Source organism: Pygocentrus nattereri, chromosome 2 (genome assembly GCF_015220715.1).
Source record: "Pygocentrus nattereri isolate fPygNat1 chromosome 2, fPygNat1.pri, whole genome shotgun sequence".
In the NCBI taxonomy this organism is placed as follows: domain Eukaryota; kingdom Metazoa; phylum Chordata; class Actinopteri; order Characiformes; family Serrasalmidae; genus Pygocentrus; species Pygocentrus nattereri.
Window position 1 is genome coordinate 48814897 of NC_051212.1, and position 288358 is coordinate 49103254.

The following is a 288358-nucleotide window of genomic DNA, read 5'->3' on the forward strand; positions in this document are numbered from 1 at the left end:
TAAAATGTGATGTAATAAGATTTATTGAAATAAGCGTTCAAAAGGCTGTTTAGATTTCATCAGCTCCGCTAAACCATATAAATGCACTTTGTGGTTCTACAGTTACAGACTCTCTGCATACTTTGTTTGTCCACTCTTACTTCACTTCAATGTACTTCAATGGTCAGGACCCTCATGGACCACCACACAGCAGGCATGACTTGACTGGTGGATCATTCTAGCACTGCAGTGATACTGACGTGATGGTGTGTTAGTGTGTGTTGCACTGTTAAGATTTTATATAATGCACCCACCCAAATCGTTGAATTCTGGTGTTCCAATCACTTCTATGGCCACAGGTGTATAAAGCCGAGCCCCTAGTCCTGCAGACTGCTTCTACAGACATTAGTGAAAGAATGGGTCGCTCTCAGGAGCTCAGTGAATTCCAGCGTGGTACCGTGATCGGACGCCACCTGTGCAACAAGTCCAGTTGTGAAATTTCCTCACTACTCAGTCAGTGTCAGTGGTATTATAACAAAGTGGAAGCGATTGGGAACGACAGCAACTCAGCCACAAAGTGGTCAGCCACAAAATGATGCTGAGGCACATAGTGCGCAGAGGTCGCCAACTTTCTTCAGTCAGTCAATCGCTACAGACCTCCAAACTTCATGTGGCCTTCAGATCAGCTCAAGAACAGCATAGAGAGCTCGTTGGAATGAGTTTCCATGGCTGAACAGCTGCATCCAAAGAGTGGGCCGACACCATATTAAATATTATGGATTTAACTCGTTCATATGTGTGTGAAGGCAGATGACCGAAAACTTTTGGCAATATATTGTTTGTCGGCTCAAAAGAAGACGCTAACAACATTGAAGATAACACCTTCAGAGATGTTAAGGCCTGGACTCTGGGGTGGTCAATATATTATTCTGAGAAGCTGAGAACACTGATTTAACTCTTTTTCTCAGTGAGGGCTTCTTGTCAGCTGCACATCCTTTCAGACCCATAGTGCTAAGTTGTCTTCTCACAGTGGAAGGATGGACAGAAACACCTGTGGATGTTTTCAGATCTGAGCAGCTTTCTCCTCTCTCTCAAAGATGAAAGCTTTAAGTACTGATTATCTGGTGGGGACAGTTTTGCTTGTCTACTAGGTCCACTACGCATGATTGTTAGGAGTTCCACATTGTCTGTAACTTTTAAACATATCTTTGAAGCTTTATTGTAGCTGTATAACATATTTCTAGTTTTGGAAAGTCCTGTTTATTGGTAATGAATAACTTGCACTTGATTGCTGTTTTTTTTTTTATTTTTTTTTTTTTTTATTGGTACCCAAAAAATTCCCCCAAAACACAAACACAAGGGTGGTCTATGGTGGCTCAAAGACGCTAAAAACATAAGAGTGGCCCAAATCTGATTTTCTTACCAAATCCATACCAATTTCCTTTAAATGTGATCTTTATACGACATAGGGGTGGGAATCTCTAGGCACCTCGATTACGATTCAGAGGGCTGCAATGCGATTATGAAACAATTATCAAAATCTGCAATGAGAGACTGTCAAACACTAAAAAGTTGCAAAGATTAAGTCAGATTATCTTCAAACGAGAAGCTGGAGAATTAGAAGTGATTTCAGCTTTGTAAAACAGTGGAACGTTGGGTTGCGACTCCTGACCGATCCTAGCTTTTAATGCAGAGCATACCGGTTGTATTTCTCACTCATCCAGTTTTGTTGTTACATGTACATCATAGAGTGCGCTGCACTTCTGTACTTCCAAGCATCTAAGAATCAATTTTCCCCCCACCCCTAATGTGACATCAGTCTGAATAGATCTTGCTCCTAATCTGACCCACACGCACAAAAGAACAAAGTGTCATGTTACTTCCCGCGGTGCGTCATTCAGAGGTAAACAATCATGACTGCCAACAAGCGCCAGTCGCTCCCGGAGGTTTTGGTTTTATCTTCACCAGCATCACATCATTATAGAGTCATTATAGAGCTTTCACGACTGGCAGCTCGGCTTATCACCTAGACTGTGTTCGAGCTCGCCATAAAAAGGGTACGTTATTCAACCATGGTCACTTTTTGGTTTGCGTCCTTGGATTCTTTAAACTTTGCTTTCAGACTTTGACTCTGCACACACACACACACACACACACACACACATGTTCTAAGCTGCTTCTTCTTCTGGGTCACGGGGGGTGCTGGAGCCTATCCCTGCTGTCATCAGGCGGAAGGCAGGATACACCCTGGACAGGTCGCCAGGGCAGACAGACGCACACAGTCACTCACAACTAGGAGCAATTTATCATGTTCAATTGGCCTGGCTGCATGTCTTTGGACTGTGGGGGGAAACCGGAGAACCCGGAGGAAACCCATGCAGACACGGGGAGAACATGCAAAGTCCACACAGAAAGGACCCTGGTCACCCAGCTGCGTTCAGCCCTTTATTTCAAAATCTTATCGAACATGGAGCAGCTGCAATAAGTGTCTTCTAATTTTCTGGTACAGAAACATCAGCCTAAATGTTCATTTCAGCAGTGCAAAAGTAAGACAAATGTCGAGTAGAACTGACGTAAAAGTTGCATGAATTCTAACCAGGCTGTTCAGACTGAGTTGCATTGCCACACCAAAGATCGGATTTGGGCCTCTTTCACCTGTTGTTTGAACAAAGCCTAAGTGACTGCTTAGACTACTTATAGCTAAAAAGGGCCATGCTAGGCTGCTCAGAGCATCTGCTGAGGCTTAAATAACCTGAAAAGAACTTTTTTTCCAAATAATTAGTTTTATGACAAAAAACATCTTCACAAAGTTGTGTTTCTGTGGCCCGCTTTAGCATTGTCTTGAATGCCAGGGGTCTGTAACGCAGCACAGGCTGAAACCCAAAGAAAAGTTAAGCTCTTACATCTGTGCTGGGCTTCCACAACAGCATCAGTCAGCACAAGCCTCTCCTTAACTCCAGCCATGACCAGATGCAGAATTGTGAGCCACAACAAGGCCAGGATGTGGCACAGCATTTCTGGGCTGCACAATAAAGAGAAGGGCGTCGTGAACGGTCTTCACTTTTTCATTCAGCAACCCTACTCTTTTAAGATCACTCCCCAGCTGCCGAGAGCATCTGTGGAGGCTTAGCCAAAATCCAGACCTCCGAAGTGCACCAGCCGGGGAGGAATCTCTCTGGAGTCCGTAATGTAAGACATCCTTGCCAAGCACAAAAACAGCTCCATGGAACGGGCAAATCCAATCAAGCGTAATCTGAGCCACATGGAGGGAGCAGTAATGGTATATAGTTCCTTTACGGACATCATGTGGTTGATGAAGGCGATGACGAATAAAAGAATAAAGGTTCAGTACTGTTCATATTAGAGAGGCATTGTCCAAAAGGTTCCCCAAGGGAGACAGTGCAGGAAAAACTGTCTAAGAGCAGGAGGAAGAAACACTCAGAGGAACCAAGACTCAACCTCAGAATCTCTATAGAGTGTTAGGAAGAAGCACTTAGAGGAACCAGAAATATTGAAAAAAAAAACAGGATGAAGAAACATTGAGAGGAGTGAAGATACATCCTGTTCTGGGCCACAACTCAGAGCGGACTTGATGATGAAGTAGGACAAGTTTAAACAGAGACCATGAGATCATAAAGAGGAACAATTTGAGAGATACATAGTCTATGTAGTACACAGTACATAGAGGCTCAGCCTTTCTTGCTGTCTGATCTTGAGTTTGTGAAAACATCAGTCCTCATCAGACTGCTGAGGAGCACTAATCCCACTTCTGTCACCAGTGTACAATCAGCCTAGAATAAGATACATGAAAGGCCATGAATTCCACCATCTTTATTAAACACCAGACATAAATGCAGATACAAGGCACTGAACTTGCGGGGGCGGTCACCACTGGCTACAGGATTCAACCTGATGGTGGACCTGCTAATATATACACTATTTTTCCAAAAGTATTCACTCACCCATCCAAATCATTGAATTCAGGTGTTCAAATCACTTCCATGGCCACAGGTGTATAAAACCAAGATCCCAGGCCTGCAGACTGCTTCTACAGACATTAGTGAAAGAAAGGGTCGCTCTCAGGAGCTCAGTGAATTCCAGCATGGTACTGTGATAGGATGGTACCTGTGAAACAAGTCCGGTCGTGAAATTTCCTCACTACTAAATATTCCATAGTCAACTCTCAGTGGTATTATAACAAAGTGGAAGCGATTGGGAACGACAGCAACTCAGTCATGAAGTGGTCGGCCACGTAAAATGACAGAGCAGGGTCAGCGGATGCTGAGGGGCATAGTGCACAGAGGTCACCAACTTTCTGCAGAGTAAATCGCTACAGACCTCCAAACTTCATGTGGTGTTCAGATTAACTCAAGAACAGCGTAGAGAGCTTCATAGAATGGGTTTCCATGGCAGCTGCATCCAAGCCTTACATCACCAAGTATTCAATTCAATTCAATTCAACTTTGTCATTATACAATACAGGGTAGTACAGTATAATGAATCACTATTGGGCTACTTCTCCAGTGCAGTAATAAAAGATGAATAGCAAACAGTGCAAAGACAAAAGATAGTAAAAGACAGACAAAATGTGCATAGTCAGTAAGTACAAGTATCAAACGTAGACTAAATGTACATAGGCAAAGGTTATAACAGGTATATTGGACATATAGACATGTGCATAGTCAGATATGTGTAAGATAAGTGTATCAGATATAGACAGAAATGTGCTGGTGAATTGCAGGACAGTACAGTAAATGCAGAAGTACTAGTGGTGCAAAAAGAGGTGTAAACAGTGATCTGTATATAAAGTGTACAGCGCAGGTACAGAGTAGCAGCATAATGTCCAGGTAACATCTTAAATAAACAGCTTCAGTATAAATATATAAATATACTTGAAATAAGGCTTAGCCAGAGATGAAGTGCACAGCATACAGTCCTCTGAGCTAGTGGACCTCAGTGTGTAGTGTGCTGGGTGCTGCCGGTGTGATCAGTTTGACAGCTCAAGGATAGGAACTGTTCTTGAACCTGGTGGTTCTGGCTCGGATGTTCCGGTACCTCTTTCCGGATGGCAGAGGTTGGAACAAGGGGTGGCTGGGATGTGTGGGGTCCGAGTATATGTTGATGGCTTTCCTCTCACATCACTTGTCATATATGTCCTCTATGGGTGGGAGGACAGCTGCGGTGATGTGTTGAGCAGTTTTGACCATCCTCTGCACGGCCTTGCATTCAGCAGCAGTGGTGCTGCCATACCAGGCGGTGATGCAGCTGGTCAAGATGCTTTCCACTGTGGCTCTGTAGAAGTTGTAGAGGAGCTGTTGTGGCAGGTTGACTTTTTTTAACCTTCTGAGGAAGTGAAGGCATTGTTGGCTTTTCCTGACGATGTGGGATGTGTTGAGTGTCCAGGTGAGATCCTGGGATGTGTAGACACCAAGAAACTTGAAGCTGTTCACCCTTTCCACCATTGATGCTCAGTGGTGCATGCTCTCTACTTCCCCTCCTGAAGTCAACAATGAGTTCTTTGGTTTTGCTGACATTGAGGGAGAGGTTGCTGGCAGCCCACCACTCTGTGAGGAGCTTGACTTCCTTTCTGTACGGTCCTTCATCATTATTGGTATTGGTATCAGTACTGGAATTGTGTTTTGGAGTGCAGTCGTAGGTGTACAGTGTGTACAGCATTGGTGAAAGGACATAGCTATGTGGACAGCCTGTGCTGAGTGTGAGGGAGGGGGAGGTGTGTTCACCCATCGTAACACACTGGGGTCTGCAGGTGAGGAAGTCCATACTCCAGCTTCACAGAGTGTGACTTATTCCAAGTGTGTTGAGCTTGGAGACGAGTCTGGAGGGGATGATGGTGTTAAAGGCGGAGCTGAAGTCGATGAAGAGCATTCTTACATAGGTGTTTGTTCCTTCCAGGTGGTTAAGTGCAGTGTGCATTGCCAGGGAGACTGTGTCCTCAGTAGATCTGTTCGCCCAGTAGGGCAAGTCCAGGGTGCTGGGAAGACTCCTCTTTATGTGAGTGAGGATCAGTCTCTCAAAGCACTTCATGACTATGGGTGTGAGAGCAATGGGGCGGTAGTCATTCATGCTTGACATGGTGGTTTTCTTTGGGATGGGGATGGTGGTTGTGGCTTTGAAGAAGGCAGGAACAACAGACTGTGCCAGGGAAATGTTGAAAATGTCCGTGAAGGTGGCAGCCAGCTGATTGGCACACGTTTTCAGGACCCACCCTGGAACACCATCAGGGCCTGCTGCTTTCCGAGTAGAGACCTGTGTCAGTGCTCTCCTCACCTCTTCAGTAGTCAGTGTGAGTGGTGCAGGTGGGGGCTCCTCTGTGGAGAGGGGCAAGGCAGTGTTAGCATGTTGAGACTGAGCAATGGTCTCAAAGCATGCATAAAGGTTATTCAGTTCAGCAGGGAGGGAGGCATCTGTGGTTAATGGAGCACTGACTTTGTTCTTGTGGTCCACAATTGCTTGAATCCCTTGCCACATCTGTCGGGGGTCCGAGTTAGTGTTGAAGCGGGTTGCAATTTTTGGGCTGTACTTGTGCTTTGCAGCCCTGATGCCAGCATTAAGATTGTGTCTGGCAGCTTTGAGCTCCTTGCTGTTGCCTGATTTAAAGGCTGCATCACGCTCTTTCAGCAGACCTCAGACTTTACTGTTCATCCATGATTTTGGTTTGGAAGTGTGCGGATACGTCTAATTTGAGTCACGTCATCTACACTTCTTGATGAATCCAGTGACAGATGTTGCATATTCATTTACATCAACCAGAGACTCTGTGGTTGCTGCAGTGTTGAACTTGTTCCAGTCAGTACACTGAAAGCAGTCCCGTAAGACTGACTCTGCTTCGTCAGGCCACATGCGCACTGCTCTCACTGTCGCTTTAACCCGTCTCAGCATCGGCTTCATCAGCAGAGAACTGTGATCACTCATACTGAACGGAGGCAGCAGGGTGGTGCTGTACGCCTCTTCCACATTTGTGTACACGTGATCCAGTGTGTTTTCTCCAAGTGTTGTGCAGGAGACGTGCTGATGGAGCTTGGAAAGCACTGTTCTGAGATCAGTTTGATTGAAGCCCCCCGCGACGATGAGTGCAGCTTCTGGGTGTCGAGACTGCTGCTTGCTGATAGCATTAGCTAGTGTAATTAGCACTAGCTTAGCATCGCTTTGCGGAGGAAATTCACAAGGGAGATAATAGGGTCTGCATCTCACCACCATGTACTCCAGATCAGGTGAGCAGAAGTGTCCGACAACAATTGAGTTGGTGCACCATCGGTCATTCACAAACACACACAGCCCCCCTCCCCTTGTTTTGAGGGAATCGGCCATGTGGTCCGCATGGTGCGCTGTGAGCCCACGAAGCGTGATAGTCCAATATGCTGCTGTGAAGTCAGGTTTCAGTAAAAACAAAAACTCAATAGTTCCTGGTTTGGTGATCTGATATGAGCCTGAGTTACAGTTCGTCCAGCTTGTTTTCCAGTGACCGGACGTTTGCTAGAAGTAGGCTCTGGAGTGGAATCTGAGTTAGCTTAGCTAGCCTAGCCCGGACACCCCTGTGTTTGCCCCGTTTGTGTTTATGTTCGATGCCTGACCACAACGTCTTCCGGTCGGAGGCGAAGCAGCGTTCACCTCGGGGGCTCTGGAGCGAACAATAGGCAGCATGGGGTCGACGTACACCGTTTTCCAATATCCAGTAATGTTTGCTGATCGTACACAATGTTAGTCTGGCGAAACGTACAAATTACTCAAAAAAAAAACTAAAAATACAAAAAACTGCACATTAGCAGAGAGCTAGCCTGGCTGCTGCCATTGCCAGTGCTGCCGGAAGTACAGTGCAAAGCGTCAAATGCAGTGGTGTAAAGTGCCGGCACTGGACTCTAGAGCAGAGAAATGTGTTCTCTGGAGTGATGAATCATGCCTCTCCATCTGCCAATCCTGTGGACAAGTCTGGGTTTGGTGGATGCCAGGGGAATGGCACTTGTCTGACTGCATTGTGCCAAGTGTAAAGTTTGGTGGAGGGGGGATTATGGTGTGGTATTGTTTTTCAGCAGTAGGGCTCGGCCCCTTAGTTCCAGTGAAAGTAATTTTAATGCTTCAGCAGATCAAGAGATTTTGGACAATTTCATGCTCCCAACTTTGTGGGAACAGTTTGGGGATGGCCCCTTCCTGTTCTAACATGACTGCACACCAGTGCACAAAGCAGGTCCATAAAGACGTGGATGACCGAGTTTTGTGTAGCAAAACTTGACTGGCCTGCACAGAGTCCAGACCTTAAGCCAATAGAACACCTTTGGAATGAATTAGAGCGGAGACTGTGAGCCAGGCCTTCTCATCCAACATCATCAAATGCACTTCTCACAAATGCACTTCTGGAAGATCGGTCAAAATATTTCCATAAACATTTGCCTAAACTTTGTGGAAAGCATTCCCAGAAGAGTTGAAGCTGTTGTAGCTGCAAAGGGTGGGCCGACATCATATTAAACCCTATGGATTAAGAATGGGATGTCACTCAATTTTATATGCGTGTAAAGGCAGACAAGCGAATACTTTTGGAAATATAGCGTACAGACAGACAGACAGACAGACAGACAGACAGACAGATAGATAGATAGAAAAGCTAACAATTTACCCTTACTCTAAATTACCCTATAACATCAGAAGTTTACCTTTTTATTCTTGCACTGGAGCTACAAAGCTAATACAGCTAAAATAAATAAATAAATAAAGGAAACCAATACCCCACCAATTAACATTGTGCAAACTGCAAACTAGTTAAGACAGTTTAAGATGAGCAGACTCCAAGCATACGATTTAGGCGTGCAGTTAGCATGGTGCTAATAAATGAAAGTATTAGTGTCCATTACTTGTTACCTACATTTGCTTTGTAGTTCCAGTGCAAAACTAAAGAAGCAATCTTTGGACACCAAAAACGTCATGGCAGATACACGACATTTAGTATAAAGGGAAAACAATGGAAATTTGACTTTAAAGAAAATAAATAAGAAAACCAACAGAACAAAGTTCTGGTGAACTACAGACTGTGTTAGATATAGACGTAGGGATGGACAGGGATCGATGTGTTTATGTAAGTGCTTCTCTCTCGGAGGCTGAAGTGTAATAATTTGAGGCCTACACACTGCATTGGGTCGCATGGGTCAGTGCGCTGTGATCAGAGCAGGCCTGACCGGACTCAGGCACGTAATGCAATTTCGAGCTTCCCAAACCAAACGAGGAAACTTTTGCTAATGAAAAGTTTACGGCAGGAAATTGCTTTGATAGACAAATCTTTCTCCCATGAGAAATGAAAAGCGTTCCAATGGAAAACAAGCAAGACTCAGATGAAGCAGAGATGTATTTGATTAAAGAAGCCAGGCACGCCACGAAAAAACAAGCTTAACAGAGCAGGAGATTCAGAAAGGCTCGTGCTGTTTAAGACCATGTTTTTAGTACTTTGTGGGGACCAGATGTCTCCTGGATGAAACAGGAAAATGTATGACGTTGTGGGGACTTTTGTTTGATGGTCATCAAGATGAGAACGAGGATCATGTTTCATTTGTTTACCTTCATTTTACTGCATTATTAATTGTGATTAATTCAAAACAAATATTTGGCCAGTTCTTTTAAACCGTCTGTGTATAAACTGAATTATTGCATTCCCTTTTAATTATAAACATGGCAACAATATCCATGCAACAGCAGATGCATGGTTATAGCAACATCATAACAAAATCAGGAAATACAGAGCTTTCACAAACACATTCGGAATGTTGACTTTGAGCGAATCTTAGAAAACGTGGACTCATTTGGCTGCTGACCACTGAAAAAGACATCTGTCAAAATGCTGTTCTGCCGCTTTCACCCACGAAACAATGAAGATGAGATTAACAAAACATGCCACCTTAGCAAGCAGGTCGTTAACGAAGAGGAGAAACGTGGAGGAGTGGGTAAGGAAGCTGGTGGAGGGAGAAGTGGAATAGAGGCGGACAAATGCAGAGAAGGGAAAGAAGTGATTCAGGACTTCAGTCCAGTTTGGCTTGCGTCTATTATTTCTCTGTTGTTCTACAGTACTTCAATGATCATATGTTGAATGTTTGAAGATGCTCATATTTCATGATGCTCTAAATTTCACTGGTTCTCTGGACCTCTGCTGTGGGCAGGAATCTTGGCAAGGCAGCCTATGGTGCGCCTAAATCGGATACATTTACAATATTACGCTACTAGACTATAAGCATTTGCCTATTTATCTAAAAGACTTACTGTCCTCCTCCAGGTATATTTCATTGACATGTGACCTACTGTGGCTGTCTCTGGTCCTGATGTGGCTTTAATAAAATAGCGAAATGCTGAACAGGATAAGGAGGATGTTTCTGAATGGTGAGGGTTTATGTTAACGTTCACAGCCTAGCTTCACTTTGTGAGTGTGTTGTCATTATTGACGATGCTATCTTGCTGACTAGGCCAGGGTAAACACACATTAATCTAGATCCGCTGCAGACGTCTAGGCAATGTTTGCTTACCTTACTTCGTACATGCATCAATTTGGTGTCAGTACTTTGATAAAGATGAAAAAACTCAGTGCTCCAAGATGAAATGTCACCCATGTAGCCTAATACCTGCATTATTTATCAAGCGCTTAGCCAAGAACTGACGTCTTTATTGGCAAAATTCATGTTATTTGCCTATACAATGTAGGGCTTGAAAATATGAATCCCTGGAAACCTGCCATCCCACGACGGCACATTTTTCTTGTTTATGTCTGAAGTGCAGTTCACTGTGAAATCACGTTGTACACAGGAGAGGTGAAAGTGGGGTTGGGGGGTGGTCATTCTAGTGGAGGGCGAAGCACTACTTTACTGTAATGTAAACTTAAGAAAATACTCCAAAACAGCAGAAATGTCACATGTCACAATTTTTAGGAATGCCGTATACATTCACAAGTAAGGTAAATGTGAACTGGCAAGGAAAATGCATGTTTACTTACTTGGTCACCTCCTCTTAACATTTAAAAGAACATTTAAAAAAACTTTAAAGCCTGTAATGACCTGGCAAAGTGCTCTATAACATTAGTGTCTTTATAATGTTTTTATGAACAGATATTATAATGCTTCACATTATGCATTTCGTTATGATGTCATATATTCTTGCTATTTAAAGTGTTATTATGTATGCCATAAAACACACTATTAATGCACTATTATTACAGGATTTATAGGAAGTCTTACTAGATTATCTTATACTTGCCTATGAGGTAAGAGTAGATGTTATCCACTGATATGACCGTTTTATTGTACCAAAAACTTTGGTTCTGAAAATCCTGTTTTTCTAAAGCTCCTCGTTACTTTGTTACTTTATTACTTTGCTACTTACTCTTTTACTTTGTTCATTTCTTCTGTATCAGTCTGGATCTCTTCACTCTCCAGCAAGTTGTGTAAGTTTGCAGATATAAACACACTCAGACAATGATACTGTACACAAAGCCTGCATTATACAGTATAACAATATTGTCGGAAGAAAACCTCGCATCTCCAAAATGGTAACTTTACAGGAGAAGCAAAAAACCTACTTTATTTTGAATGTAAGTCAATGGAGCCCGAATTTTTCCCAAGTCATTTCTGGCCATTTCCTTTAGTCCATTCATCATAAAATTTACACACAGTGTAAAGGCCAACAGGGATTTTCAAATTATGTCAAAAACTGAAATACAAGGTTTTCAACTGACAACGATCTACAAAATATCCCATCACCATAATTGAACACCTACACCATAGAGTCTCTATATACACAGAAAGACAGTCCAGAGATAATTCCTACAGCTCTAAAGAGTCTTTATATGAAACAAATCAGATCAGCCTCACCAATCTGTAGCACAGGGAGTGACCAGCCTGCAACACAAGAGTTGAAGGGGAGAAGATGGAGGTAGCTGAGGGAGGTAGTTGAAGCCAGTAGATGATGGTAGCAGATGATGGAGGTAGTCCTTTCAGAGTCTGCTCCAGCAGCATTCCCTATTGCAATCGGTTCCCACAGTAAATCCCACATCTGGAATTTCATTCAATTCAGGAATCATGAAGACAGAAAGTTCATCTAGATAAGAGAAACGAAAAATACCATAGTCCACAATCACCCTCTCAATCTAGGCCTTCAGACATTAGACCAACCCTCAGAAATACACATGAAATGACATACCATACCCTTTTTATTAGAAGGAAAAGAGAGAACATACATACATCAAAACCTTCAAGGCTGCTTACATTGGGCTTCCCATGAAGGACTTTGTATGGGCAGTGAAATCTTGCACCATTAGCTTGTTTGCATGCTACCAATGACTGTGTTCTTACCCATTTATCCTCTAATCCAGTCTTTGACAACCCATTACTGCCATTAGTGGCTGGAGCTAGTACTACAACTTAATGGACACGGAACTGGAGGGTGACATTTCGTAACTTTGATCTATTGCTACTTCACCATTTTGTTACTTAAATACTTCATTACTTTCTAACTTTTCATTCCTTACTTCATTCCTTCATAACTTTACTTCAATACTTCATTACTTTCTTGCTTTCATACTTCATTACTTTCTTACTTTCATGCTTCATTACTTTCTTACTTTTCATTTCTTACTTCATTCCTTCATAACTTTACTTCAATACTTCATTACTTTCTTACTTTCATACTTCATTACTTTCTTACTTTCTTACTTTTCATGTCTTACTTCATTCCTTCAAAACTTTACTTCAATACTTCATTACTTTCTTACTTTCATACTTCATTACTTTCTTACTTTCTTACTTTTCATGTCTTACTTCATTCCTTCAAAACTTTACTTCAATACTTCATTACTTTCTTACTTTCATACTTCATTACTTTCTTACTTTCATGCTTCATTACTTTCTTACTTTCATACTTCATTACTTTCTTACTTTCATGCTTCATTACTTTCTTACTTTCATACTTCATTACTTTCTTACTTTTCATGTCTTACTTCATTCCTTCATAACTTTACTTCAATACTTCATTACTTTCTTACTTTCATGCTTCATTACTTTCTTACTTTTCATTTCTTACTTCATTCCTTCATAGCTTTACTTCAATACTTCATTACTTTCTTACTTTCATACTTCATTACTTTCTTACTTTCATACTTCATTACTTTCTTACTTTTCATTCCTTACTTCATTCCTTCATAGCTTTACTTCAATACTTCATTACTTTCTTACTTTCATACTTCATTACTTTCTTACTTTCATACTTCATTACTTTCTTACTTTCATACTTCATTACTTTCTTACTTTCATACTTCATTACTTTCTTACTTTTCATTCCTTCATAACTTTACTTCAATACTTCATTACTTTCTTACTTTTAATTTCTTACTTCATTCCTTTATAACTTGTTCATTTTTACTGTTACTTGTTACTTTGTTACTTTATTGCTTTGATACGATTATTTTCTTTGATACTTCATTACTTTGCTACTTTTAATTTCTTCATAAATTTTACTTCATTACTTACTTTATTACTTTGATACTTTGTTCCTTCATTCCTTCATAACTTTGTTGCTTTGTCAACTTATTCCTTCATAACTTTGTTACTCCATTCCTTCATTGCTGTGTTACATAGTGCTGCACTGCATGTAACTAAGAGATTCATCACAAGTTCAAAGTCATACAATTCACAAACAACAGTTTAAATGCACTTGACACAGAACTTATCCCAGTTCACGTTCATGTTCAACTCATCCCACAGGATGAAAAGAAACAGAAACTTAAAATACTAACTTTTTTTCTCAAATTTCTGATTATGATGTCAAAGTTATGTCTTATTTAATTATGGGAGAAATGGGCTTTCATATGAAAATCGCATGGTTGTCTTATGCTGCTCATTATAGGCTAATTACACACTTGCACTTGGATTCATTTGCATTAAAGCTCTTTCGAAGATAACTTGCTAAATTTGTGCAAAGTGTCAGTAAACTAGTCAGTGATTAGCACCATGTTTAGCTACATTCAAAAGTATTTTTAAATGTATCAAAAAAAACTTTCTCTTTGTTCAGCTTGTTTCCACCAAACCAACCAGTGACCCTTGAGCTATTTCTGGTTTGGTCAAGCCTGTGGCCACTTTTCTTTGTGTTCTTTGTGCTGAGCAGGAATGGCTGTTGTTTTAGCCGAAAGCCCCTTTTCAGGCCAGGGGTCATTTTCCTCACTGACCAGAGGCCTCAGGGTGGAGGTAATTTAGGATCTATAGGTGGCCGAGTGCAGGCCAGCTCCTGTGTTATTTTAATGCCTGCTGCACTCACATTAAGAGACACCCAAACCACTGCCTGACAGCATGAGTGAAAGGGGTAATTACACCACACACCCTCGAGACCCCCGCCACTACAAGTGCGTGTGTGCGTGTACTCTCCACACACACTTTTTCGCCCCATCAATCACACATGGCCCTCCGAGTCTTTAGCCACCGGACCGCGTAACCTTTTTCGAATTATGTCAATGTGCATTTTAAAAGGGATCAATACAGTACAGTAGGCCACAGTCCACATCTGCTGTGATCCATAACAGCCCCTAATTTGGCCCATGATAAAATGCCACATCATCGCGAGGTGATCCATCATGTCCTCCTAAGTGACAGCCGGTCATTTGGTTCGGACCCGCTCTGCGGCATCCAGGGTGTCATATGATTGCTTATTATGGTGGACATGACACAGAGAGATTGAGTAGGATTGCATTCGGGGCAGATGACCTGCCCCAAAGTCCTAAAGCCCAGCCCTCGTAGGTCAATCCTTTTCTTTTAAAGTAGTGTCTTAATTAAATGATGTGCATCTGTCAAAGTGCAGGGATATGGAATATCAAAGTTTACTCAATTCATAAGTTTAGACTTGCTTTTTAAGAGTCTGAAGTTATTATTTTCATTAAAAAAAAAACAATATCACGCAAAATCATTTAGAACGATTTGGCTCCTTAAATGGCCAGGGCCTTCCAGCAGGCCCAAAGTTTCAATACACACTTCTATAACCTACGATGCTTCATTTTAATATTATTTTCACAAACACGCATGTGAAATAATTCCTTTTCAGCATTAAACAACATGGAACTGGGATGCATGCTAGAACACAGGCTTGCAAAATAAGTAGTTTGCTGTCAACATCATGATGCTCAGTGTGTTGTCAAATTCCCTTTCAGCTAGCATGAATAATACTTATAGCTAACTGAATTAATGCCTTTGCTTTAGTGCTCTAACATATTTCTGGTAGGTTATATGGTTATATAGTGGCTCTAGCCAAATCATATAGATCTGAGCTTATAATAACTGTGTGACTAACTTTCCTTTAAATATTTGAGTATGTCCATTACTCTATGTGAAAAGAAAAAGGCTCTGACCTGGGCATTATGGGAAATGTAGTGCCTGTTGTGAATTTGCATGGCGTGTCCTATGGTTCTTATAAGTAATCCAGGATAAAACGGAAAGCTTTATGGTTTTCTTATTAACTTTTAACTGCTGGGATTTAGGTGGTGCACTGCAACATTTTACTTGGGCACGTATCCAAGTCAATTGGGTCTGATTTCAATTATACTTTCAACTGAATAAACTGACACTGAACTCAATAGTCGACAATCACTTAATAGGACCGTATTACCCCAACATATAAATACATTTTGAGCTCATTCTTAAGCTTGTGTACACATGATGTGTATCTATTTCCTATGACGATATTAATTGCTTGCTAACACTTCAGTAATTGTTAAGGAGCAGAGCTTAAAATAAAGTGTCACCAATGAATCTAATGCTGTAAGTCCTGCTTCAAATAACTGATTAAGTTGTTCATACAGCTTTTCTTTCACACACATTCCACCAATTCACTTTTAAGAAGAAACACAAAGTGATTAGGTTTACAGGATGATTGTTGCTGACTCTACACTGTCCGCCTCAGCAGTTAAGGATAGGGTTAAGATTAGGGCCAGGATGAGAGGTAGGTTTTGCTTAAGGTTGGTAAGGTTAGGTTTTGCATAATGGAAGTAACATATTAACCACACATCTACTTAATATAAGCAATGTATCAACAGAACATACTCAAAGTATTTACTTCAGTGTATTCAGATGCTTCACTACTGATAATCTGTTAAGTGTTTATTGATCATCAGCAAAGGACCACTCCAAATAAAGTGTTATCCAGTTTTAATGGTTGTATTTGTCTTATTAGTCTCTTACATTTGAAACAGCTTTTCTTACATAACCTTAACAAGTAAGCAGATGCGTTCAAACTATTGAGCGGCGGTGTGGGGGGTGGAAAATGATGTGTAGGAAACTGGAGGACAATCAAACTTGCTTGAGATCTGAATGAAGATGTCAAGACGCTGTTACTGAGCAAAACAGAAAAGACAAAAAGGAAGAAAATTAGCAAATCAAACCTTGGAGGTGTAGAAAAATATTCCTGAAAATGTCTTTGAAGCAAGTCAAGTTACGGTCTCTAATGGTGGAGCTACAACATTGGAAGGGGTAGCTGAGTGTATTTCATACTATTGCACATTTCTTAAACACGCATTTACAGAAATAACTGTATAGTTTGGCAGCAGGACATTATTGGCTTCCAACTCCAAGCAATTGGCTCCCTGTCTATTGGCTCCCATACAAAACAATCCAGCTCTTTGCGTGTGTCTGCTGGAATATGAGCTCCGGGCGGAGGGGGTGGGGGGGAGAGGGGGGTAATTTCAGCCCTCAAAAAGGATCTTCACGTTTTAACTCGATTAGACCGACAGTCGTCCTAATCCGCTTCAGCTGAAACACATCTGCTGGGACGGCGCGCTCCTAAACAATGGCGACCTGAGCCGGTGGGGCCTTATTGGGCGAGGTTTATTTAGGCCACTGAAAGTTTTGTGGATGTTTCTTTGAATAAATTGTCAAAAAGTGTTAGTTGGCCAAAGAGGTCTGTCTGTTAAATTCATTGTGAGTGATATAAAACAAGTGGTATCACTTTATTTGAAGGCTACCTGCATAAGGACTTTATAACACATGAACGGGTATTGAATTATGTACTTATAAAGCAATAGTTGTATATTAATGAACAGCTTATGCCATTAATCCCAAGATGACATAGGATGTTTTTTGAAGTAAATGAAGTGAGCCTGGCATTATAAGGTGTTTATATATATATGTATATATATATATATATATATATATATATATATATATATATATATATATATATTACACACACACCCATAAAACTCACATAGTATTTTATCTAGGCTTTTGCATAGCTTTGTATAAGCTTCATCATATAATAAGGACATAGTTATAACTGTGTTATAAATAAAGCAAACTGCACATCACTTCAGTTTAAGGTAAAATGTTATTTACTTCATAAAACATGTCATCTTGCGATTAATGACGTAAGCTGTCTATAAATACTCAAGTATTGCTTTATAAATACATTATTCAATGTTTATTCACGTGTAATAAAGCCCCTATGTAGGTAGTGTTACCAAAGAAGCTACAATACAGAGTGAAAGGATGGAAGCAAGTAATAACGATTGTTGGTGATGGTACCACTTTTATGAAAACCCTATAAGAAACTATAAACACATTTGTAACACATTATTATATGCTCATAAGGCATTATAAAGGCATGTCATAGCATTCCGCCTTTGCCAACAGTCAGGTCATGAAATCGGACTGGACATGCCCTTCAGAGATGTTTTGTCCTCCATCACTTCCCTAACGCGCTGCTCCTTTCCTACGTTGTCGGTCACATCCACCATCTCCCTCATCTCTGAGCTCCTCCATCATCTTCACTCCCTCATTCACAGCCACTCTCTCCATCTTGACCTCCTCTTTCTCCATCCTACCACACTCCTTAACTCACCTCCTGCTCCTCTTCCACCTTCACCTCCATTACTCCCACCTCCTCCACCATCTTCTTTGCCATATCTACAAAGGTTCTTGAAATGTTCTTTAGTAAAGAAAACGGTTCTGTATAGAACCATGGACACTCAAGGAACTCTTTGCCTGATTAAAGGCTTCTTTGCATCATGAAATTTTCTTCAGATTGATGAAAAATGTCTTATAGTTAATGTGCTATAGATGATTCTGCATAGAACCTTTTTGAAACGGGTTCTATATGGCACCCACAAACTTGACACTGTAAAAAAAAGAATCCTTTTTGGGGTGTTATTTAGAACAATTTCCAAAAAAGTACTATATAGATATCATAATTTCATGATGCTAAGAACCGTTTAATAATGCAAAGAGTTCTATGGTTCTACACAGAACCAGATCCTTTACTAAAGAACGTTTGAAGCACTGTTTTAAGAATGTATATTTATCTGAATCTCTCCCACCAGCTTCCTAACCTGCTCTTCCACGTTTCTCCACTTGTTTTTCTTTCTTTGTGATCTTCTATTTCACACGCTTTGTCTTTTAAAGGTAGTATGTCTTCATTCATCTCATCCTCACTGGTTTGCAGACTAAAGCAGCAAAGCAGCATTTTGGCTGCAGTCTTGTTCAGTGGTCAGCAGCCAAATGACCAGTTTTGGTCTGTCTGAGTTTTGGAAGCTTCAGTCAGTGCCAAGATTTCAGAATGTGCAGCTGTAGAGACAATTTTGCCAGGAAGACTCATTCATTCCTTCATTTATTACTCCTGACCAATCAGAGGCTACACCTGTCCCCGTCCCTGCCGTCCCTGTCCAGCGTCTCAACGCTCCAAGTCCTCGACTGAGGATGGGGCCTCCGCCAAAGACTCTTAATTTCTACTCATCTTTCAACTTAAAAATCTCATCAAGGATATAAAATTTTTCCTCCTTTGTTCTTGCCTCCTGAGTTTTCCTGGCAGAACTGATTTACCTGATTCTGTTATGATGTTGCTATAAGAGGGCATTTTTTGCTGTTTGGTTACTGTTGCTATGTTTATGATTAAATTAGAATGCAATATTCATCTTCATCTACTTCCTATATGTATATTATTTTTTAAAAGTAAAAGTATTCAAATCAGAAGTCTCTCTATAACAGAGCCACTCACACCTAACTACCTAGAACGGCTTAGTTTACATCTAAAGGGCCGATGTCCTATATTTTTCTTATCGTTACTTTGTTTCTGTCTTCACTGATGTCGATTTCTGACATTTCCGTGAATTATGCACCAAAATCAGTCCTACGTTTTAAAAATAAATTTCCATTAACCCGTTTACACCTGACATCAAACTCTTTCACTTTAAATCGTTTTTGTTCATGAAATGAGAATCTAAGTATATAAAAACCACAAATTTCCTCTTTAAACACTACTTTTAAATGGCTTATTACTGCTTATTATTTCATAATCTCTCTTCTCAACCTCAATTCCACAGGCGCTTCCAGCCAATTCAAATTCATCCGGCTGTCCAGCTTACGATGAATGAAAAATGGCCTTGTGCTACATGTGATGTGCGCATAAATGGGGGCAGTAAAGACAGAGGAGATAGAGACAGGGTGGAGATTGGGGATAATGGATCTTACATTGAGTGACAGTGGAGGCGGGAGTGCTTTCTGCGGACGAGACAGGGCACGTGGGTCAGTGACCCCACTCTCTCTCCCTGGAGAACAGGCTGGCTGGCGCTAAGGGAATATTCCATTACACTGCTGAGGGGTCAAAGGCCCTGTCTGCTTAAGATCTGGAGTGGGGAAAAAAAGGAAAAGCAGACTTGTTTGCAGGTCTTATTAAGATGCACTGCAGAATGTGTTTGTTTCATACTTACCTGTATTTTATTCCACGTTAGAATTTTTTATCTTGAAGAGACCCTCTTTAGTTCACTGCTCTTTGGTATCTCAGTCATTGTTCTGCACTTTTCCTTGGAATCACTTTTTCAAGAAGAAAAACAATTTTTGCAGATTTATGTCTAAAATAAGTTGTAATATGTTGCTGTTACTGCACAGAACTCCATCCACTATATGACCAAAAGGAGGTGAAAACACCTGATAATCAACCCCATATAAACATGTTAGACATCCTGTTCCAAAACCACGGGCATTAACATGGTGTTGACCCCACTTTGTGGCTATAATGGTCTCCACTCTTGTGGGAAGGCTTTTCACAAGAGTCTGGGTGTGGCTGTGGGAATTTGTATCAATTCAGACGAATGTGCGTAGCCTAAAGCCTAAATCCCACTCCAGAAAAACTCTACCAAACTTGCCATCCAGCAAACCCAGATATGTCCATCAGACTGCCAGAGAGTGAAGCTGCTCCAGAGCCCATCAGCAGTGTGCTTTACACCACTCCAGTCCATGTTTGACATTGCGCAATGAGCTCTTAGGCTTGTGTGCAGCTACTCAGCTATTCAAACCTATTTAATGAATCTCTTAATGCACAGGTCTTTTGCTGACTTTGATCCCGCAGGCAGTTTAAAGAGAGTGATGCAACAGAGAAGAGGACAACACTCAACACCTTACACCCAACACTCTCTAACTGGACATTAAATAAACTAAGTGGCTTCACTCTGTGAAGCATTGTGCTCCTGGACACTTCCATTTGACAATATTAGCACTTACAGTTGTCTGGGGCAGATCTAGCAGGACAGAAATTTCACAAACTGACTTGTGGCCAGGGCATCCTATGATAGCATCATGTTTAAAGTCACTGAGCTCATGAGTATGACCCATTCTACTGCCAGTGTTTGTGGAGATTGCATGGATATGTGCTTGGTTATATACATCTGTTAGCAATGGGTATAGCTGAAACACCTGAACTCAATATTTAGGAAGTGTACTTTTGGCCACATTGCATAGTTTCAGATAATTAGTAGCAAGACATGTTTGATGTGTTCAGAATGATCAACAGCTGTGGATGATTTTGAAATGATTTGGAATGCCGCTACATGGAAAATGATGTTCTCATAAAATTAACATCCAGAATGCCTTATATCTAAAATGTGCAGATCAAATCTTGTGGCAGATAACTCAAAAATTTACAGTAAATTACCTTTAATCGCTTCTTGTTGTGTCCAAAATACTAGAAATGTATTAAAATGTTAATTCTACATTCTTATTTTTGTAACTGAATTTAGGTAATTCACAGAAGGCTTCTATGTCAGTTCTAAATTACAAAAAATATACAATTTGATAACTTCTTGTTCCCCCAAAACTAATAAAATATCTAAAACGACCTTTTAAGCTGGTTCAGTCTACAGTAATAAATACAGTCTTCGCATATAAGTCTCAGATTATGAGATACTATAGGAAACAATACTAATTCAGGTGATTCCAAACTTTTGAATCCACCTGATAAGTGATTCTGAACACAAACTTTTTCAGGAGACTTTCATTTTTTTTTTTTAAGAAATCTGCTGGGATGTTTGCACCTTCCGTTCTCATGATCCAGGTAATAAAACTCTTTCAGAGATGTTGATGTCTGGACTCTGAGGTGGTCAGTCTGAAATGATGATTCTGAGGTCATCAGCAGCTTCTTTTGTTTCTTCTTCAAGTTTCTTGCTTTTTGTCTATGCCCTTTTCTCAGTGAGGCTTCTTGACAGCTACACATCCTTTCAGACCTATAGTGTTTGGTTGTCTTCTCACAGTGGAAGGGTGGACAGAAACACCTGTGGAGGTGTTTTCAGGTCTAAAGCAAGAGTTTGACTGATCTCCTGAAAAATATCTCCAGAATCTACTGTATTACAGACAGTTGTATCTGTTAAAATACTATTTGTTTTAGATTTGTAGTCATAAACTTGAATTAAGCCGAATGGAACAAAACACAGTATTTATCTCATATAATTTTATACATATAAGCAATATATTGGCATGGCAGATGGTCAAACATGAGTGAGAGGCCAAGGCTTGTGGTGTGAAATAAAAAATATCAGCATATTTATTACAGCAACATGAAGAGGCTCAGGGGACACACCCTTGCAGCAAGCTGGATAGAGAGCTGAGGAAAGCTGCAATGATGAAAGGACATTTACATAGAGAACAGAGACCGTCTCACAAAAGACCAGCCAAAACACATTCACAGATACAGGTCCAGAAGGGACATGCCCGTCCGTTTTAGAGCCGATTTATGGACAATTCCAAAACATGATTCATCTACTTTACATCACAATTACCATTTTCAGCATCCTGACTAACACAGTTTAGTCAAACATTCATGTTGATGCGTTTTTTTTTTTCTTTAATCACATTTGGAAATCTATCGGTGTGGTCACTCTTTTTACAATGCGTTGCAGTGGAAGCCTAATGAAAGTTTATCACATTTTCACCTCAGTTCCAAAAATGTTATGTGAAATAATGTAAATGGAAAGCAGTGATTAATAAATTCTGTTCGACCCTGTTTGTATTCAATGTTTGAATTCAATTGAAAGTGTGTAAAACACAATATATCGCTGCTGTCACAAGAAAACTATCTCCATTTTTATCATTTTTTTGTTTGATTTTGACATAATTTAAAAAAGGACTGTTGCCCTTTACATTGTGTATAAATTTATTGAATAGACCAAAAGAAATGCCCCAAAATGACTTGGAAAATTGTGGTTCCATTGACTTTTTTCCTTCTCCTGTAGTTATCAATTTGGAGATACTAGGTTTGGTTCCGACAACAGTGATATGAATTTTTGAACTGTTTGTTTTTTTTGTAAATATACACTCATTCCGAACTTGATGCATGCAACATGTTCCAAAGATGGAACAGGAGCTTCTATTATTTACTATTGTGAAATGTCACCTTTCCCTTCAATTGGTCTGAGGACTGAAGACACCAAGTGATCCAGTTGTGAAAGCAGAATTTGCTATTCTAATGTTATATAAGTTTTCAGATGGGCGATCATACAAGGCCTTTGTTGTCTCGACACATACATTTTTTGTAAGGCATGCAGAATGTAGCTTCTGATATACGAGTTTCCCAGGCCACGGGCCTTCATACAGGCCAATACCCTGACACAGAGCGACTTTTGAACTTTACACTGGTAACAAGTGTTCTTTTCTTCTTCGGCCCAGAGAACATGACATGCATTATTTCCAAAAACAATCTAAAATATTGACTCATTAGAACCCTGACGGAGAAGCGGCTTAGAAAATGGATGGATGGATGGATGGATAGAACACAATACACCTTTCCACAGTTTATCAGTCTGGTCGTAACAACAAATGGCGCTTACTCACAACAGCTCATGTGATCATATCCATCACAAAAGCACACCAGTTTATAATGCAGTGCCATCAACAATCAGTTGTGGTTTTTGGCCTGTGCCTTTATGCACAGAGAGTTCTCTGGATTCCCTGAATCTTGTGATATTTTGCACTGTACCGGGTGAAGTACCTACAATCTTTGGAACTGGTCACTGAGAAACACTGTTCTGATGCATTTTGCCAGTGAATTGTTAAGCCTCGTCTCAAGCTTGCTCAGACCTTTCCTAGATGCTCCATTTATACACAAGCAACACCTGTTTGAGATGTTTTTAACATTTCACAAGGTTCCTGGTCTTAAACTGCTCTGGTCCCAAACATGCTGGAGAAATTCATTTCAGAATGAGCACATATTTGCAAAAATAAAAATGAAGTTCATAATATAAAACCTTTAACATATTGTCTTTGTACTTTTTTTTTTGAGTGTGATGAGGGTCAACAGTGCGTCTACAGCTGTCCATTTTTCAGAACGTTCACATCATAATCCATGCGAGAGAATCTGAAGCAGTAATGTTCCGCTGCAGAGGTGTGAAACAAGTATTAAAAATGAACCTGCTGAGTTTTGAAAGATGAATATTGCATTTTGTGTCTTGCTGTGTCGCAGAAACAGTTAATACAATTCATTAAGAGATTTAGAGCTGGAACAGATGAACTTATATCAGAATATTAATATAACTTTACAATACGTGTACACTTTGTGTTAATCTGTGCATGGGCAAAACACATGAGAACAAACGAAAGAAATTATTTCATATATATCAGAGTGAATCCTTTGTTGCCGTTAACAAATAAGATCAGTACTAGAAGTTGAACTAAAAGTTGCCCTAATCATCAATATTATGTGCTACTTCCAAGAATTCAATTGCTTTATGTTAATGTTCCAGCAAAATACACACAACGTCAGTAATCTCATAAAATCAGGTGATAATGAACATTCAATGAACCGGAAAACAGTAATTATGAACATTAGTGCAGGAGAACAATAATGCTTTGAATCATATATAGAATATATGGATCTATATTGAACTACAATGCACCAAATATGGAATAACTACCCTGCTGGAGAAACAAGCTGGTCAGGCTGGTTGACCAGCATGTGGTATGTTTTCGTTTAGGTTTAAGGTTTAAACAACATAACCAGCTTGACCAAGCAAAACAGCTTAACCAGTTGAACAGCATGTGGTATGTTTTCACCTTGTCCAAGTGGATGTTGAGCTTGTTAGCCTCTCAGATCAGGAAGAACCCAGCTAATGACCATCAAAAATCAGCTTAGATCATCTGAAAGCAGATACTACCAAAAGTTAGTCACAGCTGGATTTTTCCAAAGCCGTTAGAAAGCAATGGTAAATGGGAAAAGGTTCAATATGTGCTGAAGGCTGAAGGACTTTGCGAATAATCGAAGAAATCTACCTTTGATTTCTGTATTCTGCTTAAATGAAACAAACCTACCACACAGAACGACTGGTACAAAAATAGTAGTGTAGCAACTGACTTGCAGCAAAATTAGCATGAGGAATTTTATTCAGCATTGTAGGTTTTATCAATTGAATCGCTCTTCATCCCAAAGCCACATGCACCAACACAAGCTTGCTGGATGAATACTGTGGTTAAAAGTACAGCTTACACGACGGTAAACGTGTTGAGCCAGGCTTTACTACTGAGCAATAGTCTTCAGTGACGCCATGATAAATACTATGTACAATAATATCTCATGATACTGCCTCTACCGGGAAGAAGGGAAGAGAAGAGAAAGAAACAGCACAGTTAATAAGGCATCTAAAGTCAAGCAGCTACAGCCACCACTTGAGTGAATTAGAAAGAACTGCAGTCACTTTCACTTGTCAGTCAAAGACGAAGCTTGAGTTATCCATGCTACATTCCAGAGGTTCGCCTGCTATCCCCCACCCCGCTGAGCGCTACGCCTTGCGTCTTCTTTTGTCTCTTCAAAAACTAAATAAAAGTACATTGTTACAAACATCCTAGAGGTTCTTCTTTAACCTTTGATCATTCGAAATCAATACTGTACACTTTTTTACACTATAGTACAATAGTATGTGTTGCGTTTGTCTTTCCGGGATTAGCGTGTTAGCACGGTTGTAAACATAAAGGTGACGGAGACATGGTGGGCAACGTCTATTCTATTCCTTTTTACAGTCTTCTGCATAATGCTAACATCACACTCCCCTACTTCTTGTCTACAGATTTGCTCACGTAAACGTAGCCATGCATTAGTTAGATGCTAGCCATGAAGCTACAGGTGTGGGCTAGCTTGCTAGCCAGAGGACCTTCACTAAAAATGTCGCTTCTAACTCATGGAAACAGCTAGTTATTAGCATATTTAGGCAAATAATGGAGAATTTCTTAGTATCCATCATGCACACATTCTGCTTCACTGCAGCCAAAATAAATGAAATGGGGGGAAAAAAACAAGAAATAGTCTCTGTTTATAGATCCAAGCACTTCCTCATGATGTTAAAAAAGCAATAATGGAGGTACTTCAGAACCATGGCCAAGATATCACCAAGAGAACCAAAAACAACAACAAAAAAACAAAACAAACAAACATGATTGCGCTGCTGCCGTGAGAGCAAAAACAGCCATTACTCAGCTAACTAAATATAATACAGCAGTGTGGCTCTCATTGTGCCCTCATATGCCCTCCTAACACGGCCTTGTGTCATTTCTCCATCATCTCGGACGCGACTGCATTTCAAGTCGAGTGCTAGCTCTATTTCCGCTGGTGAAACACAAGCTCCTATTGCTGCTAGACAGGAAACCCAAATAGAAAGCTCATCTGTTTGCTGTTGGGGATTTGGGGAGTGATATAGAATCATCACTGTACAAAAATGAAATGGCCAGTTTCAGCAAACATCATACCTCCACCAAACTGACAACTAATGCTGTAGGTCACTCCCTCTGATCCACTTCCGTCATTTTCTAGAAGAATGGCTGGCATACCCATAACTGAGGTAGGCTCCGACTGCACCAACCTTAGGTCCAAATCCACTCCAGCTATTATCAGGCACCTCTTTATGCACTTCACAAGCTAAATCAAGCCTCGAACAGGTAGCGAACGACAACACAAAGAATGCAAAAGACGATGCAAAATGACTGTACACTTCACAAAACAGTGGTTGTTAAATCACATATGCGTTTTTAAAGTTAGTATCCTCTGCATTTGGTGAGCGTCCATTCTGTCTGCGTTGCCCACTGCAGGTCAGTCTCTGCACCGCAGGCTGGAGCGGCGCTCCAATCGTCCAAAAATGGGGGTTGATATGGTGAAGCTGCTGATCGGGGACTGTTCTGAGAGCAGCTGTCCTGGCTTTAGCTCTCTTGCTCTCTCTTTTTCTCTCTCCTTCTCTGTCTGTCAGTCAGTCTGTCCACTCTGGGGCTGTGTTATACCTGCACATGGCTGCCCTGGGCGTGCAGACCCTGGACGCTGGAGAGGATTTTCTTCTGGTGTCCCACGAGAGTCACGCCCATTTTACTCAACTCGCTGCAGGAGGGAACGTGTGGAGAGGGTTTGGGAGAAAGACAGAGAATGAGAGAAATTAGGCTTTAAAATGTTGTGACTGGTCATATAGCATCATGCAAAGCACTGATAAACTCACTGTATATACAGCAACAGCGTTAATGCTTTTCAAGATTAAACTGTGTAGTTTACGTGGCTTACTAATATCTGATTTCTCAATAACAGTCAACAATCATGGTCCATACTCCTTGAGTAGGATAGCTGATCTATAATCTCTTCCTGTCAGACAAATCCTCAGAAATGGGCCCTTCTGACATGAGGCAAAAACAGCCTCATCTCAGTTTCAGTGATGATGAGCAGAAGAAAAAAGGTTTGTGTAATTAACAATGTCATAACAATAGTCATATGGAGGAAAAGAACCTCTGTGTCAGCATCTCACCGCTGTGGACTAAGATTACACAGAGTGTAGTTTGTGCTTTAAAGTTGCTGCTGCAGCCAGTGGAACAGTTTTTATTTCCTCCCTCAAACGATAAGATAAGATGATCCTTTATTAGTCCCAAAACGGAGAAATTCTCAGTGTTACAAGGCACTCAAGAAAAAGAAAAGGAATAATAAGAGAAACAAGCAAGTAGTTAACTTCATTAAGCAGTTAACATAGTAGTTATATATATATATATATATATATATATATATATATATATATATATATATATATAAAATACTAAAAGTTTTTCAAAGAAATCTGCAGGGATATTTTCCACCCCTCCAAAGTTCAGTCTTAGACATTTGTTGCGTTTTCCACTTCTCAGACCTTCATCAGACCTCAGAACCTTACTCTACATCTCCGACGTCCAGTTGCGGTGCTCTAAAGCAAACTTGCCTATTTTTTGTCTATGTTCATTTCTCAGTAACAGCTTCTTGGCTGCTACACATCCTTTCAGACCCACGGTGTTGAGCTTTAGATCTGAAGTGGGGCTTGATTTTCTCTCAAACATGAAAGCTTTAAATACTGTTTATCTGATGGTTTTGGTCTTATATCTCTTAACATTGTTGGAAACTCCCATTTTTTTTTTTACTTACTTTCCTTTCTGTATTTCTTTCCTTAGCGGTTATTTTCCTTATACCTACTTTCCCTACCCGTATGATTACCTTATACTATAATATACTCTAATCTCTCACGAAGCCATTATAGATGTATGTCAGAAGTACATTTGAAGACAGCTGAGGTGAGTCTGAGTAACTGCTCGTGTGAAATACTGATAGTTTTGATGTTATATTTAGTTGTTCAAGCTTCTATGTTATTTTCCATTGTATGCATGTTTCCAGTAGTTAATAGCTGTGTTGACTGGAAATGAAATAAATGTGCATGTCGAACACACTAGCGTGGATTTAATAACATGTGATCCTGAAACAACAGGGCATCACATTTGTTCTGCACCTTAGGCTGATGTAGAGTACTGAATCTAACGTGACGTATCCAGAGGAGGAGAAGTTGTCCTTGTATTGGCCCATCTTGATAGCATCTAGCCACTCATCCACAGAACTGACGCTGAACTCTGGAGTCGTTGGATCTTCCCTGGAAAAGAATTTCATGATTTAGGCCATGAGTCTTTGTACATCACTCAAAACGCAAAGTCTGTGAAATGTGTCCAATCTATCCAGCTCAGTGCTGCGTGTAGTACTACTGAGGAATTTCATATACAGGTGTGGCGTATAGAGCTGATTATGCTAAATGCATGTCAGTCTAAAACCTGATCTTTCTTCGAGAGGAGCTGTCAAGCTGCAGCTGGCAGCAATGTGTATATTCATCTTGGTAAAATATATACAAAGCACATCATCCCACACCTGCTTTAAAACGGCCTATTTTGACAATTTTCATACACAGATACCTCATGAATAACATTGTGATTACATGAAAGGGAATTACACCAATTTTTCTAAATTTCTGTACAATGAAATCATGAAGTCTTTCAGAATGCTCCATTCCAGAGAAATTTACCAAATCAGAATTGCTCACAATTAGAACCTGACGTTAGAAGAGTTTAAGGCTACCACATATGAAAAGGTTACAAATATGCTGCCTGATTCCTGAAGTGCTTATTTACAATAGTTTTGACCTACAATATAAAATGTTTAATCAATTCACAGTAGAAAAGCACATGCAAGATGGTACAAGGCAAAGTAGTACCCACAGAAAACCCATTTTCCCTTTTTTCATTTTAATTCACCATTAACAGCATTAGATATTACAACTCAGAAGACACATGTAGGTTCACTTTTGGCTTGGATAGTAAATAAGATGGCTATTTTCACAAACTGGTTCCTATGACCACCACCACTGTAAAGAAATCTGAGTCTAAGTTTCTACGAGTTTGGTTGGAGTCCCTGTAGTTACTGAATAACACGCCTTTGTATGTACCAAGACAAAACAAAAGAAGTAAGCTTTAAATATCAAATAAATCTTGCTTATTTTACTACACTTGGGGTAAAATTGTGTAAATCACTTATACTGACAAACATAGTACAAATATTCATTGTACTCGTTTGCTTTTCTATGCTGTTCAGGGGTCCTGAAGGAAAACTCTAAAGGTCAATTGCCCACACAGTGATTAAGCCTAGTGCAGGACTACATCTTCATTACAATAGAAAGAGTGCTGTGTAGTCCAGGACTGGTCTTATTCCCTGTCCAGAAAACCCACTAATATTTTAACAGTAAAATAAGGAAAGCTTCATTCTTTCAGAATGACAGCAGCGGGTGAAAACGGAGAATAACCTTCACCCTAGTGGTAGTAGCCATTTCACTCTTTGCTAATCCTCTCCTCTCTGCGAATGCTGGGGACAGCAGAATCAAATGGCAGCTCTGGCTGGCCTTGGATACGACTCTGATGGGGTTGGACTGTGCATGAAGGCTTATGGAGGTAATCTGGGCTTTTTCTCCTTCCCACACACTCCTGATTGACACCACAGCAATAAGGAGTCAACCTGCAGTCTAGCTTACAGATATAACACAGTTCCTGGCTCTGCTGGGATTCTGACTACAAGCTTTACACATAAGCGGAGTGCACTAACAAAGACCTATTATCAATGCCAGCTCAAAGAGGTACACTTAAAAAAGATGATTTTCAGCTTAAAGGGAAATTACACTGCTTTTTCAAAATGCTTGAGATGTAAACAAATCATTCAGAGTGGCATGCTGTGAAATGGTCTGTTCTAAAGAAACTGCAGGAGTCAGAATTGTTCACCATGGTGGTGATAGGAACCGGACATCTTGAGCGTTTAAAGCCTCTAAAAGCTATATCACGGGAAGTTATTACATGAATCGGGTATGGGCAAGCTGCCTGATGCCTGAAACATCGTTTTATGATCGATCTGGAATAAAGCTTTGGCACAAAGCATATTTCTCTTTCAAGACTATCCAAAGAAAACGTGTTTGTTTAGATTGACCACTATCGACCTGTGTAGATTCATTTGTTGTTTGAGATGGTAAATAAATGCCTGATGTCGTAGGTCCCGATTCCTATCACCACCACTGTAAAGAAATCAGAAATCTGCACTGGTAAGTTTCTCTACAGTGAGCCATTTCACACCAAACCACTCTAAATGATCTAAATGTTTATATCTCAACTCATCTATGCAGAAGTTTTGAAAAATCAGTCAAATTTCCCTTTAATGGAACCGTTTGGAGGAAAAAAAAAAAACAAACCTACGCAATTTAATCTGAGCTATAGGCTTATTAATAAGATTTAGAAGATAAGGTACTAGCTTTATAGTAGCCTCAGTCCAAAACTAAAGAAGCTAACTTCTTTAACTTCATTTACATTAAATATGTCTCGGCTGAACCGCTACGATTGGGATAATAGAGAAATGACATAAATTCGATTTTTTACTGCACTATATAAACAACGGAAACATCAACAAGAACAACAGAGAGGAACATTTCTTATTTTCCCTAAGCTTATTTAACGATAACTGCTCCTTTTTTCCAAACCATTGCTGAACTTATCATTATACTGCCACATAAATGAGACTACAGTTTTTCAGAGGCGGCTCAGTCACTGGTGAGGAGCTTGTCTAAGTGGTGGTTTACCATATGGAGCTATTGGCCAGCTCCTTCAAGCTGTTGGGGTTGCGGATCAGCTTGTCCAGGGTGTTGACAATCTGGCCAAATTTGGGCCTCTCACTGCGGCTCTTCTCCCAGCAGTCCAGCATCAGCTGATGGAGCACCACGGGGCAGTCCATGGGAGCCGGCAGCCTGTAGCCTTCATCTATTGCCTTTATCACCTGACAAAGACAGAGATAGAGGAAAAAAGGAATTTACACTGGGACTAAAAATGAGAACTACTTGATCTGACCATGCTGGTAACCCCACCAAACAGAATTTTTAAAGATGTGTTCTTCAGTTTTTTCTTTAACTTCATTCCAAGTTTGTTTAGCAGATTACATGTAATTGGAGCTAGCTATCTAGTCGGCTTGGTATGTGTATAGTGAGGGCCAGGGGTCTCACAGGTCTTCTACAAGAGGGGCCGAATGCAGGGAAAAAAGTGCTCCATATTTTTTTTTTAAAACGTAACATTTAACTACATACATATACACTCATTTAAGTGCATCTTTGTCAGTGTTTATTAGTAATTCTTCAGTCACCAAACACCATAACTATTATTACTCCCTACTATTATTACTACTACTACTTCTACTATTTCTACTACTACTACTATTTCTACTATTTCTACTACTACTACTTTTACTATTTCTACTACTACTACTACTTTTACTATTTCTACTACTACTACTACTTTTACTATTTCTACTACTACTACTACTTTTACTATTTCTACTACTACTACTACTATTTCTACTACTACTACTACTTTTACTATTTCTACTACTACTACTACTTTTACTATTTCTACTACTACTACTACTACTACTTTTACTATTTCTACTACTACTTCTACTATTTCTACTACTACTACTTCTACTATTTCTACTACTACTACTATTTCTACTACTACTACTACTTTTACTATTTCTACTACTACTACTACTACTACTTTTACTATTTCTACTACTACTTCTACTATTTCTACTACTACTACTTCTACTATTTCTACTACTACTACTATTTCTACTACTACTACTACTTTTACTATTTCTACTACTACTACTACTATTTCTACTACTACTACTACTTCTACTATTTCTACTACTACTACTACTACTACTTTTACTATTTCTACTACTACTACTTTTACTATTTCTACTACCACTACTACTACTACTACTTTTACTACTTCTACTACTACTACTTTTACTATTTCTACTACTACTACTACTTTTACTATTTCTACTACTACCACTACTTTTACTATTTCTACTACTACTACTACTACTACTACTACAACTAATTAACAGTAGATTTATATGGGACTCTAATTTTGATAGCATTACTAGTCCTGCTGAATGTGCTATTGCGAGTGAAGTGCTGGCAAAAGAGAGCGGTTTATTCTGTGTTGTCAGTTGATTCGTTTGATAATTCCATTCATTTCTTAATTCTAAATGCTGTAGAATCTACCACTCTCAACGAATCCACAAAGGCAGAATTAACTTTCAGTCTAAAGCACAATTGTGTTAGCTATGGATGAATAACAGCCATGCCTGCTCAGTGTGCAGCATCCACGCTGTGTTAGACTTTTGTTTGAATGGTTCCTTTTGCATGTAGCACTCTATATTTGCCAAGCTGATTTTATGGAGCTTATGGTGGGTAACCAGCCACATCTAAATTGGTAAAGCAAATTTGCCCATCAGATGTAAATATTTGGCCACAGAAAAATATGACATGTACTTATATCCCCAAATTTCATCTCCAGCAAAGTAACCCTGCTCATTCTGCCTACAGCAGTTTAGCCCCAGCCATTAATGCTGAGGTTATAAGTAGTGTTTCAGCTTGGATACAGGGCAGCCACTTGACTCACATCTTGATTGGACATCTCCCAGTACGGCCGCTCTCCATATGACATCACCTCCCACATGACGATGCCGTAGCTCCACACGTCTGAGGCCGAGGTAAACTTCCTGTAGGCGATGGCTTCTGGTGCCGTCCACCGGATTGGGATTTTACCACCCTACAGCAATGAAAAGAAAGAAAACAGGGCTTCAGTCAAAGTCTCCTTGTACAAACAGCACCCACCCTTTAAACGCTATCCATATTCTCCTCTGCCTTCCCGTTTGTGTCTTTGGCTTTGTTGTTGATAAGCGGAATCAGGATCAAAGAACGAGGAGGTTTTTTTCTTCCTCTCCGTAGCAGCGCTAGTCCACACACCGCTAAAAACACAGCGGTCCTCTGTGGCTAATCTCCGCACTCAAAGTCAAACAAAAGGCAAACTGGTTCCACTCTATGTAGATGGACGTGAGGGGAGAGCCAAAGAGCAGGCTGGGGGGCCGGTGCGGGTGAAGCTCTTCAAAAAGGCTTTTAAAAAGCCATCTTTACAGTTATTTAATTATATTCCCTATCAAAGTCACGGCACATAAATGTGGCTTGGCCGGAACCGTGTTTCCATGACTTCAGAGCTTGAAGCGATGGAAAACTGGGGAGCAGAACATGGGAGCCACTTAGGGTCCCTACACATAACACTACACTACACTACACACCCCACATTAAAGCTTGAAATATTCCTCAGAACACAACAGGAACCAACTACTCGCTTGACTTTGGACATTATTTGGACTTTGGATCATTTTGATGTCCATTAAGACTAGCATTAGAACAAAATAATACATACATTTATGCAGACTGAAAAGTTTGAGATGCTGTTGTTAGGCAGTAGTGGAGGTGATTTTTTTGGAGAGCCAATAATTAAATAATTTATTTTTTGAGTTTTGTTTATTAATGACTTGAACACACCTATGACTGCCACTAGGAAACTTACTATTGTTGCCAAGTTAAATTTGCAGGGGTTATCGTAAAATTTCTCCAAATGGTGTTAGGTTAAGATGGAATTTTTTTAGGCTACAGTCCGATTAGACAGAATTTTTTCAGGTTGTGGTCAGATTTAGTCAGAATTTTGACAAGCTACAGTCAAATTTTGAACATTTTTTTAGGTTTTAGTAATATTTAGTTGGAATTTTGTCAAGCTACAGTCAGATTTAGGACTGAATTTTTTCAGGCTATAGGCAGATTCAGCCACTATTTTGTCAGCCTACAGTCAGATTAGTGAGCATTTTGTAGTCAGATTTAAACTGAGTTTCGATGGAATTTTAATGAGCTACAGATGGCTGAAGACTTTGTCTAGTCAGACTTGTCAGGTTCAGATTTTGTATTGTAGTTGGCTACAGTCTGTTTCAGTCAGAGTGCTGATGGGCTACAGTGGGGTTCAGAGAGAATTGTGCTGGGTTACAGTCAGTTTAGTAGTTGGTGTAGTGGAGTGGGTAACATCTCTGCCTTCTATGCTGTAGACTAGGGTTCAATCCCCCTCCTGGGTAAGCACCCTACACTATACCTATAAAAGTCCTTGGGCAAGACTCCTAACAATACCTTCACCTACCTGTGTAAAATGATCAAATTGTAAGTCACTCTGGATAAAAGTGTCAGGCAAATACCATAAATCTAAGTTCTGATAGAATTCTGATCATCAGGGAGAATTTTGTTGGACTACATTTGCATACAGATAGAATTTTGTTGGGCAACAGTGGATTAGTGAGAGTTTTGTCAGGTTGGGTTAGTCAGGTTCAGACAGAATTGTGCTGGGTTACATTCTAGTTCAGACAGAATTCTGATCATCTACTGTCTGGTTCAGATAGAGATTTGTTGGTCTACAGAGTTCAGACAGAACGGTGTCAGGCAGATGAATTCATACAAAATTCTGTCAGGCAACAAGTGAGTTAAGACGGAATTCTGTCCGGCTTTGGAAAGGATCAGACAAAAAATTTACACACACACACACACACACAGCCTATATGCTGTTGGGTCTTTTCAGTCCAGGGGGAAGCACTTTCCTCCCTGCTCAGCAGTGTAATTGGCTCTCCTTCTGATCGATGCTTTGCACACCTGAGTGTACATGGCCTTGTCTACAGCAGGCCTACGGGATGCCCAGCTAATGATGGGAGAGAGAGAAAGGGAGAGGGAGAGCGCAAGAGAAAGGACTGGAGGATACGTCAGAGATATGAAGTGGTACAGCAAGGGGCACGGAGGGGCATCTTCCTCTCACACAAAGATGTAATTAACACACAACCGGAGGAGAAGAACGCTGACCCCCGAGCAAGAAAAAGCTAACTGCATGCTTGTCCAGCAGCATGCCTTCTCACTCTCAACCTCACACACAGCCACACACACTCTCCTTTCATCATTCAATCTCTTTCCATTCTTTACGCAAACCTTCACTCTCTATCTCTATTTTTTTTCTCTAGATTATACTGTTTATGTGGTGACACACTGCTATTTATAAAAGCTGGAAGGAGCACAGACAAAAGTCAGGCTTCAAGGTGGATAATACTAACTATGCAATGTACTTTTATGCATTTTTTGCAGGGTATAAGCTTGTTAGCTACATTAGCCTCAATAAATTTCAGATACCAAACATGTCTTGGCTGACTGACTTCGACTGGGGTCAGGGGGACACTGTATACATTAGATTTCGCCAAATAATCTCTTAAATTTGCAGAACAATAAAAAAAAACATGCAGAACTTCTTTTGATGTAATTAGTAAACCTTTGCTACATGCTGCCTTCTAAAGTGGGCATATGGTCCAGGTGGCCTACCCGTGTAGTGTAGGCAGCTTCAGGGTCATCCTCCAGCACCCGTGACAGGCCGAAATCTGACACCTTACACACAAGGTTGCTGTTGACCAGGATGTTGCGAGCGGCCAGGTCGCGGTGGACGTAGTTCATGTCCGACAAGTACTTCATCCCCGATGCAATTCCTCGCATCATCCCCACCAGCTGGATTATGGTGAACTGCCCGTCATGTTTCTGTAGGAAATAAGGACAAACACTGGTGTATCATCTTATCATCTGTCCCATCGACTGGCTCTCATGAGGCAAATATTATTACATTATTTATCAAATCTGGGAGCCGCTCCAATTCAGCCACCAAAGCGATTGCACAACCTGACAAGATGTTTATGTTTATCCAGCCCTGGGAAAACAATTCTATGGCTATTTTTGCACATCAGTCTGTTTGTTTAACTTGAATTTGTGAAAGATACATTACGGGCCAAATGTATGGTAGCAAACATTGCTTCTTATAGGTTTCAATAAAAATATTTTGCCAACAACCATCAGTAGTTTAACCAAACAAGTGTCTCTAGAATATTCCAGTGGTTTGCAGTGCAGTACTCTTACAGTACATGTGAATCCATTACCCAAAACATGCAAATATTGTGGGTTCGTGAGTAACTGGTGAGAAAATCATAGCTGGTTTCAACTTTATGCACATTCTGAGTGGCTGGCCAACCAACTGGGCAGAAGCAACTTCCTACTGTCCATACCCAACAAATGTGTCTGTACACTCCTATGAATAATAGTGCCATAAAACTTTCTTTAAGATATTTTATAGAAGAACCACTTTTGGTTCCCTAAACAACCATGTCTGAAGTCATGAGTGTGAAGAACCTTTTATGAAGGTTTAAAGAAGCTACACATAATGTAAAGGTTCTTGGATGAACCATTAAATTGGTACAAAACCTCTATAGAACCTTCACGTACTATAGCAATTTAACAGGTCTTCCAAGAACCTTTACAATATTTAAATATTTTAAAAAAGGTTCTTCAATGAACACGTCTCATTTTCCTACAGACCAAAGGTGTTTTTTCTATGACACTGCAGAAAATAAAATCTGGACAAAAGCTCTTATTACACTATGGAACTCCTCATGCTTCTTGAAGTATTGCTTATTTAGGCATTTCATACCCGAATTTAACACAATTTAAAAATTAGCAATTTAAAAAAATGTTTTATTAACAGCAATAAATGTCTTTGGATGCCATTGTAAAGCAAAGAAATGAGGGATAATTTGACTACACACATCATGCTTCACAGAAATATTAAATTCAAAACACCTGGTTTTAGAACCAAGTTCAGGAGAGTGGTCTACATGGATAGGAGGCAAATTTCTTTGAAATCCATGATTTCTTGCATTGACAGTAGACAGACACATGCCTCAAGCGATGAGGCACTCGCAAAGGCAGAAGCAGATATTCACGCTGCATGCAGTAGACATGTACCATTACTCATACATGGGAAAAATACTGTATGACAGCTGCTTTTCATCTTTTCACAATGTCTTTGCGTCCAATGACACTGAGCCCATGAAGCTTTTGTGATAATATGAATGGAGGATTTAAAAGGATCTAACTGAAGCTGCAGTCAAACTGCATTAGAATCACCAACAACATGAAGGTAAATTCCACTGGTTTGTCAAAATGTGGACAGTTCAATCCTTTAGACGTACATAGTTATTCAGAGTGGTTAGATGTGAAATGTTTAATTGTAGAGAAACTAGGATTTCCCTGGTGATGCGATGTCTACATCACAAATATATTTTATTTACTATGCAAAACAGCCACTAAACATACAACAAGTCTTCTGAGTGTTTATGTTTTTAAACAGATGATAACCAAGTACCAATAATACATAATAACAGTTAGAAAAACATTATAAACATTTAAAATGACATCACTATCTGCTTCAAGTGATCAATGTTTTAGTTATAACAATAAGTATCATAAGTGCTTTATAATTATAGGTTATTATCCATTTAAAAGGCATTACAAATGAACAGACATTTGACACGACTTATAAGCGTGACTACTACAAATAATCGATGTTAGGACCTTAGGAAGCATTATTAGAGTTTATAAACATGCTTACAAAGCATTGTTACCACATTACACAGCATTATATGTGCATTCATAATGGCTTGAATACTATTGCTACCCATCTTTACACAAACCCTTGTGTTTGTTAATGAACATACTACTGTCTGTTGTCTATCGAATAAAATAACTTTAAGTCTGTCTACTATTTGTACAGGATGATGGCTAAACTGGACACTGACGTTGCTGTTTATTATGCAAAAGACTTGGATCTAAGACGGTCCTGTTGTAATGCCTGCAGTTCTTATAGGAGTTTATTGATGTAAAAGCATCTGTTTTTGGTGCTTTTGTATGGAAACACAAAGGGGTCCAGACATTGCCTTTAGCACTAAAACAACCCAAGCTACGAGCAATTAGCCTGATGTCTCAATCTGCATATCACGCTAGTGAACTCATCTTGTTAAAACGCCTCTTTTGTTCCTCTGAGCAATATCAATCCCAACCGCGGACTTGTATTTCGCATGCTCTGTGGGAGGAGAGTTAATTATGCCTCGTTTTATGAAAAGCAGCTTGCTGATTGATTGCTCGGCCGGATCAACCGGCAGAGTTTGGTTATCAATCTAGCCGCAGTGCTTACTGTAAGAATGGAGAGCGAGCGACAGTGTGGGGGGCTTGTTTTTGCTAAATTGATCCACGCTCTAATTAAACACATGTAGCCCAGGCGGAGGGGCTATGAGATATTAGCCGTAAAAATCAACTCATAATTATGTTAGCTTTTTTTATGTGGGCTAAAGGGGTACTTATGGCATTCATTACCCTGAGGAAAGATCGAAAAAATTTCAGACAGGCCTTTTTTTGGGCCAAATTTCATTTTCATTTGCTCAAAGGGTGAGCAATTAAAGCGAGCGTCCACTTAGAGGCAAAACGTATCTGTCCAGCGCGTAATAAAATTACGAGCCTCATCCGTCCGAGGTGACAAAGGCGCTAATAAATCCAAGCCCAAAGCGCGTGAGATGTTTGGACAGATTTGTGGAGAGTGTGCTAGCTTCGCTACAAATCTGCAGACTTCATTCACTCTCTAGCCCTCCGCTGGGCTGTAGTCTTCATATTATCTCTCTGGCGCACGCACTCGAAACAGGAAAGGAGCTGCCCTCGAGGGCCATGAGGCGAATGAAGCTGTGTCGTCTCCTGCAGGCATCTATTCTCTGCTTAATTTCCTCACAGTAACAGACTTTCAGGGCAAGTGTCCCGGGTCATCCCCTTGAGCAATGTTCGCTCGCGTGCTCTGGAATTTCCCTAAGGCAATTAAAGCCTGAGAAGAGTATCTTTGCTCCAGCTCTGGGCCAGACGGAAGCTTTGGGTTTCGAAATCAAACACTACTCACCTTTAAGAAGGTATCCAAGGATCCGTTCTCCATGTACTCCGTTATTATCATCACTGGCTTGCCTGTGGACAGTAAAAGAGAAGAGGAAAAAACAACTCGGTTACCGCTATGGGTTAAATAATGCTGCGATACATTAAGGCATTTTACCCTGTTCTTCAGTGGTCAGGACCCCCATGGACCCTCACAGAGCGGGTACTATTTGGGTGGCTGGATCATTCTCAGCATGGCAGTAACAATGACGTGGTGGTGGTGTGTTAGTGTGTGTTGTGCTGGTACGAGTGGATCAGACACAGCGGTGCTGCTTGAGTTTTTAAACACCGTGTCCACTCATTGTCCACACTTGGTCAACCTCTAGTCCTTCATCAGTGGTCACAGGATGCTGCCCACAGGAAGCTGATGGCTGGATATTTTTGGTTGGTGGACTATTCTCAGTCCAGCAGTAACACTGAGGTGTTAAAAACTCCAGCAGCACTGCTGTGTCGGATCCACTCGTACCAACAAAACACACACTAACACGCCACCACCATCACATCAGTGTAACTGCAGTGCTGAGAATGATCTACCACCAAAACAGTACCTGCTCTGTGAGGGTCCATGGGGGTCCTGATCATTGAAGAACAGGGTGAAAGGGGACTAACAAAGTATCAGAGAAGCAGATGGACTACAGTCTGTAACTGTAGAACTACAAAGTGCAGCTATACAGTAAGTGGAGCTGATAAAATGGACAATGAGCTTAGAAAAAGGAGGTGGTCTTAATGCTATGCCTGATCAGTGTACATGATCTAGCATCAATCAGTTATTAGTGCAGTTTATGTAGTAAGGGCTGACCAATGTGAGAACATTTATCATTATCGTGATAAATTATGCCTTTCTCAGTATATAGTGGACATTTTCAGCATACAAAAACTCAAAGACTACAAAGAGACTTTAATTAGACCTGATTAGATTAATCAGATTTAGTGTAGCAATGTGTGAAATGTTGACTAATTTGGCACTACTTTGTCTGTTCCAACTTATCGGACGTCTGAGAAGTAAATATTGTGCGTTGTAAAACCTTTGTCATATCGTGATATTACATTTTTGCCATATTAGCCAAATCTATTATGTAGTTGTTTTAGACTGGTTGTTGTTTATAGGCTTCAATGTTGAAATGTATTTTTATGATACATGTAGTTGTTCAAGAAATACTGACAGTACTTATGATAGATTTGGAAAAGTGTATCATTTATATTATATGCAAAATAACGTGTTATTTAAAATACGTTAAAAATAATTTATGTGCTATAAGCAAAAATCAGAGACCGCTCTCCATTTAATACATTTCAAGTCAAAATGGTCATTAAGCATAAAAATGGTCATTTCAGCTTTAGGAAAAATATATTATCAAAGAATTCTGCAGGGATATTTTTCCACACCTCCCAAGTTCAGTCTTAGAAGTTGGCTTTATAGTCTGCTTCTCATGATCCGAGTAATCCCAAACGCATTCATTGATGTTGATGTCTGGACTGGGGTGACTAGTATATGCTCTGGAAACACCAGGAGCTTGCAATTTTTCCAATACTTACTTTTCTCAGCAAAGGTTTCTTGACAGCTACACATCCTTTCAGACCCCCAGCGATGAGTCCTCACACAGAAAAACGCCTTCAAGCAAGAGTGGAGTTTGAATTTCTACCTCATAAAGACGGAAACATTATCGGATATTGCCACTGACCCATTATTCCCGTATCAGTGTTTGCCTTACTATGCCGAAAACACTATCAGATCGCCTACCAGAATTACAGTGTTTCCCGATCTGGGTGCTGGAGAAGCCTCTTATCCTGCATATATTAGAGTTTTCCCCGCTCTAATACACCCACTTCATTTCACAAAGGGCTTGTTAATGTGTTAATTAGCTAATTAGTTGTATCTAAAGGAAAGAGAAAATAACAAAAATACGGGTACACCAGGGCCAGGACTAGGAACGACTTCACTATAACACTGTCTAGCGAAAAACAAAAAAAGGTTACTCCTCCAGGAAGCCACACAGATATAAATCACAGTAATGGCATCATTAATCCTGCACCAGTGGGATACTACGGAAAAGGGGGAAGGGGGCTCTAAAGCCCGGACCCCGCTCCTCCCACTCCAGGACAACCCCATTATTCACTATGACAGATCCTCATCAGAGCCCTCCAGCTGGAGCAGCAGTGCTTAATTAGCCAAGGCCAAACTGTATTGAGCTGATGGACGCTAACGGTGCTGATTGACAGCTAACATGGCCCACAAGTCCTAGTGGGTGGGGCTTACACATGGAGAAAGGTGACAGGTGACAGGTGCTGAATGGAACTTCACCTGTAATCTCGACACACTTGCCGTGCTTTCCCACGAGGCACCTGGTTTGTGTTACAAATGACTACAGCTGTGCCTCGGGCCCTAGTCGAGGAAACAAGGCGTCAATCAGTCGATGGTGCGTGCGGTACACACAGGCCGAGTGTTAATCTACTGATTAACCCGAGAAGCACACGCACACACACACACGCAAACACCCCCTCCTGAGACAGCAACATTACTACATTATTCTCACTGCTAATCACAAGATGGAAGCCAGGCGTGAAGCACAGTCTATGTTTCAGAGGCCTTAGAGACCCACGGGTCCCTCCCGAGACAGCAACATCACGCTGTTCTCGCAGCTAATCATGGGATGGAAGCCTTAGAGACGTCAGCTTTTCACACATCCACACACACAGCCACGCAATTAAATTAAGATGCAACACCTCAACCTGCATTTACAGCAAGATACACACAAAAGTGACACTTTATTAGAAACCCAGATGCTGCTTGTTTATCTGACAGCCTACACTTCTTCCAAACTGTACTCAATTTCTACCATTAAATCTGCTCTTATCTGTTAATAGCATCAGTAATTAGTGCTGTTAATTAGTGTTTTACAACTATTTTAAAGGTTAAGAACGTGTTCTAACAAAGCTCAAAATACCTAAATATTTATTTAGTTCAACTACCCTTCTGAACAGGAAAACACATTAGTAGGAACATGTCCAGCCACATGACTTGCTTTGTTGATTTTCTAAGTGAAAATGAGTTACAAACATGTCCAAGGAACAAACCTGTGGCAAATAAGGAACAAACGTTTTTGTTTGTTTTTTATTGTTTTTTGTTTGTCTTTTAATGTAAGTCAGTGGAACCATAATTTTGGTCCATTCATCATGAAATCTACCAACACTGACAAGGGCAGCAAGCACTTCAATTCAAAAACTGAAAAAACGGAATGGAAACAAAAATGGACATACAAGGTTTTGATCCAACAACAGCGACATGATAACAGGTTGTAACTTAGAGCTGAACAGGTTAACTCCTTAAATGGAGAGGGTCCACTGGTGTTTCATTACACTTCTATTACCTAAGAATAGCTGCTCCAGTTTACACTGAATTCCCTGTAGTTACTGTAAAAGAAGCCTTAGTTTGTAACAAGCCTGAGATTTTATAGGGTCAACAGGTTACCTACTGTCCTTCATGTTAAAAACCTCATTTGTTAAAGGCAACATGCATATGTTAAAGCAGGATGTAGTTTACCAAACGGTTCTTGGTGTTCAGAAGATCATAACTGGTAGAGATGTTCACTGTGATGCTTGCTCCACCACTGGAGAACTACCTTTACGCTAAGATGCTTTTGGGCATCCTGGCCAGATCAGTACTCTCTTATTTAATTCAAGGTTTCATAATCGATGCACTCCCTGGCCAATTTATCAGAAGCCCCAAGCTTTTTGTATGGTTATGACCATGTAGGTCTTCTGTGGGGACTTGTGTACTGCCATCCTCTAGTACTTTATCAGCAGTTTCTGACCACAGAGCCATTCATGGCTATTTTAACTCATTATTCATACTGATTCTTCCTACCTCCTCATTGCTTTAGAGGTCTTTAGGGATGGAATGATTTTTATTTGACGTTTCACATACGGCACCACACTTAACCCAATTAAACAGGACTAATCATGCTCTCAGTAATAAAACATGCAACTGGTCAGTATTCAATTTACACAATGTGCTCAGAAAAGCGTATTGTGACATAATGTCACAGTAAAATATTGTTATATTGACAACTCCTAGTAACTGTGACTAACACACTGCCATCACCCACTCACTCCCCAGCAGCTTTAATCTAATTTAATCTCACTCTGAGGTCGAGGAAGCAAAGCTTCCTCATCCACAATTTTTTGCATCTGACATGAGTTGCTATAGCTCGATCTGACACAACGAATCCAAACATGACCGCTGGGGCTGTATGTGTGTCTAATGTGGCAGCTCATATGTTCAAATGTCTGATTCTCGTGGCACGCTACGCCTGCCCTGGTTAAGCAGTGGCAGTGGAGTGTGGAAAACAGTGCCATGATGAATCAGTACACTAGGACAGGCAGGCGTAAAAAGCCAGGCCTGTGAGCTCGATGAGTAGAGACAGCATGGCACTTGAAGGCCAACATGACAGGAAAAGACGGCCAATCTACTGGAGGCTGGACTCTGTAAACAGGCATCACCCCACTACAATTATGGTTCAGCGAAAGTCAAATGTACGCTTACCACAAATGTAGCCAAGACATGTTTTTTTTAGATCGGCACTGGAGCTAACATAGCTAACTGAAGCTTAAATCCCACTATCATACAGCGTCAGAAACCTGTTTATTTGAGATTCCTCAACAACTCGATGTGTTTTAACCCAAGTGTGTGGAAATGTAGGCCTGCAGTTTGCGCAGTGCTCACTGGTTGGGTCTAAGCTTTCATTAACTGGGTTAAATTACATTAACCTTGTAGCTCCAGAGCAAGACTTCACATAACAAATCAGGCTTGATGACAGTGAACTGATATTGTGAATCAACATGGTTGCCAATCAAGTTGGATGGTTTAAATTCTCTCTGGCGTAGTGCTGCAGTACTCGAATCTGGTCTTGGTCCTGAGATTGGTCTCGAGACCATAAATTAATGCTTAAGATCATTTTGACTCTGCCTTGTTTCAGTCACTGGGTAAGGTGGTCTTTTCACAATGAAATATCAACAAAATCTTAAAATCATCTAATCGGTGCTTTTTATGAGGCTTAACTCAGTTTTATTTGCTTGTAGATGTTCAGTGGTTCCAAAATTCAAACACTCCCTGAGGGGAAAAAGGAATGTTCTTACTACTATTTGAAAACAAAAAGGGATGCATGTTGGTTGGTTTATATTCAGTTGACTTTAGGTGGTGAACAAGTTTTAGAGAAAAGGGGGGACAGAGCATAACTTTACAGTAATTTACTTCCAAAAGTAACAATGTAAAGACTACAATGTTACTATAATCACATTTTTAGGCTTAATGTTATTTATAAATTTAACGTATTGTAAAATATATACTATCGCAGTTGGAACAAAACCTTGTATCTAAATTTTTTTTTGACATTTTTCACTTTTTGTTTGGCATAATTTGAAAATGCCTATTGCCCTTGACATTGTATGTAAATTTCATGGTTTTCTTCCGACATTTTGTAAAATACACAGTATATTGTAAAAGTTTACAATATATTGTAAAATAGATGTTCCATCCATCCATCCATCCATTTTCTAAACCGCTTCTCCGTCAGGGTCGCTAATATATGATAATGAATGTACAATCAAATACATTTTTTTATATTCTGAAAAAACCTTAATCTGAAAAATTAATTTCAGTGTCAACTCCGACTCGACTACTTGACAGGATGCGTCCAGGTGTCAGTCTTGACTCAAACTTGCCTCTAATGGTTCTGAATACAACACTACTATGGAGTTTACCATGTTACTGTGCTGAAAAGGTTAGTGGAGAAAGGAGTCACAGATAGCGATTAAGAGGACCTGCAGTCTGCAGTCAGTATTCCTGGCTCTTTCCTTGGCTTGGCTCTTTTTTCTTTCTTTTGAAAAGTGGTCTGCCACCCCTCCCCAACCTACTATTGTTAACTGCTGATGGCTACGGGTCGGGATGATATTATATTGCACACAATCTCACAAGCCTATACCAAACATGTCTTGGCTGATCAGTTACTTCTGGCATTTTCGCTGAACCACTGCTTTAAGCAGACATACAGATACAGTGGATGGTGCCTGCAGCTCTGTCTCGTATGTGTTTAGCAGAGATGCCACAGCTGAGTTGTAAACTATTGTCCATGTCTCTTGCTCAGGGACGTGTAAATACTGCCTATGCCGAAGCTGATGAATAGCTCGAATCTGCTCTGTCTCCGCTCTGGAATGCTGGGATATGTGCTGTGGAGATGGAGGTCGGGTTTGTACGTACGTGTGTGTGTATGTCTGTGTTGAGGGGAGGTCAATAGCCCTGCCAGAGCATCTCCACAGCGGCCAGCCTAGTTGTACATCAGCCCAAATTAAATCACTATCTCACCATGATAAATGTCTTGCCAGACACCCCCCACCTCCCCTTTCAAGCTAAGAAGGAGGAAAAAAATCCAATTCCCTTTTACTTTTCGGCGGCAGAGTAATGTAGCTGTCAGCTGACCCGAAGTGCCGCACGCGCAGCTCCCAGGACGAAACGGCAGCGGGCGGCCATTTGATGTCACCTTGTGTGTGTGTGTGTGTGTGTTTGTGTGTGCATGTGTGTGTGGTTGCTTTATCACAGAGAGGCATGAGATGCCTCTGACTGACATTGATCCTGAGAGAGCGGGTGGCTGGACCGGTCTCAGATTGGACGGCCTCCCAAGACGCTGACTTCAGTCACGCTGGCTACAGACTTTTTACCCAGCTGCACCTCTGGGATCACAGAGGAGACGGTTTCATTCGAATCTAAAAGGTATCAGGCTTTCTCACCAAAAAAAGAAAGAAAAAAAAAAGAAAAACAATGTTTGAAAATAAAAAATAAATATCAGTACAAAAATCTCAAAAGTCAAAAAGTCAGTCAGCTTTATTTTCCCTTCTTTTTGACTGAGGAATGATGTACGATGCAGTTTCTCCAGGACAGAAAAATATTTGTAAACGTTTACAAATTACAGAATAAAATGTCAAAAATTTACTTTATGTACATAAAAATGTAAATTATGCACTGAATGGCTTGGCCCTGAAATTTATCCAGGCATATTTTAATAGTTACAAAAAAGTCCCATTTCAATTTGAAGTCATTTTCCTTTCGTACACTGACGTATTTATGAGTGAAACTCAGCATCAAGGAAGGCCTTGTTTAGAACTAGCTGAGCATTTTCTCTCTGTGGGTGGGGTGGCTTGTGGGTGCAGGGTTTTCTGGACTCTACGTCGACTCTTGACTCCTGCTGCTCAAATCAATGGTGCTGACACCTCGATTCCACTGGATCTTAACCAGGACAGCACCAGAATCGGCAGACAAAGGGAAACAAGCAGAGACGAAACCATCCTCAATGTAGTTTACTAATTTTTTCGAGTCAGATATTCTAGTGATATCATGAAAATTCAGTTATCGGATAGCTTGACGAATGATTAGCAGCTGACTAATGTTCCAGCGCACTTTACCCTCAGCTCTATTTATTTCACAAAATAATGGGTGAGAGAAAACTCAGTGAGATATACTTAGAAAATCATGACTGCAGTCATAATTCTTTGAAAAGAAACCATTTTCAGTTTCTTTTTCAATTCTCTCAAAAGGAACCAAGCTTTCAATCCAGAACAGTTGGATGTTATCCTGTTCCTCTTTTCATGAGGCTGGTTGGCTTTGTATTCGCCAGCTTCTTATTCGACTCTGCCATTCCGCCTTAAATGATGCAGCACTTACATTAATAGGGCACCAGCGACAGAATGTAACTACAGCAGCATGTAGGTGGAATGGAAGTTTGAATAAGAAGGTGGCAAATAAAAAGGCCACATCGGCTCTATCCCCCTTTTTCACAATGTTCTGTGAAAAATATAGCTTGTTTTTGGTTTTCTATTTAGTTCATTGTATGTTTTTTACTCATTGGAACCTTAAACACGGAGAAAACAAAGAAGCAGAGGGGTGCAGCAAATAATGAAAAAGCTGCGGCTGGTGGTTTAAAACCTGGTAATTCAACAAACTCACGCTACTCTTTTGGATTCAACTGCCTTTTTAAAGTGGAAAGTGAAAACTCGGCTGCTACTTGTAACCTCTGCAGTGCCCGTGTTTTGACTGCAGCAAAGATATCCGTCTTTCATCTAAACACAGTGTAATGAACAACACTTCCATGCCCCAACCAGATATTTCAGCCATAATCTCGAAACAGTGGTTATGTGAAAAATAAGGTGGATACATTACAAAATGGTAATTAAAAAAAAGTGGTAACACTTTCTACGACAGTCACATTTGTAAGCATCTATAAACAAATTCATGACATGTTATAATGCATTCTTAAGGCATCATAAACACAGCCATAAATATTTAGACAAACACTTTTACTGAAACTATAAAACATCCACAATAAAGCTCATTACAGGCTTCAAATGTCAGAGTTTAAACTAGAGCTGCCATCAGTGTTTTACTCAGTGTGGGAAAGTCCATGTACACAACTGTTAATGTACACCACCGTTAGCCTGGCACTGACTCAACACTGCATATCCAATAGAATGCTAGCAGAAATCAGCATTACTCTACTGTAGTGTAGGGATGTCCTCTCTGTGTGGAGATTGCATGTTCTCCCCGTGTCTGTGTGGGTTTCCTCCGGGTTCTCCGGTTCCCCCCACAGTCCAAAGACATGCAGTCAGGCTGCTTGGACATGCTAAATTGCCCCTGGGTGTGAGTGTGTGAGTGTCTGTCTGTCTGCCCTGCGATGGACTGGCGACCTGTCCAGGGCGTATCCTGCCTCCCGCCCGATGACCGCTGGGATAGGCTCCAGCATCCCCCCACGACCCTGAGGGAGAAGCGGCTTAGAAAATGGATGGATGGATAATAAATGTAGCTAGAAAGTGTAATTCAGTGTAATTCATTTTTATAAATATTTATAACCATGTTAATAATGCTTTATGAATAAAGTATAACATGTTATATATGTGTTTACAGATGCTATAAACACATATTTGATAAAAACGTGACATTCATAGAAAGCGTTACCAACAATGTCTCATATCAGCTCAGAGTGTGTCACTTTAGTGATTGAACAGCACTGTAAAGCAATTTTGCATATTTTGCTAACATTCGATTTGCTAACATTTATTTGAAATGTGCACTGCCTGCAATACTAGAATGGACACACAATCGGGGGCAAAAACTCGTGACACTCGTACTTCACACAGACTTGCTCTGGGTTTTTAATCAAGCTTCAGCTCTGTCTTTCAAAGAGATGTTTCATTTTAAATCTGAGAAAGCTATCAGGCTTTCTCGTGAAAATGGCATTGATTTTTAAAACCTCTTTATCAAAAACACTCAGCTAAGTGGTTCGAAAGGGCACCGGTGGTTCGCGGTTGCGTGCGGGGAGTCGCGCACGGCCAATAAACCTGTTTAACTCTGCGTTAGACACTGATTAAACATCTCAGCCCCTCTGCTCTGCAGCTCAAAAACTCTTGACATACAAAAAAAGAAACCTCTGAATGTGAGAGGGTACGCTTCACTGTTGACATTAATCTCTGGCATCCTTGAGGGGGATTGTTAATTTCCCCTTTAGTTCACGTTGCAATCAAACAGCTGTCATCCTGACGTCTCACATGGCAAATTACCCAATGAGATCCAAAAGGCTGAGATAAGCACAAGCGCACATTTATGCACACACACTCACAGAAAAACCCTCTGTATCTGATCCACACATATCAGCTCAACACACACTAACGCCGTAACCACATCAGTGTCACTGCTGGGCTGAGAATGACCCACCAGCCAAGTGGGGATCCTGACCAGCATAACAAAGTATCAGAGAAACAGATGGACTACAGTCTGTAACTGTAGAACTGCAAACTGCACCTATACAGTAAGTGGAGGTGGTAAAATGGGCAAAGAGTGTAGAAACAAAGAGGTGCACTTAAGGAAGTGGCTGATCAGCTTTTTTTCATATACAGTCAATAGTTTCATATTTCATATATGCACTGGTTCTCATTCATACAGCCAGTGGATTCTTGTTACAGTGAAGGCTCTAGAGGGGTACTCTACATATTCATTTACATTTACGGCATTTGGCTGACGCTCTTATCCAGAGCGACTTACAATTTGATCATTTTACACAGGTAGGCCAAGGTGGTGTTAGGAGTCTGGCCCAAGGACCCTTATTGGTATAGTGTAGGGTGCTTGCCCTGGTTGGGGATTGAACCCCAGTCTACAGTGTAGAAGGCAAAGGTGTTAACCACTACACTAACCAACCACCGTACTGTTGCTCTAGAACTGTCCAGCCTAGTCACCGAGGGTCCTGAAAGCATCACTTTAAAAGCCACTTAAAAGCTGTATTTGAACAAGAGGGCTACAATCGCGGATCCAATCATTTTAACACACATTGTGCTGCAGCTGGGCTTCAGTTGCGTGAGCGGCAGTTTGAAAAGTTGTGGTGGCACATCACAGGTCTCGGAGGAAGCCTGTGCTAGCATTTGCCCTCCTAGCACTGGTAGTATCGTGTGATTGGGAGAGTCCTAACTAGTGGAATTGGATAGGACTAAATTAGGGAGAAAATTGGGGAAATAAGGTGTTAAAAAAGTGATTTTTCATTAGCGTGTTTTTAATGTGTTCACTTTGACAGCCCTAGTCCATGAGTACACTTGTACGTAAATGTAATTCATTACATAAATAAATAGTCATTTATGTAATGAATTACATTTACATTCAATTTACAAAAACAAAGGCACAAATACAAAGAATGTATTTGTCCACAAATCTATACACAGCAACAACATTTAATGACTTCAAATTCAAATCATAGTAAAATATCCTGTAAGTGTGAAACTGGTTTTTTTCAGTATTTCTCTGCCTTATTCACTTTGTCTTTCTTATATTACAGTAAGCAGTACTTTTACAGTTATGTAAAAATACAGATTTCTATATTTTGAAAAACAGCTTATTACTGTAAGTACACAGCAGCATCTTGTGATGTCAGGTGAAGTGATGTCACAGTACAGTTGCTGTTCTCTTATGTACTGTTAATGTGGTTCAGTAATGTACTGTAAAGGTCAATTTTACAGTTATTTTCTTCTCAGTGTATTTTTCAGTGTTTTTGACATGGTTTGATATGATGCTATTTTGTGAGCCACTTTTGTGCTTTGTTGAAAGGCAACTGGCGCTGCTGATAGTACAGTTGGCTATAGGGCTGTTTACCACTTTAAAAATAGAGTAATCTTCTGAAAACGTCCCTCACTGCTTAACAAATGTTAAAATATGCTTTTAGATCAGATGGGGCATCGCTGTAGACTGTACTAACAATCCTACACTGCAGGAACTGCCTTAAACAGAAGTCACTCTCACTTACAGCTTGAGCCAGGATGGTCTGAAGTACAGCCCCTCAATAGGCGTAGGATCCAGGCCCTGACACAGAGGAAATGACATACACCGCACTGCAGGGCAGTAATAAACGCTGCACACTGAATCAGGCTATATGATTACACGTGAAAGGTTCTATATGATTGAGTTATGGGATACATGTATTTCATGCTGGAACACGTCGCTGCCTTGGCCGTTGTAAAAGTGAAATTCCCTTCATGAAAAAAAGCACACTTTCCACTTTTCATCGCCGCTTCTGACTCGAGAAATGGTAACCGAGGATGGTGGGTCTGAGCGAATTGCAGGCTGAGAATATTGAGCTGTCGCTTGCTCTGCTGGAAGGAGTTGTAATTCCAGGTGTGCTGGTGTATTGATATCTGCAGCAGTGGCTCAGAATCATACGCACTTTAACAAAGTTGTCGCAGCGAAGCTTTGTCAAAGATGCAGGGAGGCGCTCGGAATGTGTACGTAGCTGCGGGTGGAAATTGCTCAATAAATGCGCTCCCGCCAGAGTCGTTCTGACCCAGATATTTGTTACACCTAAGTGCAGCGGAAAATGAGTACCTGACAGGAACACTGGGCCCACTGTAATCAAAGGCAAATGATGCCTGGCTCCCGAATCGCTGCAACACAATACCGCACGCCACCTGAGCCTGCGGCGAGCTTCACAGCAAAGATTATCTTACTGTATGGACAGCTAGAGAGAGACGAGAGAGGCAGCACGGTCAGAGATCTCCTCTGTATTTCAGTGTTTGTTTTTGTACGCTGCAAAGAAAGTGACAGCAAAAACTACAGTAATCTACTGTTATCCTGTTATGTTTCACATTTCTGTAAATGCAGATGCAGGTCAGGCTTCTTTTCATACGAGGTAAAACATCAAATGTTACAGTAATTAGCTGCTATGGAACAATAACAGTGGAAATGTTAGATTTAGGTGCAGTATTAAGCAGCCGCTGTCTGAATATTGGAGATGAAGCATTTCAGCATTTCTTGTGGTCAGGCAAATTTCACAATACTTGAATAGTAATTTTATATACCTTTTGACTATGAAATGAACTAATCTTGATATTTTCTGTAATAACACAGCAAATGACTGAGGAGAATTAGGGAATATGACAGGGACTTCTATATAAAAAAGTGTGAACATTTAAATTAAAAAAGTGTTTTTATTGTGATTATTTTATGCTATTGTTTAAATTTTGTTACACTGTTGACAAAAACAAAACAAAACAAAAATATGTTTAGTTGTATCACCAGATGTGAGGCTTTGCCATTATTTGTGCAAATTCTAAGCAAAGTTCAACTGTTTTCTGTCATATATTCTCTGCAGGTACAGTGCAAAACAGTGACATTTTATGTAAAAAAAACTATTTGGTAGAATTAAAAGTTTTTTCTTACATTACAGTAAATTATTGGCTAATGAGCACCACATAGTTTTTACAGTACAGTTATGCAAAAATGTTCCATATTTTAAAATACAGCTTACTGTTGTAAGTGTACAGCAGTATGCATACAAGGTGTCACAGTAGCTGCTGTTCTATTTACTGTTAATATGGTTACTAAATCTCTTTGAAAGTAAAGTGAAAGTAATTGTAATTTTACAGTAATTTACTTAACAACTTTAACAGTAAATAACAGCACAATAGCAGCAGAATCAGTGTTGCCAATTTAGCGACTTCAGTTACTGTCCTCAGCAAGCAGCGGGTGCTGCCGTGAGCCCCGTCCCACAACTCACAGTGCTCAGTCTCACAGTCAGAGCAGAGCCACACCGCTCCACGGCCACACTGCACATGAACTGCGCATGCCCAACGCCGCCGATGACCCCGCCCCCTATTTACAGAGCGGGATGTAAATATAAATAAAAATATATATTAAAAAATTGAAGAAAAAAAGAGAAAGAAACCAAAAAAAAACTAAGTACCTCTGCCAAAATGTCTCTTTTAAGGTCACTTTGCCGTACCAAGCCTAGATAAAGGAGGAGGGTTGAGGGTAGAGCAGCAGTTCCACCCCATAACAGTCTTTTGATTAAATGTTATATGCTAACATTTAACAACACAGGACAAAACTGATTTATGTAATTTACATAAAAATGATTTATGTAATGTGGGTCTAGACAAAGCACTAAAAACAGTTATTTGGAGAAGTGACGGCCTGTTTCAAAGGCGAAAAAAGAAAAGAATCAACAGAAGAAGTTCATTTCTTCAGAGTTCATTTGTAGTTCTAACATATTTAGGGTGGTTTTTACTCACTTTTTTCTCTCCCACAACGTTATTCCTTTATTCTACGGCTTCAAATACTAAAATAATCATAAATAATGGTCTATTATGCAAATTAGGCGATGACATCATTTAGCTACTTCTAGCGACTTTTAGGACCGCCGATAGCTACTTTCCTTACTGAGGAGTTGGCAACACTGAGAATGCATCTACATCACAGTTGGTGTCAGGTGACATGATGTGAGAGTAAATTTGCTGTTCTACTGTTCTTTACTGTTAATACGGTACAGGAAATCATTGTGAAAGTGAAAGTAACTGACTGTAATTTTACAGTGATTTTTTTTCTCTGTGTTTTTTCAGTTAAGTAGTAAATCTGGTAATGTTAAAATGAATACGCATTTGTTACTCCAAGCTTTGCATTTTTACTGGTTTAAGTGCATGTAACTGCACACGTGATGCTTACCTTGTCATTTCTGCCTACATATTTATGCATTCTATTAAGTAATGTAGCCAAAGTGAGGTCCCTCAGATATAGACCACATATAATTTGCATAATTTGAAATACAGAAGTGTGGGGAAAACAACACAATATTTACAAATACAGTGAAGCAGTGTCATTTTATTACACTGTACAAGTACTGTAAATAGTCCTTTTTTACAGTATATATGTATTAGAAACCCCTTCTCATCTGCGGCTTTATGAGCTCCACCTATTATGCAGGTGCACAATATAGGTGTACGCATGCATTCATCACTGGTTTCTGCAACGTGGGGCTTGCAATAAAGTAGCCAGGAAATGTATGTGTGCATATGTGCATGCCTCAGCAGCAGGACCCCATTAACCAGCTAAACCAACATAGGCATCTTCTCTCATCGTCCAGCAAGATGACCGCTCTTGCAGATGGACTATTGATTTTACAACAGGCGTTAAAGTCATGGTCCAGAAAATAGCCACCTTGTACACCCTATTTTCTCTTTCAGCAGCAGCCTCCCTGTTAACAGCGACCCCTAAAAAGGAATTCATTTTCATGTCCAATGACTTATTTTATTTCTGGCTTCAGGAGATGTGATTTATAGGGAAGTAACTCATAGGATTAAAGAGATATCGAACAGGCTGCCGCCCTAGCAGCCTTTCCCACGTCCTGCTTGTAAGACAAGCAACCCAGGAAGAAAAGGGACTGTTATTTAACTCCAATGTCCTATCGATTCTTCTTTTTTTTATAGCTTTTTAACAGAACGACATATAATGTACTTAGCAGTGATTCGGTGCTCAAGCTATGGCCTATGGAGGTAGAGAAGGCCTACATTGCTGGACCTTTGACTCCTGGTCCAGGTTTTTTGTCCTGGCCTCTATTTGAGTCCTTTAATACTGAGTATTTGACCATATCAATATTAGCATTTGCAGATAATGCAGATTCCACTTCCAGATTAGGTCAGATAAACTAGGCTGCTAGTTCTAATGATTGTTATGTTTAGGATGTATTCTTTTATTACACATCTGACATCTTAAAGATGTGATTATTGTGATCTGCCCGTGTTTGCTTCCGGTTTTGGGGTGGCTATGTGGGATGCCGGCTTATTTGTGCCTTGCGACTGGTCATTGACCATGCTGTCATGCTGAAAAAGCCTTGACCAATGAGCAATGATGTGCTAGTCTAGTAACAGACACCACATGACCACATGACCATAGCAGTTTGGGTTTTTTAAATGCTTCTTATTCTCTTTGATAGATTTACCCCTTAAATGCCCACAGGCAGGCCCAAAGTTTTATTACACACTTCTACAGTCAAAGAATAGCTCAGCCAGTGTGCATTGAAGTCCCTGTAGTTTCTGAGTACTAAGTCTTATAATGTAATAGGCCTGAGATTTGAAAGGGTTACTAGCCTTGTAGTCTGTTTAATCACTGTTTTCAGACAAATATAGTTATGAACTATATGCTTCGTGGCCCAGGTACTCAGTAATTATATAATCTTAACTAAGCCTTGCAGTTGCTGTAGGTGTGGGTGTCATTTATTTTGATATCTATTTTTGTCCTGTTTTATGTCAAAGAATTGAGTGAAGAGGTCTTAGCTTAACGTCAGAGTTAGTGCTCCTGCTATGTGGACTAATTTATGTCCATGTAAACTACAAAACCAACATAACAGTATATAATCTAAAGGAGAAAAAGAGAATATAAGAGAATATAAACTTTGGCTTCAATCTCACTTTGCTGTGATAGCCATTATTTTATGTTATAATGTGCTAAGTAATGATTTTGCTTCACAAACATGGTGACTGTAACAAGCTACATTACAATTACTTCACTTGTGTCTTGAATATGTTACGTCTGTACTTCAAGATGCTCTGACATGCACTGAATGAGCCATTAAATGCAGAGTAACTCCCATTTTTAGTGTGGATACTTTAACCATGTTGTGATGCTTAACCACAGCAGAAACACTGCCGCTCTAGATATTACAGACCTATATTAAATACTAATGGAAAATGGAAAGACAATTATATCTATATAGACAATTATATTGATATCTACAATTATCAATAATTCAATCAATAAGTGGCCACTACTCTAGCGGGCTGGCTGTCTATGCTGCTTCTACAGCAGTGGTAGAAATAGCAATAACCAATGGTGCAAATCTGCCTGTACAAAAGATTGGAATTGAATCTGGGTTAATATACTTGGTCCTAATCCATTAACATGTGCCCACATGGGCTCCAGTACCGATGTTTCAGATCTACTCTGAAGCCTTCTCAAGGTCTGCCTGCTGCTCAAGCTTCCGTTTTTGCCATCTCAGACAAAGCACTAATGACAAAGTGCCCAAAATAGTGCCACTAAGAACGTTATTGACCGGAGCGCGGTGCATGCAGGCTGCCTCCAAATTGAATGTTGCCGGATTAGTTGACTCTTGGGTGTACATATAAAAAGATGGAGGCTAAAACAGGGCTCAGCAGGGCTTTTTTGTTGCTTTTTCTCTCTTTCTGACAAGTGACAAGAGGAGCAAATGAAAGGGCCATCCTCAAGCCTTTCTTTCAGTGTCGCAGCAATCTGCATAAGAATGGGGCAATCAAAGCCCGAGTGAGGGTTTAAAACATTATTCGGATAAAAGAGTCATGATTGGGGCTGCGCAATACACAGTTTTGTGAGTGAAACACACACACACACACACACACACACACACACACACACACACACACACACACACACACACACACACACACACACACAATTACGCCTCCATGCCTATGCTTAAAAAACCCTCCTTCTAATATATTAGCATAGTTTCTACTCCTTGAAGGAGCCCTAAAATGATTACTGGAGATATGCTCCATAAGCTAAAACTGACCATCGAGATCTTACTGCTTAACCGTCCTTAGTCCTATGTGCCTTAAAACGTGACTTCTTTAAGTCTAGTGGAGACGTTCTATTGAAACTGTAGATGTAGTTTCTAAAATTGAAACAAACAGAAAAAAGGTCAGAAGTGTTGATGCCGAATATCGAATGTATGTTATTTAATGTAACACTATGTAATCAATTACGTAATGTTTTCATGTAGGCCGTTGGATTAAATTAGAATTTTTCTCGAGATCAGCTGACCACACTGCATAGGGAACCTCTTGGTGTGACGGTGAGGTGTAAACTGAGTAGCTACTCCCATCTCTAGAATTTAGAAAGAGTGCCAGTTGGTCATTAAATAGAAGACAAACACAAACTGAGCAAAGACCAAACAGAGTTTTGTGAAGGACCTGTTCATTTCCTTAAGGAGAAAAGTTATCCAACACTAACAGGCCCTATTTTAAAAGTAACTGCTCCCTCAGTCACTCAGTCAATATTTCAAGATAAGCCTACATCATTTATCTTTTGTTATTGTGCAATTGTGCAAAACAGCCTCGATATATTTGTGCCTTACTGTGTTATGTGCTTCATTTTGTCACAGTATGTATAAGCTTACGACATTCAAATGAATAAAGAGCATTTGAAGTTAACCAAATGTAGCTGACAATTGGGATCAACTAACTAGCTAGAAAACAGGCTTGACTGCACCTTAATAGAACCTTAAACTGACATTAAATGCGCAGCTTGTGCTAAAAAGCCCCCCAGTGTGGCTGAATATAAGTGAAGACAAGTGGGACAAAATTCTTCCACAGCGATGTGAAAGACTGGTCCCTCCAAGTTTAAGGGGGCAAGTACTTGCTCACAAGGGTGATGCACATCTTTGAATCATTTAAAAACTGTAGTTTATGTTCGTTCTCCTTGCCATGGGTAACATTTTGTATGAGGATGCGAAACCATTTAGTGTGACAAACATGCAACAATGGAAGAAATCGGAGGCGGGGGCAAATACTTTTTCACAGCATTGTACATTACCCCACCTCCTCATATAAAACTAATCCCGTCCCAACAGTTCTGTGGACTTTAAAGGGTTCATTTTCACGCTGCCGCTTTTAAACCGAGCTGAAACTGTTACAGATGGGTGAACAGGAAAAGCCTATTGCGCTGATGCTCTTTTCTCATCTGCTCTCTCTCTCGCGCTCTGTCCTCAGTCCTCCAGCCACTGACCTAATGGGTTGTCATGTGTGAAATTGCATCTGCTCTGTATCACGCGTGCGTTCATGCCCCCGCACACCCCAGCCACATATAGATGCACTGACACGTCTGCTTTTCTACACATCGACCTCCGCACTGCTCTCTCTCTCTGCACCTTCCTCTTCCAGTCCCCCCATTATGCTCCTTTTTTTCAGCGTTTCAACACCTGTGGTAGCAGTAGGAGTTTCATCATAGCGGTAATACCAGTACCCCAGATACAAGCACAGACCACATTAACGAAACCACATTAACGTTATCCCTTTTAACTGAATGTCTGAGTCAGGGATGTTTGTCATGCTTCATATAAATAAAAACGAGACAGACCCCCCAACACCTCCTACTGTCTAATCTGTTGCATCTGAAGCAGTCTGCTTTATTTTCAAGACAGTGGAAATAAAGGAACGGATATATATATTTTTTTAAGTTAGCCTTAACCTAACATGGACACCAGAATGATGGATAGGCCATGAATAAGCTTCCAAATTCCAGCGTCTGATGCACGAGAAAACCATATATAAAAAAAGATCTGAAACTGAAGCTGCAGCCGAGCTTGGCTTCTTCTCCAAGTTTCCCATTCCACCTTAAATGGTACAGCAGTTACATTTTAGGCACCTGCTCTACTTAAGGTGGAACTGAAAATTGAAACAAAAAGCTGCCAAAGAAGTCAACCTCAGCTTTGTAGAAATGGGTGTGAAACAACATTTACCTGTAAGGCTCATGTTAGAAAGCACGACTGTCATAATGTTACCTGTATATACGTTTAAGATTTGTTTTTTACTATTTTGCACAATAAAATATTTCAGATTCAGTTTGGTTGTTAAAAATATTTCTTTTTAATTGTAAAGGAACATCCCAGTATAATAAGCCACTGTTAACCTACAACAATAGCTTAAGTATATAAAATAGATTTATGTGTGTCATGATATTTCACAGTTTTACATCATTGCAACACTGCAGTATTTCTCTTGCAATGTTAGCAATTCCACCGTTTTTTTTGGGTAATGATCTCAGGGCCTGTCCAACTTCATCTTGTAGCACTGTAGGGTCTTCTGTGCAACATGTATCTTTTTTATTTTCGGTCGATCTGTTATGATTTGTCTATTGACGACTTGCAGTATAACCACTCAAGGCTGAAACTTATTTTTATTCTGGAAAATTCCTTTTTTTCTGTTTCTTTCAGAGATGTTGTTGCAGCGTTGGTTCTCCTCCTTTCTGGCTGCTCTCTGGAACTCACTAGCTGCATTCCAAAGCCTAGGCTGGAGCTGAGGAAGTGCAAGTTCTCAGTAAGACAAGTTCTCTATTAAGACTCCTTCATAGTAGCTTATTGGTTGGACAAAGGGAACAGTCCTAACGAAGCTGCGTTGTGATGTCACCAGAATGGCGTGAAACTCATGAGGGAACTGGTGAGAGAAAATGAAGCCCGTTGCATTGTGTTTGTTGCTCTTTGTTTTCTTTGAAGAAATGGAGATGTTCTTATGTAGTTTGATGAACTACATATATACACGATATATGGACAAACGCTTTAATTAATCAGTCATTTTACATTGTACAAGACAACATAGACGAATTCAAGGATGTGAAGATCTTTATTTTCGGCCTTTTTTATAGTGTTTTTTTTTTTTTTCTCCCACAGCTCGATTGCGAAGTGTGCAGAGAACTGTGGGTAACCAAAGGCCTGGAAGGATACATGTGATGTGTCCTTGAAATCACTCCAAATGTAGTCTGCATTTTTAGACAGTATATGAAGGACTGCACACTTTGGAAGGCTCTGCTATGACACAGCGGTCGAGAAATGCAGCCTCCCTGAGCTGCATCCTAGGCTTTGGAACTACTGTTTAGATCTCTTAGAAGACTTTCATTATTCTAGCTTTCGCCTTTCTCCTTCCTTTTTGCATTTTTTCCCATTTTTTTTGTTTTGCATTGTATCACTGGCCATTCTTATCTTTCTCCTTTTCGTTCTTCAGTTTTTCTCCAATTCTTTTTGATGACCTCTTTAGGTACCATCAGTTAAGTCCAACATATGAATTGGATTCCTCATGTTTTCTTTGAAGACAGGCGGTATGTTCTCCAGGTTTTATTTTGGAAGTGTGATGGTCTCATGTTCCACAATCAGCTCCAGATCATCTCTTTGTAATGCTAATGGAGCTCTTCCATCTCCTGGTCCACTGAATGGAATCTGTTTATCTCCACCTGGTGATGTCCAGTTGTACAGATGTCGCTGTGGTTGCTTGAAGAGTGGATATTTAGGCACATAGAGGCTGAACTTCCTCACACAAAACACCAATTACGTAAGCACTATACATGCTGCTGTAATTCTGTGGTCTTTTATATATGATTCACTGCAAAGTAGCAAATAAAATATACTCAACTGTATTAAAGACATTCTGAAAAAAGTGTCTCCAAAAATTTGATAAGTAATCCTTGTTAGAATAGTTTATCGTTAGCGTTCACAATCTCACATCTCGCAGCCTCAGACTCCTAGGATCATGACAAAACACCACACTTTCACCACGGGTTGCAGGTCCACAGGAGCCGTTAGCCTTCATTACTAGCAATTAAACTTCTCCTTCACATCTTTTCTGCGTTTTAAAGCAGCCCGTACTGCGTTCCTCACTATCCTTAATGCATTAAAAACACCACTTACTTGTGAAAGGGTGGCAATTAGGCAGCATCTGCCTATTTGAAATGGAAAGCAAGCTTGATTTACACGGGTAATAGTTCTACAAACCATATGAACCAGTGCTAACAAAAGGTCAGAATTAGCATTCAGCATTAGGGAGGGGAACGAAAGAGTGTGAAAGAAAGGAAAAAAGAATTAAGGAATGGTGCGAGACTGTGGCACTGATATGCATTCCACTGAATATTTATGATGCTAAAACACATCCAATTAACTATTTAAATTATTAATATTAATGGGTCATACATATGCATGGGGGCTTTTGTTGCCTTTTGTTGGGCTCCATAGGTAAAAACCAGGATCAGGAAATGTGCTTTATGTGCCAGGAAAAGCTCGGAGTTCTCATAAGCTCTCTCTTTCCCTTTGGAAATAACATAATCCTTTCATGAGCCTTCATTGGCCACTAATGAGCTGGAAAAGCCAGATCATGGTTGGAGACAAAGATTTTCCATTTAGAATCTGCAGAAACAAGCAACACATAAATATGCCATGGCCGCTGCAGATAAGCTGACAAACAATTGGAAAAAAAATGAAAAGGGGATGAAAAAATGTGAACAAAACAGGTGCGCATAAACAATTCAAAAGACAGATAACACTGCATGTGCATTGTAATTTGGAGCTGAAAGGCTTGATTCTTAAAGTCTGAGTTGGAAAGTCTAGGTGTTCTCTCCTGACTAGATTTACGTTAACGGACATATGACAAAGCCCAGCCCAGTCTTCTGCAAGGCCAAACACATCAGCCAGCAGAGCAGACCTTTAACCACACTGCTTTGTGTCCAGCAGACCTGAACAAACGCACTTGGATAAAAGAGCCTGTTTCGCAAAGGACACAATGCTTGAGCTTGCTGAAGATGTGGTTATAATACACAGGTGCTGACAATATGCCTTCAGCTTTGTTTACTCACACAGTTCTATATGTACCATACGTGGTGCACTGATTAATCACTATATTTACTGTATCAGCCAAGCCACATGTCTGATATAAATAGCACATAGACAAAACAATACACATTTATAGCAAATGCAATTATTTTAAACTATAACTGACTTAATTAGAGAATTGCAGATACATATATAACTGTGGTCTTCCACCCGAAGACTGCTGGGATAGGCTCCAGCACCCCCCCGTGACCCTGATGGAGAAGCGGCTTAGAAAATGGATGGATGGATGGATGGATGGATATATAACTATGCAAAAAAAAAAAAAAAAGAGACCAACTTTCATTTAGTAAATTTCCAGTCAAAACATCCATTAAGCCCACATTATCTATTTTTCAGGAGATATTTCTGAGGAGGTAAGATATAAGACAACTGAAAATAAGTGGGCTTCCTAACAACTACCTGGAAGACCTGGTAGACCAGAAGAACTGTCACCATTAGGTCATGAGCACTTAAAGCTTTCATCCTTGAGAGATCAAGCTCCACTTTGAATGAACCAAGAATAGTCGTAATTCATGTGTATATGACCACTTTCTAACATCTATTCAGCCCTTAAAATTAAACAGGCTGTTTGTGTTACTAGGAGATTAAACCTGCTATATGTAAATGCCCTTAGTTCTGATTGTCTATCTTGTATTGTTAATGCTCCACATAACTTCAAGGTGAATGGGCAGGGTTTAAAGCTTTCGTCTTTGAGAGACAGAAGACAATAAAGCTCCACTCTTGCTTCACTGTAAACAAATACGAAGGTGTTTCTGTCCATCCTTCCACTGTGAGAAGACAACTCAATACTATGGGTCTGAAAGGATGCATAACTTCCCAGAAGCCTTTACTGAGAAAAGGAAATTGGCAAAAATGAAGAACTTCTGCAAATCAAACAAAGAGGATGCTGGCCCGAAAGAAATCAGAGTAAGAGTTCACATGCACTGAGAAACCTGATTACTGAGCTAAAATTGATCTGATTTCTTAATCAGAATTCTAGAGCTTACTCCAGTCTAAGAAATCTGAATGTGCTGTTTACATGACCATATGAATAACTGCATGAATCCAAATATGATATGATTATTGAGTGCATGTAAATACACTCGTTGAGAACTAGTTAACCCCACAACCAGGCATGAAATCAATCAGTTAACATACTTCTACTTACTGCTGGTTTTCTCAGGACAATGGACTGTCCACCCCAGAGTACAGTCCCTAACATCACTGAATGTGTCTGTAATCACTTAGATTGTGAGAAACAGAAAATGCAACAATATAATTTCTGAGTGTGAACGTGTGAAACAATGGTCCTGCAAACTATGAGAAAGTTTCTCAAAAAGATTGGAAGCTGTAAAGCTTGCTGTGGAGTCTGTGTAACTTTCTGTCAAATACGTTTTCTTTCCTGACACTGAAAAATGAATAACTAGAATTCAACGAATAAATTTTAAATATAAACTGTTTTATAGTGCCAACTACAATCGATCTTTGGTGCTAAAGAACTACTTGAGTTTTACTTTAGTTGTTATGTCATGTCCCCCGCCTACACATGATTTCAGTCACTCACATCTGGTGACCACTCCCTCCAGCCGGATGATGTTGGGGTGGTCAAACTGGCCCATGATGCTGGCCTCGCTCAGAAAGTCCCGCCTCTGTTTCTCGGAGTAGCCTGCTTTCAGACTCTTGATGGCAACGTAGATCTCACGTTTGCTGGGCAGCTTCAGGCGGCCGCTGCACACCTCCCCAAACTCTCCTGAGGAATACAGGCATTATGGTAAGGTCAGGTTATGTTAATCCACCCAATTACTTAAGGTTCCTGGAAACGTAGGGACTATGTACACATAAGCTGTGGCTCAGATTCAGAGCCACTGTTAATTTCAATTTGTTGTGCTGGTATAAAAAGCCTAAACAGCAAAAAATCCACTGCCAGATTAAGCTGAGTGAGATCTAGTAGGCTGACTGAAGGGAGCTGTTCAGTGCTGATCTCCAACAGTGAGCCAGGAGGCAAAACATGCTCAATATTTCACAAAGCAGAGTTGGGCTTTTGTGTGTGAAGATAAGAGGATACAGACACCGTGTAATTAAAAACTCTTCAGCATACATTAGTAGTGTAATGACTACATTGGTTCAGAGCTTTGAGAAGGAGCTTCAGTTCTGAGAGAAAGTCCTTGAGAGCGCTGCAGTAACACAGATAATCTTTTAAAACGACTTGCCCAGGTTAACACATTGTAACACATACATTATCAGCCTCTTAGAACTGAATGAGTTGAAAGCTTTAGTCAACAGGAACAGCCAAAGCAGCAGAGCAGCTCTTCTACCAACAGAAAACATACTAATTATATGTTTAGTACAGTCATGGTTCCTGTTCAAAAGCCATCGCCGTTAGTGCTGCAAAACCATATGTTACATTGTTCTTGTATTTTATTTCCATGAGGTCCACTTATGACATTTCTGAGGGCTTATGAACCAAAAATAGTTATAATTCATGTGTATATGACCACTTTCTAACATCTCCTTTCCCCTTTAAATAAAACAGGCTGTTTGTGTTTCTGTGCCATTAGCCCTGCTACGTGTAAATGACCTTAGTTCTGATTGTCTGTCCTGTATTGTGTCTCATTATAAAAACAGTCCAGGCTCAAACACTGCTTATAACTTCAAGGTGAATGGGCGGGGCTAAACTCCTGTAGGATGAACTAACTGTTTGTCTTAATTTCTATAAACAGACCATATTAATTGGACAGTAAATGGTATATTTTGAGACATTAAAATAAAAGAAAATGTGGAAATATTTTTCCTTGATATGGGTCCTATACAGATAGCAGCAATTCCTTACTGAATGTATTTGCATGCATTTAATAATTTGATAACTGCAGAAAATCTGACTTTGTCAGTAATCCGATCAACGCATTCACATGTACTTGACTAATCAGATAACGTGGAAACTCCGGGTTTACATGAGTCTGTCTGCTTTGCAACCAGCCAATAAACTCGCAGAAGACGACGAACACTGCGCAACTTTACCTGAACCTATGAACACACATCATCTAGAAGATGAAGAATAATTAACGCCTTCATTTCATCAAGCATGTAGTTGTTTTCAGCCTTGCTTCAAAAGTGTTTTGCTGTGTCTCACAGCAACTCTGCTTGCTTATTTCCGTTTAGTCTGTCTCTGCACATGTGCAGACTGAGAGTTCATATGCACTGAGAAATCTGATTACTGAGCTAAAATCCAGCCTCTTCATCGGATTTCTTGTTTAGATTTCTAGACCTTACTCCAATCTAAGAAATCTGAGTAAGTTGTTTACTTGACCATTTGAATAGATGAATCAGATAACTGCAGAAATCTGATTATGAACAGAGTATTGAGTGCATGCAAACACATTCACTGAGGAAAACCAGGCACAAAATCCATCAGTCAGTATGTTCTTACTTGCTGATGCACTGTTGACCATATTACCACCTTTGGCCCTGGCTCACATGCTGGTCAGTTAAGCCCTACATGCACATGGCGAGCCACTATCACCCCTTTGAGCCAGACAGCATGTTTTGTTGTCATTGAATAAAACACCTTATCCTTAAATGTGTTTTTATTAAACACTGAAAGACATAAATGACAATAAATCCTCAGAATTTTAATATGTACTGCTTATATCATTAAAACAATCAGTTAGGCCTTGCAGTAAATGGCTGAACATTTCATTTCACTCACCAGCGCCAATGACTCTCTCTATTCGGATGCTGGAAGCATCTATTTCCTTAGCGAAATCACGCACAGCTTGGTTGGGGTCCTCATAGGTGTGTGGGTGGATGTAGGTCCTGCTTCCTGGGAGTTTGACTGCAATCATAAGCAGAGGCTCTCAATCATCTGACAGGCACTTTTACCTTTCTGTTTATTCTTGGACACACTTGCGTCATAAATGCAAACAGTCTCCTAAAAATTGCAGTAAAAAACAAAACAACTCGTTTTCCAGCAAGAGCCTGTTTTTTATGTTTATGCCACCTCTAAACAAGATCATTTTCTTGACAGACCATAAAGGGAATGTGTGGCTGAATCGACATTCATACCTCTTCCATGCTGAAACTGCATCTTCTCTTCGTCTGGGTCCTGCTTGGCTTTGATGTAGCCGCAGTGTCTGCAACACGTAAAAGTGGAAACCATTAGTGATAACATAAAAATTTTGGAGATGCCTTCACTGCAGGAGGCTATAAAGCATGATAATGCTCTGAGGGCTTTGATTTTAGATGCTCAGGGGCTTTTGGGAGATCCTTCACAAGTCACAGGTGTCACTGGTAATGAACTAAGTATTATATCTCACTTTTAGCTCTTACAAACAAGCAGAGAGAGAGTGTATCAAAAGCCAGTCTAAACTTTTTAAACTTTAGGATTTCACACTTGTAATTACAAGAGCATATCGCTGCTGTCAGTACAAAACCTCATATCCCCATTATTGTTCTTATTTTTCAGTTTTTGTCATAATTTGAAAATGCACGTTGCCCTTCAACATTGCCTGTAAATTTGATAACGAACAGACAAAAAGAAAACGGCCCAAAACAACTGTTTTCACTGACTTACATTAAAAGTAAAGTAGGTTTTTGTTTCTTCTCCTGTAAAGTTTCTGTTTTGGACATCCGAGGTTTTGTTCCAACAGCAGCGATATATGTCGTAATGACTGAAACTGATATGCATACAGTCACAATTAACTGCGAATGCAGGATTAGAAAATCCTTTTCATTTACAAAACAGAAAAAAGTAGGAAGTGCAGAATCAAACTTTCCGATACAAACTTAAATTAATTAATTAATGTAAATTAATGTACATTTCTGACATTACTAAATGTAGCACTATATTCATTACATAACTAACTGTAATTATGCATTTAAATAGCACAGCAAAACAACAGTAATAGCTCTACACTTCTATGGCATAAAGCAGAATGTCCTTGTGTTTTCACAAGTGGGTATATGCTGTGAACATACGCAGGGATTTGTGGGAGTATGTATTCTTCTGGCTTATTGAAATGAGTAAAAATACTCTCGGCTTTCCTGGGACTGGTTGCACCAGCTATGCATTAGTTCAAACACAGGCTAGTTATATTGGAAGTGTTTATGAAGTTCAAGTTTAAGCACTACAAAAACAAAAAGCATTGCATCACACAAACCACTGGGAACCACACACATTGCATAAAGTCAACCTAAAACATGAGCTGACATTATTGGTTAGGCTAAAAAGGCTATATGCCGTGATTTTACTTACATCTTTAAATATGAGCCTGGTTTAAACTCCACATGGAACTCAAATTCACTCCCACTCCCGTTTAGTGAGATTCAGCAGCAGGCGAAAAGTCTAAACTAATGCAGCCGTTGTGTTGGATGACCAGAAACAGATGTTCAAAAAGCAGCACATCTTGCTGTTGCAAGGAAAATTTGAAAAGTAAACAAAATGGGCTATAAATATTCATATAAATATCCACAGCAAGCGGCTCCCAGCAAGCTACAGATTCACTGTTTATACAAATTCAGTACAACAGAAAAGGTGGGATGGTGGTGCTGTGGGTAGCGCTGTCGCCTCACATTAAAAACGACCTGGGTTCAATTCCCTGGCTGGGCAACCAGGGTCCTTTCTGTGTGGAGTTTGCATGTTTTCCCCATGTCTGTATGGGTTTCCTCCCAGAGCCCAGAGACATGCAGTCAGGTCAACTCAACATGCTAAACTGCCCCTAGGTGTGAGTGTATATGTCTGTCTGTCTGTCTGCCTTCCGCCCAATGACTGCTGAGACAGGCTCCAGCTCCAAACGACCTGGAGGGAAAGGTGGCTTAGAACATGTGTGAGAGGAAAAGGTGTAGCTCTCTCTTGATTTATGGGTCTTTAGTTCTGAACTAAAAGCTCAACACGCTTGGAGGACAATGTCAACTGTTAATTCTGTTCCGCTGTATATCACTGCAATAATTCATGGGGGAAGAGTGAGGGTCATCCTAACCACCCACAGAGAGGGAGGCCAGTTTCACTCTCTTGGACTCTCAGCCATGGAAGGCTGACGCATAAGATCGAACCTGAAGACAGGGCCAAAGCTTAAACCAAATGTTTAATTATGAACCTTAGTTTGAATTCCATGAACATGAAAAAAACAGCAAGGTAGCTGTAAAAGTTTGCACATGGCCAAATATTGTATCCAACTGGATACAACTGAACGGGTTTGAGGAACAGAGCAGCATTTCATTTCGATTTCAATAATTACCATAATCGTTCCATCGTCCACGTCTATTATCTCAGCAATCATGTGTTCATCACGTTGTGTCCTTCTACGCTTGTCTCTTCATGAGCTTTTACACTTTTGGCAGACAACAATGTAGATGTAATGAAGGCCTGGCTCAGGGATTCCCACTTCATATCTGGTCACCCCCCCCAAAAAAAACCCTCCTTCTCTCCTTGTCTCTCATTACTAATCAAAGTGGGAATTATTAATGACAGCTCGTCGGAGGAGAAAGAGTAAAACCCTCTCATTACAATCAAGTGCGAGTGCATTTTAAAATCATCTGCTGATTGTAATTGGCTAGAGGTGAGTTCCAAGGGTTTCTGATCTGGAAAGAGAGGGACTGGCCAAGTGCATGATAGGTGTGGGCGGCAGAAGGGAGAAATGAGCCGGGGGCTTTTGGATGTTAATTTGGCAGTAATGAGGAGAAGGGTGGGGGGTAGAGAACAGGCTTTGCCAGGGTTAGAGAGTGGGCAGGCCAGGGCTAGTTGGCCAGCACTAGCTGTAGGTTGGAGAGCTGAGAGGGGAGAGATGTGTGCATGGCAGCACTACTCCAGTTTGATGCTGATTTTATTTGGCTGAATTAAATGGAGGCTTGAAATCGTGTAAACACTGCTAATTGGCTAGCCTGACGGATCCTCTTTTGTGTGTGTGTGTGTGTGTGTGTGTATGAAGAGGAGAGTGGGGTACAGAAAATAAGAGCTCTCTCTGGAAGACTGCGTTAGTTGAGCACCTTAAGTTGCCTGCTTTTGGGCTCAGACGCCAGTTCTTCCCAACTAAATAACTTACATATTACTTTCACAATGGTCACCCTATAATTCACCGTAGTTACTGATTTATACTAAATAAAAGTAACTAGAGGTTGATTTGGAATGTGAACTCTTAACTGTGAGCAGAGACAAAGGCTATGAGTTAAAAGAAGGGCTAAACTAGCCACAAGTAAGCTCATGCACATTAGCAGAGACATTATAAAGGAGGAGGAGACAGTTCACTGATTAAAAAATGACAGGGAAGGTTTTTTCTGTTCTTAAGGAAAAAGCTAGCTAGATATTTGGCTTTGTATGTGCATGAAGAGCAGAAGCTAGGTAACCATTTGCCTTTGCCTGTGTGTGGTGAGAAGCAGCTAGCTAGCTATTTCACTTGGTATGTCCTTCAGGAAGCATAGTTAGCTAACCATGTGGCTTGGAATGCGCATGTGAAACTTTATTTGTTTCTGTAATGCAGTAACAGCAAATCTGTTTAACCCCATAAACCTGGCAAAAAAGACAGACAAACCAGAGGCGTTACGTCATGTGTGTGCCTCCCTGTCCAACACTAACGCTGGTTTAGAAAGTTTAACAAGCTTTGTTTGTTTGCTACTGGATTTTTATTACTCTATGAAAGATGGATGAGGCCTTCCTTTCTTTCTGGATGCAGCGTTTTGTTCCTTCATTCAGAGCACAGTTTGGAATGGTAAGAGCTTTCTGTTGGTCTGTTTAATCAGAGAAACAATAAAACACGACTTATATGTGTCTTGTATTCTCAATCATGTGTTTTCGAAATAGAAATCTCAGAATGTTTGGATCATGCTCCTTACACATCAAACTAAGCGCAATAGTAGCACTATAATCAGATTAAACCGCATCAGCTAGAATAGATTAATAGTAGGTAGTGCTGGGCGATAAAATGATAATGACAATTATCACAATATACCTTTTCCTCAATAGTGCGATAAGAAAGATCTGAAATATTTTCAATATAATACACCGTTCTCACACTTCCACGTTCTAACGAAAGCCCTGGTGGCATTTTCTATTGCAAAAACAGCGACACAACATTGCGAGGGCCCACTTCCGAGATTTGACATGATTAGAGGGGGAGGGGCCGATGACTGAAATGAGTCTTTAGCGTGGAGTTATACATTCCCTGTTTGAGTGAAGCGAGCGGCGATCTGTTCTGATCTGATCACGTCAGCTCCTCTCAACTAAAGCGTTGTTACAGTGCTCAGACAGTCATATTTTAGTATTAGTGCATTCCCATGTAACGAAAGTGAAAGAAAGAAGTGGGTTCATGGAAGTCACAGCCCTGATTTAAACGAAAGTAAACTGAGGAAGCTGTGAGGCATTGGAAAGTGGGAGAGTGCTATCTTTCCAGGTTAGCTGTTTTAAGCAGCTGGTGTATTGATGGTACTGTAGATCAAACAGGACACAAAAGCACTGCTTTCAGTTTAAATGTACCTAAAAGGAGGACTCTGTTTGTCTGGGGTTGATATATTGTGTTTCACCTCTTAAACTAGCATGATAGATTAGAGAAATCCAGTCGTCTACTAGCTGGTGTGGTAGGACTGAAGGCAGTGAGGCGGTGTGATCCATCACTGACATACCGAGCCAGCTAATGTTTGCTGTTCATACTAACGTTGACACTGTTGAGAAACTAAATAGTTTAGCACAGTTTTTGACCACTTCTTTAACATAGCCGAGCACTCATCACCAGCCAGCTAAAAATAATCAGTTTTCTTTCTTAAAATAATGGCGATCACAAAAACTGCAGCCGTGCTTTTCCAACTGGTAAAAACAGCTAACTGCACACTTTCTCCTACTGTCCCATGAAAGACTTGTAAAATGGTCCATTGTTTAGTGAGTGTTTTTCACGTTCTTACCATAAAGAACAGTTTAAAACAACGATTAACCACCCAGGAGCAAAAATCTGCCTTCAAACTGGAATGAAATAATGATTTGACATTTATCCTGATATGTATCGATATTGAATGATATTAATTTTTTTTTTTTAAAGATAACGTTTTTGGCCATATCGCCCAGCTCTAACAGTAGATATGTATTTGTATTTAGGTTTCTGTGTAGAAGATGCAAAGGAACCTCTTTTAAATCTGAATAATAACCATAAAAGTCACAAATATCTAAATAAAAAAACATTCGCAACATATTTTTACTATCCAGTCAACAAAAAACCTGGCTATGAATGGACACAATGGACTCATCACACACACACACACACACACACACACACACACACACGCGTATTGCATGTTAAAGAGGAAACATTCAGAGTAACGTGTGCGGGTGAGTGAACATTTCCATGCATTTGTGCGTCCGCATGTTTTTCATTGTGGCTGAATATATTTACATAATAATTATAAACGGTCTGATTTCACACTGCTAGTAAACAATGTCATGATTAATTTCATACCCATCTTGGAAATGATCATCTCTGATTCTCTCATGTTAGGTTTTTTTTTCTCCTTTCTTTCTTGTTCTCCTTCATCCATGAGTGGTTTAAATGCATTGTGCAGTGAACATATGCTTAGAGGAACACTTCGAGTTGGACAAATAGAATCGGAGAAAAATAAAGCAGAGAATCATCTTTTAAATCTGAGAAGACGTCAGACAACACCACAAAGAGTCTGTTCATAATACAAGACAAGCGTTTTAGATCTTTCATTTTACTCCAATAAAGTTCACATTATATAAACCTGAATTTCAGTCCTTACAGAATCTCTTATTATCTTTATGCACACATGAATACACATTACACTTAGCATATTTTCATGGAGAGCACAACCAGCTTCTCATTAGGGATGAGGGGGTTATTCAAATATACAGATACTCAATCCATGTCAGTATTTGTTGAATTAACTGGGTATCTGAATAATGCCTCGTTAAAGAATGAAATACATCTTTTATTGGTCTTGCACCTTTTTAACATTTTTTGGTTTAGAATGATTTGACTGGCCATGTGACGGAGAACTGTAGTGTATGCTGGGAAAGATGGAGCTGATCTAAGAAGCTAAAACATATTTACTTGCTGCCATTATTTTCCATTACACATGATTAACATACCTACATGAAGATGCATTCCCATCCCCACTTCACAACAGGGCTGCATGGTAGTAATTGGAACACCTGAATTCAGTGATTTGATGTGAGCACTTTTGTCAATACAGTGTATGTATATATTGACTTTGACTAAAATTCTGTACCTTAGTTACATTTACTCTTCTTGCTTTCTTCCTAACACAGCCTACGTCCCATATTCAAGCTCAGGAACGTTCTGTACTCTGCTATCCTGCCGACAGATCTGGAATGGTCAGCTCACCCAAGTCTGATGTAGAGCGCCAAAAAGAAAAAAAAAAGAGCCATTACCAACCCTCGGCAGCTCCAGTGCAATTCACATTCATATTAACTCCTTCTCTCTCTCTCTCTCTCTCTCTCTGGCTCCATTTCTCTTCCCTCGACAGACTTGTGGACTCAATTTGCATATCAATTTAGTCTCTCTCTCTAACACGCTGTCAATCGCGAGTCATTTTTCACACAGTCACTGTGGCTTTCCTCTCTTGGGGCTCTCATCCCTACTGTTAAAAACCTCAGCACACTACCGTCTCTCTGTGTGTCTCTCTCTGTCTCTGTCTCTCTCTCCCCCTCTCTCACTGTCTCTCTCTCTCTCTCTCCTCAGTTTTTTTATGTCCTCATCTCAGTCTCCATATTTCCCTTGCTCTGTCTCTGTTTGTCCTCTGCCGTTTTCACGTTTCACTCTTTTCTAAACTTCTACCTCCTTTCTTACTCCTCTCTCCATCCTGCTTCCTCCTATCTAAATATCTGGGTCTTGGATGCTCTCCGACACCTGAGCTGCATGGTGCTGACAGCGAGGCTTTGTGCTTTCTGTACGCAGGCTGGCTGTAGAATACCAACGCTATTGAAATGAGCGAGAAAGGAGGGAGGAGGACAGAAGCAGAGAAGCAGATCACTAACACTATAAGGCTGAAGTTCGCTTCTTATTCAAATTTCCATTCCACCTTAAATGGGGCAGCTGTTCCACTCTGACACATTTAGGCACCAGATTGTAACCACTGCACCGTTGAGTAGATGAGTAGGATGCCAACTTCAGCCTCGTACCAACGTTATACACGGAGCAGGCAGAACATTATGACCACCTCCTGCTGTGTCTGATCCACTCGTACCAGCACAACACACCACCACCACACCAGTGTTATTGCAGTGCTGAGAATGATCCATGGGAGTCCTGACCACTGAAGAACAGGGTAAAATGGGGGCTAACAAAGTATGCAAAGAAACAGATGGACGACAGTCTGTAACTGTAGAACTACAAAGTGACCCTATAGACCATGTCAGATTCTCTCTTTTGACCACTGAGAGCTTCTTACCTTATTTAATTTACCACCCATTCAATTCTGAAGCAGCTGGTGTCAGTAGCCTACTTTCAATGTAGGCCTTGTTAAGGCTGCTCATCTCTGTAAAAGAAAACTGCTCCACCAAACGAGCGTCATCTTTTGTGGAAAAGGCAGGTAAAGTGCTAAATAAGGATGTAAAACTGTGAATCATCTTCGGTCTCATTTGCAAACAGCACTGCTGCAATACTCCTTTTACTCTGGTGAATTTCACTGCATTAAACACAGAGGTGTGAAAAGCGTCTCTCTACCTTTTACCCCAAATGTGACGAATCAGTTTTCTGTCCAATGTTTGCTTCTTTAGTCCTGCACTGGAGGTATGAGGCTAAGACAGTCAACAAGTAATGGAAGCTTATTCCTCATTAGTCTTACAAGCCAGACTTCTGTCTATCCTTAGAGAGTCTGGAGGCTTTCATAGCTTACTGTGGGCAAAAACCACCTCTTTTGGGTCATTTGATTGATGGAAAACATCCCACCACAGACCACTGTTTTTTTGTTTAAAGTGCAGATGAGTCAAGAGTCAAGCAGGGAGCAGGGAAATGACAAATTGGACACTCACCCTCCAGTACTGTAATTGATGACTCCTGCTCTGCAACGTGAGCAGTAACTCATATCATGTGTCTTTTAGGAAGCATGTGGTTACCTTCCAGACTGACAGAGGACGTTCAGACAACAAGCGGGGAGTCAACGGTAACATCTCCTCTCCCGAAAGCTCCACTTGTTACTAGAAAACATTAGCAAGCTAGACGCTGGGCAAGACTCAGCAATTTGATTCCGTGATCTCTGACAAGGTCGAGTGAAAAAGCATTTTCCTTTCAAACATTAAAAAAAAAAGACTCTTTAGGGTCAACACCAAGGCGGAGACAAAAAGAACCAGGCAGAGACGAAGAGAGACAGAGATCAAAATGCTGGAATAGTCCTCCTGTGCTTTTTTTTTCCGGGGATGGCAGGGCCTTGACGTATGGCGGAGAACAGAGCGAGATACCTTTAAAAGTGCGCTGGGAGCTCGATAAATATGGATGGAGAGGGAGCTTTTTGAAAGCGACCGCCGCAGCAGGCTCGAATATGGATCTAATGGAAGTTCAAAGGCACACAGAGTGGAGTTTCAAAGCCGAAAGGAGCCGATCAACCTTGGCTAGAGAAACCGGTGCTGACGAGAAAAAAATGACGTGATAGAACAAGTTGTATCGTTCAGTATATTTCATGGGACGCGCAGGGGTTTTATTAGATTAATAAAAGAATGCTGACCGTGGAAGCAGAATTTGATATAGTGTGGAGTGTGTGTGTATGTTCGGGGCAGAGGGGGTGTGGGCAGGGGGGGTGTGTGTAAAAGTGGATTGCGGAAACAGGAGGGAGGGTCAAGGCTTCCCTCCCTTCTCCTGCTGGCACTGCATTCATCTCCATTAAAAGCTCCCCAGCTTAATGTCCTTGCCAACTGTCTCGAACTCACTCTCAATTAGGCCCAGAAAACTGCCCGAATAGTCCCATGACTAGGGCTGCCCTTTCCACTTTGTGATGTATGCGGAGCTGGCTGCACCAGGACCACCTCTTGTAAGACTTAATGGATCTCTTTTTACAAATATTTAACACGGTGGACATCCATCAGAACCGGAAACTGCACTGGCATCAAATGCTCCCCTAATAACACATAATCAGCGAGGATCTGATGACATGTAGACAGTTAACTTAATAATGGAGGAATAACAGGCCCCCTGGGAGACCTCACCATTTCCTCCTCGTTCTTAGAGTAAAGGACGAATATAAAATGGTTCACTAATTAATGGCGGACAGTGACAAATGTCATACTTCAAGACATTTTCGCGATACACCACATCCAAATATTTTATTTTTCTGGGCTTTTATAAGTTTAAACAGACAAACCTGACGAACCAGACGAACCTGTAGTGCCACAAGTAAAACATACTATAATTATATTATTATTATTATTATTACTACTAATAATAAAAACTCCAACTACAATAATTTGTATTCAATATTTTACAATCTGCGCTGCACTGAATCTAATTAAACAGGCCTAATTATGCTCACTTTTTAATAAAATGTGAACTTAGTTTCTTTAATCACTCATGATATCCGTGATGAATAAGCTTATTGTGATGTAATAAATCATTATAACAATAAAATACAGTGATAACTCTATATGAGCTGTGAAATGCAAAATTCTTTAAAACAATGTGGCACTGAAATTATGACTATTACCAAATAATATATATGGTAAATATGCTGAGATTAAACAGAATCAGATCTGGAAAATGTAACATCATGTGTTCCATTGATACAATTTTAAATATTATTACTATACTAAAGACTCAAACACACGAATCTTTATACAACTTGTCCATCATCTTTATCCTAACCTATCGTACTTATTTATTAACAACAACAAAAAAGTAGCATATGGTTTTTCAGTTTGACAATTTATTGCCATTATTTTACAATTTCATTACAGATCAGTTAAGGCTACATATACTTACTTATTATTTATTAACAACCAGAAAATGATGATGATGTCATTTTGATGTAACTTTAGAACATCATTATTTTACCATTTCCATTTTAACACACTGATAATCTGTAAAGTGCCACCTGTAATCTTGACAAATAAAACTACTCTGTAACTCTGTGTAATGGTAATTCAGGTGGATCGAGTCTCAATTTCTACAGATCATAAATACGTATTTACTGGCATCAGTATGAGCATTCAGCAGATTTGTACATCAATATTATCAAATATTGACCCACAGTTCCCATATTGGGGCATGCTTAACTAATAATGAATGAAAAAGACAAAAACAAAACAATATGGATAAGTGGCCCCCACTAGCTTTCATTCAGTATTAATCCACAATAGCATTAAAACTCATTCCAAGGTACCACCATCATGCTGTCTCAAAGGCATGGCTTCCATTTTCTTGTGTTGCTTAAAATCTGGCTGTGTTCAACGTTTACTTCCTCTCCTGTGCGCCCTCCAGGCATTTTATGTGAGGGGAAGCTGAAAGGCATGAAAGATGAGAAGCTGGAAGGGCACGGTGCATTGGCCATTTCCGCCGATAATGCTTAATTGCCCGTTTTGATTACCTCGTGTTTTGCACGGTCTTAAAATGCGACGTAGCCAACCTTAGGCTTTCATTTGGCAATAAACATGTGACCTTGAGATAAACGTCGGCTAGGGCTAAACAAAACAACCATGAGCTCAGCGGATGTGCACGGCTTTTTATTATCATTTCATTTATGTGGACACAGCAAAGACGTGGGGGGCAGAGAGAACGAATCCAAGTTTTCCTCAGACTTTCGTCTGACCAAATGCTCTCCGGACGCAGAAAGAAAACCAAATCTGAAGAGGTCTGAAATGTCAGAAGTAAAAAAAGATGCTTTTATGTCCCCAAAATAGTACGTTTACCTTTAATGTACGTGATGAGATTTTATTCCAAGTCAGGAATCGTTTCCACTGGCTAAAGCATCATGAAAGGTCCCAATAACCTTTATATATACTACTATTGGTACACTGGCAATGCTGGTTAAACAGAGAAGCACACTGAGTGGCAGACAGTTATAGCTACGCTGTGTTAAAGAGCACCGTGTGAGATCTTTCTTACCCACTGCTATAAGGCTCTACAATGAGTCTCCTAACTGCAGAGACGGTACTGATGCTCTGCTGTCTGAACTGTGCTGAACCACATCATGTACCGCGGAGCGAGGTAGCGGACGCAGGCGCAGAGGTAAGCGAGATTTATTAGGGGCCAATCCAGGGTCGTGGTCAAGACGGTCCAGGGTCATAGAGCCAATACGGACAGATTCAGGTACAAACGTGACAAGCAATACAAACGGTTCTAACAACAGACCAAAAACCGAAACAAACTACACAGGGACAGGTGGAAAACAGGTGGAGACAATCAAGGGAGGAGTTACAAAATGAGGGGCAGGACTACAGATACCAAAACAAACGCACATGGACTAAACCAAAACACGAACACATGGACAGGACAGGGAGGGGCCAATCGTGACACATCACTGTATCTCCTCTCTGGTTAATAGACACTGTGCAATACATCACAACTATTACTGTAACGACACTTTCACTTTCACTATACACTTTAGACTGTAATACTGATGCTGAAGTCTGAGTTAGTTATGTCTACACCTCAAACCACTTTTCTCCATAGTTTATGTAGGTTTATATGCAATTATGTGTCTTGCAAATGAAACTTGAAAATTTATAATTTTCAATTTATAATAAATAAATAAAGTAAAAATCTTGTATAAAATATTAAAGTCACATTATGTAAGATTTGGGGATTTGGAGACCTCTCTGGAGGAAATGTGCAATTGCACGCAACAAGCGGCAATCATTTTGTTACTGCTGGTTGTGCTGCAGACCCCTAAGTAGGTGAATCTCAACTCTGGCGAAGGACGTTTTCCAAGGAGGTGAGTGAATTATCTACCATAGCCAATGTATCTTTATCTATAATGTTGGTTTTGCATTTGAGACCTAAACACTGAGTCAGATATTCTTTTGGACTCTGAATGTATGTAGTATGTTAATACTTAAAGGTGTATGACGTGATCCCCTGATAACTCCAACCAATCACTTTAGACTTTTAAATGACTATTTCAGGCTTTACATGGTGACTTGCAGTAAAGCATGGACACACTACTTTAGCATGTTTTTCTTCCTCCACTCCATAATGCTTTCTTATCTAGTGTAGCTTCAATATGTTTAATACATGAGCATCTTTCTTTACCTTTATATATATAATTAGATTACAGTTTAGATTTGTATTTATGTAGATCAAACTACAGTAAAACTTCATGTAAATGTAAACTAAATTGCTTAAAAAGGATGAGCCAGTTGAGCTTGAGTGTAAACTGGAATAAGCTCTGCGAATGTTGCCATGGAGCATTAACAATCAAGCTAAACTGTCTGGTCAGTGCCTAATAATCTAATCTAATGACCAAACGACAGTTATATATCCCTTGTTGAACACAGGATGAACACAGCATCTGAAGGCAATTACTACTGTGCAGGGAGAGAGAGAGAGAGAGAGAGAGAGAGAGAGAGAGAGAGAGAGAGAGAGAGAAAGAGAGAGAGAGAGAGAGAGAGAGAGAGAGAGAGAGAGAGAGAGAGAGAGAGAGAGAGAAAGAGAAAAAGAGAAAGGTCCAGAGAGGAAGAGAGGGGATGTGACATTGCAGGAATGAGCCTATCTCTGCCTGCACATTTTCAAGCTGTAATGCTTTGGTCACAGTGGCCGGGGGAGAGCGCAGATTTGCATTGCTTTAGGCAGATCAGCTGATTCCAAGAGCTCTCCTGAGTGATCGGCGCCGCTAATAGGATGGAGCTGGACACGAGGAACTTCTGCTCCCCCTTGCTCTAATCACCCAGAGTGGCTCTTCACATTAATGGCAAAAAATGACTGGCCACTGACGCTGAAACGCCGCAGGGGCTTAAGCCCTATCGCTTCCTTATCGTGTAATAACAGCTCGGGCAAATGAATGTGAAATCTAATGTCCATGCCTTGTCTTTTCTCTTTTTCATTTACTTCCAGCCTTTCATCTCTCTCTCGCTCGTAACACAGACCTGGACTCTATCCAGTGCACATCAAAAATTAAAGTTTATTCCAGCCAAAGTCATTATTAGTGAAGCAAGGGAGATTAAATGGAGACATTGGTACGAACGGCTGACTGTGTCTCTGAGGGGTTGTGGTGGGGGGACATTCAATTTGGAGGCGATTCATTAGGGTAATTGTGGACGCTGAAGGCGATAATGAGATAGGGAGGCCGACCTGTGAGGGCAGGTTTTTTATCGATTTGATTCACTGCTGGCCAATTAATATGCTACATTCAGGCATAAACAACTAACTCTCTCACCCTGATGTACAAGGAAACGGGTAGCAATGAAAAACTCATTTGCTAAAGTCTTCCAGAAGAGCGATTGGAGTGGGTCACCCAAAAGCAAACTAACAGAGAGAGTTCTTCTGTAAATGACCATGAAAATCGAAGTGAATGCAAAGACAGGTCACTTTCTGCCATCTAAATGGATCAGTAGACAAACACTGTGGATGAGAGTAGAAGATTACAATGAGATGAGAATACTTCATTCTGACCCACCCTGCTGAAGACAGCTTATGAAATGCTCTCATTTTCTGGTACAGGTTAATCATAACATTCTCGTGATTGCAGCCTGACAAAAATATGCCTAAACTCATCTGTAGTCCAACAAAATTTCACCAAACCTGACCATCGTATTTCAAAATTCCCTCCAAACCTGACAGCAGCCTGATAAAATTCCCTTCAATCCTGATCACAGCAAGACAAAATTCTCTCCAAACCTGACAGCAGCCTGATAAAATTCCCTTCAATCCTGATCACAGCATAACAAAATTCTCTCCAAACCTGACAGCAACCTGATAAAATTCTCTCCAAACCTGACCTGAGATTACAAAATTCTCTCCAAACCTGATGGTAGCCCAACAAAATTCTCTCCAAATTTGACAGCAACCCAACAAATCTCTCTCCAAACCGGACAGTATCCTGGAAAACTTCTGTCCCAACCAAACTATACCTTGACAAAATTCTGTCCGAACCCGATTGTAGACCAACAAAATTCTCTCCAAATTTAACACCAGCCTGACAAAACTCTCCAAACCTGACAGTAGCCTGACAAAATTCTGTCCCAACTGACTGTAACCCAAGAAATTCTGTTTGAACCCGATTGTACCCTGGAAAAATTCTGTCCCAAACAAACTGTACCTTGACAAAATTCTGTCCGAACCTGATTGTAGCCCAACGGAATTCTCACTGTAGCTCTACAAATTCTTTCCTGACCCAGTCACCAGAACCAGGATGAATACATTTGAACAATCCTAAAGATCATGCTAAACGCTCGGTTACTCTGTAGCAACACTGACAACCATCATCACATCAGTGATCTGATGAAAAAAGGTCTCACTATAATCAATCCAAACTTAAGTTTCATTTAAAATTCAACTTTGGCAAATGGATTTATTTACCCATGCACAACCTCAAAAGGTTTTAATCTTGTCTCAAAGACCTCACTGACAAGTAACGAGTGACTCCTGCAAGCCAGTTGAAAAATATAGAAAAAAAAAAAGGTTATACAAGAAGGGAGTGAGAATAAAGCAGGGAAAAATAAACTAAAGCCAGACTAAATGCAAGCCAAAACCCATTTAGCATGGTAGACTGAGAGAAACCCCATCATGAAATCTTAACCTAACATATTATTAGAAGCTTATTGTTTATAGTCAGGTCCTGTCAAGTTCAGACAAATTTCTACTTCCAGCCTGGATTACATCAAACCTTTCAAGCAGAAACAGCACTATCTGGCTGCTGCTATAGATTAAAGCCAGGCCTTTGAAACAGTGTGGAACCACAAACAGTGCTCTGCCTGTGCTTTCCTTGCTGTTTGAGAGGGAGCCTGTTTGTCTGTAATTGCACTTGACTGGTAGAAGCTTGCTGTGTGTTCATGCTTTTTGTCGGCTGAGCGGCTCTTCATGTCCTGGCTGCACCTAAAGGCTCAGTTCTGGCTGAGCTACAGCACCAGCCGTGCTACAGATACAATTACAATGTGGATCCAGTGCCAGAGGGTTGCTTTCGCACACAGCTACTATAATCCAGGTGATAGGCCACTTCATCACATTAAGAGGATGGGGAATCCATTATACCATTAGCATGCTCACGCTAAATGTGAGAATAGTGGATGTGTGTTGGCAACAGACTCTGGAAGCTCTTGAAACTGAGCTTGCGTAAAGAGCTAGACTAGTACGATACTGCTCAAACGCCCCCCCCCAAAAAAAGAAAAAAACAATACAAAAGCAAAACCCATCCAATTTGCAAAATCATTTGGCAGAGTCTCATTCCATCCATTGTGCTAGGAATGCAACACGTCTCGCACTGCAGCCCTGGCATCACTCCCTTCATCACGAACAAAGTGCCATACTAGCATTGTGATAATGCTGGCTCAAGCTAGATGCTAACATGCTGTTCAAAGTTTTTCAGACAGTGGAAGTGCTGTATGCGCAAAGCTCCGCTGCTGAAGCCAGATTCATTACCAACAAGCACAGCAGGGCAAACTCACCTAGTTCGCACAGCAGCTACAAGTGGTCCAAATCCAGTCTTTTTCTCCGTATGTGACACAGATGTGTGTCTCTGTGTCAGTGGAAACAGCAAAAAAACGCACGGAATCGCATTTTCAATTCCGATTTGAGACGCTTTCATATGTGGTACTGAAATCTGATACGTATCCAATCGGCGGCAACGTCACTCAGTCTCAACAGATCGGAATGCTTCTTGCTGCTGAGACTCACAAACATTTAGGCTGAAGCACTTCGTTTGCGCATGCGGGTCGGTTTAAGAGCCGATCTGTTCAGACTAACGTCACATACAGACCACATTTAAAAGATGTGAACAGGCAAACAAACAAAAAAAGTTTTCTTGAGAAAATCAGATTTGGGCCAATTTACCTGCTGTGTAAACTTAGCCTTAGAGTATGACCAAAATGCTAAGAGTGTAAAAGCCACCCAGCACACTGACGTTTTCTTTTTCTTTGCTTCAGCAGACAGCGGTGTGCATGTGTGTGTATTACGTACACCTCTTCTCATCATCATTAAATTTTAAGAATAACCTAGGGTGTGCACCAGATGCTCCCTCTCCTTAATGATGTTGCACTGACAAAGGGCTTTTTCTTCCTGCTGATTAGCCAGACTCAATCGTCTTCCCGAGCACTTCGCCCTTTATTACCAAGACATGTTCATCTCTGCCACGCTTCACCATAAAGGTGCCGTTCATTCTCCTCATAGCTTTGAGCCTGGAAAAGCCAAATTACTGCCGAGATTTTGCAGATAACACAGATCTGATCTAAAGAAGAGCCGAAGAGCTTGTTGGCTTGTAATTTGAAAGCATCGTTTAATAATGGAATCATTAGGTTATGCAGGGTTGAAGAGAAAAAGCACTGAAAAACACTGGAAAACTCATTTATGGAAGGCAGTGAGGCATTTATAAATAATAATAATAATAATAATAATAATAATAATAATAATAACAACAATAATAAAAATAATCCTAAAAGCATGCAAGGGAAGGAAATAATTTCCCTTAACTTTCTAATTAGTCACAAACGAAGAGAGTTAGCTTGAATCTGGTGAAGTGAGAAAACAAGGGAAACGGTTGAAATGGCAGTAGGCTTTTTGGCAAGCCCACTGGGTGAACTCGCAGGAGTTAGCCACACTCTCCCCCGTCATTAGCATTCAACTGGCAGATTTTAATTGCTTCTCTGGGAAATAGAACCAAAGAAAGAGAGGAAGAAACAGTTTGATGCGTGTTGGCCATCTGGTGGCTTCAACACAGGCCAAATTCGCCTATTGTTCAAATGCAGCTCTACCTGCCAATACGCAACACAAGCTAAACAAGCAGATTAAAGCTGCGAGTGTTCTCGCTATGTGGGATGCTGGTCCATGGGGGTGTTCGTCTGAGGTGTGAGATGGGCTTGTTAGTAAATGCTTGAGAGCATTTGCATATCTAAACTGGCTATCCATCTACAGCCCTGGTGCTGGCACACCCAAGAAAGTTCTAACTCAGTATTTCAGCAAGAAATACATGATTACTTATTTCAAATGTAGCAGACCAGTCAAGACATGCTGGTGATTGAAGTTTGCTTCTTTAGCACTGGCGCTGCAAGGCTATGCTAAGCAGCTCTCTTTCAAATGAACAAAACTGAGGCTTCAAAATGGCTATGACTGGCTAGGCTATACTGTAAGAGCACGTCATATATTGTTAGAAATCACATAAGCAAGTCTGTTTCAGATTACTTAACGACTTGATCTTACGAGGCAAGCGTATGTTGATTTAGCCTGCGGTATCCACAATGCTAATTGGTGTGGAAGTCTTGGCTTATTGACAGAATTTGGGGTTAAGTGGAAAAATGTGTAGGAGTGAATTCTTTATGTCCAAGCCTATTATTTTACGATTAAATAATTCAATAAATGTACTACGTATCACATTCTTGTATAATACCACCTTTATGTGAATACACTTTCTGAGCAACAGAACATTAGAATTATCAGGCTGTACAACTGACATAAAAGGGCTTTACATGTCAGTTGGTATTTTTATTATTATGTTTGTTTATTTTGAAAAAAAAGTATGTATAAACTTGAGTTCAAGGACAAAGATTTGTATAAGTGTCCAAGTACAAAGACTAATTTATACATGTTATCATTTAAATACCTTTTGGCATTTATGGGATGTAAAATGAATTATGCCATTTGAAAATGACGACTAGGACTGCTGGACTGCTGGTTACCATAGCAACACAGACAAAATCTCACCTACCTAGTAGTTAACAAAAAGGTAAAAAAGGGAGAGATTTAAGTCAAACACAGATAACTTGGTGACGAATGGACTCTAGCTGGTTTGCTGATGCGTTTAATCTGCAGTGAGAAACTGTCAAATGCTAAAAAGTCCCGAAGCCTGTGTCATCTTCTCTTTTGCCAGCTTCTCATTTGAATTTTCCCGTTGTAACGGAAAAATCTGAACAAATAGCTGGTGGATGAGAAGCTGATTTCAGCCTCATGAAAAGCCGAATGCTGAGAGACATTTTACAAGAAGTTTTCCTACTTTTAAAGACAAGTTTCCTGCTGGAGATGCGAGAAAAGCTTAAAGCAGAGCAAAGTAAGTGCGTTTTTAAAACATTTTTAGCCTATACTAGGACAAAATGGCTCTTCTTTACATTTGGGTTGCCGACCCGAAGCAATGAAGCCAAATGTGTTGGCGAAGAATTGAACTGAATGGTTGAGGTACAGGAGCATGGCTGAGCAGCCTTATGCATAATTAAGTAGAGTGGACGTCTTAAATAATTGCATATGGCAGTTTCACACATGCCTACCATCCGTCTTCTTTTTTGTAAATATACTCATTGGGGAAAAGGAGTGCACACTGTTAAAAAAACATCATCTCTGGTGATACGACCCTTAGATCTCCACTGCATCTGGAGCTACAGTATCAGCAGAGAGGAAAACATTTGTATTTTACAGAAACGTCAAGGTGGAGTTTCTTTAGCTCACAGTGCTGAAAAATTCCCAAAGGAATTAAAGAGGAAGATTTATTAAAACAAAAAACAATCCTAAGTATTTAATGATTTATACAGTTTTCTCCCAACAATGATAATGCTGTAAATTATGCATGAGCCATATGTATCTCCAGTATGGAAATGCCATTACAGTCTTACAGTGTAGACTAGGACGAAGGCTGGAAAAAAGCAAGCGGGAATGGCTGTCAGGCAGTGAAAGAGGGGAACAGAACAATGGAACGATGGAGAAGGATGCTAAATAGTGCTTTGGATGAAAGAGGCACTGGATATGTGAGTATGGGAGCTAAGAGCTGGAGCTGCTACACCAAGCCCCGTCTTTCAGTCTTCAAAGACGGTTCTGTCAGCGCCATTATTCTCCCTCTCTCTACTTCGGCTTCTTTCCCCTCATTCAAGCTTTTGAACCTCTTTAAAGAGATGGCACTGATCCAATACCCTGTATCAGTATCGGCCTGATAGCAGTAGAAAACACTGGACTGGTTACCAGAGGATGAAAAAGAAAAAAATCCAATGTGAGTTGATAACAAATCTAGACTGAAATATCGCAGATTTGCTTGTAGTGCGACATTACAGTAGCCACATAAAGCCTAACATTACCATAAGAACAAGAAAGTAGCGAAGCATTATAGCAGAATTGTAATTGCTTTCATTGAAATAGTGTAATGTACTAGGACACACAATTCCACCAATATATATTCCATCAAAATTTTTGGGAAGAAAAAATGCATTGTTCAATTGAGGGACCTCCTCCAAAACATGCAGAAATGGCCATTTTTGGCAACGAGGGAGAAAAAGGTTTTCAGGTTCTTGAATTCATAGTAGTGCAGGCTGAAGCCCAGCTGCAGCATACTGTATGCTGCTACAATATAAACTGTGACTGTGACCTCGTTCAAATAGAGCTTGAATTAGCTTTTAAAGCCATGCTTTTCGGCATCTTCAGCAGACTATGCAGAACAGTGATCTTGGAAGAGCTACAGATAAATTAATGAGCAGCAAACCGACAAAAGCAACAGTATGTGGAAAACTCAAGTTCACCTCAACAGCCTCGAGGGTAACAAGAATCCACAAGCCATACAAACAAGAAAGAGTGAGAACCCAGAGTTGGAACCACAGACTGCATATGCAGTATTTAAGTTAATTGGTTGAACAATAACCTGCTGTAATTTTCCAAACTCATTCAGTAACAGTAGCTCCTTCAGTAATAGTATTCCTGTCTGAATCAGCATCACAGTGATGTAAAAACATATTCCACTTTTCGATAAACACAGACTAGGATGTATGACTATCTGCTAAATTGGGGCTTGACTTGGTGAAGTTCAACACGACTACTATAATCTACATTTTTGGTAATGGGATAATTAGAATAGGAGGAAAATGAAATATCTGAAGGCATCTCTGACAAGGCAGAGAATTTCTATCCTTATGGGTGCTATCTGTCTGGTAAATGAGTCTAGTTTATTATCGTAATGCTATTTTTTATTAACATTTTTTTTTGTTTGTTTTGAGCCGCTTAATTCTAAACTCTGAACTGAACGTATGGGCGATTATGTATCTGAGATAATTTAGGGACATTACAAAGACACTTTCGCCAGTACTTATCGGCCCCTTTGTACCAATGTTACCCCAAACACTGAGCATCTGTCATCAGTATCAGTATCAGCATCAGAAAAGAAAGATGAATTCTTCACTGTCTTGGTCATTTCGCCAGTCTGCCATTCTCTACTGAACAGCTTTCAGCTCTCCCCTCTGTCTCCATCCCTCCTCACCTCTTCTTCTCTCCTTTCTGCCCCTTAAGTGGCCGCTTTCATCTTCTGAGAGTAAGGCAGACACTGTACACGCACACATACGCAATTTTACCTTGTAGATAGTCTTCACTGGACAAAAAACCCTTTGACACCTCCCCCCAGCCCAACCACCCCCACCCCTTCTTTACCACCTTTCAATTTGGCCAGAGCTGAGAGCAGGAATGCGTAATTCATGAAGACGTATCGACGCGTGTGTAAACCCTGCTTAGCGCCTTATTTGCTCGGCACCTGGCCAGCCGGGCGTAATTGCCGATTCTTCTGGCCGTTTCATCCCCCGTTTCTCTCTCTCTGTCTTCTCTCTCTCTCTCTCCCGCTAATGAGAGCAGCCTCCGTGCCTGATTATGCTGTGGTCAAGCAAGAGGCTGAGGCATGCGAGGGAATAAACACTGTTTGATGATTTTTTTTTTTTTGGTTGAATTATGAGTTAAGTGCTTCGCGTTTGTAGTTTTGGAGGTTTGTTATCTCTGAATCAATATGAGCCCAGGTAGTAAAGTCTTTTGTGTGTGTGTGCGTGTGTGTGTGTGTGTGCTCCTCTTCTCAGGAGGCCACGGTGGGTCTGATTAGGTCCCAGCCCAGTCAATCCCGAATAGAGCACTCAACGTGATAGGCAATCACCTCGGATCAATACTAATGTTTTTAGAGACTTCAATACAAGCTCTGTTCAGGAGCGCAACAGCAATTTAATTCAGTCTGAGCGTATTCCTTATGAGCTTTTATTTATAGGCCCAGTGACTCCCGGCTCAGCCTGTTCGCCTTTAACGCTGGGCGCTTACAGTCCTTGTGCAAAAAGAGCACAAGAAATCCAAATTTCAAATGCAAGAACAGACTAGCATTCTTAAAATATCATATGAAAAAGTATTACTCTTAACAAAAGCAACTGTGTTTTGTCATTGGTTATGGATGATGCAATACCCCCAGCTCAGCACTTAGACTGCAGTTGATTACATAAATTTATATCATGTAAATATCACTTTATAGTATTAAGTATGCCTGAGGTTACTATTGAAACCATTCAAAATCTGTTGTTTAATATTTTTATGTATTGTTGTTCAGTGCAGGAAACTCCTAGGAGCATCCCCAAACCTGAAAACACATTAAGAATGTGAAGATTTATGAATATGCACAATTATGCAAATTACAAAGGCCCATTGCCTTCTGGTTCCCAATCCCTCCCTTTCTCTTCACCAGCAGGCAGGCTGTGCTTCTTTTCAGAGTCAGAACTTGGCAGCTCCTTGAATCCTGTGTAGAAAAGCAGCTTCTGTAACTCGTGTCCGCTCTTCTCTTGGGTAATTGAGACATTTGGGTGATATCTTCCTAAATGAGTTAGCATATCTGAGGTATAAGCACGGGTATTTGATCCTCGTGTGATGCTGCCACACTGTCACAGTTCAGTCTAGCACTCTTTGCCTATCACTACTGCACTCAGCTGTGAAAGCGAAGTGTTCTGAGATAAATGCGAGGACGGCTTTCCTTGCTCCAGCTAAAGCTTGCTCTTTCCTCTCACAGCTTGGCTGATCAACCATCCAAGGTAGATGAAGCTGAAGTTGGTGCCAGAGTGTAACTGCTGCACCCTTTAAGTCAGAAAGGAAAGTATAGAAATCTTACTTTGTTTAGGCTCTGTTCAAGGTAGGCCAACTGTCCACACATTCCTAATTAGAATTGCCTTTAGCATCACACATCCGTCCGGATTAGCTCTATCTCAGAACCCCAACTCCCAGAACTCCCTTGGGGATCAAGTGACTGATGACGCTCATTTCACAACCTATTATTGTTCCGCTTTACCAGAATACTGATATCTTGCACCTGTCTTCCTTGTTAATGTGACCAATGGTAGTTAGTATTTAAAGCCCAGGCTTTAGGTAGATCTTCGCGAGGTATTGCTTTCTTGTGAGCTGCTGAGCGTTTTCTCTTGTACTGCATACTTGTTTTTGTGGATTTTCGACCCTGCTTTTCTGTCTCTGCCCTTTTGGATTTTGTCTGCCTTCTGGTTATGTTTGTCTTTTTGTGTTTTTGGACTGTTTTGGATCTGACCATCGCCTGTGTTTTGACGGTGAGTTTGGAAAGTGTTTCTATCTGTAAAGCCTCTTTTTCTAATTTCATCTGCGAGTGTCTGATCAGTTCTGGAGTGTTACATTTAGAAAAAGTTATATCACAGCAGCAAAGAACTTCTTTTCGAGCAGACAACGGCAGGTACACTGCACTGCGACAACATGGTTTTATGTTTTTTATAAAACCATAACTTTGCAACTTTTGCGTGACCAAATTTTGTATTTCATATAAATCACTACCCACTCATTCACTGCAGGGCATAATAAAGAAACATTCACTTTGTAAAGGTATTTTCCCACAACACAAACACAAACAACTGACCCAATCATGAACCAGTTCATTCCTCAACTGCTCAAGACACAAGAGATTCCTAGCAAGGATTCGGACTTGAGAGTCCTCTGGGAGATCACATGACTTCTACACTTACTTCGATCTCAGAAAATCACATGGACTCTATCTTCCAGAATGCTCTCGTACGTATCTCCATTCTGACATAATTTGTTGCCCTTTACATTGCGTGTAAATTTCAAGATGAATGCACCAAAAGAAAAGGACTCAAAATTGCTTGTAAACAATTCTGGTTCCATTGACTTACATTAAAGAAAAGCAGGTTTTTGCCTTCTCCTGCAAAGTTAACATTGTGGAGATATGATGTTTTGTTCCGACAGCAGCGACATACAGATGCATCTGTAGAACCTTCATATTGGCCTGAAAGAGACTGAAGGACGGAGGGATAGTAGACACTTTCAAGGAGACCAGGGTCCTACCTTCCACTCACTACGAAGCAGGCCACCAAGAAGATGAGCAGCACCACGCCACCTGCTATTGACACGGCCAGAATGGTGGACTGGTTGGGATCTCCAATAGCCAACATATCTGAGAGAGAAGAGTAAGATGAATTAGAGTACTGTGTGGCAGCTAACCATATCATGAGATACCAGGTCCCATAGAGAATGCAGCGCCGACATTCTATTGCTCCACACCGACAGCAAGACGCCAAAATCAATTTGGCCTTCCCACGTGCAGCCCAAACGGTTCCCGTTCCTAGAGGCGGTGCGGGATTGGACGTTTTCTTCTCTAGCGTATGGATTTTGCGCTGCCTTGATCGAGCCATTACTCAAAACAAATACATCATTTATCAAGCCGAGCGACGCATGAGTAAGTGCCCCTCTCAGGGAAATGAAATGAATATCCTCAGCAACATGAATTGATTTCGAATTACATTCGCTAACATTCAGCACTCGGAGAGTTATACACTAGATACTACGACTGTGTGGAGCATGAGGACTTGGCAGGAAAGGCAACTCTGCACAAATTTATTGAAACACCTCAGCGGTGGAGATAATGTCAACAGTGTGGCTCTCTGGGACAGCTGGTACTTCGATAGTGTTAATATTGACTTTGCTGCAATGAATGAAAGACAGAGAAGAGTCATTGTGTTCAGATAAAAGGGCTCTGGCTTCTACCCCTTCAGTATTTCATCTGAGCTGTACAGGTGGGCTGTGATTTTCACATTCAGTACTACTCAAAGCTTGGAATTGGCCAACGGATGTAAGTGATGACTGGTGAAAAATTCTTCTTTTAATTAAAAAAAAAATTAAGGACAAGTCTGAGTCAAGTCGCGTGTCATTTAATGGCAAGTCAGAGTCGAGGCACGAAACAGTTAAGGGCAAGCTGTTGCCAAGTCTGAGTAATGAGTTAGTTACAGGTGAGGTCGAGGCGTGAGTCAGTTAAGGGCAAGTCCGAGTTGAGTCGCAAGTCTGTTAAGGGTGAATCTGAGTCGAGAGGCAGTTACGGGTGAGTCCGAGAAGAGTTTCAAGTGAGTCAAGGTCAAGTGTGAGTTGAGTGATGAGCCAGAGGGTGAGTGTTAGTTAAGGGCGAGTCCAAGGTTGAATCATGAGTCCATCAAGCGGGAGTCCAAGTTGAGTTAACGGCAGGCTTGAATCGCAAATCAGTTAAGGGCAAGTATGAGTTGAGCTGTAAGTCAGTTAAGGAAGAGTCTGCATCAAGTTAAAGACAGTTAAGGGCATGTCCAAGTTGTGAGTCAGTTAAGGGCAATATTGAGTTAAGTCAGTTCAGGGCGAGTCCAAGGTGGAATCACGAGTCAGTTAAAGGGGAGTCCAAGTCGAGTTACAGGTCAGTTAACGGCAAGCTGGAGTTGCAAATCAGTTAAGGACAGGTCCAAGTCGTGTTGAAGGAAAGTCTGAGTTGAGTTGTGAGTCAGTTAAGGGCAAATTTGGATTGAGATGCAATTCAGCTAAGGGTGAGTCTGAAACAAGTTCAAGCCAGTTAAGGGAGAGGCCAAGTCACGAGTCAGTTAAGGACTAATACTGAGCTGAACCACAAGTTAGTTAATGGGGGAGTCTGAAGTTGAGTCGTGAGTCAGTTAAGGGGGAGTCCAAGTCGAGTTATGATTCAGTTAATGGCAAGCTTGAGTCGCAAATCAGTTTAGGACAAGTCCGAGTCGAGTTACAAATCCCTTAAGGGCAAGTCTGAGTCGAATCATGAGTCAGTTAAGGGTGAGTTTGAGTTGAGCTGCAAATCAGTTAAGGCTGAGTCTGAATTAAGTTAAAGTCTGTTAAGGGCGTGTCCAAGTCATGAGTGAGTCAAGGGCAATATTGAGTCAAGTCGCAAGTCAGTTAAGGGCAATATTGTGTGAATTCACATGACAGTTAAGCACAAGTTAAATGCCCGTAAAAGAAAAGCTGCAGCTGTGTTGTGAGTCAATGAAGGAGAGCCCGAGTTGAGTCGTGAGTCAGTCAATATGGTCCCTAACAATTTCAAATACTTCAATTTCAAAACAATTTCAAAAGCATTATTAATATATTAATAACAACATAAGTTACACCAAACTGGGTTCACACCACACCATGCATGCTATACAACATAAGATGTATGAACAATGGGATTTATGGCTTTTATTAATATAGCCCAGTGAGGCATGAGCTTAAGCACCTCGCCTCTAATTAAAAGAGTAATTAACATGATTGATATGTGGAATTAGAAATGTAACCTTGGCTGCGGAGGGGCAGGTCTAATGGACCAGAGGTGTTTGGTGGGCCATGACGGGGCTCCAATTAGTCACATGTAACCCGGCCCCTCTATAGAGGCCTGAAATTGTGCCTCGATTGCCTGCTCCACATCAGACAAACAGGTTAGCGCAACACGGCTTTCTGTGTCTTCTGAGGCTTTGAGACATGTATGCTTCCTCCCGGGGGGCCGGCAGAGGGAAGGAGGTAAATAAGTCACACTCTACTTCACGACATTAGAATAAAAATCCCGCAGCAAGTCCCTCAGCAGCTGCTCGATGGAACCCACATACACAGGAGGAGGGTGAAGAGAGAGAGAAAGAGATGGTTAAAGGATCGTTTCATTCTGAAAAGCTAACGTCATGAACTGCTCCCAGACCCATACAATACAATGAGTGGCAAAATAGCAGACACAGAACACAAACAGCACACACGGCCTGTGATAAATAAAAATAAAGAAAAGGCAAAGACACGTACACGCAGGAGGGAGCTCACCTTCATGGCTGGTCTCCAGCTCGATCTCACCACCGTAGCTGCCGTAGCCTCCGTCGGTGCGAGCGCGGACTCTGAACACATAGGTAGTCCCAGGTTTCAGGCCTTCCACCGTCATCACATTAGACTTGGTCTTCAGCACTGTGTAGTTCTGGTCCCGCTGGTTCTGAAAGCCCAGATCACACAACACCACTGAAAAGTAACACTGACAGAGCCTTATGTATCAACATTAAAAGAATCCCTGGAGATATAGCAACACCTATCATGTTAAACGTAAGTATAATGTGATGATGTACATACGCTATACAGACATCAACCTTCATTTCTTCATTCATTTCTAGTCAAAACTACCATGAGGTTACTCATTTTTTAGCATCAGAAAACACTATTTCACAGAAAATTACACTGAAGCCTCAACAACTAAATACAATATTTTTTATTTTCAGCATTTAGTGTGTCCATCCTTTCCCCGTGTTACACCTTTCATTCTTTTTCGAAGGTCTGCCTTCAGTTTTTCAAAGACATCTGCAGGGATATTTTTCCACACAAGTTCAGTCTTAGAAGCTGGTTGCACTGTTCGCTTCTTGCGATCCAGATAATTTCACATTCAATGATGCCGTGGGCTCTGGGGTGGTCAGTACATTGTTTTGAGAACTCCACAAGCTTCTTGTTTGATTTGCAAATGTTCCTTTTTTGTCAGTAACAGCTTCATGATGACAGAGGTGGCCTACAATCACTTTTTGAAGCCAATTTTTTTTTTCTCATTTATTGTTCTTTGACTTTCAGCTTCAAAAATATCTCCAGAAAAATGTACATCTTGCACTTAAAACATTTTGGCTGGAAAATGAAGTAAATCGAGAGGTCTATGAATGCTGCATGTTTACATAGTTATGTAAATAATTACATTTATATTCTGTACCTACAAGTTTGATGTTCTGATGTTTTTCTTTGATTTTGTTCCATTCGACGACAAAAAAGTGGTATAAATGTACAAAGAAACAAGTTTTCACCAGATATAAATCATAAATTTAAAAATAAAATTTAAAAATAAATTTCAAACATTTAACAGAAAGACGTATAAAATAGCTGTTTTCAAATCTCACCCTCATTTTGTTATCACCAATGACATTTGCAATATCTAAGGGTTAAGGGTAGACCAACAGTGATGGGTGGGTACTTAAAGATTTCCTGGAATGAAAAAACCTTAAATATTTGATTTGACTCTGAAGGGCTGTATTAATTCAAAGCTATTACACACAGTACTCCATATGAGGACTTTATTAAAGAAATAGCTTTTCAGCAATGTTCTGGTGGTCTGAGTTATTGAATAGGCCTGTTTAAATAAACGGAAATGGCCTTAGCAGTGAAAAAGAAGACACCTGTAAAGAGGCCTGCTTTAATAAGGCTTCTCACTGTAGAATGGGGATTAGAGGAATTAATACTGAATATTATTGCGCAGCCATGTGAGTGTACAGATCCGAAGTGTGGATTAACAGCAGGCCCCTTTTCAGGACATCAATGAGTGTGTGCTCATTAGATATTAGACTCAGAGATTTTACCCCTTGCCCCTACCACTCCTATTCACGTTTAGGTGTCCCAAATATTGTTGACTTCAGTTTCATTTCCCTGAAGAATTAGAGGGGGCACGATAATAAATAACCCCCCCCCCCGCCACAGCAGACTGGCAGGGTTTCCTGCAGAGCAGCACTTGTAGCTGTTAATGAAGCCATATTATTTTTATTTGAGGGTCCCATTTCATAGGGAAGATTTCAACCACCACCCCCGTAACTTCCAAGGACTGTAACACTCGAAAACAAGGGGTAGAAGTAAACATAAAAAATTGGGATTGGGCCTAAGTCAGCATCTGGCTCTCATCATGATGCTGTGGTACTTGTAGGGTTTGTTTTCATGTTTTCAATACAAGCCCTGACTTTGACAGGGAAAACCAAAGGAAATCATATTTTATTGAGATACTTTTAACTTAAGAACATTCAAAGATGAGGTTTTGTTGCAGTAGCATTGCAAATAGGGCATAGGCTATAAAGCACTGTGTAAAAGTCAGATATTACACTCCATTTAATTCATTTCCAGGCAAAAAAAAGGCCATGAAGTGCAAGATCTTAATTTTTCAGGAGATTTTTTTGCAGAGATTAGATCTGTGATAATCTACTTGCACAAGTAAGGGATTAAATACACATAATGGAATAACAGGACTTTACAACACTGGAGTTCAAAGAATTATTGACAGATATTGAGAAAAGGGGATTCCTAACAACCGCCTGGAAGACCTGGTAAACACCAACACTGTTCCCATCATATTAAGAGTTCTTAAAGCTTTTATCTTTGAGAGAGAGAGGAGAAAATCAAGATGCTTCACATCTGAAAACCTCCACAGCCGTTTCTGTCCATCCTTCCGCTGTGAGAAGCGATATGAGCATGAAAGAGCGTGTAACTGCTAAGAAGCACTTGCTGAGAAAAGGAAATAAACAAAAAAGAAGAACTAAAGAAGCTGCTGGTGCTCCGAGAACAACAGATTGCCCACCCCATTGAAATCCAGACCTCAGCATCACTCAATGTGTCTTGGATTTGTCGGCTCATGAGAAGCAGAAAAAAGACTTTGAACTTTGGAAAAACAACCAAACGCAAGGCACCTAAAAAGAATGGACAGGCGTAATAAAAGCAGAGTGGACACTGAAAAACACTTAATAATATGATATTCTATGTAGTTGTCGAGGCTTCTGTCTAATTTCCTGTTAAATATGTTTCCTGATGTCGACAAATGAATAAGTTGTACTTAATGGCTGTTTCGAGTTGGACAAAAATAAACTGTGTTCTTTGACATCAGGTGTGTATGTGTGGGAGAGAAAACGAGGCGATGTTTTCATTCATATATAATAAACAAGTCATTAAAGATATGCCCTAAAGCACCGGGATGCCAACCTACCACCCTGCCTCTGTCAACACACCAACTGATGAATGTCTGATGCACTGCGTGTGCGTGTGTATGCTTAACACCTCTGCTGAGAAGAAGTGTATGAGCTAATCATACAAGCGTAATAAGAGGCAATCTTCCTCCAAGAAATTAGAATGCCACCCACTGTCACTCAAGTTAGAGCTGTACAACTTTCATCAGCGTCTGATCGATCTCTTCTCCAAGCCAATTAGAAAAAGGCCATTCCGTCGCCTAATGAGCTCTGGAGTGACTGGGCCCTGCGTTAACAATTGTGTGTGTGGCTTCTGACTGACACACACACACACACACAGCATCTGCCACAGACTCCTCTTGTGCCAGACACCCATCTGTGTATTCAATATAAGATCATAACCCATAATCATGCTAAATCTGGCCTGTGTTCCAGCCTCTGCGCAAGACACACACTCGCTCAAAGTAGTGCAAGCTGTGAAGGATGTGGAGTAACTGAACAAACTGGGTTTATTTACTTTATGAATGCATGGCTCTCAAGGATAAGACACTGCGAGGATAAGGGAACACAATGCCAGCATGTTTTATTCGTTTGCTTTAGTCCACTTAGAACATTTCGTGTGGTTTTATGCACCAAAAATTCAGTTTTCCAACCATCCATCCATCCATCCATCCATCATCTTCCGCTTCTACGGGGTTCGGGTCGCGGGGGCAGCATCCTGAGCAATGAAGCCCAGACCTCCCTTTCCCCAGCCACTTCCACTAGCTCCCTGGGAGGGATTCCGAGGCGCTCCCAGGCCAGCTGGGCGATATAGTCACGCCAGCGTGTCCTGGGTCTTCCCCGGGGTCTCCTCCCCGGTGGACTTGCCTGTGACACCTCCCAAGGGAGGCGTCCAGGAGGCATCCTAACAAGATGCCCGAACCACCTCAACTGGCTCCTCTCGACGTGAAGCAGCAGCGGCTCTACTCCGAGTCCCTCTCGGATGACCGAACTTCTCACCCTATCTCTAAGGGAGAGTCCAGCCACCCTGCGGAGGAAACTCATTTCAGCCGCTTGTATTCGCGATCTCGTTCTTTCGGTCATTACCCAAAGCTCATGACCATAGGTGAGGGTGGGAACATCGATCGACCAGTAAATCGAGAGCCTTGCCTTATGGCTGAAGCTCACGGCCTGATGTCCCCAATAGGACCACATCATCTGCGAACAGCAGCGATGTGACCCTGAGGTCACCAAACCGGACACCCTCCATCCCCTGACTGCGCCTAGAAATTCTATCCATAAAAATTATGAATAGAATCGGTGACAAAGGGCAGCCCTGACGGAGTCCAACTCTCACTGGGAAAAAGTCTGACTTACTGCCGGCCATGCGAACCAAGCTCCTGCTTTGTTTGTACAGGGCCTGAATGGCTCGTAGCAAAGAGCCATGTACCCCGTACTCCCGAAGCACCTCCCACAGAATACCCCGGGGAACACAGTCGAATGCCTTCTCCAAATCCACAAAGCACATGTGGACTGGTTGGGCAAACTCCCATGAACCCTCGAGAATCCTGGAGAGGGTAAAGAGTTGGTCCAGTGTTCCACGACCAGGGCGGAACCCGCACTGCTCCTCCTGGATCCGAGGTTCGACTATAAGCCGGACTCTCTTCTCCAGTACCCTTGCATAGACCTTACCAGGGAGGCTGAGGAGTGTGATTCCCCTGTAGTTGGAACACACCCTCCGGTCCCCCTTTTTAAAAAGAGGCACCACCACCCCAGTCTGCCAATCAAGTGGCACCCCCCCCGATGTCCACGCAATGTTGAAAAGGCGTGTCAGCCAAGACAGCCCCACAACATCCAGAGCCTTGAGGAACTCGGGACGGATCTCATCCACCCCTGCAGCCCTGCCGCCAAGGAGCTTTTTAACTACCTTAGCGACTTCGGCCTCAGTAATGGACAAGCCTATTCCCGTGTCCCCAGACTCTGCCTCCTCACTGGAGAACGTGTCGGTGGGATTGAGAAGGTCCTCAAAGTATTCCTTCCACCGCCCAATGACGTCTTCAGTCGAAGTCAGCAGCACACCATCTCCACTATATACAGTGCTAGTGGCACACTGCTTTCCCCTTCTGAGTCGCCTGACGGTTTGCCAGAATCTTTTCGGAGCCGACTTAAAGTCACTTTCCAAGGCCTCACCGAACTCTTCCCACACCCGGGTTTTTGCCTTGGCAACGACTGAAGCCGCAGATCGCTTGGCCTGTCGATACCTGCCAGCTGCCTCTGGTGTCCTACAGGCCAACCATGTCCGGTAGGATTCCTTCTTCAGCTTGACGGCATCTCTCACCTGGGGTGTCCACCACCGGGTTCGAGGATTACCGCCCCGACAGGCACCAACTACCTTGCGACCACAGCTACAGTCAGCCGCTTCAACAATGGAGGAGCGGAACATGGCCCATTCTGAGTCAATGTCCCCCACCTCCCCCGATATCTGGTCAAAGTTCTGACGGAGGTGTGAGTTGAAGATCAATCTGACAGGTTCTTCTGCCAGACGTTCCCAGCAAACCCTCACTATACGTTTGGGTTTGCCTGGTCTGACTGGCATCTTCCCCCACCACCTGATCCAACTCACCACCAGGTGGTGATCAGTTGACAGCTCAGCTCCTCTCTTTACCCGAGTGTCCAGTACACATGGCCGCAAGTCCGCTGACACGACTACAAAGTCAATCATTGAACTGCGGCCTAGGGTGTCCTGGTGCCATGTGCACTTATGGACATCCTTGTGTTCAAACATGGTGTTCGTTATGGACAAACTGTGGTTTGCACAGAAGTCCAAAAACTGAACACCACTCGGGTTCAGATCAGAGAGGCCATTCCTCCCAATCACACCCCTCCAGGTCTTACTGTCATTGCCCACATGAGCGTTGAAGTCCCCCAGTAGGACAATCGAGTCTCCAGGAGGAGCACTTTCAAGCACCCCTTCCAAGGACTCTATGAAGGCTGGGTATTCTGAACTGCTGTTCGGTGCATAAGCACAGACAACAGTCAGGACCCGTTCCCCAACCCGAAGGCGTAGGGAAGCTACCCTCTCGTCCACCGGGGAAAACCCCAACATACAGGCGCCGAGTCGAGGGGCTATGAGAAAGCCCACACCTGCCCGCCGCCTCTCACCATGGGCAACTCCAGAAAAGAAAAAAGTCCAGCCCCTCTCAAGGAGATTGGACCCAGAGCCCAAGCTGTGTGTTGAGGTGAGCCCGACTATATCTAGTCGGTATCTCTCGACCTCGCGCACCAACTCGGGCTCCTTCCCCGCCAGTGAGGTAACGTTCCAAGTTCCAAAAGCCAGTTTCAGCAACCGAGGATCAGAACGCCAAGGCCCACGCCTTCGGACACTGCCCGATCCACAATGCACCGCACCCCTACTACTGCCCCTCCCATCGGTGGTGGGTCGATGGGAGGGGGGACTCATGTAGCTCCTTCGGGCTGGGCCCGGCCAGGCACCATGAGTGAATGCCCGGCCACCAGACGCTCGCTGGCGAGCCCCTCCCCCAGGCCTGGCTCCAGGGTGGGGCCCCGGTAACCCTGATCCGGGCAGGGTACACGAGTCCTGCTTTGTTGTCCTCATAGGGGTGGTTATGGATCACACTTTGTCTGGCCTGTCACCTAGGACCAGTTTGCCATGGGAGACCCTACCAGGAGCTTTTGCTCCAGACAACATAGCTCCTAGGGTCCTTCAAGCACACAAACCTCTCCACCACGATAAGGTGGTGATCCATGGAGAGGAGTTTTCCAACCAATCAAGCCGATTTTGATATTTTGCCTCTAAAGGCCCAGCCTCATTAGCATTTTCCCAACAAAACTGCCTTCCTGTAAGTGGAATTTGTCATATTTGCATGCAAACTCACTGTTTATGACCCACGCACTATAATGCTGGTAGCACACCGGCACTGCCACTATTCCATTCCTGTGCAAGGTTGGAAAACGTTCTTTTACATAGATTTTCATATCAAATTATTTCAGATCACAACTAGAATAAGGATTTGCACTTACAAATCTTATAAGATCAAATCCATCTATATAAATGTTTAACAAATAAGACAACAAAAGTGAGTTGGTCAGCTAGCCAATTTGGTAAATGATAGGTTAGCTCAGGTGTTGACAACATACGACTCTGGGGGGCATGCGGCTTCTGTTTTTAGGTAAAAATAACAAACGTCCTTTGTAGTAAAATAAAGCTCTGCTGATCGTTCTAACAGTTTTAACAATAAATGGTCTAAAAAGCTGGAGTTAATATAAAACTGCTAATTCATCCTTTAACCCTAAAGATTGGTACGCAGACAGCTGGTCAACACAACAGTCTAACAAAAAAAAACACAAAACAAAAAACAGAACAATTTAAGACAACAGATGGACTTATCTGCGTGTATAAGTCCAGCAGGTTTTAATCTCTACCAAGAAACTGTCAAACACAAAACAGTCAAGAAGCTGAAGTCAGATTCTCATTCTCCAGCTTCTTGTTTGAATCTTCCCATTCCACCTTAAACGGTGCAGCAGTTACATTCTTACATCCTTTTAAGGTGGAATGGGAAAGTGAAGCTAGCGAATGAGAAGCTGACTTCGGCCTCGTAAAGTCGAACATTGAGAGACGTTTTAAAACGACTTACACCTTTGCAAAAGTATCCTGCCAGAGATGTGAAGCCAAGTGGCTACAGGTGAGCTAAAGCTTCAAGCAGAGCAAACAAAAAAAAGTCTGCATTTTTGTTTAGGAAAAAATGGCTCTTCTTAACATTTGGGTTGCCGACTCAAGACTAAAGACTACATAGTCCAGGAGAAATATCACTTGAAAAATGTCCTTGCATTAGATTTTATTTTAAGTTACAATATACAGTCTAAACAATAGGGCCAATATCAATACAACAATAGGTTGCATTGGGGCTCAGAACCGGCCTATAACTGCACACACTTCCCCTCTTTGCACCTCAACCTGCTTGTGTTTCAGTGATGTGCTACCAAAGTGGCCAACAGTTGAGGGAAGCAATTTGGCTGATTGTAATGAAAATAAAGTGTATATGTGTCTTTATGTGTATAATATATGTGTATAAAGCATCTATATATGTAAATCACAAGTGCTCTGAATGGCAGCGTAAACTTTTCGGATGTAAGCTCCAGCAACTCTGCAACAACACAGTGTGCAGTAAACACACTCTTTACGTCACTGTGAATAGGTGATTAAACTGGTGTAGGTTGGGGGGATGGTCACTTGTAAATGTGTTCATGGTCATGACATCACAGCCATAATGAACTCAACACAGACTGTATGAACTGGAGAGTGAAAGCTGCATTTTGACTTGAAGCAATTTTTGCACAGCATATCGAACTGTCAAAAAGCTAGGAAAATACAGCTGCTCATCATATGGCACCTTTATGCACTATACGTTATCCCTGTCAAGACTGACCACGAAGCATGCTATGCCAAAAGAAAAGCTCCGGTCTCTGCAGATGCAGAGTTTCAGGTAATGAATGAGTGCATCAGTGTGACTCATATGGGCCTGCTCTGGACTATCACGTTGGACCATACAGACATATTCGCTCTGCTGCTGTGTTAAGATGAAGTTAAGGTAGATATTGTGAGACTGTGATGTCAGGCTTCTCTCGCTGGAGCTAATTATCAGGGGAAAGCCTTGTACATGCGGTCAGTGGCACATGAGCCACAGATTACTTTCACTCTCAAGAGTGAGATGATGCTCTAGCCTTTGATTAGCCGCCTGCCTGACAGCCTGTAATCGTTAGGAGCTCTAATGGGGGTCAGAGAGGAGCAAGTGTGATCTTGGTGTGGAAAAGAGAGAAAGATCTGCTGGTGATGAGGAGGGGGACGTGTCAAGAGAAGAGAAGAGAAGAGAAGAGGAGAGAAGAGAAGAGAAGAGAAGAGGAGAGAAGAGAAGAGGAGAGAAGAGAAGAAAAGAGAAGAGGAGAGAAGAGAAGAGAAGAGAAGACAGCTGTCTTTACCTTTTCATAATAAATGACTTCGTATTCGACGATGGCTCCGTTTGGTCTGTCAGGCCCCTGCCACGCCAGAGTGATGCTGTCCTTACTCTTTCTCTCTTTCAGAATAACACTCACTGCAGAGAGAGAGACAGAGAGAGAGAGAGACAGAGACAGAGAGAGAGAGAGAGAGAGAGAGAGAGAGAGAGAGAGTGTAATTGAAACTGATTGCAGTTATTTCTAAATGAGAAGTTACAGAGAGAGAGATAAACAGCACAGCATGAAGGTGTTGATGCATTTGGGAACTCGAGCACAGACAATAATATTCAAAATGAACTCTGTGTGAGTGTGTGTGGTGGGAAGTGTTTGTGTGTGTGTGTGTGTGTGTGTTTGTGTGTTCGTGTGTACGCAGTCCAAACAAACTGTGTCATTCTTTTCATTAATTACAGGTTCTCTGATATCCTGGCGTAGAAAATACGGATGCACCGAAAAAAGGGGCCTCTGATAAAGTATCAAAATATAAGAATACAAAAAACTGAATAGTAAATAAACTGAAAAATAGTTCTTAAAAAAAAAAAAAAAACGTTTTTGTCTTCTTTGCCTTTCTTCACTACTCAAACAGTTAGAGCAGCAGACGGTCATCAGTGAAAAAGCCCACCATGTAAATGGAACTGTTTCACTGTGGCTAGAAGGGATGGGAGACAAGAGATTTGTAACTGAGGGTCCTCGACTGAGAACATCTCCACTGCAAGTCTGATTACAACAAACGAAGCAATACAACAGAAACAGTAAGTCTGTCGCTGTGGTTTTGGAACTGAGAAACGAATCTCAAACAACTGGCAAAATGCAAAGTTTCACTAAAAGTAAAACTAATGATTTTATGGTTTATTTTATTTGATCTTATTCATAGTCAGTTTTGGGCTCAGGGTGTTGGGAAATTTGATTTCGGTTACGGATGAGCTTTTAAAATTTTAGTGCATCATAACCACAGAAGCTTCACTTCACTCATTCTCACACACACACACACACACACACACACACACACACACACACACACACACACACACACACACTTTGCTGCATGAGTGTGTTCTGTAGAGAGGGTCTCACTCCAGCAAGTAATTACACTCCTACACCACAACCTGCCTGATAAAGTCTAACACCTCTCTCTACCCCTCTCTCTCCACCTCCCTCTATCTCTCATACTGCCATTCTCTCTCTACCTTTCTCTACTCCACTTCTCTTCCTCTTTCTCTCTCTCCACCTTCCTCTACCCATCACTCTTTTTCTCTCTCCATCTTCCGCTACCCCCCCTCCATCTCTCTCTCCACCTTTCTCTACCTCATCTCTCTCCACCTTGCTCTACTTAGATCTCTCACTCTTTCTCTACCCTATCTATCTCTCTCTCTCTCTCTCCAAAACATTTCTTTACCGCTATCTCTCACTCTGCACCTTTCTCTGATCATATCTCTCCACCTTTCTCCCTCTCTTTACCCCACCTCTCTCCGCTCTCTCTGCCTTTCTATACCTCTATCACTTACTCTATCTACCTTTCTTCACTCCTAATGCACTCCCTTTCTCTCTCCACCTTTCTCTACTTCTATCTCTCCCTTTCTCTACCTCATCACTCTCCCTCTTTCTCTACCTGTTTCTCACTCTCTACATCTTTCACTACCCCTCTACCTTTATCTTTACCTTTCTCTACCCTTCTTCCTTTCTCTATCTCTGTCTCTCATTCTCTGTACTTTTTCCTACCCCCATCTATCTCCTTAACATTCACTCCCAGCGCTTTTCTCCCCAATCAGGTATCGGCGTGTCTTTCTCCATCTTTTCTTTGTCATTGACTCTGTTCCTTGTCCTCTCTCTCTCTCTTTCTTTCACTCACTCTTCCCAGTCTCTCTCTATATCTCTCTCTCGCTTACTTTTTTCTCTTTCTCTCTCTTACCTCTCAGCAAGTCTCAAAGCATGTTTCTCCTCTTTTCACTCGTCTGTCACTCTTTTTCTCTCTTTTGCTTGACATGGTGCGAAAGAAAGCGGATCTACCACATGGTCAGGTGTTTGGAGGTAAAGATCTCAGAAGTCAGGAGGTAACGATGTCCTTGTTCCTCATACAACCCCTCTTCAAATCCCCTCTTCTATCGCAAAAGAACTCTAAATGGTTCGAGCACAACATCTGTGGTAATCCTCTACATCCAGTTCACGGCTGGAATGCAGATTGCAGAAAACATTCCCTACAAATATTTACATTACTCACAGTGTTTAATCAAATCAGATTAGTGCGTCTGAAGATGTCGAAATGCCTCTGCGTAGTTCTGCGCGTGTTTATTTCAGAAAGCTGAGCTGATAAATATTCAGTGTGAATCGTTCACATTCCTGAGGCTGTGTTTGACCCTTGGCTCGAGCTCATTCCTCTCAGAAAACTCCCCTCATCGCTTGCAGAAAAGACTCATGCATATTTACAGCCCGGGTCAGAGAGTTACGGGGGGGGGCTCGGTGTCCCTCGCACACATAGCAGTGAGTGAAGAGAAGCGTCAGGCTTTTGACACCGGTCTGACTGAGCATGGTATCCTTGATCTTATGTTTTATTTAGCGGCTCTGAACTTTTGAACTTTTACAAGAGCAGGCCTCTCAGAGTGACTGTGGTCTGTGAAAGTGGTGTCCATAGAATATGCCTTATCGTATATACACCCTCCCAGATCCCACGCTGGGTGAACTGCGTGAGTATGTGGTACAAACTCCACCACACCACGAAACTATTCTGGGTCAGAAGTACCAGGTAGTTATATGACAATAAAGGATTGTACACTAAAGAGTCATGACGAGCCTTACGATGTATTACGACGGACCGATTTACTACCTATGACACCTGTGATATAAATCATTGGGCTAACGGTCATTTTACACTATATAACTTAGCAGGTACTTGGAGGTGTTTCTGATTTACTTTTATGCTTACATGTGTGAAATCACACTGAGCTAGTGCATATTTGCTTTTATCACCTTGTAACTCCAAACAATACAAGATATGTGTAAGATATTTTACTGTATCTGATGCAATTGCGGAGAAAACAAACGACCACAGACGTCACATGGAGGCTTTGTTCACTGTGTAGCTGTGGGTAGCTGAGCGAACTCTGTGGATGAAAACACTACTCAGCAACATCTGTGACTGGTCGGTGAAAAAGAAGTGTGCCATGAAACGAAGATGGACGACTTTGAGGAGCTTCGTTTCGGAAGAAGTATGATGAGCGCTTTGGCAGAGACACCAATATTTCTCCGTTAAACAAAGAATACCTCCTAAATGTAAGATGTTAAGACAGTTATTTGGTAGTACTAACTAGTAGTGAGCACTAAAGCATATAGGTTATTTTCTATTTCGGTTTACAGCATGAGGTTAAATGGTGGCAGTATTCATGAATCGCATGTCCCTATTGTGAGACTGTGATAGCACAGTTTTCCAGCAGCCATGGAACTTATCCAAAATGTCATGCCTGCATTAGTGGAGCATCCCCGACAGGCAAAACGAAACCCCAGAAAGTATGCAAGCTTGTAAGCTCTCAAAGGCGCTTTCAGCTTCGAACCACCCTCGAGAATTTTGTTTCGCAAGGAGCAAGCTGAGGTCTTAACTGAGGTCTGAACTAGTGTTTGCTTGCTTCTGACTGGTCTAACTTATTTATAGCCAGTTCACAAGTTCAGTATTATTAGCTTAATTTTTCCCAACTTAAGACCTAAGACTGCATTGCTGATAACACACACCAGGACTGACTTCATTGAGTTACAGAAGACAAAGTCAAAATCTCTAAATCAATCACTGACAAGGTAAAAAAAATCATGAATATGATTATCAAGGTGTTACCGCAAAACCCAAACCCTGAACTCTGCAGCTTTCAAGACTCACTATGTATAATATAACAAGGCATTAATAATGTAATAATAGCCCTTAGAGCTGAGTAACATTGCTGAATGGAATTTGACAGGTGGGATTTTCCAAACCATGCCAACCACACACACACACTAGAGTTTAGAAAGTTACGTCCTTGAATGAAACCATAACCTTCCCTGTCAGCACAAACGCTCTGAATATGTAATGATTTCTGAATAAGCAAATTTGACTAGCATGGGAAAGAAAATCCCCCCACCCCCTCAACTCTCATAAAAGATACAATTGAGAGAATAAACATGCTTGGGAAGCCTTTAAAACTCTAGTTTCTACATGAATAGTCCCTACAAAGTGATCTGAACATCTGATTCAGATGAATAAATAAGGACCGTCTTAATAAACCACACAAAGGACATTGATGGAGAAAGTATGTGAACTCATATTTAGTAACTAGAGGAACCTCCTTCGTTTCAGCTCATTTCATGTTTTGCTTCATACCATGTCACAGAATCTCGGTGCGGTCAGGACTCTGACTAGGTCACTGCATGTTCACTACTGAGAAAACAACAAATAACAAAACAAATAAGCAAACAAATAGCGAAAGTCACCTCACTCAATTTTGTTGCTTAACCATTAACCATTTTTGCTGGTATGCACTACAACACACAGCTTTGTGGAAATTAATTAGGCAACATGACATTTTTTCTCATCTCAGCCTTTCAGTGCTTACAGAAAAAACATTTGACATGAAACCTCAAATCCACATATTATGCTGTAACAACTCCTAATTTATTTTGGTCCTGAATGACTGCATAATTGTGGCCCTGATGCAACGAAGAAGGTCTACACCATTATACCGTTATACTCCCACCACCATGCTTCACAATCATTTGAATGACGTTTGGGTTACAGTTACAATTAGAAATAGCTTTATACAACATACAAAGAAAATTCATGCCTATATATATTGTTATATGCCCTCCACTGAGCTTCACAGCTGGCTTTTACAACTGGTGTTTTACCGCACATAATGCTGTGTACATTTAGCAAAAAGTTCAACTTCTGTCTCATCTTTCTATTGTTCCATTCAGCAATGGTTTTCTTCACGGAAACCTCCACTAACAACTCTCTAGTTCAAGTTTTGTTTTTTGTGTTTTTCAGCAGAACTCAAACACATTCATATGGCAGTGCCTTGTACTGGCTGTACTCCTAATTAAGCATCAACAGTGCTTTTTTCCTTCCATTTGCAAACTAGCAGTCTGCCTGCAGACTGGTGGAGGTCCAACTCGTCACTTATCCTTTTGTGGTTCTTCTCCAATACTGAGCTTCAACTAACTCTCTTTTAAGCTCCTCTGAGGTCTCTATTGATTGGGCCATATTGAACTTGAACGGTGCAAGAAACCATAATGGTGTTGTCTTAAAAGCAAGGTACACACCTGAATTGACTGGACCACCAGATTCCAATTACCTCCTTTCTCTAGAGGTTTACATAATTTACCTTAATTGGTGAAACCATTTGCTAAGCAAAGTTACGGCAACGTGTAGTTTGTTGTTTTTTACTATTATGACATAGAAGATCAGCTGACATTTCAAGAGCTATTCATATAGAAATGCAGATCCATTCTAAAAGGCCCACAAACCTTTTCTTGCAACTGCACTTGCCAGCAAGTTCTCACTTCAGGGTCAATCAAAACCAACAGGGTAGCTGTGGCTAGTGCAAAGCTAAAGCATATCTCTTCAAAGTAAGCTTTGCCTGAGGCACTATTTTACTCTGATGGGGAAAAGCAAGCCTAATGAAATATGTTTAGAGGGCTGTGCAGATTTGTGTGCGTGTATAATTGCACTCTGCCTGACAGCATGAAAGATTCTGCATTACTGAGATACACTGGATGTGGGGAAAACAAAAAAAGCAGTAAAAGGAAAGCATATTTGCTTATTCAGAGTGATTTAAGTGAGTTATAAATAAATAATTAATCATGTAATAGTAATAAAACTATAATATAAAACTATACACTAGTACAGTTTTATAGTAAAATACAAATGAGTTAACTGTGCCATCAGTATAATCTGCATCATTGGAGCGTACAGGCTAATGCATAGTTATTTTTACCTGTCTGGCCAGTGGTGATATTGACAGTCACTTGTTGTTTCAGGGTCGGGCTCAGGTCAGATACCCCGTTGACCGCCTCGATGCTGAAGGTGTAGTTGGTGTTAGACAGCAGGTCTGAGACCAGCACTTTGGCCATAGAGAGTCCAAATTGACGGGGAAGAAAATGGACACCGCTGCCACAGGGGCTGCACTTCCTGCCATCCCCTGGACACTTTCTGCAGTGGATGTTGTAGGTAACATCACCACGTCCACCACTGTCCCGTGGGGGGCTCCACTCCAGGGTGACGGAGGTGTCATTCAGAGTGGAGATGGGGTTTTCTGGAACTGAAGGGGGCCCTGAAGCAAAGAGAGTCAGTGTGTTAGAGTGTATGTATTAAGGATTATTACGGTAATGGCACATCATATTGTGCTAACACTCCCGTATGATTTTATCTGTAAAGTATCTGACTGGGTCAAAGGGTAGCCCTGATACTCAGTTATTACTGTCAGACTGTAAATATTACACACTATAGATTCATACCGGATTAAACTAATTCCACAGTTATTACTGTCAGACTGTAAATATTACACACTATAGATTCATATTGGATTAAAATAATTCCACAGTTATTACTGTCAGACTGTAAATATTACACACTATAGATTCATACCGGATTAAACTAATTCCACAGTTATTACTGTCAGACTGTAAATATTACACACTATAGATTCATATTGGATTAAAATAATTCCACAGTTATTACTGTCAGACTGTAAATATTACACACTATACATTCATACTGGATTAAACTAATTCCACAGTTATTACTGTCAGACTGTAAATATTACACACTATACATTCATACTGGATTAAACTAATTCCACAGTTATTACTGTCAGACTGTAAATATTACACACTATAGATTCATACCGGATTAAACTAATTCCACAGTTATTACTGTCAGACTGTAAATATTACACACTATAGATTCATACTGGATTAAACTAATTCCACAGTTATTACTGTCAGACTGTAAATATTACACACTATACATTCATACTGGATTAAAATAATTCCACAGTTATTACTGTCAGACTGTAAATATTACACACTATACATTCACACTGGATTAAACTAATTCCACAGTTATTACTGTCAGACTGTAAATATTACACACTATAGATTCATACTGGATTAAACTAATTCCACAGTTATTACTGTCAGACTGTAAATATTACACACTATACATTCATACTGGATTAAAATAATTCCACAGTTATTACTGTCAGACTGCAAATATTACAAACTATAGATTCATACCGGATTAAACTAATTCCACAGTTATTACTGTCAGACTGTAAATATTACACACTATACATTCATACTGGATTAAACTAATTCCACAGTTATTACTGTCAGACTGTAAATATTACACACTATAGATTCATACTGGATTAAACTAATTCCACAGTTATTACTGTCAGACTGTAAATATTACACACTATAGATTCATACCGGATTAAACTAATTCCACAGTTATTACTGTCAGACTGTAAATATTACACACTATAGATTCATACTGGATTAAACTAATTCCACAGTTATTACTGTCAGACTGTAAATATTACACACTATACATTCATACTGGATTAAACTAATTCCACAGTTATTACTGTCAGACTGTAAATATTACACACTATACATTCATACTGGATTAAACTAATTCCACAGTTATTACTGTCAGACTGTAAATATTACACACTATACATTCATACTGGATTAAACTAATTCCACAGTTATTACTGTCAGACTGTAAAAACAACATTCTGCAGATTCATTCTGGACTAAAATCTCTCCACATCTTTTACTTTCAAACTGAAAAACTACATAAACTGCCAATTCATACTGGATTAAAATCATTCTGCAGATTTACTGTCAGACTGTAAAGAGTCACACACTACAGATGCACAATGGATCGAAACCCCTCCCCAGGTAGAAGTATTCTAGCCCCAATAACTTTCTTTTCATGTTAATGTTCATAATTTTTTGCCATACTGTTATTTCTGTGCCTGGCAACATTTTAAACAGTCAGTAAAGCCTCTAAACGGTGTTGAATTTAGAGACAGTAAGAGGAATCGGGGGTAAGTGAGAGAGAGAGAGAGAGAGAGAGAGAGAGAGAGAGTAACGAGTGCTTGTTACTGATAGAAAACCTCGAAGGCAAACTCTCCGTGCATGAAAATCTTTCTCTTCTTCTTTTTCGGTGAAGACTAGAAGACAGAAAGAATCCCAGAGCACAATGCTAGCACAATCTAATCCCAAGCAGAGAGCAAACTCTAACGGCAGGCGAGCAGAAGAAAACAAACAAAAACACAAACAATCCCACAAACTAAAACCTACGCTATAGCGCGGCTATTTTTAATGCTGAAGCAGCGGACGGGCCATGCTGGCAGTGGATGAGTTCAGCAGGAATCCGTAAACACAAATGAATGCGTGTCAGACAGAAAGAAAGAGAAAAGAGGGCAGTGCGGCATAGAGGCGCTGTCTTGGTAGGGGGTATGACATACAGAGGGCTGCTTGTGTATTCTCACTGGCTCAGCAGTTTTTCAGCAGATTGCTGCCTGTGTTACTTTCTACTATCACAATGAGACAGTTAGCTGACTAAACAGTAAGACAAGAGAACAGCGTGGTAGAATATGTTAAACTACAGTTTTAACTAAACCTGCATTATGTATCATTTGTTAATCATGACTGCAACACAGATCACTGTGAAATGGATATTGCTGCAATACATAAGTGAACTCTCTGACCAATCACAGTGTTTTGTAGTGGGCTGTGTATATTTATAAAATGTATTTTTGTATGTATGTATAGTAATACATAGCAATATAATTACAAGAGTCAGGGCTGGTTACAGCTGTTTGGGGGCTCTAAGCGAACTGTTTGAGACCTCAACTTGCTTTTGCTGATGTACTGTAAAAATAAGTTAACCACAAATAATGCCTACCACAAGCTTTCTAAGTAATGCAGACATATAACTGCCTAATTCGTGTATTTCTAATTATCAGTCCAGATTAACCAATTAACCCAAATGTTATGAAGAGTCATTTTGTCCTTCCAACAAAAATCAAACCACCTTGGGATCATAGCTGTAAACATGTCTCAGTGTGTGCTGATGTACTAGTATAGGATAAAAAATATAAATAAAAACCCAGACTTACTTTGCTCTGCTTTAAGCTTTGGCTCTGCTTTTCTCACATCTCTGGCAGGAAACTTTTCCTCAAAAGCAGAACAGTTTCTTGTAAAATGTCTCTCAATGCTCAGCTTTTTACGTGGCTGAAGTCGCTTCTCATTCTCCGGCTTCTTGTTGGAATTTTGCCGTTCCACCTTAAATGGTGCCCGAGGTGCCAGAATCTAACTGCTGCACCATTTAAGGTGGAACAAGAGAATCTGACTTCAGCTTCATGACTTTTGACAGTTTTTCGCTGCAGGTTAAATGTATCAGGGAACCAGAGAGTTTATAAATACAAACAAGTGCATTTGTCTCCAAATTACTGATGTTCGTCTTAAATCTTTCTCTTTGCCTTTTTGTTAACTACTAGCTAGGCGAGATTGTTGTTGCTATGGTGACCAGCAGTCTGCAGGCCAACCATCAGCATTAAAGGGCGAATGAGCAGTTATACATGAACTCCAGCGTTTAAGATCATTTATTGTTAAAACTGTGTTGAACGATCAGCAGAGCTTTATTTTCCTTTATTTTTACCTAAAAATCGAATTCTGCTGTGGAGCCACAACAGAACAGTAAAAGAGCCGAATACCGAGCCCTGGACTAGATGCTCGTTTTAGTGTTCTAGTTTAAATTACAGAAAACTATCAGCTTTCTGGGTCCAGGGGTCTGTTCTTGCTCACCTCACTAACTTTAAGCATACATCAATCCAAATCTGGTGAAAGTTCTGTTACAAATGTTTTACTCACTACATATACGGTAGTATGATTTGTGGTTCAGTATTTTTTGTTGTTGTTTTTTTACTATTTTGCACAATAAAAACAGTTTAAGGTTGTTTAAGGTTCTAATTAAAATATTTCAGACATTCCAGAATAATAAGCCACTGTTAACCTAAAAAACAGTTTGTTTAAGCATCTTAGATGGTTGCATTTGAAAATATATGTATACTGTGATATTTACCAAAACTGTCAGAAACCTGACACTGTGATAACATTTTGGCCATTAAATATTAATATAGAATTCAATATCATGGGTGTGCTTTGAATGTGACTCAGCCAGTCAGATTTCAGGACTATTCATTTTATAACAGTATTTTGTCTATTTTGTCTGTGAAGCCCCAGTTTCAATACTTGAAATTTACATATCACAAGCAAGAATTATAACTTAACTTTGCTTTAGCAAAATTGTTCCTGACTCTGTTCAATGTCATGTCACTGAAGCTTCAGTGCAACACACACAAACAGAAAATGTGGAGAGAAAAGAAAAAAGAAAGAGACAGAAGCACAGTGTGATCCTTCAGTCCCATCAAACCAGCTCACTATTTTTGCTCTCCACTTAAGGGTTAAGAGAACTGATGATAGGTGGATGGACAGACTACATGAAGGAGAGAATGGAGGTAAGGGGGGAGGAGACGGAAGGGTTTTAACAGGCTGCGGTGATGACATTTCATCAGATTTACAGGCTGGAAGAATGAAGAGTGCTCCCCTGAGACCTACCGGTCACACAGACTTCCCAACACCAAATCCTCCCCCAAACTGTGTGTGAGAGAGAACGTGTGTGGGCATTTGTGTTCCTGTACATGTCTTTTACTGGTCATGAAGTAGATGTAAGCGCAGTGAGCACATCTGTATGCTTGAGTATTTTAAATATGCAAGTGATGCTCAATCAAGTCCTATAAAAGTTGGCACAGTATGCGGAACGCAGATGAATACAGAAAGCAGGGATTTAGAAATCGTAATAAAAAGTGATTTAAAATTTTTTGGAAAAATATACATTTTCATTCTGAAACTGATGCCTGCAAGATGTTCCAAAAACAGTAGGGGGCAGGGCAGTTGAAGACTAGGAACACTGTAAAACATCTCGAAAGCATCTTAAACAGGTGATGTGATCATGCCTGGGTATTAATGAAGCATCCAGGAAGGCTTAGCAATATCTTGACAAACCATCTGTCACTGCACCCACAAACGCCAGTTAAGACTGTGTTATACACAGCTGAATCATATGTCAACAAAGTCCAGAAAAGCTCCAGACTTCTCTGGACTCAAGCCCATCTAAAATGGACTGATGCACGGTGGGAACATGTAATGTGGTCTGATAAAAATGGATGTTGAGTTCTACAGGATAAAGGAGAAGATGACCATTCGGACTGTTACCAGTGTGAAGTTCAAATGCGACGGTCTGGATTGAATGGAGGGCCTTAACTGGTAACTTGCTCATCTGTGAAAGCACCACTAAAGCTGAAAACACTTTGAGCAACACATTCGAGATGCCCCTAGACGACGTCATTTTCAGAGGCACCAATGCTTATTTGAACATGACAATTTCAAGCCACATTCTATATTCTAGTTTTACAGCATTGTAGTGTAAGAGAGAGCGAGTGCAGGCGCTAGACGGACGGGCCAGCAGTCCAAATGCGCTGAAAAAGAATGCAAAACATAACAGATCCACTGAAAACACAAGCAAAACGATGGACCCATGAAGCTGCACAGCAGGAAGTGGATCAGCTTGTGTTCACTTTACGGAATTGGTTAAGATCCACTTTGGACTTTCAAATTACTTGGACTTTACACTAAAACATTTTTGCTTTGAGTGCCCTGCATCTTAATTATGTTCATTTTATGAAAACAAATGACTGACCATTCCATTTTGTCACTACCAAAACAATCCTAACACTTACAAAACTTTACTAAATGTTTCAGTAGTAACAATTTTGAGCAGAACTCAGAACCACTAGCCAGTACATGACTACCAAACACACATAAAATCATAATATCTGTCATTAAAACACACAAAAAAATATGTGCCCATTCTTAATGTTACACACTGACTTTGGGACACATTTACCACTCCATGTGTCCATGAGGGACAGGGATACAGTCTCAGGGTGTGGCTAAAATAAGACTTCACCTACAGATTAAAATGCATTGTGTTTTGGTAGTGACACAAAAACGTGAGACAGCATTTTTCAGAATAAATTTTTTTGTTTTTTAAATGAAACCACTTAAAAATGAAAACTACTTTTTTTAAGCAGCATTAAAAAAAAATGTTAAAAGCATGAAGTGTTACTTCCACAAGTGTAAATTTAGGGCTTAGAGTCCAGGATAGAGACCTCCCAATGGAAAGAACCCTTTAAATGATGACTTTGTACATCTTTATCTTATTACCAATAATATCTTGGGTTTACATCGGTCATAACATAATCATTGTAAATATCTAAGGTCTAGACATTTCTTGCTTTTTTATAGTTTTTTACTGATTCCAGCTTTGAGTTGAAGGAGGTCAAGTCTTGTGAAAACAATGCATATTTTTAAGTATTAAAACTAAAAGCGTGTTCATCAGCAGTCATGATGCGCCAGCGTGCCCTGGTGTGATTCATGATGGAAATGGCAGTGACTCGTTGAGCACATTATTGCTGCTTCCTGCTGCACAATTTCCATCTATAAACTAATACTCGTATCTTTTCCACAAGCCTAATTCACCAGTTTATTGCCTCAGAGATCCAGAGCCAGTGATAGAGCCCTCACTCCAACGCGTGTCTATATGAGGTTTTTGATATGCACTGTGTTCCAGCTGAAGGTCATTATGAACATACATACAGAGGTTGGTATGCATGGCTACTCTTATCAATTCAGCAGATCTGTTAATTGAGTTTCGCTTCGTTCACAAGGATAAAGGAAACAATAGAAAAACTGCAGAGGCTGAATTTAAAGCATTGATATCTGTCTTTCCTGTTTAATTACTCAGCATCAGACCACACACACACACACACACACACACACACACACACACACACACACACACACACACACACACACACACACCCCTAGCCTATTCGCTCTTCTTATGTCAATAGAGTGACCTCACCACCCTTGTAAATGTTCTGAGAAATGTTCGACTGAGGCTGGCTGACATTATGAGGCAATGATGTAAGTGGAAATACACCATACTCACTTAGTAATAACCCCCCACAATAAATCAGAGAAATCCATCCATCCATCCATCCATCTATCCATCCATCCATCCATCCATCCATCCATCCATCCATCATCTTTGAATCTATCCATCCCTCCCTGTCCTGCCCTAAATGTCTGCCTACTGGATGTGTGCTGGGAATTGTTTATATTGCACTGATTCAATAAAAAAATTGGAAAAATCTTTCCACTTGACACCTTTCCTTCCATCCATTCATTCAACCTTTTATCCATCCGTCTCTCTATCCATCCATCAATCTTTCAGTCCATCCATGCCCAGCATCTCCTCCATATTTGCCATATCTGCCTACTGAATGTACTTGTATGCTGGAAGGTCTTTGTCTTGCTCTACCTCTATAAACAAAACTCCCACTTGGTCATAAACAATTTCATAGAACTGCATTAATTCAATCATTCATTCAAATCCTGTATTATCTACTGTATTTCCACCCACTAGAGTCAAATCCCTAATACTGTTTTAAATGCTGTGTACGTTCAGCACATATCATGTTAACATTAATATTTTGCTGACTATATTCAATCATTCACTTCAAAATTCATGCAAATTCATCCAATCCTTGCAAGGACTCACAATTTCGTCCACTTTGTTTTGCCATGTACGGAACCTCGGTGGTGACATCCCATATAAATAAAAAGAATGCGTGGCCACATCTTATAAACGTGTGGGAATGAGATCCTAATGCATGGACATGACTTAATAAGGCATAGGAATGAGATAATTAAGTTGTGGCGATTTAAGTTATGGCTAATTTGTTTAAAATAAGAAAAGAGTGTGCTAATTGTTTTATGATCTTGGTTTCAGAGTCACAGTGCAACTGGATGTTCTATCAAATAAAATCTGAGTGGACCTTATTTTTCCATTTTTTTCTCACCTTTCTGGCATATTTGACTGTAGAAATATTGCATGTTTCGTATAGAAGTAGTTTCATTACATACATTCAATATGGAAAATATGTTTCTTTTAGAATTTTTAAAACTGTTTACAGTTTTCAGTGATACACTAAATAGGGAATTTGCTTTTCCCTTATTTTTATCATGAACTAACTAGGCTACATTCAAAACAGGGTGAAGAAATATGCAGTCATATGCAGAAGTACTAATTCTAGGTGTAAATAAGTCACTTCTACAGAGAACAAGCTTAACATTTTCTGCAGATTTTACATTTGCATTCATTAGTTGGGTTTAAAAACAAAGCACATGTATTGCCACAAATACTGAGAAAAGTAGCTGTAAAATCAACCATTTCAGCACAGAACAATCACAAAAGACGCTGCATGATCCGGGTGAGACTACTCTGTTTATTTAAATATTACTTGTTTACTATTTGCATTCTGTATGTCCATGTATGTATGTAAACATCTCCATTGAATTGGACTGATTTTAAAATACATGCTTTTATTCATCCATCCATCAGTGTTTCTCTCCACCAACTCATCCTCAACACCACTATGTTTGCTTATTGTTATAGTTGTTTATCTTTCTCTAACTCTATAAACAAAACTCATGTTTCCACTTTTCCTAGGATCTGTTCATTTAATCTTCCATCCATCCATCCATCCATCCATCCATCCATCCATCCATCCATGCATCCATCCATCCATCCATGCATCCATCCATCCATCCATCCATCCATCCATCCATCCATCCATCCATCCACCCAGTTTATTTTGCTTTAATCTTTCCAATCCTCTCATTCATTCCACATCTGTTGGACTCACTGGTGCAGGCCATGGATCGGGGGTCCATGTCGGCACGGTAGAAGCCCTTCTCACACTCGCACTCAGAGGCTTTCTCCTGGTGAGAGTAGCTGTGAGGTGGACACTTGCTGCAGTAGCCGTCCATTGACGAAGCCTTGTAGGTGCCCGGTCTGCAAGCTGCAAAGCACAGAACAAAGAAACATGAGCACAAGCTTCTACCCTCACGTTTCTATTTGGGACTTTCAAAATCAGCTGATATTAAGCTTCCATGGAATTACCAGAATCATTCCTTTAAGCTTTATATAAAAAAAAATCACTCAAAACATGTAAAAAATGTCTAGAAAAAAGTTAGAAACTAAAAGAAAAAATAAGAAAAATTAGATATATTGACTAGATTTAAGATATTTTCACTTGTTAAGAGATCATTCCTTGCAGTGAAACCGATATCAATACTGGTGACAAAATATCAGTCAAACTTTACTGTCCATCTTTCTCCTTGCTGTCTTTTCCTGGACTTCTTCAGAGATATTACAACACCCCATCTTCAGAAGGAATATAGGTCAGGCAACTTGTACTTAAATAAGCAAAAGGAAGAAAAACGACTCCGAGTACACGAGTTCCTAATAGCTTCCCGAAGCAGAGGGTCCCTCAAGGACTCCATGGACCAGAATGTCCCCGGATCTTCGATTTGCATGCAGCCATTTTCCTCTTTCAGGATGCACACCCCCAGCATGTTTACAAAACTCAGCATGTCTACACAGCTGTCTTTTTTTAGTCTACGAGTCATTTTAATGGAAAAGGAGCAGAACCGTCGTAGCACCCTAAGATTCTCACTTTTTTCTGTTTTATTCCTCTCCTCCCACCCCCAGTCTCCTTCGCCCAGAGCCCTGTTGGATGACCCAGTTTCAACAACTCTCCAAGGAGCCATGTTCAACTACACGAGAGCAAATTTCCTCTTTTTTCCACCCTCACTTGCAAAACGGGAACTCGTTGACCAAACATTTAAAAGGAAGCAGTGAGCATTTGCGAAACGCTCCCAGTGCTAGCATATTTGCTAATACTCTGGGAATATTTTGCAACTCAGCTTCATGTTCATCAAAGTCTCTTCCTTAGTATGAAGAGCACGTTTTCCATAAATAATGACTTGACAGCTTTACTTTACAAACTACTGTTGTCAGCCCAAAGTTGGTTTACACACCTGAAAGGTCTGACTGCTGATGAAAGCTGAGAACCACCACACTGACCTAGGCTGGCCTAGGTGCTGCAAAAATGTTGGGGGCCCTGAGGACCAGGTTGGGAACCACTATGTCTAACAGTATCCAGACACCCCTTCTAATTAAAGAATTCAGCTACTTTAAGGTGTTGAGATAAGTGCTCCACTGTGTGCACAATACTTGTATAATCTCCAGAGAAGCTTTGCCAGTAGAATGGGACGCTCTGGAGCAGCTGCATATGAGCCTAAGTTCACCATGTCCAATGCCAAGTGTCAGCAAGAGGGGTATAAAGCCCCCCAGCATTAGGCTTTGGAGCTGTGGAACTGCATTATATGAAGTGATGGAGCTCCATCCAATACCTTTGGGAAGAGCTGAAGTGATGTTTGTGATCCAGAACTAATAGTTACGGTCAGTACCTGACCTCACTAATGGCTGCTCCTGGAAGCTCAGCCTGACTAGTCCAAGAGCTGATTATTATTCAACTCCATAAACTTAACCTGCTTGAAGCATTTCAGTTGTGAAGCTGCTGTCAGATCCAAACCTCATATGTCCATTGCTGTTGAATGAATGGACATGAATGGACCAAAAGATGTAGTCTGACCACATTCATTTACATTAAAAGTGAAGTACGTTGTTGTCTTCTTGTGTAATAATTTAAGAGATACAAGGTTTTATTCTAACAGCGCCGATAAGTTGCCTTGGTGATGTAGCCTGGTAAAAAAAACCACAATCCACCAATGTGAAACAAAAAAATCCAGCATTACATCAGACTAATCTTAAAGTAAGCTGGCTAAGCAAGACATCCGGCTTTACGCGACAGTCCCCTGCTTAGTCTTTAAGATATTAAAGCAGTAAGGAAAGCTGCTCATTTGTTCCTCGTTTTGTTCCCCAAACTTTTGATGGGCAGTGTATGCAAATGCAGAGGCGTGGAGGAATGCTAATGAAACAGGAGGGCAAGTTTATTTGATTGCCAAGCCGCTCGACACAAGAAGAGGGATAAGGCTGGTGGGACGGTGGGAGGGGTGTCTCAGGGGTATGGCCGTAAATTCACAGAGCAGTTAAGGTGCGAGTGCGGCGCGCAATCTGCACGGTGAGCAAATTGGACGATCCCGGCCGGCCGGCGAGGTCAAGCCATCGGTGGTGTCGGAAACGCAATTCAATTGATGGATCAATGCCATGATGAATTTACCCTCGCCGTGATTGTGCGTGCGAAGCGGTGAAGGTCACGGATTTAATCAAGGCCTGCGCTCGTAAATCTGCACACATATGTACGCATACACACACACACCCACACACACACGTGCTGGAGGCCACAAGTTAACACCATGATCGCGGCGCCTCCTCCCTTTATTTCTCATGCCCACGCATCCCTTTCCGCTGCTACGCAGGGCCCAACGTTCACCACCAAAAAACAATTATTACAGTATAATGCTAAAAGAAAATGTCATCTTCAAATTCAATTACACGGTGACTGCAGGGGTTTGCTTGAGTAGAAATTTATTAACTAATAAGGTCTGGGATTGTGAGGTCACTGACGCACAAAAAAAGAAGAAATTGTTAATTAAAAGGAGACAGACTTCTAAAGTACCACTACATTTCAGAGAAAAAGCAAACACTGATGTGGGTAAGACTGAATGAACACTGGAGACAAAGTACTTCACAATGCAAAGGCACTAATGCTAACAGCCCCCCTCCCACTGTAGCTGAGATGCACTGGTAGCAACGTTGCCTTGCTAAGTATTAGCATAAAATAAGCCAATAAGCATCCTCGTTCCCCAATCTAGGCCGTGAATTGGCTGTCTAAGCTATATTAGGATCGATATTATGAGTTTGAGTGTGTACATACACCCACCATCCGTTTGTGATTTAGAATAAGGTGTGGAAGAGAGAATCATATTGGGATCTGAAATGTACAACGATACCCAGACTTTCTCACAACACACCATAAAATATTTAGGCACGATCCCATTTCACACTTTGCCCCATACCACTTAGCCCTTAGCCCTCTGTTCTGCATGTTCACGTCTAGGGGTAGGGTGTCCAGATTCTCTTGAGATAGAGGGATAGGGTGAAGTGTTAGGGCTACATGGCCCTTCAAACTGAGACTCACTCCAAATAGAGTGTTAGCAGAAAAAAGAAAAACCGGCAAGATGGATATTATGGTCATTTTCTTCATAACAAGAACAAAAAAAATCGATAATAGCATGCTAATGTCTTGGTAGCTAGCTAGCTAACTTTCCTGTTCCACCTTAAATATCCCAGCAGTGTTGACGTCTGAAGCGCCAGAAAGTAACTGCTCACAGTGAAATGGGAAAATTCAAAGAAGAAGCTGGTGAATATCTGACTTCAGCTTCATATCACCAAAGAATTAGTGGTGGGCCATAATAAATAATTGTCTTATAGCCCCTCTATGAAAGCATTTGATGCCCTAAATGTAACTAAAGCCCCACAGCGAGGAGCTGAACTTTTCCCTTCTATGCCATCACTGAAGACGAGCCGGGTCGCCTACAGAGTAGCGCTAGTAGCTGTTAATAAAGCAACATTTTTTTTTTTTTTATTTGAGGGTTGTCCCATTTTGTAGGGCAAGATTTCAACCACTACTCCTTGTAACTCAGTTCCAATGGGTTAAGGTGAAAATCGACAACAAGGGGTAGTGGTAAAAAGGATTGGGCCAAAGTGTCCTGTAAATGTTTCACATAGGACATCCTTCAGCATACGGCAATTAGCGAATTAAGTACTCAAATGAAGTAGGGAAAATGATGAAGAGTGGAGTGCAGCTGGAGAGAGAGAGAGAGAGAGAAAGAGAAAGAGAGAGAAAGAAAGACTGAGTGAATGAAGGTCTAATCACTGGTTAAGTGTCTGGGCACTGTGCCCCTGTTGGACTCCTGCTGGGGGTTGCCTGGCTGCTCCTCAATGGCACAAATCCATGCCCTGGCCACACACACACACACACACACACACACACACACACACACACACACACACACACAAACGGGACCTCACTGGTGAAAGAAATCCCCTTCTGTATGACTAACTATCTCTGAGTTTTCCTAAGCACCACTGAGAACAGCAGTGACCTCCAGCACAAAGCAGTGACCTCAAGTACCAAAACAGAAACACACTGCAGCTGCCTCCTCTATTCTCTCGAGCGACATGAACACATAAACAGACCACATAAACATACAAAATCCCTCATTAGAACAGATTAGCCATGCACTGGCAGTTTCTTTTGACTGGTAACCGACTGCCAAAGGTCACTGATTAATCATTGGTTGACAAGGCTAAAGTCAACGTCCATGACCCATGAAAATATCAACAATAAAACTGACCAACTGAAACTGAAAAACTGAAATCTGAGCTTCATCCAAAGCCAAAGTAAAATATCTGATATACACATATGACACAATTTAATGACACTGTACTTTCTGTACAACTATTGTTTATTTTCTGATATTAATATAAAAAAAAAAACACAAAGACTCACGAAACTGATCAGTGAAATATATATCAATGAAATAATTCAATAACAATAATAATATCATTAATAACACAATGCCCGTTAAATCTACCAATCTAAACTTCTGCTCCAGAGATCTTACAACAGCAGCTGGAAAGTTTGTCTTGATGGTCAGTCCAAAGGATTGTGTCATGTTATGAATCATCATAATTAGATCATAACCCAGCCATGCCTCACATCACACAGGCTGTAAAACACATTGGTAAGCCTCATGTACGAATGAGCCAATGTGTTACTGCCACAATATTCGGTCTTAACATCATGAGTGTTTTATGAAGCACAAAACGTGGCCTGCTCAAATATTACTGCACATTTTAAGTTTCATTTTCTTTCCAATATGTTAAAATCAGCAAATAACCAGACACTGTACACTACGTCTTGCAGGTAATGGCCATATCTAAGTTATCGGTAACTCTACAGAAGAAGGCAGAAATGTTCACTCACACAAAAGAGATATCTGTAATATCTTTTGCAGATGTTTGTTTTTCCATATAGTCCATTGTTGTAGTGACATATTTGCATCCTCACATCTACAATTTCAAAAACAGCCCTCAACTTGAATGACAAACCCACCTATTTAAATAGGTACGGTTGCTTATGTGGAATAAAATCAAATCAAATGATTGTGTTCTCAACCAGTAGTATTGGTCAAAGAACTGGTCATTTGCTGTTTAATCATTTACATCCCTAAAACAACCCTCCTGCATCTTTCAAAGAACACTGCATTCGCACACTGGCCTTCCTGCTCTTTTCTAAGTACAGAGAAAGAAGGATGATAATACAGATGCAGCACACAGAGATTAGGATGCTGTATTCCTTTAATAAAGCTCCTTTAATTGCTTCATTTCACATCAAATGAGATAACGGAGCAGGTTAGAATATCTCGAGGAGCATGAAGAAAATGTTTGCGCCTATATACACTCAACTTGCCTCTAGGATGTCCTGTGGACAAGATTTCCACTCAGGCCCATGAGAATACATCTAAATTGGCAGAACACCCTGCGAAAGCTAGTTTCTGGGGTATACGAGGGTGTATATGTGTGTGTGTCGCACTGCCTGTAAGCCTCAGGGACTGTAAGGACCCCAAAGGGAACAAGCCTGTCTCAGTACAGCCGCAGCAGACGCACTGCAGAGAGCTTCTAATATGAAGCCTGATTTAGAAGAAAGAATGTCCTCTAAGTGCTGAGGCAAAGACTTGTACTGGAAACTCAAGACAACTTTTAGCCAGGAGGGCTAGAAAATGTACTTTCCTCCCACTTAACTGTTTTAGACCCACATAAGGGCCTTTACGCTTTCGCGTTGCTTGGTGTGGAGCATTTTTGAAGAGGTACACCAGATCTGACCTCCAGCACCAGTGCACTAGTCTGATAGTATCTGATACCAATACTGGCTTTATTAATAGGAATGGGTGTGCATCCGAGTACTCGTCCAACATGATCCTGGTTAGCTCTGTTAGCCTTTGAGTTCTTCTGAAGAGGCAGCTCCTATTAGTCATCTAACATGAAAACACTGATTTCTTCAGGCTATTGAATAATCAAACATGTTTTCAAGTGTATTCCTCTGCATGCGGCTATATTTTTCTGCAACAGCAGTTCAGTCAGTTAAACAGGTAAGCCTACATTATTTTTGGCCAATGTTTATTTTTTGTGCTGTTTATTCAAAAACAAACATCTGCTCAGAACCTCTCATAACACTCAAATAGTAAATATAAAATGAATCATCATGCCCATGCCTACTTATTCAATACACTGACCTTCTTAAATAAATCATGGATTTTGGTCAGACATGACTGATCCACACTCTTACACCGTAGCGCTTCACTGCTCCTCGCAACTCCACATTTCTCTATAACTGCATAATATAAAATCCACAAAGAGACCACAGAAAATCAATTATAGGTGCCATGTGGCTACACTTCTAAAATCTTTCAGGTAAACAAACGTCCGCAGGGTGTGTCCTGTGTCACAACTGTTTTGTAAACCTTGGCATATGATCGACTCTACTATGGTGGAATTTAGTTTATCAGCCTCTTGACTTTGAAACACGAGTGCCATAACTGAGCCTGTACCAGATCTGTACTCACTATTGCCCATTGCCCAAGTTTAAGCATTGAAATCGGTAACAGGAGAGAAATACATGGATCACACAAGTAACTTGTAACATCCACAGCCTATAGAGGTCCCTCTTACCAGATCATGCTTGTGTACGTACAGACCTCAGATTTATTATCTTCCTTGCCTCTGTCTTCTACTGATCATATCACGCAATTCTCAGTTCTTACTGCTGCTCTGCTTCCGTGGTTCTGACACTTTGCTGAACTTTGGTTTTTGAGTAATGGATGGTGTTACTGGCTTCAATACACAGAAGGTTTACAAACCTGTTTGTCTCCTGCTCCAAAGGTCGAACATGAGCTTGTTTCAATAAACTTAAATACACCAAACTAAAGTTGTAAGTGCCAGACTGACATAACGAGATACGTCCTACACGCTACAGTAGGAGATATCAGTCTATAAACAGACAACAAATCTTACATTCTTACATATTTTCTTTACCCCCGAGAGCAAGACATCACCCATAAAGACACAGGATGAAAAATGCTGAAAAAATGCCTACAAATTACCTTAAAAAACAAAAAAAAAGACAAAATGCAACTCTATGACCTGTTATACTGGCGGTACGGCTAATCTAGTTAATGTCAAATTAAATTTTAAACATTAAAATCAAATTTAGTTTCTCCTTCACCCCAAATGTAGTCGATCAGCCAAGACGTTTGATATCTGTTTAATTCAGTCAAAACAAGGTGAAGGACGTGTCTACTGAGGATGCAAGACAATTATTTACTACTGACTTCATCAGTATAACACTGATCTTGCATTTGAGACATAAACTGTAAGCCAAACGAAACTTGCACGGAATCTGACCCAACACCTTCTGACGCTATAATGCTAATAAACTTTATGTAGATTCAGACGCTGTAAGATAGACTGTTATCTATAAAATTGAGCAAAAGTGACATTGTTAGAAAAATAAGCCTCCTTGTTCCAGTGCAAGACTAAAAATTTCAGATAAAAAAAGGTCTTTGCTGATTCATTTTATCTGAAATGAGCAGAAAATTGCATAACATGGCCAATCCAACACTTTAAATTACACACATTAGGGGGATACGTCTGCTTCTTTCTCTCGACCAGTATTCTCCGAAGCATCCAGAGCTAAAGAAGATGTCCATGCCCGCTGTGCTCTGGACTAAATAAGCACTTACTCAGATAGCAAATCATGAGAGAGAGAGAGAGAGGAAACGGGCTCCTACAGAAAGCTCCATCTCTGATGTCTTCGGCAGGCCTGTGTGATTAAAAATTCATACCACTCTCAGAATCCGCTCCTTTTGTTTATGGCAATCGATAGCTTTTAGATATGATGTCTGTGGAGGGAAGGCTCGCTCGGGGGGAGAAGCGGCGGCAGGCAGAAACGATCCCACTGACAACACGCCGTTGTTGACAAAGTCGATCCCCGTTTTAATTCGCTCGGGTGCTGCTGGAGAGCGCGGCTTGACGACACAATTGGCAGCGGTTTCGACAAAGAAGTTTAAGAAAGGGCCTTTCCTCATTGCGTCTGTGTTGAAGCCTGTCCAGGTAATACAAGGAGGAGAGGAATGCTTGTGCTCACATTCATTTAACCAGTTCTAAACTCCAATCTATACTACGTTTGTGCGTATAAGCAAAAGAGCAGAATCTTATTATGGTGTGAATTTCATAATAAGATTGTGTGTCCGGTTTTGTTTTGGTCATTGAAACTAATGTAATGTTGGTTCAAACTTGTCGATAAGAATGTAAATCGAATGTAAATGCAATTAATTATATAACCATACGTTTATGATGTAAGTATTTAAATAATCACGTTACGTGAACATCAAAGTGTTAATGAAGGCCGTGAATTACAACGGAACGAATAAGGAGTTCATTTGCTCTGGAATTGCTCCAGATTTTGCTTCATTCGTCTTCCAAACAAAGGCCAAGCCCTGCCCCAGTGAAGTGTGGCCTAAGTGCGAACAGTCCAACTGGAACCATCCATGCGCCTTCAGCCTTAATATATGCGCCCATGGCTGTGTTAATTGGCTGTTGTGGGAAGAATACATTACCGAAACTGTGACTTGTTATCCAACTGGCGGAGAAGAGAAGAGCGTTTTTCAATTACTGCCCTTTGTTCTTTAGCGGAAAACAACTTAAGAAGATAAGTAGGCCCTGCATTATGCAGCAGCCAGCGTCCTTTAAAGGAACGATGCTAAGTAAACAGCAGTCACACCAAAGTCAGTGTAGCACCAAAATCAATGAACAGCAGACGGTGTTTGTGTAGAAAACACATCCACTTATTCAAAGAGGACATGCATTCTCTGATTTTGCAGCTCGACTTCATAACAGCTAATTTCCTAATTGGTTTACTTTTCCAGCGACATTGAAACATGGGGATGTGTAAGACTTCAATGAGTATTTCATTACAGGCCTATGCAAGCACAAACAGTTATAGCTCTCATGAAAGAGGATAGCTGGGAAAGCAGGCCCCAGCTCAAGACTGGGCGATAACGATGAAATGATATTTGAAGGCAATTTAAAAGCAGTTGTCTATAAAAGCCTATAAAAAAAAAGTACAGGCAGATGCAGGTCAAGGTCCCAAATTATACAGTCATTTATTTATCTCTAATCCAAATGCTTGCTTAAGCAATAAATGAATCATTTTTCAGTGGATATTTCTGAGGAGATCAGAAATGACAGCTCATTTGCATAAGTTCCAAAACCACAGCTCAAAAATGATTAAAAATGATCAAGAAAATGCGACTGCTAGCAAATAACAACACCTAGCAAGACCAGATAGAGCACTTAAAGCTTTCATCTTTGAGAGAGTGGAGAAAATCAAGCTGCTTCAAGTGTGAAAACATCCACAGGGGCTTCTGTCCATCCTTCCACTGTGAGAAGACGACTCAGCACTATGGGTCTGAAAGGATGTGTAGCTGATTTTCAGCCCAAATATAACTTTCTCTAACTTGGTCAATCCTGGGAGCCGATCAGTGACTTAAAACATATGAAGCATATTTTGCCTGAGTCACCAGAATGCACCATTTAAGGTGGAACTGGAAAATTTCAACTTGAAGCTGGAGATTAGGCAGTCAACGTCAGCTTTGAGTAGAGGAAACATTTTTCCTGAAGGATATATCATTACATATCTGGCTCTTAATGCTCTAAACATGCTGTGTTTGTCATCAAAGCTTTGAGGATTCATTTCTGCTAGCACATTAGCATCCAAGCACTAATTTTAGTTTACTGGACTCGCTTCACAACCTATGGCTTTGGCAGGGGCTGACAATTAAAAAAAAAAAAGGCATAACTACAAAAATGATCATATGTCAGCCTTTTTCATCGCATATTTAAAACCCTATCCTTAAAGCAGGAGGACTGATTTGTGCTGTTAGCTGTGCCAGTTCTATAGGCTTCAGTTATTTCATGGCTATACTAGCCTGAGGCACCAGAGTGTGAATGTGGCACCATTTAAGGTGGAACGGGAAAATCTGAACAAATTGAAAACAAAACTGACCCCAGCTTTCTCAAGGGATTAAAGGCATGAAAACGGATGAGGAGGTTGCTCCGCTTCCGTTTGACAGGTGGGGATCATTAACTTACTAAGTGCTGTTTCACAGAAACAATAGGTCAGTATTGTTTTGTCCCATTTGCTCATGTATCTGATAGCAACTGGTTAGCTTCTCAGCAGCGAACCCACAACTGAGCTAACGTTAGTTCCATTATTTGCTTTGTCATTGTTCGCTTTAATGTTATATCACAGTATTTGTCCGTACAACGTTTGCAAAGTGTTTTTTGGTCATGAAAATCTAAAAATGTGTCGTCCATAAATTTGGGGATGGAGCTTCAGAATGAGCACTGAAGCGAGGAGTGTATTTGTTTGAAGATCAACAACAGTTCTCCAGAATCTCTAACGGCTATCGGCCGATTTTGCTGAACGGTGATCTTGATCATTAACAGCGCAAAAAACAATGATCAGTCCATCTCCAGCAAAGGATGAACACAAAAAAATCTCTGATACTATATTTAGGACTGCGTAATTTCCTGTTAAATAAATGAAGGGTGGTCCCTGACTTCTGCACAGTTCTGAATAAACACAAAAAATATCACATTTCCGACAATTCCCATATGGATGCGTTCTAAAAAGAACGGAAGTGTATAACAGGATGCCAACTTCTTTTGTGGAGCACTTCGTGTTGTTTGCAGGCTCTCTGTAATTGGTCTAAATATCTTTTTTATGACACATGTAATAAGTCATTGTTTTGCAAGTGTTATAAAGATAAACATGATTAACAATAACGATCATATTTTATTTAATCACTCTCCCACTCCTATCACACCTTATTACAAACTATATAGCAGACAGATGTGTCTCACAGCCAGTGGACAGAGGCTTCCTCTAACAAGTGTGAAATCTGTACGAAATGTAATCATGGCCAAAGAGTGTAATACCTCGTCCTGAGGCAAAAAACAGGGGTGTGAAAAAAGAGGACAAGGGAGGAGGGAGGGAAGGGAGAGGGAGAGAGAGGGAGACAGAGAGAGCGAGAGAGAGAGAGAGAGAGAGAGAGTGCTCCCACAGCCAGGGAAAATAGGAATCACACACTAGATAACTGTGCATTACATCCTGGAGGATGACATCATTACTGGAGCATGAGCCTCACACAGAGGTAGCTAGCTAATCGCCGGGGGGCCTGCTGCTTTCTGCATTGTGTGATAAGACCCTGAGTCCCTAAGAACATACATGCACACACAGAGCAAGCACACACGTAGCCAAGAGGTTCTATTCCTGCATCATATGATATCTGAGCTGCCTAGATATTCGCTACCCAAACCGTTATTATCATTATTCAGTGCCATTAAGTTGAGTCCGACTCCTGATGACCGTCTGGACAGTTTCTCCAGAATATCCTGTCTCCTGTTTGGGTCTTCAGGCTTCTGAATGGCTGGTTCATGATTCCTCCTATTGAATCCATTCGCCTTGCAGCGGATCGTTCTCTTCCTCTTTTACCGTCAACTCTTCCAAGCATCATGGTCTTTTCCAATTAACTGGCTCTTGTTTGAATAAGTCCAAAATAAGAGCTTCAGTTTGCTTAACTGGGCTTTAAGTGAGAGAGAAGGCTTGATTTCATTGAGGTTAGTCCTTTTAAAAGTCCTCGCCAACACTAACATTCAAAGGCATATATTTTTCCTAGCCCGCTTGTTTATTGTCTGGCTTTTACATTCATAAAGAAACACAAGGAAGATTATAGTCTTGGGTTTTCGAAAAAAGGGGTTTCAGGCTGGGTTTAGCTCAAAGTGTCTTGCAGCATCAGGCTCAAGTTTATTTGTTTTTGGTTTTCATAATGAATGTAGATGTTATGTAGTAGATTTCATGCACTCTCATGTCTGAGCTCTCTCTCTCTCCCTCTCCCTCTCCCTCTCCCTCTCCCTCTCCCTCCCTCTTTCCATTTGCTGCATTCAGAACAGCTCAAGAGTTTAAGGACTGCCCCTGAATAGAGGTGGGCAATATGTCAATATTTTACTGTCATAAAACTTGTCACAATCATAAAATTTTAGCTGACAATTAATTTCTGTTCATTGCATTTCTCTGTTAAAGTCTTATGCAGTCTTCCTTCCTAGCTGTCGTTCCTTAGCAGCACCCTGACCACAAGTGACCACAGACAGCTCACCGTCAAATAAAATAAACAATACTCACTTCTGCCCTCTAAACTTGTCCTAGCACTGGGTCAGACGTTAGAATGTGTTGTTTTTGTGAGATCTACATGTCTCAATGTTTGCATTTCTGCTTTCTTTCATTTACATGTATTTCCCTCAACCCAGTGGATAAAAACAGACAAATAACAACATAATTACTGTGATGGAAAGAAACCATTGTGAAATCTGACTCTGTAAAATAACTGTAGTCAGCTTAAATAATAACTGTGTATTATTTAGTAATAACTGTGATAGGACTAGTGTTTTTGTGATAAGCAGTGCACTTCTCTGAGCATATTGTGGATTTTGGTAGCACTCAAAAAAAATCTTGATCGACTGCATGTGTCATTACAAAAAGTGTGTAATTAAAATCATTTTTAATAGCAGTTTTTAAACGTTGCGCTACTAGTGCTCTGCGCCCGATTGCTAAGATATTGTAATACATATTGTGCATCATTAAAACGTCTTTAAATATAGTGATATGATCAAATATAGTGATATGACACTGATGGCGAGGGGGAAGTGTTGAGCTGGAGAAAAGTCAGAGCAGATCTTTCTCCTTGCTTGTTAAGCTCACATGAAGTGTATTGAGCATTTCTGCAGCAGAAGCGGTAGCGTGAGGAACGTTAGTGCAGTGTGGCTAACAGTCGTTTCACAAATAAATACTGATTAGTTCATTACAGATGAGCAAAATACCCGTTTTCCGTTGTTCATCTCAAGCTCTTTGCACTGTATAGCATACGATATCCCAGCAGGTTCAGGTCAGGGTCATGTTTGAGTCAAAGTAAATGTGTGCGGTAGTCATTTTTACTACAGCACACATTCCTACTTTCACAAAATCCAAACCAATGTGGTCACTGGAAATGGATTCTCCTTTTGAGGCTTGGCTACTCGCAGTCTTTCTTATTTTTTCAGGTCTCCCTAACACCATCAGGATGAGTAGCACTCACGCGTGGGCTGCTCCTGCATTTCTGGAAAGATGATTTGGGGCAAAGTCTGTCGGGAAAAGTGCTATTTAAATAAAACTGATTTTAATTGAACTGAACAGCTTAACTGCTTGTGAAGCCAAGCCATGACTAAGTCAACTTCCTTTATGCTTTATGTCTTGACATCGCCCTTGATCATCGTACCTCGTTGTTTGATCAGAAATATATTTGTAGGTCAAAATACTCAGGAAATTTTAAATGGGGAAGGACATTCAATCTCTTTTTTAATCCTGTTCTTTAGTGCTGACTTCAAAGTGGCACAGTTTTGACAATCGATCAGACCAAGAGAAAAAAAGCCTCTTCTTCATATATTAAAGTTGTCCATAAAATAATATTATTAAAATGTTGCTGATGATATTTTTGTGCCATGCAGTGATGCATTGATTCTCTTAAGATGAAGAAAATACATCAGATTTTGCCTTTCGCTAATTGCGTTTGGGACTTATTTTCATGGAGAATTCTTTTTCCGGCTCGAGGCCCAGTCAAACTCCGCTACCACGGAGAAAAATCTCCCAGTTTGCAGCCCAGTCAAACTCCGCTAACGAGGCGAAAGTCTCCCAGCTCATGGCCCAGTCAGTCCCCACCACTACAATGCAAAGCCTCCCAATCTGCAGCCCAGTCACTCTGCGCTATCATGGTAAAAAGTGTCCCAGCCCTGGAAGCTGAGGTACATGCAGAGATCGGTGGTATGTGGTGTTGTCACTGGCTCTCTCTCTCTCTCCCTCTCTCTCTCTCTCTCCCTCCCTCTCTCTCTCTCCCTCTCTCTCTCTCTCTCTCTCTCTCTCTTTCTCACACATACATGCACAGAAAGCACACAAACAACTAAAGCTTTTCAGCAGCTGACATGTTAATTAATATGCGTAGCAATGCATTCACTTATGCTTTTAGCAAAGGTCTGCAGGTCTTAGTATGCAGAAAAAAACAGGAACTCCACCGCATTTCTCTCTCCATTACAAACCCCAGAAGCGTTCATGGCAGCTGACGGAACCTTCCAGAAAAAAGGACACTCACTCATGCAGAAGCGAGAGGTGAGTGTCCTTGCAGTCGCCTTGGCAACGTCATTACCAGGTAACCCACTCTATCTCTCTCGCTCTTGGCCTTCCCCATGAGCAGTGTCGTTCCACTGGCTAACCGCTGGCATCCTACTGGCCTGTCCCTTTCAACACAGCATCAAAAATGCTAACATCGGTAATAACCACTTCACAATAGAAATATAAACAAACACTTATGACTTCCTTCCACCTTACAGGTCAACTACATAGGCAATTGTGCTCATTAGTGAATATTTACAGTATGGCTGAAACTGTGCATCAACAGATGGGCTACAGTCTCAAACTGTACACAGCAGGCTGGAGCTACAAGGTAGGGGTTTCTAATAAAGTGGCCTGTGAGTTTACAGAGTCTCACAACCATAAAAGCAGAAACACTAAAAACCTACACAGAACAAATATCTACGTCAACACACAATAGCACGACTGTTCCCACTGATTATGAGGAGCTGGATGAGTATGAAAGTTTGGTACAACGATATTTGAGTAACATCTTCCCTAGATTAACGTAATAAAAGCAATAATACAGTCTGAAAGTAAGCAATCTTGATTCAAAATGCCAGACTCTGGCACAAATCACATTGCGAATCCTAGAATAAGAAAAACGTGGCAGACAATTGTACCTGCATGCCATAAAGCCTCGCATCGAACAATGCCATCTGGAAGATATAGGGATTCAATTACAGCGGTTTGCTTCATGGATTTCTGGAAACTCTTGAGGTCATTTGCTGGCAGTTGTCGGCTGCCTTTAGCGCAGGCCGTCTACCTGCGCCCTCCATTTGCTCTTTATGATTTCATAAAGTTGTTCCCTGAACGTATTACAGTTGGACATTGACATAAGGAGCCGTTCCTAAAGAGCCTGAAACAGTGACAGCAGCCGTTCGTCACGGGAGAGGAGTCAGAGACTGGCAGACAGTAGGCAAGATGGAAGTAAAGGCACAGTATGGACAAATAAAGGCAACCCAGCTGTGTGATAATATGAGTAAACTGTGGATTTTATCTGGAGAGGGAAAGTGGAATCATTTGATGCAGGTTAAATTTAGGGGTGGGCCGTAAGTTGATATCTTTATCACAGTACACATTCATGAGCACACTGCTGGTATCCGTATCTGATATTGTGTATCATAAAGTATTAGATTTATGCCACATTGTATGTATTCATTATTATTCAAATATACAGATATCCATATTTGTTTGTATCTGAATATGTAGTCAAACTGAAATAAACTATGTATTAACTTTTTTTTTTTCTTCTTCAAAGCTCTGGCGATGCCACAGCCATCCACGGCTGATATTCCAAGACAGTATACCTGGCCTTGTTCACTCTAGGTGGATATGAGGGTCTTCCCTCGCCCCCTATCACTTACCGTAATGCTAGGCAACATGGGAGTCTGTTACCTGACTGCGTTTTCCCCCAAGAATTGTTCAGCTGTCCAAAGACGTTGCGCTAGTAGCAGTTTGAAAAGATGAAGCGTCTGTTTTTCAATCAACTCAGAGGATGCATGTGTTAGCCTTCACTATCCTAGCTTGGTAGCATCGTGTGAAGGGACCAGACCTAACTAGCAGATGGAACTGATCATGACAAAATTGGGGAGAAAACTGGTAAAATACTCACCTCTAAAATCAAATAAGCCTAAATATGTGTAACATAAAATTGCAGAGTATGAGAAGAAACAAGCAGCTGATACTGGCATTCAAATTAAGCAAAATGTAAGTCAAATCTTAGCAAAAAATGACATTTAAACACCATAAACTGTGCATTTTTCATTTTGTAGGTCAAGTGGTAGAGTTCTTAATCACAAAGATACATCACATCACCTAACCTACTATCCGCTAGTCCTATAAAACGCAGATTTTATAATATAAGAACCATAAAACAGTTCAGATCTCTAGAAAACAGCAGCATGTATATATGGATGGATGATGAGGGAGAGAGGAAAACGCAAAAAGAGGACATGAAATGAAGAAAAGAAGTGGAAGGAGAGTGTGTGAACAAAGCCAAACAAATGACTTCATAAAATGTGGGTTACAGCAGAGCTTCCCTGCTGAGACTCTTTGAATATTTTTGGGCTAATTAATTACTGTTTAATGTTCCCCTTGTACAAAAAAGAAAAAAGGGAGTAGAAGAGAGAGGGGAAGCAAGGGTTTGGGAAAAAATGAAACAAAACGGAAAAATAAATGACAGAAGAATAGGAAAGTGGAAAGAAGTGAGGCTGAATCAGGTGTAATATGAGTCCTAGAGGCTCCAGATGTGATTAATTTTGCTGAACAATGTCCCTCGCCGGCTCTACAGGTACGGCAGCCCTAGGCATGGCTACAAGGCACCCGCTTGTACTCTTGTACTCCTCTGCTGTCAAAGCTTTGGAGTCCACTTCAGTTCACCCAGTAAACTGCTCTGAGGTTACATGCTTAACCAGGTTAAACTACATTACAGTGGATGCTTGGTGTCCTGCTGTAGTGGTAACTGTGCAAAATTGCTATATACTGTTTGTATTCATTCATTCAAATCATTTTCCTTATATGTCTTGTATAAATTGGTGCTTGGTATAGTGTGGTAGGTAACACCTCGGCTTTCTTCGCTGCAGACTGGGGTTCAATCCCCTGCCTGGATAAGCACCCTTCACTACACTTGTTGACACTTAAGTTTAATTTTCTTTTAAATATTTGCTTTTTGGTGTTTTTGGTTTTTATTTTTTCCGTTTTTATCAACACATCACATGATTGACCACTTCCAATAATTACAGCCCTTCTTAACCCCATGAACCCGAAGGGCCTGGTACAACAACCAAAAAAGAAAGCTCCTTTCAATCTGCCAAAAAAAGTGCAATGTGCTCCTCGGTATATAGAGCCCCTGCGTTGGAGGGGTGAGGTAGGCGCCGGACAGCCGTTGTGACATTTAACGTCTTTAATGCTTGCCGATACATTCAGGAACATGGAGCATTGTATCCAAATGTGTCTGGCAGAAAACGGAGGTCACTTCAAGCATCGCAGGTATTTTTTTTGGTTCAGATTTCTTCATCCTAACAGGAATTACAGTAGAATATTCAGGGTCTCTTTCAAGTGAATCTCCCTGTAAAACAGCAGAAACTTTTTGAGGCGAGTTAAATTCTAATTCTACTCTGCACAATCAATACTCAGCTATTACACATGATCCAGGCTATCAACTCCTGCACACTGTGGAGAGCATCTGAGCAGCAGGTCTGCACATGTTATTTTTATGCATCTTTTTTTGCAGCGGAGTCAGCGCTCCTGAAAGAGCACGTTCACACAGCGCTGTGCTCACTTTAGCTGCCGTTAACTCTGAAGCTCAGGAGGCCGCATGAAGACGCTCCTGTGCCCGCTAAATCCAGCCCGAGTGGCTTTTCTCATCGCAAGAGGGGCTAAATCCTAATAAGCACTGGAGCACACCAAATCCCTTCACCCCGAGAGAGAGAGAGTGAGCGAGAGAGTGAGCGAGAGAGAGAGAGAGAGAGAGAGAGAGAGAGTCTATATATCAGCCGTGAAGAGGACATGACTCATATAATGTTCGATGAGAAGGCCATGCTCTAGCTAGCAAACACAAACACAGGAGCAGACAGATTTTCACTGGGGGGACCACAGTCACAGAACGCCATAATGACACAACTATTTCTTGTAACGGAATAAGAATGCAAAAAAAACCCAAAAGGCAAGTGGACTTGGACCACACTCTCTGCTTTTTAGTGGCCAAAATGTGAAATGCTGTAGGCCTCAGTAGTATCTAAATATCTTTATGTTCCTGGAAAGGAAAGGTGGAAATATATAACTCATAATTTTAACAAAATGCCGATACATTTTCATGTCAATATGACACATCAGCCTTGAACGCACCCACAAAAGACCAACTTCAGGTGACAAGGCAGCTTCTTAAGTCTTAGAGAACCTCTCAGAGAACTCTGAAGGTTCAAAGCAGTAAGTAACTTCTAGCCTTCATGACTTCAGAATGGTTTAAGCTACAGACATGATACATACTGTATATGAGACCATTCAGCAGACCCAGCCCAAACTAGCTAACGTGACATAAGCATCAGTAAGTAATTCAGAAAATCGAGATTCACTCGAAAGAGGTCCCGAATATTCTGTAATAACTCTTGCTAGGATGTAGCAATCTGACCGAAATAGTGTGCAATGTGCTCCCCAGTATATGGAGCTCCGAACAAGCCGGGATCCCTCTGCGTCGTAGTGATGAGGTAGGCGCTCGAAAGCCGCCACGACGTTTAACCTCCGTTTGTTCCCGAGTGCAGACCCCCATACCTCTTCACTCAGTCACTCGACTTCTCAACAGGATGGTGGTGTACAGTATGCAGTATGCAAGGAGCGTGGCAGAAATGAGGTCCTTTATTGGCAACAGGGTAATTTCAAAGGGGCTTTGGCCACCACAGTCGCTGGTTCTGACACCACCAGACTTCTTCCTTCGTGGTATGCTCCATAGGAAAAGCCTAACAGAACAAGTCTCACACTGTGGAAGATATGAAGGAAAACATCCAACGTGAAACTGCTGCTATTCCCCCCAATATGCTTGCCAATAACGCCAATAACATGGAGCACTGCGTTAAAATGTGTCTGACAGAAAACGGAGGTCACTTCCAGCATCACATGTAATGCAATCGATCACACATACATCAAGATATGTAGTGTATTTCTTTTGGTTCAGACAGCTTCATCCTAACAGGAGTTACAACAGAATATTCAGGGCCTCTTTCAACTGAATCTCCCTTTACATCTTTTAGCCTTCATAATATAAGCAAAGGGTTCAAAATGATTCACACACATGGTCACTCAAAGGAACCTGCTATCACTAGCCAGGAATACAGCACAAAATCACAGCCAGATCACTGTAAAACCTGTTATTAGCCTTCATATGGCAGCAAAAGGGTTAACAAACCTCTCTTTTACTCATAAACGGAAAAAAACAGACTACTGAGGCACGATCTGACACACTTCTTAAAGAAACATGAGGAACACATTTAGAAAGCTATTATATGGTCAATTAGTTCACCCCTCTGGTTCCCTGTCAGCCCAACACAGCAGTTATCACCTTTTAGGCATCATCATTTGGTTCCTTGTAATCATCAACGATATCTGATTATATTGCCTGTTGCTCAGGCCTCTGTTGTATCCAGGAGCACCAAGCAATACACAATCTTTACACCTGCACAAGTCTCAGCACCAGATGCTCTGCCCACACGTGAACTCAGAGTCTGATATCTACTGCATGTTAAGCTGACCACAACACTCTGTCTGTTCCTGAATTTTCACTGGATTGAGAAAAGGTGTGCGACGTATTCAGCATTACACGTCTCAAAGCTGTTCAAGAGTTTTCTACAAAGCGTTTTGTAGTTTTTAAGCAAGCTATCTACATTTGTTTCCTGTGGGTTTGTTTTGGTTGCACCCCTATTTTGACCATGGTGAGACTGGTTGGTCATTTGCATGTTTAACCGTCCTGTTAAAGTAGGGGGCTTTTGGCCATGTTAAGCAACGAAATGCACCAGATTCTTTACAAAGTCTGGCAGAAGTCTGGCTTGTACACATACAGAGACTCAACTATGCTCTCAGGACTTGGTGCCCCTCCGAAAAAATCATTAAACCGTTTGTAAGGATCTATAATTATACTAATGATTAATTCTTTTGAAGGCAGTGATTATAAAGATAATGATGATGGTGGTGATGATGAAAACGTTGAAGGTGATGATAAAATTCCCAGGACAGTCTTCAGTTAATTATCGCCTTGAGCATCACTAATCAGACATTATAACCCCCACACTTCACCATTCATTTCCAAGTGATAGGGCTGATATGGACAAAACATATTAATGCAATACAGTACGTCCTCTAGGACAGGGGGGCACAACTCCGGTCCTGGAGGGCCAGTGTCCAGCCACAGTTTGGAGGTTTCCCTGCTCAAACACACCTACTTAAACTGGTAATTAACAGTTGAGTATAATCAGGTAAATCACTAAGCTTTGCTGGACACCTGAACTCCAGGACCGGAGTTGTGCACCCCTGCTCTAGGATATATTTCAGTAGCGGTGGCAGGCCCACACTCCAACCCCCACCCCTGACCCCTCCAACCGCAGTTCACTGACATCACTGTATTTACCTCTTTCACACTCTCAGTTTTCATTGGCAGTTGATGGTACTAGATTATGCTCAGAGTCGGGTCAAAAAATGAAACCCATTTAATACTCCGGACCTTTTGGCCTGAAACACCATCAGGAGGGAAAAAACCGAAGGCCTGGTTGGGTGATGCAGTGTGTCTCCAATTCCTGTATCAGCTGTTTCAAATTAAAAGCCCTCTGCAAAGCTTTATAATTGAAATGAAAACATGCACTTAATAATCTGATAACTGTAGAAAATCTGATGTCGTCAGTAATCCGATCCACTCGTTTATATGCACTTGAGTAATCAGATAATGGGAAAATTCCAGGTCCACATGAGTCAGACAGTAATCAGACTTCTGATTTGTAACCAGCCTAAACTCACAGAAGAAGACGTGTCATGAACGTAACATAAAACTCAAACTTCATGCCGCGAAGACACCCTTGACCTTTAATATAAGTTAATGCAATGAGATGTTATTTCAGTTGATTTTGAGGCATTTCTATTGGCCCAGTCATCATGAAACGCGGTGTTCAAATTATGTAGCAAAATGAAAATCGACAAAAATGGAGATACAGCGACTATATATAAGTGGGAGACAGAGGCACAGCTCATACCAGTTCACTACGGAAACTACATTACAGAGAAATTTAATCATTTTAACAATAAAGCAAGTAATCAGAGATTACATAACAGGCCAATCGCTACAAACAGTCAAAGATGACTTTCAAAGATTCCAAAGTACTTTGCCTTTAAAAAGACTTCAATTCGTGGCAAAATGAGTGGTGAAAATGAATATAAATGGGCCCATCATGCTGTTCCTAACTATAAGAGTTCAGCATAAGCATTATCATCATTAAATGATAACCCAATCACTGCTATTTAACTTTTAATTGAGTAATCGAGTTTAACTGATTGATCATGACAGTCTTAATCTTAGTAGGATGTTGGCTCATTATGAGCTACAATTCAACCTGAAACCTGCTGACTATCATCACTTCTCTCTCTCTCTCTTTCTCTCTCTCTCTCTTTTCTGTCCATTCCCTCCTTTTTCATCTGCCCGAGTGGCAGTGGGATGAGCCGGTCCACTGCTAACTATCGATTTCCTGTCCCGCTCGGGGTGGGCAGACTTTCTGAAATCATCGTCCATCTCTCTCTCTCTCTCTCTCTCTCTCTCTCTCTCTCTCTCTCTCTCTCTCTCTCTCTCTCTCTCTCTCTCTCTCTCTCTCTCTCCTGTATAACGTGCTCTCCGCAGCAGCACACTGATAGAAAATAAACATGCAGCTATTCCCGCCTGTACCTAGCCCGAGACCAGCTGAACTAAGCTTTTCTTCCCTCTCTCTCTCTAATAGCTCTGGGCAGGCTGCAGTCATGCATGGCCCTTAGAAAGCCATGGGAGGAAGCGCCGCAACAAAACGCATTTGCTGGGCTTTTCTGCCCCGAACTAAATAAATAAATAAACGTCAGGTCATTGAATAATCGTCACTGCCAATGGAAATGTGGGAGGTAAAAAAAAAAGAAAACAAAGCAGCCGTCCTGCCTGAGGAACAAAGTGTGTCGACTGCGAAAAATCAATAGCTGGATAGAATAATGACAGTGTTTTTTGGGAAAGCGATGTAAAACGTGCAAAGGGCTCATTATCTCTTATCTCTTCAAGAAGAAAGGGAGCTGTTGATGGAGAAGATTGCTGCTTTTCTTCTGGGGGGTCTCCAGGCACTGTACAGCCCACTTATAGACTAAAGCCAGTCACACTAGCTTTTTTAAGCAATACTTCACAAGCAGTAGTTTTATCATGACACAGTTTTATCACCACATTTAAATGACGTGAGGTAAGCTAAGTATTATGGTGTCATACACTGTGATTCTTCCTATTTTTCCAAAACAACACGGTCTGTTTTATCGAAAGCTTAAGGTTTTCATCTTCACTGTTTATACTGAAGTGAAACAGAATTAAGAAACAGATAAATTAACATTCAACGAAATTTGGCTTTATATGTTTAGCAGATGCTTATATGTGTGAAGTAGACAAACAATTCTCATAACAAGCTTCATGCTTCCATATATATCAATTGTTTCTGTACATTCATAATGTAATGATGGAAATCTTGCCCAGTGGCTCTTATTGGTATATTTTATAACGAATCCTGCCTCATTAGCCTGCATCAAAGGCAAATGAGTTATCCACTAGGCTATCTAACTAAAAAGGAAAGAGTGAGGTGAAGCAGCTTTTATAAAGCCAACACAAAATTTAAAACACACCATTTTTCAGAAAATACTTTAACTTATTATTATTATTAATTGGGATAAACATGTATTCTGCAAAAAAAATTAGTTCCTTTAGAGTTTGGTATCATTGCCAAGCAACTATGAACCACTGAATGAGGAGAAGGTTTGGTTGCCCATTGCTCTATACTGTGGCCATTTCACTTTTTGTCATGTAACAGTGAACATTTGATAACAGAGCACTTTTTAATGCAAAAACTTTTGCTTTATAAGTACTTTTTAGTCACCAAATTACTACTGTGAGTCTTGTTTAGCATCAATCCAGCAGTGCCCTCTTTTCGTGCCAGGGCTGAATCTCAAATGGCTCCCTGCTCCCTATATAGTGCACTATGCAGGAATTTAACTACTGGATCTTGCAGCCCAATGGTGCAAAATGTAGCTAGGAAGTCATTTGGGACTTAAACACACCTATACTCTATAAACGACGCACTATTGTTGACCAAAAGGACGACTGCTTTTGGCTACTTTAAGGAAGATTTAGGAAGTGCTAACTTTTGCCGTGTCTCAACACGAGACTTCATACATCCTTTCTTGCATGGCTATAAATGAAACATTAATAAAAATATGGTATGCAGTCGAGAGGCTAAACAAGATGGCATATCTGTCTTTCTGTGTTTTACCACTCATGATTAGCACATTCGCTAGCTTGCTAATAGCAGTAATATTTTTCTTGCCAGTTTTAATCCATGTTTATTTCACAAGGTAATGCAAACTGCATTTTTCAGCTTTAGGCCTCCTTAGTCTGCTGCCCTACATGGGTGTCACACCTTGATGTGCTGATTATCTCCCTAATCCAGCCAAAAACACTCCAATTTAGGGTCTGGAGGCCTCAGGCCCCGGAGCCTGACCACCTCTGACCTCAGGAGTTAACACTTTCACTGGCGCCAGTGATGTAACAAACACACTACACTGGGGCCTCGAATAATTAAGTGATGAGTAAAACCAGACATGTTAGCACACACAGCCACAAGGACACATCTGGATGTTATTATATGCCATCAGGATGAGAGGAATAGATATGGCCCATATATGTTATTTGCCTGTTCAATAGAAGACGAGACGCAGTGTGTTATTCACGATAACACAACTTTGGGTGCTCTATTGCTTTCATACAGTTCTGCTAAATAAAAAAATTAAGGCTGTGGCATTTCAAACAGTCTAGAAGGTTTTTTTTTACAGAATTTGACCAAGTCTTATAGTACAGAAACTACTTAATGTGTCCATTTGCTCTTTTTGTATGTGCTAAAATAAAGACTTGGTCAGCTTTTTCACAAGGTTTTTAAAAAATGAAAAACCAAAGAAAATGCAGCTAAGAGGTTTCCTATGAACAGTGTGGCATGTAAGGCTCTATAGGCAATAAGACTGGTTTAGAATCAGAATCAGAATCCTTTATTGATCCCAGAGGGAAATTGCAGTTGTTACAGTTGCAACCTTTTATGTAAAAGAATAAACACTTAAACACATAATTTAAAACAAAGATAAAGAGAAAAATTGCAATAAGTACACGAGATTTAAGTACTTATGAATATAGTAAAGTGGCGGTGACTGTGACTAAACCTAAGCCTAAACCTCACCCTGACTCTAACACCAGCATTTTCAATTCGGAGCGTTTTTTAAAAAGAGCTTTATAAAGTCAGGATCAGTGTACTAGTTCTGTAGGTTAGTGGTGTTTTTAAGGAGACTAAAATTGTTTAAATACAAATACAAACACACACTCACACACAGGCCACAGGGTCTGAGGAGGTCCCATTACTGAGTTCAGTGGTCAAGAACTGTGGGTAACTGCTGTCCTCAGCACTACTAGACCATCACCCCCCCTCCCCCAAGGCACCCCACCCTATGCTTCAGAGCAAACAGCTCTTAAACTACACCTACCAACATTCACTAAAGCAGCAGAGACAGAGAGAGAGAGAGAGAGAGAGAGAGAGAGAGAGAGAGTGTAAAGAACAAAAGAAAGAAAGAAAGCAAGAAAGAAAATAACAGAAAATGTAAAGAAGAAACTGAAAAAGTGAAAGAGGCAGAGAGAAAGAAAGGCGACAGACGGAAAAAAAGACAGAGCTAGAGAGAGAAAGTTAGAGAGAGAGAGCGGGAGAGAGAGAGAGAGAGAGAGAGAGCAACCATACGATCCTTCTGGACATCCTCACCAACCTCGGAATCACTGGTTATGCTATCTGGAGGATCGCTCTTATCAGGTAACATGGAGAGGGTTCACATCCTCTCCATGCAGGCTCTCCACTGGCGTCCCCCAAGGCTCGGTCCTGGGCCCCCTTCTCTTTTCTCTTTACACTAGCTCTCTTGGTGATGTAATATCTTCTCATGGCTTCTCTCATCATTGTTATGCTGATGACACTCAACTAATGTTTTCTTTCTCTCCCTCTGACACACAGGTTTCCAGTCGTATCTCGGCATGTCTGTCTGACATCTCTACATGGATGGCAGCTCACCACCTGAAGCTCAATCCCAGCAAGACTGAGCTGATATTCATCCCTGTGACTACAGGTCCTCATCATGATCTTGCCATCTCATTCGAGAACTCCCTGACTGTTCCATCTGTAGAGGCAAGAAGTCTTGGTGTGACCCTGGATGGCCAGTTATCGTTCTCGACTCACATTGTGAACCTAACTCGGTCATGCAGGTTTCTCCTGTACAACATCCGGAGGATCCGACCCTTCCTCACCCGAGAGGCCACCCAGGTGCTAGTGCAGTCTCTGGTCATCTCAAGGCTTGACAACTGCAACTCGCACTTGGCTGGTCTTCCCATGCAGACCATCAAGCCTCTGCAACTCATCCAGAATGCAGCAGCACGACTCGTCTTCAATCTGCCCAAGTTCAGCCACGTCACCCCATTGCTGCGCTCCCTTCACTGGCTTCCTGTAGCTGCACGCATCAGATTTAAAACCCTAATGCTGGCCTACAAAGCCAAAAATGGACCAGGCCCTACCGACTTGATGGCAATGGTGAAATCTCCAAATGTACCACGAGCCCTTCGAGCTTCGAGTACAGCTCGGCTTGACCCGCCATCCTTCAAGGTGCACGGAAGACAAGCGTCGAGAATGGTCTCTGTACTGGGACCCAGGTGGTGGAATGAACTCCCACTGGCTGTCCGAACAGCAGAGTCTCTTGCTGTCTTCAAACGCAGACTGAAGACCGTCTCTTCACACAGCACTTAAATGAGCACTGAGTTATAAGCTGCACTTATTTTATTGTACTGCACTGTGTATTGTAGTTTATTGTATTGTATCTTATTGTTATTGTATTGCATTGAATGGCACAGAGTTCTGCGTTCAACTCTGGTTCTTTTTCTCTCAGGGTCCGCAGTGACATCTTGTTTCTAGCAGTATCTGAGCTCAGGACTGTCTTTTTCTCTAAGCTATTGGTAAATAGCAAAGATACTTTCTCTAGATTGACAAAGCACTTCTTGTAAGTCGCTCTGAATAAGAGCGTCTGCTAAATGCTGTAAATGTAATGTAAATGGAGAGAGGCAGACAGACGAGGAAAGGCAGGGCGAGAGAGAGAGAGAGAGAGAGACAAAGCAAGAGAGAGAAAGACAGGGAGAGAAAGGGAGAAAGTGAGACAGACAGAGAAAGAAAAAGAGAGAGAGACAGTGAGAGACAGAGCTGCTGTATTATGAATCAGTGAAGTCCAGTTCGGTCTGAAACAGCAGAGACGCAGCAGAAGCAGCAGAGCTGTGTTTGTGCAGTCAGACACATTTCAGCAGTGAGGAAACTCCTGCAGTCTGAACAGTGAACAGTGCGGCGTATCACACAGCATCAGAGTTTACATCCTCCACCTAAAACACACAGCTTAACAGCTCACAGTGCACAGTTAACAGAGCAAACCTCATGATTCTGTTCAACTGAGGCTCTTTAGGTAACATGACTCAACGCATCATCAAATTTCACACTTCATGCCATTCCATTTGTTTGTTTTGGTCAGATTCAGAATTTTAAAAAATGTACTGAATACAGAAAAGTGTGGTGGAAAAAAATCTGCTTATCTTTCAGATGCACCTTTTCTACCTCAGTGGACAGACAGACAGACAGACAGACCGCACCAGGGCGGTATTAAAGTTCACAGACAGGCAGGCATTGTCCACTTCCACATCGTGCTGAGACAGACAGACAGACAGACAGGCGGACAGATGGACGGAGCTTTTCTCTGATTGTTATTCCACACTGCCCTCTGTGCGCTGAGCCCGCTGTGTGGAATTAAATAAATATTAGTGCAGGAGCACCGCAAGAAGGTCAGGGTCAAACTCTGACAGACAGGCGCAGAGGGGGGCCACCAACACACACACACACACACACACACACAGAATCACACACAAACATAGTTCTACTCTCAAACTCACGGTGTGAATACTAAACGCCTGAGAGAAAGCTTTACCCCTCAAGACTCTACGAGAAAGCGAGAGAGCGAGGGGGAGAGGGAAGCTGTACTAAACACTTTGTTTCAGGTTTCTGGTGCAGACAGGATGCACTGTAACTGTAAAAAGCACTAGTCTTATGTATGAATCTGGCATTCAAGCCTAAGCACACTGTTCACGGTTATGTATTTTTCTTCATTAAAAGCTCTGTTAATGTTAACCTCATGCTAAAGAGGTTTGGACACATTTTACATGCACTGTTACTGTAACCACGATGGTGCTCTGTGTTCAGTCGGTGTCGCTGTGGTACATTTAAACAGAGGGCCTGTTTATCTGAAGGTCACCGCACATTGGACACGCTGTGCCATGCAGCGTCACGAAGCATCACACTGCAGTTAGTCTAAAGCCCAGCTACACCACATAGAACACATCACAGTGAGAGCACCAATAAACATCAAGCATTGAGAAACATCAATAAACCTCATTTAGTACATTTATCAGGTTCATTTTCAGATAATTAACTTTTCACAAACTCCCTGTTTTCCAGCTGTTAAGGTCATATGGTCAAATTGTTGATTTTCATTGTAAAATAAGTAAGTCTTCTACGGAGAACTCAGACAATATCTGCTCATTTTAGTGCTCTTTCCAGATAATTAGGGAAAAAACATCAAATATAAAATGTGCCATGGCTTTTGCACAGTCCATATTTCTATTTTATTTTATTAATATTCTTTTCAATATGTTAAATTCAGCAAAGAGGCTAATCAGCTGCTGACCATAGGTCTAAAAGCCTGTGATACAGCCACCAACAATTCAGCGCTTATCAGCATGTTATCAGTGATATTTTCACCAATGCTGATAAAATGTCAGGTTGTCAATATCAGACAATATTACTGTTAAACCAATATACCAATATACCACTTCAGACTTCTTCCTGTTTGTTTCAATGTAAGCAAAGGATAAATATGTGACAAAAGTAAATAAAACAAGAGTCAACACACAACAACCTTTCAGGAAACTCAGATGATAATACAATCTTTCCGACAAATGCGGTACTGATTGAAAGTAAAGAACTCAGAATTCCTCTGCTTGTTCTAGTGAGAAGTAATTAGCACTGAATTAGAACAGGCTTGTATGGGTTTTCTCAACATCTTTTGTCCCATGCTAGTCGATGCCATGAGAGCGCACTGTGAGCTAAAGGGAGATGGTGGATGTTGGGATGGAGCGGGGAAGAGAGGGGGGTGTTCATTTGGGTAAAAATCCCAGCTGGGGCGGCTGTGTCTCTGCGCTCAGTACAATTACAGATCACAGAAGAGCAACCCAAGCTGATCGCTCACTAATTTCATGCATTCCTAAAGGGGCTATAATCACCCAGGCACACTCGAAACCCAAATTGATCCCAGCTGCATTCGGGCGCTTTGTGCGCAGAGCTGGAGTGAGCGAGCCTTTCCTGACATGGACTGGGAATAGAGAGAGAGAGCGAGAGCGAGAGAGAGAGAAAGAGAGAGAGATAAAGAGACTGGGAAGTAAAGGAGGCTTAACGTGGCCAGCTCTTTGTGAACGAAAGCTGGCTAGTCTGGCATTTGTACAGTGCTAAATTTCTATTTAGCTGAAAAACATTAGGAGTCACCCACATATAATTCCTCTATAAGCTGGCGATATGATATGATTTAACATTAAACGACCCAAATCTTACACTTTTCCCAGATTTTCTTAGTCTTTAATACTGATATATGTAAATGAGCACTGTTCTGACTGGCTGCCCTGCATTGTGCCTCACCCAAATGGCAGGCCAGGCCCAAACACGGCTGATATAGGCCGATGTAGGTGGATGTATTCTTTGCTGTTCACGACGTCACAAAAGCAACGAGCTCAAAACAAGTGGAAAAGCGGAAAAGTGGAAAAACTCGGAATTTTCCATATTTTCCATATTGATTCCATATTTTCAATCCATACTGCTCCTGTGTTTGCAAGTAGAAGCTGAAATATTTATATGATTATTAAAAAAAAAAAAGCCTTACATGTTTAACTTTTTTTTCTTGACAAATGGAAAAAAGACTCAAACTTTGAAATCTAATCTAAATTCAACTCATGTGACTAAGTATATAATTAATTCCCTCATTACTAAATGCCTTTTAAATTGTATAGCAAAATGACAGACTACTAATGGCTAAATAGTGACTGAGAGTTATAATTCTATGGTAGCAGTTTGTTTACTGTGGATACAAATAGAGAGAAAGATAAAGAGACACACAAACAGAAGGCGAGAGAGAGAGAGAGAGAGAGAGAGAGATAGAGACATGGAGAGCAGTGAGAAGCCTATGGACAAAAAATGTAGGGAACAGCATGAAGCTCTGGAGAATAAAAGCAAGATGAGGGGATGGAAGTGAGAAGAGAGGGACAAGTGAAGGAGTGAGAGATGAGCAGTGAGAGGTAGAGAGAGAGTGATGGGGGTTTGCTGTGTGATGTGTGGAGTCATGTGAGAGGCCGAGTGGTAAATATTTAACACTGCAGACTGCAGATCACGTTTCTTCAGCAGGTGCTACACTCCTCTGCCCGCTGTCTAGGGACGGACCCCGCACACACACACACACACACACACACACACACACACACACACACACACACACACACACAACTATTTTGCTCAATATTGATATAATGGCTATTTAAAGCACTTGACCACTCATTAAAGTCCATCTGAAATCTAAATCTTTTATACCTTGTTATTTCATGTATCTGGTCAGAACACTATATCATATCATTTAATCATCAAAAGCCTTGTTTTTTTCTGTAAAAAAAAGCTCTAAAATGCATTCTGATTTTTGATTACATCATCTTTCACCACAAGCAGGGAACAATAACATTAACCAATAAGATCATGTTTCACGTCCCCCTCCCTCCACCCTCTATTATCAAGAGCTCAGCCAGCTCAAAGATCCTCCCTGATAGTGTGATTTCACTTATAAATATATCATAATAAAAGATCCTCCCTGATAGTGTGATTTCACGTATAAATATATCATAATAAAAGATCCTCCCTGATAGTGTGATTTCCCTTATAAATATATCATAATAAAAGATCCTCCCTGATAGTGTGATTTCACTTATAAATATATCATAATAAAAGATCCTCCCTGATAGTGTGATTTCACTTATAAATATATCATAATAAAAGATCCTCCCTGATAGTGTGATTTCACTTATAAATATATCATAATAAAAGATCCTCCCTGATAGTGTGATTTCACGTATAAATATATCATAATAAAAGATCCTCCCTGATAGTGTGATTTCCCTTATAAATATATCATAATAAAAGATCCTCCCTGATAGTGTGATTTCACTTATAAATATATCATAATAAAAGATCCTCCCTGATAGTGTGATTTCACGTATAAATATATCATAATAAAAGATCCTCCCTGATAGTGTGATTTCCCTTATAAATATATCATAATAAAAGATCCTCCCTGATAGTGTGATTTCACTTATAAATATATCATAATAAAAGATCCTCCCTGATAGTGTGATTTCACTTATAAATATATCATAATAAAAGATCCTCCCTGATAGTGTGATTTCACGTATAAATATATCATAATAAAAGATCCTCCCTGATAGTGTGATTTCCCTTATAAATATATCATAATAAAAGATCCTCCCTGATAGTGTGATTTCACTTATAAATATATCATAATAAAAGATCCTCCCTGATAGTGTGATTTCACTTATAAATATATCATAATAAAAGATCCTCCCTGATAGTGTGATTTCCCTTATAAATATATCATAATAAAAGATCCTCCCTGATAGTGTGATTTCACGTATAAATATATCATAATAAAAGATCCTCCCTGATAGTGTGATTTCACTTATAAATATATCATAATAAAAGATCCTCCCTGATAGTGTGATTTCACTTATAAATATATCATAATAAAAGATCCTCCCTGATAGTGTGATTTCCCTTATAAATATATCATAATAAAAGATCCTCCCTGATAGTGTGATTTCCCTTATAAATATATCATAATAAAAGATCCTCCCTGATAGTGTGATTTCCCTTATAAATATATCATAATAAAAGATCCTCCCTGATAGTGTGATTTCACTTATAAATATATCATAATAAAAGATCCTCCCTGATAGTGTGATTTCCCTTATAAATATATCATAATAAAAGACAGTCATGATTAAAATAACAAAGATTGTTAAAATGTCAAATGTATCCAAACCTCACCTTTAACAATGGAATAATATAACACGTTTTTTGTATAATAGAGTCTAAGAAAATGAAGAGTAAATGAACAGAAACCAAAACTGCAAAAACGTCTGCCAAGCTCCTCCAGCACTACAAGTTCTTTCCACTTTTACCCAGTCTGTTCTGGAAATTTCACTTAGAAATGTGTATAAAAATGTAAAACTGAAAGTTATATGATATATATATATATATATGAGTAAAGCACTTAAATTTCCATCCATCCATCCATCCATTATCTTCCGCTTCTCCGGGGTTCGGGTCGCGGGGGCAGCATCCTAAGCAATGAAGCCCAGACCTCCCTTTCCCCAGCCACTTCCACAAGCTCTCCAAGGGGGATTCCGAGGCGCTCCCAGGCCAGCTGGGCGATATAGTCGCGCCAGCGTGTCCTGGGTCTTCCCCGGGGTCTCCTCCCAGGTGGACTCGCCTGTGACACCTCCCGAGGGAGGCGTCCAGGAGGCATCCTAACCAGATGCCCGAACCACCTCAGCTGGCTCCTCTCGACGTGAAGAAGCAGCGGCTCTACTCCGAGTCCCTCCCGGATGACTGAACTTCTCACCCTATCTCTCAGGGAGAGTCCAGACACCCTGCGGAGGAAACTCATTTCGGCCGCTTGTATTCGCGATCTTATTCTTTCGGTCATTACCCAAAGCTCATGACCATAGGTGAGGGTGGGAACGTAGATCGACCAGTAAATCGAGAGCCTTGCCTTATGGCTCAGCTCTTTCTTTACCACAACAGACCGGTAAAGAGCCCGCATCACTGCTGACCCAGCACCAATCCGCCTGTCAATCTCCCGCTCCCTTGTACCATCACTCGTGAACAAGACCCCGAGATACTTGAACTCCTCCACTTGAGGCAAGAGCCTATCCCCGACCCAGAGAGGGCTCTCCACCCTTTTCCGCCTGAGAACCATGGTCTCGGATTTAGAGGTACTGATTCTCATCCCAGCCGCTTCACACTCGGCTGCAAACCGATCCAGCGAAAGCTGAAGTTCGCGGCCTGATGTCCCCAATAGGACCACATCATCTGCAAACAGCAGCGATGTGACCCTGAGGTCACCAAACCGGACACCCTCCATCCCTTGACTGCGCCTAGAAATTCTATCCATAAAAATTATGAATAGAATCGGTGACAAAGGGCAGCCCTGACGGAGTCCAACTCTCACTGGGAACGAGTCTGACTTACTGCCGGCCATGCGAACCAAACTCCTGCTTTGTTTGTACAGGGCCTGAATGGCTCGTAGCAAAGAGCCATGTACCCCGTACTCCCGAAGCACCTCCCACAGAATACCCCGGGGAACACAGTCGAATGCCTTCTCCAGATCCACAAAGCACATGTGGACTGGTTGGGCAAACTCCCATGAACCCTCCAGAATCCTGGAGAGGGTGAAGAGTTGGTCCAGTGTTCCACGACCAGGGCGGAACCCGCACTGTTCCTCCTGGATCCGAGGTTCGACTATAAGCCGGACTCTCTTCTCCAGTACCCCTGCATAGACCTTGCCAGGGAGGCTGAGGAGTGTGATTCCCCTGTAGTTGGAACACACCCTCCGGTCCCCTTTTTTAAAAAGAGGCACCACCACCCCAGTCTGCCAATCCAGTGGCACCGCCCCCGATGTCCACGCAATGTTGAAAAGGCGTGTCAGCCAAGACAGCCCCACAACATCCAGAGCCTTGAGGAACTCAGGGCGGATCTCATCCACCCCTGGAGCCTTGCCATCAAGGAGCTTCTTAACTACCTTAGCGACTTCGGCCTCAGTAATGGACAAGCCTATTCCCATGTCCCCAGACTCAGCCTCCTCACTGGAGAACGTGTCGGTGGGATTGAGAAGGTCCTCAAAGTACTCCTTCCACCGCCCAATGACGTCTTCAGTCGAAGTCAGCAGCACACCATCTCCACTATATACAGTGCTAGTGGCACACTGCTTTCCCCTTCTGAGTCGCCTGACGGTTTGCCAGAATCTTTTCGGAGCCGACTTAAAGTCACTTTCCAAGGCCTCACCAAACTCCTCCCATACACGGGTTTTTGCCTTGGCGACAACTGAAGCCGCAGATCGCTTGGCCTGTCGATACCTGCCAGCTGCCTCTGGTGTCCCACAGGCCAACCATGCCCGGTAGGACTCCTTCTTCAGCTTGATGGCATCTCTCACCTGGGGTGTCCACCACCGGGTTCGAGGATTACCGCCCCGACAGGCACCAACTACCTTACGGCCACAGCTACAGTCAGCCGCTTCAGCAATGGAGGAACGGAACATGGCCCATTCTGAGTCAATGTCCCCCACCTCCCCCGATATCTGGTCAAAGTTCTGACGGAGGTGTGAGTTGAAGATCAATCTGACAGGTTCTTCTGCTAGACGTTCCCAGCAAACCCTCACTATACGTTTGGGCTTGCCTGGTCTGACCGGCATCTTCCCCCACCACCTGATCCAACTCACCACCAGGTGGTGATCAGTTGACAGCTCAGCTCCTCTCTTTACCCGAGTGTCCAAAACACATGGCCGCAAGTCCGATGACACGACTACAAAGTCAATCATTGAACTGCGGCCTAGGGTGTCCTGGTGCCATGTGCACTTATGGACATCCTTGTGTTCAAACATGGTGTTCGTGATGGACAAACTGTGGTTTGCGCAGAAGTCCAAAAACTGAACACCACTCGGGTTCAGATCAGAGAGGCCATTCCTCCCAATCACACCCCTCCAGGTCTCACTGTCATTGCCCACGTGAGCATTGAAGTCCCCCAGTAGGACAATAGAGTCTCCAGGAGGAGCACCTTCAAGCACCCTTCCCAAGGACTCTAAGAAGGCTGGGTACTCTGAACTGCTGTTCGGTGCATAAGCACAGACAACAGTCAGGACCCGTTCCCCAACCCGAAGGCGTAGGGAAGCTACCCTCTCGTCCACCGGAGAAAACCCCAACATACAGGCACCGAGTCGAGGGGCTATGAGAAAGCCCACACCTGCCCGCCGCCTCTCACCATGGGCAACTCCAGAAAAGAATAAAGTCCAGCCCCTCTCAAGGAGATTGGACCCAGATCCCAAGCTGTGTGTTGAGGTGAGCCCGACTATATCTAGCCGGTATCTCTCAACCTCGCGCACCAACTCAGGCTCTTTCCCCGCCAGTGAGGTAACGTTCCAAGTTCCAAAAGCCAATTTCAGCAACCGAGGATCAGAACGCCAAGGCCCACGCCTTTGGACACTGCCCGATCCACAACGCACCGAACCCCTACTACTGCCCCTCCCATTGGTGGTGGGTCGATGGGAGGCACTTAAATTTATAAAGTATATATACTATATAAATATATATATAAAATATATATAATTTATAAAGCACTTACAATTATAATCTACGTCCAGCCCCACAGCACAGCTTTGTCATCTAACTCTGAGCCTGGAGGAGAGCCAGCAGCCAGCTCCCACTCTATGTCATTTACAGACTTAAGCTTGTTTAAATAAAGGCCAATAAAAACTGAGGCCCTGCTTAGCTAAACCACTCTTAACCCCCTCCTGAGCTCTCTCGGGCATTAAATTTCAGAGATACAAACAAAGCCGTCACCCCAAGCTTCACGTCTGTGTGCAATTGAGAGTGAGTGAGACGAGGGGCTCAGAAATGTGCACCAAGTACCGTCGTCCCATTTCACTGGCAAAATACAGACAAGGACAGGAAGTGACCTGCAGATCCCTACAGAATGGCCAGGACCACTGTAGGAAAAATTCTCTTCACCATAAGCACAACGTCCCGACACCAGGAGCAACCTTTCGTTTAATTTCATACAGTGCCGAGCAGTTAGTAAGACCAGCTGTGTGTACACCTACTAGACCAGGGGTCACAACCCAAATCCTATGAAGAGCCATTTTGTCCTTTCAAAAACAAATCAAACCACCTGGGAGCCACACTTCACGTCCATTTCACCGTCTCGCTTGTAAATATGTCTCAGTTTGTGCTTATGTACTAGTTTAGGCTAAAACATATAATATTACTGAAAACACACTGACTTTGCTCTGCTTTGAGCTTCAGCTCAGCTAGAGCTGCTTTGCTTGCATCTCCAGCAGGAAACAAAAATAGAATGGTTTCTTGTAAAATGTCTTGCTCAAATTTTCCCGATCCACCTTAAATGGTGCCTGAGGCACCAGAATTTAACTGCTGCACCATGTAAGGTGGAACGGGAGAATTCGAAAGAGAATCTTCAACTCGGTGACTTTTTATGGTTTGACAGTTTCTCGTTGCAGATTAAACATTATATGATTATAAACGCAAATAAGTCTGTTTGTCACCAAATTATCTTAAATCTTTCTTCTTAATTTTTCATGAACTACTAGCTAGGTGAGAGTGTTTTGTGCATTTCAGGGTTAAACGCTGGTGAATTTTAGACCGATTTTGTTTTGACGGTGATGCTGTGCATATTCCTTCATGAAACAACAATTATCCTACATAGAAAAATCACTGATTGGAAAAATCCAAACCTGAGCCCATCTCAAGCCTGAAAGCACGTGAATAGTCAGTCTCAGCCCAAACCCTATTTTCTCACTCATCAGGCTCAGGCTGGGTAGCAGATCTCCAATCTTAGTTACTAATACAGCTGGCAGAATAGCATGGCAGGTATTAGCTAATTAACCAGAGACCCACCTTTAACAACACTAGGGGTCCAACGTTCTCTTTGCTTTTCACAGCATTAAACCTGGTGTGTTTTACTACGTTCAACTACTACAGCTTGCTAGTGTAATATGTAGCCTATAGGAAGTAACACAGCTTAGCTAAGTTCTCACCACCAGGAGTAACAGTAGAGCAGACACAGCGTTCACAAAAACATGTGAGACTTTTCAATTCTATGAAGACAACGTGGAATTTTTTTCTTGCCAGTAGTAGTTTTATGGTTGAGTGATGGGAATAGTATATATATATATTTATTATAGTTCTGTATGACTAAAGAAAATCCCAGGGTAACAGGGAATAGCAGGGATGGGACGTTTTGCACAAGCAAACATAACCTGGTCCCCATCCCAGTCCTCTCCCGCTCTATTTCTTTTCCTCTTTCTCCCTCGTTGCCTTTTCTTCAATCCCATGTTTGCATCCAGTTAAACTCCAGATCAGTTATTCAGGGGAATTTGTTCCTGGCTTCCAGCTGGTCCTGGAATTTCATTTCAGGAATATGAATCACTGACCCACAATGCGCACCACAGGCAAAGCTTCGCCTCGAACCAGCAGGCCTATGAGTGTGCAAGTTGCCGCAGCATTGCTGCTCCTGTTCTTGGCAACGATAACAGGCTCTTTCTGCAATCTCTGTATCTTCACATCTCTACTTTTGTCTCACGTACATGTCGATTCAGAAGCTGACAGCTTTCCCTCTGCCATTGTTCCTCCACTCTTTTTGCCGAGAGGCTTTCTGTGCGGCAATAAAGACGATGAAACATGATGAAACACGAATTCTTACCCTCCTTTCTTGTCCAGAATTAATAGGAAGCCCTTGTTCCTTCCCAGCACACTGATAACGCTCTACGTGTCAGGGATTCTTTGAAAGGACAAATGAACAGTGATGAGCTCTTCCTCATCGATAAGAGCACTAATATCCGTGCTCCACCTCACATTTTCAACCGCAGTGGATTGATTTTGCCCCCGCTGAATGTTTGACTCTTTTCGAGACAGGACTTTGTATGAGGTCAAGGCAACAGTGAGATGCCCCACTGTAGGAGCGCCACTAAAGATTAGTTCTGTAATCGATAAACCTATCAGCTTTTATTTGATTAATGGACTAACCATTATGCTTTCTTTGCCTGCACTGCCGTCATCATTCAAAGTTCTATCTGAAGTGCTATCTTCTTTCATGGTGAAGCCCCCTACACTGCAATTTACTGTAATCAATGGCAATGTTCTCTAATATGAAAATTATAGACCATTATAGACTTCACGGCAAGAGTAAAAATCTAAATGGACAATTTTCACAACCAGTGTTGTCCTGTAATTATCTATTTACTGGATATTTTCTGTCAAGCTATTTGCCATGAGATGGACTCTCGGCATTTTGGATATAAATTCACTTCATGTAGCCGCTCTGGAATCAGCTACAGCCCTGTTCATCATTCCTGACACATCTTTTTTATTCACTTACTTTTTCCTACTAATTATTTGTCAGTGAGTGTGTTTATACACACTAAATAATCCGATAACTGCAGAAAATCAGATTTTGCCAGTGATCCGATCAACATGTTTACATGCACTTGCGCAATCAGGCGAAGAGGAAACTCCGGGTCTACATGAGTCTGACAGATTTCTGCTTTTCAACCAGCCAATAAACTCTCAGAGGACGATTTGATGTAAACATAACGTAAAACTCAAACTTAATTTTACCAGAAAATATGAACATACATCATCTAGAAAATAAAGATCATTAAAGTCCCTCATTTCTTCAAGAATATAGTTTGAGAGTCGCTATAAAAGTGTTTTGCTGCCAACTCGCAGTGATACTGCTTGCTTATTTCCAGACTGAGAATTCTAAAAGAAATCAGAGTAACAGTCACATGCATTGAGAAATCTAATTACTGAGCTAAAATCTAGCCTGTAATTGGATTTCTAGATTGGAGTATGCGGTTTACGTGATCATTTGAATAATCTGCAGAAATCCAATTATGATTGGATTATTGAGTGCATGTAAACGTTAAGTCGCAAAGGACTTGTATACTAAAATAATTTTATACATTTATTTGTGAACAAGCTGGTTATATATTATTGCAAACATCAGGGACGCATCATGATTTTTTCTTGGTCAAGTCCTTACGCCTATAAACTCTAGAATTGCAGCCTAATTGGCTTATTGATTTATTTTTTTGGTCAATTTTTATTAGCCTTTTTATAACAACACTACCATATATCCAATATGCTATATTAGCCACAATATACATAACAATTTGCTTTTGAATAAACACAAGCGTTCAAGTGTAGCAGATTGTCCAAGCTAAAAAATAATAAATTGGCTGAGAAATGAGTCATATTCAATAAAGGAAGTTTAATCTAAACATTTCAGTATCTGAAGAGTCCATGTCAAGTCATCTAATCAAACACCGAACTTTTGGATTTTGGTATTTTCTGTACTGAATTCATGGCGGTAGATCACAAATCTGATGATAGATATGATAAAACCTGGTAATCTAATTTTTATCTGTAGAGGTTTAAACCTTCAATAAACCACTTGACATCACAGTACTCGAGCGATTATTATAGCTTTTAATCCATAGAGCAAAACTACAGCTTTTCTCCACTATAATACACTAGTACATATTGAAGGTTTGTTAAGGGTCCCTTTTAACCCTGCTAACTGGAGCCCATTAATCAAGATAAACACGCAAAGCCGGGGCTTTTTCCTCCTAAAGACTATTATTATGAGACAGTGTCGCGCTCACTCCAGACGCCTGAAACCAGGTCATTCAGGAATTCACAGCTGCTAAAACATTAACTGCCTTCGCCAACACACTGCGCTCACTTAACTCTCGTCTAATTGGCTTACCATAATATACTTTGTAGGAGCGGAGCCTTCAAAGGCCGAGTTGGCGGCTTTGCCTTTGTCTCAATTAAGGCCGGCCTGAGGGGATCTAATGGAGTGGCAGGACTTGGGGTTTACACGCTGTTTTTCTGATGCATGCCCACAGCATGAATTGCAGGTTATTGTAAATCACTTACTTGATGAATAATCAGCAGTTCCAAGGCATGGTGGGTAATGTGTTTGGGTTGTATAGGGAGCATATAGTAGTCAACATGAATGGAACAGATATAGAAGTGGGCAATGTATTCTAAAGATCAATTTAAGGGCCCAACCAATGTATAAGTTTTAGCAGTATTACTATTAGCAACGTTTTTAATCGCAAAACCCAAAGGAAACCATGCCGTCTTCAAATAGGTGACAGCAAAGCAATACAGGAGGAATAGAGTTGTAACGTGGAGCGAGGAGGCGGGCGCATACGCTGAGATAAGCGACTTTTATTAAGGGTAAATCCAGGGTTGTGGTCAAAACAGTTCAGGTTCAAATAGCTGATACGGAGAGCAGGAGGGACAGACATGACAAAATGAACACAGAACCTCAAACAAGAACCAAACACCACGGGAATACAGTACACCCAACAAGATCAAACATCCAAACAACAACAAAGACCAGCAAGACATCTAACGACAAACACAGGGCTTAAATACAACAGGGATGATGAGGGACAGGCAGAAAACAGGTGGCGACGATTAGGGGCGGAGTCACAAAACAAGGGGCCGGACTAGGAAACCAAAACAAAGAAAACATGACTTGACCAAAACAAAACACGAACACATGGACAGAACCGGGAGGGGCCAATGGTGACAAGAGTCATGTTTAGTATTACAAATTTACATAAAAAGTATCCTGACCTAACCAAAATAACGTTATAACCAGACATAAAACTCAAGTTCAGAAACCAGTCCACTGGGGATCAGTGGCATCATTCCTAGGAGAAAATTTTGGTTCAGCAATTATACAAATGCAAGTCATGCCCCAATATTTTACTGTTTTCTAGGTTTTTCGATTTATTTGTTAAAATCTGATGCTTACCATAGCAATGTCAAAACATCAATGTGTGCAAAATCTCCCTTTGAAAACCCACATCTATAATGAATAAAGTTCATTCCATAAACCCATCATTTGTGTTCTACTGGCGCTGTAAGGCACATCATGCTTGAACCCCGGTGACTGCCACTGGCAATATAGTCAGTTGTTCAGCTCTTATGACAGTCCACACATATAAAGGTGTTCTACATACATTTCAGATGGAAGCTGCCTGTCTGGTTGCTAACATTCATAACCGTTATTCTGTTAACTTTTTTAGGCCACCGTTTGAAAGAAATTTTGAAAAAATATCTTAGTTCTGATTCACCAAAGAAAATTTTACATCATATCTTTAGGATGGCCAAATAATGACAACGTATATAAAATAATTCATTCCCTCTGGCATCAGACAACCCACCCCCCCCAAAAAAAGGTGACAAGTTTGCATGGACATCTAACACAAAAAACAAAAACACATTACGGATGGGAACTAATGTAAAATAAGAAAAAGGCATTCAACACAAATAAAGAATTCTGGATTAGCTCTACCTCCAGTACCTCAATGTTTTATTAGCACTGTGAGTTTTTGTTGTTTATTGGACTTTAAGTGAAGAGACAACTGAAACTGATCAAACTTTCAGAACAGCACTGTCTAACCGTGCAACTACTAGAATTAAATTACTTTAAATTAGGAAACGCAAATATAGAATTATTGTTATAATAAGATGGCAGGAATCCAAGGCAGCATTACTGGCCTCTCTTTTACGGGACAAGCAGGATGACCCATCCTTTCCCTCATCACTCAGTGAAATGCCAACATATGCATCGTTGGTTACGATCACAAAATTGGCGGAATAGTGTTCCCCTCCCAGCTCATTGAGTTTCTCAAGGACACTGTAATAACAGCCGTTCAAAATGATGTGATGTCTGGCTTCACGTGAGTCAGGGGAAGCTCATACTAGCCTTTACCCTCCTAGAGTTGGTAGTATAATGTGACTGGGGAGTGACCTCACTATCACATGGAGCTGGACATGACTAAACTGTGGACAAGGTGGGAAAAAAAGATTACAAATTTGTGAATGTACTTTACTTTGAAAAGCAAACCACACAGCTATATTGCCCTTACAGGAAATCCTCCCCATATATCACAAGTGACATGAAATACATCATAAAACAGCTGTACAATAGCGCCAAGCCTTATTTTGTAAGGTAGATAATATGGGGCGATGAGCTTGGCCTGTGCGGCTGTATGTTCCTGCAGCCTGAGTTATGAATTATTTAGAGAGATGAACTGAAAATAAAAAAAGAAGATGGACCGGCAGCGCACTCACCAGACTCTTTATTCTGTCTTCCTCTCTGCCCTATGCCCATCTCCATCTCTATTCTGAGGACAGTTCTTCCATCAATCCCTTCCGCTTAGTCATCTCAGTCAATCTCGATATCACTGACCTATTCACCTACTTTTAGAGCCAGTAAGAGGCTGTACATCTACTGCATTGGGGACTCATGCACAGAGTAACCAAAGCCTGATTATGAAGTCTAAAACTGGACCCGCACTGCCGCACACAGAAATGGCTTAAGTTTTACCAGCAAAATGATCAAAGACAGACGCACACAAAAGAGCTCTCTCTATAATTAGCACAGAAACCTGTAGCTGATTTTTAATGAAGCTAGTGTGTGGCCGTGGCCAAGTCCACTCCCTCGGCTTGTCCGAAGCCCAGAAGTGAAGCGAAATGGTGATTAGCAGTGATTAGCTCACTGCCTCTCAAATGCCATGTGCTAATAACCGTTAACGCTAACTCCTGCGGTTTCGAACAGACATTGATCTGGAGGAACTCGGTAGCGCGTGTGGGAAGGGATTAAAACCACCCGGTGACATTATCAAAAAGTAAGCTTCCGTTAACGACGCAAAGGCCATGCCGGCATTGGGGCGGCGAAAGCCGTTGAACTTGCAGCTGCTGGCCCGTGATATTTCCAGAAGGATTTGCGAATTGATTTGTTTTTCTTCTGTCCTCCCCTGCCATGATTTCAACAGCCATTTTACCAATAGCCTGCCTTTCCACACCTAGTTATTACAGTACCATTGTATCTGTATCATTGATCACTGGGGTCTTTTGCACCAATGAACACATTGCATTCAGTGCAAAACATCCTTGCTCCAAACTCCAAACACTGGAGTAGCCTGATTTTCTGTTATCTGTCAATTTGTTCAGCCTAGACCAAATTTACAATTGCAAACATTTAATTTTACTTCACATAGATGCAATTTGTAATGGTAATTCATGGGATTCATGAGATCCTGCTGGTGTGGGTTTCCTCTTTTTCAGTGAAAATGACTTTATAATGACATGAGCACACCCAGTGTACGATCCAAACTGCAAACTAATCACTAAGACAACTGATTGGGAACGGACATTTCAACTGAATTTGTTTTTCCCAAATCAAGCAGTCAGACAGTGCTGAACAATTCAGTATTCTAGCCTTTGATACTTTCCGTTCTTTATTTAAATGGGCTAACACTACGTTGTTGTTGTAACCAAATCAAATCACACATATTAATTTGACTTCAATCTAGAGTGACTTAACAACTTAACTTGAAGAGGGCAGCAATGCATTTACAGTGTTGCACCTGCACAAGCAGAAGGCAAAAGAAAAGGGACCAAAAGTTCTGGAGCATTATTTTAAAATGAAGGATAAAGTAGTCCCATACAACTTTTTGTCACTGTTGGGACGAAATCTTGTCGTTTTTCACATTTTAATATAATTTGAACAAACAAATTTTGTAGGTTTCCCCTTTCGTGATAAACACAAAAGTGAATTAAGCCCCCTTGTGGAGAATCTTCAGTTTTCCAAAGACGGGTTTATAATGAATTGTGGACAGTTTATCACTAAGTGAACTGATCAAGAATGGACATGGATTTTTATATTTTTTAAATCTGAAGAATTCAGCATTTTAGCCTTGTTTACTTTCAGTTCTTTATATAAGTGGGATAACACTACATTCTCAAAAACAGACTGAATAGAAAAAAAAACAGATGATAATTACGTTGTAACAATTTAAATATTCTAGATTAGACTTAATTCTTAATCTAATAAACAGTGCATGTTCAAACAATGACTAGTGCTTTTAATTCTGTGATATTGTATCTTTTTGCATTTGAGTATTTTGTTACTACTCTTTTATCAGCATCAAAGTCAACCATCTGATATCTTGCAAACCCTACTATGTATGACGGCTGGTGTAAACAGGTTAGTGCAGTCTTACATGCATAATGCTTGGTTTGCACTGCCCTTGTAAGCATGAATACAGTATTTTTCTAAGCTGAGCAAATGTCATGTGGATCTATACCCAGTGCTTAAGCTGGGATGATGGCCAGCGCAACCTGTTCAATAACAGCCCTGTTGGCCACTTTCTAAGCTGTTGGGTTTCCCACTTAGCGCCAGACAGAGCCAAAGTCCAGTTAAAATACCATGCAGGACTCACAGATAGACTACTGAGGGGACATTCACAACAAAAAAAATAACATACTATCAGAGCGGAACTGAGTCAGACGTAACCTTTCATTTCATGAAGCTTGGAGACCCCAGCTTTAGTGACATGTCGCTGGACGACAGGCAGCAGCACTTCTGAGAGGACAAAACTCTTCAAGCAGACAGAGAAAGAGAGCCTGAGGTACAATCTGAGTAACAGGCAGAGTCTGAAATTAACACCCACCACCTGCCAAATGTAGGTAAATCGCAGGGTGTAGAGAGTGAAATCGTCAACCTTGGCAGACAGGCTCTTTGTAGGACATTGACAAATAGAATGTCGACTCAAATGGCTGAAATTTGAATGATGCAATGACCTAAAATGAGTTCTGGTGGCTGTGCTGACACTTTGATAGACTGTCCAGGCAAGAGCTTCACAATATGGGCAAAACAGTCACATTGCTACATATTGCAACTACGATATGCTTAGAAATACTTTAAAAATGCAGTAGTCAATCAATAATGTGACATGAATAATGTGTTTTGATGGACTACATGAACACCATGGGAAAAAAACCACCCACAGAGACACTCACCTGGGCATGTGACTGGTCAGATACTGCCCACAGCATACAGTAAAGAACACTGTGCTTGGTTAGAGGGCCCATTTATATACCACAGCCTACTGCAATAATCACTACTGTGAAAGGCAATGAAGCAATATTTATAATTTCTCAAAATCCCAGGTTTGTTACATACTAAAGCTTATTACTCAGTAACTACAGGGACTTCAGCGCAAACTGGCTGAGCTATTCTTAGGTTATAAGAGTGTGTAATAAAACCCTGACCATTTAAGGTGTTAATAAATGTTGTTGACTTCTGAGCTCTTGACATATCCATGCTTAAAATCTAACCATGTCTATAACGCTAGATGTCACTGCTTTAGTGCAGTTGCTCCTCAGCGGTGGAAAAAACTTGCCCCTAAACTCTGCACTACACTCAGTATCTTCTAGCATGGTATGAGGACTCACCTCATCAGGCAATACTTTACTCATTCCCACTTCATTTCCTCAAATGTTCTTCACTTTTCCTCTGTGTTACATTGCTTAACTTACAAAGATGCACTTTAAAATTCTTGTAGTATCTCTATGTACTAGAGCTGAAACATTATCAATAACGTCAACAACAAATATTATTCTAATGTCAATTTTAATTAACTTTTTTAAAGTAACACCCAACCTAGAGTAAATGAATGACTTAACCCGAAGAAAGCAGCAATTCATTTCTATTGTTGTCCCTATGTGAGCAGATGTTTTTAATGAAACATTTGGAATAGGAAGCTGGTGAATTGGAAGCTGAAGTGCTGAAGTTGCTCGTCCTGGAGACCTGCTCACACAGGGCTGTTTAGTGGCCTATCATTTCAAACTGTTAAACTGGTTAAATGATACTCCAACCTTAAGAACTACAAGGACAATCTACATATCTGTTATTATATCACTTATCATTAGCTAAAATTATGAGCACGCTTAAACAAAGCACCATTTCTTTTTCAGCAAAATATTTTCACTCTTCATTAACAGGCTATACTGAAGCTGCTTAACTGATTATTAGTCAATTCGTTAACTTTAATAACTGAATATCAAAGTATTTTGTTGTTTGCATTTTGTTTTGTACCATTTGCACATTTTGTAAGTCACTCTTAATAAGAGCAACTGCTAAATGATTCAATTTAAATATAATAAATAAAATATATCGTGCAGCCCAATCCTGACTGGCAATGCTCATCCCAAAGCCTCTGCATTATTGATAGTCAGAGTGCCTTTCTCATTCAGGCCTTTTCTTCCTTCTCTTAGCACTGCTATTGTTATTTCAGTACAGGGGTCAACAGGGACACGAGTGCAACATCTGTGCACGTCTGGAAGCAATCGACCCCGCATCAGTGTGGCATCTGTGGATGCACTGCCTATGCTGGACGCATGCTTGAGTGCCTCTACACATAGACCCTCCTGCATCTTAGACCCAATTCATATATTATACTGCACAATATGTGTGTTAATCATTACTGCCATTTGCAATACTGATAGAATACAAACGAGCCAATCAGAACGTTCTTCACTGTCTGCTGTTGTGACACTCTTGACCAAAATACTGCAGGCCAATCTTCAATCATCCACCAATTCATCTTTAGTATTTTTCAAGCCACATTGCCAATGCAGGTCGCAGGAATATAAGACTACTACTCTGCTCGTATACTGCTTTCTTTACAGTCCCACCTTCCTCTTTCATCATCTTTTCCCCTCCTCTCCTCTCCTCCCTTTGGCTATCATCACTTTTTTCAATCTCTTTCGCTCCCAGACCACTAAACACTGTCCTTTCTAAGCTCGTCCTTTTTCATCCACCCCATTTCTCCCTTCTCCACCTCTTCAGTTCAGTAACCACGCATTAAATCACATCATTATTTAACTGGATAAAAAACGCAAAGCGCCGAGCAGCCGTCCTCATCGCGTTCCGACGTGTCTAATTAAAGTAAAATATGTACTAAACCTTCCGCGTAGCCATGTGCTCTCGCCACTCTCTCTCTCCTGCCTCTATTCGCCCGTGGGGAATAGAGGGTCTATATTTGGCTGTGAGGTGTTTCAACAGAAAATCCATTTACTTATTTGGCCTTGTTTCCATTTTTTTCTTGAAATAGTTGGGGAGTAAAATTCATCCATTTTGTGCACAAGAAAAAAAGAGGGAAATGAGCGAGGGGTGGAGGTGGAGGGGAAGCGGATAGGAGAAAGCGGAGAAGGGTGATGTGGGCTGAAATGAGGAACAGCTGGGTGGCTGCAGGGAGAGGAACACTGACGCTTTGTGAAAGGATGGTAGGGTTAGCGAGAGGAGTTAAAGGCGCTAGATTGATATTCAGGGAGTTTGTTCACGTTTTTCCGTAAAGAACCCCTACGGAAACATCTGCTGCTGGACACAAACAGCCTGCTGCTCCGACGGCACCGGAACAGCTACCCTGCTGTCTTCAGTCAGACAGAGTGAGAGAGAGAGGGAAATGAGGAAAAAAGACACAGAGAATAAGGGAGAGACAGAGGGAGGGAGAAAGAAAGACAGAAAGGCCTGAGAATGAGATAATGAAGTTGTGGCCAGGACTTACGAAGGCGTGGGAACAAGATCTTAAAGCATGGCCACAATGAGACAGTCAAGTTGTGGGCACGACTTAGTAAAGTGTGGGAATCAGATAATAAAGCTGTGGCCACAACTTAGTAAGGCATGGGAATGAGGAAAATTAAGCCTTGGCCTTAGCATAATAAGGCATAACCCCGTTCCCACCCCTTACTGAGTTTTGTTCACAGATTAGGATCTTGTTCCCATGTTTTAATATGGCAAGGCACAACATCAGTTTTATTTATACTGGATGTCACCAGCAGGGCTCAGTAAGAAAGAGATACGGAGAGAGAGAGAAAGAGGAGGCGGGGGGGGGGGGGGGAGAGAGGTACTGGTAAGATGCCCTTACTTTGGGATCACTTGACCTTCAAAAAGTCCTTTTGTCTTTATTTTGTTTTTTTTGTAGATGGACTCAAAACTGACTGACTGACTGACTGCTTGGCTAGCTGTCACTGAGCTCCAAAACACACACACACACACACACACACACACACACACACACACACACACACACACACACCTCCATATGTCCACCTTCTGTTGATATATGGCTTGTGAGGTTTGTGCAGAGGGAAGACGGGGCATCTGAGCTGCTGTAAAACAGACATGATTTCCCAAAAGAAAAGTTAAAAGAGCTCCTAAATGAGGAAAATGTCTTTTGCAGGTTTGATGATTAACCTCCTCTCACATCTGTTTCAGCTTCTGATACGTCCATACATCACTAGATCACAAAGCGCCTCTTTTAAAGAAGGACCTTCTGTTTTACTTAGAGCTGCAGAGAGATCAATCATCTCAGTCAAACACTGAAGGGACTGAATATTGGAAATAGAGAGTTCAGTAAATTTATTACTAAGAAGGGAGCAACATAAACGTGTACAGTTTGAAAGCACACTGTTAATAATGCCAGTTCAGCTCAGCTACGATACAGTAACTGATTACATGGCTTTTCTTGAGTTGACTCAACTTGAGGACCCAACTCAAACTTCTTACTGGAATTAAATGTCTTCTTTATTTAATTCTGCATCTCAGGTAAACAAAAGGAACTTGTTTTTTATACAGTAAGATCATTTTCCTTGACAAGACACCAATGTTTGCAGTGCATTTCCTATAGATCAACAAAAAACAGCCATGTAATCAAAATTGGAACAATTTATTTTCAAGATTATAAGAATTCATTTTAGTCTGTTTCATAGAGATCATCCAACAGATTTATATCTTTGTTCATTGATGTGAAGCACTTTCTGCCTTAGAACAGAAAATAACTCTATTATCCCATCAAAGCAGGAGAATCATCTTTGGTTTCTCCAGTAAAAAGTAAACAATACATAAAATATACAGCACATCGCTCTGCACTAGGAAGAAAAGACCCTTTATAGATCTGTTTATTTATCAGGGGCACTCTGTAGCGCCGTCCAAAGGGGAGCAGCTCAAACTCAGAGTTCAGAGGACGCTTTGGGTCATTAATAATAATCACTGCCTTCCCGAGCAGAGCTCTGTTATAGAGATCCCCTAATGATTTTTGCTGGCAGTCGACTATTCTCCCTGCCATTCTGATCACTCGCTCCCTCTCTCGATTACATATCTTCCCAAAATACTGAATTATTCTTTAAAATGTACTTAATATCTCTAATAATGACTTATTTTCTTTAAATACTGAGCTAGAGTCTGAAAATAGTGATGTACTTACGGTAAGTGTTGACTTAGAAAGTGGAACTAATTATCTCTTTTTTTAAAATACTGACTATGTTGAATTAATGACTTACCTTTTCAAAATGACTTTCTCTCATAATCATGACTTATAATCCAATTATTTTGACATTATCTCAATCTTTATCACTTATTATATCCTATTAAGTCAATATTTCGATAAAGCAAGTAATTCTTTTGAGAAACTGCATCAATATATCAAGATATAAAGTTTTATAAAGATATCAAATTTTGACAAACTACTGCCAGAAAAAGAGAACGGAAGAGAAGGAAAAAAGGTGGGAAAAAAAACACTTATTTTTTTCTGCTATATTTGACTGGAACAGGCTTCCATAACTAAAACTTCAGTGGCACTATGACTGTCAAACCATGCTACTTACATGATGATAGCTTAGTCAGACTAATATCAAACCACTGGTGCATGTAAACATAGTTAATGACACTGTGTGCCCTTTTTCAAATATTTATGCGATTCAGAACCTGCTTTTCAATCACACCTCAGTTTTGAGACCAAGTCAGCTTGTAAAACAGCTGAGAAGCAAATGTCTCTCTTCGCCGTCAAAAAAGTGCGAACAGCGGCAGCTCTCAGCCAGAAATGCTAAAGAAAAATATGTTCCTTGCAGTTGCTGTCAAAGCGCCCAGAAACACACTTCACAGTAAGGACAGAGTGGCATGAATGGCAGGAGAACAGAGCCAGCATTACACTGTCCAATACACTCCTATTCACTATAACACACACACACACACACACACACACACACACAACGCACACACCCCATTCAGCTTCAGCAGCTATTAGAGTCACTGTTAAAGTGATTCGCTGGAGCTCTAATCTGATAAGTGGGTTTCAGCACGGGCCGCATTTAGCCCAGCGTGCCGCCTCGCAGACCTGCAGTGGAGATGACGGGCCGCTAAAGGCTCGGCGCGGGCTGCGGGCCACTGATAGCCGTGACCCACTTCTCCCTCCTGCGAAATCAAATCAGCCTGCTCTCCGACACCGCTGAGCAGGACCGGCGGGCGGCCGGCCCGTCTGCACGCTCATTGGAGCAGCCAACACTCTCCTGCTGTCGCTTATGACCAACCCTTACCAGGAAGGACTCACACTGTCTGTACCGATTAGGGCTGCAAAAGTATTTTAATAATTTCCATTGTTCATGTGAATGAATCGACTAAAAATCACCCATAATTCCAAGCTACAGTAAGTAACTAGAAGAGGAAAGTTTGTGAACCAACTGCTATGAAATACCAGTTGCTAAGGTGTTGCTATGTGATTCCAGGTGGTTGCTGAGATGTTGTTAACCCAGCGCAACAAATTCCAGTGTGGATTTTAAAGTGTTGTTAGGCCATTGCTGTGGTATCCCAGGTGGTTGTTAACTATTTAAACAAAACCGTTTCTGTAACCAGCCACCTTAACTAACCCTCTAATTATTTTAGACTGCTGTTTAAACGGCTGCTTGTGGCACCATTTATCCTTCTTTAGCCTGCTGTTTTTGCGATCTACATATCTACATATCTAGGATTATTGTTTTCATGTTTTGACACCTCATAATTCTACACAGACCTCAGGTTCCTTTAAATCCAAAGGATGAATGTTATTACAGAAAATGAGATGCACTCCTGAATGAATCTGCAGTTCCTCTTGTATAGGACAAGTAAGGCACCAGGTATGCTGTAAAAGTAACAGCTACTTAAGCACTAATTTTAAAAAACAAATATACACATATAGAAAAAGAGAACAGTAATAACAGATGGAACAAATGTTTGACTTTATAGCGAGAATTATACGGAGTATCAAAAATATGCAAAGAGCTCCTAATTTGTTTAACTAGTGAGGTGACTGAATGTGTTGCATGCAACTGCTTTGTGTAATTATCAAGTTGCACAGAAATGATACTGTATGCACCTCAAAAGATGGAACTCGCTGCGTAAAAGTTTCACAGTGTTAAGTCAGCCTTACAGAGTTGGTTGAAATAAAGACGATGTCTTCAGTACAACAAATCAGCTCATCTCTAGCCAGTCCTGCCCTCAGCGTTTTGTGGATCAGTCTTGGCTGGACCAAGTCACATAATACATAACTGTAAGACACAATCATAACATGGAACAGTAATAACAGTAACCGTACGAATCGTTTCCATACTCCATGCCGTGGCCCAAATCACTTGCATTAAATATGATAGGAAGAATGACAGAGGAGCAAGAGATGCTGAGAAAGTGAGAGAGACTTGAGAGGCTGAGGGAGTTGGAGAAGAAAGGTTGCGGATGAAGAGGAAGTGAAATACAGGATCAGAGTGGGAGTCAACATGAGAGAGAGGGGGAGGGATGAAGGCAGGATTGGGTTTCAGGGCAGAAGAGTATGACAGGTGTGTCTGTGCCGGGGCTGTAATTGGTCGTGGCAGACGCAGACAGCATGAATGGCCTGTTTCAGCCTCCTGGGGTGGGGAGGGGGTGGTGGGAGCAAGGTTTGAGATGCGTGGAGAAATGAAAGAAAAAATAAAACACCAAAAACTCAACTGAGACAGAGAGAGACGGAAAAAGAGAGAGAGAGAGAGAGAGAGAGAGAGAGAGAGAGAGAGAGAGAGAGACACCTGATATAGAGAAGTGGAGAGAATGCACACAGATGAAAAGGCGGTGGGACAGAGCTCTCTCCAGCAGCGGGAGACGTGTATGTCTGTGTTATGACAGCGGAGCGTGGTTTAACGGTTACATAATCCCTCTGACGGTGCATATCAGGGCTGGAGTGGTGATCGTATAGGATTAGTCAGGCAGAGGCGACGCCGCGAGGGGCTGTAAATGATCACCACTCACTGCCCTTCTTTCAACATCACTCACGCTGATTATATTTATGTTCACTCTGGTTCTAAAACAGGGAGGCTTTTTGTGGACCAGCCACTTCTTTCATACCTTCAAATAGTTTCTAAATACTACTCGATACACAGCATTGCTTGGTTGGTTTACCTGGTCACCAAAACAAGTGAACACAGCGCATGATTTTCAGACCATCATTAAACACTTGCTAAATGTGCTCCCACGAGAGACAAGCTGGTTGGCATTAGCTTAGCTTGCATGATAACAGCCCTGGCTAACTAAAGTGCCGACACAAGTTTAGATTATAATGATTCAAATCTAAAACAGTCAATTTGAGCAACTGGTCATGAAGGTACAGAAAGGCAAAATGTTCTAGTGGTGTCTGGATCTGTAGCCTGACCAGCTAACTTGATAATAACATATTTACACATAATACGAATTCAGGTACACTTAGTCCCAATTTCAAATATTCATAAATGTTTAGGTGTCATCATCTGCAGGCAGAATATTGTACATCAACCCCGGCACAATTCCAATATTAGTGCATCACTAATATGAACATCCACACCACCAAACATCGTACCATCAACCAAATCCCACAAAATTCAGGGTAAAATATGTAACTTTGTCCAAATAACAGAATAACAGAAAATCTGTGTTTTTCCACAAAATACTAGAAAGCATTAGTATGGAACTAAACTATTGCCTGTAACAATCATGTACAACCATCAGCTTCTGCTGATTTTCCTGCTACTTCAGTATTTCAACTCAACCAACACCAGCTAAATAAACTTCACATTATTTCTGCTAAAGCCACAAGATAAATATTGCTTTTTACGTGGGGTCTTTTGGCAAGGCAGCCAGACTTATGATGTCAGTTAAATACACAATAGTGTTAGTTTGCATGCAGTAATATTTGTATATCAGCTTCTTAATGATCTTGAAATTACTTGAAAAAATGTATGAAGGACAAAATGTGTGCAGTACAATGCAACACAAGTGTTTTCCATTCATTTCTCCTATACAGAAAACCTAAAGCTTCTTATATGAGCATGTTGCCAAACACAAAACGACAACACACATTTAGAACACTTTCTGTTAGGAGAGCATTAAGTTGAGCATTAAGCTTAATATATGGGCCTGTCTTCAATAAGAAGGCTTGGAAGGAGTGCAGCACTGTAGAACAATACAACAAAAACCATCTGTGGTTAAACTACTTAATGATTGGCAAATTGAATTAAATAAAAAATCTATTTTAAAATGTACTGCTTGCTTTGACACTTCTGGTATGAAGTGTAACAGCACATCACTCCCATTTTAACTAGTGACCACTTAGTGCTGAGAGCCCATCTTTCTGAAGGAGTAGCCAGAGGGAGGGAGAGAGCTGCACAAAGAGAGAGGGAGAGAGAGAGAGCAGCTTGCTCCTTTCTGCAATGACCTGTGGACAGCAACTTCTTATCAGATGGTGCCACACTGCCAGGCTGAAAAGGGCCTGCGTTAATGAGCGCTCCCCTGAGACAGGTAGACAGCTGGAGAATGCTAATCTTCAGGCCTCGGTTTGAAGTTCCTCCGATCTGGCCTGAGGTCGCATTTTGGAGACGGTAATTATAATCTCGAGAGGGCGAGGAAGCAGAACGTCCTGGGAAGAGCAGTCACGGGCCACTTCCAGCTCCATCGCGCTTGGAAAATTCAGCAGAAAGGAGTCCAAAGAACACACCAGCTACATGGAGCCATATGGTAGACACGCCTGAGATGGTTTCTGATCGTCCAGAATGCGCATAAGTGATAAATAATGAAAACAGCAGATACACATCACTAGATTTTCACCACGTCTGTTGTGTTGGCTTCAGGTTTGACATCAGTATGGAAAATGTGGACAAATTTGGAACAACAGCCATTACTCAACAGTGCAGAAGTGCAGACCTGAACATGGAAAAGCTACATGCAGTATGCAATAAGCAAATATGGCTTAATACCACTTTTTCTTTTCTGATATTCATACTGAAACTTTGAGTATCAGGTAATACAAAATGTGATCACTGAATTTGTACAGCATTATTTGAAAAAAGGCACACAGAAGCCACCCCACACCAGACCCATCAGGCAGACAACACGTAGCATCTTACTAGTATTGTATTACTAAATCCAGACCACAAATCCATTGCAGATGACGCTGTTTTAAACCTATATTCAGAAAGGATTCATCCAAAGTCTTAAAGATATACAGACTCACTTTTAGATGAAACCTTGTACGTCCAACTTTTCAGGAGATACAACTTTCATAACGTTCAGTGGATAAAATAGATTTTATCCAATAAAATAGATTTTATTCCAGTAAACTCTGTAGCATTTCTATTGGCCTATTCATCATGAACTTTAAAATAATGTAAAGGGCAGCTGGTATTAATATAATACCAATAAATAATAAAATAAAATAAAGATACAAAGTTTGTTCTGACAGCGACAAAATGCTAAGCGTGTCTTTTCACCTTCAGCTAACATTAGTAGTCTAGCCACATCGTAACTTTCTACACCTCAAAAGTTTTACTGCCACAAATCTATATGAGTAGAGTGTAAAATGAGCTTGAATCTGATGTTTACGCTTCCTATGTGGCATAGCTGTGCCGTTGTGGCACGTCTAGTTCAGTGGGCAGTAACGTTTACACAGCTGCAGTCTTATACGCAATATATAGGCTCTACAATGCCCTCTGGTGGAGCATCGAGTTCCGACATTTTATAGTATTATAAAATATGATTAAATATGATTAACACTAATTCCAATTGCCTCTTTTTTACACTTTAAAATCCTTTTAAATTTAGAACTTGAAAACTCTGAATAACCAACAAAAGCCTGTTTTTTTCCTATAAAAATAAATCACTTCATTAAAGAACGGGCATCTGAAGATTCACACAGCAAGTTCAAACAGCAAGAACATGACATTTATTCAGTGGAACTCTTTCACTGCACAGTGTTTAACATTACATTGTTTAAAATTGTAATTGTAGTAAAATACGTTCCAAATATAATAAGCTCAATCCTAGAATTCTTAAAATGATCAGATGTGCTGTTTATCTACCAAAATCCCAAAGCTTTTGCAGGTATTTGCTAGGGAGCTATTTTTGAGTATCCACAGGAGTCCTGGGATGAATATCCAGTTAACTACAGAGAAGAAAAATGTCAACGGGCAAAGAAAGGGCTGAAAATGACAAAGGGCTGTAGGCTTACCATTTTAGCCGACAGCTAAGAAAATCACCCAGAGCATTACACTGAAACACACTTCATAACTCAAAAAGGTGAGGGACGACAGAGGCTCTTGAAGTAAGCTAAAGGGACAACAGAGCTAACCGGTGCTACGTTGTATGCTGACGAGGACTCGTCCTCATTTTATTTGTTAGAGAAATATATTTATTCATCATTTCCAGACCTACCAAACATCAGCTAGAGTAGCTGGCCTAGAAAGCAATAATACCAAAGTATCTCTGCCTTGTCAGCCACCTCTTTAACAATTTGTCATGCTCTCGTGTTTTGGAGTGGCAAAGTATATTCATATAAGTATATAATACACTACTTCCATCTTCCCGCAAAGAAACATAACAAATACCCAATTTCAGTGATAACCAACTAATCGAACACCGTGAATGGTTTTAAGTAGAGATCTAATCTGATTCCCAGTATTGGCCAAAAACTGATACCAGGAATCAGCTTAGCACTATCGCTACATAAAACCATTCAAAGAAGGTTCCATAAGCTTCGTTAGCTTTTATTCAGCGTGATTAAACTTTCATTCCTCAATAAAAGAAGCTACGGCTGGAATCAATAAGACTGTCATTCGTACAGAAAACCTCTACAAGGGAGTCTGACACGCTGCAGAGATTGGCTCACTGCTCACTGTGTCATTTAGAAAGCCAAATTGAGTTCTAGCTAAAACAAAGTGCCCAAAAAAGTAAGGGTACAAACGATGTGGCTCTGCCGATATGAATATTTCATACGCAGGACGATGGCATACGTGTCAGAGACATTGGGGAACGCTCCCCAAGGAGCTTCTGCCAGACTCACTGCCCTGGCACACGTTCACACACCCATACACACACACACACACACACACACACACACACACTGCTTACTCAAACACATTTATGCAAACCTGTCTGAACACACACACACACTGCTCAGCATTCTAATGCCCAGACTCGCTGACTTCATGATGAGCAGCGGGGACATGCGGCGAGTGGCCAAGCCTAATTGAATTTCATCATTTTCCATTATTTGTTTGCCTTTTTTAATGAAAGCACTTAGCCTTTTTTAGCCACGTCTCTCCAAGACAGGAGATCCATGAGGCTTTATGAATATTTAAAGGAAAGCCTGGCCGACTCGTCTCCCAAGCCATTCCAGAGAGCGCGGCCAGGCCCCACCGGAGAACGGAAGGTGACCATTACCGAAAACCAGCCACAAAGAAACGGGGGGAAAAAACAACAATGGTAATGTTACAAAAACTCAGCATGGTGGAAAATGTCACCAATTAGAGCAGGCAGCCATTTCAGTCTGACTAATGAGTCCATTAGCAGATATGCTGTATAAGGAAAGCTAGTGAGGCAGCTTTAAATACATTAGCGCCCTAACTATTACACAGCGAGGCCACCGGGTGATGGCACTCTCACCTTTTGCTTTCTGCATCCATCCCCTGCCCACAAATGCATTCCTAAATGGCAAAGATTGGATAAGGTTTACATTAAACTTAATAAGAAACTGTAGCAAACAGCTCAGTTTTGACAAAGTACATTAATTTAGCCTTATTAATTTTGTGTTTTTTATGCTTGTGTAAGGTAACATTTTTAAGAAAGATCAGATGTGGTTTATTTAGCCATGCCAACGTTCGCATGCTGGCATATGTGTCAGTTTTGTTTCCGATATCAACGGAAAAACGCACTTTCAAATGTAGGAAATATCCAATCAAACCTGCGGCAGCACTGACCGTATCCCTGGCCAGGAGCCAGAACTGTCATCACCATACAGACATTAATGACTGTAAATAAACAAAACAACAATCTAATTTGGTTTTAACAACAACTCTGTAGCAACTCAGTTCAACAATGAGTTTGCTTTATGAAATAAATCATCTAAGGGATGGATGTACCTTCATAACAACCATCTTGTGACTTCTGGGTCGAGAACCCTTCATTTATAGTACAGTGAGCTTTCAAGGACATTTGATACACTTGGCACTGCATTTATTGCAGTTATGCATCCTACTTATTTTCTTTGAATCTAGAAAAAAAAATCTATGCACATTTTTATATATATATTTCGCAAACGAACAAGGTTAAAATTCAAGTTCAATTCCAAGTCCTAGTTTTCAACCTGCTACAAAACCATAGTCCAGTTCGCAAAAAGTTTTGTGAAGTCTGTCCAACCTAGAAATATTTGTCATGAAAGTAAATTGTGGCTGAAGCTTTTTAACCTCAGAGAAATATGATAATTAATGATAATAAAAACTAAAAAAATTATTTTTACTTTTATTCTGAGATTTCTGTCCATATTTTTGATGCTACATTAGAATTTGCCTCATTTTCAGTAAAATCTAATGCATTTTTTCTCAGCCAACTTTTGCGTTTTTAATAAAATAAACCTTTCACCAGCACAACGTCATGGTCCTTCACCTTCCCTCCTCATTCCCTGCACACCTGTCCTTCAACGAAAATCTCTTTTGCCACTGAACACCTTGTTTACTCTCTCTCTTCCTATCTCTGCTATGATGAGTTGGAATTTAAGTCCAACGTTGGGGATTTATCAGTCCAATAATCTTTCCCCAGCTCTGTGAGGCCTTGAGCACCTCTAATTTTTCCCAGGCCAGTTGGCCACAAGCGGCTTTCGAATACCTGCAAAGATGCCAGAGGAACGTAGTGTGACGGCACTGGTTATTCTACCCAAAGAATCCCTTTCTAAAGCGTGTGGTGGTTCAGCAGAGCGGCAGACAGGGATTGTGGGGATTGTTTGTACACACTTTTTATTTGAGGAGCTTATGGGATCATTCATGCGCTGGCATTTAGAGCACATGTGAAGCCTGGTGAATGAGGAATGGCAGAGATGAATGAAAGAACAGGTACAGGATTCTGCAAATAATGTTTAGTGTACACAGCAAAGCAAACCATTGTAAATGTAAGACTGTATTAGGAAGGAAGAACTGAAGGGTTGTTTCTTTCTAGGAGTGACATGAGCAGTTAGACCTGGGCAATGTGACAATATTTTTCATTATTGTCATGAATTTCAATGCAGTATGTCTCAATATGCTTTTCTGAGCATATCATGTATACAGACAATACTTTAAAAACACTTACCAAGTGCATGTTTGATAGTTGAATTCTTAGTGGTATTTTTAAAATGTGGCATTACTTTATCCGTTCTAACTTATGAGACAGCACAAAAAAATTCTGTGACATATCATGTATTGTAAAAATATTTTTGGGGGGCATTTTGTCACACCGTCCACCTCTATATACAGTCACCTGGGGTCCCTGAGCCACAAAGGGCTGTTAGCGTTTTCACAGCAGGGGGTTTTGACCCCTCATTCCTCATTAGCAGCTCAACACACACTAACAACTAACAGTGCTCTAGTTAACCCCTTAACAAGCCATGGGCCCATTAGTTTGCAATGAAATCACTTTAATTAATGAATAATAAGCCTTAGTATGTAATAACCCTGGAATGTTAAAGGGTTAATCTGATGACAAAATTACAGGGAAAATATTTTATTTGATAATACAAATTCAAAATAGTACATTTCCATTCCATGGGCAGAATGGTGGAATTATACTAATCTCATGCCTGTGCAGACCTCTACAAAGCACACAATGAAACTAATTTGGATTTGTTAAGAATGTCTAAATTATCATTTCAAAACAGATCTGCTACTACAAGCTGCGGTTGAAGTAGTTGCAAAACACTCAAGATGCACACATTCAGAATCGTGACACCGTTCATGGATACTAGGTTGCATGGCAGCTATAGTCTACTGTTAACAAACTGCAATGAATGGCAGAAGAGCTGCCTGTTGCTATTATTAGGCCTAATTAGAGAGGGATGATATGGAAAAAATATATCATCTATGAATCTACTTCAAGAAATCTTCAATATACATGACGTGTCTCAGTATTTACTTTTTCTGACATCTGATAAGCTGGAATGGAAAAAAGTGCCAATGATGCGATTAGGAATATATATATAGTTTTTTTTTATTTCGTATACTGTCCTGCATTAAATCCAATTAAACAGGATTAACGCTAAATAATGTGTAGAAGCACTGACATTGTCCACAATATACTCAGAAAAGCAAATTGTGATGACATTTATCATAATAATGATGAATATATGTCATATTGCCATGCCCCAGACCTAATAGTGAATCACGTATAGAAAACAGTTGTATTTCATCACAGCTTTAGCAGCGTTTTGTCTGCTTTGTGTCAACACTGCATTTTTACCTCTTGAACGTTCCTTCTGATTTTATCACCCCAAATCTTTTAAGCTTATGGATTCTATTTCGGATAACGTCATTCAGATTTCTGGCACAGCTGCTTTGACTGAAAATCCATGACAAAAACACACACACACACACACACACACACACACACACACACACACACACACACACAAACTCACACACAGGAAAAAGGAGTCTACAGTTGAAAATGTCACCAAAACAGCGTGGGGCCAGCTGGCATCTCGTCATGGAGCTGCTGTCATTAGCTCCTCGGTAGGGCCCTCTGTGTGTCTCCACCCGGGCCATTATCAAACAACATGAAGCCACTCAGCAGCCATTAGAGAACAGGCATCCAAATGCACAAAGAGAAAGAACATTTCACGCAGCTAGAGCACTATTATATTGTCTCTGCAACTCTCTCCACTCTTTCTATGTCTCAGAACTCTGTTGGAAAGGTATAAATTGCTACCTATACAAGCTGCATCCTATAAGCAGATTTAAGTATGGAGGAAACAGGGGGTTGGAGAAGACTGCATTCACAATGTGTTCAAAATCCAGCCAGAAAAAGTCAAAGAGATGTGAGTAGGTTGGGGGGGGTTCTTTACTCAAGCTAATTCAGCTGCGTTTCCCAACTACAAGGAAAGTAAAACCTGATCTATGGGGGTGAGATAATTAGGATGGTTCGAGGCTCTGTTTTAGACGATAACATAACACTATCAAAGAGCTACTTACTGCAGTAATGACAGCGTTCAGTGGGGCAAAGTGAGACATGGGAAAATGCAGACTGAGAACATCTGCATTCACTCCCAACAGCTGCATTTGGACTAACGCTGGAAGAAAAAAAAACTGCCCAGAAGTGAGAGTCACATACTGCTGCAGACGTCTGGGTTTTCAGACGGTGAAAAAAACAGAAAGTTACATTTCAATAACTTGCATCCTGAGGCACAGCCACCATCCTACTCAGCAGGATTCAGACCCAGAATGAACAGGTGTGACTCACCGTAGCCTTAAGCTATGCTCAGTGCACATTCAGACAAGTGCACATGCACAAAATGCTAAAACACACTCAGGAAAAGTCTCGGCTAGAACAAACTTACAGGCAATTTCACAGAAATCCTCTGTTCTGCTGAACATCCTGCCAGTGTTATAAATCTTTACGAACCGCATAGATTGAAAACAACAGCGCAACCTTAATCGTACATTCAGTCCTAAAGCCTGGCAGCAAAACCATAAGGTATGAAAACTCAGTGTTGTGGGACACTGTGGTATTTATAAGATGACATAACTATAACAAATTGAACATTTTATTCAATATATATGAATTTGAAATGTTTTCAATAAAACAACAGTCTCACTTTATTTGGATAGTCCACTAGGATGAGGGTTGGGTTTAGGCTTTGGATTGAGGTTAAGGATAGGGTTAGGATTAGAGCCAGGTTTAAAATAAGGTCAATTTAGTACATATGTAGTTGAATGTAACTTGAAAGTAAATGAAGTATCGACAAAGCACCTAAAGTGGACTATCCAAATGTATTGTTACCACGGCTGCATTAGTCAATCAACCAACCAATTATTAATAACAGCAAAAGCTTGAACTGTGACTAGCTGCTGCATTTGTACACTAGGTACCCAGAAATAACAATACACATTATGATTACTGATTACTGATACTGAACGATATGGACATTTACGGTACTGTAGAAAAACCAGCAACCACTCATTTAATTTCCAGTCAAAACGGAATTTTTCATTAAGTACAAGCTATTCATTTTTTAAGATATTTCTGAGAAATTTAGATGATATGATGATAAGATACATTGCAGGAATATCCTGCAGGTTGATTTAAACATAGGACTGTATAACCCAACAGACCACCAATCAGATAAAGAGCACTTAAAGCTTTTTGTCTTTGAGACACAGGAGAACATCAAGCTCCACTCTTGCTTAAGATCTGTAAATATCCTGTGTTTCCACTGTGAGAAGACAACTCAACGCCATGAGTCTGAAAGGATGTTTGGCTGTGAAGAAGCCCTCACTGAGAAAAGAGAATAGATGGAAAAAAAAGAGCAGCGCACAGGCCACCCCAGAGTCCAGACTTCAGCATCAATCAGTGTGTTTGCTTTATGAGAAGAAGAAAATGCAACTAACTTCTAAGACTGAACTTTAGAAATGTGGAAAAATATCCCCAGCAGAAAAAAGAAAAAAGTTTTAATATAGGTGGACACACTAAATACTGAAAAAACTATTTTCTGTTAAATATATACCTTTTCTGCTTTCTTCAACGAAAAAATAAATAACTTGTATTTAATGGACATTTTGATTTGTTAAATAAATGATTGGTGGTCTCACATTTACATATAATGCTAGCCATGACCAATCGTCCTACAGACGCCTAGTTTTAAACATACACTGAGCACACTGTACACGTCCTAGCCTTTAGCAACCATACTCTAGCAATCATACGCAATGATGCATTCCTTTGCAGAATTTGCCCTTTTTATCCCTGAAGGGCAAGAGTACAGCAGTGTTCCCTGCTCAAGCACACCCTAATCAACTCATCACGTAAACCAGGTTACCTGGTTTAGTCGGGGTGTTTGAGCAAGAAAAACACCACACGGTGCCAGACACCAGAACTGATCTAATCTGTAAGCCACTGGTCACTCACGTTGGCAGTAGTCTTTGCTCTCCTCAAACCCCGGCTTGCAGACACAGCGCCCGATGGGGACCAGCCACCCTCCGTCAGCGCTGCAATACATCCTGGGTGCTTCAAACTCTTCCGAGTCATTGACACAGGAGCCCCGCACCTCAACCAGTGCAGAGTCACCTCCGGTCACCGTGTCAGGGAACTGCGCAAGGTTCAGCACGGCTGTGGGGCACTTCTTGTAGAAGACTCGCAGGGACACCAGAGCGATGCATGCTCCTACATCCTGGAAGGCCAGGTAGAAGCCCTTCTTGCTGAGGTTGCTGATGTCGCGCACCTCCGTGTTGAGTTTCATGACGCGGTCACCAACGTCGGTCTGTGTGAAGCTTTCATCAGCTGCTATGGTATCGATCTTGACGTACTGGCTCTCCTTGATAAACCACAGGTTGGGGTTGTTGGACTCATAGTAATACATGTTGAAGGTTTCCTTACATGTTCCTGGGACCCCAGGCAAACTGTTGCAGTCGCGTAGCGTGAACTTGATCTCGATGTAGACACGTTGGGCGCCGTCACGTGGGATGTGGCGTGTCCGCAGCCAGTTGTTCTGGTTGGCCTCCATCACGTTGCACACTTGGTAGGAGCGCATGGGCGTGTTGCGCTCATCCATCACGCTGATCTCCTCCCACTACAAGGAAACGAGAATTAGGTATACGCTTATATTCAAGGTATAACTTTTCACACAAAACACACTTGATAGAGCTTTGTTTGTTTATAAGCTTTGGTGTACATTTGCAGTCATTTGCGGCCTAAAGCCCAGCAAACTGAATGTTATGGTCTAGAAATATTAAGCATTTTAAATGTATTCATTGTTATGGCTTAAAAACAGTTTTGTCTTCTATTTATTGAGTTTGAAAATGGAAATGAATGTAGGGCACGAGTGGAGTCATTTGTATGTTTGTCTTTCTACCTTTATAGAGGTTTTCCATAGTCTTATGTCTCACTGTAGCCAAATTCTATTATGCTTCAACTACAACCCAAGCCTAATGTGAACATCTGCAATCAAAAAGAAATCTTTTAGGCCTTTACGTTTTTCCAGAAGAAACCTGTTTTTGTGGAAACAGACATTTTTCAAAATGTCCCAAAAATGTCAGATCGTTCATGTCATGCTAACATTAAAGAGACGCTCCCACAACAAAAGTAAAATGGTGTCAATACGTGTGACTGAAGGGGGTATGTGTGCATCTGTGGAAGCCTATTATGATCTAATTATGCATGCATACATGTGCGTGTGTGTGCATGGCCAATATTAGGCAAGACAAAGTGACTTTGTCCTCCGTCGTCATGAACCATCTGCTTCCACTTGTGTGAGGTTCTGTAATTGAGGACACTTCTTGCATGAGTAAGAAAACATTTCTATTCCTTAAAGAGAAAGAAAACAAACCAGGCAGGCAGTCATGCTGGTGCAATCCTTCAAATGTCTGATTCCAAAAAAGATTTCGATTTAGCCAAATATAACCCAGAACCCCAAGCGTATGGATCTAATTTGTAGTGAAGATAGGCTCGCGGACCACCTTCTCAGTTTAGAGCTGGAGTGATTTGAGGCTCCCTTTGAGCTACTGAGAAATGAGCAAATGCCTGGTTAGATGTCAAGCTCTAACCAAACAGAAAACCTTGAGGTCTGTTTCTCAAATGCCTAGAACTGCCTACCCTCAATTTCCCTTGGTCCAGATGCAAAGGCCTCAACAATGGGATGATTTATAAAGTGGAGGCATTACAGGCCCAAACAGAAATCAATTCTCCTAGGAGCCCCAGTGTTTAGTACTACAAAACAGGCTGTCAGTGGACAATGACACAACAATCCACTAAAACCTGTATGTACACATGGCCCAAAAGGCATCTGAATGAAGTGTAAAGCATTGATTCCCTTTTACCAGTGGTAACCGTTAATTATGTAATTTAAGTTGCATCATAAAATGCTTGACATTTTCTTTAGAGAAAAACACTTTTGGCACAACGTAGACTCTGCGTGGAGAACTACGCCAACCAGACTGCACTAAGGTACAGTAAAGCGCAGACGTGAGGCTGTGTTTCTGACAATAGTGTCAGCGAGCTCGTGTTAATTAAAAGGATCATGAGCTCAGAAGTGTACAAAGACATTTTGGATGCAAATACTGCAGAAGACTACAAAGACATAACAGCAGCCTTTGAATACATGAATTTGCCGAAAAGAAAAAAGGTCTGTTAAACTATGGACAAATGTCCAAATACTTTTTGGGTCCACTGTATGTGTTCAGTGAGTGCTTATTGGTCTACTTTCAGATAGAAGTAACTGTAAGGCCATGCTCGGTCATATCACCAAATCATAACTACTAGCTGTTTGAGTCTGGGTATTTTTTCTTTAAAATAATTCAATTCATTCTTGTTTAACAATAATTGAACAATACAGCCACTGACATACATACATCCTATAAGCACCACTGTAAAAACATCTGTATGTGTCAATGTCAAGTCAAAGTTTCTTTATACAGTGCTTTTTACAGGTAGCAGCTTTACAGAAAAATCCATGAGCATCACCAGTGGCCACAGTGGCAAGGAAAAACACCCTAGGAGCAAGAGGAAGAAACCTTGATAGGAACCAAGACTCAAAAGGGGAATACATCTTCTTCTGGTCAGCACCGGACAGCAAACAGCATTACTATAAAATATTAGAATACAAAATGGGAAAACAGGTGGAGCAACGGTTAATTAGATAGCTTAAGTTTATTCAGCAGCAGCAGCAGCAGCAGGAGGGTCAGTTCATGCAGGTGAGTTGCAGATCAGCCAACAGAGATGGAGCTCTGGTGACTCTAGCAGCTCTGAATTACTATGTTTACATCAAACTGAGAATCTGTGAAATTCTCTTCTAAAAATACAATTCATAGGTGTGAAGATGTGAACACATCTAGACGAGATCAAAATCGACCGGTCTGGAACAGATTAGCTCTTCTCATCTGAGCCAGACTGCTGCACAATTCCTTGCCACTCTCGTCGGTTTTGTGCACAGGCTGGTAAGGCTGTTACTGCAACTTGCCATGATGTCACAAGCTATAACAGCATGATTGTCTTGAGACCCGTTGGCAACAGCACACAGCTAAAAAAAATCAACTTAGGCACAAGGGTCAATTACAACTACAGGCTGGCTTTAAACAGATCCATGTGTGCATGTGCATTCAGTTCACTGGACAGCCTGGGGCGAACATCGCAGATCAAAGTGACATATCTATGGAAAGACGTTCTGAAAGGAAAGCTACGCTCTTTCCCTGGAGTGCAGTAATTATGACATTTGGAGGAATATTTACGTAGCAATAAAGGCAGGTTTATGAGCTGCTGTTTATTTATTCTCAAAAGTTAGCCCTGCGTTCGGGTGCGACAGAACTGTTCCCATTGGGGAGCCATTGTCTGGAGTCAGAAAGTATTTTACCGTTAAGAAGTGGTCTCACAAAGTTTTCAGAAAAATGTATAACGCAGTGATTGTTGTGCCATATGGGCCACTGACTTTGAATAGAAACTGAATGCAATTTCCATAAATGTTCGCGTGCGCGTGCTGTTTGGACAGGAGGTAGAGTTTAGCCATTCTCAATCAACACCGCAGATGACGTGGGTGTCTGGTTCATTAGCTTTTCCAACAAGACCTGGTTCTTAGCTTTTTGTCTGAAAAAGTTTAGCTCCATTCAACAGTCACCTATGCAGAGCCGGGCGGCTTTGAAGCAGTGCAAACCCGTCAGATCAGGGCTTCTGCCGAGTCTGTCACTGGCTTAACTTAATTCCCAGCCCGCAATCATCTGGTAGTTTAAGATACTTATGGTGTAATTGGCTTTAAATCCCCCAAAGAACGTCTGGTTTTGAAGGGGTTCCTTTATGAAAGACACAAGACTCGATTTACCTGTTTTCTATCACCCCACATGAACTGTGCCTGTTGTGCTTTAGACGGGTACACATGCATACACTAAATTTGATGCTGAGCAACAAACCAAAGCAAAGCCTCTACATCTGGCTCAGGGCTGAGGGTATTAGCTGTGGCCTGTCAGGGTCAAGTGGCAGACGATTGAGTCACTAAAGTAAATATCCAGTGGTACAGAGCGGGGAACCATGGGAACAAGTCGTTTTTCCTCCAAGCCCTCGGAATGGAGCTCCGGCTGCCACTTCCCCAGGGTAAAGGTCAGCATGCTAATCTCCACGAATGCAACCCAATAGTCCCAAACCTCAGCACCTTTAAATAATCACTGTGATGGGATAACAAGCTCTATCAGTACGATCAGGGCTAGCCAGTCAGGCCAGCTGGGAACACTGAGGAAGGTTCACTGGGTTGATACCTCAGCAATGATCTGGCTCAAAACAGAAAGGACAACCAGAGCAATGCTCTAAAACCATAAACACTAGCCTGACTTTAGTATCTCTGCTTTAAAAAACTTTGAAAAAGTTGATGCAGCCTCTTTATGACTCTACAATAGCATATCATCACTGTCAGGACAAAACCTTGTATCTCCATTGTTGATGTTTTTATATAATTTGAAATCACTGGCTGCTCTTTACACTCTGCAAATAATTCATAATGAATGGAGCAAAATCATTAAATTTTTTAAAAATGTTTTATATTAATTTCACCTGTAAGTTAAGAATATTTTCTCCTAAATAGATACATTTTGTTCCAACAGCAACGTTACACAGCACATATGATACACAGGCATGCATCTGATTTAGGACCACAAATAAAAGTGGCTGATCTGATCTGAAAAGATCAAATGTGTTTGTCCACACAGCTCTGAAAAGTTTGATTTCTCAGAGCTTTTTTGATTTGTGCCACCTCAACTTGTCAAATCCAAATATCATAATTACTGGACCAACTGAAACGATCCAAAATTACCCAGGGAAAAAAAATCCTCTTCCATTAACTCCAAATCAAAGTTCAACTGTAAAGTTACCCTTTTACAGATTCTCTTATTACTCAAAGTCTTAACCTGGTAGCAAGTCTGGAGTTATCAAGTCTGTAATTATCAGCTTTTTTTTTTTTTTTTGCTAAATTCAACATGTTTACATATGTTGCATATATTTAGTTTCCCAACACTCAGCACAGAGAGGTAGTGGCACATTTTCCATTCTTACGCACTGCACCACAGCACATGCTACTCACTGCTGTATGTTCTTTGTTTCAGTTTATGCTTGGTTTTATTATTTTTCTCAATCTGAGTTTCGGTGGCTGCTTCATTTGTAGATCTAACAGCGTCAGGATCTTTCTTTCTGAAAGACTAGTTTAACCATTTATTCATGATGGAGTTTCATATGATTGAAAAGTGAAGTGTTTTACTTTGATTTGCTCTGAAAAGATGATAATTAGCTAGAACTGTCACTAAGCCACATTGCTATAGTTTATAAAAGGCCATGTCTAAAACCTAAGAATACCTCAACGATTTTGCATTGGAGTCCCTGTAGTTATGCAATAATTCTGCAATAAGCATGGGATTTTAAGGGGTTAACATAACTGTTGGCCGGCGACACCCCCCGTACCACCATGACCCACCAAGGGGCTGTGGCCTCTAGGTCAAAAACCACTGACGTAGAGGCTGTCAATCAATCAGTCGTCATTAAAGTGCAATATGTTGAGGCTCATGATCACACAGCAAAATGGAAAAAGGTGACAGTGAAATTATGAGACACTTCTTTTAAAGCCATTTTTTGGGACAAACTTTGGAAAATGATTGAAATGTATGACACTGTTTGCTGAAATTAATATCCATTTTTTGATAGATAATAAAAAGCAATTGGGCTCACTCACCCATGTGTTTGTAGACAGACAGACTAAACATCCCTTTGAAAAGGATAACTTTACCCAGCAGCAATGCTATCAAGCATCGCCAGCTTTCATTCACTGATAGGCACTTTATCTTCACTTGGTCTTGGCCTTTAAGACAAAGAACATGAGACATGTGAAATTGTCTCAGCTCTGTGTAGACCAGCCTGACCTACTCCTGCGCTGAGTCCCCCATCATCTGCCCCAAGCAGACCTCCACAGAGTAATCTCCACTCTCCCAGACTATCACACCCTCTAATCTCATTAATGTACATGGAGGGAGCTTACTAGCGGCAATGTAAACACTAAAACCCTCTTATCCATTCTCACATCTTCTGCCTAGCATCTCTCTGTAGCCCTGCACCGTCGAGTTCTGAAAGCGGGCAGGCTGACTCAAACATGCTGTGTGGTAAATGTCACTGTGTAGCTCCCAGCCACTTTTGAGGAGAGGTGGCAGAATCGAATTCGCACCTAAATATTGGCCAGTTGCGTAACATAACACGGCATTATGTAAGCCCAGCATTTCTCTATCTGAGAGGAAAAGAGCTCTGCCTGCCACAAAAAATTTCAGGGCTGTAGAAAAAGATTCACAGGGGTTCTTCACATTTAGTCGCCACAAAAAAACAGGCCTGCGTTTGTGTGTACATTTGAGTATGTGTGTGTGTGTTTGTTAATGTTCAGTACAAAAACATCCTGGACAGTACTGCTTTTTCTCAGACTGGTGCCCTGTGACAGTTAACTGAGTTACCGTGGTAACAGCCCTCAGTGATGGTGAAGACTCACTGTGAGTCACTACATTTTTGGTGGTCCTAAGACCACAGCGGTTTTGGGTCTCACGAAGAACAATGTGATGTTCTCAGCTCTTGTACAGTTGGATGGTGAATATCAGGCAGGAATTCAACAGCCTCAAACAAACGGCCTTGGACGGTAAAGTCTGTGTGGAATTGACAATTCCCTTCATCATTACTAGACTAATTACAACTTCATGGCCAATTTCAAGATGACGATGTACAACTAACTACACTATGTGCACAATTATTAGGCAAGTGAGTATTTTGACCATATTATCATTTTTAGGCATATTTTCTAACTCCAAGCTGGATAAACTTGAATGCTTAATGGATTTAAGCATAGCAGGTGATGTGTATCTGTGTAATGAGGGAGGGTGTGGCCTAAGGAGGTCAACACCCTATATCAAGGTGTGCATAATTATTAGGCAGCTTTTTTCTTTAGGCAAAATGGGCCAAAAGAAAAGTTATTGAAGTTATTAAAGAGATTGAACTGACTCTGAAAAGTTAAAAATTACAAAAAGTTTCTCAGAGGGATGCAGAACTCTTGAAATTGCTAAGATATTGGGGTGCGATCACAGAACCATCAAATGTTTTGTTGCAAATAGTCAACAGGTTCGCAAGAAACGTGCTGAGAAAAAAAGACGCAAATTAACTGCCAAGGATTTGAGAAGAATCAAGGAACCAGGAACCCATTATCTCCCAGTTCTGTCATATTCCAGAACTGCAACCTAGCTGGAGTATCAAGAAGTACAAGATGTTCAGCGCTCAGAGACGTGGCCAAGGTAAGGAAGGCTGAAACCCGACCACCACTGAACAAGACACATAAGCTGAAGTGTCTAGACTGGACCAAGAAGAATCTGAAGACAGATTTTTCAAAGGTTTTATGGACTGATTAAATGAGAGTGGCTCTTGACGGACCAGATGGATGGGCCTGTGGCTGGATCAGTAACGGGACAGAGCTCCACTTCGAGTCAGACGCCAGCAAGGTGGAGGTGGGGTACTGGTATGGGCTGGTATTATTAAAGATGAGCTGGACCTTTTCGGGTTGAAGATGGGCTCAAAATCAACTCCCAAGCCTACTGCCAGTTTTTAGAAGACACTTTCTTTAAGCAGTGGTCCAGGAAGAATCTGCATCTTTCAAAAAGACGATGATTTTTATGCAGGACATGCTCCATCACATGCATCCAAGTACTCCTCTGCATGGCTCGCCACTAAAGGCGTTAAAGATGAAAAACTTATGACGTGGCCCCCTTCCTCACCTGACCTGAACCCAACTGAGATCTTGTGGGCAATTCTTAAACGGGAGATTTAGAGTGAAGGAAAACAGGACACCTCTCTGAACAGAGTCTGGGAGGCTGTGGCTGCTGCTGCACAAAAAGTTGATCGTCAACAGATCAAGAAACTGACCGACTCCATGAATGGAAGGCTGTTCACTGTTATTGAAAAGAAGGGTGGCTCTATTGGTCACTATTTTTTTTTTTATTTCTCAGAAATGTTCACTGGAAAGCTTTGAGTTGTTTGTTTATAATTCTCACTTGAACAGATGAAAATAAAGTGAGATGGGAAAATGTGTGTTTTTCATTTAGCTGCGTAATAATTCTGCACCATTATAGTTTCCCAATAAATGTGCACATATAGATATTCTCCTTAGAAAGACAAAACCTCACTTTTACTTTCTTAAACATTCATATTTGAGGTTTATTAACATTTTGGATTAACCGAGAGCTCTGTAGTTGGTCATTAATAAAAATAATCCTCAAAAATAAGACTTGCCTAATAATTGTGCACACAGTGTAAAACTCTAACTGTACCATTATTCTGTTCTTTTATGTGACAAAAGTTCAGCTTCAGCTCACATGCTATCACTGTATTAGCGTCTGCTTCAGTGTTCAGTGAAAAACGTCCACTTGGTTCTCCGAATAAGGTTCTTTTCATCACACAGGCTTTCTTTTGTTGTGTTTTGTGGTTTTGTTTAATTTTTCCTTGCATCACAACAGTTACCTTTAGCATAAATCAGATATCTCACATATTCATATTTTCATCTCATATTATTCATAAAATATTTCAACATTTAACAGCTTTCTCATGTTTCTCGCGTTTCACTCTGGAGCCAGTTAAGTTAAAGCTTCCTTCTGGAGTCCCACGTCCCACAACTGCAATGTAAAAATGTAGCTCAGAATTAGGCTTTAAAAATTCTTATAACACATAGAAATTTACACATATCGATATAAAGCCAGATTTCAAAACACATTTCGGACTTGGACTTTAAAGTAAAATAATTTTGACTTCTAATAAAATCTATAACTTCACCAAATGTTTCAGGAGTGATATTTTAGCTCACTTTGAACAGAACGGAATGACTAGCACTAGCTAAGCTTTCAGCAGTAATTTTCCATTAAAACACTAAAACTGTGTCTCGGTAGTGACAGTTCATAATGTTCCACACTGATTTTCAGACTCTGGGATACATCTGCTTCAAAACAATGGGATATAACTGCTTACCATGTGGCTAAGAGGGACAGGGATGTAGTCTCCTGCTCTAAAGTGCAGGGGTGTGGCTAAAATAAGGCTCCACCTACAGGTTAAAACACTTTGTGTTTTGGTATTGACAGGGAAATGTATTTAAAAACTCACAACAAATCTAAACCTTTCCACTTCACTTTAAAAGAAATCAAACAGATCTTGAAAATACTCAGGCCTTAATTGTTTTTTTACTAGATTATTTATATTATACAGATTATTATTAATATTGATTATTATATGTACAGCAGTTTTAGCTCATTCATTAGAATGGTCCATATATAATATAATATGGCACGATCTCACTTTTCTTTTTTGGAAACTGAAACTGAAACCTAGTCTTGTTTGATACCAAATATCTGCTGAAATATTTGCTGTAAAAACTACAAAGCTATTTTAATTGACTTTAAATGTATTTATCTGGTCGGTAAGAATTTATTCATTATAAAAAACATTAACATTACATTATCTACAAATAAACAAAACACTCTGATTTGAAGTTTGTGTTCTAATCCATTTCCAAAACTCTCCTCAAGGAGGTCCAGTAGGTAACAGTTACCATCTCATACCTAGTGTATGGAATAAATCATTCTTTAAATTAAATCTGGTGTGCTGCTGATGGAATGCATGAAAATTCATGTGATGCCTGAAGTAGGAAACTAAACTTGTGTCATCTCCTAATTTTTCTAAGATATGAATAACTTTAATAGCAATAAAAGTCTTGTTCTGTTTTACTTTATATGTTGGTTTGTATTTATTGTAATGACATGTTGTGTTTTTATAGGCAGAAATATACTTACTGCAATTTTAAAACCTAAGGCTAAGACTTCAGCCCAGTACTCTAAGTCCTTTAGGTACACATAAACCATACAGAACATCTGTATGGCTCGTACATTATTTAAAACCAACGTGGTGTGTGGGTATGAGATATGTTCCAGTCTCTGATCGCTCTATTAAATCATTAAAAAGGCAGCTGAGAAATCCTGGAGATGATTTTCTTTAAAGCTTGGCTTGACTTTCGCTAACTTGATTATTTTAAGGCTGCAGCGGGTGCATCTCTCTTTCTCTCTCAGGAAGGTCCACTTTGCCATGAGGGATTGGGATCTTAATCTCACTTCCTCTTTAAATAAGCAGGAAAACATGTCCCGGCTTTGGCTGTTCCACTAAACCTGTGCTGCTCTTTGCTGGAAACAAAACTGAGCTCTTTAATTCCAGCTGCCTGTGAAAACCTCAGGGATGACCTTGACTCTGCTTCACAAACACATGCGCACACACATAATGGACAGATCTGAACTAGAGAACACACTTTCCGCGCAGTGCGCTCCGATCCATGTTCATAAATATTCATGAGCAGGTGGAGTTGGGACCTCCCGCTGCTATTCTAAGGAAAGAATGCGTTTTCCATCACAATTACTGGCACAAAAAACGTGTAAGTCTTGGACAAAGGTTCACAAAGTTGTCTGGGTCCAGGGGAAGTGAGTCGTTTGGATATAATGACACACAGTGGTTTTCTGGCCAGCTTGCAAAAGCTTAAGTACATGACTAGAATAAACCCCGACAAACGCACGGATAGAAGCCTTCAGCACCTACTGAAATGAGGACAACTGCTTTTTACAGCAGGGCTCGACTGATATACTGGCTTGGCCGATAAATAAAGTCTTATGGACTTGTTATCAAAAATAGCATCAATAAAGAAATGATATTGCTTTGAAATTGTTTTTTCTACTCATCAGAGGCTTGTGGAGTCCATGCCAGAAAAAGGGGGCATAGCAACTACTAAGAAATTCTGAAATTAATGTGAATATTTTAAAGATTCCTCTTTTACTTGTGCTTAACTTGTTTTGCTGATAATGCAGTTTGTAATAAAAAAGAAATATTGCATTAAATTACAATAAAACGTAAAATAGAGGTGTTTTCACCCAGGACACCAACATGTATCAGTGATTTTATCAGAAATTAGAATTTTTACCTTAAAATCATCATCATATCATTTGGTACCTATTATAAAGTGCATGAGCATGTGTTGCATATTAAAGGCTGTGGACAATCATGATTTGCTGCTACTTACCCCTTCTGCTGGATAGGCCTCCCAACCCAGGTCCCCCAGTGCAGACATAGAGTCCAATAGTGTAACTAGAGAAGGGAAGACAGAGAGAGAGAGAGAGAGAGAGAGAGAGAGAGAGAGAGAGTCGGAGTGAATGATTCAGCGTAACTTAGCCAACCTTGTGACACTTGGTTAAGAAAACCAGGCAGTTTTGTTCATATGAATATCCAATTGCTTTTGCCTGGTGATAAATTAGTGCTCGGTGGAAGATAATCAGGACAGCAGCCTCTGTTTTAGTCTAGCCTCACAGTCTAAATCATTCCCAGAAGCCCCAAAGTCGCAACCCTGGGGAAAAGCATGCTGATGTGACCCTCACAACAGAAACAATGGTTTGTGAGTCAGAGCAATCAATAACAGACAAATGACATGCAGCATGCAGAAAGAAAGCCTGTGTACACTCACTTCATCAGCGACAGTGTTATGGTTACTAAGTCTAGGGCTAGAGGTTAGGGAACCGGCCCTGTGACCAGAAGGTCCCTGGTTCAATCCCCAGTGTCAACAGTATGTGATTGACATGCCCTTGAGCAAGGCACCTAGCCCCCAACTGCTCGCTGGGCGCTGCGGATAGGGCTGCCCACTGCTCCAGGCAAGTGTGCTTACTGCCCCTAGTTGGTGTGTGCTCACTAGTGCGTATGTGGTGTTTCACTTCACAGATGGGTTAAATGCGGAGGTGAAATTTCCCCATTGTGGGACTAATAAAGGTCACTTAATCTAAACTCTACTGCAGTTCATGTAGGGATACATGTTGTCTGTGGATAGATTATGGACACCTTGCTTGCCTTTGAGTATTTTCATTGTTTTACACTGTTTCTTTTCTTTTCTTAGGTAAAAAAAAGCCTGCAAAGACTAGATCAACCCATACATAAACGCTGTACACCCTACACACCCTACTTGATAGGATTAGGAGCTCAGCCATCCGGGAGGAGCTCAGAATAGAGCCGCTACTCATCCACATTGACAAGATCCAGTAGAGGTGGTTCAGGCATCTGATTAGGACTACGGTATTGGCCATGTATCCTCAGGCAGGACACCAGATACGTACTTTAACCGAGGCTGCATCTGGTTAGTCTGTAATTTAAGTTATTGCAAACAGACAAAGAAAACTATTGGAAAAGCTAACGCTCCTCAACGTCTGACAGGCAATTTACATTAAGGAATAAGAACACAGGAATGTGCCCGTATAAAAGCTGGTTTAAAGCCCCTGTCCTGAGCCTCTGAACTGTGTTTTCCCAGTCTGTGCTCTATTCCAGGGTAATTAAGGTCTCGGCATTGCGAGGCATTAATTTTTAATTAGGGCCCATCTGCAGATGTTGTCTTTTCACCCTACAGCGCAGACTCAAGCTCCAGATAAGTCATACAGGCAGACGCACTTACGTTCACTGACATAAGATGCAGAAACAGACAAAAATAAAACCCAGATCTGATTTTCAAATAGTGGCTCCATCTGCTTTCAAAAAGAGGCCATGTTCTGTAGGAATGTGGGTGAATGTAACTGAGAAAAATCTATTCAGACTGAGCTTCATGGACATGTACAACAGTCAGAGACCACCCTTCATTTATTTTCACTCAAAATGCTCTTTAAGTTCCATTATTTGCATCTCATGATCCAACGATGTTGAGGCCTGGGCTCTGGGGTGGTCAGTCTATTGTATGGAGAACAACAGCAGCTGTTTTGCTTTATTTGCAAACCTTCTTTTTATACCTTTTCTACATAACGACTTCACAACTATGCCTCCTTTCAGACCCTGAGCATTGAGTTGTCGTCCTACAGAGGAAGAACAGCTCTGAAGCTTGATTTTCTCCTCTCTCAGAGATGAATACGTTTAAGTGTTGTTAATCAGATGAGGGACAGTTTTGGTGTCTACCAGGTCTTTCATGGTTGTTAAAACTCATTTCCTCTACATACTTCAAAACATCATTTTATTTACTCATGCTTTGACTTTCCACTTTCATATGCGCACAGATTATCTTATACCTCCTCAAAAATATCTCCTGACAATGAAGAACTTCTACTTAATGGCTATTTTGACTGGAAATTACCTAAAAGAAAGGTGGTCTCTGACTTTTGCACAGGACCGTATTTAATTCTATCAAGCCACTTAGTGAAATATGAGACATATATTAGTGTACAGTAGTTCTGATGCAAGAAAAGTGCACACATGGATGCACAGACAAAAACACCTTTACAGTCAATATTCTAGGAAATCAACACAAAGATATTGCTGAGCTCAGGCTGGCTTCGCTTAAATCACTTCACTGTAGCCTACAGGTCACATTACTGGCTTCTAATGCTTAATTGATTTTGTTGGATTGTTTAGTGTTTTACTGTAATGTCAGGACAGGTCAATACAGGAAACAAATACTGAATACACTTCAAAACAGGTAAAGGGAGACTGACAGAAACGGAAAGAGAGACAGAGAGAGGAAAAAATCAAAGATCACAGAAAGCAGATGAGATGCTGATGACAAGACAGAGATTTACTCTGCAATGCACTGATGTACTGCGGTGTGTATGTATGCATTAGTGTGTGTGGTGCGCTGGTTTGATTTATAAAGACAGTGGCGTGTTTGTAAAAGATTAATGAATGGTGATTCATGTTTCATAAATAGTTTCCTGCATGCCCAGTGTAATTCTTCACCGAGCGAGAGCTGCATTCATCCTGCCTCTCTATTGAACGCACTGTGAAGAGCTAGAAAAAAGCACGGAGGGAGAATTCCATTCCACACAAGAGTCTTCAGACTGTCTGCAGAGCTGCCATGCTCAGATGATTTCATGATGACGGGTCACGACTACATACTCATCACTGAGTGTTCATTTTTGCCATAGCTGACCTCTATCACTCCAAAGTAAAATTCCAGGGGCTTAAAAGCCGTCACGTACTAAAACCTGAACCAAAGTCAGGTTTAAAAGAGTAATGTGTGTTTGAATTAATGTCCCTTTGGAAGCAGGTGTATTATTCTTAAGCATGTCTTGTTAAGACCCACTTCTTAGTGGTAAACTGCACCTAGCCTATATGAACTGCATGCATCAGTTTTTTGAAAGTCACTTGCTACTAACAAAACAAACTAATACAAAGCGATATTTTCCTCCGACTTCACTCCCTTAAAGAGAGTATGTGACTCAGGCAGCATTGGATGTGAATCAATGAGAAAACACAGCACAAGAGATTTTCAAGCCAGTGCTCAGGCACTGCTGACCTTAAATCAACCAACCTGCATCTATCTGAAGTGTTTGTAATCAGACATTCTACATGTGAATGCCCTGTAGAGGACTTGACTAATAATCCCATAATGCTGATACATAATAAAAGGTAGTGGCTGTTCAACACCAGTCAGAGACTTTTTTGCTTTAACTTCCTTGCCAGTCACTCTGTTTTCACTTATATAGCATCATATTGTAGATAAGGCTGAAGAGTGAAGCAAGAGATGCTCCAAAGAGCCAAATGAAACTCTAAACTACTTAGAAAAATACACCGCGTGCGGGCTCTACTACACTTGAAATCATTAGAGTTTAGGCATTGTAATGTTTCCTCTGAAATAATCACTATGTGACCACATCATTTTAATTATCCAATATTTTGCGTGAATAGATTTTCTATTTTTTATGATATCTCTGACTTGTGTGTATCATAGCAATCAACATTTAGACATATCTGGTACACACACACACACAAACACCTCTGTCTATTTTTATATTATATTTATACTGTTGGTAAAGTCAGTAGTATAAATATAGTACAATATACACTGATCCTTGTTTCTATACTCATTGTCCATTTTATCAGCTCCACTTACTGTATAGCTGCACTCTGTAGTTCTACAGTTACAGACTCTAGTCCATCTGCTTCTCTGATGCTCTGTTAGCCCCCATTTACCTTGTTCTTCAGTGATCCGGACCCCCATGGACCCTCACAGAGTAGGTACTATTTGGGTGGTGGATTGTTCTCAGCACTGCACTAATACTGAGTGGATCCGACACAGCAGTGCTGCTGGAGCTTTTAAACACCTCAGCATCACTGCTGGACTGAGAACAGTCCACCAACCAAAAATATCCAGCCTATGACCATTGATGAAGGACGAAAGGGTGACCGACACAAACTGTGCAGCAGCAGATGAGCTGTCGTCTCTGACATCTACAAGGTGGACTGACAAGGCAGGAGTGTCTAATAGAGTGGACAGTGAGTGGACACAGTGTTTAAAAACTCCAGCAGCACTGCTGTGTCTGATTCACTCGTACCAGCGTAACACACACTAGCACACCACGTCAGAGTTACTTCAGTGCTGAGAACGATCCACCGCCTGAATATTACCTACTCTGTGAGGGTCACTGAAGAACAGGGTAAATGGGGACTAACAAAGTGTCAGAGAAGCAGATGGACTACAGTCTGTAACTATAGAACTACAAAGTGCTCCTATACAGTAAGTGGAGCTGATAAAATGGACAATGAGAATAGAAACAAAGAGGTGGTGAGGAAAAAATGCTACTTTATTATTTTAATGTTATTTTAATCAGTCAGTGAAACCAGAGTTATTTCCAAGTGATTGTGAGTGGTTTCTTTTAGTCCATTCATCAAGAAATTTACACACAACGTAAAGGGCAACTCAAATCATGTCAAAAACTGAAAAATGGCAAAAATGGAGATACAAGGTTTTCTTAAACATAAGAAAACATTTATTAAACATGTCTAAATCTGATTAAACAGTATCCAGGTCTTCATTCAGGTCACTCAGGACAGTATGACCTACTGTGCGCTATGAAAATGAACCACGGACAACCCCTTAAACAACAGCACCTCGGGTGCAAATGCTGATCTAGAATCATTTGTGAAAATGACCATTCATACATACAGAGGAATTCATACATACAGAGGAAACTGACCCAAGATCAGTCCTGATTTGTGAATACCAGCCCTTAAATTGTTCAAATGACATTTTTCCTTGAACTATACCTTTAACTGACTCAGTTTTGGCCTGAGAAATATAATGGGAAGTGTTTCAGCTAATTATAACACATGAATATTTTTAATACATTATAATAAATCTTACAGGTGCTTAAATGAATTGGATTAAATCATTGAATCAAACTGCCAAATCTAATTGCTGAGTACTAAATCAAATTGAAACATTCTCGCTATACAAAAAACATTTTTCAGTCAAATAAAAAAACTCAGCCCTATTTCTTAAACTTACGGAATGTCTGCATATTCAAGGTGAAAATGCCCAACAGCTCTGGATTGTGTGTGAGTGGAATTTGAAATCAGGATTAATAACACAGGTATTTACAATTGATACTCAATGATCTCACTTGTAAAAGATAAAAAATACCTGCCATTGTTAAATATCACCCACACAGACTTACTCCAAGTTCCTGTGACTTACAAGCACCAACTTCATTACTGCCTTTGCCTCCAGATATTCAATATAGGAACTTGTTTGTCTTATAATTGGAATGAATTTGGCCCACAGATAGGCTGGGGTTTGTCCTAATGCACTTCCATTATGTTAACAGCCTGAAACTCATGACACAGAGTTTCAGGAACATTCCTACCCTGTGCTGTTGATTAGACTTATAATAAACAAATGTGAGTAAGGAAATCTCTGCACGAGTGGCATGGAAGTCATAAATAAGGCTGTAATGGTTTCAATACTGTCAATGTTTGAAAATGCTTAAAATACTTGCCCAGTAAATACAAGACAATACAAAATGTGTGTTATATGATTTCACTGTCTTCCCTGTTGCTATTAGATGAAGATCTGATCACATTCTAGAAGACATTTATACAGAAATTCCAGACTACTATTCTTACTATCGCATATTTATGGATAATAGGGTGGGAATTCTGACTGATTTTGATATTTAATCCAAATCAGAATTGCTTTATTTCAGCAAGTATGTTACACATACAAGGAATTTGTTTTGGTGAGGGCACACATGTATGTCATGTACCATATTAAACAGACCAGACGGCACACAGACTATTAAGAAGTACTAAGCAAAGGGAAAATTACAATAAAATACAATAAACAGAACTGTACCATTAAATAGGTAATAGTTAATAGTTAAAAAGTAATAATAAAAAAACAGCCAATGTGACAGGAGCTCAGGAGATGTACATATAAGATGTATGAACATCTGTATATACGCAAATATGAATGTACATATGAGACACTGAGTATGCTCTTAATGGTACAGCCGTAAAAGTTCAACAGTATCCCGAAACACAGGTGAGCTTTCTTGAGGTTCCATAGGAAGTAAAGAAGCTGTTGCGCCTTTTTGACCATGACAGAGGAGTTTAGGGACCAGGTGAGATCATCAGAGATGTGGATGCCAAGGAACTTGAATTTAGACACATGCTCTACCCCAGCTCTGCTGATGTAGATTGGGACTGTGCCTGGCTTCTAACCCTCCTAAAGTCCACTATGATCTCCTCGGTTTTCTGGGTGTTGAGTGCCAGGCTGGTGTAATCACACATCATACGAACGTTAGTAAACATTTAAATGTACAAGCAGTGTAAATATGCATTATGCAACAGAAGGAGTTATAATTTAATACTGTAAGGAGGTTTTGTTGGTTTGGTTTAAGTTTGACGTGTGAAGTGTCCACTGTGGTTGATGAGCGCTACAGCTCAGGGGAAGAAGGTATTAGAACATCTGGTTGTGCTGGTTTTGATGGTAATACATGCAAAGGTAATGAAAGGACATCTGGTTAGAAAAAAAGGGCTTTGTTTGGTATTAACATTGTGTAGTTCTTACTCATCATACACAAACGCCATTTAAGCTGGTGTACTGGTGCTAGCCGGCCAAAAAAAGCACAAAAGGAAGTTTAGCAGTAAGCAGAAGCGGAGGTCTATTATTTAAAATAGCGTGTTATTTAAAATGGTCAAGGGAAAACATTTCATCACTGTGGGTTTGTGTCAGATAAGGCCTGAATAATAGAGGCGTCCCCTTCAAATAAGCTAACACTAAAACTACAATGTTTTTTCTCCTGAACGGATGACCTGAAACATATATTTGTTTTTAGCTCTTACTAACAGCAGCTACAAGACATCTTCACATAATAGCGAAGCAAAACATCTTCATCTCTGGATAAAAGAAAAACTGTAGCACTTTCCAGTCCTGTTCAAACTCTGTTTCACTGAATTACTCGCATGTATTCTTTCTCCCACATCAGTAAAACAAATACCCAAACGGAAATTTCACTGAACACTGCCAGTTAACTGAGCTCTTAAGAACCACTACACTCAAGCTTTATGTACAGTTTTGAAGTTACAGCTCTCTTTCTCTCACCTCTCCTTTCCTCCTCCTCTCCAGCCTGTGAATGGATGAGGAACATTTTCTCAAAGATGCCTGTCGTGAGACATTGTGTTCCTGCCTCGGCATCATTTCTAAATAAATGAAATAATGAGGAACGAGTGGCCAAAGATTTGCGGAGGCCATTCAGCAGGAGAAAACGCTGATTTATGCTACACAGGCTCACTTTGGAGATGTGCTCAATGCACTGAGGGCCACTTTTGCCTGTATGAGCTGGGCTCTGTTTAGGCTGGCAAAATGATGTTGATTTGATTAAACGCACACGCATGCAATGATGGAATGAAGAAGAGTCTCAAAAAAAATACGTAATACAGACAATGAATGAATAAATGAATGAACTCAATTCCGCTTCATAAAGCATTCAGTTCACATCGTTTTTAGAATTACCCACAAGGCTGTTTGTTAATTATTATCATAGCATTAATTTCACCTCCACATTTTAACCCATTCATGCAGTGAAATACCCACATACACACTAGTGAATGCACACACACTAGGGGACGTGAGCATTGGGCATCCCTAGCCACGGCACCCGGGGAGCAGTCGGGGGTTAGGTGCTTTGCTCAGTGCACTTCAGTCACATACTGTCAGCTCAGGGGATCAAGCTGACGACCTTCCAGTGACAAGGCTGGTTCCCTAACCTCCAGCCCACTACTGCCCCCATACTGTGGTGCCAAATACTGACATCACAGAAGGCGCCTCTGTGCTTCCTACACATTTGTCCTTAAATGGACAGAGCCCACCAGCAGGCCCATAGTTTTATCGCACACTTCTATCATCTAAGAACAGCTCAGCCAGTTTGCACTGAAGTCCCTGTAGTTACTGAATAATAAGGATAAGAAAAGCTGCCAAATTATCCCAATTCAGCCAGTTTCTCAGGTCAGTGGTATTACTGCATGTTGCCAGGTATCTAGCTCAGTTTAAGCAGACCAGTCATTCACCAATGCATTTTACTACACTGCCCTACATATCACAATCACAACATGCAGCAATATAATCATAATGCTAGTATTTTCACCATATAATGCAGCCCTACAAAGAGGGCAAGGTCAATATTCAACATATCAAAAGCTGGTAGTAGATAAGATCCGTGAACTCGAAGGCAAAGCAACAGATAGAGTCCATCCTGGTGAACGGCATTCACAAACAGAATTACTTTTTTATTTAAATGCCTGAATTTGTTGAATCGATAATGAATCCATTTCCTCTGTCATGCCAACTGTCAGTTCTCTTCACTCTCTCATCGCAAATCCACTCTTTTCATCTATCCCTTTATTCCTCTGTGTTGTGCCTGAAGCATGTGTGGGAAACGTTCCCAGGGGAAGAAATGAAAAAATATCCACTCTCTCTCTCTCTCTCTCTCTCTCTCTCTCTCTCTCTCTCTCCTCGTGTCTCCCTCTCTCCCTCTCTCTCTCTCTCTCTCTCTTGCTCCCTATTCTGTTTCCCTCTCCCCATGTGTTGCTCCATTCTCTTTTCCAATCTTCCTCTGTCTCTCTCTCTCTCTCTCTCTCTCTCTCTCTCTCTCTCTCTCTCTCTCTCTCCTCGAGTCTCCCTCTCTCCCCCTTTCTGTTTCCCTCTCCCCATGTGTTGCTCCATTCTCTTTCCCGATCTTCCTCTGTCTCTCTCTCTCTCTCTCTCTCTCTCTCTCTCTCTCTCTCTCTCTCTCTCTCTCTCTCTCTCTCTCTCTCTCTCTCTCTCCTCGTGTCACCCTCTCTCCCTCTCTCTCCCTTTCTGTTTCCCTCTCCCCATGTGTTGCTCCATTCTCTTTCCCGATCTTCCTCTGTCTCTCTCTCTCTCTCTCTCTCTCTCTCTCTCTCTCTCTCTCTCCACCATCCCTCACTCCCTGAGGAGCACGCTGAATCCTCAGCCAGTGTAACTCTAACTGGCGCTGCACTGCACTCCATATCTCGGTGCTAAAAGACCTGTCCCCATTACTCCCTCATCACCCGGCTCCTGTTCTACATTATCTAATAAAGCCCTCAGCAAACCCCATCAGCAGCTCAGAACTCAATGCAAAGCCAATCAGACCCAGCCAACACTTTACAACAAAGAATCTGTCTCCTTCGTGCTCTGCCTGTCTGGATCGGCAGGTTACAGACTCAGACTGCTCCCATTAGGGCCTGGTAACACCGGCTCTGTTTCACATAAAAAGCTGAAGCTGTTATTTAAGAACATTTCTTTTGTGTATCTGCAACCAAAGTGGTTTATTATTACTGAAAACAGTGATTCCGAACCTGTTTGAACAGCGGCGATTCAAAACCTTTGGGCAGCAGTGTACAGTGGCGCGGCATTGCCAGCATGTGGACGGAGCTGTCTGCAGATTTCGGAGTAGCCCTGCTGATAACCCCTGCTTTCAGAAAGCGCAGCGGCTTTTCAACAGTCTCTAGTTTCAAACATGCTTAAATATCGATTAGTCTCAGCAGGCACTGCTGTACATGGGGACGAAAGACTGCGAGGGAGGCGGGGGGGGTATCTTCCTGGAACAAGACCCCCCCGGAGCAAATCAGAACCCACTCAACATGAAGGGCTGGAGTTTTTAGTGTGATAAATCAATAGCTCTGACGCTTTTAACATAATGTATTGACCGCTCCTCCATTTAGTAGTTTTGCATACGGTGGATCTGTCTGGAACGAAAACGGTGCTCAGTGAGCTGGTGTGGTGAAGACCTCTTACTCTAAATAATCATTTTAAATTGAGTATGTGCCAAGCAGAGGAAGCGTTCTCAAAAGTCTGAGAACCCCACAGACCAGCACTGCTGTTGTGTTCGTTTGAGCCGATTCTGACTGATTCAGCCTGGCCTATTACGGCTGAACAATGCATGTTGTTAATCATTTTTTTGCTATATTAGTGTTTGGAGTGCTGATAAGGCTGAAATATGCAAATCAACCCTCTGCCAAAGCATTCTGATCAATCATAGTTCCAGATGAGTTTTTCTAAGGATGCTGTGATAATAAATCATTTTGCTCAAAATAATGCAGGCCATTCTTTAACCTTGTTACTTCAAGGCTTCACTAGTGTGTTTTTATAGGCATATTTCAGCATCTGTAGCGCATGATTTGATTACCACAGACAGTAAATGCTTTTTCCAGGAAAAGAACAGAAAATCTGCAGCTTCACAACACACTGGTGCAGAAGCAACTGCCCCCTGGCAATTCAACAGGTTGTGTGTTCTGTTATTATGTACAGGGAAATACTACAATTATTGTATGTGGTACTCAACCATACAATACAGATAGAGCAGGAGCCGCAATATCTACGAAGCAAATATAGGCGTTTTATTCGCTATGCAAAACAACCAGTGAACCTACATGTCATAAGTTTTTATATGTAATGTTAAAGGGGAAAAAAGGTCTTTTTGGGTGCTATTTTGCCTTACAACATTCTGCATGTACTCCTGCGCCATGAATGGATTTCAGATCTTTTAAAACCTTTTCTAAAATCTATCGTAAACAATGTTTCAGTAGAGTTAAAATCCTTTTAAGTTAAAAATCCTCAAAGTTAAAATCCTTTTAAAATGTGTTTTTCAGTTTAAAACCGGCCTGCCCTCTTTAATTGTATACTGTTAGACGTGTGGTTCCTAATACCACCACTGGGGATAGGAACCAGAAATCTAACCAGGCCACCACTATCACCACCACCACAATTATGGCTCAGTCATTTTCTCTAAACTGGCCCATCTCACATCAAATCACTCTGACTTTACCTGCATTTTAACTATGCTTTTTTGAAGAGTTGTTAGAATTCCACTTTAATACCCTGCGCATTTACATATCACAGTCATTTTGTGTCGCAATTCAATGCCATATGACATTGTGCTCATATGATGCAGTCCTAACGCCTAGTGTGCGCCTATCCCACCCTGATTAGGACCCTGATAGAGGAGGAGGGGATTGCTTTGAGAGGGTCGAGGGGTGTGTGTGTGTGTTTTTCTGTGGCTGTGATCTACTGCTTCAAGCTCTCTGATCTGTGAGGATGGAGTCCCTTTAATGCACCTGCCAACACTCAAACACCCTGCCAGCCCTGCCAACGGGACAGACGGAGCCAGACACCTCGCGACAGGCGATGTATACACACAAACACACATACACTCACACATAGAAGCAGAAAGTAGAGCTCAAACATTTATCATTTTTATCTAGAAATCACCATTTAAAAAAGAGAAATTATCAAATCACAAGAGCTGCAATTCTAACTGTAGCTTTTATTTGAAACAGCACTGTTTTATCCTTTTAAATAAAGGTATTCTAACTCCACCCCCTGTGTCTCACCCAGTGAGACAACAAACATGTTTTTGTTTGAATATATATTACTTAATAGGTTCTTATTTTCCTTCTAAAACTTTTCAAATTAAAGGATAAAACTTGAGACCTATTTTCTTTTTTGCATATTGTTCCCTCCACAAATATTGCACTTTGGCCTCTCAAGGCAAAAAGCCTGGACAAACAAACACCTATGAGGTGTGAAGGTGACTACACAACCACAAATAACCGGTAGTCTGGCACAATATGTTCAAGCCTTAAGCCAGAAACAGTGGATATTCTGGTGTTCTTGGTCAAAATACCAGGCCTGTGGTCACTTGCATAAAACATCTTCAGTAAACGTTGGCCTTAATTTTTTTTACTTAATCATCTTACCTTACATGAACTGTTTAAAATCTCTTCAGAAAGATGTTAAATCCATGACTCTACTGAGTTTTAGGCCCAATCCCATTTCACCCCTCACCCCTACCACTTAGCCCTTAGCCCTTTTTTAGTTTTGGGAGTTCACATCTAGGGGTAGGGTGTCCCAGTTTTTGTTGAGATAGAGGGGTAGAGCGAAGTGTTAGGACTACATGGCCCTCCAAATGGAGGTTTTTCAGAGACACACTCCAAACAGAGTCTTACAAGAAAAAAGAAAAAAAAACGACTAAACGGCTGAGCAAGCGACCAAAGAAACCCACAATTGTGAGTATTTTCTGCGTCAAAAATTATGATAAACATTGCACTATCTTAGTTTAGTGTCGTTTCAATGTATTATGGTCATTTTCTTCATAAGAAGCATAAAAATCTCTAGTAGAAATCCCATGTTAATGTCTCGGTAGCTAGCTAGTTAGAATTTCCCGTTCCACTTTAAATGGTACAGCAGTTACATTATAGAACTGTGACATCATTTAAGGTGGAACAGGAAAATTCAAACAAGAAGCTGGCGAATAGCTGATGTCAGCTTCACATCACCAAAGAATTAAAGGTGGGCAATATTAAAGAATTGATCCCCCTCTTTGAAAGCATATGATTCCCTAAATTTACCTAAAGTCCAGCAGTGAGGAGCTGCAGAGTGGCAGGGTCACCTACAGAGCAGCGCAAGTAGCTGTTAATAAAGTAATGTTCTTTTTTGTTTGAGGGTCTCATTTCATAGTGAAGATTTCAACAACAACCCATTGTAACTCAGGTCTAAAGGGCAAGGTGACTCTTGAAAACAAGGGGTAGGGATGCAATGTTATGCAAGTGCCCACTGGTCTTTCATTAATACATATAACTTAATTGTAAGTTATACTGTGGTCATAATATTGGTCAGAAAAATCACAATTAGATATCTACCTCAAGTCATTCAGCCTTAACAGTCACCTAGAAGATCCCACAGGCATGAACATTCATACAGAAAGAACTAGCTTTTACCTTATCATAACTCTCTCTCTCTCTCTCACACACACACACACACACACACACACACACACACGCACACACACACACACACACAGACTCCCACATCTGAATAAGGGCTCAGAGCTTTTGTTCCGCTCTCCTCCCTGTGCCACGGGTGAGAGCGTTGTCGTGGTAACAGCAGAGCAGGGAGCTTCAGGGGTGGGGGGTGCTTTGGGGCCGGTGGTGGGTGGGGGGGTCTAGAGTCGTGTATAGCACTCCTGCACAGACATTAAACAGAGCTGGAGCCCACAGGGGCCGCTGAGACTGCATCCACGCCAGGTCACCCAGCAGCCAATGGCACATTAGCCAGTGCTGAAGCAAAGCTGGAGAGCCAGCTACAGTACCTGTGAGGACGTGTACAGAATAGCTAACACAAGACTGAAGAAAAAAGCTACAGAGTCAAGTTCTTCAGATCCCGTCCTTGGTACCAGTTTCAAATATTCTCTGCCCCAACACATCTGAAACCTGGAGTTTCTTTCCTCACACCGCTGCACGCATGAACAGTTGTTGAGTTACCTGACACACTGTTTTTGCACTCATCTCTTCTCATTTGATTTCATTCAGTATTGCTACCTCCTAGCCAGCTGCAATCCTCTGCACTTGACTTGCTTTTTAATTCACAAGTTTATATTTGTGTAGTATATGGACAAGTTACTGTCCAAGTGGTAGAGTCAGTTTATGAGGAGCCACTTCCTATTTCCCTCTTTATATCAAAAAAATGAGTGCAAAGAGGGAGCCTGTGAATGAGTCCTCGATGAGTGGCGATGAATGGAGCTCAACGGCTAAAAACAAAAAGTTAAAATAGTCAGAATAGTCTATAAGTACATGCCCAGAACTTTCTTTTAATTTTAGAAAGTAGAAGGATGTATTTCACTAAAAAAGCAAAGAAGACTCACCTGTTTTGGGCAGCTGGATGCTGGCATTACTGCTACTGAGTGCTGATTGGATGGTGAGTGGAGCACACAGGGATCACAGATGTGCTCACAGACATCATTAATGTACATGATGTACGCTGTTTTAAACTTCTATAACTCGAATAGCTCTACTATAACTTTAAAAGCTCTTTAAAATGTAACAGCGGTGTTCAAACGTTTTATGCTGTTCAGTGTTCAGGTAATGAATGTATACTTTTATACATACATTAAGCATTTATAAACATTCTGTTTATATGTTCATTCTGGACTTGCTCGGGAGCGCCCTCTGGAGTTCGAGAAACCCAGTTTACTAGGTTTACTACACCTAGTAAAGGTGTCACTTTGTCTGAAAATCAGGGTGTAACCTCAATAATTGTCCCTACTGAAACATATCTTCTGCAATTAAGTAAACCTTTTTGTGTATATAGGTATAAACACAAAGTAAAAGGATTTTAGTCTCTAAGTCCGTTAAAAGTCCAAATTCCAGATTAGGCATCCCTACTTTAAAAATGGCATTGAGTGTAACAATATTACCTTTGTGACGTCTTGACCACAACAACCAACAGTCCTGATTATATATGTTATATATTATATATATATATATTATATATTATACCTACGCTTAGACGGGAACAAGCTTTTCACAAGTCCAACTGAGATACAACCTACAATTTCTGGAGCAGTAACAAAAGGCAGCAAGGACAAACAGTTTCAAATGGCTGGATGAGATTCACTGTAAATCAGAGATTTTATACAGGGGAAAGTTTCTTTAAAAATTCTGTTTTAGAAGAAACACCGGTAGCCAAATAATGAGGATTTTTAAACAGTAAAAACTCTCTATCCACTACTTACTTATTTACTTACTTACTTAATTACTTACTTATTCATTCATTCGTTCATTTATTTATGTAAGCATGTATGCATGTTATCTATTTGTAATATGAAATAAAGATGGCACAATACCACCTCTTCCTTCCTGATACTGACACTAAAAGTCAATAACAATACTGATCTCTTTAAAAACCACTCAGCTTTAAAATGAATTGTTTTTTCATATTAATATTTTTCATTCACTTCACATCTAAGAGTAGGCTCTCACTCTCAAACTGCTCTACTTTCTACTATCCTACTGGAATACCCAGCTACCATCATCACATCTCACAGCCTGCAGTATATCTGGATAGGTTTATCACAGGACTGGATCAGGATATTAAAAACAGGTCTGTCCAAGACAGGAGTTCAGAACCCCTGGTGTAGAGAGAACAACCAGCTACATTAGAGAAGTCCCAAAGAAGAAGCCTTTGATCATTCACATCATCTATAGACTGTACTTGCTGAAATTATAACCCAAGCTTTTAAACAACTTGGTTTTGAACAACTTGTGGTCTTGTGGTGTCTGTTTCTGGGCATCTGGCCATGATGGAGATGAGGAAGGCAGAATGCATGGGCTTGGAGTCCTGGGCCCTGGACAAGGACGCGATGGAGTGTGACGAGAGCTGATGCGCACAGAACTCAGGAGAAGGAACAGGCGTAATTGAATGCCCCCCCCCCTGTCTCTCTCTCTCTCTCTCTCTCTCTCTCTCTCTCTCTCTCTCTCTCTCTCTCTCTCTCTCTCTCTCTCTCTCTCTCTCTCTCTCACACCATAGCTTGGCATCATAGCAAGGACATAGCTTGGTGCCATGGTAACACAAAGCTTTAGAAGGAGACTTTGAGTGATGGCATTCTCAGTTCCCTGGACATCAGGGAGACCACATGGGGACAGAGAGAGAGAGAGCGAGAGAGCGAGAGAGCGAGAATCTCAAACAGTTCCGCCTGAAACCTTCAAACTGCAGGCCTGTTGTTCAGTTATGGCTCATAAGACTCATAATTTAACAATGAAACTAATATATATTTTAACATTTCTCCATAATTCAATCATTAAGATGTAAACAAAGTCATTCAGAGTGATCGATGTGAAAAGGTCCATTGGAGAGAAACTTATAGACTCTGATTTCTATACAGTGGCAGTGATAAAGTGGGTTGCAATGTGTACAACACAAACATAGCCATTTTATTTACTATCCAAAATGACCAATGAACTAACATGTGTCTTCTGAATTTAGGTTATAAAGATAAAATAATGCTAAGTGTTCTTTAGGCCTTACAATGCCCGGCGTCTGCTTGCTCGGTAAGAATGATTTATAAAAAACTAAAGTTTTTGGCCAAAACCTCACTGCAAAAATATTATAAAACAATATCTCAGTCATCAGGCAGCTATTCATAACCATTTCATGTGTTAACATTCTGTGAGGGAGCTTTTAGAGGACGTCTGGTTCCTATCACCTCCACTGTGAGCAATTCTGAGTCAGCAAGTTTCTCTAAAACTCAAACCACTCTGAAAGCTTGTGTTCACATCTTAATGATTGCATTATGCACAAATGTGGAAAAACAGTTTCCCCTTAATGAACATCGACAATCACACTAATTATGAATATGGCAGTAAAGCACCAGCCAAAAACCCTACTATCGGCAAGAGTCAACAGACCCCATGTTAGCTATTAGTATACCTTGACGTTCAGCAGAACTTGATCTGTTTAAAGGCAAAAAAACTTATTTTTTATGTCACTTGCATCAACAACATCAACTGTAAAACTGAAATATAATAAAAGAAAAACAACTGCCCTGACATCAAACAACACATGTTTATTACTGACTTAAAAGGATTTTTTTATAGGAATGTCTCTTTCAGCTTCCTTTCACTTTACCACCAAGGCCACTACATTCTGTCACTCCCTGACAGAATAGCTCTAGTTGTGGCAGTGGGTGGTACGACACAAGTCCTTCATTCCTTCATTTCAGCAAACGATAAAGCGAGAATGAGTGATATCTCTCTCCGTCTCCCATTCTCTCACTCCCTCGCTCTTCCAGGGCTCACGTTGCATGAAGCATGAAATATTGGTGTGGAACCCTACAATAACATCTCCGTTTCAGGCAGTGCCCAGAAAACAATCGCGCTTAACCTGCTCTCAGGGCACTTAACAGCCAACCACCACTTGTCCTGTGGTGCATTATAGTATCACTTTTACATCTTTTTACTGAAAAAAAGTGACCGCTGCCCCAGGGCCGGATTCATAAACACATCTAAGCCTTTCTTATTTTCCTGTCAAAGGCTGCATTACTGCAGGATCCTTGAATTACATCTAGCTTTGCCTCATCCGCTACAGTGTGTGTGTGTGTGTGTGTGTGTGTGTGTGTGTGTGTGTGTGTGTGTTAAATTTCTGAAAGCACTTTCTCCGAAAACCACACAAGACTGGATCATGTCTCTTGAAAGAGCATTGCGTTTGCCCGCTATCGCTATCAGGCTGACCCAGAGAGGCGGCCAGGGATGTTGGTTTTGGCGCTTGAAAGAGATGCTCTCCAGGAGAGCGGCGGAAGCCACAGCCAAGGTCGGGCTCGCATCAGATTGGAAATCCGACCACCGTTTGACCCGCCTCGCAGGAAGCCCCGCCACGGGCGGAATCATCAAATGGTCCGGCATCTGTTCCCTCTGCGGATAGATTTGAGGATTGAGGGACCAAAGCAGACAGAAGCAAAGGAGAGAGAAAAGGCAGAGCCTGTTGCTAATATCTTGTTGAACGGTTTGAAAAGACCAGACTGACGAAAAGACTGTTTGTTTCTGCACTGTGTCACTGCACCGCTGCAGTTTCAGAGCAGCTCTTTTGAACACGCTGAGTCAAAAAAAAAAATGGAAACAGGGAAATAAATGAGGAGGCGGCAAGCAAGCAAGCTAACAGATGAATTCAATTTAGACAAATAAAAGGTCAGGATCGGAGGCCTAACAGTATAGCGGAGTGTGACGTTTAAAGCCAGGATCCTTAGCCCGCTATTGTGTCGACTAGTTTGCTAATGAGCTCCCCACTAGCGGACTGGTGGCGGAACAGGAGGCTCTCATTTGTAAAAAAACGAGGGAAAAAAAGGAGAATGAAAGTGAAGCGAGAGAGAGAGAGAGAGAGAGAGAGAGCGAGCAAGAGAGCTAGCTGCTCATTAGCGAGCAAAGACAGGGCCGTTGGCTAACAGAGTGTTTCTGTTAGGGGTGCAGAGGGCATCCCTGTGAAAGTGGGTTACCAACCCAGCGTGTCAAAGGAATTGTTGCTTTACAAGTGCAATGGACACAACCCAAACAAACAACTGAGCACACTTTAAGTGATCTTTCTTTCCACCCACAATGACTGCTTCTGAGCTGTCTTACACCTAAACCACTGTTTTAGCTGAGATAAAGACATGTTGGTCAAAGCCAGGCAATCTGTAGTACCCAGTAAACACAAAACGTACTCCTTATCCTTATTGGCAGGACTTTATTCATATGTTAATTTCATTACATACAACGTTATCATCAATGACTCAACCCTGTCTAAAACAGATGAGGGATGAGGTGCATGGTGAGGTAATGATGGTGTACTGGGGGGTTTTGCAATCTCACTGCAGCATTTTTTATAACTACACATCACCCGGTGACCCTTAATTCCCAGTACAAGACCAGCAGTAATCCCAGTAATAGGGGTGAAACCCAATGGTGAGTACGGTACAATCAATGGCCTAATCAGTTCAAGGTCATGGACAAAAATTACAGCACAAATGAAATCTGGTTAATTGCTTCTCCTTGACTGATCACACCACGGATGATCTATACATCCGTCCATTCCTGCAGCTATTAAGGATTTCAAGCGATTAAAAGAAAGGCTGAGCTTTCACCTGCAAGGAGAGGATATGAGTGCGCCGGTGGACTTATGAGGCAAGCAGTGAAATGAACTTGTGAGTCTTTGGCTGTTTTGCATGCGCTGCAGCTTGAATGAAGGGACTCTCACTCCCAAGACAAGCGAGGGACATAAAGAGCGACTGTGGTGACAAGGATAGCCGTCCAAAACCTGAACAGTGGCTCCTTTACTAACTTGCCCAACAAATGGCTGGCGGGTGTTTATCGCCGACCACAGCTAAATACAAGCAGACTGAGGCAGGCGGGTCACCCACGTCTTGAGCACAGAAGGATATAAGGATAGTGAAGCAGCTAGTGAGAGCTTGGTGGTACAAGGATGAAAGGAAGATAAAGAGGCAAAGAGCAACAGCAAAGGAGCAACGAAGAACTCCAGAACGGTACTAAAGGAGCACTCTGGCATTTTTCAACCTAATATCGGCTTCAGCATCTTCCCATCGAGTTCAGATTCAATTGGTTTTCTGTTCCTTTACTACAGGGAAATTAGTCTGGTAGTTGGTAGCATGCTACAGATGCAGGGAACACAGATTAGGATGAAAAATGCTGAGATATTCTTTTCTGAACAATGTTTGAATAAATACTACATTATTTTTCAACTTAGTACTGGCTTTAGCACCTGCCCTTTGGCTTGTTTTATATTTGGGTCTGCTTTTCTGTTCACTTGCTATTTATGGGGAAATACATCTAACTTATTATTATCTGACTGTTTGATAGAGGTGCTAGAAATAGAAACTAGTTGCTTTAAGGTAAAAAGTACAGTTTCTGAACGGAAAGAATAATATATGATGTGAGTTCTGAGCAAACAGCTTTTCTGTTCTTTATTAAGAACAAGGAAATTCATCAAACCTATTGTCTATGGTGTCTATGGTGACTGGTGACTATGGTGACTAACTGCACATCATATAGCATATTGCTGTCGTTGGAACAAAACCTTGTATCTCCAAAATGGTAACTTTACTGGAGAAGGAAAAAACCTACTTTACTTTTAATGTAAGTCAATAGAACCAGAATTTTTTCCATGTCATTTTGGGCCATTTCTTTTAGTCCATTCATCATGAAATTGATGTGCAACACAGCAATATATATATATATATATTCTATTTGGCCCTGTGAGTCATCTGTAGTTCATGTTGAGACTTGACCGTGCGCGGCGTCTCTCATTAAGAGCAGAGGAGTGAGTGTCTGTGTTCACATGCAACGATTTTTGCCAATCCGATTGAAAATAATCGGATTACAGATTCAGACTGAGGTGTTTATTCTCCCTCTGCTCAACAATCTCATCAAAATCTTCATTTACATGTTCGCTACAGGTAATCCGATGCAAAATGACCATGACGGCGAACCTCACGTGATGTCCAGTCAGCGTGAGATGAGTTTCCAGTCGGCGCGCTTGTGTTTTTAATGGCTTTAAACTGATCTAAACTGTCAGACTTAGAAAAACGTCCTTCACCTGTACTTATAGAGGAAGCGGCGAGAGGAAGACGTCGTGCTCTGAGACACAGAAGCTGGACGTCTGTCCCACCGCCGTCTTTTAAAGGTCAGAGTATAAACCTCGTCTCCTCTGCTGACCAGTTTCTGCTCCGCCGTGTTGAACGGTATAAGCCTTTCGCTGTGACGCGACGCGCATGCGCAGAACGTACTTACACCTTCCGATTATAGAGTATTCAGGCGTTTACACGGATATTATTCTTCTATTTAATGGATTATTTAGAGGATTACCCACCTCGTTCAATCGGATAGAAACTGTATTCCGAATGGCCTCAATCGGACTAGACTATTCCGATTGAGGTGTTCACATGGACGTATTCTATTCCGATTGAGCTATTAGTCGGATTATTAACAGATTATTAGGCTGCATGTAAACGTTTACATGCTGTTTACAGCGCTGTAGGACTGTGGTATGACACTACATGTCTTTAATGAAGTCCAGCTTTGTGTCATTTATTTTTGTTTGCGCAGGACTGTGAAGTCCTATAGGCTGTGACTGAATACGTCTTCAGCACAATTGAAGTTTTATTTAGTTTTTATTATCTTTTGTTACACATATCTGAACTGAGACACAGTAGCATGTGACTACATGTCTTATATTTGAGACTGCAGCTCCCTAATCTACTACAAATCCAATTTTGTGTTTTGTAGGTTCAGTATTACTGCCTAGTATGTGAGTGAATAAAACTCCCTTACGGTTTTCTCTTGTCACAACAGTGACAAAAATGTGTTCACCATTTTATTTGTAACATTTCACTTAAAAATCCTTATTTTCTATAACATTTACATGTATTTAGAACACTGGATTGTTTCTTTAAAGCAGAAACTGATGATCAATTTCTGAATTAAAGAAACGCTTCAGTATTTTTAAAGCTGCATGATAAATAATTTTGTTCTATTTGATTTTCAGCAATAAACACAAAGCTAAGGGCTGCAACAACAGATATACACATACACACATCGTCAGACAGACGTCATTACACTGCCAACACAAACTGTTAGAAGCCTAATGAGTGCTTCCTTGCACTGGAACCCTGCTCTCCCATGTGGGGGAAGAGTAACTTAACCATTAGGCTAAACAGCCAATAACAAAACATACTGTTACTGTCAAAACATTGTATCTCCATTTTTGACATCATTTGAAAATGTCTGTTGGCCTTTACATTGTGTGTAAATTTCATGATGAACAGACCAAAATAAACGGCCCAAAATGACCTGAAAGCATTCTAGTTCCATTGACTTACATTAAAAGTAAAGCAGGTTTTTTCCTTCTCCTGTAAAGTTACCATTTTGGAGATACAAGGTTTTGTTCCAACAGCAGCGACATGCCTCCACAGCTCAAAAACTATTTAAAGACAAAAAATATATATAAAGCCTATAAAATGCATCAAAAATTACATCTGTATTGTGTTTAAATTGTGTGAGACACAATTGGCCACTACCACAACATACATATCGTCGCTGTCCAACGAAAAACAAAATAGTAAGTTTACAGGAAAGACCAAACACACTCTTATCTTTTAATGTAAAGAGATTTTATTCCAAGTGATTCTGGGGCATTTCTATTTGTGCAGTCATCATGAAACTTTCACAGAATGTAAAGGACAGCTGATGTGTTGAAACGATGTAGAAAAATAAAAATCGAGATGCATAATTTTCTTTGGACAGTGAAAACAATTAATGACAACAACAATAATAAGCAAAAATATTTATTTGTACTAGTGTGCTTATATAATATATTAAAATAAGCATATATATGTACTTGTTTTTGTAGCCTTTATTCAAAAAAGCTGTTGAGGTAATGTTTCTCAACCTTTCAGCGCAATAATTTCTGATATAAGTAGATGTTGATTTTTCTTTTCTTTTAGTTAGATGTGTTTACATATCCAAAAAAAAAGCATATGTACTTGCATCACATCCAGTCAGAGGCGCACTATCATTGTTGTGATATCTGACAGATTTATTGAGCATCACATTTTATATCAGTGTCTTTCAACCTAATCTCTAATTAGGTTGGCTTCTATGAATCAATGGCTTCTATTACTCTATTTCTTCGTATTACTTCTATTACCAAGTACAGCAAATGCATCTGACTTATCATCTGCGGAGCCTGACCATATCCTACAGATTTAGCATACAGCCGTTTTGCTGAAAAATGCTGAAATATGCCTTTAAAGCAGAAATTCACAAATAATTTCTGAATGGAAAAAGTACTCCAGCATTCTTCAACCCAATCTCTGCTTCAGCATCTGTCCACTGGCTTCTATTATGTGAGTTCTGAGTCAATGGCTTTTCTGTTCATTGGTTAAGTTCCGGGAAACACATCCAACTTACTGTCCAACAGCTGACCATATGCTACAGATGCAGCAAATACGGATTAGGCAGAAAAAGTAGACCTTTAAAGCAGAAATGTACAACAACTTCTGAAGTGAGAATGTTTTTCTCCCTCCGAATAAGAAGAAGAAGTTTTCCATGGTGTCGTCTATGTTCACCAGAGGCTCTGCCCTCAACATTTCAAGCCATTAAATTGAATTCAGCCCACCAACCAGGACCGGCCTCGATCTAATCTGCTTTAAAGCAGGAGGTCAGAACCCACCACTGTCGCGCCACAAGAGACAAATGAAGAGTGGCATAATATGCTGATCACTCTTTTCTTCAGTGAACACTCAACACAACAGAGCAGCAAGATTATTTGCGCAGCCCTTCACCCACTGGCTGAGCAAGATTGGCTGAGATAGTGGCTCTAGACGGAGCAATGTACATAAGAGCTTTGATTTTCCATCACGTTTGTGTCGGGGAGGAAATCGTGTGAAAAGCGCTTCAAGGATCGTAAATGAATAAAATATTCATAATATCAAAGTGAGAGGGGGAAATTCATTTTCTGTATGATTTTCAGTAAACAACCATCTGAGAGCACTGGGATCAAGGTCTAAACAAGAAAGCAGGAGTGTTTGGTGCCCTCTGCTGGTGAGAAGCGTCAGTGCTCTGAGTTCAGACCCGTTTCCATAATTCACTCCCGTGGTTGGAGGGTTATGAAGAACAGTGTGGAGCCAGGATAACAGTTATGTACAGCTTCCATCTAGTCTTCTACTTCTAAATGTGGCATCTGATGCCCTTGAGCATCGTTATACTAGTTTGAGTCATTTTGTTGATTAAAAAATTAAGCAGGCCAAAGTGCTTTTGGTACACAAGTGTAAAAAGCTGGAATAAATTAGGCTGCGAATTCAGCCACCACATCCCGGACTGTAAAAAAATTATAATACATACCAAATAAATGTCAAAAGAAGATGTTAAGACTCCATAAAGTGCTTTTTCAGCTGACAACGAAGCAAGGAAAACAGTTCTTTGTGACTTCTTCTGCCTTGCAACTGGACAATTACTGGACTCTTCCGAGGGCACACTGATGGACGGTCAAGAGTGGACGCACTGTGATTCCCAAAGCGTGCGACGTGGCCATTCACCTAGAGAAACCTCTATGTTCAGGCCATTAAAGAGAGGAAAAACATACAGCATGCAGAGCTCCTGCGGTGGCTTAAAATAACCCAATCTTTCAGCCGGGCGAGCGGGCCCAGCGGGTTGCCTCCTGAAGATGCTTCTTTATTTACTGCCACACGGAGCACAGCGAGGCGAGGCGGCCGAGGCCGTGGCTGTCTCGGCACAGGGAGCCGCTGGATTACTCACATAAGCCTCGCGCATACTGTCAGGCCCGGGACAGAAACAAATGCGCACTGCCATCCACGGGGCACTATGATTTGCCAATTAGGCCAGCAGCAAAGGGGACGGTCGAGGGGGCTGAAGAACCGGCTGAGGGGAAAAAGAGAGGGAGAGTGAAAAAGAAACCATTGGTCCAAAGAAGAGCAACCCACTCTGACAAGAACTGAGGTGGCACCTCATCCAGCATCAGGGTCCCTTTACTCAAATCCCACCCTTCCAGCTCAAGTGGTCTTGAAAAATGCCATGCTGTAGGACAAATATGGGAAAACTGTGTCTTCAAACCGTTCCTCTCCGTCCTTTCGCCAGATTTTAAACCAGGTTTTCTGTCATTTTTGTGAAACTACTTGCAGATGTTTCACCTTCCAGGGCTGTTGTATCACATCCTCGACTGGAGTCTGGATTCAGGTTCCTGGATGACCAAACGAGCCTCTGTTGGATTTTGAAGTCATTAAACTAAATGAATATGGAGGTTTATGGACTTTATCACGCACTCTTAGCAAGAAGGCTTCTATATCGTACCAAAAACACGACGTTGGAACGACAGTATAATCGTTTATGGTGCTATACGGACCCCTTTTCAAGAACAGTTCTATAAAAAAACATCTACTACACATTCTCCATCAATCTGAACAGCCTGTTCACGACGCTGGAACCCATGAATCAAGCGAAGGGTTCTCTGAGTCTTCGTGGTTCCCTTGGAACCGTCTTTTTGAACAGTGTAGAGGTTAGTTTGTCTCCAGGCCACAATATAGCCCCCGGGTGTTTGCCCTTTCCCCCCCAAGGGCGGTGCTGTTTTCTGAGCTTCCTCACACTCTTCCTCCGCTACGACTGGGGTCTTATACACACCCACAACTTGTCACACAAAAAAGCACCTTTGTTTTACGTTCCGTCGCCTTCCAAAGACAAAGACCTATCTCCAAAACTGGAAGCACAAACACTCTTTACTTTTAATGTAAAGAGATTTTATTCTAAGCAATTCTGGAGCGTTTTGGTCCATTCGTTACAAAAGATTTCACAGCTGAAACGGCGTAGAAAAACAAAGAAAATAAGGTTGGGTTCTTCTGAACAAGGTCATTGGCTTTCTTAATAAATTTCCCAGGAAAGAAATGGAGCGTCCACATCTTGGCTGTCACACATCCAGCCAGAGGCAGCCACGAAGTACAGGTTTTCAGGTTTGAAAAGACTGTGTTTCGCACTTTTCAGCAGCTGTAAACACTTATTCAAACTTGAGGATTCGGCCACATGCCTGCTTCCTTCCAAGAGAGACAAGAAAACTGTATTTGTGACAGAAAACGACCGACTAAGTCGCCTCACTGGACTCAAGCCTCCCCCAAAAGGCAGCCACACGTTGACTTTTACCTCAACACGCTTCGCTCCCTGGCATTCACCACGTTCCAAACCTGGCAAACACCTCAGTTTTGAGCGGATTACACTTGAGCAAACTCACTTTCCACTCTTTTCGGAGCTCAGAGACTCAGTCCTGGCTCCTCAGCTCCTTAACACGAAGAAAAACCTTGTTTTCTCTCTTTGCTAAGCCATGTTCGCCTCATGTATGATTCATGGAGGTTTAGAGCATCCAAGCCACTTTAGCCAACAACCACAGGACCCTCAGCCGTTAACTCGCCGTTAAAGGCGCCCCGCTTACCTTCGTTCTCCGGGTAACTCCGTAAGGCTCGACTCGGTTTGAGGGAAAACAGGAGGCAGAAAAGGAGGAACGGGTAAATCCAGAGTGGTGCCATTTTTCAGGCTGCGCCGGGAGCCCGCTGCATCCCCTCTCTCTCACACACACGCTCTCTCTCTCTCTCTCCCTCTCGCTCTTTCTCCGCACAAACTTGCTGCGCCTCCCGCCTCAGCGCCAAGCCGAGTGAGGAGCAGGAGGACAGGGGGCGGGGCCGAGCGCCCAGGCTGTCAATCATCCGCGGGCTGCCAGGGAAACGGAGGATGAGGGGACCAATGGGCGTGAGGGACGCGTTCGCGCTTTCTGAAGGCGCTGAGGCACGCGTGGTGAGGAGCTCAACCGCCGCTGCTTTCTGGCTTTTTTTAAATGGAGCGCGCGCCGTGTTGACCGTTAGCGAGTTTCAACCGTAGAAAAATATATAAAAATATAATAAAGAGAAATAATGTGATATAATTCATAAAACAGGACAAAATCACAGTAAATAAGGGTTGTGCTACAGCAGCTATACGACTTTTACATTTACGGCATTTGGCGGACGGTCTTATCCAGAGCGACTTACAGTTTGATCATTTTTCACAAGTAGGCGAAGGTGGTGTTAGGAGACTTGCCCAAGGACTCTTATTGGTATAGTGTAGGGTGCTTACCAAGGTGGGGGATTGAACCCTAGTCTACAGCGTAAAAGGCAGCGGTGTTAACCACTAGTAACAAAATGGACTTTTTAAAAACAGGCTAAAAAAAGTGCCTGTTTTTAGCTTTGTCGAAATCATAAACTACAAAACATTAATAGCCTAGCTTTTCGACTGGCCATTTTAAGGCATGTTCAGCAGCAGACACAATGGCAACAACATAAAATGCACACATTTTCACTACATTATGTAAGCCATACTAAAAAAATACTCAGAAACCCAATATGAGTATGAGAATACCCAATAAACAATGCTTGCACCAAGAAATGCAGTTCATTTACGTATCACTGTCTGAATAAAACCTTGCGTCTCCCTTTTGGTCATTTTTCAGTTTTTGATCAGATTTGATTTTTCAGTTTGAAAAAGCCTGTTGCCCTTTGCATTGTGTGTAAAATTCATGGAGAATGGGCCACAAAATGGCCCAAAATGGCTTGGAAAAAAGCCTGGCTGCACATTAAAAGTGAAGCATGTTAGCATTTTTGACTGAGGTTTCGTTCTGAAAGCTAGCGGTATGCTATTGTCGCTAAGCAAGATTGGAACTGCTGTTTATAATTAGCCACTGCAGTCATTAATGAACGTTTTCCATTTTTGACAGATAATAATGGACATATCGCAATGTAGTGGTGTTTAATGCAGAAACTTACATGTTATGTGTGCGTTTTGTTCACCAAATCACCAAAAACAGCATTGCTAATGGTCGCTAGCGCATGTGACTTCCTGCGTTTTCTGACAAGGTTTAATTCCTTCTTAAGGCAATTTTTCAAGCTTGTAATATATAAAGCTTGTGCAATGTTCATGTAACACATTCTTTACTCTTTTACTTGCTATTTTGCTGTATTACAGCCAAACGTTCAGTGGTTCATGTTAGCACGTTAGCAAGATTTTCTCATCACAGTGTTTTTCGTGACGTTTTTCGAGACAGTATATCAGTTTTCGTGAAGTGGTCATAGTTATGTCATGGTTATGTCAAATAATTGACAGATTTTTGGATCAGAACTATGTATTTTATACTCTTAATCATATTCAAGTCCGAGCTCACATAATCTACAATGACTTGAGTTAGAAAAGTCAGCCTTAGATGTAAAGAAAGAAATTGTGTTTCTCAGTAGCCAGAAGCCAGTGTTTAGCACAAAAAGGGGGGGGCGGATTTTACATCATTATTTGATCTTTTCATCACCTTTTCTTGACATTTGGCAGATATCCAGATGCACATTCTGCTTAATGTTTAATTAAATTACACTCACATAAAAGATTTTCCTCATAAAATCCTTCACAGTCTGGGATTAGGATTAAAATAATTAAGATTTTCATTAAAGCTTGGCTATTTGTGTGAAGACAGAGTCGAGGAACAGGTGTGCTCGGCCTCTATCGCTCTCCCTTTAACCAAATAATGGGCAAATACAAAGTAGGCCTCGTGTTTGCCCTGGAGGTAATTAATTGCTGTCATTTTAGGCGCAAGGTCTTTATCTCCTTCAGACTAGCGGCCAGACTAGCTTAAGCTTCTCCGCCGCAATGCATTTAGGAAAGTCGCACTTCCTCGCTCAGCCTGGGATTTGCTAAAGTGTCCAATTAAGACGGCGCTTTATAGTGAACGCAGGCTGCTCCCTGATGACCTAATTTCCCCACAGAGTGAGGTTGGTGGGGGGAAGAGGAGAAAAGGTTGCTTTCCCGACCATGAGGCTACATTCATTCACTGACAAAACCCTGCTCTGTCACGCATTCCGCTGCCAACTGCATGACGTGGCCCCTTAAGCCCTGTCACAACCACCTCCAGCCCTGCCGCTGACGGGTGTGTGTGGGGATGGAGGGAGCGTTTGAATGTGTACAAGAAGGGGATACAGATTCAAAACACTAATGTGTATAATACCATGCAAATTTCCCAATCACCAATTACAAGTCATTATGTGAGCATTTCTGAGGGGATTATACTTGCATAAGGAAGGTAAAAGTCACAGGAAAATAAATGATTTAGCAAGCATTTCCAACTGGAATTGGGAAGCATGTTAAAAGGCATGGAGAAAATGGGATTCCTAACAACCACCTGGGAGACCTGATAGGCATCCAAACCATCAACATCAGATAAACAGCGCATAAAGCTTTCATCTTTGAGGAAATCAAGCTCCATCCTTCCACTGTGAGAAGACACCATAACTCAATGCTATGGGTCTGAAAGGATGTGTAGATGTCAAGAAGCCTTTACTGGGAAAAGGAAACGGACACACCAAACAAAGAAGCTGCTGGTGTCCTCAGAACAATGGACTGACCACCACCACAGTCCCGAGCTTAACATCACTGAATGTGTTTTTTGGATTACTCGGATCATGAGAAGCTGAAAATGTAACCAACTTCTATGACTGAACTTTGGAAGTATGGGAGAATATCCCTACAGATTTCTTTGAAAAGCTGAAACTGAAGAGAATGGAAGTTGTAATGAAGGCCTACAAAATAAAGGGATACTAAACACTGAAAAATCTGATTTTATATTTAGTTTTTGTGTAACTTTCTGTTAAATATATGTTTTCTGTGTATTTCCTGATGCTGAAAAATGAATGCCATGCACTTTGGCTTTGACTTTAATAAATGAAGGGTGGTCCCTGACAGCATTGCATGCATATATGATGGGGTGTGAAGTCGCCACAGGCCCTTTCGAAGTAAATCTCTAGGGTGGGTTCAAATAAAACAGTCAAAAAGGAACAATGTAAATGATGTGTGTCCTTCTTCTCCTGTTCATTATGCACATGGCCATTAGAGGAGGATATTGAGCTGCTGAGGTACAGCACAGCTTGCTTGCGAGTGCTGCTGTCGGCACTTTTAGCCTATTCCTTTTACACATACACACATTTGGAGTGGTATTACTATCTTAATGGGGACTTAATGTAACGTAAGACTCCAGATTTTCATAACAAAGTGCATCTAAAGCTCCCAGTCACCCTAAACTTAGTGACCAAGAAAATATTTTTAGAATGCATTGTCCTCTTAAGGCCTAGTAACATATAAGAATTGACCTTTCTCCCCACTCTTTGGCTCCCTACGTGTCAGCACTCTCACACATTCTGGGCCTTCATCATCACATACAGGTCATGTTGTATTTTGTGGTAGTTTGTAACAATCATTAAACACACAACGGTAAGAGAAGCTAATTTCTTGTTAAACCAAGTTTTTGTTATAGTGTTAAACAGGGATGTCTGCTGTTCAACACCAAACCCAGGGTTGCCAACATGCAGTTCCACAGCCGCATGTAGCTCTTTTACTGCCCGGTTGCAGCTCCAAAGCAGAATTTTGGGCACAAATGAAATGATGCTCCTTTGCAGTAAATTAAAGCTCTGCTGATCATTCAAACGCAGTTTTAACAATAAATGGACTTAAAGGATGAACTGCTAATTCACCCTTCAACCCTGAAGGTTGGCGCCCAGACTGCTGGTCACCCTAGCAATGCAAGGAACAGTCTCGCCTAGCTGGTAGCTATCAAACTGGCAAAGAGAAAGAGTTGAGATCATTTGGAGACAGTGGACTTATTTCTATTTCTAATCTCTCCAGCTGATTTTCTGATACGTTTAATTTGCAAGAAACTGTCAAACACTAAAAAGTCACAAATTGGAAGTCACCAGCTTATTGTTCAAATTCTCCCGTTCCACCTTAAATCGTGCAGCAGTTATATTCTGGCGCCTGAGGCAACATTTAAGGTGAAACGGGAAAATTGAATTACGAAGGGGAATGAGAAGCGACTTCAGCTTCGTAACAAGTTGAACGTTGAGAGACATTTTACAAGAAACTGTTCTACTTTTGCGGAAATGTTTCCTGCCAGAGATGCGAGAGAGGCAGCTTTAACTGAGCTAAAGCTGCAAGGAGAGCAAAGTAAGTCTGCATTTTGATCTATATTATATTTTAGTCTATACTAGGACATTAGCACATACTGAGACATATTTTCAGCCAACATGGTAAAACAACATTGCAGCATTTCTCCTTATAGAGGACAGTCAGATATCCCCACTTCACATATTTTCATGTTTTGCACCATCCTAGAGGGATTGCAAGAGTTAAATAAATGGCATGGCCACACACACACACACACACACACACACACACACACACACACACACACACACACTATTTTGGTATGCACAGCACATAACCATCAAAACTAGATGGCTGGCCAATAGAAAAAAAACTTTCCCTCTCCCCCCTTTTATTCCTCTTTTGAAAAAGGCCTGATCCCTGGTCACCTGCTTTCTCCCCCCTTACCCCCAAAAGGTCAGCCTGTTTCCTCAGCTCTGGGCCAGATCCAGCCCCTCACACTGCACTTTCTCCAGTCTGAAATGTCTGCAGTCTCAGAGCAGGTTCACTCCGGCTCACTGGGGGGAGGGTCGAGATGCAGGAGTCACGAGGAACCCATGCTTCTACACAACAGTAGTTTCAAGCAGCCGAACACGAGCTACAGAGCATTTTCTGAGAAGATTATTAGTGCATTAGATCATATTTTATGAAAAATGCTGCTGAATTTTGAAGTGACAGTTGGGCCAAGTTGCCCAGTTCTCCTTATACCCCAAATGTGAGACATGTTTGGTGTTCAAAGTTTGCATTTTTGGCTTTGCACTAAAGCTATAAGGCCAAAAGTATGGACAAAATTCCAGCTTCAGATTGGCTAAAGCTGTTTTTAGCTATGCAACTTGTGCATATGAATAATATCATGTTATACAGTGTTAGAAACTACATACAAGTCTACGTGAGATGAATTAATATTTGTATGCGATGATTAGGTGGTGGTTAGGTTTTGGCATTAAAACAGAATTCTACTTATTCTTCTAAATTTCCATATATTTCAATTGCTTAGAGGTAAACCATCAATCAGAGTGCCTTGATGCTAAATGCTTCATTGTTGAGAAACTTACCCACTCAGATTTGATGATGGGAACCAGGGATCACCATGTCTACAACACAAATATAGCCATTTTATTTAATATCCAAAACCCCCAGTGAACTTACACCTGCCTTCTGAGTTTTTATGTTAAATGCCAATGATAGTAAAATAGTGGTAAATCTATTTTGCCCTTCAGTGACCTCCATGTACCCCTCCACCATGAATGGATTGTTAAAAATAGGTTTATAGCCAACATCTTCTCTCAAAAAGATTGTAAAACAATGTCTCAGACATCAGACAGGTAACCGTCTGCCTGTTTCCTATCAGAGTTAATATGAGCAAACTTGTTGTCTTATTTATTGTTAGACATTGCATTAAGATGAATATTAGCAAATAGCTTACCCTAGAGCCTGTTCACAGTTTTGGCATTAAGCTTGTGAGTAAGGTCTTCCACATTGATCCAACAATTATCCAACGTTTTCACTTTTGGGGATGAAATAATTATAATAATTTTCCTTAGTCATCTCTTTTCTGCTCTTTTAGCCTAATCATTATAACTAATTCTATAATCCTTCTGTAATAGTCCTCCTCTAATGGACATCACAGTAATATAATGACAGAACTGGGACATAGAAAACAACGTCTTTTTCCTTTTCTTTCTTGCAACCTGAAGCCAGGGCTGACTGCTAAAATGGAGCTCGAAGTTAATAAGGACTGAAATGAGATGTATACTTTTTTTGGCCATTTAGCCGCACAACTTCTTGTTGTTCTGAAGCATGCTGTCTGTCAAAGTGACATCAACATTGACATGAATGTCCGCATGATAACGTTGAACCAGGCTATTTGGGGTAATTTGTGATTAATCCTGAATTAGTGCTGACATTTCTACAACCTGTTAGCTACATAGTGTCATACCATTTCAGCGTGATGTGTTAGTAAATGGACTACATTCAGGCTCAGAGGAAAATTTCATTTGATTCTTCTCCCAACCATCACTTTAAGGCATGTCAAGTCCAAGGCTGTAGTGGCCGATATACCAGTTCATCTGCTACACCGGTTGAAACTCATATCACATTCGTTTTTACCATTATATCAGTACACAAATAAGTGTGGATGACAATGTACAAAACACACTGATTCCTTCCTGTCTTGTGTAGTGAGGTGCAGCCTGAAGTAAGTTAGTCCAGTTTATTGTCATAGAAGCAACATCATATTGTAAGGAGTTAATGAGTTAATGAGAAGAAATGAGGGTGGAAGGAAAAGCCAGTCTCTTAGGGTTAGCCTAGCATGAATACTAGCCAGCGTGCAGCACTCCTCACTCAGCCAGCTGCTTCCGGCAATGCCACAGTCTTGGCCTACAAGCCAAGAGGCTCCGCAGCTTCCAAGGTAAAACTGATAGTGTGAATGGCTTGCACTATTTGGTCAATTCCAGCAGTGTCTGATGCTTGCGGATTAAAGCATGAACATAAGAGACAACTGACTTTCAGACATGTTACACTCAGAAAAGCCGCTACAGGCTTTACATACACTTGCCTTTATCTCATTAGAATTAGAAAGCAATATTCACATCTATCTAACTATCTATCGATATATATATATATATATATATATATATATATATATATATATATATATATATATATATGTATATATTGTTAATTTCTGATTAGATTTAGATTCAGTTGTTAAATATGGTTTTTATTAAACATGAAGGAACATCCAGGATAATACACCCTTGTTAATCCATAAAAAGGGTTTACTTAAGCATCCAGCAATATTTAATTTGAAAAAATTAATTATGATATGAATTTTTGCCTATACTATTTGTTTTCTACCAGTCCAAAGCATTTTCAAATCAAGTGTCTTTGTGAACTGGTGCACGCTTTTCACATGCGGTTGTACAGCCCCCCTCTACACTTCCTCTCAGTCTAATTTACTGAGCTCCTCACTGAGTTCTCATGAAAGAGTCTAGTTTAAAGGGGTCGCCATGCTGCCAGAGGCAAGCAGAGCCTCAGCTTAACACGAGCCAGATAGCTCGTTTTCCCTTCCAAAACTGTTTCTTCTGGCCTTTCAGAAGCGGTCACTCGTGTGCTAATGTCTCCATTGTGGCAGGCCAAATATTTAGTGGCCAGCAGCTTGGTGCTCACATTGAGGTGGCTGGGAGTGCTCAGAGGGGGTGGTAGAGGCCTTCCGCATATTGGAAGGTGCTGGTGAACCTTTGGACGTGGCTTAATACGCAGAGAAAGTGAGTGAAAGTCTGAAAAGGGGGTAGGTGGGGTTGCAATTCAGCTTGAACCAGCGCTGTGGATGTGCGGAGAGGGCTGAAGAAAAGAAGGAGGAGGGTTATATTGAGAGAAAACTGTTAGGATGTGGGTGAGAGACAGAGGAAGTGCGCTTTGCTTTGGTGACTGGCGTACGGCCTGGGCCATCCATCACAGAGAGTTAGAGTGTGGGAAAGACAAAAGAGCCCCTCTAAAGCTCTAAGGGTCTGTATGTGGGCCCACACTTCAGTTCCTCACTCTCAAAGCTGCTAGTTTCATAGTATTTACAGAATCATTATTTAGTTACTGAACAATAGTCCTACTTGTTCAATGACTTTTCAAAAAATCTGCATAATATAATCACTAAGATGTACACAAAAAGATTCGATTTGGTATCATGTGAATCAGTTCCCTATTGTTAAACAAAGTAATTTGATTTCTTTACTGTGGAGTTGGATGAAACTGTAATATTAGGAGAGACAAAGAGGCAGGATGCAATTGCAAGTCCTTAGTTTTATTAAAAATCCATGGCAAAAAGAGATCCACAAAGGTAACAAAACAAAGACTGAACAAAATGCTGAAACATAAAGAAAACCACAGTCAAAGGGGGATGAAGAAATTAGAAAACAAATGAGAAACAAGCAGAAAGGGCCTGTGAGAACAAAACACCACGCAAGCACAAAAGCATGGAACAGATCCAAAACACCAGGGACTATAGACAACAGACAGGTGAGACAGATAATGGGAAGGCAGGAACAGGGAGGAGACAAAGACCAAACCAACAACAAAAGGGGGCAGTCGTGGGCTGGAGGTTAGGGATCTGGCCCTGTGACTGGAAGGTTGCCGGTTCGATCCCCAGGGCCAACAGCACATGACTGAGGTATCCTTGAGCAAGACACCTAACTCCCAACTGCTCCCCGGGCGCCGTGTACAGGGCTGCCCACTGCTCCGGGCAAGTGTGCTCACTGCCCCCTAGTGTGTATGTGGTGGTTCACTTCATGGATGGGTTAAATGCGGAGGTGGAATTTCCCCGGTTGTGGGATCAAAAAAGTATCACTTTTTTTAAAAAAAGCACATGGCTGACATAAAAAAGCACATGGAACAGGAAAATAAAGGCTGAGACAGAGAAAGTCAAGGACAGGACCCAGGCATCAAAATGTGTTTAAAACAAATGTAGCCATTTTATTTACTATCCAAAGCTACCTCTTCTGAGTTTTATATGTAATGCTGATGATCTGAAATCTGAAGAGAGAAGGTTTCCTTCGTCTGTTTTGCTTTATAATGCATTGCATGTAAAAAAAAACCAAAAAACACAAACGTTTTAATTCAAAAGCTCACAGGAAAACTATTAACAATGTCTTAGATATCAGGCAGCATATTCATAACCATGTTCCTGTAATAACTCTCTGTGAGGCAGCTTTTAGAGGTGGACGTCTGGTTCCCATCACCACCAACTGTGCACAATTCTGACTCTGTAAGTTCCTCCAGAACAAAGCATTTCAAGTCAAACCAGTCTGAATGACTTTGATCATATCTTAACCATTTAATTATGCAGAACGTTTTATTTCTTAACCAATGGGATGGTCACACAACCTCTTCTCCACCCATAGATTTGGTGGCTCAAATGAGGTCATTTTCCTAAACTGACTGCATCTCTCCATTTCAAAGCAGCAACACCTCTATCTCTCTCATTTCCACCAGCGCCACTATTCACCATCACTTTTCGGTTTCTTAGAAACCACCATGCCAGCAAACCGATGACAGTTCTGAGAAGAAAACACCTTCTTCAGGGCTTGTTCATGTTCTCACAAGATGGCGCAATTTCACTTTGAGCTTTCTCGTCAGGAAGATGTTCTTCTCGAGCCCTCGGTGAGAAACAGGATATTTGTGCTCGTGTTATTTATTTGAACACTGCTGAGACAAACAGCTGCTAGTCGAAACCAGGCTGACTTCAGGAAACCACCGTCATTTCCGGCATGGTTAGTGGCCAGTGTCACTCAGTGTGACACATCTCGGCGCTGCACGCTGTGGTTATGCAATGCTGCTAATTCGTTTACTATCAGCTCAGTCAGCTGAGTAGCCAGTTCTGGCAGACATTAATGTGTTGCTGTCAGCAAGACAGAGTCAAAAAAAACATAGAAACTATTGAAAGTTTCTGGTGGTTTCTGGTGGTGGTCAGTAGTCACTAATTCTATGTTATGCTTTCCTGATGGGTTGGTATCACGTTGTGAAGGCTTCTAATTAACACTCTCTTTTATAGTCCCTTAAGTCCTCAGTATTAATCAGGTAAGTGTGAGGTGAAAACTCTCTGAAGCACCAGGTAATTATTATGGGTAACATGCCGTTAAGGTAGTCTTACTACATTACACTGAGATGCCCAACCGATTTCAGATTCCATCCTACTCACCTGGATGGCCAATTGTGTACTCTGGGATTCCCGGCCATGGATGTAGTATCACCAGGGATCGAAGTCGTGATCGCCAGCGTAAGGCCCAATGCCCCTTAAGCAGCCAGAAATCATTTTAAACTTTTTAATCCAACATTATTCTTTATGCAAATAACAACCAAAATAGTCACATAGGCCAAAACATTTTTACAGAGTAATGTGCCACATATGAGTGAGATCTGAACGTATCTGCCCCGACAATCCTATTAGTCCCAGTTTAAAGCTTGTCACGTAGCTCATGTCAGCACTGGCAATCTTTGCCAGATGTGGCCCAGATCTGTTTTGAGAACGTTTTAATATATGAGCCACTTTTGGCTCATATGCAGTTTGCCAGTGTCAATGGTAGCAGCACTGCTATATTCCTGCCAGATTTGGCCCAGATCTGTTTTGGCGCATGTGGGCCAAATGTGGGCCAGTTTTTGCTCACATGCAGTTTACCAGTGCTGAAAAGGGGCCAGCAATGCCATATCTTTGCCAGAAGTGGCCCACATCTGCATGCTCTCTGGTTTCTATGGGGTTTTTCTCCAGGAGGGCTGTTATAGTTCACTGCTAGCCACACTAGCTTTGTTCAGTTCAACTAGAGCTGTCACTTTACATCAGTAATACTTATAATCTTCAAAAGGTTTATTGGTAATTGTATGAATGGGGGATTCAAAACACATTGGACTAAACTTTTCTACATGTTGGCTTCATTCACTCCAAGTCACATTAACAATGATTGCTTATACAAGTGCCATCACTTTAAACCAGTTTTCAGAATTTTATTGGCAGCTTGAAAAATATGTAGCATTAAACAAGCCGAGCTAAACTTTATACCATTATATTCCTGCCCAGCACAGAGCCACACGAGCTCCACACTGCAGAACATGATATCTTGTCAAGTGAAATGATCTTAAATCTAGTCAATGTATCTAATGTGTCTCATTGAGATGGTTTCAATGTAAAGACTATTCCACTCATTTCTAGGCTGACTTGGTTGTTTTAAGTGATTAAAGTAGGTCAAATTGTCTCAGTGTTTTGGTAGATGATGTTACTTTTCCATGCATATTTCTTACCTTACCTGCCAACATAATGAGATCCTTTGACTTGTTAAAATCACTTAAAATAAGTAAAGCATGTTTAGAAAAAAACGTCATATAATAAGCTTACAGCAACCTACAAATGAGAAATATGAAATATTCTGACTACATTTGAGATCACTGCAGCTGTACAAGACAGCAGTTTTGCAGCTGGTCTAAGCTGCTTTAGGCTGGTCTGGTACTGGTCTGGTTTAGCTGGTTGACCAGCATATTAGTGGTCTAGGCTGTTTTTTTGTAGCAGGGAGCTTTCATTTACTGTTAGCATTGTTCAGTTAAACAAGGCCTATCACATTAAATCAGCTACAAATGATCTTATCTTACAGGGGTTCTTTAGTCATTCCAAAACAATGGCTCTATATAAAACCATGAACACCCACAGAACCATTTACATGCTTAAGTGAAATCGTTCTGCCGATGGATTTTTGAAAATAGTTCTCTATTTCGATGTCAAGCATGTAACAATAGCAGAACCTTTTTTGGTGCTACAGAGAACCTCATATAACACCTTTTCCAACAATCTGAAAAGCATTAAAGCTGGCAAAGAACCATTTAAGCATGCAAATGGTTCTGTGGGTGTTCATGGTTCGATATAGAGGCTTTTTTTATATAGCACCCAAAAGGGTTCTGCTACTGTACAAACGTGGCACTGTTACAATAGCAGAACCCTTTTTGATACTATATAGAACCTTTTTCAAAAATGTACAACACATTCTTCATCAATCTGCAGAAACATTCCACCATGCAAAGAATCATTTAAGCATGCAAATGGTTGTATGAGTGTTCACTGTTCTATGTAGAACCAATGTCTTTACTAAAGAACCCTTGAAGAACCAGCTTTTATTATTTAAGCGTGTACATTCTGTGATTGAGGCAGCAAAGAACACGGAAGCCCCCCATTCAGAAAATGATTATACTGTCTGTATGTTAGAGGAGATGCATAGGGGCTGCAGTAATGCAGTAATGAAGGAGGACGCTGACCCCTCTCACCAGAGGCTGCATTTACACCTGTTATTTACACCACAAGTGAACACAGCAGGCCTGGAAACCCGCTGCTCGCTCTGTCTCTCTGTCTCTCTCTCTCTCTCTGTCTCTCCCTCTCTCTCTCTCTCTCTCTCTCTCTCTCTCTCTGCTCACTCACTGGTCCATCACTCAGGCAGCTGACAGACAGACAGAAGGAACTCATGGGTGATTTGTCACCGTTTTGCTGCAGCTCGGACGCCCCGGCTCACGAGCTCCATCCCTAATGGACTCTACGCGTGCACTAAGCAAATTAGCCCCGTGCATTATGCCCGGAGCCCCAGACAGAGAGAGATAAAGATGCCCTGCATAATGGCTACCAACACTCTTTTCTAACAATGTGATGGATGCTGAAAGTAACAGGTTTACCTCTACACCCCTTCCCCCACTTCCTCCGAGGTGCCTTTCGCGGTCAGACGTCTGAAAACGCCCACATTCCCCTAAACGCACATTACGGTCCATCAGCACCCAGACACCTTTAAACACCATTAAGGAGACGCTTTCACTTTGCAGGACTTAGACCAGAGAAAACCAAACTCTTCATGCACACCAATGGCCAAGCAAAGGCCTCCGGTCACAATGCTGCATTTTGTACACAACAAAGAGTTGTGTAAATATAGCACTGTGCAAAAGTTGCCCTTTATTTGCTTCATTTCTAGTCAAAATGGCTATTAAGAGCGAGTAATTGATTGTATATTTATCTGGAGAATTTTAAACATTATCCAATTGCATAAGAACTACAACGACGAAGGATAATAAATGAAGAGGAACTTCCAAAACTGACATTAAACTTGTCAGGCCATCGCTTTGTGCACAGGGGCACAGTCATGCTAGAAAAGGAAAGACTCTTCCCCAAGCCATTGCCTCAAAGCTGGAATCTTATAATTGTCTAAAATGTCTTTGTATGCTGTAGCATTAAAATCACCTTTCATTGGAACTAAAAGGTCTGAAAAACAGCCGTAGCCCATTATCCCTCCTCCACCAAACTTTATGGTTGGTACTATGCATTCAGGTAGATTATGTTGTCCTGTCATCCACCAAACTCAGTTTCACCCATCAGACTGCCAGATAATGAAGCCTAATTAATCACTTAATAGAACATGCTTCCACTGCTCCAGAGTCTAATGGAGGTATTTTTACACTACTCCAGCCAACACTTGGCATTGCACAAAGTGATCATAGGCTTGTGTGCAGGTGCTCGACCATGGAAACCCATTTCATGAAGATCCCAACACACAGTTATTGTGCTGATGTTGCTTCCAGAGGCAGTTTGGAGCTCTATAGTAAGTAATGCAACAGAAGATGTAGGTTAATTTTATGTGCTACATGTAGGGGTGGGCCTACTTGGTGAGTTTGCGTGGTCTATAGCCGTGTACCCACTCCTAGACTCTTTCATTTCACCATAATAGCACTTACAGTTGTCTGGGGCAGATCTAGCAGGACAGAATGAAGTAACATGAAGTAACTGGCAAAGGTGGCATCTTTGGACAATGCCAGGTTTAAAGTCTCTGAGCTCTTCAGTCTGACCCATTCTACTGCCAGTGAAGGCTGCATGACTATATATTTGATTCAGGCTAAAACACATGAACTTATTAATCAGGAGGAGTGTCTTCATACTTTAGGCCATATAATGTAAGTCTATTCTTTAAAAGTATTTCTTAAAATTGAAGTATTAAACAATTATAGAAAGTCTTGGTCTCCCTTCCAATGGTCTGATGTGTCTGATAAGACCAAAGACATTTTTTTTGCTTTGGCAGGACAATAATATTCTATTCTATTCTATTCTATTCTATTCTATTCTATTCTATTCTATCTAATGAATACAACTACATGGACAGAGTTAATTATGACACATTGTGCCAACCACTAGAAGGGCCACCAGTCTGTGCCACTTGATGTTGGCGTAAAACACATTAGAAGTTAGAGGCAGCTCTACTTGTGGAGTAGAAGCAGACATGTTGGGCTCTGCTGATGGACTTTGTCAGATAAGGAGTTTAAAGTGTGGTAATGGGGTTAGCAGTGATAGACAAGCGGAGAGGTGAAAGCCATTAGGGCACAGTGTGAAAGAGTGAACCTCACCCACATTATCAGACCATAATCAGATTACAGCCAGGTCTAACGTAGCATCTCGACCCTTCCACCACTCTCCGTCACTGCTGACCTTGCACAGTCTCTCTGCTCTCCCTTTCTAGCTGGGTGTGTCTGCTTCCTATTTTCTCTCTGCTTCATAAACACATCTCTCTTTCTGCATGCTGATTGTGTTTGCTGTGTCAGTGGTGCTGATGGCGACAGGTGCCAGGCCTTTCTTAAAAGCTTTATGGGTCATCGTGTTCTGCAGTGTAGATGTGTTACTGCAGGACCAGCAGAGGAAAGGAGATCTCGAGCAAACATGTAGATATGTAGATGTTGTTTACATCCCAACTGAAAACATATTGCGATTTTTAACTGGACTTTAGGCTTAAATCCTTTTGCTTTGGGTGAGTCTATACCTTTATTATGGTTATTAAGACAAATGATGGAACATTCCATTTTTTCCCCTACCAAATCAGTCATAACACTTCTGAAACATTCCCAAATGTTTCAGCAGGCGATTGTTTTGGTTATGACAATTTTAGCAGAACTCAAAAATGCAAGTCAGTGCATCATTAGGGAATCAGTGTAAAAAATCATACTGATTTTCATTAAAACCCAAAAAATGGCAGAACATATGTGTGTCGGTAGTGTGTAACCAATGGAAGCCGTATCTTAGGTAGATGCTCTCGTTGAGGAGGTGGATAGTTGGTGGTGTGTGGTACTTATCTTCCATGGAGAAAGAACTCGGGGACCCTGTCATAACGGGGTGCGGTGACGGTTTAATAAGCATGAGAGCACCGAGACTTCGCTTGTCACAATTCCCAGATAACAGTTGGAGAACCTAGGCTACAACCTAGTACGGTCTACCCTGCGCACATGCCCCCATTACTCGCTCTCTCTGTCTCTGGCTCATCACACACACTTGCGCACTGCACCAAGCCCTAAAGTGGCCATTACAAGTGCCAACTCTTAATGTTCCACATTGATTTCCAGATTTTGGGACACATTTACTTCAAAACAATGGGATCCAGCTACTCAAAAACGTGTCCTTGAAAGACAGGGATGGAGTCTACCTTCCTGCTCTTAAATGCAGGGATGTGGCTAAAATGTGGCTCACCTCCCACCCACTAAAATTCTTTGTGTTTCCGTCGTGACAATTTTTGCTCACTTTGAGTCAGTATATCACGAGTGAACTCATTCAAAAAATCTTAAGAATTTTCATCATAACATAAATAAATTGCATATCTGTGCTGGTGGAGATGGGTCTTAATGTTCCACACTGATTTTCAGATGTTGCTCAACTTTCCTTCAAAACAATGAGATCTGACTGCTCACCTCATGTGGCCATGAGGGACAGGGATGCAGTCTCACTTCCTGCTCTAAAATGCAGGCATGTGGCTAAAATAAGGCTCCGCCCACTTAATAAAACTCGCTAAAACTTCGTTAGTGACACGAAAATGTGGGACAGCATTTATGGGTAATTTTTTTTTTTCCTTTAAAAATGTAACTCATGATAAATGTAAATCTGTTGCTTCACTTTAAAATCTTTGACAAACTACATTGAAAAAAAGTAAATATTAGGTTCTCAAGTTGAAATTGATTGGTTTTAGTTTGAGATAGTTTGGATCACAGTTTGAACTGGTCCATATATACATTTTGTTATGAGTGGTGGGTTTGCTTCATTGCATAGATAAAGAATCCATATGAAGTGCTGATGTAAATGACAGTCTCAGTCAACAATAAGCTGAAAGAGAATGTCAATGTTGAAGTGATCCTGCTAAAATCACAAGGACAGCTCAGTGATAAAGATGGCTCTGTGGACGGTTCCGGCAAAAGCTCTGGCCCCTTTTCAGGGCCTGTCACGGTCACTAGGTTAACCAGCCGTTCCTAAACCCTGACCCGGCCAGAGCAAGAGCTTCAAGGCCAGAGGGCCCACTGGGCCCCCCCGCCCCCAGGACCCCTGCTATGGCTACAGGACACAATTATGGCCAGTGTTTCCAAACACAGCCCACGACTTGTCATGAGCAGGTCAGGCCCTCGCCTTAATCCGGCCCAACGGAGGGGCCTCTCTTTCAGAGCAGTGGCCTTTGATTCTGACCCCATTTAACCCAGCAGAGGCAGGAGAGAGAGAGAGAGAGAGAGAGAGAGAGAGAGATGCAATAACTTGGTTCTACATAGCAATATTTATACAATAATATATAAAAATCATAAAAGTTTAAATGCCAGTACATAATTACATTAGCAAGATGTAAAACTAAATCCTTCACAGTGGTTTGATGTGAAATACGACATTCTAGGGAAACCTATCAAGTCAGAATTGTTCACAGTAGTGCTGATAGGAACCAGACATCTAAAGAGTTTAATGCCTCTAAAACCTACATTAGAGAACGGTATTACATGAAATGGTTATAAATTCACTCTCTAACAATGGAGACATTGTATTATGATAGTTTTGAGGTTTTGGCCTAAAACATACGTCATTAATATCTTTTCATATAGACTCATGGCTTCATATGTGTTGTAGACATTGTGACCCGTGGTTCCTGTCACCACCACCGTAAAGAAATCAGTAAATATCTCTACAATGAAACATTTCATTGTACAACTACTGATTTATGCAGAAACGTTGCTGGTGGAGTTCCCCCGTAAGAAATATTAGACGTGTCTAGAAAGTTGGGGAGAGAAGTAGATGATTTTCAAATGAGCAACAAAGCTGAAAATATTTCGTATTTCAAAAGGGGTGATTCAATTTGAGGCAGATAACTTGACCAAAAAAATTCATATACATATTATTTACCATTTAGTTACTTCTTGTACCCAAAAACCTGTTAACATTTAGTTCTACTAAATGAGTTATTATTATGCCATTATATATATATATATATATATATATATATATATATATATATAATGAAACTTTGTATATACAAAACTTTGTATCTCCAAAATGTTAACTTTACAGGAAAAGAAAAAACCTACTTGACTTTCAATGTAAGTCAATGGAACCAGAATTTTTTCCAAGTAATTTCAGGGCATTTCATTTGGTCCATTCATCATGAAATTTACATGCAATGTAAAGGGTAACATGGATAACATGGATAACCCTATTTTCAAATAATGTCAAAAACTGAAAAACGACAAAAATAGAGATACAAGGTTGTTATATTGTACAGACTGAAGGTGCATCTGAAATTAAAAGCATTATCTTCTTCTAGTTTTGACCTTTTAACCATTGGCACTGTGGGCTCTGATAGACTTCTGTTGATATAAAAACCTAAATCAGCTAAAGCAGCTGTTCCTGCTATTTTCTCCTATTATCTCCTCACTGACAATCAATTCTGATTGAATATGGAGGAGTTGGTTGGGTACAGCGTGAATGGTGACCCTGTGGTAAGCAGAGAAACTGGCATCTAAACTGATCATTTCTGCATCAGCTGTGGCTTTAAGTATCGATGACCCATGAAACCTGGAGCACTCACACAGGACCCCTAACAGCTTATTGATTGCTTGTCTTTTCAGGCTTTTGGGGCCTCCATACCAAAGTTCAAGACAGCTGGGATGGGCTGCTCTACTGGTTCCATCTTCAAAACTCATCCAGCATCTATTTAGAAAACATTTATTCCAAATCCTTCAAGACGGCATGGTGGCGTGGTGGGTAGTGCTGTCGCCTCACAGCAAGGAGGGCCTGGGTTCGATTCCCCGGCCGGGTGACCGGGGTCCTCTCTGTGTGGAGTTTGCATGTTCTCCCCGTGTCTGCGTGGGTTTCCTCTGGGTTCTCCGGTTTCCTCCCACAGTCCAAAAACATGCAGTCAGGCCAATTGTGTAAAATGATCAAACTGTAAGTCGCTCTGGATAAGAGTGTCAGCCAAATGCCGTTAATGTAATGTAAGTTCATGCCAACATTGGTAATGATGCACCTTTCTTTGACTCCTTGGTGAAAGATAATCGCTGTAGAAGGAACCAAACCAAGAAGTCCATAGAAGAGGTTTTCATACCCATATAAGGAACTCCACATCTAAGCAGTTTTTCTCTAGGCGGAAAATGAATGTGTTTTTTTTCAATTGCCACTATTAAACAAAATGTCCCATAAACGGATTTTGTCTTGAATATAATTACTTCACACTGAATTACAAAGGTGTTTGGAATTTGATGAACAAATATGGACGTTCCGAGAGGCCATGAGATTATATATTCATAATTAGAAGTTAAGCTTAAAATAAGAAGTTATAATTATATTATATAATCATACATTATTAAATATGATCATTATTACATATTATACAGTTAGAATTTTCTGGACCGATCACAAGACAGCATACGTTGTTTTCCTGATGTCACAATTTATGTGTCTTGTGATCTTGATAAAAGTTCTTTTCTCAAGAATGAATTGTGATCTCAAGATGACAAAAGCTGCATTCTTGATATCACAACTTATTGTCTCGATTGTCAAGTTATCTCAAGAAAACCACTTTTGTTATCTTGAGATCACAAGATAAGTAAGTTGTGATCAGTAAACGTTTGACAGGCAGTGTATGTAAAGCTCCCCATATCGATGCAATAATTTATTACAAAGGAAAGGCAAAGAAGTAATTAATGCCCTTGAGGAGTTGTTACCCTTGATCCGCAGCCCCTTTCTGGTCAAAGAATAATAGTAAGCTGAGCAAACGGACTCCGACAGGTGGTTTAAGGTCCTGTGTGGGTGGCTGCTCTGATATCTCGATAAAGAAAACAAAGAGAGTGAGAGAAAATGGAATCTAAGGATTAGAAAAAAAAGAAGAAGGGGGGAAAAAAGCCCACCCGCAAATCTTTACAGATCAGTGGCCGGGAAAAGGTCTGAGTATCGATTTGCGAGAGGTACCATTGTGAAAAATGGAAACACGGCAGTGGATTTTTCTGTCTAGTGATGGCAAAGATGACCTTCTTCGGCTCCTCTGAGATTGAGCTGGAGAGCTTTAATGTCCAAGCGTTGGAATCCAGGCCTACCAAACATGTCCGGCTCAGGGGTAGAGCTTTTTTCTGTAAGCTGGACCTCGTATTGAATTTTATGAGGGTGCAGAAAGAGCGACTGGCCGCACAAGGCGGCCTGATCCAGCACGCCTTTTAGTGGAAGGTTGAAAGGTAATTGGCCCACGGTCGGCGAACAGCGGTGCTGTCAGTTCAGACGTGATTGACGGCTCTGGCTCCCAAAAAGCCTCATTTGTGCAGAGTTTCTCGCTCGCCATGGCGGTAAATATCCCTATCCTCATCAAGACATGTCTGCTCGAGTGGTGAGAGTAATGACTAATGCCGTTCACACGGAGAGACGGAGTAACTGAAGGTCATTTAATGATGGTACATCTTCCTGTGCCTGACATGGATGCGCACTACTGATGATGACTAACGCGTAGCCTATTGTACAAGTATTTCAAGGCAGCTGATCTAGATGCATGATGGTCTTCAGCATAGTCATGAAGTACAACCCTCAAATCCAAAAGGGTTAAGACAGTGAAAAGACAAAAAAAGCAGTGATTAATAAAGTCTGTCTGACTTTAGCATAATTGAAAGAGGTACAGAACATATTTTTATATATATAAATTAATATAATATGAATATAAATATTTGATGTTTTACCTCATGAACTGTACTTATTTGTTATTTACGATATCGCATATGTCATAACATATGTTTAGTCCCAAAAAGGGTGCTTGTCATCACCTTTCACTTTAAAAACAAATTTAAAACCATCTTTTGGGGACCAAAGATGGCAAATTATCTATATATAACTCTTCATCTGAGCTACTCCACAGGGTCTGCATTGTCATATTTTGTGCTTCATAAGGCTCCACATGTTCAATGGGAGGCCAGTCTGGAACTCATTGAACGTGCGGGCATTCCTGAAAAAGACATCATATAGAAAGTAGTCCAAAATGTCTATATATAGTTCAGCTCTACACACACACACACACACACACACACACACACACACACACACACACATATATACACACACATTTTCTAAGGGTGCTGGAGCCTATCCCAACTGTCATTGGGCGGAAGGCAGGATACACCCTGAACAGGTCTAGTTCAGCTCTAATGTTCCCAAAGCAGATATGCAAGTTACCCAGTCCATGGTTTTGTGATTTTCACTGTACATAGTACAGTCTTAACTTGCATTTCTGCAGGCACTGGTGAACAGTGTTTACTGGCAGTTTGTCAAAGTATTCCCATGTGGTGATATCCATCACAGAAGCATGCCGGTTTTTAATGCAGTGCTGTCTGAGGGATCAAAGGTCATGGGTTGTTAGGTTGACCCATCCTTGCTCTTAAAGGACTAGGCCTTTCACGTACGCTCCTTTTGGAAGCATGACTGCATCACTTGTTTAAGATGTTTTTGAAAATTTGTCAACATTTCTAGTCTTATGTTGACCCCAGCTCAGCATTTTGGGAGGTGTTGGAAGCTTTAAACTAAGAATGAACATATATTTACAAAAACTATGGAGTTGACGAGATAAAGCATTGCATGTCTTTTCTTTGTGTTGCTTTTGCTTGAACACAGGTCAAAGTGGATTTACTGCTGGCTCTTCTTATTTGAATTCCATACACTGTTCCAACTTTTTTTTTATTGAGGATGGAATTATGTGGTTATATTGAGCAACAACCAAATAATGTTGGGATAGTGTAGTGGTTAACACCACTAACTTCTGCAGTGTAAACAGGGGTTCGAACCCCCACCAGGGCAAGCACTCTACACTATACTAATAAGAGTCCTTGGGCAAGACTCCCAACACCACCTTGGCCTGCCTGTGTAAAATGATCAAATTGCAAGTCGTTCTGGATAAGAGTGCAATAATGGCCACTAGCTTAACTAAGTTATTGTTCTTGTACAAAACAGGTGCCAAGCTCTGTAGAGCTATTGTATAGAGTTATAATCACAGATTAATATCAATTGGAGAGTATAGTGGGTAACAATGCAGCCTTGTACATTGGAGACAGGGTTCAAATCCCTGCTTGAGTAACAATGCTAGCATTTTCAGTTGCCTTAGGAACTCATCACTAGGTTTGGTTTCCTATGAAACATGATTGCACTGTTTTTGATTGTTGATAATGGTGTTGGTAATATGCTATAAACAGAATGAAAAATTGAATTATTTCAAGTTCAGATTGTCCTTTTTCCCTAGAGCCCCTGATCTGAATCATCTGAAGAATGGCCATCATCAACATACCAATGGTCAAATATACAGACCATTTAAGAGGCTCCATTTATTGGCAAGTTGCAAATTTTGGAAAAAAACAAAATATAGAAGTCAGTTCCACCCACTCAAAAAAAAAAACCTAACACCATCCCACTCCCACTAAAAACCTATTATATCTTAAGATAAGACTCATTGTCATGCCTCATCACTACCAGCGTTCACAGTCCTCTGATTACTGAGTAGACACACCTGTATAGGTTGACCTACTTATTTAGTATTTAAGCCCGGGCTGTAGGCAGAGTCAGTGCAAGGTATTGTTTCTCTCTGAGCATACTAAGCAGTGTTTCCTTATGTCTATGATTACATGTTATGACCCCATCTTTTATACCGACTTTATCTCTTGCTATACCCTTTTGTACTTTTGCCGGATGCTTGTTTGGCCTTTTTTGGCTTGTTTACCGACCACGATTTTTTGTCTACTCCTGGGTTTTTGCACGCTTCATGTTTGCTATCATTCTGGATGTCGACCTTTGCATGTTCTTGACCACTCTCTTTGCTGCCTGTTATTAAACCTTGTTTGCCTTTTAATCCGCGTTCGTCTGAATCCTGTCGCCACGTTACACTCATCCTTAAACATCAATTCTTCCAAAGAGAATTGCTAAACACAGCACGTGGTTAGGGGTCCGGGGGCAGTAGCTGAGCAAATCCACCATTTAACAGAGCAGGCGGGACAGGGTATTGATTAAGAGAAGAGAAAATCCATTACTAGGGGTTATTCTTAAACCTGTCTCCCAGGGATGCCACTCTTATTGACCAAAGGAGGACAAATTGAATAGAGGAAGTGAAATTGCGCAAAGCCCCACAAAAGAAAACTCCCACAGGCAAATACACAGATGAAAAATACTAAGCTGAAGGAAAAGGTGAATGATAAGAAGCATAAAAGGTGTGAATCCCACTCCGGTGTAGAACTTTCAAGATAAATTGAAAAAGGACAGTTGTATCTCTATTACAGCCTAGTAGGGTTTGGCCACTTTCATAAAAGAGACATCCTTACATCTTTGCAGTGCTCAGATAAGAATTACCACCATAATGAGCCCATTTATCTGGGAAGGAGGACCAAACTTCAAATGCATGCTAGTCATTTTCAAGAGAAACACAAAGCTACTGATGAAGAAGTGATATACTATATGGCCAAATATATGTGGACATCCTTCTTAATTACTGTCTTTGCTAACAGGTGTATACAATCAAACACATAGGCATGTGATTCCTATAGACGGACATTGGCAGTAAAATGTTTCATACTGAAAATCTCAGTGACTTGAATGTGGCACTGTCATAGGACGCCACCCTTAACACAAGTCAATCTGTGAGGTTTCTGCCCTGCTAGATCTGTCCTAGACAACTGTAAGTGCTATTGTTGTAAGATGGAACTATGCCACATAGTGGTAGGGGCAGTTGTGGGCTGGAGGTTAGGGATCTGGCCCTGTGACTGGAAGGTTGCCGGTTCGATCCCCAGGGCCGACAGTCCCATGACTGAGGTGTTCTTGAGCAAGACACCTAACCCCCAACTGCTCCCCGGGCGCTGTGGATAGGGTTACTCACCGCTCCGGGCAAGTGTGCTTACTTGTGCCCTAGTGTGTGTTCACTGTGTGTTCACTGTGTGTTCACTGTGTGTTCACTGTGGGCTAAATGTGGAGATGGAATTTCCCTGGTTGTGGTATCACTTCATGTATCACTTCATGTATCACTTCATGTATCACTTAGACCAGGCACTCACAGAGCGAGGCCAAATACTGAAGAGTGTAGTGCGAAAAAGTTGCATCACTGACTGTAGAGTTCCAAACTACTTCTGGAAACAACGTCCTCACAAAAGCTGATTTGGATTTCAGTGGCTGAGCAGCTGCACACAAGCCTAAGATCACTATACGCAATGCTAAGCGTCAGTTGGAGTGGTGTAAAGCATGCTGCCACACTGCCACTAGATTCTGGAAAGTGTTCTCTGGAGCAATGAATCGTGCTTCATTGTCTGGTAGTCTGATGCATAGTGTCAATGGTAAAGTGAAGTGGGAATAATAGGGGTCATCCCCATATTTATGCCCATGGTTTTGAAATGAGATGTCCAACAAGCTTGTGTAGACGTGATGGTCAGGTGTCCACATACTTTTGGCCGTATAACAACAAGTGTGGCTCAGTATTTCTGGAGGAATCACCTTCACACACTCTTCTCCCAATTTGGTAGGGCACATTTGCCTCCAGAGTTTTCGCATGCTGAAATTCTGGTGCTGTAATTGGAGTGAACTGGGCATGCATTAAGACAAGATTTCTGCCAAAAGACTTTTTGCTAAGGTAATAGCCACCTAAAATTCATAAAATGAGTTCTGAATGCAGGAGCCAACAGCTCATTAAACCAAGAACTAGTGTGAAATGTATTCACCAGTGGAAAATGAGCTCCACCAATGTTAAATTATAGAACACAGAACTTTCTTAGAGTTGACTTAATGTAGACACCTTTTGTTCATGGAGCAATGGTATCAAAAACCCTGAGCATGCCAGGTTGACCTCAATTTTGGCTCAAGATGGCAAGAGGAAAAGATCTAAGCAACTTTGAAAGAGGGTTCATTATTAGGCCATGGATTAATGTTTAAATCGGAATAATGACTAAAATGACAGTTGCATTTTGGATTACGGGAGATACGTTAGTTAACAGGGTTAAAATGTGGATGTAAGCATGCATTCAATGACTGTGATGCTTGTGCAACAGGGCCTTATGTAAGGACATAAAACAGAAGAGCAACTGTTCTTCAAGTGACCGAAAATGTTAGCGCAGGACATGATTAGATTGTGTCACCAAGAACAGTCCATCCACAATGACATAGAAAGGGATGGTATAGTAAGGATACAGTGCCTAACCCCCTCATTTTGAAGACAAATGTGTCAGTGGTGCAAATACCTTCTACAGTTATGTGGAAAAAATTGATGTGGGCAGATGAGCAATCCTTCACCATATTCTCCACAAGTGGGAGAGCACATATGCATGAACATCAAGAGAACAATACAACCTGAATACAACCCCCTTTCAAAATTTTGGCTTGCTGTGCAAAATGTAAATAAACACACAATGCAATGATGTGCAAATCATTTAAACCCTATATGTAATTGAATGCAGTACAAAGACAACATATCAAATGTTGAAACTGAGAAATTGTATTGCATTTTGAAAAATAGGTGCCAATTTTGAATGTGATGCCAGCAACATGTTTCAAAAAAGTTGGGACGGGGCAGTTTTACCACTGTGCTGCATCAAATCTTCTTTTAACAACACTCTGCAAGCATTTGGGAACTGAGGAGACCAATTGCTGTAGTGTTGAAAATTCCTATTCTTCCTTGATACAGGATTTCAGCTGCTCAACAATTTGGAGTCTCCTTTGTAGTAGTTTTTGTTTCATAATAAGCCAAATATTTTCAATGGATGACAAGTCTGGACTGTAGACAGGCCAGTTTAGACTCTTACTATGGAGCCATATTGTTGTGGTTTGGCATTGTCTTGTTGACCTAAACAAAGTCTTCCCTGAAAAAGACGTAGTCTGGATGGTACCATATGTTGCTCCAAAACCTGGACACATGGTGCAGCATTAATGGTGCCTTCACAGATGTGAAAGTTGCCCATGACATACACGAATACACCCTCTACCATCACAGATGCTGCTTTTCGAAATGTGCACAGTGTCCATGATTTCCCAAAAAATCAGAATTTTGATTCATCGGACCACAGGACACTTTTTTTACTTCGCCTCACTCTATCCTGAATGGACTTGAGCCCAGAGAAGGTGGCAGTGTTTTTAATGCAGTGCTGCCTGAGGGCCACAGATCATGGCCAGCCAATATTAGTTTTCAGTTTTGTTTCTTGCATATAGAGATTTGTCTAGATTCTCTGGATCTTTTAATAATGTTATGTACCATAGATGATGAAATCCCCAAGTTCTGTGGTATTTTACATTGAGAAATGTTAATTTGAATTATTCCACCACGCAGCCTTTCACAGAGTGGTGAATCCCTCCCCATCTTTACCGAAAGACTCTTTATATCCAATCACTTTACTGATCTGTTATTTAATTATTTGTGAGATTTTCCATCAGGTATGTTTTTTTTCAATGTCAAATGACTTTACCAGTCTTTTGTTTCCCCTTTTGTTTATATATATATATCAGGCCTGTCAAAGTTAACCTGCAATTTATATAAGCTTCACAAGCATATGTAACAATATACATAATACATTGCTTATTCTTAAACCGCCATCTCACACGGCCCACCTAGCCTTTCATCTCTGTGGGGTGAACGTCATGTTGACTAGTCAGTAGAAAGTGCCAGGATGTCCATATGGATTGTTGAGGATGAACAAAGAAGAGGCTACTCGGCACACGGCTCACGTCCTCTCTGGATGCCCCATGCAAATGAGACTGGCCTTTTCAGTAATCATAAGTCACATTAACAACAGAGCTGGCCGCTTTTATTTCTTTGGCGCGTCACTAACGGCGGCTTCAGTGCAAACACAATCTCTTTGCATGCTCCTGTCAGTCAAGTTTCTGGGGAAGAATTTAGATGTACAGTCGTATGCAAAAGTTTGGAACGCTTGGTGTTCTGTTGATTTGCTGAGTGAAAGTAAGTTAACACATCCTCTACAGGGAACACAGCGAAATATAGCAGTCTCTGCTCATTTTCAGGCACAATTTCTATTGATTTAACACACTGGAATGAATAAAACAGCATCAAATGTGCCATGTCTTTTTATTTTTTGCCATTATGTTCAATTCAGCAAATAAACAGTGTGGAATCGTGTTCTTTATAGAGTCTGTGTGAATTTATTTCCACTTAGAAAATCAACAGAACATGTCATTTGACAGGAGCACCCAAACTTTTGCACACAATATTTCCATATAACATATAACATTATATATAACATAACATAACATAACATAACATAACATAACATAACACAATCTCTCCGCTTTCCTTATTCACTTCTTTAAATATACAGAAAAAGGTGCTGTATATGCTTCCATGCTTCCATATTTTCTCCTTAACTGTAACGGTCTGGGATATGATTCAGTTGTCAAGGTGCTCAGCTGTGGTAGCTCTTCGATTGCCCGCGTCCTTGTCCAATGCAGGTGGGTCACTGAATGTAATCGCCCTATGTCAGACATAATCGATTCACTTACAGCTCCCTGGGCTAAGCAATGAGTTCAGCTCTCTCTAACCTCAAATGCCCTCCTTTTAAATATCCATCTGACATCTTTATTGTTGCCTGCCATGGGAAAAGCCCTGATTCAGACAGTTTTAACAGGATATGACTGTGATAAAGACTGACTCACCTGTAGATTACCATCAATTACTGCTCTATATGGAAGCAAAAATGTGCACATACCATTCTGGACCAAGAGGGGGCGCTTGGATATAGCCTTGATGGCAACAGCCTACTGCAGTGAAAGTGTCTCCAGTCCTGCAGCACAAAGAAACTGAGAAGTTTAGTGTTTTTTCCTAAAGGAAAACACCTGATTCAACACATTAGCTACTTAGGAAACATCTCATGAACTGATCTGGCTATGCTGATGACACAAAGTACTAAAATCAGCAGTGCTGGTCAACGTAGGCCTGAAAGGAATAGGAAAGGAATAGATAGGGGATCCCTGTTGAAAAAGAACAAGGAAATATGCAATAATCTGGTTTATGCTAGTTTATGCTGATTTAGTGCTGGTCACCCTAGCATGGGCATGCTGGTTGACCAGCATACCAGCTGTCATTACATTTAACATGCTGGTTTTGCTGGTTACCAGCCAGTGCTTTGGTGACTGATATAACAGAAACAAACTGGCACAGGTTTTCATGGGTTTAAGCCAATACCAAACACTTGTTTCTTACTTTAGGTTTCCACACCTTGACTATGAAATAACACTTGGGGCAGAGTTATATAATGTTAATAAGGGTATCCATGAGTTTGTCAGGGGATGTGCTGTAAATACCAGCTGTAAACTGTTAAATCACTGTGAGATTAAGATTTAGAAGAGTAGCAAAGAAGATTTATAGCTGCTGTTTATGTATTCAACCAGCAGGTGTCAGTAGTGTCCAAATGTTTTTTGATATAATTTAAAGGAGCTTCACTGCTTCAGAAAGCTTTGTTTTCCCATCGCTATGATGATGCAACTAATCATTTATTAAGAATTATTATGAGATATTATGAGAATTTTATTGATCAAAATGAAGAAAATTACCGAAAACTAGTAAATAATATCAAGAAATGCTAAATGATTTAATGATACGTGTGCAACCATCTCAAATAAGTTATACTTTATTAACCCCACAAATGGGGAAATTCCACATCTGCATTTAACCCATCCATGAAGTGAAACACCACATACACACTAGTGAATACACACACACACACTAGGGGGCAGTGAGCACACTTGCCCGGAGCGGTGGTCAGCCCTATCCACAGCGCCTGGGGAGCAATTGGGAATTAGGTGTCTTGCTCAAGGACACCTCAGTCATGTGTTGTCAGCTCTGGGGGTTGAACCGGCAACCTTCTGGTTACAGGGCCAGTTCCCTAACCTCCAGCCCACGACTGCCCCAAATATTAGATATATCAACTCAATTTCAGATAATTTCATTTGACATGATACCATTTTTCACAGTGCAGCGTTGAGTGAATGTTGAGGGACTGAAATGGACTTTTTCCAGAACCTATAATGGGTGAGTCATGAAAAAGGCTGCTTCAAACAGATAAAAATTCACACATTAAGGCAAAGATGGTGTGATTTTTGTAACACTGTTCATGGTAATATGTGGTTATAGTGAGCAGGAACAACTGACAGCATTAGTTTCTGAGTGCTGTACATAGGTTTCATGAATCTTTTAAGCTTTTTATTTGAAACAGTAATTACAGTAAATGTGTGTTTTTAGCCATTTATGTAGGAGCTTCTATGAATACATGAATATGAGTGGTAGCCAAATCAATGGGTTAGAAACGGAAAACAGTGGCGGCGGCCCTATACCAGAGCTCAATGATGAAAGAGTCGCTGTGAAACTGCTACGAAGTAAAACATGTGTGCTAATAGATCTGTTACAAGCTGGCAGTTAAACATGGACTGTCGTTCAGAAGCCAGACCCCTGTCTCTGAATGAGGAGAGACTTGAAAACCTGAATCTGAAGGCCACATTACTGTCTCAAAATCATCATTGAAATGGCTGATAAAATCTGACAAAAATCCCAGACACAGTAACACAAAACTTTTTCCGGTTGTTCTGGCTACTGCATTTATGCAGATCTACACAATTGAGCCCAAGTGGAGGGTGGCTTTTCCCGGTGGAGGCATCACCAGCAAGGTGGTTGGCTCTTTTCAGTGGAGGGTTAGAGGTTTTCCATAAACAAAACAACATGTTAAGTGATACTTTTTTAACCCCACAAACAGGGAAATTCCACATTTAACCCATCTGTGAAGTGAAACACCACATACACACTAGTGAACACACACACTAGAGGGCAGTGAGGACACATGCCCAGCCCTATCCACAGCACCCGGGGACAAATTGGGGGTTAGGTGTCTTCCGATCACAGGGCCGGTTCCCTAACCTCCAGCCCACAACACACAGTTAAAAGCCTTCCCAGTAATTTCTCAGTGACCTGGCTCCTCCTTTATAATTTTTCTGCTAGAACCCAATAGGGATGCTAGCACAAATTAGCATGATTGTAGAGGTGCACTTTTCCCCCTCATGCTTTGACATTTATGGCCCAAATTGAAGGCTTAGCTCTAATAAACATGGTTCACCACTGTTTAATTCAATAAATAAATAGTAATTGCGCATTATAATGTGCAGACGTGGGTTCTCTGTAGAGAGCATGTGAGCGGTGCGGAGTGGGAAGTGGGAAGCGAAGCGACGTGATTTTGCTCAGAGTTGTTTTTCAGAAAGTCAGAGCGTCGTCATCCTCTCTCCATCAAAATTTGCTCCAGTATCACTCCATCACTCCATCAACCAGACAGTCACTTTTTACCACACTCACTACTACATGATGCCTATTCATACTCAGTGTCTGCACTGCAGAGCTGTTTGGCAGAGCTACAGTACTGGGCGAAGGTTTTAGGCATCTAAGCAAATTTTTATACAATTTACCTCAGCAGTGAATTTATCACAGTATACGTTAGAATAAAGTCATTCATAATTCACATAAACATAAAAACAATAAAAAGTAACAAGAATCTCTTGGGTCCATATTTTTACTTGACACCTTCACAGCCGCCACAGAGACCTGTTATCATCATCAATTACATCATGAGCACAATTTAATGTGTAAAATAAATAAATAGATTTTGAAAATGTGTCTTGTGTGCCTAAGACTTTCGCACAGTACTGTACATTATGGAAATTCACTGATTACAGCATTTCTACTTACATTACACAGTCAATCTCAAGCCATCCATTTGACTGTGTGAATGATATGAGCATGTTAAAAGCATGTGCATTTGTTTACCTAGCTTGTGATTGGGCAGTTTTTCTAACTTGTGATTGGGTCATCACTTCAAGTCTGTTCCTCCCCAAAAAAAACCCCAGTATGTTTAACTAGTTTTTCATTTAATAACAGCCATAAATTATATAATGAATGAAATAAAGCGTCTTTTATGTCTGTCCATACATTCAAGACATAAAACAAATATCTTAACATGACATCATACGGAGCGGATACGAAGTGGAGCGGTTTCTCTGATGTGTGTGTGAGGAGCAGGAAACGGAAAACCCAGAGCGGAGCTGGAGCGGAGATGCTTTGTGCGAGGAGCGGAAACGTTTTTCACTCAACTCCACTCACATGCTCTGATACTCACTTATCTTCACTTAGAAGATCAACAAAAAGCATATCAAATCACCAGGTGTGCCCAAACTTTTGCACCCCACTGTATGTGTGTGTGTATGCATTTCACTTTCGTTTGTTGTGACTGAGACATCTCATATACCCCTCAGTGGCAGTACCCAGGCCTGCTGAATAAAGTGATTGCCCCCCTCTTTCTACAGTCAGGGGGGTTGGGAGCTCAGGTCTCTCTTATTAATAATGTGTTATATTATCATATTTCACGCACGAGCAGGCCAGAGAAGGTAATTACCAGCTCCGTGCTATTAAGCCCAGTTTTTATTCTCGTCATTTTCGCCTGGCCAGCTCAGGCGGAGTGCTGCCGGCATTTATATCCTGTCTGTAGATTTATGAGTAGCCTGCTTAGGCTCAGCCAAGCCATAAAAAAAAGAAAAAAGAGAAAAAATTATCTTTGTGTGTCAGCATAAGCAAGAGATCGAGACAGACTTGTGGCCAGCAGCAGTAAATGTTTACACCGTTTTTTTAAGCTGTGTTTTTTTTTGTTAAATACTGTATAATATGCTTAATATAATAATTATTTAAAACTCAGAGGTGTCAGTCAGATTTTGCTTTATGTTTATGTATCAGATGTATAATCAATGATGATATATTGACAATAGTACATAATCCACATCCTTGGAAAAAAACATCCTTCACCACATCATCAGATTCATCTCCTTGGGGAAGGGGACCGAAGTACAACGTGCCATGTTGTGCAAATACACATTTCCACCAAGGAGGGCTGCAAATCTCAAAAATGTACTGTATAACTAGTAAGGCAATTAGATGCATGAGTCAAAAGCTTCGTCCACACAGCAGGTAAAAAGGCCTAAATCTGTTTCTCTCACCAAAATAGATTTTTTGTTTGGCTGTTCACATTATCTTTTAAATGTGATCTGTATGCGAAATCAGTCTGAACAGATAAGCTCTTAAACTGACCCTCATGGGCAAAAGAATGTTGCTCCACGAGGCACACTAATCCAGAGGTAAACAACCATGACTGCTGATGAGGGCCAGTCGCTTTCTGTTTCAGTTTCATCTTTGCCAGCATCACAGGAGCCATCATGAAGTTCCCATCACCCAGAATGTGTTTGTGCTCGTTGTAAAAAGGGCATGCTATTCGGCCCCGGTCACTTCTTTGGTTCGCATGTTTGGATTCTTTAAACTTCGCTTTCTAATCAACTGGACGCTGTAGCCTCGTTCTCCTACGGCCACGTCCAGTCATTTCTTTCAAAATCTCTTCGAACACAGAGCGGTTGCGATAAATGCCTTCTAATTTTGAGGTCTCAGCAGAGTGAAACGATGACAAATGTGGAGTTGGATTGACAAAAGTTGGATGAATTCCGATCCGGCCGTTCAGAATTGCACTGCTGCATATCGGTTTCTTAACGGATTTTAGTACTGCCTATGAAAGCGTCCCAAGTCGTAATTGAAAACGTCAGATTCAGTGTGTTTTTGCTGTTCACACTTACACAAAGGTGACGTATCTGTCACGTATGAAAAAAAAGACCAGATTTGGGCCACTTTTACCTGCTGTGTGAACAAAGGCAAAATTGCAATTGACATTGAGCTCTAGCGGTTAATTGCAGTGTTGTGTTAGTTCACCATGTAATGGTTGGGAGCGAGGAGGTCATAGTCGCAATGGTCCAGGGTCAAACATCCAACATGGAGAGCAGAAGGGACAGAAATCACGAAATGAACCCTGAGTCAAACACCACGAGAATACAATACATCCACCAATTCAGGCAGTTCAGACAAAGACCAGTCAAGACAAAGGGCAAACACAAGGCTTTATATACAACAGGGCCAACAAGGGATCACAAGACACAGGTGGAAACACAGGTGGGAACAATCAGGGGTGGAGTCACTAAACAAGGGGGCTGGACTACAATACCAAAACAAAGAACATGCGGGCTAAACCAAAACATCCACACGAACACATGGACAGGACTGGGAGGGACCAGCCATGACACACCAAATGTTTTGCTTTTACTCTTTGGATTCGTCTCCCATTCCTACCCATCAACACCAAACACACCTGTAGAATCAATCTAACATCGCATAACAGGAGGCCAGAATGCTCCATAAAGCCTAGAGCTGAAAAGCATACATTGAATGTGGTCGATTGTAGCTGCAATTTCACAATTTCACATGAATGAGGGCAAATACCACAGCAATCAGTTAATTTATCTCAGGGTGGTTGTGCTTGCTTTCAGGAACCTAGATAAGCATCAAGAGGGGGCTACAGCCCTGCTCTCCCCCTAGCAGGGGATTGATTTATTCCTTTTGGCAAATTATGATCTTATACCACTACATTTCACTGCTTTTGCCCAGAGTGAGCATCAAACTCTTGTGCCTCTTTTGTCCAGGGAGATTGCAATGTTAGAAGGTTATAAACACTTGGCATTCTGTTCACACCAGTTTGCTGCTTGAGATCAGTCAAGAGTGTCCCCTTTATCTTGGCAATGAGTTTATTGAGGCAAATATCACCTCATGAGCACTTAGTTGACTTTACATACAGCTCTGTCAATATGGTTCATTCAAAGCAGTAATAAAAGAGTGATAAAGATTTGTCAGCTTGATTGGCTGTGTGAAGTCAACCATTCAAACAGTTCAACTGTTCATACATAGTGTGTTTACACACCTCTCAAGAAAGAACATCTCCTTTTCATCATCTCACCTTCATCCCCTTCACATCTAGTGCTTCACAAGCACTTCCAGTTTTCTTTCTTGCTTTAGCATATTGCTTGTTCTTGGGTTTTAGGGCAGCATGACAAGTTTTCCCTCGCAGTAGCAATTCTGATGTTTTCTTCACCAAGCAGATGGATATGAGGGCGGAGTTATGTGGTATGGTGGAGGGCCTTATGAAATAGCTCCCAGGAGGTCCTGCACTCTATCCTGTAGTTTTCCAAATAGGGTTTCTCAGGCACATAATGCTGATGCCATTGCTAAAACAATCCTGTGTTATCATGTTCTCCATATTTTCCAGGTTGTTCGTACTAGCAATCAAAGAAATAAACAAACAAATGCACCTTTATCTGATGCTATGGAAACGCCGTTGACCCATGACTTCATTGTTTTTGTCAAGGACGTGTAAGAAGAGGCCTTTGCTGAAGGATTACCCACCACTGTACTTGATGTGAGTGTAACAAAGGCAAAGCAAGGTCTTGACACAAGACAGATACAACCTCAAACTGCACAACTTCTTTGTTTTGGCTCCTTTATTTCAGGCTTAAACAAAAGTCATCTGCTTTGGTTATCAGCAGCATCAGAGGTTCAAGAACAGAGCAGTTCCTCCTCAGCACCCTCATCAGCATCACCCAGCTTTTACAGTGTGTTTTTCATCAGAAAAAAAAAACAGGGCTCAATATCGGATGAGGGTGTGAGACTGGATATTGATCGTAATTTCCTGCAACGTTCCTTCCAATCACGAGCTTTATTAAGAATCTAATTTCTATCTGCCACAGAATTAGTGACCCCAGCAGCCATGCCGGGCAAGGCAAAGAATGAGAGAAAGAGGCCCAACACACAGAGAAATGGAAACGGAATCAAAGCCTCCAGTCTCCGATGTCCAACTTTGTCAACGAATGGTTGAATATTTCAGCCAATTTCAGCCACACACCACACGTTTTCTCACTGAACTGAGCTGGCTTGGCCTTCCACGGTACATGGGATAAAGACACAAGCTTCAAATTCATCCATTTAATGCACCTGCCATTGATAGGAACCGGTGGCATCATAGTGGGGTATACTAGTTAAGGAGGGTTAATTCCCTAAGGTACTTTTATCATTAGTACCCTCCCTCTGTTCCAACCAAGCCTCCACAGAGCTGGTGGTAAAGCTACGACAACACATCACCACTGAGACTGAGATCAGGGTGGTTCCACCACTAGGCTTCCATTTGTGTCCAGTTGATATTACACTTATGAATAAGACACTGTAAACACAGGAAAAGTGTCCTTAACAACAACCCAATTAACCTGTGAATCATTACAAAATCCACCTTTTCTGGAAGAAAGGCTTAGCTGAGGAACCATTGGTCAGACTGTGAATCTGAAAGAAAGCTGTGAAAATTATGATCGAAGAGCATTCTAAGGAAATTGTAAGGAAATGAAAGCTCATAGGGTTCCTTAGTAAAGATAATGGTCCTATATAAACCCTCACTCATTTGCGTGTTTAAATTGTTCTTTGCATGGTGAGATGTTTGTTCAGATTGATGGAGAATTTATTGTATATGGTTTTATATAGAACCTTTTGGAAATAGTCCTATATAGCACTTAAAAAAGGTTCTACTGCTAAAAGCTTGACATCTAAACATTAGCAGAACCCTTTTTGGTGCTGTATTTGCATAAACATCCAACATGTTCTCTATCAATAAGAACGACCATTTTACCATTTAAGCATGTAAATGGTTCTTTGAGCGTTCGTGGTTATATATAGAACCACTGTCTTCACTCTAGAATCCTTGAAGAACCATCTGTTTTAAAAGTAGAGGCAAGGCCACATCTCAAAACTCAGCATCAGAAGAAGAAGGGGTCTTGAGGAGTAAGCCTTACAGAGGCCAGCAATCACTCTGAAGGAGCTATAGGGTACAGTGGCTGAGACTGGAGTAAAGTGAAACAAGCACTATTCAACTACATGAAGAGCTCTGCACTCAACTGGCCTGTATGAGAAGGTGGCTAGAAGGAAGACATTAAAGAAGAAAAACACATCAAAGCATGTTTGCCAGAAAGTGTGACCCAGCCAGAATGTGGGAGAAGGTTTTGTGGTCAGATATGACAAAAATGGCAAACCTAACACGGCCCACTCCTCAGCAATCACCATCTGAACAGTGAAGTATGGTGGTGGCAGCACTGCTGTGTTGAATCCTTTTGTACCAGCACAACACACACTAACACACATCAGTGTTACTGCAGCGCTGAGAATGATCCACCACCCAAACAGTGCCTGCTCTGAGAGGGTCCATGGGGGTCCTGACCACTGAATAACAGGGTAAAAGGTGGCTAACAAAGTATCAGAGAAACAGATGGCAAAAAAAAAAAAAAAAGATGGCAGGTGTCTAGTTTAAGTGAGTGGGCAGTTTTAAAAACCTGCTGTACTTTGGAAACTTTTAAATAGGTTTAGCAGTTACTGCAGCTAATGGTGTCTATTGATTTATATAAAACAATCTGTTTTTATTTAAAATGATGGTCGCACTTTATTTGGATAATCCGCTATAGCCCCCTTTAGATTTAGATGTTCAAACTGCTAACCAACTAATTTAACTATGTTAAAACTAAACAGTGGTGGGGTTAGGGTTAGGATTTGGACCAGGGTTAGGGGTAAGGCTAAGGTAAGGATTAGAGAGCCAGGTTTAGTGTTGAAGTATGGTCAGTTTAGTAGATATTTAGCTGAATGTAACTTCAAAGTAAATTAAGGACCTACAAAAAATCCAAAGTGGACTGTCCAAACAAATGTTACCATTATTATTTTTGAATAGTTCAAATATATAGTGCCTATTTTCCGCCTTGGCCAGTTGTGGTGATGTCAAAATGTTAAGTAAAATAAAATAAAAGCACAGCTGACCCACAAATCTGATGGGATTTTTTTTAAATGGCCCTCTCATTGGTTGAATTTGACACACCTGATCTAACATAAACTACATGAATAAGACTGAATTGAATGGAATATAAAAGTTACTGCCTCTGTGCTGAGCATGTTTTTAAACCCGCCACAAATCTACTGATCTTTCTCGTGTTTTATCCCAGTCTTCGCCCAGGGCGTCTCGTCAGATGAGCTCTAGTCCAGATGAACAGAAGAGAATGAACTGAAAGACAGGTGCATCTATGCTGTGTGTGTGTGCCCCCATGTGGTGACCACCTAACACTGCAGGAACATCAGCTGGAAAGACCACTTTCCACCACATCACAGTATCAATATGACTGATGGTCAAAGGTTTCCTAACCAGTACAAAAGACCCTATGACACATAATAAGACACAAAAAGCCTGAATATCTGATGCAATCAGAGTAAAACTCTGACACATTTTAATAGTTCCACTCAGCTGAATGGAATATCTGATAGATCTTCAAACACAATTGATTTCAAAGGTTTAATGGATAAAGAGCATTAGCATTACATGAGAGCATAAATACAGTATGATAATAATAAATAGCACTCTGCCTAAATATATTTCTCTTTAAAAACTGGTGGACAAAAATTCAATCCATTACATTTCTGTCATTGCACAGCTTAGATCTGTTAAAACGTTGGTTTATTTTGGAAGAATTTAATAAAGGTAGTGTTAGACAAACATTCACTTTCATGCTGTATGCCACACAATAAATATAAATGTTGATGGGTAAGACAGTTAAATGGGCCTACACTACAGGCCAAAAGTCTGGAAGCAACAGTACAGAAGTGACTATTAATTCTTGGTCAAGTTTTCCACAAAAAAGCCTTTATTATTAAAGATGTCCTGACATATTGATATATTAAAGTGTCCTTTTATAAACTTCCAGCAAATATGTTGGTGGTGAGCAAACCAAGTCTTTCAGGTTCTTCTAGAACTAATTCTAAAACTGACCCCCATTGTCCATATTTGCATGAGCCAACACCCAAAAATGGTCCATCCAGGAGGCTCAAAGGACCCATTTGAGAACCACTGTTAGAAGTCCTTTTTGGCCTTTGTATTTTGGTGGTCAGCTTCATCCAAGAGGAGCTTGATTAGTAGATGATAAGATGACTGTGGAGACAAGAACATTTTGGAAAAAACCTTGGTGACACTTTACTTGACCGTGCCATCTTATCAGGCTTTGTTCAGTTATATCACAGTGTCATGTTACCATTACTGGTGGACATATGTCATAATTTTTGATGTCATGACCACTAGATAATGTACACTTAGCAAAATTGGCATATGACCTCAAACATTATAGCACCTGCCATGATAATAAGTAGTACAAAACCTTGAATGTCCATTTTTGAGATTTTTTCAGTTTTTGACATCATTTGAAAACAGGCTTTCATATTGTATGTGATTTTCATGATGAATGGACCAAACGAAACGGCCCAAAATGACAAAAAATATTCTGGCTCAATTGACTTACATTAAAAGTCAAGTATGTTTTTTGCTTCTCCTGTAAAGTTATCATTTTGTACCATTTGGTTTTGTTCCAACAGCAGCAAATTCTAACATGACACTGTTACATTACTGAACGAAATCGGCAACTCATGACAGCATCTAATGAGACTACTCCTGGCATGGTTAACACCACGGAGTAGGGGTCGGACTACTTTAAATGCCAGTAAACATGTTGTTCAGGTCTTAGCAAATCAACTTCATTGCATAACTTAATTTTAAAAATCACTGCTTCCATACTTTCGGTCTGTAGCGTGTAACCCTTTTTGCTTGTAAGTCCTCATAAGGTCTTCACAGACTTGAAAGAGCATCACCAACTTGCATGTAGATGTAGGTCATCTAGATGTCTCCAAAGTCCTGGTGGTACTGATCTCAGGCTAGGTTATTCAGCATGCATCGAAAGTGCCATTGTGTTTGGGTCCAAAACCCACGAGCGCACAGCTCTAACAGGACGAAACAGCCAACCGCAAGAAGTTTTGCTTGTGCATATCTACAACCACAACAATGGTCTCTGAATGCAAAAGGCCCATACTTCTTTAACCTTTAACCTATGTAGCCTTGTACAACATCAGAAATGCCCTAACATTTTGTCCATCAAACATCTATAGAAATGAATCTAGCCTCTTCTTCTCTGGGCTTTCCTCAATCCACTCTTGCTTTTCTTTTTCAGACGTCTCAGTGTCCATGGCAGTCTCGTTAGCTTGGGCACCTCCTTTGACGTTACTGTTGTGATGGTGGACGTTTCACTTGGATTCTGTGTCTTTGTTGAAGTAAGAGATGGAGAATGTGTTGAAGGCACTGTTACCGTTGGTGTGCTCTTCTGGGCTGGAGGTATCGTGGTCGAGGGAAATTGTTGGGTTGGTTCTGCAGTTTTCTTTGAGATAACAGTGTGGCCAGTAGTCATGAAAGACGTGATAGCTTCACTTTTCACTGTTGGGGTCTGAGACATCACAGTAGTCACAGTTGCCACAGTTGTCAGAGTTGTCATTCTCATTTCAGTAGATGTACCCTGTGTGGACCCTGGTGTCATTTGTCGTGTTGTCTTGGTTGTTGTACGTGGTTCTGTCATCACTGATGATGACTGAGTGGTATATCTTGCTGTCGTGCTTCCTGTTGATAAACTAGGGGTTGTGAACATGGTGCTCACTGTACTTGTACTCATCACTGGCATAGGTGTGGTCGTCATAGGGGGCTTTGTCCAGTTTACTGTTGTTGAGCCTCTACAAATCTCTTCTGCTCTGCTGGTGCTTTTCCTTTTATTCACCACGCACATGGCAAATTTGGTCCAGTTGCTTTCAGGATCAGCGCATACAGTCCTGCCGTGTATGGTGGTAAACCTGTGAATGAATATTGAAGTTATTATAGTGATATTTTGGAGGGTTTTGCAACCTAATATCAATGTAATTCTCTGAATGTTATTCTAGAGGACATGCATTTTGGCTCTATAACAAATATAAATGAAGAAATCTTACTCGCCTCACTGCTTTGACAGAACACAGTGCTGGATCCTGAACCACAAACATCTCTAGTTTTGTGACTTCAATGTTCTTGTCTGATGGCTTTAGGCAACACTTTGGTGAAGGTCCAATACCTGAGGGGAAAAAAAATCACTGATTTTCTTTCTTTCACTGATGTATTTTCAGTAAACTGAAGTCACATGAAATATTCTTCACTGACACTTTACCCTGATACTGGTATTGACATATAAACACACACTTTCTCTCTCTGAAACCCACCGTGTCACCACCACATACTCTACATCTCACTCTAAGTGAAGGAAACTGAGGCTAGACCACAGTTTTCACTGCTGAACTGAACAGAACTAAAACTCTGAAATCACTTGAAAACTCACGCGCTAACGTGGTGGCCGTCCACTGCACAGCCAGTAGTAGTATGACAAACAGCTGCATCTTGTTCTGAGGCGCGTTGGTTACTGTACTGTAGAAACAACTTGTTAGTAAAGACAATCATTTGGAGGGAGGTCTCTCAGACCACAAACCCAGCAGCCCCCAACCCCCCACCCCTCTTTGTCACCTAGGCCCACTTACACCTCACACAGGGACAGGAAAAGATGAGTGTTCAGTGGAAGACATGAGCAAAGCTATCTTTCACACCTCTGCAGAGACAAAGAGGGGGGGCGACCTCACCATTGAGGGGAGATGCAGTACACGAGATCTTTTCAACATGGCCACGAGGTAGAACATGAGTACGGCATGTTCACATCCAGGGGCAAACTGGACCCTTGGCTAGATTCCGAAGTTCCTGGAGTCCAGAACTTGTCTAATTTAAAAGGAAAAGAAATTTCACTTTTCCATTTTGTTATTTGGAATGCAATATGAACCTCATTGAACTCCAGGAATTTAAGCCTGGAAAAATGCCAAATGATATCAATTACAAAACCAGCAGCCTTATCATATAAAGATCAAACCCAAACTAGCCACCAAATAAGTTAGAACAACGAAAGAAACAATTGTCTTCAAATTGACCTTGAAAACACATTCTTGTTGTTAAAGAAAGAAAGCTGGAAGACTCTCACCTGGCTTATACTACCAGCACTGTTATATAAAGTTATATATATTGTATAAAGTTATATTAAATATATTGAGTGGACTTCAGGGCAATTCTGTTCATTTTTTACATTTCTGGATATTTAAAACACTGGGATGTAAATATAGCCATACAGGGCTCCGAACTTCAGAACTGTCCCAAAAATATTGCCAGGTGTCCTAAAGAGAAAAGGGGCTATACAAAATATTAAACTGCTCTGTTTACATGACATTTTTCTATAGAATTATTATACTGCCATATTATTAATTCCGAACATTAGATTAATGGACACAAAATGCACACAAAACATCTATGGTTCATAAAGACTCTCTGTATCAAAAGCTCTGTAACAAAAATATATAATATAAAATTCAGACAGTGTTCAGGTTTTATTCCAATAACTCTTAAAATGATCATATATTAATACTGGAATGAACCAGTTTGTGTTATACCAGGAATAGCCAGTAAACAGTGAACATGAACAATTATTAACACAACATTAATGGCTCTGAATTCAGCATAAAAGTAGAATAAGATCATAATTACTGTGAGACTGTTAGCCATGTTTACATGCAGCCTAATAATCTGTTAATAATCTGACTAATAGCTCAATCAGAATAGAATACGTCCATGTAAACAGACTGACCAAGGTGGGTAATCCTGTAAATAATCTGTTAAATAGAAGAAAAATATCCGGGGAAACGCATGTATCTGATTACATTCCCTATCGGAAAGTTTAAGTACATTCTGCGTATGTGCATCTCGTCATAGCGACAAGTTTTCAATGGTCAACATGGCGGAGCAGAAACTGGTCTGCAGAGGAGGCGGCGGTGAGATGGATGTCCAGCTTACCTGTCTCGGGACACAACGTCTTCCTCTCTGCCTTCTTTAATAAGGACATGTGAAGCTTGTTTTCCTGAGTCTGACATCATTTTAAAAGCAATTAAAAACACAGGTACTGCTCACTGCTGCTCATCTCACTCTGACTGGACTTGCTTGATGCTCGTTGTCATGGTGACGTGACAATAAGCGGTTCTCTGCGCTTGCGCTTACTTGTGGATTGGATTACTTGTGAATCTAGAGATTTTACATCAGATTGTTAAGTAGTGTGAGCATAAACACCTCAGTCTTCATCTAGAATTGGAAAGAATAAAACTGGATTGGGAAAAATCTTTGCATGTAAACACAGGAAAATCACTGTCCAAAACAAGCACTGGACCGGCCTGTACTACCATATCCAAAATGATTTTATAAAGACTGTAGAATTCCAAGAAAAACTTAAATGTCTGTTTCAGGCTTTAATTATTCGTGTTTAAGGTAAAAACATGAATAAACATGAATGTTAGCTTGATGCTAATATTACATAGGAATTGCCATTGACAGGCTAATGGAAATTAGCATTAGAAATTTGATGGAAAAATGCTACCTTGAAAGTTTCTGAAATAAACATTGCTATATTTAGGGTGGGTGTGGATGGCTGACACTCCCATGATTCTTAAAGACATTTAGTGTTAACCCTTTATGGAAAAGTCACACAAATTTCTCGTGTGAATAAAGACATTTTTTAAGACTTCAAATGTTAGAAATGTGCTATCACGTGAAAACAAATGTGTTCATGTGTGTTTATGTGTGTTTATGTGAAAACATGTGTGAAAACGTGTTCACATGTGGAAAAAAAAGTGGGATTACTAGTAAACGTGGACGTTGCAGACTTCACATGTGAAATATGTGATTTTTCTCCAAGGGAAGTTTACACACATGAGTTATTCATGTCTGAATATCCTTAAATGGTTTAAACATCTTTGTATTGTGCATCAATATTATTGGCACTGAAATGAGGGGACAGCGTTAGTCTGGAGTCCTGCATTCAGAGTGGTTTGTTGTAGAGAAACGTCAGATTTCTTTACAGCGGTGATGACCAGTGATCCTACACGTCGTCAGAGCTTAAGTAGTGCGAATAACTGTAATGAATAACTGTGATGAACATAAAAGTATAATTTTGCTGAATTTGAAAAAAATAGCATTTAATTGCATGAATTACTTTTTAAAAATGCGTTTAGATCAAAAACTTTATCTCAAAACTATCATAGAAGAATGAATGCGTTTACATGATGCACTAGGATAATCAGATAAACTCTGATTCTACATGAGTCGGGCGGTTATCAAATTTCTGCTTTACAACCAACTAATAAACTCACAGAATACGACGTGACGTAAACATAATGTAAAACAAGCTTCATGCGACTTTTTCTACAACGTTTCGCCACTTTAAACATCCATCATCTAGAAGATGAAGAAATGTTAAACCTTTCATTTTGTCAAGCATGTCTTTGGTTTCAGCATCACTGCAAAAGTGCAACGCTGCTGGCTTATTTCTGGTACCGCTGTCTGTTTTCACACATGCTCAGACCGAGAAATCCGAAAGAAATCAGAGTAAGAGTTCACATGTGCTGAGAAATCTGACTACTGAGCTAAAATCCAGCTGTTTATCAGTTTTATTCATCGGATTTCTAGAGCTTACTCTGATCTAAGATATCGGATTATGCTGTTTGCGTGACCATTTGAATGGTCCGATAACTGCAGAAATCTGATTATGAGTGCATGTAAACCTACTCAATGTCTCAGGCATCAGGCAAAGCATAACCCTTACTGTAATAACTTTCTGTGAGGAAGCTTTCAGAGGCATGAAAATCTTTAGACATCTGGTTCCCCTTTGAGTTTCTCTACAATGGAGCAAACCACTCTGAACAACTTTAACATCTCAAGTGTTTAGTCCTAATTCAAAACACATGGATTATGGGTTCTGCTCATGATTGTGCCTAATTTTGTAAAAGAATGTCTCGGTTGTGTCCACCAATAATATTCTTCCATTTCAATTCAACTGAAATACTAATGAGGGCTTCTGTAATGTTAATCATTGTTATATAAAAGAAATCTCATCATTAATTCGGGCTTGATTTTGACTACAGCCCAGCTAAGAACTATTTCAATTTATCATGCATTGCTCAGATGACCAAAGCAAATTTGTAAGTGAGTCTACATTTCTTAAAACCAAGTGTTCGACAGTAAGTTTGATTCTTAACATCTTCACTTAATGTCACTGTACCCCAGTGATTTCTCCCATACATTAAGGGTGCTTGTAAGTCTGCTGGCTCAACTCTGCCACTTCCAATATGTATCTAGTTTCATATTCCAGCTCCCAGACATCATTAGCCCAATCTTCGCCATCTCAAAACCAAGCACATTAGGTTTTGAAGACAATATCTGAAAGCATCTGTCTAGAAACTCACATGAGCTTGGCTGTATGTTTCACACCCAGAAGAATGGAAGCTTCTTCTATGTGGAAACTCCAATTTTCTGAGTTCACACCCACGTTGCTAACGGTACATTCCACCTCGACAATGAGAAGAAGCCCCCTCCCCACAAGCTCTGCATATCCAAAGATGCTGAAATGAAGACATGCATGAATGCTTGGGCTCATGAAAGTAAAAGCAAATGGACAGACAAACCACATTGCGTTTCAATTGTATTGATCAGCCAAGCAATTAGATTCTGGAACTAGAATTAAAGAAACTCTAGAAGAGCGTAAATGATGTAGTCAAACATGCATTTCATTTCAAGGGGACTTATTAAGCTGCGCACTTTCACGCTTCACCTGAGCTATTTATAAACCCTGGTCGAGTTCAGAGAAGCACACTGAACAGCGTCTTTCAGAGAGGAAGCGGTGCTGAGGTTGCATGTCGTGCTGGTGGCCCATCCTCAGAGTTGTTAGACGCGCGTCTTCCTCCTCTCTCAACTCTCACCTACTGTCTCCTACTCTAATGCCACCAGATTATAAAGATAGTGAGTCATCAGACTGGACGAGATGCCACTCATGTAGGGCATCTGTTGGTTAAGAACTGACTTATTGGAACATATTAGCTGTACTTTCTGCTGGGAACCAGACATGAGCAAGAACTGGCGCGTGGAAGTCTATGCCTTCTTAACGCTTAATGCTTCTGAACGCATTAGCCCAAATATCTCAGCAGCCCAAAATAGCTTTGGCTAATTGAATAACCAAACCACTCCATTAAACACGCAAGTGATCTAGGCTACCAACAGCAAGATAATAATAAAAAATGTTTATCTTGTAGTAACAGATTGCTTATTCATGCAGAGTGATATTAGAAGTGAAAGTACCTCATCAGCTCCAGATGATGGTAGAACAGTGTGCTCAGAAGAGTACTGGAGAGTACTCACATAACAATGACGTCACAGAAATTGAAACATGGTTAAAGGGCCACTCCGGCCAAAACGAAACATTTAACCCCTGATAGATCTGTAGGAAACAGGCTTGCTTGCCTCCTGGACTTGTGCCATAGTAGTCTCTAAAGTGAGATTGTCCAGTTTAAAGGCTGGAAAGGCCCTTCTGATGATGTTGCTTGCAGGTGGAGAAACTTTTAGGATGATTTTGAAAAACTTTGGACTGAATTTTGGTTTTATTGGCCAGTCAAATGGGCGTCGCAGTGGTACCGTGGGTAGCGCTGTCACCTGGGTTCAGTTCCCCAGCTGGACGACCGGTGTGCTTTCTCTATGGAGTTTGCATGTTCTCCCAGTGTCTGTGTGGGTTTTCTCCCTCAGTCCAAAGTCAGGTCAAGTGGACTCACTAAATTGCCCCTAGTGTGTCTGCTCTGTGATGGACTGGCGACCTGTCCAGGGTGTTTCCTGCCTCTTCCCCTTGACCACTGGGATAGACTCCAGCTCCACCTGTGCCCCAGAAGGATAAGCTTAGAAAATGTGTGTGCACGGCTGCTCAATGCAGAAGGACGCCTGTGGTCTTCAAAAGGTGACAACAGAAATGACCCATAAGTTGAAGTACATAACAAACTAAAAGCTAAACTAAGTTATTAAGTGATACTTTTTTGATCCCACAACTGGGGAAATTCCACCTCCGCATTTAACCCATCCGTGAAGTGAAACACCACATACACACTAGTGAACACACACACTAGGGGGCAGTGAGCACACTTGCCCAGAGCGGTGGGCAGCCCTATCCACGGCGCCCGGGGAGCAGTTGGGGGTTAGGTGTCCTGCTCAAGGACACCTCAGTCATGGACTGTCGGCCCTGGGGATCGAACCGGCAACCTTCCGGTCACAGGGCCAGATCCCCAACCTCCAGCCCACGACTGCCCCCAAAACTGTGGGCTGACTGTCCAGACAATTTACCTCCGCTTGGCTTCTTTTCTCTGGCTGGAAGGGTAAAAACATGTCTTTTATACTGAATAAAGACAGAATCGTGCTAAATTAGTTAAACCAGTGGTTCTCAAACTGGTCCTCAGTCCATAATCTTGCTCCCATAATCTCAACTCCCAACACAGAAGGACATGAAAGCATGGACCCTCTATGTATCCAGGGAAGACTGGTTTGAGAAATACCGAGTTACATGAACGGTAGTCTGGTTGCATCTATTATCCTATAGATGAAGTGTGTCAAACTGTTAATTATCTGATGAACTCAATCAGGTGTGTTTCATGAGGCAGTGTGCTGAAGTCTACAGGGTTTTGGCCTGCGAGGACTGCAGCCTGACAGATGTGACTTAGATCAATGGCGATCACCACAGGGATTCTCAATGGTTGTATGATGTACGTGTGTAATCTGTTGTAGTGAGAGAACATTTATGAACTGTAACGTGTCAAACAGATTCAGACGCTACAAGACAAAGGAGGCTTTACTTATAGAATCACAACCCAAGATCAAGAATGCATAAGAAAGACAAAATCACAGCCATACCACCAGGTGAACAGTCCAAAAAGGGACAGGCAAAAAAACGTAGTCAAAAATACAGGCAGAATGTCAAAGTCTGAAAACAGCAACCAGGCAATCCGAAGGGCAGGGCAAAAAGGGTACAGTCGAAGAACAAAGGCAAAGGTCAAATCTGAGAAACATACACCAGAATAAACACTCCGTAGATCACAGATTAGATTCAATACCTTACAACCTCCCTCATCTAAAGCCCAGGCTTATATACTAGGCTATGTTTGTCATATGATCAACAATACAGGTGACACACATTAGTATTCAGGAGAACAAGAGCGCAAAGCCATGTGAGGAGTCAGATGACGTCCCGGAGAGTTGTGGGAGTCCAGGTGAGTATCATTGTTTGTTGGCTGCGTGGAAGTCATGTGGTATCCCAGAGGATTCTGGGAGATCGAGTTTGAATCCAACCACTGCTATGATGCTCATTTCCTGGCCAGTATCCATTACTTTGAGCCAAAATTGTCCACCAAACGACTTTTTTTCTTTCATGCGGGAAGAAAAACTAAAATATCCCAACAAACAGCACGTTTCCCATGACAACAACAGGTCAAGCTAAGTTTCACTTCTTTATGTGATGAAATTTACTTTTTTGTCACAGTTTCTTTCACTGCTGTTCACACAGGGGATGTAGGTCTGTATTGTTGCTGTTTAGAAATGAAAAATTGAGTTGAGATGAAAAGCTTTCCACCTGGCACAGTAAGTAAAAGGCCAGACTGAGTACAGTAGCACAAACATCTGAATGGTAGAAACAGCTCAGTTATGAAATCCTCCACACAGAACACACTTCTACACATTTTCATACTCAATTACTGTTTATTTGCTCAATTTAACACAGTAGAGAAATATTTGTTAAACTCTAAAAAAAGCTAAACCAAAATTTGCAGACAATGTCGTATTTACGTTAATTCTCTCTATGGGAGGTGTTAAATTATTTTCAATGAAAAAAAAATGTAAAAAGCATAATTTGCAAGGCCAACCAAGAGTTCAAACTTTTGCATATGACGGTACACCAGCTAGATTACTTAAAGTCGTCCAGTTGAAAGTTTTTCTCTGGTATTTATTGAGTTTTGAAATTAATTTAAAAGTAACAGAAAGTAACCTAGTTACATTAACATAGTAATTGTCTGGATTAGGTTACAAGTGATGTCTTTAACAAGGATTTTTAGAGTTACCCTCCTATCGATTTTGCAATATATTGTCATGTTCAATACTGACGACTGTAGAAGCTTCATAAAACTGGAGGGAAGTTTCTCAGCCCTGAAACCTCCTAATTTGGTAGCGCTATTTAAAAAACAGTGTTTAAAAGTCCAAAGTACAAACAGCCCCAAGTTGTGGCGGATCTAGAAATCATTATCAAGGGTGGCAAGGGGGTGGCAGAGGGGTGGCAGAGAGTGTCAGCAGGGTGGCAATGTGAATGTTACACTGGGGGAGGTGGGGGGGTTGCAGGTGTTGGAAAGTTTTCCGCAGAATGCCCAATAGCTAAACCAATTGAAACCAAGCACAAACACCCACCCCACAGTGAGGTGAAGGTCAATGATGTGGCAGAAATTTTGGGGTGGCATCTGGGGTGTCAAATCAAATTTCACAGAGTGTGCTGGCCCACCTCAGCCACCCCTTTAAAAGCATACACGGTCAAAAGTACAGGGGCTTCCAATAATGATGGACTCACTATATGGTCAGCAAGTGACAGAACACACTTTGCTTCTTCTAGCTGCACTTTTCAGTCTTTCTTCAATGTCTTCAACATAAATCTGGAAGCTGGAATTTTTAGATTGGGTTATCTTGGAGGATGGAGGTTGTTGAGCTGTTTCTGCCAGTCTGCAGTGATGGTTAACCAAGCTCAAGGTCACTGACAAGCATGCACATTCACCCACATCCTTCCACGTATACTGGTGCAAGATGTGGCTTCATTGCCTGAACAAAAGGTTGAAAATTGTTGCAAAGTATTCACACAAGAGGTTTTACACTGTACGAGATACTATATAAGATACTAAGTGGAATACTATATTTTATGGTTTATTCATGAACATGAACGTGTCAGCTGAAGGTAGAACTGAGTACAAAAGGTCATTTAACCTTGTTAATGGTATGCAAAGTGTTGAAAAGGTTGTCTTTATAGTGTTCCTATATACACACACACACACATATATATATATATATATATATATATATATATACACACTGGCCATGTTGACATGGCATTGGTGCATCTTGCTATTGACTCTACAAGTTTCTGGACCTGTGTTGGAGGGATGGAACACCATCCTTCCAGAAGATGTTCCTTGGTGTTTTTTTGTGGTGAAGTGTGCTAGATTAGGTATCTTCCACTGATTCTCCAATCTGGTGACTGTGAAGTCCATAATATATGATTCACATCATTTTCATACTCATCTAACCATTCAGTGACCCCTCCTGCCCGAATGGATCATCCTCAAAGAGACCACTGACCATCAGGATTGAAATGTTTCATTCATAATACTTATGAAGGTGACCAGTCAGGATGTGTAGTGAACTTTTCTTTTAAGAGGACAAGTGGATCTAAACCATGCAAACAACAAAGCCTACAAACCCCCTTACTGCAGGGGTCAAACGTTCAGGCCTAGACCGTCTGTTCTCTTGGTGTACACCGCAGATACGCTCGCCCACTCATGGAGAATCTGGTGAAGGGTGACTGTTCTGACTACATTACTCTTTTCCACACCTCTCTAGACCAGTGCTAGAGGTATTTGCACCTCTGACCTCTAAAATGCACCTTCACTGTTGTAATGAGGGGTTAATGCCTTGCAACCCTATTTCAACATCCTTCTCTGTGTAGTTGAGTAGTTCTTGCATTCTCAGTCACCCGAGCAACAGCTGCTCTTCACCCTTTCCTATATAAGCACTGCACTCATTGAATGTACGCTTTCAACCACAGTTTCCAACCCTATGTACTGACGTCTGTGGAGATGCCACTCTAGCCACTGCTCCTACTGAAACACTAGCCAGTTGCCACAATAATGAAGCCACTAAGTCGCTTAAATCTTTTCTTCTTGCCATTCTGTGATCCAAAAAGTCAAGGTCAAAGTCAAAGTCAAAGTCAGGTTTTATACATGATGTATTTGCTTACCTGTATCTTGTAGGACACCTTCCTAAAAGCAGCCACACTCACAATGTTTGTTCATTTATTCAGATTTTTCATTTGTCACCTGTTTGTACATATAGAAACAATAAAAAGAACCAGGCTTTATAAGTAGAAACATACTTTCCAAAACAATCTATGCTACATATTTAACATTACTGGATACTAAACAGATATTATTGTATGTTTTAATGTTCTGTATATAAGGGAATATTTCATTGCTGTTCAAAGAAAAACAAGTATTTTCAAATTGGTAATTTTACAGAAGAAGCAATAATTTTCTTTACTTTCAATGTAAGTTAATGTAAAGGGATTTTATTTCAAGAAATTTTGGAGCATTTCTATTGGTCCATTCATTATTCAATTTTCACACAATATAAAGCGCAGCTGCCGAGCTCAAATGGCGCCATAAAAACAGCAAAAAATACTGTTGTGATATGTAATATGACAAAAAAAAGTTTAGAAATGAAACTATTTCATTTGATGTTGCTCGTATTGTATTTGAACTTGTTTTTTAATCTTTTTTGTTGTGTGGAACAACCTATAGAGTTCACTTGCATGCACTTTGGATGAAACTTAAGGTTGATATCACTGTGATTGCAATTATAACACAAGGAATTATGTACAATAAACAAGACGAGACGATACGAATGCAAGAAAACAAGTTATTGATCTGAATTCAGGTTAGTAAGTGATAGTGCCAGTGTTATAAACAGGGAACAGGGTAGGTGCAAAAAGTTTATATAATGTTTATACTTATTTTTACTTATTGCTGTTGCTGGGGGGGGAAACCACTCGCATTAGCAAAATGGTAACTTTATAGGAGAAGGAAAAAAACCTACTTACTTTTAATGTAAATCAATGGAACCAGATTTTTTTACAAGTAATTCTAGGTCATTTCTTTTGGTCTGTTCATCATGAAATTTACATTTACATTTCTGGCATTTGGCTGACGCTCTTATCCAGAGCGACTTACAATTTGATAATTTTTTTACACAGGTAGGCCAAGGTGGTGTTAGGAGTCTTGCCCAAGGACTCTTATTGGTATAGTGTAGGGTGTTTACCCAGGTGGGGATTGAACCCCAGTCTACAGTGTAGAAGGCAGAAGTGTTACCCACTACACTATCCCAAAATTTACACACAATGTAAAGGGCAAAGGCATTTTCACATCACGCCAAAAACTGAAAAATGCGACAGCGGTGATATGCATGTGCCTAAAAACTGAGCACGATATTTATGGACAAACAAAGCATGTCAGGTTTTCAAAAAACGCTGACGTTAATGCCGTCTTTCACATCGAGTCGGAACCTTAATTTGAGGAGCTTGGGTGCTTCTTCTTGTGTCCACCAGCTCTATGGCCCATTTAGTCCAATGGCTCTCTGGATCCGAGCATATGGAGTGGCAAGAAACCTGTGAAATGGCATTTTCAGTCATTGCCATGATTACAGTCATACGCAAACGTTCCCATGGTCAGATGACATGTTTTATTGATTTTCTAAGTGAAAGTGACCACATCCTCTACAGAGAACATACTTCTTCACATTTTAGTGCGCAATTACTGTTAATCCACTGAATGTAACATTTACTTAGGGGGAAAATCAAACCCAAAGTGTTGCCTGCTTTTTCCCTGTAGACTTATTTCTACTCAGAAATCACATTTTACAACGCACTTCATTTGACTGGGCTGCTCAAACTGTACATATGACTACATTTATGGAGGCTTTGAAATCCAATTCCTTGGTTACTCTTTGAATATTCAACTGATTTCTATAACAAAGAGGATTTAAGAGGTTTTACTTGCCTTACAGCGTTGATAGGACACAGTGGTAGGTCTTGATGTATGTAGGCCACAGTTTGGGCGACGTTCATTTTCGCCTTAAACGTTCTTTGGCAGCGTGCTGCTGGAGGTCCCATCGCTATAGAAAAAAAACATTTACAACTTGTTTTTTTTCTGCATCTGATGTATTAAGTAAATTATAATCATGATGACTCTGAATTAAAAAAAGGACCCCTTAAATAATAAATAAAGGGACTTTATGCCTTAATTATGTTTATTTTATTAACATAAATGATTGAGCATTGTATTTTTTTACCAACAAAATGATCATAACAGTACTTTCATTTTTCAAAATTAGTTTTTTTATTGTGGGACTGCAGTTTGAACTATTTCGCTTTAATGCTCCATATCAGAAGACCTTGCATAGTTGACAAAACAAGCAAGCAATGCCACTCTTACACCAGATGTGGCAGTATTGGCCCCAGAACAGGGCGTTCTCTGATTTCCCCCGAGACGTTATCATGGTATCTTGTTTTTGGGAAAGTGGGCCTAACTGGCAGGATGTTCGGCAGATGGGGTCGGTTTGTGCAAGATATTAGCCCAGCATAAAGCCCCCCTCTCTTGCCATCTCTACGCCCCAGTGACTCTTTCTTCCAGCTGTTTTCTGAACATGAGAGCGTGGATGTTAGGCCTCATCGGCTGCCGACCACATCTTGAGATAATAAGTCTGTAAATGTCCACTAACTTTTGTCTTTTATAAGTCAAAGAAACACAATTAGCATAAAGGATAAAGAAGATAAATAAAAGAGAAATAAATGGCGGTGATGTTAGGAACCATGGACTCTTTGAACGTCACCCTATATTCCACACAAAGCAAAGGAATCTGAGAATAGAGATTAGTGGTCACCACTAAACTGAAGCCGAAGCAGTTTAACTCACCCCCTGAAACGATGTCCATCCACTGCAGGGCAATCAAAACCAAAGCAAATGGTTTCAGCTGCATCTTCTCCTGTTGCACACCGTAGCCCACACCACAGAAACTGCTGCTGGCCCAAAGGGTGTTTGCTGGAGTACGAGTCACCAACAGGAAACTCTCTCCTCACGGCTCACTCCCTGCGGCAAAGTATCACGTGTCAGTCTGGTGCTGCATTGGGGTTTTAAAAAAGCCGTTTTAGAAGACAGAGAATAGCTTCTCATAGCTGTTTTTTTAAATGAATATCTTTGTATTCCCTGATTCACTCTAATCATTCGCACTAGTCAAGTAGTCAGACATGTAAACAGATCCCCAAAAATAACCTGTTTTGTCGTATTTTATGAAACGTACCAGATTTGGGGGCAGATTTACTAAAAGAGGCGCTAATCACGGATACTTTGCGCTGTTGGGGCGGCCAGCGCTGTATCCTGATGGACGTAGCTCAAAATTTTGTCCACTTCAATCTTTGCGCTTACTATCTTGTAGCAACAGTTTACAGGAGGTCCAATACTTGAGGAATGCCTTGTTACCATGGGAACGTCAGTTGTATACTCTGATATGATGATGAACTCTTCTATATGATGAGATCTTCTATAGGAGCTTTGGTGCTTTTTCTTGTGCCCACCAGCTGTATGGCACATTTAGTCCAATGGCTTCTCATAGCTGTTTTTTAATTAAATATCTTTGTATTTCCTGATTCCCTCATATCATTCACACCAGTAAAGTAGTCAGACATGTAAACAGATCAGCAAAAATAAGCTTTTTTGTCGTATTTTATGAAACGTATCACATTTGGGGGCAGTTTTACTAAAAGAGGGGCTAATCATAGACACTTTGTGTTGGTAGGGCGGCCAGTCTACTAAGATCTTCAAAGCAAGTTAGCACAAGCACAATGTTGCAACTACTATATGAGCAGTGCAATATAACCATACACTCTCATAAAAAGGTAATATACTGAATCTGGGGCAACGCTCCTGGTGGTTCCTTCAAGGGTACATCTCAGTACCTTTAGTCAGGGAACATAATTGTACCAAAATCCATTGAAATGATATTTTCTAAGTTGTACTGACTCCACAAAACATTAGATTATAAAAAGGTACACATGTTTACTTTTAAGGCTAACAATTGGACTTTAAAGCCACTGTTATATCTTTGAGGGAACGTTTATATTGTTTATACCTTGATTAATGAAAAATGTGGGAAAATGTTTTATTCGTGGTTCATTAGTTCATAGTTCAAACTGTGACTCAGTAGATCAAAATAATCACCTGTTTTCTCAGGATTTTGACTTTTATATCAAATGTTAATAAACTATGCATTTTGCCCATCATTGGAAAACTGAGAACTGTCAAATCATTATTGAGGTTAAAACTGCTCTTATGACACTGATAAATGTGTGTTGGTACAGTATGTGAAACCAACTTTGACCTGTAGTTAAACAAAAGCTCCATAAAGACATGATATGAATTAGTTTATCTTATTACTTTTTCTTCACATTGGGAAATGTTCAATAAACATCTTGATCAGGTGATGCCATTGAAATAGCAAAAAATTAAAAATCATCTCAAACATGTGATGCATGCTTGAGTATTAAAGGAGCATCCAGGAAAGGCCTAGTCCTTCATGAGAAAGGACAAATCAAGGCTATACCATGAAATGTGTTTGCTTATAATCCAATGTTCCTCAAAGATGAACTGCAAGGATTTTAGGCTTCTCCCTCTACGGTGAAAAATATTCTAAAGATATTCAGGAAGTCTGGAGAAATCTCTGTGTGTGAAGCCAAGGTCAAAAATCACACCCATCACCCCACAAATCTAACCACTCATGACTTTATTTCTATGACAAATGACCTCAAATGACCTCTCTACATTGGCAGATTTTCTTTTTCAAGTATCATTTCCTAAAACAAGCAAAATCAACTGCCAATAAAGTGAGATCCTTTGGAAAAAGTCCAGGAAGAAGTCAAATAATCGTACAACAACCTCAAAATGAGAAATATTTGAGGCGTTGACTAGACTCACTTGACAGTGGAGGTGCTTGCACCACTCAGGAGGTGCGCCAGCTAATCTAAAAATGTGCATTAAGCAGCCCCATTAATGGGTTTCGCCTACAGCCCAACCATCACTTAATCCACCACTTAGTCCAGTTAAGTGATGCGACACACTGGGGACATGGCTGCACCCGAGGAATGGTGAAGGCCTTTGATTCAGAGAAAGAGCAGCATTACCAGTTTGTGGTTTATGATGCGCTGTAGCTACGAAGTCTTAGACTACAACTGTGTTAAAGTTTGCACTAGCTTGCAGTCATGGTTAACCAAGCTGAAGCATGCAGGTTTGGCTGAAACACTGAGGGTGGGATACGCTGCTAAACACACATTACTGCAAACATGATGCCTTGCTGCATTTGTCTGACTGAATAATTGGACATCGTTGTGAAGTACGTATATGAACTCAAACACAATTCCTAACTCTCGCAACCACAGTATTACATTAGTGACTGCCGTGCTAAAGGTAAAATGATGGCAATGGGCTTCATTTAATAAACATGTCTAATACATCTACTCAGTATTGTAGTATCATCATTTTTATTTTATTTTTACTGGAAATGAGTAAACTATCTTTCCTCCCTTTACTAATGAGTCTAATACCAGACTTAAGAGTACCAGAGTTAAGCCATGATGTTGATACGGTCACCTGTCAACTAACATTGGGTTTAACAGGAATATTACAGTAACTATGTGTAAATAAAGCATTCATAACAAATATATAGGCAATACAGCAACACTTCATTACAATTACACAACCATTTTAAAACATTCATACATTCAGTGCATTAAAATATACATTCTTTTCTACAATTTTCATGGAACACATCCGTTTCTTAGCATGTGATTAGCCATATGCTTTTATAAAAAAAATTATTCCAATAATTACCTAATCTTTTATATTTCATCATGGTTTATGGTATCTATCTATCTATCTATCTATCTATCTATCTATCTATCTATCTATCTATCTATCTATCTATCTAGAGTACTGTGCGAAAATCTTAGGCACCCAAAACACATTTTCAAAAACTATTTATTTGTGTAGTTTGTGTTTATTTGCTGAGTAAAGAAAATATTCGAATAAACAAAATTTATGGTGTAATTGATGATATTAATGAGTCTCTGTGGCGGCTGTGAAGGTGTCAAGGAAAAATATGCACCCAAGAAATTCTTGTTACTTTTTATTGTTTTTTATTGTTTTTATGTTTATTTGAATTATGAATACACTGCTGAGGTAACTTGTTTAAAAACAAGTTACTAAAACTTGTTTTTAAACTTTAAAACTTTCACACAGTACTGATATATATATATATATATATATATATATATGGAGAGAGTGAGAGAGAGAAAGAAAATTGTGTCTTCATTTTTGTTGATTTGAAATTTTCTGTAATGATCTCCAATAGCATGGCCATTATATGCCATTATATTAAAAATATATTAACTAAAATATATTAACTAAAATATATTAACTTAGATTACATTAGTTAAGCAATGCAAATTTCTGCTCTGAGGAACATTTCAAACTAACAACTTGAGCTGGACAAACAAAGCCTGTAAAGGAGTGTTGTTTTTCACAGATATACAGTTGATGATTCAGTAGATGTTGTTAAGTTCAGTCTTTTACTTCATACCAACTCCGTTTGTGATGCAAACATGCATATATTTGTGAAACTGGGCATTTTTTTCCCTTTTCCAAGCTGGATGAGCTGGTTTTTACCTTTCTGAGGGGTAAAAATCCTCGGCCTGCTCCTCCGTCTGCCGTGCTACGGCTCTGCGTGACAGCGTGATGGGAAAGCAGAGCTCCGGTTCATGTGTAAGAAATCTCAAACCGCTGCTTATTTGACTACATTGTATCTACGATGGTATTTTAAAGTGTGTTCAGTAACCATGCGTGTTGAATATGGCAGTATACTAAATTAGTGATATGTTAGTCTACATACGGTATCAACAGATCCATAATGTATTCATTATTGCTCCTTCAGTGCAGTTCAAAAACCCTTTGTTTGACATCAAAACAATGCAAATGAATGACACTTCAGATACCTATACATGAATTACATGAACCTGTGCATTATAAAATATTAAAGCATAAACACTTTGAGCAGTAAAGAATGTGATATGGATTTCTCTCGACTAGGCTCACAATTTGTTTAGTAACGTTGGATGTAGATTTAAACTATATGTTTAATTCATCAACATATCATGAAGTATACAGTAGGTTCAATTCATTACCAATATGCTTACTCATTAATTAATATCACAGCTGTGAGAAGAAAACCTTATCTGTAAAATGGTAACTTTACAGGAGAGGGACAAAACCTACTTAACTTTTAATGTAACTCAATGGAACCAGACTTTTTCCCAAAGCATTTTGAGCCGTTTCTTTTGGTCCATTCATCATGAAATTTACACACAATGTAAAGAGGAACAGGCATCTTCAGATTATATCAAAAACTAAAAAATGATGAAAATGGACGTACAAGGTTTTTTCTGACAGCAGCGATATATATATATATATATATATATATATATATATATATATATATTTATGGCTGTTCGTCAACATGCCATAAATGCTTCACGTAGTTCCCATCAAGTATTACTGAATCTTAAATTTCATAGGGATTAGTTACATTCAAACATAATATAAAAAAGAAATCATGACCTACCAAAAGGGAAAATTCATACTTTTATTTAGTTTCTCACAAGCTACATTTTTAAACAAAATAGCCTTTACAAATTGCTCCTGCTTCTGCTCTGCTGGTGCTTTTCCTTTTATCCACCACACACATGGCAAATTTGGTCCAGCTCCTTTCAGGATCAGCACATACAGTCCTGCCGTGTATGGTGGTAAACCTGTGAATGAATATTAAAGTTATTATAGTGATATTTTGGAGGGTTTTGCAACCTAATTTCATGGTAATTCTCTGAATATTATTCTAGATGACATGCATTATGGCTCTATAACAAATAAAAATGAAGAAATCTTACTCGCCTCACTGCTTTGATAGAACAGAATGCTGGATCCTGAACCACAAACTTCTCAATTTTCGTGACTTCAATGTTCTTGTCTGATAGCTTTAGGCAACAGTCTGCTGGAGGTCTAAGATCTGAGGGGAAAAAAAATCACTGATTTTCTTTCTTTCACTGATGTATTTTCAGTAAACTGAAGTCACATGAAATATTCTTCACTGACACTTTACCCTGATACTGGTATTGACATATAAACACACACTTTCTCTCTCTGAAACCCACCGTGTCACCACCACAGTTTTCACTGCTGAACTGAACTAAAACTCTGAAATCACTTGAAAACTCACCCGCTAACGTGGTGGCCGTCCACTGCACAGCCAGTAGTAGTATGACAAACAGCTGCATCTTGTTCTGAGGCACGTTGGTTACTGTACTTGAAAGGGTTAACTTTCCTTTGGCCTGTCTCTTCCCCAGTGACTAACATGTATTAATAAAATCAGACTCTGCTGAGGGTGCAAGGGTGTCTGCCCTTGATTCTGTGTCCTCTGCTCTCATGCGCCTGCTTTCCTTGTCTGACTCACATACTTCTTCCTCTTTTGACTCACATGACTGCACTTCTCGCCTGGCCGCAGAAACTTCTATTCGCCCGGACGTCCTGTCCACCCCAGACGTGGCGCGCTCCATGGGCCCCCTTGCCCGTTTCTTGACTCCTCCTCTTTCTCCTGTGCCGCTCTTACTGTTGATTGCCTCCCTGGCTTAGATCTGGTTGACATCCAGTCTTCTGCCTCGCCTTCGGATACGCAGCATTGGCTCTCGTGCGGTTTTGACTCTGCTGTTGTGCCGTTCCGTGACGGTAAGGGCCGTCTGTGTCTCCCCGCCCATTGTGTTCCTTTTCTCGTTCCCGATTTTCATGGCATTTCTCATCGGGAGCGAAGAGGGGTGAAGCATGACATGTCAGAATTGTTTTGCATTCATAATTTGAATTCGGCTATAGACCGCATTCTAGACCGATGCCTCGTTTGTGCACAGAACAATCACCCCCAATCCTCCAGAATGGTAGAAAGGGTGAATCGCACTATAAAGGGGCGGCTAAGAAAAGCCATGCAGACTCAAAACACAACCAACTGGGTGAAAGTCCTACCTGTGGTCTTAGCTGAACTGCGCATGACGCGAACAGACACTTTAGGTGGACTATCGCCATACGAGATTGTCATGGGACGACCATTTCCTGTCCCATGGCGACAAATAACAGCTCTGGGGGGACTGGCGGACCTTGAAGTACGTCGCAGTGAGTACACAGCGGGCCTGTTGTCTTGAATGAATACTGGGAGAGGGTCAATCAAAACATCACTGACCCTCCCAAGACCCCCACGCATCCGTATAAGCCCGGGGACCAAATCATAGTCAAAAAGTTTGAACGAAAGGGTTTTTCTGACCCTCCTTTTTCAGACCCCACAACTGTACTCGCTGTTACGCGTACTGGTGTCTTAACTGACCTTTTTCCACAGTGGATCCACGCCTCCCGTTGTGTTAAAGCTCCTGAATTATAACCCACTCTGCCTATTATTAATCTCTCTTTTGTTTTGCAGAAGCATGATGCTGCTGATAATGCTCTTTCTCTGCTCGGAAGGTATCTCGCCATGAAAGCTCCTATTGTATGTGTATGTGTGCTGTTGCTACTGTTGTGTATGGGACCGTGTCTTTTCAGGTGCCTCATGGATCGAGTGTACGCTCTGGCCTCCTCGCTCATCCCCCACCGGTCCGACTACGTCTTTATGGCACAGACCGTGCGCAAGCCCATCTACGCGTCATTGAAACCATCTTATGATCCATCTTATGATGATGCTGTTCCTGTCTCTGTGTAGGAGCCTTTTTCTCTGTTCTCTCTGATGTGCGTATTGATTATAACCCGTCTTCAACGGGTTATAAAAGAGGGGAATGAAAGGGTTAACTTTCCGTCGGCCTGTCTCTTCCCCAGTGACTAACATGTATTAATAAAATCAGACTCTGCTGAGGGTGCAAGGGTGTCTGCCCTTTGTGCATACTTACAGGCTGTTAATAACTATTGTTCCTCTTTCATTCTGGATTTTGATGTTGAACTGAGCACATCCAGAGATGGAGAAAAACAACTCCATGTATGGACATGCAGGTTACGACATATGTTAGAATGTGGTCGAGCCCTTCCTTGGCTGCCTGCGAGCACGTGGGAAGGGCTCTCTGTCTGTTTGGGTATAAAAGAGGGGACTTCCCCTTCTTCTGTGTGCTTTTGTGCTGAATAAACTCTGTCTCTATACGAGAGTGTTTGTTCATCATTGCACCGGGCATGCTCTAAACTTGGGTCTTAGAGGGATCTGCCGAGCTGGTTTATCGCTTCATTCTCTGGTTTCTGAGGGAGAACACTGTCCAAGGAGACTCTTCCTAACAGTACTGTAGAAACAACTTGTTAGTAAAGACAATCATTTGGAGGGAAGTCTCTCAGACCACAAACCCAGCAGCCCCTGATCCCCCACCCCTCTCTGTCACCTAGTACAGCATGTTCACATCCAGGGGCAAACTGGACCCTCAGCTACATTAAGAAGTTCCTGCAGTCCAGAACTTGTCTAATTTAAAAGGAAAAGAAAACATTTCCATTTTGTTATTAGGAATGCAATATGAACCTCATTGAACTGCCTGGAAGCCTGGAAAAATGCCAAATGATATCAATTACAAAACCAGCGGACTTATCATATAAAGATCAAACATAAAAACTAGCCACTAAATAATTTAGAACAATGAAAGAAACAATTGTCTTCAAATTGACCTTGAAAACACATTCTTGTTGTTAAAGAAAGAAAGCTGGAAGACGAGTTTTAATGTTCTCACCTGGCTTATACTACCAGCACTGTTATATAAAGTTATATATATTGTATAAAGTTATATTAAATATATTGGGTGGACTGCAGGAGAATTTGATTAATTTTTGATTTCTGAAATTGAGATGTAAATAAAGTCATTTACAGGGCTCCAAACTTCAGAACTGTCCTAAAAATACTGCCAGGGTTCTTAAAGAGAAAACTGGCCGTACAAAATATTAAACTGCTCTGTTTACATGACACTGTTCTATAGAATTTGTGTACTATCATATTATTAATTCCCAAAAAATGATAAATGTCAGATAGAAATAGAGAGACTACATGCTTAATACACATACACACACAAATTGATGCACAATGCACACAAACACACAAATCTTTGGCTCATAAAGGCACTTTTGTATATACAATACAATGTTATTGTATTGTATGTTATAAAAGAAATGGCCCAAAATGACTTGGAAAAAGTCTGGTTCCATTGACTTACATTAAAAATAAAGTCTCCTCTGTAAAGTTAGCATTTTGGACATACAAGATTTTCTGACAACTGTTTCTGACTGTGTTCAGGTTTTATTCCAATAACTATGAACATTTGCATACATTAATACTGGAATGAGCCAGCATGCATGATGATGGACATTATTAACACTTGATTTATCATCATTTGTGGTGGTACCTTTAGCATAAAAATAGAGCGAGATCATCGTCCCTTTAAGACACTGTCGGAAAATCACTGTCCACAACAAGCACTGGACCGGCCTGTACTAGCATAGTCAAAATGATTAGAAAGACTGTGGAATTCCAAGAAAAACTGCTTAAATGTCTGTTTCAAGCTTTAATTATTCATGTTTAAGGTAAAACCATGAATAAACATGATTGTTAGCTTGACGCTAATATTACATAGGATTTCCATTTGACAAGCTAATGGACATTAGCATTAGAAATTTGATGGAAAAAATGCCACATTTAAAGAGACTCAGAAACACTTTCTGGATTAAACATGGCTATATTTAGGGTGGGTGTGGAAGACTGACCCCCTCCTGACTTTACAACTGCGTCCTAAAGACACTTAGTGTTAACTCTTAAAGAAAAGCCACACGAATTTCACACATGAATATACAGAGATTAGCAGAAAAGAAAATATTTGAATAAACAAAATTTATGGTGTAATTGATGATATTAACGAGTCTCTGTGGCGGCTGTGAAGGTGTCAAAGAAAAATATGGACCCAAGAAATTCTTGTTACTTTTTATTGTTTTTTGTTGTTTTTATGTTTATTTGAATTATGAATACGACTTTATTCTAATGTATATTGTGATAAACTCACTGCTGAGGTAACTTGTTTAAAATTTGCTTAGATGCCTAAAACTTTCACACAGTACTGATATATATATATATATATATATATATATATATATACATATATATATATGGAGAGAGAGAGAGAGAGAGAGAGAGAAATTTGAGAGAGAAAGAAAATTGTGTCTTCATTTTTGTTGATTTGAAATTTTCTGTAATGATCTCCAATAGCATGGCCATTATATGCCATTATATTAAAATATATTAACTAAAATATATTAACTAAAATATATGAACTTAGATTACATTAATTAAGCAATGCAAAGTTCTGCTATGAGGAACATTTCAAGCTAACAACTTGAGCTGGACAAACAAAGCCTGTAAAGGAGTGTTGTTTTTCACAGATATACAGTTGATGATTCAGTAGATGTTGTTAAGTTCAGTCTTTTACTTCATACCAACTCCGTTTGTGATGCAAACATGCATATATTTGTGAAACTGGGCATTTTTTTCCCTTTTCCAAGCTGGATGGAAAGCAGAGCTCCGGTTCATGTGTAAGAAATCTCAAACCGCTGCTTATTTGACTACATTGTATCTACGATGGTATTTTAAAGTGTGTTCAGTAACCATGCGTGTTGAATATGGCAGTATACTAAATTAGTGATATGTTAGTCTACATACGGTATCAACAGATCCATATTGTATTCATTATTGCTCCTTCAGTGCAGTTCAAAAACCCTTTGTTTGACATCAAAGCAATGCAAATGAATGACACTTCAGATACCTATACATGAATTACATGAACCTGTGCATTATAAAATATTAAAGCACAAACACTTTGAGCAGTAAAGAATGTGATATGGATTTCTCTCGACTAGGCTCACAATTTGTTTAGTAACATTGGATGTAGATTTAAACTATATGTTTAATTCATCAACATATCATGAAGTATACAGTAGGTTCAATTCATTACCAATATGCTTACTCATTAATTAATATCACAGCTGTGAGAAGAAAACCTTATCTGTAAAATGGTAACTTTACAGGAGAGGGACAAAACCTACTTAACTTTTAATGTAACTCAATAGAACCAGACTTTTTCCCAAAGCATTTTGAGCCGTTTCTTTTGGTCCATTCATCATGAAATTTACACACAATGTAAAGAGCAACAGGCATCTTCAGATTATATCAAAAACTAAAAAATGATGAAAATGGACATACAAGGTTTTTTCTGACAGCAGCAATAACAGCAGCGATAACAACGAACAGCCATATAAATATATATATATATATATATATATTTATATGGCTGTTCGTCAACATGCCACAAATTCTTCAGGTAGTTCCCATCAAGTATTACTGAATTAGTTACATTCAAACATAATATAAAAAAGAAATCATGACCTACCAAAAGGGAAAATTCATACTTTTATTTAGTTTCTCACAAGCTACATTTTTAAACAGTACTACAAATAAGAAAATACTAAATTCCCATATTAGTTGTGTTTTATCATTACTCTCATTGAAATATAAAAACAATAACAAACTATGAATAAACTTCTGTGGTTGGATAAATAAAAAATGCAAAAGTACATCTGACAGTAAAGGAAGAGTTGTGCATCTTTTACACAGTGATAGAAAACACAGGAACACACAGAAGCTCCAATTCACACTAATCAAGGCAGAACAGGCGTTTGGGTACTTACAGTAAATCAAGGTTTCTCCTCTGATTACAAAGAACCTTTGATACAAAAGTAAGATCTGCTACTTTTAGCTGGTACCTGCTTTATGCAAAACATGGTGTTCTTGTTTGGAGACTGTTCATTCATTACTGAAGACAGCGTGTCTCTCTCTTCTGAGTACAGAGACTCTTCTAGCTCTGTGTTCTTTGTCTTACTGATTCCTGCAGGGGATTCATTCTCATCTGATGATTTACGGGACTCGCTTTCATCCCCCTCGTCTACCGAAGACGTCTCTGTGCTCTCCCTGTTGAAGCTTGGTGAGCTCTTCTTCAGTGAGTCGTCTTCGACCGGTGACTTAACCGTTGTTTCTGTTTCTATTCTGCCCGCTGTCTTTTTACTTGGCATTGATACAGGTGTAGCTGTCATAGAGGGATTGGAGGGAACTCTCGTAGAAGGATTTGAGGGAGCTGTTGAAGAGGTTTTTGGGGGAACTGTTGTAGAGGGCTTTGAGGGAGTTTTTACTGTTAAGCCTTTACAAATTGCTACTGCTTCTGCTCTGCTGGCGCTTTTCCTTTTATCCACCACACACATGGCAAATTTGGTCCAGCTCCTTTCAGGATCAGCACATACAGTCCTGCCGTGTATGGTGGTAAACCTGTGAATGAATATTAAAGTTATTATAGTGATATTTTGGAGGGTTTTGCAACCTAATTTCATGGTAATTCTCTGAATATTATTCTAGAGGACCTGCATTATGGCTCTATAACAAATAAAAATGAAGAAATCTTACTCGCCTCACTGCTTTGATAGAACAGAGTGCTGGATCCTGAAGCACGTACTTCTCAATTTTCGTGACTTCAATGTTCTTGTATGATAGCCTTAGGCAACAGTCTTCTGGAGGTCCAATACCTGAGGGAAAAAAATCACTGATTTTCTTTCTTTCACTGATGTATTTTCAGTAAACTGAAGTCACATGAAATATTCTTCACTGACACTTTACCCTGATACTGGTATTGACATATAAACACACACTTTCTCTCTCTGAAACCCACCGTGTCACCACCACAGTTTTCACTGCTGAACTGAACTAAAACTCTGAAATCACTTGAAAACTCACCCGCTAACGTGGTGGCCGTCCACTGCACAGCCAGTAGTAGTATGACAAACAGCTGCATCTTGTTCTGAGGCGTGTTGGTTACTGTACCTTAGAAACAACTTGTTAGTAAAGACTATCATTTGGAGGGAGGTCTCTCAGACCACAAACCCAGCAGCCCCCGACCCCCCATATCTCTCTGTCACCTAGTACAGCATGTTCACATCCAGGGGCAAACTGGACCCTTGGCTAGATTCCGAAGTTCCTGCAGTCCAGAACTTGCCTAATTTAAAAGGAAAAGAAATTTCACTTTTCCATTTTGTTATTAGGAATGCAATATGAACCTCGTTGAACTGCCTGGAAGCCTGGAAAAATGCCAAATGATATCAATTACAAAACCAGCGGACTTATCATATAAAGATCAAACATAAAAACTAGCCACTAAATAATTTAGAACAACGAAAGAAGCAACAATTGTCTTCAAATTGACCTTAGAATTAGATCTAGTTGTCAAAGAAAGAAAGCTGGAAGACAAGGTTTAATGTTTTTACTTGGCTTATACTACCAGCACTGTCATATGAAGTTATATATACTATTTCTATAATAAATTATATAAATATATTGCGTGGACCGGGCGGCACGGTGGTGTGGTGGGTAGCGCTGTCGCCTCACAGCAAGGAGGGCCTGGGTTCGATTCCCCGGCCGGGTAACCTGGGTCCTCTCTGTGTGGAGTTTGCATGTTCTCCCTGTGTCTGTGTGGGTTTCCTCCGGGTTCTCTGGTTTCCTCCCACAGTCCAAAGACATGCAGTCAGGTCGATTGGACATGCTAAATTACCCCTGGGTGTGAATGTGTGAGTGACTGTCTGTGTCTGTCTGTCTGCCCTGCGATGGACTGGCGACCTGTCCAGGGTGTGTCCTGCCTTCTGCCCGAAGACTGCTGGGATAGGCTCCAGCATCCCCCCGCGACCCTGACGGAGAAGCGGCTTAGAAAATGGATGGATGGATATTGCGTGGACTGCAGGAGAATTTGATTAATTTTAGCTTTCTGAAATTGAGATGTAAATAAAGTCATTTACAGGGCTCCAAACTTCAGAACTGTCCCTAAAAATATTGCCAGGTGTCTTAAAGAGAAAACTGGCCATACAAAATATTAAACTGCTCTGTTTACATGACATTGTTCCATAGAATTTGTGTACTATCATATTATTAATTCCCAAAAATGATAAATGTCAGATACAAACTGCAGTCACTGCTGTCAGAAGAAAATCTCATATCTCTCTTTCTGTTGTTCGATATAATTTGAAAATGCATGTTATTTTTTACATTGTGTGTAAATTTCATGAGGAATGGTTCAAAAGAAATGGCCCAAAATGACTTGGAAAAAGTCTGGTTCCATTGACTTACATTAAAAGTAAAGTAAGTTTTTTCCTTCTCTTCTGTAAAGTTAGCATTTTGGACATACAGGATTTTCTGTGATTTATAATGTTTTAAAACAAATCAGTGTAAATTCAGACTGTGTTCAGGTTTTATTCCAATAACTATGAACATTTGCATACATTAATACTGGAATGAGCCAGCATGCATGATGATGGACATTATTAACACTTGTACTAGCCTGTACTAGCATAGTCAAAATGATTAGAAAGACTGTGGAATTCCAAGAAAAACTGCTTAAATGTCTGTTTCAAGCTTTAATTATTCATATTTAAGGTAAAACCATGAATAAACATGATTGTTAGCTTGAGGCTAATATTACATAGGATTTCCATTTGACAAGCTAATGGACATTAGCATTAGAAATTTGATGGAAAAAATGCCACATTTAAAGAGACTCAGAAACACTTTCTGGATTAAACATGGCTATATTTAGGGTGGGTGTGGAAGACTGACACCCTCCTGACTTTACAACTGCGTCCTAAAGACACTTAGTGTTAACTCTTAAAGAAAAGCCACACGAATTTCACACATGAATATACAGAGATTAGCAGAGATTAGCAGAGATTAGCATTTACCCTCATCTGTCGCTCTGAATTCAGTTCATGAAGGCCTTGTTATTTAGCTGATGAGCTGAGTCAGGAGTGTTTAATGAGGCAGTGTGCTGAAGTCTGCAGTGTTTTGGCCCATGAGGACTGAAGCCTGACACTAATGGGTGTAATATTCCCGAAGTATTAGGAAATACAAACCTCAGGTGGAAGTTGGGACAGTATGTAAAATCAGAGACATTATAAAGGAGGAGACTGGTCACTGGTTGACATATGAATGGGGTAGCTCGTAATGCTCAACATGGTGTCTGTGTCCATAAAACGTCCCTCCCTTCAGTAGAATGGGCCAATCAGCTGCTGTTTAAGCTGCAAGCTTATATATAAGTAAATATGCTTTTGATGTTTTATGATAAATATGTTTTTAAAACTATAATATGGCTTTTGGCTTTATGTCATTCCCCATTCAAAGAGATAAGAGCCTAGTCTTGTATTTGTGGTAAAGGTGGTGTTGCCAAAATGGCCCTCAAGTGCTCAGACTTTCTTACAATCATTTTGGACAATTGCAAATAGATTTGTAAATCCATTTTGAATTAATTTAAACAAAAACAGGAAAAAGACAAGATATTTCGTGTTTTATATGATCAACTTCATTGTTTTGTTGCAAATATAAGCTCATTCTGAAATGGATGCCTTCAACATGTCAAAAAGATTCAAAAGATTAGGGCAGGGCAGTTTAAGACTAGGAACACTGGGCGTCATTCACCAACCTTTCTTAAGAAGGAACTTCTTCTTAAAACGTAGACTGTTTCTTAGAACCTTTCACGAGAACATATTCAAAAACAAACCCAGGAAGATATTTGGAGAATGAGGTAAAATGTTAAATGATCATGCTTGGGTTTAAAAGGAGCATCCAGGAATAGGTGACTCTCACTGGTTATCACTTTGACACAAATGACAGTGAATAATAAAAAAAAACATATTTTTTTGAAGAGTGGTTGGAAGGATTATGTTTTTCTCCCTCTACAGTGCAAAATATCATCAAAAGATTTAAGAAGTCTAGAGAAAAGGGCAAGGCCTAAAACCACAACTGTGTGCTTGTGACATTAAAGAATGGCATGGATAACACCACATAGGCTAGGGAATACTTTGACAAACAATTGTCAATGAACACTGTTTGTCACTCCATTCACATCAGGTAATCTAAACCAAAGAAGCAAAGAAACAAAGACTGTTACCAGCGTAAAGTTCAAAAGTCAGCATATGTCATGGTATTGTTTTTGTGTTTTTAATTTAATACAAGAATTTACTGCTTTCTGTCTTCATTAATATTTCACATATAGCCCCACCTCTGTTTGCTTTGTGGCGGTTTAAAACACTGGGCCTCATTTATCAATTTCTAGATTTTTTCTTAAATGTGTTCTTGACAAAGGTCCTAACAAAAAGTCTACATCAGATTCATGACGTGTTCTTAAACCACAGAACTGTTCACTCCTTTGTGCTCTTGAGTGTGTGTAGATTCTATTATTACCTAAGAACAAATCTCAAATAAGAAAACATGTCACCCGCGACCCTGAAGGAGATGCGGCTTAGAAAATGTTTGTGTATATATATATATATATATATATATATATATATATATATAGAGAGAGAGAGAGAGAGAGAGAGAAAGAGAGAGAGAGAGAGAGAGAGAGGGAGAGAGAGAACCCAGCTGATCCGAAATGTTGATTCACTAACACTCAACAGAGATGCAACACAGATATAACTCTGTTCTGTCTTATTGCACCCTAGGAACTGTAGAAAGGTCTGTCTGGACAAGAGGAGGGGTTCTCAACATAACCTCTCCACAGCATTTAGGCCCACTGTCAGCATGATCAAAAAACCTTCAAGCACAAGTAGAAGGTGCAAATATAAATAAGCCCCCTGGAGTTCTACTAAACAAATACCAGGTTCAAATACTAGATTACTGATCTTCAAGAGGACTACTCACACCAGGGTACAGCTGGGTAACTCCACAATCGTTCAACAGCTTTGTCGGTCACCCACAACCATCTAAAGTGAAAGCATACAAGAGCTCACTTGGCAAAGGTTCAGCATCCTGTGCTTCCTCCAGCTAGAGCTTTCAACTCTCTTCCTATATGTCTGCTTTCAAAGCAAATGGAATTTCACCCAGGAAATAGTGAAGGCCATTATTTTGGAAGTAGTAGGTTCCTTTCAGACAAAGAGCGTGATTTGAAGCATGATGTTTTAGAAGGTATTGGCCCACATCACAACTAGAAATGCTTTGGCATGCTTCTGCACTCATGGTTCACCAAACTCATTGGTACAAGTTTGGTTGAAACACTGGGGGTGAGACGGACGGCCAAATGCTGAACCCAGACACGCATGCATGAACACATGGACACATCTTGCTGTGAGATGATGCTTTGTTCAATTGTTAAATTAAGAAATAATGATATAACTTTTTTATACTTTATACATTACTAACTTTTTTTTACTACATTTGTTATTCAGACTATTATGGCTCTAAAGCTGGGAATCAGTTGATGGTAGCAAGCTTGCTGTGTAGGCAAGCTTTTTTTTTTTACTGTAAATGAGTGAAAATAAGGGTGCTGTCACAGCAAGAAGGGCTTGGTTTCAGTTCCCCAGCTCCCCATGGCTCCAGGCTAACTGGAGATGCTAAATTGGCCCCAGGTGTAAATGTATACATCTGTATGTCTGCTCTGTGATGTACTGGCGACCTGTCTACAGTATTTCCTGCCTTACCCCAATGACCCAGGAGGATAAGCAGCTTAGAAAGTGTGCGTGTGAAGTGAAGTATGTCCTCATCTTGCGTATCTGAGTTTATTAACAGAACTTTGTATACATGTTTAAACAGAGTTAAGCCACTTACAATGTTGAGCCAATGACCAAGTTGCCTTGAATGACTTATTAATGTGTTTTCTCACAAAGTACATTTTTGAAAAGAACATGCATGAATTTACACAACAGTCGCATTTTAGTGTTACTTTGATTAAACAAATCAATTATACAGTTGTATGCCGACGTTTGGTCACGCCTGGCAATATTACATTTTTGGTTTTTCAAGAGAAGTAAAAAATATAAAATTGAGAATCGCAATTGTGGAATGTGCAAACATTTGGAAACGTCTCAGAATGAACTTGTTAGGCTTTAATTGACTAGTGGGGACTGGTTAAGAATGCCAAGAAGTGCATCAGGAATTGCCAGCTGGTGACATTTCCAGAGTGTAATGAATTTTCATTTGACAGCTATGGACTCCTACAGCTTGAAGGACACCTTACCTGTGACCTCATCCCAAACCTCAATGTCTAAAGTTCACAAAACATCTAGATAAGCCAGATGTATTTTAGAAGAAAAAGGAGCAGCATTTGATGTAAAGAACACCTTGTCAACTTTAGATTTTTGTGGCTCTAAAACTGCTCAGGTGGCATGGAAGCCTGGACTCGATGAACGTGATTCAAAAGCTAAAGCTGAAAAGAGGCTGGCATCTTTTCCTGCTGGCAACACCAGGACAATGACCCAAAACACATCTCAAAAACTACTTCTTCAAGAAGCATAAGCTGAAGCTTTTGGACTAGCTCTCCCAGCCCCTGTCTTAAACATCACTGAAAATCTGTGGAAAATGCTTAATTGCTTAAAAACTGCTGTTCTTGATTGGAGGCTGGTCATTAATGGTTGAAGATTGTGTGCCTTTCTCTTGGATATGAGCAAATGACCCACTATTCCTTTCACTGAGGGATGGTGATTTCTTCATCAGTGAGTAGGTTGTGGCTGTGTGCCCGCTGTATTTGTCCTTGTTGCTGGTATTGGTGGAGTAGTGGGTTGTCCAGTTTACAGTTTGTAGCCCTCTACAGCTCAGATCTGCTCTGCTGGTGCTTTGTCTTTTGTCCACTGCACACATTGCATATTTGGCCCAGTTGCTCTGTGGATCAGAGCATACTGTTAATTGTCAATTGATATTTCAGTCATTGGTGATTACATCTTATGTTGGGTTTAGCGTGCTGTGTGATAAGCAGTAAGTCTCGATAACCAGTCCCATGCACAGGGTGAGCAGGAGCTCAAGGGCAAAAACGGCCAACGTGAACGTGAATTAAGCTTCACAAAATGTCATTTTATTCACTATAAGACAAATTTAACATTTTAATAGATCATTATTTGAAGCCCAAACTAGCTGAGAGCTTTTTTTGTCCCTCATGTCTTTGAGGCACCATAAATGGGCATCTTCCCCAACCTACTGCAGTGAGCCATGTGTTCAGATAAACAACAGTGTGGACTGTTTTACAGTGAAAAATGAAATCTTCATATATTTGTACTCGTGAAATATAAGCAAGAGGCTTTTATGCTTTGAGTGTCTTTTCTGCCATTTACTCTGTGTGTCATAGGAGTTCAGAGTGTTTAACTTAACTGTGCACATAACTTCTTACTTGCCTTACAGCTCTGATGGCACACAGTGCTGGATCCTGTTGCACTTAGCCCAAAATTTGGGTGACTGGTATGTACTTTTCTTGTCCTTACGCCACAGTCCGGTCGAGGTCCAATGCCTGAGGGAGGAAAAACAACCGCTGCGTTTTATCCTGATTATTGTGTTGATGCATAAATACACAGTTTTCTCTCGCTGAAGCTCCACCACCAGATACTCTACACCTCTGCACACAAAGCAAAGGAAGCTAGAAAACTGTGACTTCCTGAACTCACCTGCTAATGTGGTGGCCATCCACTGCATACCAAAAAGCAACACAGGAAACAGGGTCAGCTGCATCGTCTCGTGTTGCGTAACATACACTGCACCATAGAGACCTCTTACCAAATGGCCTCTCTCAAAAGTAGGAGAGATGTGTCACAGCCCACCAGCGGCCTCCCAGCCCACAACAACAGCCTTTTTAACATACTCACCAAGGTGAACATGACTATGAATATAACTATTTATATTTAGGCCTGTAGAGGTGGTCAAGACAACTTGCTGAAGTGCAGACCGAGCATCAGAACGGAGAAGAAAGGGGATTTAAGGGACTTTGAACGTGGCGTGGTTGTTGGTGCCAGACGGGCTGGTCTGAGTATTTCAGAAACTGCTGATCTACTGGGATTTTCACGCACAACCATCTCTAGGATTTACAGAGAACAGTCCAAAAAGAGGAAATATCCAGTGAGCCGCAGTTGTGTGGACGAAAATGCCTTGTTGCTGTGAGAGGTCAGAGGAGAATGGGCAGACTGGTTCCAGATGATAGAAAGACAACAGGAACTCAAATAACCAACCAGAATCTCTGAGGAACGTTTCCAACACCTTGTTGAAAGTATGCCATGAATAATTAAGGCAGTTCTGAAGGCAAAAGCGGGTCCAACCTTTTACTGGCAGGAGGGTGAATGAGAGGCCTTAAGGAGGCAGTGTTTGTGCTACAAGGTGTTGATGGTGGGTAAAGACTCTGATGATCTTCACAGCTGCCCTCCACTGTAGATCTTGATCTTTGAATGTGCAGCTCCGATAGCAGACAGTAAGACAGCTGGTCAGGACACTCTCTATTGCCCTAAGCGCTAAAATACACCGCTCCTGCAAGCCGCCCTGCAAAACCTGATATAGCAATTGAAAAGTCGGAGGTGTTGGGTTGGATTTTGCAGGAGTATTTTCAGACCACATCTTGTTTGTAGGTATTAATGTCACACACACAGGTTTAGAAACAATGTCCATCTTGTTGTTTAGGTCTCAAATGCAAAATCAGAATTACACTGATAAAGATATGATAACAGTAGTAGATCATTCACTCACATCATCAAGTTCTGACTCATTTGTCTTTAAATACTATTTCTGCACAATCGCAATCGTCAGATTCATCCACTTGCGGAAGGAATCCAAAGTAAAAACTGTGCTACAAAATGTTCCTCAACACACTTTGCGCAGCTTTAATGTTCATACAAATAATAATAATAATAATAATAATACATTTTATTTAGTAATGGCGCCTTTCAAAGCACTCAAGGACACCTTACAACGGTTAAAAGAAGAACGGTAGAGTATAAAAGAGGATAAAAAACAAAAAACAAATAAACAGATAAACAAATCAACATACATTCAAATACTTTCAACCAGATGAGAAACAAGACAAACAGAGAAAAGTGAAGATGAGGAATCAGGAGTATGCAAGTGTGAATAGATGGGTTTTAAGCCGAGATTTGAAGGTAGTTAGACAATCAATATTGCGAATTTGGGTAGGAAGGGTGTTCCAGAGAGATGGGGCAGAGTGGCTGAAAGCTCTAGTTCCCACAGTGGACAAGTGGACTGGAGGGAGAGTGAGCTGGCCAGCTGACGAGGATCGGAGGGTGCGAGCAGGACTGTATGTCTTAAGGAGATCAGAGATATAAGAGGGAGCAAGTCCATGTAGAGCTTTGAATGTAGTTAGTAAGATTTTATACTGGATCCGGTAGTTGACAGGGAGCCAGTGGAGCTCTTTAAGGACAGGGGTGATATGTTCGGTTACAGGCGACCTGGAGATGATCCTAGCTGCTGAATTTTGAACTAACTGGAGTCTATGTAAGTGTTTCTGAGGTAAGCCGAAAAGAATAGAATTACAGTAGTCTAGTCTCGATGTTACTAATGCATGCACCAGAATAGCTGTGCAGGATTGGCTGAGGAATGGACGCAGTCTGTTAATGTTCCTAAGATGGAAGTAGGCTGAACGTGTGATATTGGAAATGTGTGTTTTGAAGGAGAGATGGCTATCAAGAACAACTCCCAGACTTGTAACCTGGGAGGACGGAGAGACAGTGGAATGATCAAGATTCAGAGTGAAAGACTGACTTTTTGCAAGGATGTTCTTAGTTCCTACTAGGAGAATTTCAGTTTTATTGGTGTTTAGCTGTAGAAAGATTTCGGAGAACCATTTTTTTGCCTGATCTAAACATTTTAACAGAGAGGAGGGTGGGAAAGTATCGTTGGGTTTAGTGGAGAGGTAAAGCTGGGTGTCGTCAGCATAACAATGAAAATGTATTTTAAATTTCCTAAATATTTGGCCAATTGGGAGAAGATAAATTATGAATAGGAGAGGTCCAAGAACAGAGCCCTGCGGAATGCCACAAATGACTTTGGACATGACTGGCAGTTCTTGAGGCGGATGAACTGGGAGCGATCATTGATATAGGAGGAGAACCACTTAAGCACAGTATCGGTGAGCCCAATAGATTTTAGACGATCAAGTAGTATTGGGTGGGAGATAGTGTCGAACGCAGCTTTTAGATCTAAGAGGATGAGAATCGTAAGCCGGCCTGAATCAGCTGCCACTAGAAGATCGTTGGTCACTTTCAGGAGAGCGGTTTCTATGCTGTGGAGAGGACGAAAGCCAGATTGAAAGGTTTCATATAGGTTATTGTTACTAAGGTAAGTATGAATCTGAGTGTAGACAGTGTTCTCTAAAATTTTTGAAATAAATGGTAGACTTGAAATTGGCCGGAAGTTATTAAAATCAGTCTGATCTAATCCAGGTTTCTTAAGTATGGGAGTAATCATGGCCAGTTTGAGAGAGGCAGGGACAAGACCAGTTGAAAGAGAAGACTGAATGATAGCAGTAATAGGCGCACTTAGAGAGGAAGAGCAAGCTTTGACAAGATTTGTTGGAAGAGGGTCTAGAATACAGGTTGTAGACTTAGCTTTCTTAATAAGATGAGCTATTTCAATAGTTGTAGGGAGTGTAAAAGTAGATAAAGAAGAAGAAGAGCATAGCAGTAGATCGGGAGTACACTTAGGGGTAGCATTAGCTGTGTGGGAAGAGGTTATCTGTTGATGAATGTTTTGGATTTTTGAGTCAAAAAATGACATAAACATATTGCATAGATCAACAGAGTGCATTTGAGTAGATGATGTGGCCGGTGATTGCAGCATATTGTTTACAGAACGGAAAAGGGCACGGGTGTTGCCCTCAGAAGCCATGAACAATGTCCGGTAGTAAGCAGATTTTGCAGCAAAGATAGCTTCCTTGTAGTGCGTTAAGTGGCTGTTGTACATTTCCCTGTGTACTGTAAGTCCACTTTTCTTGAACAAGCGCTCGAGCTGTCGTCCCCTGGATTTTAGGTGGCGCAATTCGGCGGTGTACCATGGCGCACTACGAGCAAATGAAACTGTCCTTGTTTTTAGTGGGGCGAGTTTATCCAATAGGTCGTGTAGCTCCGTGTTATACTGGGATAAGAGAGTCTCTGGGGAAACAGATCCTGAGTTCCATTGTAGAGAACTCACTTCAGATGATAATAGAGTCTGATCAATGTTCTTTATATTACGGAATGAAATGACTCGGGAACTAGTTTCCACAGCAGGTAGTGTTGCAGTGAATGAAATCAGATGGTGGTCAGAGATGGGAAGTTCCGTGGCTGTACAGTTCGAAGCAGTGATCCCAGAACAGCAGATGAGATCAAGAGTATGCCCTTTGCAGTGGGTTGGAAAATCCACAAGCTGTTGCAGGCCAAATGTGTCGATGCATGACAAAAAGTCCTTGGTAGTTGTATTATCTTTATTATCCATGTGGATATTAAAGTCTCCCAGGACTATTAGGTTCTGAGACATAGAGCAGATAGATGTTAAAAACGTAGAGAAATCATTTAAAAAGGCAGCATTGAACTTTGGTGGACGATAGATTGTGGTTAGGATGGTAGGAGTAGGTCCATTGATTTGGATTGTAGCAGATTCGAAGGAAGGCTGATGAGTTACAGACAGTCTGGACACTCTCCACTTCTCATTATAGAGAATAGCGATACCGCCCCCTCGCCCTGTGACGCGGGCTTCGTTGGTAAACACAAACCCGGAAGGGATGCACTGATTTAACTGATAAAACTCACCGGGTTGCTGCCATGTCTCCGTTAAACAGAGAAAATCAAAGTTATGGTCCGTGAGTAGATCAGAAACCAGAGGGCTCTTATCAGAGAGAGAGCGGATATTCAGCATTCCGATGTTGACGCGGTTCACGCTGCGGACGCTGTTAGCTGACCTAGCCAAGGCAGCCAGCACGTCCCGGTTAATAGACCGGGCACAGCGGCCACTTACTGGTCGCGGTAAAGAAGTCCAGAGAGATCGTATCGGCTTGCTGTCATCGAATGTAAATCTGCGACGAGATCCACGGTGGACATATTTACGGTGTGGGAGACAGGAAATATCCCGATGGAGAGACGGTGGTAGTTCTAAGGACTGAGCCCGAAAGCGTAGCCGTAGAAGTTCTTGAGCTGTATATTTAAAAGTGGGCATATACGTCGCACTAAGCATTGCACTGGATAGAATAAAAGAAAAACAATAAAACGAAAAACAATACACGAAGATTCGATAGAAACACGGTAATGGTAGCGGCAGCCAAACGCGCCAGCGTGCACCACGCATGCTCAATCACGTCCAATCCCGTCCAAATGAAAGGTAGTGAAGTTAGCTGCTAGGTTACCTTCTTCCCTAAGAGCTGCTGCTCATTAACAGAGGCTCTTTTTGCACAGCTCTGAGTGCACATGGTGCATTTTCATCTTAGATGGGAATGACTACTCATTATGACTGGTGTGGGAGATTTAGTGAAAACATTTTTAATAATATTTATTATTAATTTAATATCAATTTTCAATAATAATAATCCTTATTTACAGAGCACTTCTCATACTGGCAGTAATATATAATGAATATCAATAATAAATATTATTGATATTGCAATACAAAATGTAAAAAATAAAATATATAACTTATGAAAAATGTCCTTCACTGATATTTCATCCTGATTATAGTGCTAACATAAGCATTTGTCTCTCAGAAACCCAACATGTCACCACTATATACTCTAAATTTCACACAAAGCTAAGGTGACTACTGCTACCCAACAATGCCCACTACTGCACTGAACTGAAACGTGATGGTCAACTGCACAGCAAACAGCAACACAGCCAGGGCATTCAGCTGCATCTTCTCATGTTGCGTACTGTAGAGTGTAAAGTAGAACCTTCTTCCAGAAAGGTCTTAGTTGAAGGGAGGTGTCACAGCCCACCATTAGCCCCCCTGCCAACAGCCATTGAAGTAGAGTGGAGAGGCAGTACACACCTTTTAAACATAGCTAAAAGGCTAAGCGTGTCTACTGCATGTCCATATCAATACATAGATTGAATACTGCAATTACTACATTTTTACAAGACAAGAAGAAGAAATCGGCCACAAGTGTGGTCACCTTTACGTCTTGGATGGATTCTAGGATTCTGCTGATTGTGATTTGGCTCACTGTAATG

General features: G+C 40.8%; 2 protein-coding genes and 2 long non-coding RNA genes across 5 annotated transcripts; 1 reads left to right on the top strand and 3 right to left on the bottom strand.

Moving 5' to 3' along the window:
• Positions 1-23439: 23439 nt before the first annotated feature.
• epha4b (eph receptor A4b) lies at positions 23440-212551 on the bottom strand. Its single transcript, XM_017700284.2, has 17 exons — positions 212335-212551; positions 186796-186860; positions 175614-176274; positions 114250-114405; positions 105337-105672; positions 99371-99483; positions 90474-90636; positions 87717-87825; positions 64609-64676; positions 64253-64378; positions 62111-62296; positions 38781-38842; positions 35342-35551; positions 32559-32708; positions 30674-30867; positions 28025-28162; positions 23440-26610 (listed from the first exon to the last, which is right to left on the bottom strand). Exons 1-17 carry the CDS (start codon positions 212426-212428, stop codon positions 26511-26513), a joined length of 2931 nt encoding a protein of 976 aa, XP_017555773.1. The 5' UTR covers positions 212429-212551; the 3' UTR covers positions 23440-26510.
• Positions 212552-251449: 38898 nt separating this feature from the next.
• Positions 251450-253121, bottom strand: LOC108415961. Its single transcript, XR_005129601.1, has 3 exons — positions 252122-253121; positions 251827-251912; positions 251450-251565 (listed from the first exon to the last, which is right to left on the bottom strand). It is a non-coding gene; the product is annotated as an uncharacterized LOC108415961 (long non-coding RNA).
• A 16735-nt stretch (positions 253122-269856) lies between these two features.
• Positions 269857-271501, top strand: LOC119262390. Its single transcript, XR_005129599.1, has 2 exons — positions 269857-270061; positions 270798-271501. It is a non-coding gene; the product is annotated as an uncharacterized LOC119262390 (long non-coding RNA).
• A 3361-nt stretch (positions 271502-274862) lies between these two features.
• Positions 274863-276299, bottom strand: LOC108416749 (C-C motif chemokine 2-like). 2 transcript variants are annotated; one of them, XM_037535449.1, is made up of 4 exons: positions 276159-276299; positions 275836-275950; positions 275339-275696; positions 274863-275305 (listed from the first exon to the last, which is right to left on the bottom strand). In XM_037535449.1, the coding sequence occupies exons 1-4, from the start codon at positions 276214-276216 to the stop codon at positions 275090-275092; spliced, it is 747 nt and encodes a 248-aa protein (XP_037391346.1). In that variant the 5' UTR covers positions 276217-276299; the 3' UTR covers positions 274863-275089. The 2 variants fall into 2 exon arrangements, with proteins under 2 accessions (XP_037391346.1, XP_017544957.1); XM_017689468.2 differs by having other exon boundaries at positions 274863-275696.
• Between the last annotated feature and the right edge of the window lie 12059 nt (positions 276300-288358).

Coding starts and splice junctions, on each gene's coding strand:
- epha4b (XM_017700284.2), bottom strand. CDS start 212,428: ATGGCACCACTCTGGATTTACCCGTTCCTCCTTTTCTGCCTCCTGTTT. Junction 99,484..105,336: donor TATCACCACTGGCCAGACAG/GTAAAAATAACT, acceptor CTCTCTCTGCAG/TGAGTGTTATTCTGAAAGAG. Junction 64,677..87,716: donor TGCTTCGTAGTGAGTGGAAG/GTAGGACCCTGG, acceptor TACGTGTTGCAG/ACACTGCGGCTACATCAAAG.
- LOC108416749 (XM_017689468.2), bottom strand. CDS start 276,216: ATGCAGCTGTTTGTCATACTACTACTGGCTGTGCAGTGGACGGCCACC. Junction 275,951..276,158: donor GACGGCCACCACGTTAGCGG/GTGAGTTTTCAA, acceptor TTTTTCCCTCAG/GTATTGGACCTCCAGAAGAC. Junction 275,697..275,835: donor TGTTCTATCAAAGCAGTGAG/GCGAGTAAGATT, acceptor ATTCATTCACAG/GTTTACCACCATACACGGCA.